The sequence below is a fragment of the Lithobates pipiens genome, unplaced genomic scaffold (genome assembly GCF_037356315.1).
Source record: "Lithobates pipiens isolate NorthernLeopardFrog02 unplaced genomic scaffold, aLitPip1_a1.2 Scaffold_23, whole genome shotgun sequence".
Classification (NCBI taxonomy): domain Eukaryota; kingdom Metazoa; phylum Chordata; class Amphibia; order Anura; family Ranidae; genus Lithobates; species Lithobates pipiens.
This window is the reverse complement of record NW_027507785.1, coordinates 265,224,609-265,477,195: the sequence shown is the minus strand read 5'-3', so window position 1 is coordinate 265,477,195 and position 252,587 is coordinate 265,224,609. Positions and strand designations below refer to the sequence as shown.

At 43.2% G+C, this 252,587-nt stretch overlaps 1 protein-coding gene across 1 annotated transcript; it reads right to left on the bottom strand.

Annotated features, from left to right (window-relative positions):
• Positions 1–21,118: 21,118 nt before the first annotated feature.
• Positions 21,119–189,642, bottom strand: LAMC1 (laminin subunit gamma 1). The gene is made up of 28 exons (XM_077453129.1): positions 188,937–189,642; positions 82,872–83,176; positions 79,927–80,057; positions 75,825–75,991; positions 73,917–74,105; positions 70,004–70,121; positions 69,780–69,878; positions 66,141–66,277; positions 64,151–64,273; positions 58,689–58,878; positions 56,931–57,043; positions 56,008–56,229; positions 52,868–53,056; positions 49,179–49,424; positions 47,111–47,264; positions 44,465–44,607; positions 44,162–44,340; positions 41,505–41,661; positions 41,202–41,407; positions 38,528–38,607; positions 38,129–38,266; positions 37,862–38,006; positions 34,752–34,901; positions 30,683–30,797; positions 30,351–30,550; positions 25,454–25,612; positions 25,271–25,370; positions 21,119–24,954 (listed from the first exon to the last, which is right to left on the bottom strand). Exons 1-28 carry the CDS (start codon positions 189,316–189,318, stop codon positions 24,698–24,700), a joined length of 4,794 nt encoding a protein of 1,597 aa, XP_077309255.1. The 5' UTR covers positions 189,319–189,642; the 3' UTR covers positions 21,119–24,697.
• Between the last annotated feature and the right edge of the window lie 62,945 nt (positions 189,643–252,587).

Genomic DNA, 252,587 nt, shown 5'->3' with positions numbered 1-252,587 from the left:
TGCTCTCGCGTGCCCCGAGGTGTGCGCACTCGAGAGCATCCGTGACCGCCGGGTCGCATCACGGATCACGGTAAACGGCCGCTCATAGCGACCGTTTACCACGTGATTGCTCCGTCAAATGACGGAGTGATCACTTGGAAACAAACATCTGCAGTGCCCACATCGCTGCTCACCGAATTTAACCCCTCAATTCCCTGCCAATACTCTGCAATACCAGTGCATACTCTGCAGTACCCTGCCATTACTCTGCAGTACCCCGCCATTACTCTGCAGTGCAGTACCCTGCTATTACTCTGTAGTACCCCGCCAATACTCTGTAATACCCTGCCATAAATTGCCATACCCAGCCATACTCAGAGATACCCAGCCATACTCGGTGATACCCTGAAATACCCAGCCATAGACGCCCCCCACCCCTCACCGCCCTCCGGTGCTTCTACCAACTCGCCAGTATGATCAAAGCCAGAATCTTTTTTTTATTTTTTATTTCAGGCTTCCCAGCTTAGAGGTGAGATGTGGGGTCATATTGACCCCCCAGATTTCACTGTAAAGAGGACCTGTCACCCCATATTCCTATTACAAGGGATGTTTACATTTCATGTAATAGGAATAAAAGTGATCAAAAATATATTTTTGGGGAAAAAAATGTCAAATTAACATAAATAAAGTAAAATGAACAATAAAAAAATAAAATAAAAATTAAAGCGCCCATGTCCCCATGTGCTCGCATGTGCCACACATGTGAGGTATCGCGAGAATGTTAGAGCGAGAGCAATAATTCTAGTCCTAGACCTCCTCTGCAACTCAAAACATATAACCAGTAAAAAAAAATTAAAGCGTCGCCTATGGGGATTTTTTAAGTAGCGACGTTTGGCGCCATTCCATGGGCAGGTGCAATTTTGAAGAGTGACATGTTTGATATCTATTTACTCAGCATAACTTCATCTTTCACTTTATGCAAACATTGGGCTAACAAGTGGTTAATAATAGAGCTTGCAGTCAGTAGTGTTAGGAGATAGTGCGTGCTGCCTGCGTGCTCTGTACCCAGTACATACCGCTATAATATAGGGCAGGCCCCTACTTTCAAACGTCCAACTTACAAACATCTCCTACTTGCAAACGCAAGGAGACAGCAGCAAGTGAGATGAAAAAAGATGGACGACAAAACAAAATTATACAGGGGTGATAACCCTTCCCTATGTTTTTCAAAAAGCTTAAAGATAGTTTTTTTGACTGGAGCTACACTTTAAAAATGTACCGGTTGAAAATGACAAACAGATTCAACTTAACACAACAAACCTACACAGTCCCTGTCTTGTTTGCACCGCCTGTATACTGCTGTTCTGAGTATATAGGGCCTGGGGGCCACACGCATTTCCTTTTTTTAATATGGGTACGGGGTTCCCCTTAATATGCGTACAAGACCCAAATAGGCTGGTAATGGGCAGGGAGGGCTACCCATGCCATGTTTCTCAATGATTTTCAACCATATTGCAGGAACCAGATATAACATTAAAACCGCAAGCAGTTTTAAATGGTGTTATTTCCGTTTAATGTCATTTTGTGCAGGGACTGTTCTAAACACGGGAAACACGTGGCACTTCACAGGCATACTACAGACACCCCCCAGGCACCATATTTAAAGGAATATTTCACTTTTTTTTTTCACTTTAATCGTCATTAAAATCAGTGCTCCCGCCAAAACGGCAGTTTTAAAAAAAAAAATTTGCAGTGACCCATGTCCCCTGAGGCAGGAGGCAGGTCCCCAAACCCTTTTTAGGACACTATCTTGCATATTAGCCGTTAAAATTAGCACTTTCCAATTCGAACGTTCGAGTCCCATAGACTTCAATGGGGTTCTAACGTTCGTACCGAACGCGGGGGTCGTTCGCAAGTTCTGGTGCGAACCGAACCGGGGGGTGTTCGGCTCATCCCTACTGAGGACAAAGGATAAAGGGTTAAGCACAGTGCTGTCCTTTGAAAGCTTTCTACATGTGCCAGTCTCTCCCCTTGTGAATCCCTGGGTGTGTGCTGATGTACTCACTCCATTCCTCCTTGCTCCCACTGTTCTTAGGCAAGAATCCTGTTGAAACAGTGATGCCGAATGGATCTTGCCAAGCCTGCCTGAACCCAGCCTGGAGGCAAGGCCCCCCTAGACCTAGAGGACCTCTTCTAGGCCACGGACAGCCTGCTCAGGACTCCATCTCCCATCCAACTCCCCTGCTGGCATGGCTCCACCATATTTAAGGGCTGACTCTGTCACCCTGTCAGAGCATTCTGCCTAGTGATTGGCCAAGTTCCTTCAAGTATGCAGGTCACAGAGATAGCCCTATACAGGAAGCATCAGCTTATACAGCTCTGCTCCACAGCTGCTTGCTTTGCCGGCTTCATTAACAACACAGATGGCGGGTCTGCAACCCATGATCTGGGCTTGCCAATCTGCCATCCCACAGAAGGAGGTCGCGGGCCACATGTGGCCCCCGGGCCACTGGTTGGGCACCCCTGCCTTAAGAGTTCCCTTCACTGGAACTAAAGGGCCAATCCTAACCCCTGAAAAACAACCCCACACCATAATCTCCCCTCCACCAAATAATTTAGTGCACAAAGCAGGTCCATAAAGACATGGATGAGCAAGTTTGGGGTGGAGGAACTTGACTGGCCTGCGCACCTCAACCTGACCTCAACCTGATAGGACACCTTTGGGAGGAATTAGAGAGGAGACTGCGAGCCAGGTCTTCTCATCCAACTTCTGTGCCTGAACTCACAAATACTCTTCTGGAAGAATGGTCAGACATTACCATATACACACTCCTAAACCTTGTGGACAGCCTTTCCCAGCAGGGGCGGCCTGTCTATTAAGGGCGCACGGTTGCCACCACCTCTCTTCAGCCACCCCCTGCATTGCATGAATCTATCCATGGCAAAAAAGGTGAACTGGGAGCACAAAGCATTGCACTCGGAGTCCACCCAGGTAGCAAATGAATCAGGAAGCATGGGTCTGTTACCCATTGCCTGATTGGCTGAAAGGACAAGCGCTGCTATTGGACACCTATCAGGAGGAGGGGAGGAGATGCATGGAGGACCCAGCTCGCCGCTGTCTGACCAGCTACAAGATCCCACAGCTCGCCGCCGTCACCCGTTGCATGACCCGCCACCATGATCGGGTAAGTGTCTGTTAGTCAGCGAGTGGGAGCGCGGGGGGGGGGGGCACAGTGGCAACTTTTGATGGGGCACAGTGGCAACATTTGATGAGCACAGTGGCAGCATTTGATGGGGCACAGTGGCAGCAATTGATGGGCACAGTGGCTACATTTGATGGGCACACTTGTTGCATTTTATGGACACAGTGGCTGCAATTGATGGGCATAGTGAGGCTGCAATTGGGTTTTATCAGTGTTTTTCAGAATTTTTCAGTTTGTTTGCCCCCCCCCCCCCCCAAAAAAAAAAAATGTTGAGCACCAGCACCACTGTTTTCCAGAAGAGTTGAAGCTGTTATAGCTACAAAGGGTGGACCAACTCAATATTGAACCCTATGGACTAAGACTGGGATGCCATTAAAGTTCATGTGCGTGTAAAGGCCGGCATTCCAATACTTGTGTGCAAACAAAAACTCAGGCTAGATGGTAAGTGTGCTTTACAGGCGAAAATAGTGTCTGCATAGCACCTGTAAAGAGCCTTTCCTGTCTCTAGTGTGAAAGGCTGAGGGCTTTCACGCTGGAGCAGTGCGCTTGCAAGATGGTAAAAAAAAAAAGTCCTGCAAGCATCATCCTTGCAGCGCGGTAGGAGCTGTGTATACACTGCTCCTAAAGCACCCCTGCCCATTGAAATCAAAGGGGTGCTTTGTGGATTGTTTTAACCCTTTTTCGGCCACTAGCGGGGGTTAAAACCAACCTGCTAGCAGCTTAATAGCACCATTAAAAATAGCGACGCTTTACCGCCAAAGCCAACCCGCCCCAGTGTGAAAGTTGCCTTATAGGTTGGGGTGGTTGCAACTTTTTTGTGCACTTTTTGGACAAAATTTGCTAGAATGTCTAAAATCTATTAAAACAAAACAAAAAAAAAGTGTGCGATTAAAAATCCATTAAAAATCAAAACAGACATTTACATATCAGGGACACAGAAATGTATGACTCTTTATTATTAGCCCATGTTACTGTCTCTGATTTTCAGCGTTCCCATTGTTCACCATTTCCTCTCCATAAAAGGTATTAAAAGAAATGTTCAAACATGAAACAATGAACCCATTTTATAGTCACTAAAAGCACACAACATAAATAGAAGAGAGCTAAAACATCCTGTTCTTGTGCCAGGAGGGCTGTGTCCAAACCTGCCCGGCTCTACTATGAAATCTCTGCACGCTTCCAGATATTCCATATATCATCCTTTGGGCTGTAGACAGGGAAGGTACCCACACCCATAAAAATTGTTTCACATTGTACCGCCTAATGCACTCCACCCCATTTTACAGGAGCCCAGTACATCACAGCTGAACCTTCGGGGCTTGAAAAGTTTCCATTAGTGCAGATTTGTCAGTCTAAAGCTTGCACCCTACGCGAAATACAGATAACGCTGCTGAATACCTCCCAGTCACAAGCATGATCAGACTAAAGCCGGGTACACACTAGTTGTTTTTTCTTTCATTTAATCCCACGGGTTGAATGACAAAAAACTGTCAACTCCAGTCGGAGCCGCTGTACTAACCATGCAAGGTTAGTTCTGCAATCTCCCCCGCTGAGCTGTTGTGTTCTGACAGGGGGACACCCCCCCCCCCCCCTGCAAGAACACTCCGATCAGCGCTTTCTGGCATTGGCTGAGAGCGCTGATCAGGAGTTGTTCAGGTGCTGGTTTTCCAGCATGCTCGTCCGACATACACACAGGTCGAATGTCGGCTGTTCTTTGTTTGAACCGACCGTTGTCTCCCGACATTTGGACCGTGTGTACCCGATGCAAGGCTGGGCATGGATGATGATTTATTTTTTTTGCTCATCCAGCGGACTCCTCTATCCAAGAAAGGTGACCAAACACTACCGGGGGGGGGGGGGGGTGGGGGGGTGGAGGGATAGTTCCCTAGCTCCCCCTATTGTTTGGTCAGTGAATACTAGATACACATCTATATGCACACACACACACATATACATATATATATATATATATATATATGTATTTATTTTTATTTTTTTATCTCTAGTGTTACAGGTGTTGCAGCTCCCATCCGCCTGCTCCATCAGGTGTACAGTCCAGTGCCCATCTAACCTGACCCTGGTTTACACCAGGGGAAAAATGGCTGCTTCAAAATCCTCTATTTCTCGCATATCGGGAGGTCCATGCAAATATCGTGTTGATGACGTGAGCACACTCATCTATGTGTCGTAATCCAAAGCATTATGTGAAACCACAAAACTGTTGAGTGTATCATAACGTCTTTTTTGAAATTTGATAATTCTCTAGTTGCACATCGAAAAATTCCCTGAAGAAGCAGAAATATTCTGTGAAACGCGTTGCAATATATGTACAATATACAGTGAAAAAATAGCTTCATGGCAAACTTCAAATTTGTAACACTGAGCCGATGTGTCAAATATACATGTATACTCTTGGATGTTTTTACTTCACTTTACTTTTACTCTTCACTTTTAAACGATTTGTACAATAAAGAGTATTTTTTTTTTTTTTTTTTTTTTTACTATAACATTGTGTATATGCTCATCTCAGTGACAGCTCCACATCCTCTAACGTCCTGGTGCCTTTTTGACTTTTGAGGGTTTTTTTTTTTTGTTTGTTTTGCTTTACTATATATTACATAGGATGTGAGTAGTTGTCCCTGAACCGATTGGATATAGATTTATAGGTATATACATTGTTTCAGATTGGGCCAATACAACTATATAACCAGGTAAAAATATTCATACCTGGAATTCTGCTTTAATTATTCTGACTGCAGTAAGCAGATATCTGATTGGTTGTTTTGGTTATAAGCTTTTAGTTCATCCGAACATCTGTTGGCTCTTTTGAAAAAGGCTGCCAGTGTAGGACCAGCTGTAAGATTCATAACAAATTTGTGTAATAGGAGAATTACATCAGCATGAATTTAGCAGACACATGTAGAGAGAGGTCTGCGTTAATCATGGGGCTTTTGACACGCTAATGTTGCAATTCACATCAAAGCATTAAATAAGATTGCCAGGAGTCTCGATTGTGCAAAAAGGTCCAGAAACAATTTGCGCTCTTTACAAAAATTCTATAAATTATCAAATGAGAACATTGTATTATGAGGCAGTTTGATTTTTTTTTTTAGATTTAGTCTGATCACACCAGGGGTTAACACGACAGGAACAGCAAGCAGAAAGCCAGAAGTGTTCTCTGAGACTCTTCAACATGTTGAGAAATCTCTGCAAATAAATTCTGAACAATTCTTTAACTGTTCTTGTGCTGATAACTGCAGCTAGCTGATCTCCAGTGTTTAGTACAGTTTAAAGCTGAATTCCAGTAAAATTAAGGCACATTATGGGGGTTATTTACTAAAACTGGAGAGTGCAAAATCTGGTGAAACTCTGCATAGAAACCAATCAGCTTCCAGGTTTTAATTGTCAAAGCTTAATTGAACAAGCTGAAGTCAGAAGCTGATTGGCTACCATGCACAGTTGCACCAGATTCTGAGTGCACCAGTTTTAGTAAATCTCCCCCTATGAGTTAAATCCAACAAGGTGCATGACACCCCCTGGGTTTAGCGCTACTATTTATATCAGACAGCTTTATAGTACTTCTGAAAGACAGCTATCTCTGTAGTTCCAGGAACTCAACGCTGATCCTTCTGAGCTCTGCATCATGAACAGAAGATTCGCTGCAACAGCTATGCCTGCCCCCGCCCATTCACAGAAGCCATGGAATTATGTGAACACATTCACAAAATATCAAGGCTTCTATGAATGGTAGCAGAGGGGAGGGTCGGCCATAGTTGGTCTGTTTGTCTCTCTGGAGTGTTTTTCCAAGAGCAGTAAACCTGTCAAATGTAAATATTAGAGATGAGCTCAGGAGAGGTCATGCAGCTCCATGGACGTAACTCATAGTGTGCCTTCACTTTTTACAAAGTGGCTGAATTCCTATAATTCAGCTTTCCAGAGTTCCTTGGGACCAAGCTGGCACAAACTATTTACTTCACTAACAGATGAAGCAGTTGTGTGCACTGTATAAGCTATATGTAGCCTCAGCTACATGCAGTATACAGCACTGTGTTCTGGCAGTGGGAAGAGAACTTCCCATTCCACTCCTGAAGCAAAAACAAGTCGGGCTAACTGCTGCTCGGCCATTCACAGGAAGCTTTGTATTCTATGAATAGGGATGAGCTTCGTGTTCGAGTCGAACATACGTTCGACTTGAACATTGGCTGTTCGTCCGTTCGGCGAAGTCCGAACATTTTGGTCCGTTCGCGCCAAATTCGTGTGGCGCTCACGGCCCACAATGCACTGCGATGGCGCAGTGCATTGCTGGCTCATGATTGGCCAAGCATGCACTGTGACCCCGCATGCTTGGCCAATTGCAGCGCCAGCAGCGAGGAGAGCCATGATTGGCCACAGGCAGGATGCCTGTGGCCAATCATAGCTCAGGCTGTGTAGTGCACGCCCCACACTATATAAGGCCGCCAGCGCGGCGGCCTTGTGTAGTGTGTTGGCGTCTGAAGCAGTGGGTGTTCTGTGTACCTTCAACACAGTACACACCGATCGTTTTCGGCCGATTTTCGATCTTGCTGTTGTGTAGTGGTTGTTGTCTGCGTGCCCTGACCGCAGTATACACCGCTATATTCACCTCACCTATATAGCTAGTGATCTATCTTTTATAATAGAGCTTGCAGTCAGTAGTGTTAGGAGCTTGTGCGTGCTGTCCGCGTGCTCTGTACCCAGTACATACCGCTATATCCACCTACATAGCTTGTCTCTATTTGAGGCCACTTGCCATCTGCAGGAGTTATTGGAAGTTGTGTGTGCCTCCAGCACAGCACAGTATACATCTGTATATACCCCTTTATCTCTGGTGTTCTATAATAAAGGCATCTGCAGGAGTTAGTGGGTGTTCTGTGTACCTTCAACACAGTACACACCGATCGTTTTCGGACGATTTTCGATCCTGCTGTTGTGTAGTGGTTGTTGTCTGCGTGCCCTGACTGCAGTATACACCGCTATATTCACCTCACCTATATAGCTAGTGATCTATCTTTTATAATAGAGCTTGCAGTCAGTAGTGTTAGGAGCTTGTGCGTGCTGTCTGCATGCTCTGTACCCAGTACATACCGCTATATCCACCTACATAGCTCTTCTCTATTTGAGACCACTTGCCACCTGCAGGAGTTATTGGAAGTTGTGTGTGCCTCCAGCACAGCACAGTATACATCTGAATATACCCCTTTATCTCTGGTGTTCTATAATAAAGGCATCTGCAGGAGTTACTGGGTGTTGTGTGCCTCTAGCACAATATACACTACCCAACTGCTTTTTTACCCAACTCCCTTCAGGCCATTACCATGTCTGGAAGGCCAGCAAGGAGAGGCAGACAGGCGCGAGCCGATAAAAGAGGGCAAGCAGGCTCTGTGTCTAGAGACAACAGTGCTGGTCGTGGACGCGGTGCATTGTCATCAGCACGTGGCCATGGGACATGCTTGTCCTTCTTTTCGGCAGCTGGACATGTTGAGCCGCAACATGCCAACGACTTGGTAGAGTGGATGACCAAGCCCTCTTCATCCTCCTCATCCTCTCTCAGGGTACTAGCAAAGCAGCTGCCAACGCATCGTCTTCCCTCCTCTCAATGTCATCATCAGTGACTCCTTCCCTAGACCCACCACGTCCTCCTGAGGAGTCTCCTGAACTCTTTGAGCACAGTGTTGGGTACATGCTCCAGGAGGATGCCCAGTGTTTTGTGGGCTCTGATGATGACACTCAGCTAGAGGAAGGCAGTAGCGTGAGCGCAGAGAGAGGGGATGCTCAAGAAGGACAACAATCTGGCAGTCATGTTCCACAAGCTGCAGCATACTGCCAGGTTTGCTACAGCGATGAAGAGGGAGGGGGATGATGAGGGCACTGACTCCACGTGGGTGCCTGGAAGGAGAGAAGAGGAGGAGGAGGAGGAGGCGGCACATGTCCAACGAGGCAAGATGCCCTCCTTGGGCCAGCTTAGGGGCAGCACACCGACTGAATCACACCGCAGAGCTCCGCCTGTGCAGGGCGCTGCCTCTGCGCGTTATTCTAAAAGTTCTTTGGCAAGCGTACCTCAAAGCGTACCTCAAAGACCCACACCAAAGAACAAAGCGGACCTCTCCTTGCTCCTCATCAGCTGGCATCTCCAACCCCACTAGACCTTCAGTCCTCTCTGAAACCTGCTCTGAGAGGAATGAAGGTGTAGAATTAGGTGTGTCACAGCCAAGTGCTTCCGGGAACTCCGATTATAGCAGGCAAATGTCCCTGCCCCAGCTGCTGGACCGGCGAAAGAAGTCCACTCCCAGCCATCCACATGCCCAGCGGTTGAATGCTAGCTTGGCTAAATTGCTAGCACTTCAACTGCTGCCTTTTCAGTTGGTAGACTCGGCCCCCTTCCGTGAGTTTGTACACCTTCATTCCTCAGTGGCAGGTCCCCAAACGCCACTTTTTCTCACGGAAGGCGATCCCGGCTCTCTACCGGCATGTGGAAGGCCCTTGCCTCGCTGGACAGGGCGGTCAGCGGTAAGGTGCATATTACCGCTGACTCATGGTCCAGCAGGCATGGACAGGGACGTTACCTGTCTTTCATGGCCCATTGGGTCACTCTTCTGGCAGCTGGGAAGGATGCAGGACAAGGTGCAGTAGTGTTGGATGTTGTTCCGCCACCACGCCTCCAAAATGCTACTATTGGTTGTGACACACCTCTCTCCTCCACCCCCTCCTCTTCTTCTTCCTCCATGGCCTCTTCCAGTGCTCTGTCCTCAGAACCAGCGGTGCTTCGTAGGCATTCCAGGGGCTACGCAAGTACGCAGGCAAAACGATGCCATGCCGTGCTTGCGCTGGTTTGTTTGGGGGACAGGAGCCACACTGGGGCGGATGTTTTGTCAGCTCTGCAGGGGCAGGCCGAGAGGTGATTGTCGCCACGCCAGCTTAAGCCAGGAATGGTGGTTTGTGACAATGGCACCAACCTCCTCTCTGCCCTCCGACAGGGACAATTGACCCATGTGCCCTGTGTAGCTCACGTCCTTAACCTGGTGGTGCAGCGGTTCTTGGGCAGGTACCCCGGCTTACAGGATGTCCTGAAGCAGGCCAGGAAAGTCTGTGTGCATTTCCGCCGATCATTTAATGCCTGTGCTCGGCTGGCTGAGCTCCAAAAGGAGTTGAACCTGCCCAAGAACCGCCTTATATGTGACATGCCCACCAGATGGAACTCAACGTTGGCCATGCTGCAGCGGCTGTACACGCAGCAGAGGGCCATCAATGAGTACCTGTGCGACTACGGCACCAGGACAGGGTCAGGGGAGCTCGGTTTTTTCTCACCACGCCAGTGGGGCATGATCAGGGATGCATGCACTGTCCTGTCACCGTTTGAGGAGGCCACAAGGATGGTGAGCAGTGACAGTGCATGCATCAGTGACACTGTACCTCTTGTCCACCTCTTGGAGCATACGCTGCGTGGAATAATGGACAGGGCACTTGAGGCAGAACAGAGGCAGGAAGAGGAGGACTTCCTTGCCTCTCAAGGCCCCCTTTATCCAGACAGTGTTCCTGCTGTGCCACCCATCACACAGGAAGAGGATGAGGAGGAGGAAGAGGAGGAGGAGGATGATTGTGTCAGCATGGAGGTGGAGGCTGGCACTCAGCATCAGCAGCAGCAGCAGTCTTGTAGGGATGATTTACAGTCCCAAGAAACACGTGGACTTGTACGTGGCTGGGAGGAGGTAGCTGCGGATCATGTTGTCCTTAGTGACCCAGAGGACTCTGGACCGAATGCCTCAGCTAACCTACGCTGCATGGCCTCCCTGATCCTGCAAAGTCTGCGGAAGGATCCTCGTATTCTTCGGATCAAGGAGAGGGACCATTACTGGCTGGCCACTCTCCTTGATCCACGGTACAAGGGTAAGGTTGCCGACCTTATCTTGCCATCGCAGAGGGAGCAGAGGATGAGACATCATCGGGAGGCCTTGCAGAAAGGTCTGTGCAACGCGTTCCCAGAGACTGGGAGGTTACAAACTCCTGGTCCTGGACAACGTGTTGCTGAGGTATCGGCCAGAAGGAGCGGTGGAGAAGGTGGCCGTCTGACTGATGCTTTCAGACAATTTGTTAGTCCGCAGCCCCAAGGTACGATCGGTTCCAGCACCCATCGCCAGCGTCCGATTTACATGGTGCAGGAATACCTAGGGGCAAGGTCAGACTTGGACACCTTTCCCACCGAAAATCCTCTGGCTTACTGGGTCTTGAGGATGGATTACTGGCCAGAGCTTGCACAGTATGCAATTGAGCTACTGGCCTGTCCTGCATCCAGCGTTCTTTCGGAACGCACCTTCAGTGCTGCTGGTGGCTTTGTTACCGATCACAGGGTGCGCCTGTCCACCGAATCAGTTGATCGACTGACCTTCATCAAGATGAATCAGTCTTGGATCACCCACAGCTACCAAGCACCTGAAGCTGATGTAACAGAATAATTTTTTTTTAAATATCACATCCCTTCAAGACTGCCTATGCTGATGCTGAGTGACTGTCCTGTTATGTTGATTGTCTATCCTCTTCCTCCTCCGCTGATATGTTGGAAGAACATTTCTGGTTCTGGGTAATGCCATCAGCCCAATTTTTCTGCCCGTTTAACAGGGGCGTTTAAGTACAATTTTTGATGCAATGCTTTGCAGCAGGGCTAATTCCTGCAATCAAACAAGAGTATATGGGAGAGGTTGCAGTGTGGTGGCACCAGCACCAGTGCCTAAGGCCCAATTTTTCTACCCCTGTTTAAAAGGGGCATTTAATTACAATTTTTGATGCAATGCTTTGCAGCAGGGCTAATTCCTGCAATAAAACTAGAGTATATGGAAGAGGTTGCAGTGTGGTGGCACCAGCAGCAGTGCCTAAGGCCAAATTTTTCTGCCCCTGTTTAACAGGGACATGTAATTACAATTCTTGATATAATATTTCACAGGAGGGCCCCTTCCTGTGCCCACCCAGAGTAACGGTGAGGACTTATAGTGTTGTGGCACCAGCACCACAACCACCAAAGGTCAATTTTTCTACCACTGTTCAACAATGGCATGTAATTACAATTCTTGATATAATCGTTCACAGCAGGGCGCTCCAGCGCCCACCAAGAGTCACTTTGAGGGCTTACAATGTTGTGGCAAAACCAACACCTTGTTCCGCCATTTCTGCAGAGCATATAGGGCAGGCCCCTACTTTCAAACATCCAATTTACAAACATCTCCTACTTGCAAACGGAAGGAGACAACAGCAAGTGCGATGAAAAAAGATGGACGACAAAACAAATTATACAGGGGTGATAACCCTTCCCTATGTTTTCCAAAAAGCTTAAAAATAGTTTTTTTGACTGGAGCTAAACTTAAAAAATGTACCAGTTGAAAATTACAAACAGATTCAACTTAACACAACAAACCTACACAGTCCCTGTCTTGTTTGCACCGCCTGTATACTGCTGTTCTGAGTATATAGGGCCTGGGGGCCACACGCATTTCCTTTTTTTAATATGGGTACAGGGTTTTCCTTAATATGCGTACAAGACCCAAATAGGCTGGTAATGGGCAGGGAGGGCTACCCATGCCATTTTTCTCAATGATTTTCAACCATATTGCAGGAACCAGATATAACATTAAAACCGCAAGCAGTTTTAAATGGTGTTATTTCAGTTTAATGTCATTTTGTGCAGGGACTGTTCTAAACACGGGAAACACGTGGCACTTCACAGGCATACTACAGACACCCCCCAGGCACGATATTTAAAGGAATATTTCACTTTTTTTTTCACTTTAATCGTCATTAAAATCAGTGCTCCCGCCAAAACGGCCATTTTTAAAAACATTTTAGGCATTGACCCATGTCCCCTGGGGCAGGAGCCAGGTCCCCAAACCCTTTTTAGGACAGTATCTTGCATATTAGCCGTTAAAATTAGCACTTTTAATTTCGAACGTTCGAATCCCATAGACTTCAATGGGGTTCTAAAGTTCGTTCGAATTTGGGGTCCGTTCGAAAGTTCTGGTGCGAACCGAACCGGGGGGTGTTCGGCTCATCCCTATCTATGAATGAATTGAAAGCTTCTTCCAATTGCTTGGGTTGGAGATCATGACACCATCCATCCACCTCTCTGCCCTAATCAATCAGGGGAAGATTTGTATTCATTCATTGAATTGAAAGCTCCCTGTAAATGGCTGAGCAGCACTAAGCCTGACTCTTTTTGGTTCTGGCCGTGGGACAGAAGTTCCTGTCTTGCAGCCAGAACACAGTGCTGAGGCTACATCTGATTGGAGGGAAATGACACACCTCCTCCACACAGTACACAGGGAACATGCACAGCTGTGGCTTTCAAACATAGGCTGTGTACAGGAGCTGTCTTTCCCCACTACCAATTATTTCTTGGGATCTGGAAAAGCTGTCATTAGTGACTCATGCAGGTAACAAAGGAGGTAGCAGAGGGAATCACACCTTGGATAGAGGCAGGTACACACTACAATGTCATGTACACACGATCAGAATTTAGGCTAGCAAAAGACAGATGAGAGCTTTTCATCGGAAAATGGGATCGTGTGTATGCTTCATTGGAATTTAGCTGGCTGAATTCCCGCCAGCAAAAATTTGAGAGCATGTTCTCAATTTTTTTGGCGCAAAAACTTTCAGAAATTCCAATCGTGTGTATGAAATTCCAACACGCAAAAACTCACGCATGCTCAGATTCAACTAGGAGATGGAAGCTATTGGCTACTGGGTATTGAACTTCTTTTTTCTAGTCCCGTCGTACGCCACCGCGTTTTTTACTTTAGGGTTTGGAATTTGGTGTGACCGCGTGTATGCAAGACAGCTTGAGCGAAAACCTGTCGGAATTTCGTTGGGAAAACCATCAGAGCTTTTTCCGACCAAAATTCCGATCCTGTGTACGCGGCATAAGAGGATATGCTTTATTCGAATTTCACGTCTGAGATTTACAATCAATAGATGCTGCAGATCAGCATTAAGTTAAAATTAAATACTGAGGGTTGAATATGAATTTAAAGTGATTGTAAAGGTACATTTATTTTTTTCTTAAAATAACAAACATGTCATACTTACCTGCTCTGTGCAGGGGTTTTGCACAGAGCGGCCCCAATCCTCCTCTTCTGAGGTCCCCCGGTAACACTCCTGGCTCCTCTTCCTCGAGTGCCCCCACGGAGAGACAATTTTCAAGGGGGCACGCATGAGAGCACGTTCCCGAATCCTGATGCTGCGTCCATTGACAAAGACAGTAAGACTCGGCCCTGCCCCCAGCTCCCGTGCTCACTGGATTTGACAGCAGCGGGAGCTCCCGCTGCCATCAATCTATCCAAAGAGGACCTGAAACAGCGGCTGGAGCTGCTGGGCTCGTTCTTGTCACTGGAACGATTGGGCTCAGGCAAGAAAAAGGGGGTCGGGGGAGGGGGGGGGGCAGCTGCACCACAAAAGGTTTGAGACTTTACAACTCCTTTAACCACTTCCCACCCGGCCAATGCACATATACGGCCGGGTGGGAGCCGTCTACTTCTGATAGGACGTTCAGGAATGTCAATCAGAAGGAGCGGGACGATGCACCCGTGTCACCCAGACAGGGCGCATCTCAGATCGGCAGGAGGGCTCTGTGATTGGCCCTCCTGATCACATGACGGCCGTGTCCAATCATGGCCTTCATGTGATGTAAACAAACAGCCGGTTGCTAGGCAATCGGCTCCTCCTCTCCTCACACAGAAGTCATCGCTGAGGAGAGGAGAGCAGATCGCTGCAGCCGGCTGATGATCAGTGAGTATGAGCTGTTTTTTACAGCTTTTTACTCACTGATCACCAGTTTAGTGTAAACACAAATCACCACACAGTGTAAACACACCACACAGTATAAACACAATGTCCCCAAAACATACATGTCCCCAAATAATAAATACACATGTCCCTAATAATAAAAACATGTCCCCCACATATGTCCCACTAAAATCACATGTCCCAATGATTATCTGCACACATATGTACGTGATCACCTGCACACATATGTACATGATCATTTGCGTACATATGTCCGTGATCACACAAACCAATTATTATACACTTAACGGAATTTTTTTTACCAAAAACATGTAGCAGAATACATTTTGGCTTAAATTTATGACAAAATTTGATTTTATTGGATTTCTTTTAAAATAGAAAAAAGAAAATATTGTTTTTTTTCCAAATTTCCGCTTTTTCGCGCTTATATCGCAAAAAATAAAAAATGGAGTCGTGAATAAATACCACCAAAATAAAGCTCTATTTGTGCGAACAAAATGATAAAAATTTCATTTGGGTACAGTGTAGCATGACCGCGCAATTGTCACTGAAAGCGATAGAGCGATGAAAGCTGAAAATTGGGCTGGGAAGGAAGGGGGCGAAAGTGCCCTGTATTGAAGTGGTTAAGTGAGCATGTGGGTTCTGAGAGAGCAGTACCTGACCAGTATAGCCTGAATTTTCACAGGCTTGGTTTCACGGCTATCCATTAAAGAAGTCTGCCAGAAACTATCATGATTTAGAAAGAGGTTCAAAAGGCTAATCTATACATTTCTAGTGTCAGTTATAATGCAGAAATTTCATTCCAGACTTGCGTGTTCATGACAATGCTTGGGAAGGGTTAAATATTTTTGGCCAGTTCAGGTTTGCAACAAAGTAATCCCAATCAGGCAATAGATTTCATCACCTGCTTTTACCATTAACCCACCCTTGTCCATGCTTATGTCATGTTAAAGAGTGCCCGTTAGCTAAGAACATCAAAACCTGGCATTTTAATACTACTGTCCAGGTTATGGGCCTGCTACTATAATTTCCTGTACATTGTTTATTGAGCAAAATTACAAGGCTATGTGGCCTTTGCATAAACATTGTGAAAGATGAACTATCAGTATTGCCTACAGAAACAAGTCAGGCCTTTATATTTCTTATCTTGCACTGGAGTAATGAAAATGAGAACCTGGCTTGTAAGACGACACAGGAAGTTCTTGTTAAATTGCTAAAGTCTTTTGTTCTCCAAGTCACCTAAACAATAGTCCATGACCCAAGTAGTATCAGATCTTGCAAAATCCATCCTTATTGATTGAGGCCCCATGCACAGCATAAGATTTACACATAACTGCAATTCAGAAGAGCAGGCCACTAATATGTACCATCCATTGAAATACATCATGTCAGTGACATCTAAAGGCTCAATTATGTATTACAATGCCAGAACCTTTGATACGTGATAAAATTCTGGTGAAAACTGCTAAATATTTGGTAAAAGTTTGCTTGAGCATTAAAACCCCAAAATATCCCCTGCAGTGGGGCTGCAGATGCATTTCAAGGGTTAATGGCCCGTTGGGTCTAGACGACTTGTTAGAGCAAATTTACTTACTGGTCCCCGCAGCATCTTCTCCCCTTTGATCCAGTTCTCTAAAGTTTTGATGTCATCAATTCTGATGGCGGACTGTCACTCAGCGTTGTGTCCAATGCATTGGAGCATATGGGAGAGTTGTCTGCCAGGGAAGGCAGGTAAAGATGAAATTATTTATTTCTCCCAGGACTAAATAAGCAATAAAGCCTTGCAGTGCGGGTGATGTATTTCTTTTTTTCAGTTATCAACACACTCAGTTAATACCACTACCTGGAGTTTTACACTTTTACCGCTCTAACAATAAAGAGCCACTTATACTAGTTAGGATTAAAGCAAAGTTCCCGGTATTCAGCTCCTTTGTAAAAAGTGATGGTAAGTCCAAGGAGGTGCATGACATCTCATGGACTTCTGTCTATTTCTGACAGGTTTATAGTACTTCCAGAAGACAGCTATTGCTGCATTTCTGGAGCCCCTATGCTGATCCTTCAAGTGTCAGCATCTTCAAAAGTAGAGTCATTGCAGATGCTATGTCCACCCCTCCTCTAGCCCAATCACAAAAGCCTTTGTATTATGTGAACTCATTCACAAATTACAAAAAGCTACAAAAAAACACAAATTACAAAAGATTCTCTGAGTGGGCAGAAGAGGGGAGGGCATAGCTGCTGTGTGCCCTCTCCTCTCTCATAGCCCCAAGTATCATTCCTGGCACAGCAATAAACCCATTGCTGTGTCATGGCCAGGCCAGCACTTTGTGAGGGGTGGCAAAAAAGTCACCCACGGCATTAAAAAAAAGCCCCCCGGTCCCATTTCCCCAAGTCCTGGTTCCCACAGCTGCCTCCCACACAAGTACAGCAGGCAGTATACGACTGGCACCCGCATAAGCAGCCGGTGATTGGCCAGACCGGCTGAACGTAATTTGACTGGCAGAGGCAGAGCCCAATGCTCTGCCCACCCTACTCGTGCGGCTTTCTTCCTCACTGAATCTTCTCCCCAACCCCGAGGCGTTAGGAGGAGACAGAGAGAGGAGCACGAGGGGAACACCCAGCCAGCAGCTGGGACAGCAGTTAAAATTGGTTATGTTACCATCACTGATATGGGCACTAATCGGCTGCACTGATTGCCCTTGATGAGGCCACACTGATGGGTACTAATAGGCTGCACTGTTAGGGCTGCCCTGATGGGTACTAAGGCTGCACTGGTTTCCCCTGATGAGCACTAATAGGCTTGCACTGGTTGCCCCTGATAAGGCTTGCATTGATGGCCACTGATAAGGCAGCACTGATATGGGCACTGATGGGGCATGAGTTTAGTCAGGCTGCCACTGGAGTCCTCTTCCACTTGACATTAGTCCTCTTCCTTCCTCCATGACATTAACGGAGCTGGCAGATATTGGAGACCTTGTGCTCCTCCACCTTCTGTGTGAGGATGCCCCACAGATGCTCAATAGGGTTTAGGTCTGGGGACAAGCTTGGCCGGTCAACCACCTTTAAATTGCCAACTTCTTTAACAAGGCAGTGGTCACCTTGGAGGTGTGTTTGGGGTGGTTATGTTGGAATACTGCCCTGCGGCCCAGTCTCCAAAAGGAGGGGGGGGATCATGCTCTGCTTCGGTACGTCACAGTACATGTTGACATTCATGGTTCCCCTCAATGAACTGTAGCTCCCCAGTGGTGACAGCACTCATGCAGCCCCAGACCATGACACTCCCACTACCATGCTTGACTGTAGGCAAGACACTCTTGTCTTTGTACTGCTTACCTGGTTGCCACCACACACGCTTGACCCCCATCTAAACCAGGTGAGTTTATCTTGGTCTCATCCGACCACTGGACATGGTTCTACTAATCCACGTCCTTGGTCTGCTTGTCTTCAGCAAACTGTTTACGGGCTTTCTTGTGCATCATCTGTAGAAGAGGCTTCCTTCTGGGACGACAGCCATGCATACCAATTTGATGCAGTGTGGTGTATGGTCTGAGCACTGACAGGCAGAACCCCCCCACCCCTTCAACCTCTGCAGAAATGCTGGCAGCACTCAAAAGTCTATTTCCCAAAGACAACCTTTGGCTATAATGCTGAGCACGTGCACTCAACTTCTTTGGTCGACCATGACGAGGCCTGTTTTGAGTGTAACCTGTCCTGTTAAACTATTGTATGGTCTTGGCCACTGTGCTGCAGCTCAGTTTCAGGGTCTTGGTAATCTTCTTATGGCCTAGGAGCAACAATTCTTTTTTTTCAGATCCTCAGAGTTCTTTGCCATGAGGTGCTATGTCGAAATTACAGTGACCGGTATGAAAGAGTGAGAGCGATAACACCAAATTTGTGTTGTCACATGAAAATATAAAAGATAAAGATATAATAAAATATTTACATAAGTCTGAGGGGTGTACTCACTTTTGTGAGATACTGCATCTCTTGAATGTATTCTGTTTATAATGCATGACAGAATTCTGACAGTTTCTAGCTTCAGATTTGTATTGCATGATATTGACTCAGGTCTGTGATCTACAAGCGCCCCCAGATCTTTTATCCATCACAGATTCTCTCTGAGGGGCCCATTCCTAATGAGTATTTTGCATGCATATTTTAAAATGCAAGTGTACAACTTTACTTTTTTTTTTTTTTTTTTTTTTTTTAATAGTTAACCTCTTCTACCACCTATCTTCTGAAAGAACTGGGACAAAACTGTGTGAGGTGGGCAACATGTTTGATGCTGTTCTTTTTGGGATACACTCAAATGGAGCTCAACTGTACTTCTGAAAAAGCATGGTTCTCTTTTAAATGTTGCCAAGGGTACACACCTTTAAAAGAGTAGTATGTTTTTTTTTTTTAAATCATACTTGCCTAGGTGGATGCAGCATCTGTCCCCTGCCATCACTAAGGGAGAGAACTGAGCGATCAAGCGCCACTGAATGCTCAGTTCTCCCCGCAGCTCTGAGCACTACCAGTTACTGGCTCTCTCCTCTGCACCCCCACCCGACTCACTATAGCGCTAGGCTGTAGAGAGGACTGGTGCAGCTGGCTCATTGGGAGGTGGAGCCTGGTGCCAAGCCAGGCTTCTGGGTGAAACCCGACCATATGTCATGATCTTTCCCCAGCCAGCACCAGCTCTTTGACTTCAGCCCACTGTCGGATGAAAACAGGTCACAGGAGTGCAGAACGAACTGCACCTCTTGTGATCCACAGACGTACAGCCAAACGAGCTGTGACTGTACTTCTTTAATTAAAAGGATGCATTTTAATTGCCAACCTCAACTGAAAATATTAGAGCCTGGCTGAACCAAAGTACTGAAGCCAGAGATAACCAATCAATCAGCCATGGCAGTTTCTGCCGTGCAGAAAAGGGAATTTTATGGTGCAGATGGTAAAGTACTTTTAGAAAACATTCCAGAGACAAATATTAAAAACCAAAAGTTGGTCTACAAAAGAATCTAGGAATCTTTTTTTTTGTAACCCATCTATGTAAGAACACAGAAGGGTCCTCTTATCACAATGCACCTCTATCATTTCCAGGTTTCACCTTTGCTGCCACCTGCTAGTAAAACCACTTTCTGTGGCACCACCACAGTGATTCTTTAAGAGCCCTTTAAATTTTTATGGTCAAAAGGGTGTTTACTTGTGTGGCCATGCTTGACACCCCTCTGAAGAGAGATCTATTGTGGATCACTTCAGATGCATTCAACTGGTGGTTCAGAGATGATGTGTTGCCTCCTCACCACCTGTGTTAACCTTTGAAAGGCCACAGTACCATGCCTCAACCGTGCGCAGTACACACGATTGAGGCGTGGCCCCATCCACTTGAATGGGTCATGTTTGGCAGCGACTGTGGCAATGTGTGCTAATATGGCTGATGGCTATGCCAACTTGTGTGCTAGGTAGTTGGGGCCAGTAAAAACACTGATTAAATGCTGTTTTTACCAACTGTTCGCCCACTGTGTAAACAAGGCCATAATTCAGTCATATAAACACCACAAAACTTTAGCAGGATAGGTGGTGCCACTTTAAATTACCAAGGGGGTTTTTGAGAAGGAAACACTCCATGGTTATGCAAGAAACTTCGGAGGGAATCAGCTACTAGATCAGCCTCTCTCAACCTTTTCAACACAGAGGAACCCTTAAAATAACTTTCCAGTCTCAGGGAACCCCTGCTACAAATTACTATATCTACAACTCAAAATACATTAGTGTGATGGGATGCTCCTTACACTTGTGGTGATTGGGAAGGATTGCCCCATTAGATAGCTAAAAAGATCAATTATTTCAGTGGAAACAGAGGCAGAAATTGCTCAATTCTCAAAGAACCCCTAGCAACCTCTGGGTGAACCCTTGGGTTCTATGGAACCCTGCACTAGATGATTTTGATTCGTTTTTCAACCGAACACACAGGTTGGATGACTGATTTGCACATCAGGATCCCTGTGAACCTCCAAAGTTTCCTCTGGCTTCTCCCTGTCCAGGTATAGATCACCATCTTTCAGGTTACACCAGGTCCCCATTCCTTAAAATCTACTTAAAAAAAACAATGTACTCAACATTTTAAAGAACAAAATACAAGATCATTAGTCTAAGGGGTTACAAATATTCACTTTATTATAAATAAGAAATACTGATTTATACATAAAAAATGTGTAGTGTTTTGTTGAACCCCTTTCTTCCCTGGACAAAAAAAATGACCACAAATGACCCCCCTTCCCTTCCCTCTTCTGAACAAGTTGTCCATAAAAGTCCAATATTAGAACACAGTTAACCAAGAGAGCAGAGGGGCACACTACTTCAAGGCCACATGGTTTTCTATGGCAGTTTCCTGGTGGAAAGGGTCTTCAATTGTGGATCAAATAAGCAGAGGTTTCAAAGGTGTCATGAGACCGAGAAGAAACACTGACACAAGTTAGGGGGCAATGAGGCTTTTCAGTGATGGGGTGAATTTAGCTTTTTTTTTTAATGTAAACCCACACAAGTGTCTTTGCTCCTAAATGGGTATGTTACATAGTGTTTCTGGGGAGAGGGTCAGCGAGAGGAAATAAAGAACTGGAGGGCTTGTGACAGCTTATAAACACAACTGTTAGCTATAAATGAACTACCCCTTTCCTCCCTCTGACCTCACTTCCCCATCCTGGCCAGAAATATATTTACAGAGATAAGAAACAAAATAGACATTCAACTTAGTGTTATAATCTGGATACAAAAAATAAAACACTCACAGGAATCAAGCAAATTCAAAATTATTTATAGCACCAGTGTCATTTAAAAAGGGATTTTACTCTCCACATTCTCCCCAAATCGGAGATGATATGCAGAGTGTCCTTCAGAAGAGAGATTGCTGTATAGAAAGACTGGGTGTAACAGAGCTGTGCTTTCTCAGAGCTGCAAGGCTAATGTCACACCAGGGGTCTCACCGCTTGCCATGTCCAGCTTACATTCCATGCAAGTAAAACGTGACTTGTACTGATTTTGAACATATAGAGAGAATAAGTGGCGGGTACTGTATCTATCGCTAGACTACAAGGATATAGAATATGCCTGTGTGACATAAGGCTAAAGGGGAAATGAATTACAAATCAGATAAATTTTGTCAGCAGTGTTTCTCCTTAACAAAAAAAGGCCCAAAATTTGGTCGGATATCACTGTGGGAAGGACAGCTTGGCAGAACTATGACGTTGTGCTACATTAGTAAAGATGTCCTTTTTGGCGGACATGGACAAATACCGAGGTCAGGTAGGCAATGATCTGTGTGTATAAACTTTGACTTGTCTTCTGACATCTATTATAAATGAAAAGGGGCCAACCAACAAAAATGTGAACTTGTCACGGCTGCTGCCCCGTTTTAGTGTAACACACTATATATGTCCAAGAAATAATAAAAAGTGCCAGCCCTTTAAATTACAAGTGATTGAAACACAAATACGTATACACAAATGCAAAAAGAAGTTTAGATCAAATGGAGAGTCCCTATTTACAATTAAAAAAATCCATAAACAATAACAAATTGTTATAGCTAGATCTATAACCTATTGGTATATAGAGATATAATATTGTGTATGTGTGTGTGTATATATATATATTTTAAAAAAACACAATATTATATCTCTATATAACAATAGATTATAGATCGATCTATAACAATTTATATTATTGTTCATAGATTTGTTTGAATTGTGAAAAGGGACTCTTCCATTTGATCCAAGTTTCTGTTTGCATTTGTGCATCTGTATGAAATACTTGTAATTTTAAGGGCTAGTGTGCACCTTTATTTTTTTCTTGCACATAAAAAAACAAAAACACACCTATGCCTGGCTCCTGAATTGCACATTGAATTGTCAAACCTGCCATTTTGAATTTTAAGTATATCCGCAAAAGTTAAAATTACAGTAAAATTCTTAAATGGTATACATTTCTTTAAAACACATTCAAAAAAATATATGAAGAATTAAAATAAAAGGGTTTCTGCACCCTGTTGCTTTCAGGCATGTTGACTCTTGAAAAATTTGAAATGCTTCTTAAGATTGTCCTGATGGTGCAATTATCAAAATTCTCTTCCTTAGTTATTTAGCCGGAGTGCTTCTAAGCACACCTACTAATAATGAAGGAATAGAAGGGGTAGTGCCATTATAAACACCACTGAGACAGCTGTGAAAGATTGATTACCCGCTTCAAGAGACAACAGTGCATAAAGCAAGTGCAAGACCCACTGTAATTTCTTCTTAAGATTATTCTATTTGGGGTCTTCGAAAAGCATTCTGCAGAAACTTTTTTTTTTTTTTTTGTAAATTTAACAATGGAGTAACAAACATTATGAATTTGACCATGCTGGCAGTCTACGCCACACAGAAAGTATTCTAAATGTACCAAATTTGGTGTGATCTTAAAATGTTTTTTACTAGCTGACTATAAAACAGAACTAGTCATTGAATTACAATGGGCAAAACCTGCAATGGGTGAGTATTTCACCTGAAAAGTTATAATACAGAATGAAAGATCAGTTCCTTTCTTTGTTGTGAATAGTGGCTATTTTAATAATTATAATAAAATAAGAATCTACTATACTACAGAGTGCAGAAATCTCAAATATATAGCTATGGACTGGATATAAACACCTCCTCTGATACTGCTGACATATAAACTATTGTAAAAGGAATATATACATTATGGCAACTAAATAAAAATATTCCAGTGGATCTTAAATTGGCAGGGACAGGAGTCACCTCTGGCTGCTGGTTACCTATAGACTTCATTTGGCTTTATGACGGGTAACTTGTTTAAATCTTGCTACAATTATATCTGGTGACCTCTTGCTACCGTGCCATGAACACTTTGCTCATTGATAAATCCTGAGAGCCCTTTAGGGTACAGTTCTGAGATGCCAAGGCATTTATATGACCTGTCTTAATGGCTTGTCCCAGCTTCCATGCAGCTTCATTTACAGCAATGCTTTCAATTAATGCATTAAACTAGCTTCACTGCAAACAAGGGTATTTTATTCTAGTCTCCGATTTTGGGGCCCTTCTATACAGCAATGAACAGAAGCCTGTACTCTTATCATTGTCAGGGATAATACTGACTGTGTGGCTAAGCTTTAGGGCAGGAGGCCAGGCAGTAGGTTAGTTGAAGGGAATGGAAGGCAAGAGGAGTGTATTACAAGGAACACGTGGCATCCCGCTAATTTTCTGGAGCAATTAGGCCCTAATTTTCCAGAAGGAGAAAAGCATAGCTTTATTAACCACTTCTGTGCCACAAGGCACTTGAATGTATTGCATTGAAGAAATAGCTACTGCTGAAGCGGTTAACCCTTCCTAGAAATTGTCCCTTGGCTAACACTGCAAACCACCTTGTGTGGTGGCCCAGTGGTTGTGTAGAGGCCTGGAAATGGCTTGCTCTCTCATGGTTATATATTTCTCTGGAGGAAGGAGAGCAGCAAGCTCAGACAGATGCCTCTGGTATATTCGGTACAGTACACAGTTCAGGTGAAGTAATATATTTCCAATTATGGCCCCCCATACAGTTCAATATTTTGGAGGGCGCAGTGTGAATGGCGTGTAGGACAGACAAGTCTGGGATTGGTGAGTAATAAGGCACTTCACAGCCAAAACATGGAGGTTGGTGAGGAAGGAAGTTTGGCTAAGCTCCTCCCTTTCTTCCCAGAGGCATTAGGGCTTCTCGATGATGGGAGTGTTGTAGCAGCCAGGAGGCAGTGTGTTTTTAATGTCCTCAAGGTTATTGATGTCTTTAATGATCTGGTCAATATCTTGCTGATAGGAAAGTAGTGCTGCGTCCTGCGACCGTGCCGACTCCTCCAGCTGTGCCACCTTCTTGTCTAGATCGCTGTCACGGAGCTGGGACTTGGCATCCTCCAATGTCCTTTCCAGCTCATTAAGCTTTGATACATCCACAGAATCCAGCTTACCTATTATTCAAATAAAGAAAAATTATACTTTTTAATCACTGAAAATGGAATGCTACCTATTTTTTTTTTTTTTCGCAAAGTTTGGGTAGATGTTGCTGCTATCCTAGCACTTAAATGGCTTAAGAGCCTTTGTTGTTAGCTGCATCCAGTTCCCTAGAAATCCCTCAACTATGGGCACAGATGACAATGTAGTACAAATAAGCCTGCCCATCCTTCTAAAGCTGTACATCTTAACTCATGCATACAAAGCTCATAAAGATGTATATCTCAACTCATACATACAAAGCACCCATGAGACTCTCAGACAATTAGTTACCAAGCTGGTTGAGCAGATCATTGATCGTTGTGAGGACACTGTTGACTGATTGTTTTGCTTTCCTGGCATTTTGTTCAGCTTCTTCTGCTGCGTCAGTGGCCTGGAGGAAGGTAAAAGCCATTATACACAGGTGGGCATGCAATGAAATTCCCCCAATTTTCCATCTATCTTCAGAAAGCTTACCATGTTAGCCATCATCATATCATTGTCTGCTTCAGACTGCTTCTTTTTCAGCTGGTTCTCAGCATCTTGCAGTTGACGCAACATGTCCTGCAGCTCTCCGTCCAAACCCGTCACATCCTGGTATGTTTTGTCGGCATCTGCTTTGGCTGCAGCAGAATCCTATATGTGGATAACAGAGATGGTAAAAAAAAAAAACACAAAAGTGAATAAAAAAAATAAATAAAAAAAAAGGACAATGTTTGACGTATGTTACACTTAAAACATTCATACGAGAAACCATAAAGGCTACCATGGGCGATTTTCTAAAAATGTCAGTTTCCAGCCTAGTATAGTGTCCTCTGTTCTCAGTATAAATTGAGTCACTTATCTCTTCCAGGTATTCGGGAAAGTCAGAACTTCTTATGTGCATACTTGTTCTGGGTGACACAAAGCACTGAAGCAATAGAATCAGTATGACAGCAATGAAACTTGCATTTTGTTTTTCAGGAAAAGTTCGCTTTAAAGGGGTTGTAAACCCTCAAGGTTTTTCACCTTAGTGCACTCTATGCATTAAGGTGAAAAACCTTCTGTGTGCTGCCGCTCCCCAAAGCCCCCCTTTTATTTACCTGACCCCAATCTTTCCAGAGATGAGAATGAGCCCAGAAGCTCCAGCCGCTGTCTCGGATCCTCATTGGATAGATAGCAGCAGCCATTGGCTCCTGCTGCTGTCAATCAAATCCAGCGACACAGAGTCAGGGGGACAGGGCCTAGTCCTGCTGTCTGTGTCAATGGATGCAGCAGCAGGACTCGGGAGAGTGCCTGCACAAGTGTCCCCTTGGAATGCGGGTCTCCAAGGGGGAACTAGATGCAGGGAGGAGCCAGGTATCTGCATGTCTCTGTCTCTACACAAAATAGGTTTGTTTCTGAATTTAGGACCGTTACATTTCAAAATGTTCATTAGGACATTTTCCTTACTGCACTTTCTACTTCAGCAAAGTGTCAACTGTATGTGGACAGGGATATTAAAGTAGAAAAAATATATATAATTTTTTTTGGATTTAGCAAGAGAGGGTTATAGCACGTCAGATTTTTTTGTGCCATCTGTGTCTCATTGTGGAGATTTCCCTTCACTTCCTGTCCCAATGCCAAACACGATGTGAGAGGAAATCCATGCAAATTAAGGAAATTCCTTGGCCTCACAGGTCAGCAGGACTAATGTCCCCATTGAAAGACTTCCTCTCTATTATTTTTCTGGGGACAACCCAAAATTTGGGAATCTCAACGGGGTTACAGACAACAATAAGTGAAAACGTTCCTATCCCTTTGCACTCTATCCAAAACGAAAAAAGATTTGCCTTTAGTTATACGGATATGGTCTGTACATGCGATCCGAAAATCGGACGGAAAATACTGCTTTCGAATCGATCATATGATAATCAGATCGTTAGTATAGAGCTTTTGTGAGCCGATTATGACAGTTTAAATGATATTATCCAATTGGACAAACACAAAATATTTTTTCATAGGATACCAGATTGTATGATTTTCTTTTAATCAGTACCATTATCGTCCGAAAATACAATAGAAATACACTACAACAGGTGACATCACTTTTGTTTTTTTATTCTGTTGTACGAGAATTTTCGCACCTTCAGTAACCTCCATCCATTTTCGATATGCAACTAGCATGCAAAAAAAAACAAAAAACGATCCGTCGTTCGATTTTCAGATTGTGTGTTCGGCTATTAGTCAGCAATGTCTGTTTACAACAATGAAACAGACTCATCAGTGTCAGAAAGGAGAACTGTCTGTGTTCCCAATAAAAGCCATATTAAGAATCTAAAATGTCAAACCTACACCAAAAGACCAGCAAGTAGTTATCGGACAGGCTGGTAGTAGCACCACAGACAGTTCTTTTTCAGATACTGCTAAAGGCCCAGTCTACATGTTACCCTTCACCCCACAACTCATCTAATACACAGCTCCGTGGCCAAAAAGTGCACGAGATCTGTAATTTATATCCAACATGCACATATCACAGCCAGAACCCTCTGCATGGAAATAGCTAGTGATATTTTTATCACTTTTTTTAATTCTGTTCAAAGTCTGTGTATAGGGAGATTTTCATGGATGTCCCAAAGCGGCCTTGGGGGCATTAGCTCTCCTAAAGGTCTCCTACCTTCTGAATAGTAGGACAGGAGTGTGGGTATCACAACAGTAGCAGATAAAAATGACAAATATTTTGGCAGGTAAAACGGTAATATTTGGATCCACGTCAGATTATTATGAGATGACATCTTAAAACAAACCTACGCTTTGCCCATTCAGGGAAATGTGCTAAGTTTGTACCGAGAACTTCTAGGTATGGCGGAGTCCATAGTCCTGTGTAATCTTTAGGTTTACTTTAAAGAGCCACTCCAAGCAGAGAGCCGGGGCATTGCGTGTATAAGGCAGCAGTGCGATTCAGGGGGAGGGCAGAAAGCCGGAGTATGGTGTGTATAAGACAGCAGTGTGATCCAGGAGGAGGAGGGCAGAGAGCCCGAGGATTGCATGTATAAGGCAGCAGTGTGATTCATGGGGAGGGCAGAGAGCCGGAGCATTGTGTGTATAAGACAGCAGTGTGATTCAGAGGGAGGGGGGGCAGAGAGCCGAAGCATGGTGTGTGTATAAGGCAAAAGTGTGATCCAGGGGGAGGGGGGCAGAGAGCCGAAGCATTGTGTGTATAAGGCAACAGTGTGATCCAGGGGGAGGGGGACAGAGAGCCCGAGCATTGGGTGTATAGGGCAGCAGTGTGATCTAGGAGAAGGGCGCAGAGAGCCTGAGCATTGGGTATTATAGGGCAGCAGTGTGACTCGGGAGGAGGGGGGCAAAGAGCCTGGGCATTGTGTGTACAAGGCAGCAGCGTGATCCAGGTTGAGGGGGCAGAGAGCCGAAGCATTGTGTATATAAGACATGTAAAAATCATATTAGTGATCCAAGGGATTCAAAATTGTGAGTTTAGTGGTCCGTGAGGTATGAAAGGTTGGCCACCACTGACCTAGCCCACTACAACCAGACTGGGAAGCCCTGTCCTACTGTACCGTAGGAGGGAATCACAATTTCCTATTAAATTACACTGTTCTTGGCGACCTCTCACTCCCTGTAAACTACATAGGGCAATGATCTGAGCCTAGAACACTTTGCATAAGATTATAATTTATGCATTTATAAAAGCATAACGCCAAGTAAACACATTTTTCAGCCTCCGAGCTTGCAGACTGCGTCTGTATGAGTGTGCTTAGATTTCCCTTTTGGTGCAGAGCAACCTCCTCCAGCTTGCACTCTTATTAATGTGCAGATAGCAAAACTGCCTTGTTTTCCTGAAAACTCAGCCCACAAGCTTACAATTAGATGTGCTGTTTTTCTGCTTTGATTGGACAGAACAGAAAATAGATCCTAAGCTGATAATAACTAGATGGGAAAGCTTGCCATTTCTGAGAAATACTCAGCAGACCAGATGTGTGCAGCGTCAGGAGAATGAAGCACTTTCATCTCAGACATTAGACAAGCAGAAAACACAGGAGGAGGCAATATGGGACACAGACACCCTAGTATATCTACCCTCTATTTATCAGGTGCTTCTTTACTATGTGATTATATAGCACTGCCTATGAAGGGAGTTTTTCAGCTGCAGAAAACTACTTTACGTTCTTGTAAATGTAACTTTACATACAAATAATGAAGAAAACCATAGACAATACACCTGCTAAAAGGTAGCCACAGGCATGAGATAATCATGGGCCAATTTACAAAGATCAGCCATAACACTGACCCACTGTCAGGTAAAGTGAATAACACTGATTATCTCGTTACAATGGTACCTGAAAGTGGGCAGGATATGTTAGGCAGCAGGCAAGTGAACATGTAGTCCCTGAAGTGGATTTGTTGAAAGTAGAAAAATGGGCAGGTGTAGAGATTTGAGTGACTTGACAGATAAATCACTTTTCTTTCACAAGATGTGGATGGCAGGGGGTGTGTGCCTCTCTTACCTGAAGAAGAGATGGCACCAGGATGCAGAATGGGAAATCTGATTCATGGAGGCCCCACCTCATAGGCCTTTGACTGGTGCCAGATACCACAGTGTGCCTACTCAATATTAGGTGGGTGGTCATAATGTTACGGCTGATCTGTATATATCTTCAGGTATTAGCATACACCACTCACTGACTGAACTGTACACTATGCCTGCAGTCTCTGACCATCTTTTGTATCATGTCTGCAGTCTCTGACCATATGTAGATTAGCAATCATCTAACCAATCATTCAGGGGCTGGACATTTTGACCACTCTCTAATGTGTACTGCAAGGACATTGACCACATTAGAGCAGCACCTATCTTTAAACAGTATCCTATTTCAATTAAGTATGATTGCACAGTACTGTTGTCTAATCAGCACCACCTGTGTAAATTGTATTCTGGAACTGCCACAATCCTCAGACCGGAGGCTAGGAGGTCTTGTGATATTTCAGACACAAAAAAAGTTTGCAACAGGCCAGGAGAGACTGCCGACGTCACATGGCCAGCATTCCAGGAAAGTCTTTTCAGTCCAGTATTCTGAGTTTGTGCTTTTGGTTTTCCACAGGATCCTGCTGAAGATTACCCGCAGAAACCTAAGTGCTCTGCAATAAGCTGTTTTTAAAGATTGTAGGTGATGAAGTTTTACTTAGCCGAGGCCTACTGAAATAAGTGCTAAAGCAGAAAACTGCATGTATTGTGCATTTTTGTGCGTTTGTAGTACCTCTGGGAATTTAGTTTCATCAGCATCGCCATCATCCATAGATATGGACAGCTATGGCCAGGAAAATCCATGGTTGCTCTGCATTTTCCTTTTGGGAGGATCTTATAATCGTAGTGAAATGCAACCAACACTTTGCTTACCTTTTGGACAGCATTTGCGATCTTCTCAGCCTCCTCTGCTTTGCTCTTTGCTCCTCTGGCATCAGCATTGGCGTTGCCTAGTGCGCTTTCAGCTTGGCGAGTCTTATTGTTGGCTTCAGCGATGATCTGGTTGATGGCAGGGATCCTCCGCAGAGCTGCTTCAGCTGCTGTTTTATTGTCATTCACTCGCTTGTCAAAGTCTGAGTTAGAGAGGAAGAACAGTTACATCATAAGAAATAAAAGAATGAAAAGCAAGAATGACATTACCTTCTTTGACTCATTCCAAAAGGGAATCTAAACAGAATTAGATATATATATAAAATCTTCCTAACCTCTCAAGTTGTTCAGTATGTCGTTGGCCTCTTGCAGTGTGGTACGACCTTTCTTTGCTGCCTCCTCAGCTTGGGCTTTTGCGGCATCCGCTCGAGCAAGTAACTGATCAGCAGTCTAAAGAGGCAAGGAAAAGACGTGAATACAGACCAGCCTGGGCACAGCGGGTCAAAATAAATAGAAAGCTCAGTGCAGATAAAAACATCTACTTAACATGGGTGAAAGCAGTTCTATTTATGAAAAAGCAAGGAAAATAAATAATTTCAAACAAGAAAAACACAAATACCTTAAAATGGAGCCAAGAGCACTAATGTAAAAATAACTGCTGGCAGTAGACTTTTAAAACGTCTGAAAAAGAAAGCTAGTAGCCAATTGGTTGCCATGCGCAGCTGCTCCAAATTCTGGCTGATCCAACCTTCAAAAATTCCCCTCACTGTATGGCTCTTCTCTGTAATAAAAGCTCTTCTTCTAAAGGTTTACCTTTCTTGGAGAAATTGCTGCTCTCGTCTCTCTCCAATACTACTCAAACAAAAGCCTAGGCCAGGGAGTACTAAATTAAAATTCACGGAGGTCCGGTTAGTAAAATTTTCTTCTAGCATAGGTCCGAACTGCAATCTTTCACATTACAGCACCCTCCCCTCTTAAGCGTTCCCATCTCTGAAACCACTTGTCATCTGCATCTCTACATGAAATCACACATGTTCTGGACCCGCAGCGGAACACGGCACACTTTAGCATGTGTCCTCAGTCGCCCTCCACCTCGTTTCACTATAGTTCTCACACCCCCTTGACATAAACCCCCTCTAACAGTACTGTTCTAACCCCCCCCCCCCCCCAATTACTATCCTCAGTCCCCCCATCCATATAACTGTTCTTAGACCCCCACCATATTACAATTGTCAGCCACCCCCAATCCCTCTCCCGTCCCCCATTTCTGCCATCAGCCCCCTTTCCATTACTGTCTTCAGCCTCCCCCTACATTACTGTCCTCACTTCCCCCGGTAAAGTACTCAACGCCCCGCCCCCCATTATACATTACACTGCCCCCCCCCCCCATTATACATTACACTACCCCCCCCCCCCCCTTAGCTCTGCCACATTATCACCCTTCACACTAATGTCCTTAGCCCATCTTATACAGATGGAAGGGCGGGAGGCACAGCAAGTCTGAATGGAGGGTGAGCGCTGAGAACTAGTGATTGGTTGCTAGGACCACCCGACATCCTAGCAACCAATCACCTCCTTGTTTACCTCAAGCAGCTCCCTCAATCCCCCCAGAACTGTCCTGTCTCCCACTGTCGGCTCTGCAAGGATGACAGTGGTAATGGTTGGAAGAACAGGTTCCTAAATGGTGCAACCAATGCTGTCCAGATGGGACAGCGATTGGGTCCGGATCTAGACCGTGGTTCACCATTTACTGATGCCTGGCCTAGGAATTTGGTCATGTAATCTCTTTTAAAGTGAAGCTTCATGGATCAGACTAGATCAGGGATATGCAATTAGCGGACCTCCAGCTGTTGCAAAACTACAAGTTCCATCATGCCTCTGAGTGTCATGCTTGTGGCTGTCAGAGTCTTGCTATGCCTCATGGGACTTGTAGTTCTGCAACAGCTGGAGGTCTGCTAATTGCATATCCCTGGACTGATGATCCTTCCCTTTAGAGCAGCATTGGAAAAGGCTTGTATCAGCATTTACTGTATATATTGAAGTCATTCTAATACAGATATAGGTACAGATGTCCCACACAATAAAAACTAACAAAACTCCCAAGTAGTTCAGGAATTGCCACAGTGGTTGGCAGTGAGAAGAGATAGGCCAGTAATCTGGGGCTTCATCAGAGTGTTACAATAGATATTGGGATGCAGTTTACTTATGTATTAATATTGTTTGGTTAGCACTGTGATCTGTACAGTTTTAAGGGAACTTGGGATACCTGTATGATTTCAGTCTTTTTGTATTTCTGCAATCTTAAAAAAAAAAACTAACAAAACTTAACCTTACTAATTAACAAGACATGATGATGCTTTCATCAATACTCAGTATGAAAGCATACACCTGATTCACACAGTCTTATCAGTAGGGGTTTCTTCCTGCTACAAACTGAGTTACTCTAGTGTATTTCTTATTACAATACAACTTCATTTACTGTATATATACTTGAGTATAACCCAAGTTTTTCAGCTGAACCCCCCCCCCCCATCGGCTTATACTTCAGTGAGGGTCTTGAGTGAGGGTGCAGCCTCACTGTGCCCATCTGCAGCCGTACCTTTGATTACTAAAACAGCAGGTGTCTCCCGCTGTGTTATGCAGTCTGTTCGGCGGCCGTCCATTGTAACAAAGCCTCGTCACCTCCTCGTCCATGATAGAGGAACACGGATACAATGCTGGGAAACTGTATCAGTGTTCCGTCTATCATGGACAAGGAGGAGGCGAGGTTTTGTTACAATGGACGGCCGCTGAACAGACTACATAATACAGCAAGAGACACCCGCTGTTTTAGTAATCAAAAGGTACGGCTGCAAACGGGCACAGTTTACCCAGTAGCTGCTGCATTTTCCCTTAATACGTTTTCACCGTTTTTTGTGGTAAAACTAAGTGCCTCCGCTTATATTCGGGTCGGCCTATACTGGAGTATATACGGTACTTTTGGGAGTAGTCCTTTAAACACTCTAAATTAATTCAAATGTTCCCACTAACATGTACGAGGAGAAAAATGACATTCTTGGCTCACACTCTGACATACCATAACATGCAATGCTGTATAGATGGAAAAGCCTCAGGGCAAACCATGTCAAATTTCAAAGCAGGTGGTGATATTACAGAGGGGATTTTCGCTCTATTTACTAGACAACAGACTTAGTACAACAGGTTGGATGGAATATATCTAGGTGGTCTCGCGTGACAATAATGAGCTTCTGAACATCTGTATACATTTAAAAGTAAAAAAAAAAACAACAACAAAAAAACTATAAAATAAAATAATTAAGACCTCATGCACCTCATGCTTTGGGCATTTTTTTCTTTTTTTTTTTATCACTTATTCCTGTTACAAGGAATGTAAACACCCCTTGTAATAGGAATAGAGCATGACAGGTCCTCTTGATGGGGAGATGTGGGGTCTATAAGACCCCCTCTCTCTCCTCTAGGCAGGAAAGGCTGAGATCAAAATAAATAAATGATCTCGGCTTCTCCAGCCGAGTCCCCAGCAATGTTTACTTCCGTCGGCCTGGACGTGATGGCATAACATCGTGCCCAGGCCTCCGAGAGTCAGGGACCATCTGCCCCTCGGAATTCTCTATGGCTAACTTCCAGGGGGGCAGGGGATTCCTTCTCTGGCTTGCCGATTTCATGGGCGAGCCGGTAGAAGAACCGGAGGGTGGCGGGGGGATTATTTGTCCACTCCCACCACCTGTAAGAACGATTAAGCAGCTGAAAAGCTGCTATGATTGTTCTTATGGTGCAGGGAATCATTTGCAGAAAAAAATGATATCTGAATGATGCCTGTAGCTGCACCCATCATTCAGATATCCCCCTGAAAGCCCAGGGTGTCATATGATGTACCGCGGAATGGAAGTGTTTAAGCAGATCTAAACACTAGCCAGGTGACATTGAGGTTGCTAAAGCATTTTAATTCAAACTACCATTAGCTTTTTTCCATAAAATACTTATTTTCCTCCTTTTTCAGTGTCTCAGTGCTGAAGATCTCCTCTAGTCATTTCCGGTCTACAAGTTCTCAATCTAGTTGTGGCTGCACATAATTGCAAGACCGGTTTCTGGATAATGGCAATGGTGGACAATGTGTGTTATAAAAGCTACTCGTAAGTCTGCATTAGGACTTTTGTGACAGAAGGACAACACAGGAGCACAACTGGGAGACCGATGTCCATGGTGACACCAGAATGCTAGTGTGGTGGTCCACTTTAGGAATGAAAAAAACAAACATGCTGTACTTTTCTCAGATAGTCACTACCAAATGATGTATAAACCTGTGTGTCAGGGGGCTTTAAGAATTAGCAGAGCATATATGTCACATGACATGAAACCCCAGAAAGAAACAGGACATGGACCCACCTGCTGTTCACTTTTGCCTTTGTCAAGCAAACGTTTGACTTCCGCCTCCCGACCCCTCATGTCATCTCGCAGATCTTCATAATCTTTCAATTTCCTGTCAATCAGCATATCCAGCTCTTCAGCCTCCTTCTGAATTTTTCCAGCCTCATTCTGAAAAGTAGCAAAACAATTAGCAGAAAATATATGTCCTTATTCAACATACAGCTTTTAAGCCCTCATACTACACTGCTAAGCAATTACTGAATTGTGAGACTAGAACTGGTATTTGGGAGTGGAATGTCAAACAGATTTCCTATTTTCAGCTTTCATGTGATAGACCACTTGAAGACCAATTATGAATGGTGGGGGACATAACGTTTTATTGTCAATTACACGTTTTCCATGAATGGTATTCGCCACCTTTTTTGCATGATACTGCTCAATTTACAGTGATTGGATGTCCATCAGCTACAATTCTTCCAACAGTCTACGGACTGTTCTTTTAATATTTCAATAGACTACAACAACAAAAACAACATTTCCATTTAACTGACACATTTTCTAACCATTTAGGACATCATATTTTTATTAAGGTGATGTTCCACAGATAAAAAAAAAAAGAAAAAAAATAATAATTAAAATCCCCCCCCCCCAAAAAAAAAAAAAAAAAAAAAAAAAAAAAAAAAAAAAAAACTCGCTTCAAAGTGCCTGTTGCTAGAGGGTCCCTCGTAGTCTGCCTCCATCAGTGCCTGGGCTGGTAAAATCACTTCCCCTCGGCACAGGAAGGGCTCAGCTCTGCCCCCTACCTTCTGTCAGACATCTGGGAACTGTGTGGCCAATCAGGGTGCGCTGCGCCGCTCACGCATGCGCAGTGGGTGCCCGGCTGTGTGCCCACAGTTGCAATGCAGGCACAGCCGAGTGGAGGGGGGGGGGGGGGGGGGGGACGAGCAGGGCTTCGATCCCCCCACATCGCTGGACCCTGGAAAAGGTAAGTGTCCGATTATTAAAAGCCAGCAGTTGCAGTATTTTTTTTGGAACCTCCTCTAAGCCAGGTTGTTGGATTAAACAACTTTGTTTGCAAGTGTTTATTCTTGATCCCTCTAAGGATAGTTTCAAGCAATTGCAGGTGGTTGCAGGAATCGCAGCAGTTGCTGCACCTGCAGTCAAAGTGCAGAGCTCTTTAAAAATGCACAAAGCTGCCATTTATCCTTAATGGCACCCTCAAGCATCTAAAAATGCAGTGCATTTGTGGGTGTGAGAACTGTAAGGAAATCACATGGTGCTTTTGCTGCTGTATTTTTTAAATGCTGCAAGGACAGCAGCCTATTCAAAGAAATGGGCTGCCGTGCCTGTGCAAACGTGGGCTGCAAGCCCGCAAAAGTGTGAATCTAAACTAGGGCCTCATTCAAAAGCGTACTCGTATACCTGTCAAATTGGGGGGCAGTGGCTATGTCCGTGCAACCGCTGCCTCACAACTGACTTGAGAATGGGACTGTTTGTACAGAACAACTGTGCATCCCATGGGGTAAAGCAACGGCAATCGCACAGGTGTACGCTTAAGTATGTCCATTTTAACTAGGCCTAATTATGCAGGCTCTATATACTATAAAACTACTACTGTGTGGAAACTTTAAACCTGTGATATGCAGAATGTGAACACTGCACACAGGCCTGCAGACTACAGTGTGTATGGCGTCTACATGAACCTATTGCTTCATTTCTTCATGAAAAGCTCAAAGGTCCATTTTCAGATTTTCCACTGACAAGTATGTGAGATGTGAAACCTGTACATCTGATCTCATTTAGTCAGTGCAATTTCCAAAGACATAATGACTGCATACACTTTCTTCTATATATTTTTCTGCACAGATCAAAGGACAATAAGATAGATTATGAAAAACCTTTGCTAGATCTGGATAACATCTTCCCATCACATTGCCTGTAGAAGATTTAATGGCTGCGATTCTCCATACTACAATTCAAAAGCTAATCATTAATTCATTAACTTCCTCTAAGTAATCAGTATTCATTCATCTTTGGAAAGGCAACATTACAAACCTATTTGTGTGCATTCCCACAGCACCTGCCCAGGATTAAATAATCATTAACCTACTACTATAAATCGTTCACTATTAACCCCCATTTATCATCAAAATATGGGCAAGCACAGATGTAGATATTTAGTATGAAAAACTGCAAAACTTTCCCAACACACAATTTATGTAAAAGACTGCAATGCTGAGCAATAAATAGGTTACTACATTATTTTCACAAGCAATGTCACAGAATCCAGAATCCCAAGAGCTTACAATAACCCTATACAGTATAACTTATTGTTTTTTGAACCACTCCTCTAAGAATAAGGCCCTGTTCACACTGGTGCGACATGCGCTGTGACTTCGAGAGCACACATTGCATGACAAGTTGCGCCCCGTTAAGTGCAATGGAACCATTCTAATAGGAGCAACTTGAGTCGCTCCAACATGGAAAAAAGTTCCTGTACTACTATTGGTGCAACTTCGGCATGACTTACATTGACCTAAGTCGCGTTGGGATGTCGGCTTCAAAGTCGTGGCTGTGTGAACCAGGCCTGAGGCTGCAGATCAGAAGTTCTTTTTTTTTTTTTTACACTTAAGTGCTTCGCCTGGGTCAGCAAGTCAAAAAATACCGAACACAGCAAAAGGAGGACAGGAAACAGTTTAGGAGGTCAGCAATAGTATTATGTATCTCCCCCAAGACAGGTCTTCATAAAAGGATTGTCCACCGACAATTACATAAAAATAATGCTGAAAACTGGTAACCCCTGCTCACAGAAATCTCTCCACACGTTGGAAGTTAGAGCTGCTGATGCAGACAGAAATACCTATCTGTGCAATGTCCCTTTTCCAGATTCTGTTATGTAACCAAAGTTGGAAAAATGGCCTTGCTGAAAATAAACTACCCATACTCTAAATGTTTTTTTGTTTTTTTTTTGCAATTTTATGCCTAAACTGAAATTGTGGCCCTTAACTATATGGTGCTGGCATTATACGCTATACAAGCTGTAAAAACAGGTCCATAGATTATATATAAATGAGGGTTAACTTGCGTATGGCCAGTACACAGGTCTATTGTCTCAGGGTGGCATTTACCTGCAATGCTGTGGTATCAATTGGAGGAATGCTAGTAAGGTTGGCATAGATCTGCAGTGCCCGATTCCCTGCTTCTTCAGCCTCTGCATGCACTTTGGTGGCCTGCTTCTCCAATTCCTTGGCCAGATCCTTAGCCTGATTGTACCTGATGAGTACAGGAAAGAAAGGTTTACATATGTAGAAGGGGATTTTTGCTAATAAAGAAATGCAGCAGGGGTAGTACAGTACTCCAATTTAATGTAACAGGTTATAGATGGCACAACTCACTTCTTATTCAGTTCTTCAATATCAGCTGCAGTCTGGTTCTCTGCAGCCAGAGTCTTTAGTAACAGACGGTAAGCTTCATTTGCTGTGTCGTTGGCTTCCTTGGCAGCCTTTTCAATGTCCCGTGCTTCCTGTGTGTGCCTGGGAAGAGCAAATTGAAGAGTTAACCAGGAGAAACCGTCTGAAGAATGTGTATGAGAAATTGCTGAGCCATGTCGCCTCTAGCTTGTCTTTAACCTACTTGCGGCTGGCCCTTCACATAAAGCTAGGCCAGTCTAGGCAAAAATTATTAGGCCTTAGGTAAGGTAAAGGAGCTTGTGTGCAAGCTTAGTGATCCACATCCTAAACAAAATAATGGCATCATTTTTTGTGCTTTAGTGTCACACTTAAGATATCGATTACCTTTCAGCAAGTTTCCTTGCTTCCTCTGCCAGCAATGTCATATTATTAGGATCGCCCGTCGTCTCTGGCGGTGTGATGGACTAAAAATAAAAAAGTTATATTTTCATCAATATAGTAGCCTTATATTCCAAACTGATCACATTTTGCAACAATCCTGTTTTTTTTATAAGCACTCTTAAGATACTTTCACACTGACCAATCGGGTCCGTCTGTCAGTCAGGCGGACCCGATTAAACCATCCTTTGCTCTCTATGGAGCAGCAGATGTCAACATACATGTGTTCCTTGACACCCACCAACATCTTATCCGGTTTGATAAAAACAGGGGATCCGTTTCTCACCCATCCGGTGGATTGGAACAGACGACAGCTGGTCGGTTTCCATCCGACAGCTCAGAGGGGAGCGTGCTATGACCGATCTGTATCAGCGAAGCAGACAGGGACCTGTCATCCGCCTGCTCAGCGGGGATCAGCACAGAGATTCCCTGCTGAGCGGGCGGACAACTACAGTGTAAAATGGCCTTAAGCCTCTGTATGTAAACTTGTAAGAGGCAAAAAAAATCAAAATGGACCATGAACAAGATTAGTGAAAAAAAAAAAACAAACAAACATATGATTTGCCTCTGCAGTCTACATAAAACCAATTAAGTCTTATAACACTAAAAAAATTAATTACCATGGACATACAAACAAACAAGACCAACATGTAACAATACAAAGAACACTTCTAAACACTGTCCAGACGCATTGTATTAGCTGCACATCAGTCAAGAGTTTTACATCATAAGGGTATAGTTTTTAGAAAATGGGGCCAGATATGATCCCCTAACTATACTAATTATGGCTGATGTAAGGCTAATCAATTAATTTTTTGTGTTATTAGAATTGGTTTTAAGTAGACTGCATCTACCTACACTACTACTTTTTGATACTTAATTTTTTTTGGTATATGGAATACATGTAATACATTTTTGATATATTTTCATTTGATCTAATTATTGTTGCTGAAAGTAACCCCTTACCCGGTACTCTTCACTATAGAGTACAATCCTTCTCTCTTCCCCCTCTCTCTATATGCTATATGGTTACAGCAACACCACCTTAAGGCCTCTTTCACATGAACGATCTGTTCAGGTCCGCCTGTCAGTTTTTCAGGCAGACCTGAATGGATGCTCCATAGAGGTCTATGGAGCGTTGAATGTCAGCGGTGACATGTCCGCTGACACCCGACCCACTCCGAAAAAATGCGAGGGAGGAAAAACCTATTTTTCCATCCGTCAGCTAGGATGACGACGAACTCTATGATCAGTCGTCAACTGATCTCCCACAGGGGAGAGCGGCGCTCTGGCAGGTCTGTCCCTGCGCAGTGTGCAGAGACGGACCTGTCTTCTTCCTGCTCAGCGGAGATTGCTCCGACGATCCCCGCTGAGCAAGCGGATATCCCCGGGGCGGATAAGCACTGATCCTCTCTGTGTGAAAGAGGTCTAACAGGTGATAGGTCTGAATTGGTAATTTACAGTATTAGACCAGTAATAGTGGAAGCTTGCCACAATTTCTTCCCTCTCCTTTCCAATTCCCCTATTGCCCTATTTTATTGCTTATATTTACCTCTGCACTTTGTTGGGCAAAAAAAATGTTTTTCTTTTTTTTTTGATTCAGGTAATGAACAAGAAAACACCAATTAATGTATAACTAAAGCCAAAAGCATTATATTTCACTTTGGAAAGCGTGGCAAAGGGCTAAACCTGCTGTCAGATTTTTACAGCTGCTGTGTGTTTCTATTGTGGAAATTCCCAGTACTTTCTAGGTCACAAAAGGCAAAAACAACTTCTATATCCAATATAGAAATGGTGACGATTACGAATTTTACATTTTATACGTTTAGGTGTGTTACCTCTCACACTAAAAGAGGTATTAAACCCAAAAGCAAACATTTACTATATTGCAGCTTACCAAATCTGAGATGGTGTCTGCATTAGTTTTTTTTTTTAGGCTCTCTTATTTTCACCTGGTCTAGCTGGTAAGTCTGCCCCTGCGCCGCCCCGCCCCCCCCCCTCCCCCAAGAACAAGCTCTCTTGCAGATGTATCAAGTTACAGGGATGGGACAAACCATTTAACACTGACAAGGGTGCTTATAATAATCAGATTTTATGTAAAACTTTTATAATAAAACGGTTTGCTGGAACTGATTATAAAGTGTGAGCTGTAGTTTGGCATTAATTTAAGTGCATTTAAGTCTGCTAGTACATCTAACACTTCCCTCCCCCCCCCCAGACTGACAATGCTGCTGTCCAAATGTGCTCCCTGTGCTAATTCATCCAGAATGGGGGCACTCTAATACAGGAGGTGTTATTGGCCAGATCATCACGTGAAAACAGAAGGAGGGGAGAGCCTAAAAAAAGGAAACTAATGCAGCCACCACATCTAATGATTGGTAAGCTGCAATAAACTTCAATTTGGTTTGGGGTTTAATACCTTCAAGATCGATGGAACAAAAAACATGGCAACAGAAGAAAAAGAAAGGTAGGACAGATACATTCCACCACACAGCTTTTATCCTATGTTACCGTCTGCGTTATAAGAACGAAATATGAAGATGACAAATACTCTAGATCATGTTAGAAGATGCAGCCGGGCTGTGGATTGAGCTTCACACAGATCCCCTGTGGTTCTTACCACATTAGCAATGGCCACTTTGGCTTTCTCCAGCTGAACTCTTGCAGAGTCGATGATGAGCTCTGTGCTCTCCACGCGATCTCGGGCTTCCTGCGCCTGTTTGTCAGTGTCCCGGATCATATCTCTGATGTTTTGCAGACGTCCCAGCTGAGAACTAAGTGTGGCATTTATCTCTGCCAGGCGGTCCAGCATTCCCTGATCCACATCTAAGAAGAAACAGCCTGATGTTAGTGAGAATTCTTGGACACAGCACCGGTTAACTTCACAGAAAAAAAAAATATGACAAATGTGATAGGACTTTACTTTTGCTGCCTTGGGCATCAATAAGGAGGTCACTGACTGCCTTTTCAGCCTCTCTAAGTCGCTCCTCAAAGCCCTGATCGGTGACGCTTTCATCTCCAGTTCCCAGGTTCTTCAGGAGCTCCTCCAGTTCTTGCAGTTTCTCTCTCTGTTCTATAACCTAAGGAACGACAAAAAGGAAGATAAACTTAGGATTCCAGGCATCTAAACCTGGCTAAAGACTGTTCGAACCTTGGCCAGTTCAGTAGGGACTGGCTGAGATTCGAACCATGTATGGACAGGCTGACTGTACCGAAGTGGATCAAATTGGGTACACCCAGCCTGTTGGATTTTACATGCGATTATAGCTAGCAGCTATTATAGCTGCTAGCAGTAATCACTGAATACAAAGGCTCTGCGGGAGGGATCTCCCATCAATAATGTCTATTAATGAGGGAATCTAGCAACTTTCCTTTCCTGCAACTACACAAAATCGCTCAGTCTATGGCTAGCTTAAAAGCTAAGCTCACCTTTATTCACCTTTTTTTCCCCCTCTAAATTCCAGCTCTCCTATTTACCAATATGGTATTAATGTACTACTTTTGCAAAAATAAAACAGCTTTCCATTCATTCTACGCACGCTTACCTCAGTCACTTCATGGATGTTTAACCACTTTGATACCAGACACTTTCCCCCCTTCCTGCCCACGAAAATTTTCAGCTTTAAGCACTGTCGCACTTTGAATGACAATTGCGCAGTCATGCTACACTGCACCCAAACTAAATTTTAATAATTTTCTTCCCACAAATAGAGCTTTCTTGTGGTGTAATTGATCACCTCTGTGGTTTTTATTTTGGGCACTAACAGGCAGCACTGATGAGGAGCTACTGACAGGCATTACTTATGGGCACTGATTGCCAATTTCTTGCGCAATTGGCAGACGTTTGTGGGGCACAGGTTGACAGTTGATGGGCGCATCTGATGTGGGCTGCACCGACAATCAACATGCTGATCAGCACAGAACTCCCCCTCCCTGACAGGGAGAGACGCCGATCGGCTCTCCATGTCTGAGTGAACCGAGGAAATCAGTTTACCAGCACTTCCTGGTTCACGCAATGATCAGCTGCAATTGGTCACAGCTGATCATGTGGTAAGAAGCCTTTGTCAGAGGCTCCATACCAAGATCGGAGTTGTGGTGTGTCAGACTGACACGCAGCACCTCCGATCACCGCTTGCCCCCTGCCGGCTTGGTGTTCTTATCACATCATATGATGTCCGATCAGGATAACTAAACCACTTTGCCACCATCATATTGCTATATGGCAGGCAGCAAGTGGTTAAAAACCCTGCTCAATTACTTCTGCCTTACTTCCTGAACAGACATGTCATAACACAGGAAGGAGTTGACCAGCTGAGGGTAGATGATGCAGGGTGGGTGCTAATGAGATCATCTGGTCAACTCCTTCCTGTGTCGTGACGTAAAGTCTGTAAGGAAGTAAGGCAGAAGTAATGAAGAAGTGTTTTTAAACATCCATGAAGAGATTGAGGTAAGCGTGTGTAGAATAAATGGAAAGCTGTTTTATTTCTATGCTGTATTGGTACATAGGGGAGGTGGAATTTAGAGAGAGAAAAAAAAAAGTGAATTTAACCTTTAACTTTGATTTCAAGCACCACTCCAGGCAAACTGCTAAATACACTGTTCAAATACATATATGTAAAATTTGTTCTACCCGTCCAAATATTTTATATCTGTTCACCCATTTCTGAAATTTACAGCCCTCCTATACAGCAAGGTCCGGTTGGTGACCAAACGTTTCTCTGCTGCAGATAAGCAGTACAGATCAGGACCCTCCTTTCCCTCCCGACTGTCAATGGGCAGCAGCAGAATGAGACCATCCTTCAGGCTCGGCAACCCTTTAGACTTCAGATACTGCTTCATTTAGCAGGAGGAATTTCATGCACCGAGTATGATGCAAATTTCTGGGTTTGATATAGTTAAATATCCAAATCACATATTAGCAAACAGTCAACAGATGGGTTCACTTACCAACATGTAATAAGGACATTTTAAAAATAAAGAGAACCTATTAGAAATACAGGGGCTATTATTGCTAACCTGCTTCTTAACATGCCAACTGCCTAGCTATTGCGCTGAACAACTGGTGACAATACTTAAAAAACTTGGGATACGCATATCACGCAAGTCATCAATCCTACCGATTACAGAACACCATGCCGAAATGTCCTTAGGCATATTGTGTAAAAAGGTAAAAGATGCAGCGCTCTAAACAGAAGCAATCCAATCCTAGTGTGCAGTCTGCAGCATAGGCGCCAAGGCCTAGTGGGTCTTCTCACACTAAATAAAATATATATGAGAGAAGAGCCGGTAACTCCAAAGTCCTTGTTGCAAAAATGTATTGGCTACATATGAGAAATAAAAAGCAAACAGGTGACGCATTTCGGTGTGAGCCTTAGTCCTAGGCTACGACTAAGGCTCACACCGAAATGCGTTGCCCGTTTGCTTTTTAATGCTCATATGTAGTCAATAAAATTTTTGCAACAAGGACTTTGGGGATGCCGGCTCGTCTCTCTTATATGTTGAATTTAGTAAAGGGCTAAGAAGGAATGGTCCTCGGTGCTGCAGTTGAATACGCCTAGTTGGTACAAATAGTTGAATCACCTTGTCTTTAACTAAGCGGTAGCAGGCAGGACACTCTTGACAGCCAGGGCCCGAGCGATTGTAGAAGTAATTCTCCTCGCATTGGTCACATCGGAATCCTACGAAACCATCCTTGCACTCGCAACGTCCATCCTCTTTACACTGTAGTGAGAGGGAGCCCTCTGGGTCACAGTCACATGCTGTGCAATACAAGTAAATGAGAGACCCTTTACTACATTAAAACTAATAAGCCTTCAATGTAATAAGATGCATGCTACAAAGACAAGTCTCATAAGTATTTTGATTGGGTTACAACACACTCACGTTTACACCCTTCTGGTCCAAAGCCAAAGTGGTTGGGTTCGCATTGCTGACAGCGTTTTCCACTGATGCCAGGCTGGCACTCACACTGCCCTGTGCGAATGTCACACTGGCCATTTGTAGATCCCAGGGGATGGCACTCACACCTAACAATAAAAAACATAACTGACTGAAGACAAAGGACTCTACAGTAATGACTGGCAGTAAATGCCCATGTGATCTAGGCTCAGCAACAGCAGTATTTTTAATAACATTAACTTCAAATAAGAATAAAATGATTTGGTAAGGCCAGCATGTACAATGCTGATTTCCAAAAATAAGTCCATATTTAAGTGCCTGCTGGTTCTTAAAAGTGATTGTGTCCCCCCCCCCCCCCCCCCCCGCAACCTTTTGGGACATGTCACAGGTCCCAGATGATGTGGGATCATTCACAAAGCACAGCACGACATCACTTGCGCACATGCAGCCGGCTGTGAATCCATAAGAAATCACAGCTGGCAGCCCACAGTAAACATACCGGCGTCGGATACCCAGAGACCGTAGAAAAAACAGCTTGGGTGAGGGCAACGTTGGACCCTTGGACAGGTGAGTCTCCTTTTATTAAAAGTCAGCAGCTGTAGTAATTGTATTTTTCTATTTTTTTTTATTTTTTATTTGCACACTTCGATTTTCTTTTTTCAGCCTGAAGAACCCCTTAAAACCCATCTCGTTTCTGCTCTGTGTTTAGGCAAGACATTACTGATAAAATTCCTAATGCCATTACAAATCGTTTGGGAGCACAGCAATATATTAACCAGTGCCCACACCACCTAGGTCAACAACATTCACTGGTAAGGTAACAGAGGCTTAAAAGGAGTTGTAAAGGCAGAAGGTTTTTTTTTAAAAATCTAAATGCATTCTATGCCTCAAGATAAAAAAATAAAAAAAACTTGTGTGTAGCAGCCTCCCCAGCACATCCCCCCCCCCCCCCCCCATTACCTACCTGAGCTCCATCTCTATCCAGCAATGTCCACAATCCCCTCAGCCATCCAGTACACTCCTGATTGGTTGAGACAGAGAAGCTGCGCTATTGGCTTTCGGGGCTGTCAAAGTCAGTCAGCCAATCAGGAGGGAGAGAGGGGGCGGGGCCAGGTCTGGGCTTTGTGCCTGAATGGATACACAGAGCTCTGACTCAGCTTGGGTGACAACCTTTAACAAGCTGCTGGCTGAGGGGCACTCAAAGGAGGGAGGGACTAGGAGCAGAAAAGAGGGACCCAAGAAGAGGAGGATCGGGGCTGCTCTGTGCAAAACCAACTGCACAGAGGTGGTAAGTATAACATGTTTGTTGTAAAAAAAGAAAAAAAAAAGCCTTTACAAATCACTTTAAACTACAGTCCTGTATTTTGGCCATGCCCCACTGACGTGTTTCCCACGATCAGGCTTAGTCAGGAGTCATGGAGGTGACCCTTACAACTCAACCCAATCAGGGTGAAATGTGTCAGTGGGGTGTGCCCAAGATGCAGGGAATGTAGCTGAAGCCTCTGTTAGCTTACCAGTGGATGTGGTTAAACTATGTGGTGTGCACCCCCTAATTTCGCTATTGGAATTGTACCATGGAGTAAGACGTGCTCCTAGAGGGGATGGAACCCATTGCGGGAGGGGCTACTTTTTACATATGATGCAAAGAAAGACATTTTAAAACATACTAAAACATCCTCTTCTATAGCTAAGAGAATCGATAGAATGAAAAAAAAATACTATAAATAAATGAATCCTGTCAGTTGACTGCCGAATTGTCTGCATGATCCTAAAGGTTTTGTTACCCTTACACTTCATATTCCCGATACGTGCCTGCTGTACCATGTACTTGTATCAGAAAGTATCCTGTTCTGTTTGTATTGCATCCTTTGTGTGAAATCTCTGGTGTTCCTGCCAGTCCCTTCGCTTTTCTATTCAAAACTGATCACACTAAGCAGGAAAGCACATCATGGTCAATTTAGCTATGCTGTGAACTCCTCCAATAATCACACTTTGTCCTGACCCGCCCCCGCCGTGTACTGCTGCTCCTCCTCCTCCTCCTCCCAGCTCTTATGCAGCTGAGAACAGAGAGAATGTGATCACTTATGGGGGGGGTGGCATTTATTATGTATTTTTATAGCTATACAAAAATGTCTTGCCTTTCATTTCCTTTTTTAAACTGAATGCGTTGTTTTACAAGTTGATCATTTACAAATCACTAAGTATTCAGTGTGATTGTTTGCTTAATGAAATAAAAGGACCTACTTACATGCCAATTACTGAAAAACAAAAAACATGTATGTGCCAAACTAATCAGTGTTTATTGGCTATCCCCCCGATTATCCTTTTCACTAGTTAACCATTTAGGATTTAAAAAAAAAAAATGTTTAGATTTTTTTATATACTGCAAATTTGTATTATTCTGATAGTATTGCAAAATCGATTGCATGCAATTTACTGCATGTGCAGCTTTTACATGTCACTCCTCCACCAACTTGAAAACACAGCAGGGATGCCAAATCTATTAAAAATAGGTTTGCCCAATCGAGTCGGGTAGGGTGGCCTGATCTCAATTGTATGCAAAAAGCTATAGATTTCACAAGAGAGGACATTGATTAATACAAAAATGAAAAATCATTGCAGAGCTCTTACTTCTCACAGCCACGGCCGCTTTGGAGGTTGTAGTATCCGGGCTCACAGGCTGAACAGTCTCTTTCCGTTACATACGGGAGGCACTCACATTGACCGGTCACCTGGTTACATGTATTCTGGCTCTTTACTGTGCCAAAGGAATTACAGCTGCAGGCTGCAAAGAAAGGATTATGGATTCACAATATGTACAGAAACAAATTCTATTTTACAATACACAGAAATAAAGACATTAAAATAAATATATCAACATTTTAAATGCTCAGTTTTAATTTCCAACAAATGACTCTGCCTCTTTTACAATGCTTCAAATGATGTCCTTCCTTTTCAATTCACTGGGTGCCAGTAACACAGACAGTTTCATTACTAATAGTTACGTATATCACAGTAATGAACCACATCTACAACACCCTATTGGATTTCCCACCACGATGATTATTTTGTCAAATGTGGGTGCAATGCACAGGCTCCTGCAGACTCTTCCTCCAGTCTTAGATCCGTTTTTGGGGCTAGAGGAAGAAGTCAATGGACTACAAGTTGGGTGACATCACCCCACTTGTGCACCACGGAGATCTACCAGCCCCTTTGCTGTGGTGGAAGAGGGTACATATAGCCTTCCATGTCACTGGATCGGTGAATAATGCAGATGTGAACTCACACAGCCATGCTGAATTCAAAAGAATATAGAATGGTGCAGGGAGAAGATCTCTACGATTCAGGTAAGTAGGGGGATGGGGGAGGGAGGGTAGGGGTGGTTTGAGGGTAATGGGTTAAGGAATGTAACCACGTTTCCTTTTATACTCTAAATATGTGTTTAACATGAAACATTCCATAAAAGGTGAAGTTAAAGTGGTTTTAAAGCCTTAAAAGGAGAATTGCTTGGCTGTACTTCTATGGATCACATGAGCGCAGTTAATTTTGCACTCCTGTGACCCATTTTCAGCTCTGCTGACGTCACGGATATCAGTCCAGGTACCACATCATCCCGACAATGGAAGTCTGGATCCCGCCAGGTGCCTGGACTGACACCCATCTCAGCCTGAGACGGCCCGCTCTCCACCCCTCCACAACCCAGCGCTCCAGTGAGCACAGAGGGAGAAGAGCAGAGAGCTGTGACCAACAGTCTGCAGCTCTCTGCTCACAAAGCTCTGAAAACCGAGCGAGCAAACACCGCAGTGCATCGGTCCCCTGGCACTTCTGCACCGATGCTGCATCCACCTAAAGAAGAAGAAACCCATGCTTCTCTTAAGGTTTTTCACCATAATGCATGCCATCTATGAATTAAGGCAAAAACCTTTTTTTGTGATACAGCAGCACCTCCTGCCACAGTCTCCTCCCTTATTGGACAGATTTATAGCAGCGGGAGTCATTAGCACCCATGGCTGTCAATCAAAAGCTGTGACTTGGGAGAAGAGGGCAGGGCAGAGTCCCACTGTCTGTGTCCATGGATGCAGAAGTGGGACTCGGGAGCGGGCATGTAAGCGACTTTCCATGGGGGCACCCACCCAAGAGGAGGGGCCTGGAGTGCTGGCGGGGGACCAAAGAAGAGGATTGGGTCATCTCTGTGCAAAACCACTGCAAAGAGCAGGTAAATATAGGCATGTTTATTAAAAAAAAAAATTATAACACTTTAACCTTTAGGAACAGATACATTGCACAAGTTCTGAAATTCAACTTGCCAACATCATGCACCTTTAACTTTTCACAAACTTTTTTCTGGCTTGTTTAGAGCAGCTTTACTAGTTCTATGCCTGCCTATGACCCATAGGAGATGGTCCGATTTCACGACTCTGCTGTACAGCAAACATTTTGGTCCTAAATTGCATTCTTCATATATTCCAGTGAATTTTCCATGAAAATAGGAGGAGGAATTCAAGGCACAAGAACCAGGAAGTTAAATTTACAGCATTCCTGCCTACAAATAACTGCAGATAGGAGGAGGTATGACACAACCTTGGCAGTGAAAATAACAACAAACTATATCAATGCAAAAAAAAGTCGTGCCTCACTCTACTGAAACGTAAAAAGTAAAACAAAGCAAAAAACAAAAAAGTTAGGTAGGAGGTTTCACCTTTGCATTTCTGGTCTGGGGTTGGTCCTAATGGGTTTCCGTAGAACCCGTCTCTGCAGCGATCACAGTAGAATCCGGCTGTGTTGTATATACATTTCAGACATTCCCCAGTCAACCGATCGCAGTTCCCCACAGCGTTTGGATCGATGTTACTGCTACATTCACAGGCACGGCAAGGCCGGGGTGCTCCATTCTCGCCCAGCGGGTCCCCAAAATACCCATCGTCACAAAGCTCACACCTTTTTCCTGTTGGTAAATTAAAATGTAGTCAAATATAAATGATGAACTTTTCTTATAACTGGTCTTACTAATAAATTACATGTATTGCGAAGGTGCTGTAATTGTCCAGCAACCCGAGTGTGCATATTATTAATGCATCAAAGAATTTACAGAGAAACCAATTTCCTGTATAACAGAGCACATTATATATTATTTGACAGCATATGTTTAGACAAGACAGAATACCAGAACTGTAAACCACAGGTAACTTATAGCAACATATGGTTCCCATTTAACTGGCTATAGGCCACAGCTGCAAATTCATAAACAATCATTAATATTGAACACTCTGCAAGCATGAGGTTTACAAGTGCTTAAAGTAGTATTAGGCAAAACTTTTTTTTTTTTCTTCGTTTTTGACAGAATAAGGAAGGGCTATAACCAGTTAGATTTTTGAGGAGATTCACCTTCACTTCCTGTCCCAAAGCCAAACAGGAAGTAAGAGGAAATCCCTGGTTGTAACCAGGGGCCACCAGAATTAGTGTACCCATAGAAAGATTTCCCCTCTATTACTTTTCTGGGGATTTACACATTCAAGGATAATGGTACACAAGACAACTAGAGGGTAAAACACACAGGCAGCAATAAAAATCTATCTATTGCTATTCTGTCCAAAAAAAAAAAAAAAGTTTTGCATTTAATTCTACTTTAAAAGAAATCTTTACTAATAGAAATCTAGAGGCAGTCATTGGTGGACCACTTTCTGAAAATGCTGGTTGTCAATTGCAAGTTCTGACACCACCTGACCAACATAACAGCCAGGAACCTAACATTTTTGAAGGCCCTCAATGATGGCAGCCTTAGCACAGATTTCTTAACCTCCCTAGCGGTATTCCTGAGTCTGGCTCTGGGTGGAATTTCAGAACCAAAAGCGGTAACCCAGAGCCAGACTCGGGATCGCATCCCAGGATCCATTAAGAGCCTACTTACCTTGTACCCCGGATCCTGTGATGTCTCCCAGCAGTGTGAGCGGCTCTTCGTCCGCTCAATTCATCATGGAGCCGGGCTCCGTTCCCTGTGATGCACGGGGACAGAGAACGGCGCCTAATTCAAAAAGTGAAACACACACACACTATACATACAGTATAATGTAATCTTACAATTACATTACTGTATGAAATTATTTCACATCCCTTTTGTCCTTCATGGTCTATACCAGTGATGGCGAACCTTGGCACCCCAGATGTTTTGGAACTACATTTCCCATGATGCTCCACTACAATGCAAGGTACCAGAGCATCATGGGAAATGTAGTTCCAAAACATCTGGAGTGCCAAGGTTTGCCATCACTGGTCTATACAGTGCCCTGCATGCAGTTTTATATTATAAATAATGTTCTGTCTGGAAACTGGAGATTGTCCATAGCAACTAAAACTGTCCCTTTACATCAAAAGTGGTTTTTAGACCAGCTAGAAAACAGCAATAATAAATTGGAATCACTCGCAGAATTGAGCGATAGTGATTTGTGGGGAGATCCATCAAACACTGAGTAATGACAGCGGCAATTCTGCAACTGAGCAAATGTCAGTATTTTTTGATTACATTATTGAATAATTTTTATCATTATTATATTTGGTATAATTATTTATAGTTATTTATTATATTATAATTTATGATTTAGTTTTTCAAACTTTATCATACCCGGGACATCTACTAGACTCTGGTATAGACAGATTTAAGTGACCTATTCCTAAGAATTACAGGTCTACAATATAAAAACACATAAAATTTCCATGCAAAATAATTGTACTGCTTTCAGCATCAAAAATCGAATATAATCATACCGCCAGGGAGGTTAAAGCAGACCTTGCAGTACAATGCAAGTCGCCCTTCCCCGGTGTATTTTACATGTCCTTTCTTGAAAATACTAATATTAGTAATCAATCACCAGGCAATTTTTAGGGGGGGGGGGGGGGGGGGTGCTTGCATTTCAAAGAATCATATTTAGCTGAATTTGAGCATGTAGTTTGACATCTGACACTAGAGGACCCCTTAACAACATCCTATTGGATGAATTGCGTCGAGGAGAAGACACTAGTGCTGAGGCCAGTCCACTGTCTGGTCGGCAATGTCACCTATTGACCTATGTTTTTATGATTTTAATTTGGCTTTTACTAATAAAATCCAATAAAATGCTACCCTATGGAGACTTAATTTGGCTCCCGGTGAGCGTTATTTACAACAGCTACATCTGGATGGTGCAAGTTGCTTAACAGCCTTCCGCACAACAGATGGCGGATATACACCGAGTGCGTGTTTGCTGCTGTAATGGCAGCCAGATTTTCCTGCAAGTGTCCATTTCACAGGGGTGTAGTGGATGATTCTGGAGCTCTATACTGGATCACCACCAATTTTTTGTGCACATCTTTGCACTGAACTATTGTGTTGTCACCAATAAGTTTATATTGCTGATCCCATCATGGGACTGTGCATTTAAGTCTATATTTTCTTTTTATTGATTTCTATTCTAGATTGAATTTAAATAGCAAATAAAATATATATTCTATATATATATATATATATATATATATATATATATATATATATATATATATATATATATATATATATATATATATATATATATATATATATATATATATATATACACACACACACATATACACAGTATTAATATATGTGTATATATAAATAACAATTAATTTAATTAATTACATAACACTTTTTTGAACTTCAATGCGCTATCCATTTAAAACACAGTATTCACATTTCATCGCTGTTCATATACTTTTGGTGCTACACACTTTTTCTTAAAGTTAAAGTGGTTGTAAAGGCTCAAGTTGTTTTACCTTCATGCATTCTATGCATGAAGGTAAAAAAAAAAAAAAACCTTGTGTATGCAGCAGCACCCTCAGTCCCCCTAAATCATACCCGAGCCCCATCTTGATCCAGCGATGTGCACGACAGCCTCTGCTCTCCCGGGTCTCTCCCTCCTCATTGGAGGGAGCCTTTGGCTCCTGCTACAGTCAATCACAGCCAGTGAGCCGAGGAGAAGAGACTGGGCGTGGGGCTGAGCCACGCTTCGTGTGTGAATGGACACATGGAGCAGCAGCCCAGGAGCGAGCCTGCTCGGACGTCCCCATAGCAAGCTGCTTGCTATGCGGGCATTAGGCAGGAGGGAGGGGCCTGAAGCACTGACTGGGGACCTGAGTAGAGGAGAATCGGGGCTGCTCTGTGCAAAACCACTGCACAGAGCAGGTAACAGGTTTGTCATTTACAAAACATAAAAACCAAACCTTTAATGTCACTTAACTACTAATTTACTATAACAACTTTTTCTTTTTGTGGTAGGCTAGTGGGGTACATTAGGTGCTGCACAAATACAGTGGGGAATGCAATGAAATGTAAACATATAAATTAATAAATAAATGAATGAATATCCTGCTCACCTGTTGTTCCCAATGGACAGTTGGTACAGACTACCTCCTTGGTGCGGGGTACAACCGCACAACTGGATCCTCCAGGACAGGGACATGGCTGGCAGTCATTGCTGGATCCATCAGTACTGTCACCATAGAAACCTTCAATGCACTTCTCGCAGTGTGTTCCTGCTGTATTATGCTGGCAGTTACACACACCTATTTTGTGGGATAAAAAGAACATGCCAAAATTAGCCACATACTAGTTTGTATAATGAGCATTCAAACCCGCTTTAAAAATCATCCAGTTTTCATGGGAGGTGGCACTGGACCTTGAAGCAGAAGGAGATTAAAATCCTACATCAGGAGCAAATAAGAATCTGAAAGACCGCTATTGAGCTCCAGATGCCCATAAAAATGTAGAGTTCCTGGGTACAATCTGGGATTAAAAACAATTTAGAGCACCAAAAGCATGAAGCAGTTTACAGAAAATCAGTTTCATTGGGAAGTTAAATGTAAGACACCAAATGTTCTTTTACTTGAAAAAGCCAACTGTTGGTTGGTCCCACATTGTATCAGTTTTTGAAGGTAGTTGCCACATCTCTTTGCAGCAGTTCTTAGCTGCATTGTCTATGCTTTAAACTCTTGAAATATGCTGAAATGTTCTTTATGATAAAAAACAGATTTGTCTCCTGTCCTCTGCACTTTGACGCATTGGCGGAGATTCACTAAAACTGGAACACTTAGGGCTCATTTACACTTGCTTTGGCTTCAACACACATTAAAGCGCCTACCGCTTCAACATGCTTTTGGGCTAGTTTACACTTGCTTCAAAACAAGGCTTCGGACAGGCTTTGGTAAAGCGCTCTGAACGCCAGTCAAAGCTCCCATCACTAAATAAAATGGTTAGCTTACAGTCCTGTTTACACCTCGAGTTTGCTTCAAAAATTATACTCCATGTAGCTTTAGTGGTGCTCTAAAAGCATCTTCAAAGCCCCCCATAGAGGTCTATAGCAAATAGACTTGCTTGAAGCACCCAAAGCTTTTGAGAGGCTTTAATTTAGCTTTAGCTTCGCTTTGTTTTCAAGAAATTGCAGGTATGAGAAATCCACACACACACACGGTGCACCTGCCAAGCTTTAAAAAAGCATCATTGAAGCCCCACCGAAGCATCACTAAAGCTTAATCGAAGCATCAAAAACACAACATAAAAGCATGTTGAAGTGGTAGGCACTTTATTGTGTTGAAGCCGAAGCAAGTGTAAATGAGCCCTTAATGATGTGTTTTTGTTGCTTTGGTGGTGCTTCGACAAAGCTTTAATGATGCTTCGATGAAGCGTCGGTGATGCTTCCATGATGCTCTTTTGAAGCCTGACAGATGCCCTGTGTGTGGATATCTCATACCTGCAATTTCTCCAAAACAAAGCAAAGCTAAAGGTCAATTAAAGCTTCTCAAAATCTTTAGGTGTTTCAAGCGAGCTTTGTCAGAGTTATGGAGGCTTTGAAGTGGCACTAAAGCAACACGAGGTATAATTTTTGAAGCAAAGCAAACTCAAGATGTAAACAGGACTGTAAAAGCTAACCATTTTATTTAGTGACAGGAGCTTTAACAAAGCATGTCCGAAACCTTGTTTTGAAGCAAGTGTAGACTAGCCCTTAGAATCTGATGAAGCTGTGCATTGTAGTCAATCCAGCTTCTAACTTCAGCTTGTTCAATTAAGCTTTGACAATAAAACCTGGAAGCCGATTGGTTTCTATGCAGAGCTGCACAAGATCTTGCACCCTCCAGTTTTAGTAAATCAACCCCATGTGTTCAGTTGCAGCCAATTCACTTGTGCTTACAGAACACATTCCCATGTATGTTCCCATAGATGTGTGGGAATACACATTTAGAGGGCAATTAAATACCCGTTTGTTTAGTAAATCCCCCCATTGATTCATCCTTTTGGCACTATATGTTCTCAAAAATATATTCAAGCTGTGTTTTAGGGTGACACAGAATGAGGAGGAGGAGGAGGTATAGACAACATCGTACAAGCAGAATACAAGGAACCAGTCAACTTTTGTCCCATGAGTACAGCTCTCTGTTCTACAGAAGCTGATCTTACGACCGGCTTCTGTTGAACAGGCATGCTGGAGAGCCAGCATCTATCTGATCAGTGTGTTCTGGCATAGAAGGATGGAAGAGGGGGGGGGGGGTCAGTTCCTCTGTCAGAATACAATAGCACAGCAGATAAGATAGCCGCACTAACATCCCTTGTATTAGTATGTTGATTTATCAGTTTTAGTTTTTTCATTCAGCCCGCTAGGTTGAGCCCAAAAAAATAAATAATAATAGTAGTGTGTACCTAGCTTAAAGCAGAGTTCCGCCCAATTTTGAGAGGTGGTCTTAAACGAAAGACCACCCCTCGTTTTTAGATGTTTAAAAAAAAATATTTACTTTCTAACTTACCTTTTTTGGAAGTACTAAGAGTACTCCCGATCCAGCCGGGCCACAGCCAAGGACGTCACATCCTCTTTTGTAGCGAGCCCCCCGTCTTCTGTGACATATGTGTGTCCCAGTAGATAAGCTGGCCATTCACAAAGTGCCGTGTGACTCGCGCATGCGCAGTCGCAAACCGGAAGTGAAGCCACAAGGCTCCACTGCCAGCTTCTTTTAGTTGGAATGGCGGCGCCACCACCCGATCCGATGAATGGATCGGCCTCGGGGGGTTGACATCCCGGGCTCCTTGAACAGGCAAGTGTCCTTATTAAAAGTCAGCAGCTACAGTGTTTGCAGCTGCTAACTTTAAAAATAAAAATTTGGCTGGAACACCGCTTTAGGTAAACAAAGGCAACATAGAGACATCAGAAGGTGGATGTGATGATGCAACCCAACTGTCTTGGCAGAACTCAATCTATAGATGCTACAGAGCGTTTCATATATCTGTAAGGTCACATCACCTGTAATGATCCCCTAAAGGGTAACCGGGGGAAACAACAAGCACCGAATGACACAGTGAAAGCTTGTTACAAAGAACACAAAGATTGTCCAACTTACTGCAACATTTTGTGTATGTAGGTCCCATCCTGTTATGCATTGCATCAGTTGACATACATGATAACATCCCAAATCCTAGCATCTCCTCAGCAGCACTAACTTTTAAAATGAGTTGCTGTTGTCAGTCTCACCTGTCTCAGGGTCACAAGTGTCACTGTGGCCATTGCACGTACAAAGCACACAGGGACTGTAAGGACCAAGGTTGGGGTTCTCTCGCCGGTAGCCAGGAGCACAGCTTTCACAGAACTGTCCGATATATCCAACAGGACAACTGCAAACCTCCACCCAAGGTGCCGGATCGCCAGAACCGCGCCGTGCAGTTACCAAGGTAACCTCCTCCAGAAAACCAGCACCTGCACAGAACAAAAAAAAAAAGGGGTCAATAACCTTGTAGCTGAGGATCAAACCCCCCCAAAAAAATGATCTGAAGATGAAGTAGAGGAAAGTTTCAAATTAAGTTGTGGAGTTACTTTTGCAGGCTTAGCAACCAGGCTCTGTCCAGCTGCTGTCATTGAATAACTTGCAGCACGCTTGGCAAGCAATATAAGCTTCACAATAGCCAAGAGCTGCAGGTTGCCTGATCCTTAAGTAGTGCATTTGAAATCCACTTTACACGGCTGTCCGTTCTCCCGCAGAAGAACAATACATGATAACTACATGAAGGAGGACTGATGCCTGGTCTTTAATGCCAGCAGCTTTTACCACAAGGATTTCACTTTTCAAAACACACAGCAATGATGTCCATTCCAATGATGTGAAAAATCGAGCTAAATATGTAGCTATGAATAATTCACATTTCACTAGCAAATAAAGACATGGTACTTAAGTGGACAGCATCGTGCAACAAGCTCTCATCAAAGTCAATAAAGCAGGCTAATGGATTCCCTGCTAGTTCCTGGCAGTTGCTGCAGGAAAAAGCAGAAAAAACATTTCCATCTACTTTCTCTTCTATAAGGATACAGATTATTTAACAACTAAGAAAGAAATGGCCACTTCAACAATAAGATACTGGAACCATTAAAGATCACAGATTGCAGCTGCTTTGTATTCTTACTTCTTTCACTGTATGTTCCTCGGATTTTGATGGCAGTCAGATTCTGCAGCATTTTCTGAAACTCAAATGGTGATACGGACGGCCTCCATGGATAATCTGTAGCCTCATGTAACCTGAAAAGTACATATCAGATTATTAAAATCTCTTGCACTAACCCAACAAGAGGGCTTCCCCATTGTCTTACAATATGCAATGCTTTAAAAAAGGAAATAGTTTGCTTGGGCCAAGCTGGCCCGAACGAACAATTTACTTTAACAGGTGAGAGAGCATGCTAGCTTTATCTGGCAGCATACATAACAAAGAGTTACATTTTCATGATTTTGTAAAATTACACAAATTTGTTAAGTACAAAAAAAATGGAAGGTTCATGAAGGCATCATTTAAAGTGTAGGTCCAGACTAACACTAAAATCCTGTCATCTACAACCTAACACTAACCTAACTAGCCCTGTAAAGGAGAAATCAGTATGCTTCCCTTTTTTTGAAGTAGATCCGATCTCCAGCGATAGAAGCACTGCAGCGGACACAGCCGACAACAGCTGTGAAATTAATGGGGTGTGACGACACCCATATACTTACTATGGGGCTTCTGTTGTCAGATGTGTCCTCTGCACCCACCCACACAGCGAAGTCACAGATAACAGCTCAGCATGGGATCAGATCGGTTTCAAAAAAGGTATGTATACGGATTTCTTTTTTGCAGGGTTAGGTTAGTGTTAGATCGTGGATATCTGTAGATGGAGGGATTTTACTGTTAGGGTGGACTCCTACTTTAAGATTTGCAAATTAATAAGTTTCTGGTTAAACTTGTTCATTCAGTACAAAATAATAAGCACTGCAAACAGTATTTTTTGGCTTTTCCCCTCTCTTGGGTCTGTGATGTATCATGAAGTCTGCTGGCAATGATCTCTGTAAAGTCTGCCCAGACACATGCCGTGCCAACAGCAGCCTCCTGGCTACATTTCCTACTGGAACACATGGTAATAGCTATATTATTACAGACTTTCCATACCCTACAAAATAAATTGGTCAGAAAAATGAAAAAAAAAAAGAAAAAAAAAAAAAACACTTTAAATGATGCCTTCATGAACCTTCCATTTTTTTTGTACTTAACAAATTTGTGTAATTTTACAAAATCATGAAAATGTAACTCTTTGTTATGTAAAAAAATTAAAAATAAGCTGTAAAATGTTTAACATTTCCAGACCCTGTAAATCGAATTTACTTGATCAAATCAAAAGGTTCAGTGCTAGGAGACTCCGTTAGTTAAATGTAGCTGGGATCAGGTGAAAGATGGATGATTGTAGCGATATGCCCGTGTTGTACAGTTATTTATGGAAATGAAAGTTCACAAGAGTTGAGGAGAGTTGAGGGGTTTCAGCACTTTTGAGTAATTTATGGTGGATTAACCCTTCCTCTGCAATGGATCTGCCTGTCTCCACATCTGCTTAGGATGTACTTGATAAATTCCTTGCATTATTTCGCTCCAATGAAAGTAACAGAAAAGTAAATCCCCATACATCGTAGAATCCAGGAGACAACTACACAGCACATGTCTCTCCGTTTTCTGTCTGGGATCTGCAATTAAAGCCCATCTTTCAAATCCAGTTCTCTAGGAAGGAATGCGTTAATACATCTCTGCTTGTAAACACTGTCACTGAAATCTAAACACTTACAGTCCATAAAGCATTTGTATGGGAGGCATATCTCTCGCCATACATCAGAGGACAATGGACTGGAGAACATACAGCCTGCTTACCTGAAAACATATTGCAGGGAGTTTTCACTGGGATAGGAATTGCCCTGGGCGATGAGGGGTACAGAAACCCTGAGACCGGCACCCTCCAGTACAAGATCCTCCGCAGAAAGCCGAGTGTCTCTCCGCTCCACGCGGAAACTGAATGTTAAATTCTGCCCATAACTTAGGCCTTGCTTGCCAAGGAACTTTGCTAAAAGAAAGTGGAAAAATCAGTTCAATATATCTTCATTACACTGTCCAGGAACACGTGAAGAGTAACTCACAACTTTCCAGGCAACTAGCAAAATTATAAGGTAGTGAACACTTTTATACCTTTATTAAAGTTGAGTTGATTTTAGCACCAGTTTATGAGACATCTTGTATACTGATAACTGTATACAATTAACGCATATAATATCATCATTGAATAAATCTATTTCATAACATTGTTCTATTTTTCTCCATATCTATATGCAGACCAAACTGTCCTGCATAAGTGACAATGACAGGGGTTGTAGTGAACTAGAACACTGCATTGAGGTACCTACATCAGTTATGTTTTATTCAAATGCTTTATATCTTGTTTAGAATTACTGCTTTAAAGTCGATGTAAACCCATTTTTTTTTAAATTTAGGCTTGTAAGTTGTACAGTATAGGATTTCATATAATCTGTGCCAAGCCTTACCAAAGAGTTAATCCACCTCTGAGCAGTCCATCTTTTTTTCAGCAAGATAAAAATGGACAGAGAAATACCAGTCAGTTCCCCCCCCCCCCCCCCTGCTGGGAGCAACAGGTGATTTACATATCTCATGCACAAGCCTTAGAGAGGCATTCTGTGTACTTCAGATCCCCTTCTTTCTTCTTCAGCTCCCTCAGGATTGGCTGCTCCACACCTCAGCATGATTGGGCATGCTGAAGTCATGTGGTGACTTTTCTGGGTTTTGACTGGATGTTCGTGATCATAGCGGAAGTTCAGTGTAAGAAATACACAGGAGAAAATGTATGTTGACAAGGGAAGTGTAGAGGTGGGTGAGGAGTCTGACATCACAATTCCACCCACCGCGCCCTGGACAACAGACCCACCCACAGAATCTGCAGTTTTTGCCTTTTATGTTAAACTTTACATATTAACTAAATTATACGCCACACTTTTTTTAAGGTTATAATCCGATTGATTGAAACAATAATTGGCCAACTAATCGATTATGAAAATCATTAGTTGCAGCCCTACTCCCAACCTATCGGAAGTGGTTGGGTCTGTTAACCTCAATGTGAAAAGTCCTTGTCGGTACATTCTGTTAAAATCAGATAAATTTGAGTACGCATGGCAACCATGGTTGCCCTGGGATAAGTCCTGAGGATTGTACTTTTGATACTGTTCATTGAGCTCCTCTAAAGCCTCGTACACACGGTGCGATTGTTGGCCAACCAAGTTTCTGATTTTGCCAAAAGGACGTGTGCGTCCGTTTTGCCGCATTTTTTTTTGTTTAATAGCCAAAAACGAAAAAGCGCCTGTAAATGAAATGCAGCTAAATGCAAGTTAGCAAGTTTAGAAGCATTTGGCGCTTGAAGTGCCTCTAAACTCAGCGTCTGAACTCTTTTTTGTCCCCCCCCCGCCCCCCAACTGCCTAAAAACGACATTAAACAAACCCGTGTACATTGTACACATATAAGATACACATAAGATAACATTGGATGAGTTCAGAGGCAGCGGAAAAAAAAGCATCCAACTGTCTCTGAATGTCCGTTTACTAGCGGCAGTGTGCATGAGGCTTTAGAGAGTGACCCAACATAGTTGCTCTGTTGAGTGTTTTCTGCATTAAATTTCTATGTCATTTCGTCAGATTTTGTTCATGTAACCGTCTTTATACTACAACATTGTATTCAAATAAAAATCCAATAAAAATTTAAAAAAAGAACCCTCCACCCCACCCCCCAAAAAAATAAAAACTGGCATTCCCAGCCCCTTTGAAGGCACTGCTTTTCTATTAGTGTGAGCTGTACATAGTTAACCCACACTGTCCACGTAGAAAGTTGAAAGGCAATAGCGGAATTTAGTATCTATTTAACATACTATATTTTTCTGCCACTATTTGGATATTTTATTAACTGCTTAAGAACCACCCCACGCCAATATACGTCGACAAAATGGCACGGCTGGGCACAATCACATACCTGTACGTGGCTGTACGCGGCGCGCTAATGACCCGGTCCTGAGCTCCGTGACCATGGGACCAGCGGACCTGATCGGTGTCCCGTGATCGGGTTACAGAGCTGAAGAACGAGGAGAGGTCTGTATAAACAAACCTCTCCCAGTGTTTCCTACTGTGGCTGTGACCACCTACACAGTTTTGGGGTCAGCAACACTTAACAGAGCCAACTGCATGACACCAATGACCTATTTTAGTTATCTTTACGGGTGGCATTCTTCCCACTGACCACCAATGTAAGTGGAATTTTTTTCCATTGATCAACAATGAATTGGTTTGAGCCAAGACTTCCCAGAGACCTGAAAAGTATGTTAAGGGCTTCTCTGGGGTAAAAAGGCCATAAAGGCTGGTGTAGAAGATGCCAAACTTGGTAGTACTCTATAAAACATTTAGTGCCTGCTGAACTTCTTCTTTCCACTAGGTGTCAGGGCAAATAATAGACGCAACAGACACACTAGCTTTCTAAAATAATAAACCACATCCTGATAACTACGCCACATTTCCCACTCCTATAGTAATTTCACTGCTAGCTACAAATAATATTTCCCCAGAGTTCAGGAGATGTTCACGATAACAGAATTCATAATGTATTCATTTCCTGAAAAGAATGTTCTTTCTTATTCAAAGAGCTGGAAGCGTACTTGTAAAGGGAGCATTCTTAAAAGGAGCAGAACAAGACTCTGTGGTATCGTAGGTTAACTTTTAATAGTCCTATAGAGCGCTGTAAAATGAGCGCTGTAAATACTGAATTTCAGCCGTCAGGCCGGTCACATGACTCGCGGCTGCTTTCCAGCTACGATAGATGTCTTCTGCAGGGAGGAGCCGTGATCTCCCTTTGACATCAGAGGGAGATCACGTGGCCGCTCGTCTCCTCCGCAGAAGCCATCCATTGGAGCTGGAAAGCATCCGCGAGTCATGTGACCGACCTGAAGACAGCTGAAATTCAGTATTTACAGCTCTTGTTTTTAAATACAACTTACAATGTGCTATGCCAGCCTCTAATAGAGGGGCTGGCATAGACTTAAGATTTTAATATTACAATTATAGCAAGGGGGGGGGGCAGGGCCAGGCCAGGGACAGAGAGGGCGCTGAGAGGGAGGAAGGAGGGGGGAGAGGGGAGAGCAGAGAACAGGCAGCCTATAACGGAGGGAGGCACTTTGACCATGATGATCATGGCGGAGCAGCCTTGGTTTTTTGGGGGGCAGATTACATAGCACAAGCTCTGTGCTGTGTAATATGCTTTAAGGGACCAGAATCTACATTTTGGGGGGGGGGGGGGTTAACAAAAGCTTTGAAAAGGTGAATTTTTTGTTTTTCTTAAAAAAAAAAAAATCATACTTACCTAGGTGGATGCAGCATCTGTCCCCCAGTGCCTCTGCACTGAGAACCAATCGATCGAGCATTGCCGTTCTCTCAGCTCCCCGCCCGCACGCCCACTGGAGCGCTGAGCTCTGAAGGGGCTGGGAATGGCTGTCTCAGGCTCCTAGCGGCTTGCCGAGAGGCTGAGACGGGCATCAGTCCAGGCATCTGGTGAATACAGGCTTTGTCGTGATGACGCTGTGCCTGAACAGATTCCTGTGACGTCAGCAGAGAGCGGACTTCACACTGATCTTTGCTGAAAATGGGTCACAGGAGGGCAAAATGAATTGCACTCCTGCGACCCATAGGAGAAGCACAGCCATACAAGCTTAGGCTGGACTTCTCCTTTAAGGCTGGCTTCACACTTAACACGGATGCAGCTCACAGCATGGGTCTGGTGCATCCCTGTTCTGTTTCAGGGACGAATCAGGCCCAAATTTTTGTTTGAATTTGGACCCGAAACGGAGCCAAAGACGCACAGGACTCCTTTGCAAACCGTCCACAGCTCCTCCGGAGATGTGTGAACTGGCTCCATTGAGAGCCAGTCACACTCTCTTGTCATGCAAATTGAATGTGGAGAAACTTGCATCCAGTGTCAACCCAGCTTAAAGGGTAACTGCATCTAACGTTTAATGCTCTGCCCCCAGCCCCTTGTTCCAGTCTTAAGGCGGCCACAGATGGTTCAAATCTCGGCCAGCTGCAAGCAGTAATCACTATGTTCTCCCATTGGGGATGGCTCCCTCCTCTGGGAGACAATGATGGCTCCACGGGACGGGAAAAAAAAAAAAAAGTTACAAAAATCGAGCGGTTTTCTTTCCTACAACCCCTGGTTCTGCAGGAAAGAAAATTACTCAGTCTATGGCCAGCTTTATGCTCACTTGACCATGATCCAGCAAAATATAGCTGATGAGGTCACACAGGTAATTTGTGTGATTATCTGTGTGACCTCATCAGAATTAAACTGACATGCGATTGTGTCCGTGCTGGCTCTGCGTGTGCATCCACTTCGATGGGCTGCCTGAATGCAGATCTGAGGTGGATGGCCTGCTAGTGGCTCTGTGTGGAGAATGGGCTTAATCCCTCATCTGAATGAGCCCTTAGATGTAAACCAAAAGATAAAACTCCTAGCGCAGTCATTTTAAGGGCACTCTCAGGGAGACCATATTCCAAGCAGAAGGCTAGCAATTTGAATCCAAGTTCAATCCAGACTGGCCTGTACCACATTTAGGTTATATCCATTTATAATATAAAGTGCTGATCTGCATTATATCTGCAGGTTTCAAACTACCAATAATAATAGGAAAAAAGTCTTAGGCTGGCAATGCAATTTCCTTTCCTTCTTTTCTTCCTTCACAGGTTGAAGACAAAATTGCTCAATTCCCCCATCAACACAGTCAAGTATTGATGGGGGGAATCCCTTCCGTGTAGCTATTGTTTACCAACAGCAAGAGGTTTCCCAGCCACCAATATACAATGATCAATGCTTGCTGCCAAGGATGAGCTCAGGTGTGTTTGCAGCCACACGTGCAGAGCCTGCTAGGAAGTGAGGACTGCGCTAACCATAGGCAGTGGGACGTTTCCTAATCTGCGCAGCCGCAGATCAGGAAAATGTCTCACTGCCTGTGGTTAGCGCAGCGCCAACTTCCTGGCGGGCTCTGCGCGTGTGGCTGCAAACACGCCTGAGCTCATCCTTACTTGCTGCTATAGCTGCCCGCAGTAATCACATGAAAAAGATCAGACAGGCTGGATGTACTGAACTCAATCGATATATCAACATCATTACAATCAGCCTGCCCATAAATGGATCGAAATTCAGCCCGTTCCTGCTGAACTGGATGTTTACAATCTACCCAACATACTAATCAAAAATAACTTACATTGAATATATAAACGGGTGATTGATCTTTACTTACAAGGAGCAATGAAGTAGATGGGGAAGTAGCTCTCCGAGGTGACAGACAGCGAACTGGATTCAGAAACCCAGGTGAGAGGAAACTCAGCACCGTCCCTTTGTTGTGCCACCCAGCCGTCTGTGTCTGAAACACACAGCAGAACATAAACACATCAGTGTACGAGATAGTGCCTTGTAAAAATCTGAGCGGAACCTGAGCAATCAAAATGTGTGCAAAACCAAATTTATTCATAGCCATTCTCACCACTTAAAACAATGGATGTGCAATGATCCCTTACCAACCAGAGACTTTACAATATGGATTCTGTAATTCATTAGTATCACTGCATGGCAGGATCAATACAAGTGGCCCTTAAAGTGGAACTTCATTCTCCTACTCAATTAACATTTTTAATTCTTATGCTGATAGCATTAGTAAATAGATATGATCTAATTTCCTATTTGTTTTGAACTTTTTTTTTTACATTTCTTCAGTTACTTCTTTGTTTCTTGCCTAGGCAAATGCTGTCACACATCCCAGGAGTTTTCAGGAGGGGAGGAGAGGACGACGGGTTTTCTCAGCTAAGCACAACCTCCTGCATGCATGTTTGAGCTTAGGGCAGATTAATTTTGGGGAGTAAATGGTACATGAATTGCCCTTACTCAAGATGGCTATGGCCAGAAATGCTAGGGGGGCGTTTTTTCCCGGATTGGGTGTTGCTTTAAATATTAAAACATGAATTAAAGTGTTACTAAACCCAGAACCATGCATTCACTATATCTGGTCTCCCACAGTACATGGAATTCCAATCATTTTCGTAAATATAAAACGCTAAATACATTTCCTCAACAGCAGTATATAGCAGTCGTGTGACTTCTATCTGTGTCTGGTTAAAGCATGCAGAGGGAATTTTCATTTTACCCATGAATGTCCTATAAGGATGCAAGAACCCTGACCCTCTGTCTGGGCAGTGCCGATTGACCCTGTACGTATCACATGCACTCTCCCAAGAAACAAAACTCTCTAGCGTTACACACCAAACTGAGCATTGTCTTATCCAGAGATGTTTTTTGGAAACTGCAACAAGGTGTTGATCTGTGCATACAAGATCAAACAGCTTTTTTTACACAATGCAGAGGATTAATCCCTTAGGTTCCATAGTGATTATAACAAGCATGCTTTACTGCATACACAGAATTTACTGTTGTGGGTTTAGTAACAATTTAAATAGTGTTTTTGGTTTGTGGTGCACAGACGATCCGTTTTAAGGACTAAAAGCAAAAAAAAGGGGTCACCAGGATTATTACCGAAAAAAAAAAAAAAAAGAAAAAAAAACACACATACTAATGCACTGGATCAAAGAGTATTTTCCTAGACTTGTAGGGTGACATTTAGCAAGAATGGAAAAGAAGCACTTCGAAAATAATGGAATGGACTTTGATGGTTCAAAGTATTCGCAGGTCACACAGACCAAGAACAGCTATAGGTTTGCGTGTGTGTGGCAGTCTCATTCCTGAGAGCAGCAGTTACCACTTCTATTCATCTGGCTTTATGAGCATTTTATTGTGTCTGCTTTGTGACTTTACAGGAAGTCAGAGTCGCAGCAGACGGGTGTCAGCTCCACAGAATCAGGGGAAAAAAAAAAAAAAACACGAGATTTTGTGTTCAGTTTGTGATTCAATAATTTGATACACTCAAACAGTAGCAAAGTGTTATCTTGTTTAGAACAGCATCCCACATCCAGACATAACAATAAGAGTGCACAAGTTTCAGGCCAAGATAGTATCTATCAGATGTAGTACATCTAAGGAGCAATTTGAGTGGGCAAAGTCTGGGAAAAGCTGCAGTGTAAGAGTACAAAGCAGAGTGTGTAAGTACAAAATCCTCTAAAGCTAGAAGCCCAGAGGATGTGGTTACTGTGAAACAGTAGCTAGTGGAATCAGGTGGTCTTTATTAACTGCTCTGCTTTTTTTAGAAGGTGACAGAATTTGCAGCTGTAGAAGATAATTACCAATCTCAAATGTTGAAGTGATAGTGGTGACTGTAAAGCCGTCTGCGCTGCTGCAGACAGAAGAGTGGCCATAGCAGAAACATGGGGTACAGCCTCGAGGATTTGCTGGATCCATGTGGAAGAATCCTGGCTTACACCTAAGATAAAATAAAATAGATATCAGCACAATGCACTTCCTTACTATGCAGCCCAACTTTGGGCACAAGTTAAAAAAAAAAAAAAAAAAAAAAAAAAAAAAAAAACACTCTTGCAACTAGGGCTTACCGTATATACTCGAGTATAAGCCGAGATTTTCAGCCTCTTTTTTGAGGCTGAAAGTGCCCCCCTCGGCTTATACTCGAGTCATCGCCGTCTGACTGCTCGATCAGCGTATCGAGCAGACAGACGGCGGACATACTACAATTCGAAAGCCACGCCTCCGCCTCCGCCTGTGATAGGCGGAACACTGAATTTCCCAGCAGCCTGTGTTCCGCCTATCACGGACATCGTCTCATCCTCGTCCTTAGTACGAGGATGAGACGATGTCCGTGATAGGCGGAACACAGGCTGCTGGGAAATTCAGTGTTCCGCCTATCACAGGCGAAGGCGGAGGCGCGGCTTTTGAATTTTAGAATGGCCGCCGAGGCGCCGACGAAGAGCGGCGATCCTGGCAAGGCACGGGACGGAGGCAAGGCACGACACGGGACGGAGGCAAGGAGGCAAGGCACGGCACGGGACGGAGGCAAGGAGGCAAGGCACTGCACGGGACGGAGGCAAGGAGGCAAGGCACGGGACGGAGGCTCGGGACACAGGCTCGGGACACAGGTAGGCTGGACACACACACACACACACACACACACACATGGACACACACACACACACAGGGATGGATGGATGGAGACACACACACACAGGGATGGATGGATGGATGGAGACACACACACACAGGGATGGATGGATGGATGGAGACACACACACACAGGGATGGATGGATGGATGGAGACACACACACACAGGGATGGATGGGTGGATGGAGACACACACACACAGGGATGGATGGATGGATGGACACACACACACACAGGGATGGATGGATGGATGGACACACACACACACAGGGATGGATGGATGGATGGACACACACACACACAGGGATGGATGGATGGATGGATGGACACACACACACACAGGGATGGACGGACACACAGGGACGGACACACACACAGGGATGGACAGGCATGTCTCACCCTCGGCTTATACACGAGTCAATAAGTTTGCCAGTTTTTTTGGGGGTAAATTGGGGGCCTCGGCTTATATTCGGGTCGGCCTATACTCGAGTATATACGGTAAATGCTCATTAAATGTAGAGGGTAGAGCTGTACGATTCTGGCCAAAATGAGAATCGCAATTTTTTTGCTTAGAATAAAAAGATCACAATTCTCTCAATGTAAAATCTTTGACACTATGCAAAAAAAAAAAAAAAAAAAAAAAAGGGGGGGCTAACTTTACTTGTTAGTTTTTTTTAATTCATTAAAGTAATTTTTTCCAAAAAAATTGCATTTGAAAGACCGCTGCGCAAATACAGTGCGACAAGCTATTGCAACAACCACCATTTTATTCTTTAGGGTGTCTATTAAAAAAAAAATATATATATATATATATATATATATATAATGTTGTTTCGGGGCTCAGTTTTTTTCCTTCCTTTCTCTTGAAGGCTGTGGCTTTAGAAGAGCAGAGAGAATTCTTTGCATAGAAAGAATTGTGATACACTTTAGTCAAGATCGTGATAACGATTCTTGACAATTAATTGTGCAGCTCTAGTAAAGGGTGAAATAAAAGGTGTAATACTTACCTTATTCCTCACTCATCTTTGCGGCTGATCCCCTGCAGCATCCACGCTCAAGTGCTTCAGCCCGCTGGCTGAACAAAAAAAAAAAGCCAGCTTAAAGCAGGGCCAGCTAAAAATTAAAAGTCAGCAGGATCACATACTGTAGCTGCTGACTTTTAATATTAGGAGACTTATGTGTTCTGGAATCCAGCAATGTCGGCACCCCAGCCGATAATTTCATCAGCTCTCGGGTGCCGCCGCCATTCATGGATAAGGGAAACTGGCAGCAAAGCCTTTTGGCTTCACAGCCGGTTCCCTATTGCGTATGTGCGAAGCACAAGGTGCTTTCTGAATGGCCCAGCGGCGGAGGGAGGAGGAGGGGGGCTGAACTTCCGAGTGATCTCGCTACGGCGAGATTTCTCGGAAGTGGGGATGGGTAACTGTCAAGAACAGGTAACTGCTGCCCCTTGAAAGTTGCCACATGCCACAGATAAGCGCTACCACTTTTGGGTGGAACTTCATTTACAACATCCGTCTATTTTTATTATCTATTGAATATAGTGCACAGAGCAGTCCCTTAACTCCTTTTTAAGGAGTCCCCTGCCCGCTCTCTTTGCACCTTCTTCCTGTGGGTGTCCCAAGGGGGCACACATGTGGGTGCGTGCCTGATCAGGGCTATGTGTACTCAGACACACACAAACACACCGTGGCTTGGACACACCCTCTGCTCCCTCCTCACAGGATTTGACTGACAGCAGCAAAAGCCTATGGCTCCCACTGCTATTTGCGTCTTCTGTGAGACCAGCAAGAGAAGGGAGAAGAGCTACCTCCAGTGTTGGGTCGCTGATAGGACTCAGATAAACTTTTAGGGATGAGGGGAATAGAAGGAACAGTTAGTGGGGGGTTATGTACCCTCATGCATTCCCTATATTAAAGAGATATTAAAAGCATTTTTTTTCTTTGAAAAAATAACAAACATGTCATACTTACCTGCTCTGTGTAACAGTTTTGCACAGAGCATTCCTGTTCCTTCTCTTCTTGGGGCTCCTGCTGGTTCTCCTGGCCCCTCCCTCCTGCCCAGTGGCCCCCGAAGCAGGCTCGTTCCCGAGCTGCTACGCTGCGTGGCCATTTACACACAGAGCTGCAGCTCAAGTTTACCCCCTATCGCTCCTTATTGGCTCACTGGCTGTGATTGACCAATGAGGAGGGAGAGACCCCAGACAGGGTTCAGATATTAGCGAGAGGCTGCTGAACAGATTTCTTACATTCATGCAAAGAATGCTTGAAGATAAAAGCCCTCGAGTCTTTAGAACCACTTTAAAAAAGGTAAAAACTTTAGAGCTACTTTTAAGCCTAGTACACACAATCAGAATATCATACAAAAAATGCTGCTTTTGAAGCGATCGTACGATAATCTGATCGTTCGTACACAGCTTTCATCCGAAATTTTCCAAAGGGACAAACACGAAAAATGTTCTCGTAGGATACCAGATCACACAACTTTCATTTAATCAGTACAGTTTTTGTCTGAAAATACAATACAAACACATTACAAAACTTCAGAATTTTTATTCTGTTGTGCGAGAATTTTACTACTTTAGTAACCTATTCGTTTTCGATAGAGCGCCTAGCATGCAAAAAAAACCCCCCAAAAAACGGACAATCATTCATCCGACAATCTCATTGTGTGTACAAGGCATAAGAGTTTTTTTCCCCAAATCAGACTGCAGTGTATCTTTGGGATACCAGTACATTTTATACATACTCCAAACTATAGACAACCAGATACACAACACAAAAACATACCACTAGTTTGGCCGCACAGTTACCTTTCACAGTTGAAGCCCTCTACATTATCTTTACAGCCGCAGCGTCCAGTCTCAACATTGCATTCATCTGTACTTCCAGCGGGGTTACAAGCACATGGCCTGTTGAACAAAAAGAAAGAGAAACCTTAGGATTCAGGAGAACAGCTTCATGAATTGATCTATATTTCAAAGCAGCAGCCAAATGGGCAAAATGTTTTCTACTTTATTTCATATGAGCTCAATACCTGCATCCAGCCTCAGTGAGTGAATGAAAACCAGGTTGGCATCGATCACACTTCTCACCCATCACCCCAGGCTTACAGCTACACCGTCCATAGTTATCACACTGGGTACTGAGAGAGCCTGCACAGAGTAAAGAGGGTTAAGAAAAAACGTTAAATGACACGACAGCAGCAGAAAATGTATTCACCTATTTATAAAACTGCCCACATACAGCAGACATAGGTCAGATGCTTCCAAGTGGGCTAAGCAGTAAAATCCTTTTCTCAGAAAGAAGCACAGAGATATATATAGTTGTATCCTACGAGTCTGTATGTCAGAGCCCGGCAGACAACACTGGCTCTTTTTCTCGAGAAACAATAGCCTATCGGTTAAAACAGCCAACGTGGTTGTCAGCCTACAAACATCTGCAGACGTCCCAATTTTGGCAAGATCAGGCAACAAATGCCGATTATTATTAGACACTGTAAAAAATCATCCAGCAACTCCAAGCACAGTTCAACGGACATGGAAGTTTATCTTGATTAAAAAAAAATGTAAATAGAACTCGAGGAAAGAAAAAATAGAAAAGCCGTTAGATCGCAATATAATGGAGAAACCATGAGTGCCGGAAAAGCAACGATGCATTTTTCAACCTTGAATGTAAGACAAAGGAAAGACCAACAAATCTGCTTACGAATTATAGACAGGACCCAAGTGATTGTAGTCTTTTTTTTTTTGTTAAAATAACATTCTGTTAACATAAACATTATATACTTACCTGGACTGAGTAATGGTTTTGCACAGAGAATCCATGATTCTTCTTGGGTCCCCCACTGGTGCTCCTGGCTCTTCCCCCCACTGAGTGCCCCCATACCAAGCCACTTGCTATGGGGGCACTCGTGCGTGCTCACTCTCAAGCTTCGCTTTGTTTATCCAGAAGATGCAGAGAATGGAGATTGGCATTGCCCCCCCCCCCCTCCCGCCTGTTACTAGTTATGGTTAACAGCAAGAAGAGTCATGGCGCCCGTAGTTGTATCTAAGCCAATGAGGAGGTAGAGAGCCTCTGCTCTCATGCACATCACTGGATCGAGATTGGGCTCAGGTACATATTTAGAGAGGACTGCATCAAGTGGGATTTTTTTACCTTAATGCATAGAATTCAAAAATGGATATAGTGATTAGCCAGCTACTTATCTACTGTATACCCAGCTGCCTCAGGGGGGAGAGGACTGGACAATTTCAGGGAGGGCAGGGAGATAACTGAAGGATATTGGTCTGGTTGAGGTGCAAAATGATGTGATCATGAAGAATAGTAGTATATAGTCCTTGTAGATAATTAAATTAATAATATAGTCAATATGACAGTCCATCTAGGGGTAAGGATAAGGGTAGCAATATTTATGGAATGTCAATGACCTAGAGCAAGCCTCCTGGGTACATGCAGAAAGAGAGAGAAGAAGAGGCGCCTCCAAGTGTAGACTTTAAAAAACATTTATTGAGAAACAAGTTATTAGGCAACTCACATTATTATTTTCATGTCAATCTACTAGCTTGACAAAGGAGCATGCCTAACAGACCATTCTCGATGTCCATACTCAGAAACATGCAGGATGACGTCATCAAGCCCAGCGCTGCACCCCACGAATGCTCCAGCCCTCTCTCCCCATCTCCGTCAAACATACCAGCCAGGAGTGGCGGACAGAGCGGCAAGCAAAGGCGGTGCTACAGACTTCACTACATGCCTGTTTTTACCATAAAAATGTGAGTTGCCTAACAACTTGTTCCTCAATAAATGGTCCTCTCGCTCTTTCTGCAGATAACTAAAAGGAGCCTGTCTGTCCATTTACACAGGGGATCCTGGGTGCATCATCTTTTGACTGGATGAAAAATGGGACATGGTGCCAATGTTATCAATATAAAAAAAAAAATAATAATAATAAAAACGGCTGGTATTTTTCAGGAAAGGTGGCAACCATTTGTCTATAGTGTCAGTTGGCCAAACAGACTTTCAAAAAATATGGAACTGATGACTGACCACTGTCCAAAATAACTGCAAATACCTGCAGGGGAGACATCAATTTTTTGGAAGAAAGTCAGATATATATTGTCCTATGCAAAAAATAAAATAGAAAAGTAAATTTTCTTGAATCTGTAGTCGTTTAGAAGTAAAATGTATTCATTAAGAGATTAAGTTATCTATGGTGCTATTTGCAGTGGCAACAAAAAAAAATAAAAGGAATTTGCTGATAACTTGGAATGATCTTGCTGCAATGGCCAAATGCAGCAGATAATCACAGTGTGCGGTCTCCTTTGTTTACAGGGCAGCAGAATGCTTATTTACGTGGCTGTGTAAAGCCTGACAGCATCCACTCAGCCCAAGTGTTTACAGAATCCTGTTATTTGTTACAGGCCCAGAGGGAGACTTTATAGTTGGGGATGTGAAAATAAACTTGAGTATTGAGGCGGAAAGCAGGGCTCACCTATACAAACAAAGGACGTGGGAGAACATGATGAAGTGGTAAAGTTCACTGATGTGTATTGTAACGTAAAGAATATAGTGCCAAGTTGCTTGCCAAGAAAGCCAAACATGGCCTGATGTTAGCAAACGATGCACCCAATAAAACTGATCTTCCAAAGGCTAAAAAAGGTGTCCCGAGCATGATCGTGGCCAGCACTTTTCATCAAGGAGGTCAATTCACTTTCATTACAGAGAGCCACGTGTTCTAGGCATGGTTCTGTGTGTAAGTAGCTTTTACCCACATCCCAAATCACTGATGAGAATTCTGTATCAAAATTGACTCTGGTGATACGTCTGCTCCATTGTTACCCCAATTTTTAACCTAGTACCAAAATACCCCTCTCCAGGGGTACCAAAGGGTCCTGTATCAACCTATGGAAAAGCAAACCAGTATGTTCATTGGTCAGGCCAAAGGTAACATTTTGAAGCACCAGAATTAAAGGATGCAAAAAGGACTAAAATCTGAAATAATTATAATTCTGCTTACTCTGTCTGCAATGTATTATATAAAAGAAGATCAAATGGAGACTAGTCATGCCTGTCTTGGGCAAACAATTTTCCAACAGGCTCATTTGACATATGTCAATTGTGCAAGTGACTTTTGTGGAGCTGGATGGTGCCGACAGGGGCATCCATGGCTTGAATTTAAGACACAGAGTGAGTGGACCGGCAGGAAGGATGGGGTGAAGGGGAGAGAGGAGAGCAGAGGGGACAGCAGCGTATGATGCAGGGGCATATTCTGACCATGGTGGTCAGGGCTCAGCAGGCCCCACTTTTGTGGTCAGCGCAAAGAGGGCATACAGGAAGTGGCAGGTCCAGGCAGGCTTTTTTTTTTTTACAGTTTAGAGGGGGGCAGATTACACAGCACAAGCACTGTGCTGTGTAATCTGCTTTAAGGGACCAGGATCTGTATTTTTTTAACAAAAACATTTTTAAGTTAGCGATCTTGTGTTGGGCCGCAAGCTGGACACCCCTGCTCTAAAGCATTGGCATTAGCTACAGAAGAAGGACATAAAAAATAAAAATAATGCCATATTTTAAATACAGGGTGCGTCAATGACAGCTGGCTAGATAAAAAAAAAAAAAAAAAGGAATTAAGCAATGGTATCCTCCATATTATGTGCAGTACAGGTTTGCTTTAAGCAATACCATCTTATAAATGAAATACCAAATTCATCAACATTTAGAAGCATTGATCGGAAAAGCAAAAATTATTACAAGCAAGATTGTATATTAGAGCTGGTCTATTATAATAAAAGGCAGATGCAACCATTTAACGTTTAAAAACAACAGCGAAGATTATCTTTTGCATCAGTAAATTAAGTACAAACACAGAAATACATTTGGTAATCAAATCCGCATAACATTCATTTTTATTATGATCAATGATGTACATGTTAAAAGGTGTTCTCACGTACCAACAGGGTTGCAGTTACAGGCCAGGCAAGGCTCGTCATCGTTCTGACGATAGTAGTTCTCTCTGCAACGCTCGCAGTTTGGACCATCTGTATTGTCTGAGCAGCTACTACAATGGCCACCATGACCGGTAGATCGGTACAATTCTGGGTCAAAGTAACATTCCTGGGAGCGACCATTACAATTGCAGGCTAAACAAAAGAAACGAGAAACAGAACAGATGTTTATAATACATAAATGATTGCACATAGTTGATCAAGGAGTACAGTAAAAATCAAAGACATCATACCACTAGGTGTTATAGAACAAAGTACATATTACATATAAAATACACAACTGATTTTTGTTAGGGTAGATAACAAAGTATCTGGAACCGCAAGGCATAGCAATCAATCAACTTCTAAATTCAGCTTGTTCAGTTAAAGCAGAACAAAACCCGTCAATTTGACAGTTTCCCAAAACAGTAAATATTCAAGGTATACCATGAACGAGATTTGTCACAGCTGCCTCTACTCTCAACCAAACTGTCAAGCCATCAAATGGCTGATAACATAATAACTGATCACACATGTAGTATATTGACAACTGCAGATCAGGGGCTAAGATGGAAGCTTCCTTGACTGCAAACAAAAAGAGGGTTTAGTTCCCCTTTAAGTTTTTAAAATGAAAATGAATCAGCTGCAATGCACATCTGCTCCAGATTTCGATACTTTTTTTTCCAGACAATTTTCGGCATTGTAACGTTTCCCCAATGTGTTTAAAGTATCCCTCAAGCCATTTTTATGCTTCATTTTGAACAGAGTAGGAAATGGTTAAAAACCTGGAACATACTCAAACACTCTTCTTACTAACCCCATCTTCCTGAGCCTTGGCATGCTCCCCCACACTGGCATCCCGCAATTCAAACTGTAAGAAAAGTTTTCCCAGGACACTAATCTATCTAGCCTAAGATCCAACTGGAATAACCGCTACTGAACTGGCAATCTGGTGTACAAGTTGGGCCAACTGCTGAACTACAGTTAAATAAGAACCAGCTTTAAGCTTTAAGTATTTCTGAAAGCAGGCAGAAGTCAGCATCAGTGAGAGTAAACATGGCCTCAGTGTTGGTGGCCAGCAGGAGGAGGAATAGTACTTCATAATTGGTATCAGTGGAAGAAATGGTGCCCCAATAGTTGGTGTCAGTGGAAGGAATAGTGCCTCATATCATTGGCAGAAATAGTGCTCCAAGGGCCGCAGTTTGGAGACTCCTGGTATAGACAAATAACCACCCACCCCATGTCACAAGCGTCATCTCACAAAATTGCAGACTAGGTCTGCTACATTGTGGTGGTGTGGGTCAGATAAAGAAAGATGCAAATTAATTAGTGAATTTATTAGTCCCTAAAATCAAAAATAGGGTGATGGAAAAGAGATCTAGTCAAGACAAATTATATCTCATTTCTACAACCCTTATTTCCCCCCCTTCTAAATCCCAGAGTGAAGAATAATAATACCTCGTCAGACTAGCCATTACTATATAGCGTTCTCTACTTTAAGAATGTTGCACTTTGCTGTCGATTTTTAAAAGCGAAGTTTACCTCTCTGAACATGTAACACCCATATTTAAAGGTGTAACATGTTAAGCATGCACCCCCCCCCCCCCCCTCTGGGACAGCAGGCAGAGGATCCTCTACCCACACCCGGTGTCACAATTTGAAATCAGAGCAGCCATGCGGCGCTTCGCCCACACGGCTGCAATATTCAGCCACAGTTTCTTGTGCATGCATAAACTACAAATACTGTCAGCTGGATGAATAAGCCTGTGTTTGGCTGAGCATTAAAGAAACTTGAGAAAAAAAAATATTGCTTCCAATAATTCAGACACACAGATGCAAAGTGGCATTGACAAGTTTAAGAAACAGCTGACTCACGAAGACACTCGTTGGCACTCTCAGAGGTTGCCCTCCTCCAGGGTCGGTCGTTAAAGAAGGGTAAACATTTTTCACAATCAACACCGAATGTGTTGTGTTTGCAGTTACAAACCAGCTTGCTAAATTCATTGTGCACACATTCGCTGGCGTGTCCGTTACACTTGCACCTGAAAATGAGGGAACATGGAAGGTCCAAGTTAATTTTACACAAAGGAGTTCAAGAGGAATGCCACCCTACAAAATGTTGGATTATTCAACAATGTTTTTACAAAGAACAAAACTGTTCCTGTCACCGAGTATCCTGAGAAACCATACACACTTTGCTGGAACTGGCTGCTGGAACAAATGCAGGAAGGCTGCTCACATGCAAGGGGTGATTTGAGGGGAAGAAGTTTTATAATAAAACACTATGGATATTTAGCTGCTGGATATATATATATTTTTTTAATTCCTCATTAACCTCTTAACGGTCAACCACACTAACCTTGTGTGAAGGACTACAATCAAGCCATGGATTTTATTTTAGGTTCTACAGTATCAGCCTATCAGCAGGCTGTCCAAAACGCCCTGGTCCTCAAATAGTTGGCTAGAACCTGTCATCAAAATGCAATCTAAGGCTCCTGATACATGGGGCCATCCAGCTGCAGGGTGCCCAGAAGGGACAAGTGCAGCGTTCAGTCCCGCTACAGGCAGCCTGTCAAGTCCGGCTGTGGCCAGATATTGTATTGAGTGATACAGGCATATGGGCCCTGTGCATTCAGGGTCAAAGACATGGAACACATAAGACTTTGACAGACTGCTTGCAGCATAACTGGATGCTGCACCTGTCCCTCCTGGGGACACTAAAATGTAGGGAGGGCTGCCGTGCAGCTGGATGGCCCCATGTGCAAGGGGCTTAAAGATGTGACAGCCAAATTGTAGGAAAAACTCAGGCTAAGAACAATGATAAAGTGTTCAGGCTGGTCTCTCTATTTGTGCTTTGACAGTAGTATTTAGACAACATTTATTATTGTTGTTTATTATAAGTATTTTATGTGGCGCCAACAATTTATGCAGAGCGTCACATATAATATTGTACATTCACATCAGTCCCTGCCCTCAAGGAGCTTACAATCTAAGGTGCCTAAGTCACAATCATACATAAACTCTTTTAGCTAATTGATATAAAATGACAGTGAACACCAACTAAGGCTGGGTTCACACTGGTGTGAACACAGACATTGCATGTGTTTGGCACCTTATTGCTGTGCAGATAACATGTGCGGTTTGCACAATGCAAATTCAGTCATAGAAACAGTATGGCTGGAATTGCATTTGCACCAATGGTGCAGGACCCTTTTTTTGGTCCACACTGAAATCAGATCACATGGGATCTGATTCCTGCACCATTTGACAGTTTGCACTGTGGACTGCAAACTGATCTGTGGGATTGACACCCGCAGCCGCTCGCAGAGGGCAGTGTGAACTGCCTGTAGGTGATATGCGATGTGGGAACCCGCACTGAAATCGCGCTGGTCCCCGCATTGCATGTGTGTGAAACTGGACTAAGAGTTAATGGGGGAGCTTTCCTACAAACCTGGAGAGTGCAAAATCTGGTGCAGCTGTGCATGGCAGCCAATCAGCTTCTAACTTAATTTTGTTCAATTAAGGCTTTGACAAAAAACCTGGAAGCGGATTGGTTTCTATGAAGAGCTGCACCAAATTTTGTACTCTCCAGTTTTATAACTCAACCCCATATGTTCAGCTTCAGCCAATTCACTTCTGTTTACAGAACACATTCCCATGACTGTTCCCATAGATGTGTGGGAATACACATGAAGAGGACAATTACAGACCAGAACATATGGATGTCCAGATTTAGGCCCACCTCAGCACAAAAAGGAGGTGCAACAGGTGAAATCTAGCTTTCTAAAATAGTCACAAGGGTTTTAATCAAAAAGTTATGCTGAAATCAAATTTTAGCCATTCATGGCTTTACTCGCTAAAGCAGTGAAAAAAAAAAAAAAGCAACATTGGTCTGTAATATGCTATGGCCCTCCAGCAGATAGTTTACTGAAAGAGGATTCCTGAATGGCTGAAATACATAAAACTACTGCGCCTGCAGTAGGTAAGGAATGTTGATTTTGGATTGCATGACATGGGTTACTGATTGCATTTGCAATGCATACCCTTAAAATGACCCCATTGTCAATCAGTGGACCAGTGATGGCAAGCAAGGGCTGCATGTCTTAACATGTGTGCTGTAATACCTTGTACAGTGAAATCAGCAGCCAAAAAGCCCAGGATGATCTGATATATAAATATAATTTACAGGAACTAGTAAACTTTGACCCGACTCCTAAACCTTACTACTATACCACATATATGATGTTCTGCCTCATTGTCCAATATGAAGATAAAAAAAAGGGGTGGAAATGATGTTCTGCCTCATTGTCAAATAGGAAGATCACAAAGGGGGTGCAACCTATCACAATTTCGGAACCCAAAATCAATCAGATCAACCCTGGCTGTAGGGTGGGCTTAAGCTTCCTACAACGTACATCAACATATCCAGCAATAGTATATAACAAATGGCCACTGCCCTCACCTATAACTGGCTTTTGCAGCAAGGAGCACATGGAAGGGTGACACATTGAAAACAAAACCAAAGAAATTCCCGGCTCAACTTAACGACCAGTCTGCAACCAAACTATCCTAACAGCGTGCATTAAAAAACAGGGGCTTATTTTGAACACATTTTCAAATACATGCATAAGCTAGAGAGCGCCCCCCCCCCCCAGTCAAGGCACCCCAGTATCTGTACTCCCAACTCTAAATTTTGTGAGCCTCCACAGTGGAAGCACATGCATTATAATGGATAGGCAGAGGGCAGACGAGCCTGGAGGGAGCCCACCCCATGTGCTCCTTGCTGCAAAGGCCAGTTATAGGTGAGGGCAGTGGCCATTTGTTTGTACTGTTGAAATATTGGTGAAGGGACACACTGGACACCTTTGCCGCAGGGTGTCTTTAAAAGGAGGGATGGGCTCCCTCCAGGCTTGTCTGCCTTCTGCCTATCCATTATAATGCATGTGCTTCCACTGTGGAGGCTCACAAAATTTAGAGTTAGGACTGCAGATACTGGGGTGCCTTGATGTGGCTTTGTATTTGCAAATGTGTGCAGACTAAACCCGTGTTTTTATTGCATATACTTAGACAGGACAATTTGGTTGGTTAGCAGGCTGGTAGTTAATTTGAGCCAGGAATTTCTTTGGTTTGGTTTAGGAATAGTATTATAAGCCCAGTATTGTCACCTTACTTGTTATTAAACCCCTATAGTCCATATCTGCTAATGGTGCGGAATCCCTCTTGTAAATGAATGTGTAGATTTGATCTTCTGCTGTCCACTACAAGCAAACTATTATTGGTTTACATAGCAGTAAAGCAGGTCAAAGATGGGTAATTTATTTTTTATTTTTTTATTTGGTCAGGGCGAGGCACATGGAGGAATCCCCCCTACCAAGCCATTGTATTCTCAAAACAGAACTCGCTGCTGTCAGAAAACACTGATCAGTGGCAGCAGCCGTCCAACAAAAGTTCATATGCCTTTGACAGAAACGATCGACTTTTGTTGAAGAGGGACAGCCACACAAGGATCAGAATTTGCCCAGGTCTCTGCTGAACCAGCCAAATTTTAATGCATCTATAGCCAGCCTGGTGTAGAGCAGACAATCAAAATTATACACTATTAATATATATATTTTTTACAAAACACTATACATGCACAAGGTGACTTTGGAGTAAATGACAAGCTCCAGATAAGTCTGGAGAAAAGAAGAATAATTTTACTTCTGATGACAATATATTGTGTACGACAGTCTAGTGGGCCAGGTCATGCTGCCTGTAAATGGCAATGGAATGAATGCAGGCGTTCCAGATGAAGGAAGTGAGGTCAGCTTCCACAAGAGAAGTTCACGCTGCTGCTAGACAACTTGCCCTGCTAAAGTATTGCGACCACCCACATCAATCCACACAGAGCAACCCGACCCTGGTCCAAAATAACAGACTGAAAGAGAAGACTACGAGAACAAGCATTGGCATCCACAGAATGCGCTTTGTTGCTTACCTGCCTCCTACAGCAAAGTCAGAGATGGCATAGTAATAGGATTTCAGCACCTTGGGATCACTGAACACCTCATCTCCAAACGTATTGAGCCTGTTCAGAGTTACACGGATGTCTGTGGCCGTTACCCAATCCTGCACACAAAAAAGGTTAAACATCAGTGAGATCGCATCAGTTATGTTTATGCTGGCGGACATGCAAAAACCAATGCAGTAGATAAAGTAAAGGTTTTTTAAGGTGGCACATTGCTGTAGATTTAAATTATTTAGGTTTATTCAATCAGTTATAACCTAAAAAGAAAAAAAAAAAAAAAAACACACACACACACACACACACACACACACAATCCTGTTCCTTTAAACCACGTTATACAGCATAGTGGGTGTGCGGAATAATTTGTCCCTCTCTATGCTGTAAAATACCTGGTTGATCCTGCCTCCCCCCCATGTGTGCTGCCCACAATAATCATGGCTGCTAATCCATGATACTGTGGTCAGGTTACATGCCTCCATCCACCCAGTCTCTCCCTCCCTGCCTGTCAGCCATTGAGCTAGGGTCCATTTGCTCCCCTCCTGCTGCTAATCTGAGTAATGTAACTGTGCCAATTACTAGAATCCCTCCTTTTATATGAAGCTATGTCTGTTTTATAAAAATTATGCAGCTCAATACCCAATAGCAGAGCGCTGCTGTGCGGTCATGTGACATCCCGCTGCTCTCCTCCTCTCTTCCCACCTGACATCAGAGGGGAATCTCAGCCCCTCCTGTTGTAGTTCTCAGATCAGGGAAGGAGAGCGACTGGACATGTGACTGCACAGCGGTGCTCTGAAAATGGTATTGGGTTGTGTAATTTTTATGAAACAAAAACACTGTGCAACATACCTCATATAGCAGGGAGGATGCTAGTAATTGGGCACAGTGACTTTACCCCTTTAAGTAAGGCAAGTACAAAGATTACTGAAAATCAGTACCCAAACAACCAGATTTCCATTTACTAATTGGTTGCTATGGGTTACTGTATATTGTTCTTGTAAAAAAAAAAACTGGGACTGAAGCAAATCAATAAACTTGACATGTACATTGTAGAGCAGGCATGTCCATAAGCCAGCCTCTAACTTGGGAGTCTTGACAATTGGGGAAATCTGATATACAACAACTTCTGTGACTGGCAACCACCACCTACATTTAGGCATTGGTTAGTAAGGTCGCCATCATAATAATGGATCCATAGCGAGGAAGAACAAGTGAGCTGAGCTGGTGATTACAGGAGCCAGTTGCTAGTTGCATTGAACCCCCCCACCCCCCACCCCCCGAGATCAGGGCTCCAGTAGGAACGACAGAGGATCAAGCCAAACAGGATGAACTGAAGGGGCCCGCTTTAATTTGTAAGCAGCATTCTAAGGAAAGTCTGGATTCAAAGTGTCACTTAACCCACATCATAGAAACTATGAATAAATGGTGTATTACACGCTGTTCATACTCGCTCACGAGTAGGTTTGATTTCTGTATTCTGCAAGAAAAAAAAAAAAAAAAAAAAAACACAGGTTGAGCTGCTGCTCTATTTCCACCTTTTGTCCATGTCCCCAATGCAGCTAGGTATTTTGCGGAGAAGTGCTGGCAGCTCTGCACATGCTCAGTTTTTAGCGAGTTTCTATGCTGAGCATTTACTCCATATCACATCTGAGCAGCCCATGTGACTATAGAGTCACACATGTGAGAGTGTATACACAGTGGTAAATGTCAGTCCACTCCCTCAGTCTTCCTCCATGCCCACTAACCAGCTAAACACATTACATGTGGATTGATGGAGGCTTCACTTCCCTCTTATTTTAAGACACAGGCTGAAGGGATATGACACAGTGTTATTGCAAAAAATAATAAAGAATTGCCTTCAAATATATATTTGTATGACAACTTGAAACAGTTTATACCAATTTATTTTTACTTTGTATTCAAAACGCTTTTTATTTTTTTAGTTTTGTTTTTTGAACATGTGATGAGCAGCAGAAGACTAGACGCTCCTCCTGCTTATGCTTTCCTGCAGACAGGCTGGGAAAGAGCTGGGTCATGTGACAACTATAAATCAATATTTTATTCAAACTGTACATGTTTAGTATCACTTTAAAGTAGAACTATAGGGCAAAACTTATTATTTTGGATAGAGGAAGGGAGGGTTTTTAACCCGTCAGATTTTTTATTTTTTTTTGCCATCTGTGTCCCATTGCAAAAAATGTAAGTAAAAAGAAATCCCTGCAATTTAAAGGGAATTACTTGGGGACCCCGGGGACAGCAGAACTAGTGTCCTCATTGGGAAACTTCTCCTCCATTACTTTTTCTGGGGACAAGGTTTTCAATAGAGAGGGTGAATCTCCTTAACGGGGGCACAGACAGTAATAAAACCCGACAGGGATTTTAATCCCTCTCCGCTCTATTCAAATCTTAAAAAAAAAATAAAAAAAATAAAAAAAATAAAAAGGTTTTGCCTTTAGTTATACGTTAAGTGTTTTTCATCCACCCTCTGATCTCCCCTGCATCAGCAAGCTATTTCTTGAAAAACTTGCATATGTCCTCTAACAGTTTCTCATCATGGTACAGCAAGAGTAAGCAATCCAAAACAAGCCAGGAAAGGAGAACTTCATACAACTGTCCAACAGAGAACACACTTAATATGGACTAAAACCAGTTTCAAGACTTCTTGTAAAAAAATTAAAAAAAAAAAAAAATTAAAAAAAAAGTCTAGGAAATCCAAAGCAGGTTGAGAAAACCACATGTTGCGAAACAAACATTTTTAAAATTTTCACAGCATAGAACATTTAAAAAACGCCAAGATTAAAACATTTCATTCTTAGGACACTTTTTTTGTTTTACATGCAAACAGTATTTGCCCCTTTAATGAATTGGCACTCTGACAATTAAATTTTTTTTAAAAGAAATACAACCAGGTCACATACCTGCAATACAGGGCTGTTGTCAAAGTTGTAAGCACTCGGACGGCCTTCTAGGGTAGAGAAAGCCACATTGCCTCCAGTCAGTGGTGAAATGTCGCTGAATTCGTCAGTGCATTGTGCCTGCTGTTCATCCTCCCCAGTACGGATGAAGCCTCGGTTGGGTTTTTGGTAGGTGTTCTCGCAGGAGCCGCTGTAATACTGGTAAGGAATCCAAGGGCCGTCTTCTCGCGTCCTCTTGTATAAAGTAAAGCTCTCCGGTCGGCTTGTGTGGAACTTCAGACGCACATAGGTGATATCAAAGGACTTCCCTAAACAAAGAACAAGAATACGATATTGAGTGCCTTCAAGAAGGATTAGAAATGCAAAAAAAGTACTTTAACAAAATTCATACAATTTGACAGGAAATCGCAATCTTTCAAATAACAGTTCATCACAGGACACCTGGCCACAAATCTTAAAGTTACCCTCTTTAACAGACCCCAATAGTTAACTCTTACCCGAGTCTTTTGACTTATAGATGAACTTCAGGACAAATAAAATAACCCTTGAAGAAGAGGTGCTCCTCTAACACTGCAAAGGTTAAAGGCTTGTGGGATTCAGGGGAAACATAAAAAAAAAAACAACCATACTTGCCTGCATGACCTGTCCCTCAAAACCACTTCTCTATGCCATTCTGCTGGTCACAGGCACCTCAACATCATCTTGTACAGTACAATGCAGGACCAGCAGTCCTGAATTGTAAGTAAGGATGCAGAGGGCCTGTCCAGAACCTATAGCATCATTGAGAGAAGAGCACCAAGCACCCTCTATTCCCCATGAGAAAGATCTACTTGTTATAGGAAAGTACTGTTTCGCAATAACCTACTAGATGGCTTAGTAGAAGCTTACATTACAAATAATGGAAAAAGTCTTAAAATGTGACCAAATTTTGTTCTTGACAACCAATTTTTTCCAGCAGTTACAAGGAACCCCCATGGGTATGAATAGAACCCAGCTATACCAACATCACTGCCAACAGTGATCACTACTGAGCAGGCAGAGGACAGGTCAGTGTCTGCTGCGCTGATGCAGAGCAAACAGACACAGCCCACTTTCCTCTATAGGTGGTCGGATGTAAACGGACCAGCTATCCGTTTGCCTCCAACTGTCATCTGATCCAATCTGCCATACGGGTAACTAATCCCCATCCGTCCGTTTTTAGCAGGTATGAACCACTGCTCCCTAGAGGGCAATGGATGGTCTAATTGGGTCCGCCAGAAAAACTGAAAGGTAGACCCGATTGGTCCTCCCGTGTGAAAGGGGCCTGCGTTTCCACTAAAGTCACCCTTGAGTAAAAGTACATAATCTGTGTATTTTATTGACACGCTAGTCACACATTACCAAGGCAAAGCTACAAAGAACTTGTATCACAAACCAATCAATTGCAATTGCCTGCATAATGACAGTTTCCATCATAGCCCCACAATGTACTCTAGTCAGTTCATCCGGACATGGAGAATTATACCCGCTAATGCGGCTTCTTGAAGCCACGTTAATGGTATGCTTAAGGTTTTTGCAAAATGGGGCTACCCCCATAATGAGTTAAAGATCTCTCAAGAGGGTTTATTCTCTGATCAGCCATCCTTTTTGAGAATCAACATACAACCCTCCAAAGGAATTCTTGTGGCTCAACAAATACAACGGATTATTAGGAAACACTGGAATGTACTGCTGAGGGACTCAAAACTTGAGGAAGTGTTTGGGAAGTCCACCATTTTGGCACTCCAAAATGTTGACATAGGATTTGACATAAACTTATTAACGCTGAATTCCTAAGAGAATCTACTTTAAAATACTGGTACTAATTGGCTGACAGGTCATCAGACTTCACAGTGCATGTTCTCTTGTAGTCATTGTGCTCAGTGCTGTTTTGTCATTAGGGGTCACTTCTTATACCACGTACACACGCCTGGACTTTCCGGCAGACAAGGTCCGATGGAATCAGTCCGGACAATCTGATTGTGTGGGCTAAGCCGATCTTTTTTTCGTTTAAAAAAAAATAAATAAAAAAATAAAAAAAACTCATACAGACCTAGAAATAGAACAGGTTTCAAATCTGTCTGATGGACTCAATTCCTATCAGGAAAACCATTTGTCTGTAAGCTGGTCCGATGGACCAAATACGATGCAAAGAAAGCTATTGGCTACTGAACTTCCTTTTTAATCCCATCTTACATTGTATGTGTTGTCAGCCCGCAACAGGACATTTTTAGCAGATACAGGTATTTCTTTTGAATTTACAGATTCTTTTAAAAAAGGAAAAACATGGGCAAATATGCATGCAATAAAGAGATGTACTGCATCTCTCTCATATAGAGATACAGATTATATATACATATTATAATTTTGCCATGACATAGGCTTTAACGTTACAAGAACTAACTACAAAATGCTCTTGCGCTGGTACCTGGTACCAACTAGGGTAGCTGAAATGTATCCTTCTACCTCACCCAATTGTTTCCGATGATGCGGACAGCTGGGGACGATGCTCCATATTTGGTGGCAGTGTCCCCTCGTAACTAGGTTCTGGATTAGGATTCTCAACTCAATAAATTCAGTAACAGGGATAAACATCAGCAGATCTCCAGAAGTTGCCCTTTTCCACAAACTATCTGACTAAACACCCAAAAAATAAATAAATATAAATCTGTAAAGTTGATCACTTATATATTGCTGGCAGCGAGAATTACGATTGCTAGGCATTGGAAACAGTCGGTGATCCCTCTTGACAAGGTTAAAAGTAAACTCAACTGGATCATGATTAATGAAAAAAACTCACCTATATACTTCGCAATAACACCAAGAAATGTAATATGGTATGGGACCCGTGGATTGATTATATATCGACTCCGTGGGGATCGCCAGGTTGACACTCTCCTCCTTTATCTCCTCTTTCCCCCCCCCCACCTTTTTTTTCCCCCTCGCTTCCCTTTTCTTTCATGTACAATACAGGTGATCACCTATGGGGCCTCACACAGCAGTGAGCCTGGGGATAATCTCAGGGTTCGCTACCAGACTTCCCTGTGATTGCGGGTCTCTGCCATTCACCATAGGTGGTGGAGTTCCGGATCATGGGGGGGGGGGGGGGGGGGTTATTTTTATTATTGAGTCCCATTGGTACTTGGATACATATTGCATATGTTGCATTCTACTGTAAGGGTAGGGGACAGATATGTATAATGACTATATTTTCTGTACTGCTATGTTGACAATCTGAGAAATCGACTTCGTCCTGTCGATACGTCTGTTCATTTTGAAACTTGATTCTTTTTCAATAAAAATATTGAAATATAAAGTTACAAGAAGCAAGTTTATCCTAATTTAATACTTCCTAAAAACTGGACTTGTAAGTTTTGGTGGAGAAACTGTATATTGTTCTGTTTCATTAAAATTCGTTTTCATTAGAATTTATATTAAATAATGGAATTCATACAACTATTATGTGAAAAAAAAAAAAAACACGTCTACTTCAGCTTTGGGTAACTAGGGTTTGGTCCTCTTCCTGGAACTCCGGTGGCAATACTTTTTACAATCCGGTTGAGAAGTATCAGTAGTAGCTAGGTCCAATGGGAAAGTAGGATCGCAGAATCCCAGCAACAGAGGGCATCTCCCGCTGAAGCCGCTGACAGATACTATATAAGAGCACAGAGGGTGATCCAGCCCATTGGCACCCACCCATAACCAAAATATCACTTTTAGGGCAGACAGTGTCTTTACAAGCCTGCTTTAAAACCATGCTATAAAATACATTTGGCAGTTTATGAATCTAAAATCTTTCAAAGCCGGTTGTGTGATGTACTCCAAGCCAGATGATATTTGGGTAATGAATAACACTCGATGGAGCGGAAGAGGGTTGTTAGAACGAGACAGAAACACCTTCCTGCACATGAAAACAGGAGTTCTAGAAAATGAGGCAAACAGGAAAAATGCATATGAAAGACATGAAATAAAAGGCAGGAGGGGGAACAAATGAAAGATGAGAGATTCAGACAGGGTGTCATTGAGAAAGGCATCTCCCACCCCCCACGCAATTATTTCTAAGAACATCTGGAGCAACTGTCCAGCACGAAGGTTCCCAGGGTGATGTGCACAGCTGCTAACCAGCTGTTTCATTGCTGGAAGAGGGAATACACAAACACAGAGCTTGTGCCAACCCTCGCTGCAAGATTTGCTCTGTCCTTTTAGGCAGGATCATTCTGCAAGGCAATCTGATAAGAGTGACAGAATGGATTAAAAGGCATTCTGCTCAGTCACAGGGTTAATTATACACAAGGGAGGATGTGTGCGTGTATACTCGTGGAGGACCGCGATTTTTAGGAATGAAGTACAGTGGCTTAAGCTGACCACAGGATGAGCCTGTTTTTTGCGTTCAACCTACAAAAAAAAAAAAAAAAAAAAAAAAAAAAAAAAAACCTGACCCGATTCTCCCATCCTTAAAGGGATACTAAAGTCTGTCCCCCCACCCCCCCATTAAAAATAACAAACATGTTATACTTACCTGTTCTGTGCAGTGGTTTTGCACTAAGAAGACCAGATCCTCCTTCAGCTCTCTTGGCCGCTCCCTCCTGTTTAGTGACCCCACAGCAAGCAGCTTGCTATGGGGGCACCCGAGCCGAGCTGCAGCTCCCTATGTTCATTCAAACATGGATCCATGGCCCCGCCCCACCCCCTCTCTCTCCACATTGGGTCACTAACTGATTGACAGCAGCGGGAGCCAATGGAGTCACGCTGCTGTCTGAGCCAATGAGGAGGGGAATCACAGACAGCCGAGTCTATAATGCAATATTGCTGGAAAGAGAAAGGGGCTCAGGTAAGTATTAGGGGGGCTGAGGAGGACTGCTGCATGAATGCACACAGAAGGGTTTTTTTTTTCATCTTAATGCATAGAATGCATTAAGATTAAAAAAAAAAAAAAGAAAAAAAAACCTTCTGTCTTTACAACCACTTTAAGGCTAGTACACACGGGCCGAATGTCGGACAACACTGGCCAGTTCAATCAAAACCAGCCAACATTTGGCCTGTGTGTATGGCAGTGGGTCAGACAGAAGACCAGCAGCTGACCGGCTCCCAATTAGTGCTTTCAGCCAATGACTGGGGGGGGGGCTGTTATCCTGTCAGAACACAACAGCTCAACGGGGGAGATCGCTGTACCAACATCGGATTGTTAGTAAAGCAGCTCCGACTAGAACCCGCTGAGTTGAAAAAAAAAAAATAATAATAGTGTGCACCAGGCTTTACATTTAAAGTGGATGGGGGGAATCCTCCCGTCTGTCATTGTAGTCTGACAGCAAGGAGGCTTCCCCACCATCAGAATATACAGTTCAGCATTGCAACTATGGTCACAACAAAATTCAAGATAAACTTCCCCAGATGGGGAATTGGATTATTGGTATCCAGTGTTGCAAGAGACCATTTTACAACATTGCGTTAATCAAGCTGATTATCAATCAAGCTTGTCCCTAAAGCCTAGCCATACAATGAGATTATCGGATGAATGATCGTCCGTTTTTTTTTTTTCTTTTTTGTATGCTAATCTTCATATCAAAAATGAATAGGTTACCTAAAGTATGAAAATTCTCATACGACAGAATAAAAACTCGGAAGCGATAGTTACATAGTAGGTGTAGTCGAAAAAAGACACAAGTCCAACCTATGTGTGTGATTATGTGTGAGTATTCCCTTGTATATCCTTGTATGTTGCGGTCGTTCAGGTGCTTATCTAATAGTTTCTTGAAACTATTGATGCCCCCCCGTTGAGACCACCGCCTGTGGAAGGGAATTCCACATCCTTGCCGCTCTTACAGTAAAGAACCCTCAATGTAGTTTAAGGTTAAACCCTTTTGAAAAGCATTTGTGTTGTATTCTCAGACCAAAACTGTACGGATTAAAAAACAAAAATCGTATGATCCGCTATCCTATGAGAAAAAGGTTTGCTTTTGTCCCTTCACATAATTTTGGACGAAAGTGGTGTACTAATGATTAGATTATCGTACGATCTATTCAAAGCGGTATTTTTTGTACGATTTTCTGATTGTGTGTACTAGGCTTTAATGTCTTAAGGGGTTTTAAAGTTTGTGCAACACTGTACAGACTGTCAGTGGCAGAAATTCATGTTATAGAATAACTACTGTTGCATTTCATTCTAGCCCAGCCACATTTGAGATTACCCTGATGGAGAAGTGTCCAAACCCCCCAAATGTATTGGCCCATTTTACTCTCATTTATCTTTCAAAGAACAGAGGAATGCAAATAGTAGCAAATTGTATTAAATTCTTTGACCCCTTTCACACTGAGGTGCTTTCATACAAAATAAACCCCCAAACAAACAACAAGTGAACTGCTTCCCATTAATATCAATGGATGCTTTCACATTAGGGCGGTGCACTTAAAAAAAAGCGCCTCAAAACGCCCGTCCATTGAAATGATTGGGAAGCACTTCAAACCTGAAAAGCACCGCATAATGGTTCTTTTGAGTCACGCAATGGTAAAAAAGCGCACTGCTGACGCTGCAAAAATGCCTGACGTTTTATGACATTTTATGGGCAGTTTGAGCGCCTCAGTGTGAGAGTAGTCTTAACTATTTTGGTAAAAAAAAAAAAAAAAAGCGATACCGTGGAAAGTTCTGCATGACTTTAAACATCAACTAATACCAAACATGGAACTCCTATATTTGTCTCCTTAGTTAATGGACTCCAATGCTCTGGACACATCCATTTTCTCCCCACAGGTATCCAGTCACATCCCCCCATGTCTTTATCAAACACAGATGGTTACAGGAAACGCATTCTCTGGGTCAGGATATGCATAATTTCTAAACAAAATTCCATGCACTCCACAGAGCCGAGGGGGAGAGATGGAGGGGGACAGGTGCAGACATCCAGGGAGAGACGATGGAGGCGGTGTGGGAAAATGTACATCATGAGGAGATCACTATACAGTACACCCATCTTTATAGACATGCCATTAAATAGTAAAGAATGCCATGACGGAGTCTTTATGGGGCTCTTCTCTCAGTGCCGGCTCACACTACAGCAAATTGGAATTAAACTTGTAAGTCCTCAAGTCGCCCCAAGTCTCTGACATAAGAAATGCCATAGAAGTGAATGAGAGCAGTCTTAATGCACACTACTGAAGTCGCTCCGACTTCAGAAAAGGTTCCTGTACTACTTCAAGGCGACTTGTACCCATAGATTTCAATGGAAGTCGCCTCCAAGTCAGATCTCTATCTATATTGAAGTGACTTTACAGGGAAGAAAAGAAAAGACTCCCACAGAGCTGATTATTCTGCGATTGGCCACAGCCAGAGTCACCTGTTCTGGAGGTCATTTTAAGTTGCGTTGCAAGTTACCTCCAAATCACCTGGCAAAGTCGCGCTGTAAGTCGGGTTGACCCTGTGTGATCCGACACTCAGTGTTATATGTATGGAGATCTCATTCAACAGATAGAATATTCAATTTCAAGTTCACAGTACATCTCACTACAAAACATTCACCACGTTTTCCTCTTTATTGCCTTTATAAGCTTTATATGTCAACATGAAGGTGTATTTTTTAAATGGCTGAGACCGTAGATTGGTGATCAGTATGCCAGCTGAATTGCATCTAAGATATCTGTTCTACAATATATTACCATCACATTAGAAAGATGGATTCTAGAAATTTCTTTTGTGTTATAAAGGAAACCTGTTAAGAAATGTAAATGAAATTTGTAAGTTCTGTATATAATTGTATTCTATTTTGTATGTATTGAACACTGCCCTCATTGTGCACACAGCACTAATAATGTTTTCATTACGTTTGCATTCTTTCAAGTCCTGATTAGAATTAGTCTGCCTATGTTATGCCCCTTGTTATCATAAACGTACAATTGTAATATTAATGTGATACCTACATAATCGTGTATAAAAACCTTCAATTGCATCGTTATAAAACAAAACAATTATTTGAAAAGATGCGGAGTGTATCTTTTGTGTCTGTTCCCTACGGCAGTAGTTAATAATTTGGAACCACTAATCAATGAGGATAGGAGTTGCCCATCTATAAAATTCCATGTCAGAAAGGAAAGCTGCCATTAGTAACCTGCTACTAAAAATGCTAGTTGCCCGTTTCTGGCTTAAAGCGGAGTTCAACCAAAAAGTGGAACATCTGCTTATCTGCCTCCTCCTCCCCATCCGGTGCCACATCTGGCACATTTCGGGAGGGAGAACAGGTACCCGTTTTTTGGCAGGTACCCTTTCCCAACTTCCGGGAGACAGCGCCCCCCCTCGATGGTTCAGCCCCCTCCTCCACCATCAGAAAGCACATCTCGCTTCATGCATGCACAGTAGTTCCTGTACAACAAATGCCGGCGGCAGCACTGACTTAAATCCCCCCACCCAAGCGGAACACTGCTTTAAATATTTTCAATGTTGATAGCTAGAAACAGTCATAGCTACTTAAAGCGGAGGTCCACCCTAAAGTGGACCTTCCGCTCATTGGAACCCTCCCCCCCTCCGGCGCCACAATTGCCACCTTTCAGGGGGGAGGGGGGTGCAGGTACCTGTACAGTACAGGTATCTGCACCCACTTCCAACGTAGATTCTGCAGAAGCTACGCCCCTTTCCGCAGAATCTACGCCCCTCTACGAAGGTCCCCCGCTGCCTGCTGGGAAACACATGGATCCCAGAGACAGCGGGATCCATCCTGTGGGTTTAGATATGTTCTACTGTCTGGAATTAGAAGTGTGAATCTGGTTAACCATGTTGGGTGAATTTTCATTGGACTACATTTTATGGCTGCAAGATGTCCCTGCCATCTGTGGTTCATCTGGTAACTCCAGAAAATTGCTTGCTTTGCTTTTAGTCAACCTTGGCGCTGCCACTACCACGTCCAACTATAGAGGGATTGACCCTCTAGGTTTTCTGTATCCTTTTTTTGTTTACTGTCACCTAACCTGGGAACTGTAAGCCTCCACATCTCCTGAAGTGGTTGATGGCAGTGAAACATGTAGCATTATTGTGATACTGGCATTGATCCACGCGTATTCGACAACTTGACGATTGAATATTGTCTACCAGTTATTTCATGTAAAACATTGTTATATGAGAACAGTATCCTAGGATGGGAGCTTTTATTAGGCTTATTGTGCATAGGTTTTTAATGACATATGTAATAAACCTAAGTTTGTTTTATCAATTTTGTTGTTTTGTAAAGTCTTTAGGAGTATCAAGAAAGTCCACTTCCTTGCATATGATCAGGATGTGGTACCCCTGATTATATATGTATTTTTTGGACGCTACTTTCATTTATTTTATATATTTCTATTAACACCTCTGCCTCAGCTATTTTATATAGGAAGCCACAAAAATCCAAAACTAAATGTGAGAGCTGGTTTTAAGCCAGGATTTACACTCTAGATGGGTTTGAAATTTCAAAACCACATTTCAGTCCAACTTCGGGAGCGATTTCAGAGACATCTGGGGGCGATTTTCAGTAGACATCCATGCAGGAACTCTCACAAAGTCACCAAAAGTAGTACAAGAACTACATTTCAAAATCAGTGTGGCATCGTAAAGTCAGCGTCGCACTGATTTGAACAGTGCCGTCTCTGGAAATAGGCCGCAATTTGACATGTCGAAACAGTTTTATGTGAACGGGGGCTAAGGCAAGCCTGACATTATTAAAAAAAATAATAATAATGAAGAAAGCGAACCTACCAACTGAACTGCGATAGGTGCCAACTAGGGCTTAAAAAGGAGACAATTCCATAAACAGAAAAGGATTAAAAAAAAAAAAAAGTTAACCGCACAGCTGAAGCCAGCTTACAATATGGGCAATTTAACATACTGTATATCACTACAATTTTCCAGTACAAGAATCTAATGCAACCATGACTAAACTGCAGATGGTTACATCTGCTGCACCCTCATAGCCAGGCATGTCTGCATTATTACCCAGAACTCTCTCTTGCATTTATGTTACTAGCAAGTCGTACCATGACAAAAAAAAAAAGAAGAGCAAGCCGTGCAGATCTGTAATCCCACAATCTTGTGATAATAAACCCTTACTTATAACCTAGTCCATCACTAAACATGTGAAATTTTAAATCCAAAAATTATAATCTACAATGTGTCTTAAATAAATGTATACAAAAACAACTTATTCTGCGAAACAAAGTGCGAATGCCAATGAAAAATGCAAAAAAAAAAAAAAATGTGCGCCAGCACTAAGCAAAAAGTGCTTAGTGCAAAAAATGTTCAATAATAATGGATTTAATATATGTCCCATATATGCTTCGTGATGGACTAGGCCAGGGATATGCAATTAGCAGACCTCCAGCTGTTGCAGAACTACAAGTCCCATAATGCATAGCAAGACACTGACAGCCACAAGCATGACACCCAGAGGCAGAGGCATGATAGGACTTGTAGTTTTGCAACAGCTGGAGGTCGGCTAAATGCATATCCCTGGACTAGGTTATAAAAGTTGTACCATGAAGCACGCAAACCTGACTACAGCCATAAATTATTATACAGGATTTGTATAGCGCCAACAGTCTGCACAGCGCTTTACAACATGAGGGTAGACAGTACAGTTACAATTCAATACAGGGGGAATCAGAGGGGCCTGCTCGTTGGAGCTTACAATCTAAAAAGGAAGGAATGCAGCAGGATCCTTCAACTGGCTGAAAAATCTATTACATATGGAGATCGGAATTAGTAAAAAATAGCATTAAGTTAAATAATGATGGTGAACAATGTGATAAAAGGCCTGCAGTGTACAGCAAGCATACCAGGAAAGAGATAGTGGCAGCAGTCATATTATGCTGGTTGTCTCGGCTGGACGCTCTGCGTAGACATAGCCGACACCTCATTAGGAGACACTTGTCTCAGAATTTGCTATTTGTGGACTCTGACAGCAGCCGGCTCCTCACATCTACGTCACGGGCTTCGTACTCCTATTCCATCTATTTTTTGAAGCTTGCATTGGATCACTTGTAAAGTGACAGGCTGAGGCCACCAGCAATAGAAGAGAATATTTTGCAGCCACTGGCTGCAGCAACAAGGAAACCAGCAAATGTCAATTTATTCCGAGCCCTGAAGAATCAAATGTTAATATACAGGTCTATACAAGCATCCTCTGCTTAATCTAGACATATACAGATGTCTGTGTTTAGAAGCCGGGCAAATGTGGTCAGTAAGGCTTCCTTCCGTACAAACCGCAATTAAAAATATTTTTAAAATAAAGTGCTTAGTAGGATATGTATATGTTTGTGTAATCCTAGACTACACTATTATTTTATAGGACTATGTCCCATGCATAACCACATGACAAACATAGCAAAGGTTCTATGTATACGGAAACGGCTTTTCTGCTGCTGATGCAACATATAATAATTCAATGTGGCTGCACCTGCATGAATTTATTGTCCTAATGTAACAATTCAGAGATAAGAAATGTATTTTATCTGGTTACTGATCTATTCTATTCCATCTTCAAACGCTCTTCTATTAGCTACATTTTTCCTTTACTTCAAGTCAAAAGCCTTTATAGGTTTAACAGAGTTCATATCATTAAAGGGCCAGTTCACCCAAAAGTGATATTTTAGTTCTAGGTAAAAAAACTAATGAGCAGTTATCTCCTGGATTCTCATACGTTCCAGATTCTCCAACCCTGACTGCTCTCCTCCATAATTCCAGACACTTGTTGCTGTCCACCTGGGAGTTTTGGGTGCTTTCAACCTCCTTTGCACACTCCAGCTCCTTTTGTTGTATTTTCTATTCTACAACAAATCCAGCAGGGAGAGGGGGTTCATGTTATAATGGTCACAGCAGGCATGCAGACCCAACAACTGAAGCCTAGATACCCCACAAATCCATTCCTCCCAATACCAACGATAGGGCACTACATTCCTCCCAACGACACCAACAATAGAGCACTACATTTCTCGCAACTACAACAGGACACTACATTCCTCCCGACGCCGATCCGGCACTACATTCCTCCACACGACACCAATAGGGCACTATATTCCTCCCAATGATGCCAATAGGGCAATACATGCCTCGCACCGACATCAGTGGGGCACCAATTCCTTGCAACACCACCGATGGGGCACTATGTTCCTCGCAACACCACCAAGGATAGTGTACTACATTCCCGCAACTACACCCATGAGAAGGCACTACATTCCTACCAACGATAGAGCACTAGATTCCTCCCAACAGGACACTACATTCTTCTCAATGACACCAACAATAGAGAACTACATTCCTCGCAACTACACCAACAGTAGGGAACTATATACCTCCCGACACCGATCGGGTACTACATTCCTCCACACGACACCGATTGGGTACTACATTCCTCCACACGACACCAATAGGGCACTATATTCCTCCCGATAGGGCACTACATTTCTCGCAACGATACCAATGATAGGGCACTACATTCCTTGCAACACCACATTCCTCGCAACACCACCAAGGATAGGGTACTACATTCCCGCAACTACACCCATGAGAAGGCACTACATTCCTACCAACGATAGAGCACTAGATTCCTCCCAACAGGACACTACATTCTGACCAACAATAGAGCACTACATTCCTCCCAACACCAATGGGGCACTACATTCCTCGCAACACCACCGATGGGGCACTACATTCCTCACAACACCACCAATGGGGCACTACATTCCTCGCAACACCACTGATGGGGCACTACATTCCTCGCAACACCACCGATGGGGCACTACATTCCTCGCAACACCACCGATGGGGCACTACATTCCTCGCAACACCACCGATGGGGCACTAAATTCCTCGCAACACCACCGATGGGGCACTACATTCCTCGCAACACCACCGATGATAGGGTACTACATTCCCGCAACTACACCCATGAGAAGGCACTACATTCCTACCAACGACATCAATGATAGGCCACTACATTCCTGCCAATGATAGGACACCACATACCTCCCAACAGGGCACTACATTCTTCCCAATGACACCATTTATAAGGCACAATATTCCTTTTTTTTTTAAAGATATTTTTATTAGGTTTAAAGACAAACCAACATGCAAAAGAAAGACTGGTTATTCATGGTTATGCATAAACATGTGATACACTCATTTAGTCAATAAACAAATATCAATTTCACATGTCTATTGTGGTTTTTAAGTGCACAAGTACAAGAATTGACCGAAACAATCCATTTTTTTAAATGGATAAGGCAGCAATGGAGACTACATTCCTAGCAAAGATAGGGCACTACATTCCTCTGACATCAATGAGAAGAAAAAAAACAAAACAAAAAAAAATTATCACCAGACCGAAACTATTAAAATATGCCTTTATAGGAATCTGATGGCCATTGCAACTTCTATTTACTACCCTAGTCAAAGCGATGTCACATATGAAAGCATCGTCAGTCCTCCTTGCCCATTACAATTCTCAACAGCTGTTGCCCCAGACACTGATGATATCCCAGCCACTGTACTGCAAATCAGAGAAGTGACCTGTGCTAGGTGATGACTTTAGCACTGCTCAGTAGGCAGGCATCGGGCAGGCAGAGATTCCTGGGGGAAAACAAAGTGAACATACCCACCAATCATGGTGGGCCCAAAATATTAAAGTTAATTGCATAAAGCGAAGTTCCAGTCATTTGTTTGTTAAAAGTCAGCAGCTACAAAAACTGTAGCTGCTGACTTAATAAACACGGATCTCCTGTCCCACGATACAGCGATGCACTCACCGCATCCGCTTTCTCCCTCGGTGGCACCGCAATCTCTACTATGGGCATCCGGCTGTGAAGGCTTGCAGCTTCGCAGCCAGGTGCCCACTGAGCATGAGCAAGAGGCGCTGCGCACGGTGACTGGTCCCAAATTCTTCTAGGGCCTGTCATGTATCTCAGAAGACTTTGGGAAGGAGAACTTCCGCTTTCCGATCGCCTAGGCCAGGGATCTCCAAACTTTCTATATAAAAGGGTCAGTTTACTGAACTTAAGACTTCAGGGGGCCTGACTGTGGCCATTGGGAGTAGAAAAAGTCCAAGCATCAATTGGAGTAAACAATGCCCCATCTTTGGTGTCAGTGAGCCGAATTATGCCCCATCGTTTGTGTCATCCTGTTTTTAGCCCTGATGAAGGGGGAGTGCTGAGCCCCTGAAACATGTTGGCTGTTACGAAATAAAAATCTTAAAAAAAAAAGAAGTCTATACAAGCTGGTGTGGTGCTCCCATCATTTCAAAACTTCAAACTCCTCTGGGGGTCCAGCAATACCCCACAGTTGCTGGTGAGCAGCCTCTAGGACCACAAAACCTCCATCCCATTAAAATGCATCAGCATAAGGTTCAGCGCTTCTACAAATTACAAAGATTGAGTGTCTATCAAAAAAAGATAGAAGAGTGCTTACAATTAGAACACCTAACTTCCATTCCTTTCAGCCGTGATTTGCAGCAGCACAGAAAATAAAGATCAGCAACTAGGAATTAAATGAGAGGTGCAGCTTGGTGCCAAAGATAAAAGCAAAATGAAATCAGTCAAGCAGTCCAATTTTCATTAAAGCAATTAATATCTTTATGCCAAAAAAATAAGGTCCCAACATGCAAAAACATGACTACTACAATGGTACTAAATCCACCAAAACTCCCCAGTAAGGATAAGCTCAGGCGAGTAAGGATAAGCTCAGGCGTGTTCACATGGTCCACATGCAGAGCCCGCCAGGAAGTCGGCGCAGCGCTGTGCTGATCACAGGCAGTGAGACATTGCCCCGATGAGCGGCTGCAGCGATCGGGCAATGTCTCACTGCCTGTGATTAGCACAGCGCTGCGCCGACTTCCTGGCGGGCTCTGCACATGGACCATGCGAACACGCCTGAGCTCATCCCTACTCCCCAGACCACTTCCAACCCCTTGGCTTTATATTGGAGTGGTCCTCATGAGTGAGAGAACATCTCTTTCTGAATCGAGATGTTCACCAATGTTACACAACAGTAAGCATCCCTTGCAATCATGATTTTCCTACTTTCCATTGCATTTATTTTTACATTGTGTTTTATTTTAAGTGATCTAATCAAACAGTCCTTTCCTCTCTAGTACAAATGTTTGAAAATGGGACAGGGACCCAAAGAGAGATGCACAATTGCAATACATAATGCCTTGCTGCATTGTTAACAAGTACTGGCAACCTTTAAACTCCGCTCTGCTGAATTATGCATGCATTGCAGTACTACAAACTGGACAAATCTGCACAAGGAGGATCCAGGCATACAAATTTTGATGAAAAAGTTTTGCCTGTGACAAGTCTGGATCATCAAGAGAAAACTTAAAGGAAATCAATTTCCCGAGATACATCTTACAGACAGCAGGTGTCATTTGACAACTTGCGATCAAGAAGTACTGTTGATCAAATTTGTATTAAATCTACCCTTGTGCCAACTTTTACTATTTTTGCAAATTTCAGGGACCACCCATAGACTGTGCACTGGTTACTTTATAAATTCTTTATTTTCATAATATAGTGATACAGTCTTTCATTTCTAGACACATACACACCTACATCTTATATTTAAACCAAGCCGTTCATCATTTCATCGTGCTAGATTTCTCCTATTACATTACCTATTTCCTTATATTCACTATTATTATTTTTTCCCCCTTAACCTGGCATAGCCCTGGTTATTTGTCTTTGAAGAAAAAGAAGCAAATAGCAAAACAACAAAAAATAGGAAAACGAAAAAGAAAAAAAAAGAAAAAAAAAAAATGTTCTCCTTTCATTTCCTCCCCCTCTCTCATCCCCCCCCTCCCCCACCCCTCCCAAAAATAATAAAAAAAAAACTAAAAACAAACAGGAATCAGCATCTAATGGTTTTGTTCCCTATATAAAATATAGGGTTTCCATACTTCATGATACCTATCTTCTTGCTCTTTCAGTATCAATAGTCAGATTTTCCATTTGTTGGATCTCCGATACCCTGCTCATCCATTGTGATTTGGTTGGAGCCAGCGTCGTTTTCCATAAAACTGGGATGCATGCTTTTGCTGCTGTAAGCAAATGCCTTAAAAGAGATTTTTAATATTTTTCTATAGATAACGGATCATCCAATAAGAAAGCTGCCGGATTTTCCCCAAGAGACACATCTGTTATTTCCTTCACTGTTTCCGATACCATCTTCCAGAAATCTTTTACCCCGGTAGATTCCCAAAATATATGTAATAGGGTACCCTCGGCTCTCTGGCAGCGCCAGCACAAATTTGATACTTGTGGGTATATCCGGTGCAATACTTCTGGGATCCTATACCATCTAGACAAAATTTTGTAGCCCCCTTCTTGGTATCTAGTTGCTATCGACGCCTTATGCGTGAACATGAAGATCTTATTTTTCTGTAAGTCTGAGAAAGTGACTCCCAGGTCCCTCTCCCATGCTCGTATAAAAGCCAGATCTTGTGAAGCTTCTTGTTCCATCCGCAATACGTACATTGATGAGAGGGAATGTTTCAGTGGTTCACCTTTTAAGCATATCTGTTCGAACCCAGATAGTGTCCTGATCACCGGTATTCTCTGCCTACTTAATCGCAGAAACGCATTTAACTGTACTCGCCTAAATGGGTCCAAGTGCTCCCTAAATTCTTGTTCGATCTCTTCCTTATACATTACATGATTATCAATTGAGAAATGTATAATCCTACTGATTCCCTTTCGTCTTAAATCCCTAAAAACCTGATCTGTCAAACCTGGCTGAAAACCAGGAGTGCCCAGAACTGGTATCATAGGGCTTGGATGTTCTGATATCCTGGTTTTCTTAAATAACTTTTGAACTACCTGTAGTGTGGCACCCACTGTCGGATGTCTCCGTACTTCCTGTGGTATTTCTACATCTGAGAGCCACACTATTCCTTCCAATGGTATCGGGATTATTGCTTGTTCCATATCGATCCAAGGTTTTTCTTTTTGGATTCTACACCAGTCTATTACCTGTGCTAGATGTGATGCCTCATAGTAGCCTACTGGATCTGGGAATCCTACCCCTCCTCTCTCTTTAGGTAATATCAGAATATCCCTACGTATTCTCGCTTTTTTACCTGCCCATATAAATTTTATGAATCTAGATCTCAAATCTCTCAGATATCTTACCGGGAGCTTTATCGGTAGAGTTTGGAACAAATATATCAGCCTCGGCATTACGTTCATTTTGATTATATTGATTCTCCCAAACCATGTAAAAACCGTTTTGTCCCAACGTTCAAGGTCTAGCTTAATCTGTCGTATTAATGGGATAAAATGTAGTTCCAGCAGTCTGTTCAACTTATTTGATATTTTAGTCCCTAAATAACATATGTGGGAATCCGTCCATCTGAACGCGAAATGCGCCGCTAGCTGAGATTTCATTTCATTATTAATTTCTACCCCCATCGCTTCCGATTTGCTATAATTTACTTTGAAGTTAGATATCTCTCCATATATGCGAAGCTCCAATAACAAAGACGGTAAAGAAATCCCTGGGGAGGTTATAAAAAACATCAGATCGTCCGCATATGCGGCCAATTTATGTTCATCATTTTTTCTTATTGAAATGCCCTGAATATCTGGGTTAGCCCGGATTGTTCTCAAAAAGGGTTCTAATGTAAGAATGAATATGATAGGGGAGAGTGGACATCCCTGACGCGTTCCATTCCTTATACAGAATGGTTCAGACATTGTCTCATTTATTTTCACCCTAGCTTTTGGGCAGGAATATAAACTATCAATCCAATTCTGCATCCCCTTTTTCAGTCCTATATGCTGTAGCGTTGCTCTCAGGAATGTCCAGTCGACCCTATCAAATGCCTTTTCCGCATCTGCCGATATAAGTACTAACGGTTTTTGATAGTGTTGTGCTATATATAGAGCATCAATAACTCTCTGCGTATTTTCTCTTCCCTCCCTACCAGGGGTAAAACCTACTTGATCTGGATGTATTAAAGCTGGAATAAATGGCAAGAGTCTATTCGCTAGTATTTTTGTTAAAATCTTGAGGTCTGCATTTAATAAGGAAATTGGGCGGTAACTGGCACATTGAGTTGGGTCTTTCCCTTCTTTTGCGATCACTGTTATATGAGCCATTAGTGTTTCTGGTCGCATCCTTTGCCCCTCTCGTATTGAGTTATAAGCCTCTATAAATTTTGGTGCCAATTTTTCAAAAAAGGTCTTATAATAAAGTAATGTATACCCATCCGGGCCAGGGGCCTTTCCGGGTTTCATTTCTTTAATGGCTTCTGACTGCACTGGTTACTTTAGTCATAGGTGGGGGCAGTGGCCAATTTTGTGTTCCCAATGTCTAATCATGGCAGCAAGGAGCGTGCATGCTAGAAAACCGGCAGCCGACCAGCTCCCAGCCAATGGCTGTCCCCATCAGAACACAATAGAACAGCAGGGGAGATCGCTGTACCAACATCGGATTGTTAGTACATAGTCTGACTGGAACTGTCCGTTTTTTTTTTTTCATTCAACACGATGGGTTGAACGCAAATAAGAAATTAGTGGTGGCTTAAGAGGGAAATCACCCTCACTTTGAGAGATGTATTCTTACTTCCCAAGACAAAGTGGAAAGAAATTTGCCTTTTACACAAATAAAACCCAAAACCGTAGGTTAGAGGTTAGCTTTATGTTACTGGCTGCTGTCCTTTATTATAATACATTAACACTTGCTGTCATGCCAGGCGGAGAGAGAAATTGCAAATATTAACATACACTTAGAGAAAGTTTTAGTTCCTAAGTACACAAAAAAAGGAGAATGTGTCCTGTTCAGCTTTCAACACCCACCAGGACACAAGCTGTGCAGAGATGCAACAGACCTTATTTGTACAAGTTTCCATCTACTGATTGCTCACTGAAATGTTGGAACAGAGTTTTGGTTGGTACATTATACTAGATTTGATACTCGTGACGTCCCTGGTTCACTCGGCTGTAGCAACATACTTGTGCAATTATACAGACATTACATATTTAAAAAGGGAAAGAAGTCATTTATTCCCTAGTTATTCCTTATGTGTACATTTGTGCTGGGTTAGAGACCCAACAATAGGGTCACAGTAAAGCCGGCCAGTTCAGCAGGAACCGGCTGAGATTCAAACCATGTATTAGAAATGAATTTTGCCATGGTTCCTTGCCCACATCCCTAAAACAGACAACGAACAAAAAAGGTTTCCTCAAAAGTTGGGATTTTAAATGGACAAGAAACAGTAAACGATAAAATATATAGATATATTTTACCAAGTTGATTTATGAAAAATCAGATAAAATAGATCAATAAAAAGATAACACACATGAAAGCATTGGAAAAAAAAAACAAAAAAAACAAAACAAAGGATAACCTATTGATCAACTGCCTATGGATGTAGGACAGAAGAAATGCGTGTTTCAACAAAAATTGTGGAGGTCTTCTTCAGGGTCAGAAGGTTATTACAGTAACAGTTCCAGATTTTTTTCAAAATTGGTCCTATGTGCTGATGATTCAAGGACTGGAAGTCATAGCTCAAGAGCAAAAGCTAAAAAAAGGAGGGTCAAATGGGACCCCAATCTCAGACCGAAAGACCCCAAAAAGGGCCAGGGCAAATGAAGGACCAGTGACTCTAGTGATCTTAATTACACAGAGTATATGGGGTCACTGAGTGTAGGTGTGGTATAATGTACCGGTATAGGCGCAAGCAGGTATAAATTTAGATTGCAGGTGTTTTTGCAAAATGGTAAGTGCTACAAGCATCAGGATTAGGGAGAGGACTGGAGATAGAGCATTGGTTACAAGGACTATGCCAATCCAGGAAGAGACATCTTACAGACTGTAGATTTTCCATCATATCTTGAAATTCAGCAGTGCAGTATGCTAATAGCATCTCCCACGTGAAGCGTTAACCACGTACGGGCAGGCTGAATGTAACAAAGTTGATCGATCAATCAACTTGGGTATAACCGGGCTGTCAGATTTTACATGTGTTTATTGCTAGCAGCTATTATAGCTGCTAGTAGTAATCACTGTTCGACCAGCGCGGATGGCCTACATGTCTAACCTGTGAATAAGGCACATGCAGAATTTCTTTAAAGCAGGGGTCTCAAACTGGTGATCATCCAGCTGTTGCAAAACTACAAGTCCCATGAGGCTTTGCAGGGCTGACAGTTAATAGCATGACTCCCCCAGGCAGAGGCATGATGCGACATGCAGTTCCGCAACAGCTGGAGGACCACCAGTTAGAGATCCCTGTCAAAGGCACAGGAGCACTTTACAAGCTAGATTCCCATCTAGCTAACTAGAGGCTTAGAATTCCATTGGTGGATTGAGTATTTGCTGTATACTGGGCGATATACCCTAAGAAAGGGCCTTCTTTGCAAAAAGAGGTCATATATTTCTGGTGAGTGCAGAGTGTTACTATCTTGGCGAAGAGGAAGAACACCATTTGTTGTTTTGTTTGATTTGGAACTAGTACTTTATTGGGACGTTTTATGTATTTAACACTTTATTTGGTTATATATAATTTTTGATTGAGCACGGTTTAGTCTCTTTCAATTTAAAGCAAAATTCATGGCTTTCTCTCAAGCTTGAAGACACGCAGCTCTATTTATTTGTATAATTACTGTATTTATCGGCGTATAACACGCACCCCAAGTTCAGGAGGTAATTTTAAGGAAAAAAACTTTTAGGAGGGAAATTTAAGAAAAAAAAGAGTTTCAATTTAAATGCCCATCAATGCAGCCTCATCAGTGTCCATCTGCAGCCTTGTCCATCATTGCACCCTTGTCAGTGTCAATTGCAGCCTTGATATGCAGCTTTGTCCATTTGCAGCCTTGTCCATTTAATTCTCAGCTTTGCCTTTTAAAAATGGCGCCGCCGAGATACAGAGCTGGATGTCCTGTGTATATCGGCAGCGCTTGGTAGTTCTCTGTGGCTTTCTGCCGCCTTCGGCCCTTCTCGGTGGCTTTCGGCCCTTCTTGGCGGCTTTCGGCCCTTCTCGAAGGGCCGAAGGCGGCTGAAAGCCGCCCAAGGCTCACAATCAGCGGGGGATCGGTGTATAACACGCATCCGCGATTTTCCCCTGATTTTATACGACGATAATTACGGTAATTGTTTGTAAATTTTTTGCTCAGGGGATATTTTTGCTGGTTTTTATGCTGGTGGTTTAATTGAGTATTTTCTAAATTGGCCGAGTATGTATATGTATGCATGTGAGGTAAGGGACTTAGATTGTAAGCTCCTTTGAGACAGGGACTGGTGATAAAGTACAATATGGAAGGATGCATAAATTGTTAGGCCTTATATAAATATCAATAATAAATGATAATGTGCATTGAAAACAGAAAATATTCTCTGCATGTTTTAGCTGGTTGCCCATGAGCAATACAAACATGTGATATGAACAAGATCATCTGTATATTGCTGCTTGGAAGAAAACCAATATGTTCATAGGAGGACAGCTGTTTCCTTATCCCCAGGAGACGGGACAATGTAATTCTCTGTATTGTTCACCGTTTCCACGTTACCATAAAAAGAATGAAATTCTCTGAGCTCACGCTGTAGGTGACATAAGCTCTACACTCTACATATACTCCCCAAGCTCTACACTCTACATATACTCCCCTCCTTGCACTGCTGTTTTTTCCTGTCTTATAATATATGTCGCCCCAGGAGGACACACTATATACTGGACACTTCCAGGTATTTGCATTTGGAAGATCTCAAAAGAAAAAATAAATGTTGTGCCAAAAGTTTCAGCAAACAGCCTTAATCTCTAAAAACAAAGAAAACTAATAAAGGAGGGAAATTAAGGTACGCCAAGTGCTTTTTATATTCGCAAAAAAAAAAAAAAATACTGCACCTTATCTTCTAAGCATACAGGACTAACCATTCGGCCACTAGCAGGGAGGTTTTAACCTGGGGGGTCAAATCTCCCCACAAAATGCCTCTGCGGTGGAGCTTTGCCAGCGCTGCGCCATTGTTTTCCCATGGGCAGGAGCAGTGGAGGAGCGTTGTATTCACCGCTCCCCCACCGCTGCAAAGAAGCCGCTTACAGGACTTTGTGACCCCCTACCAGCGCAGCGCCCCAGTGTGAATGCACTCGGTTTGATTCCTCCAGCCACAAAAAAAGGGTGGATGGGAGAATTCCTTCTGCAGGAAAATTGTATCCCGACAGAGGCACCCAATCTTCCCTTCTATATAAATTGATTAACGCTTGACCTTTGTTGAGTGGGGGGAGGCCACAGATTTATCAAAAATTGTCCAGTCCCTGCAGGACTGGCAGAATTCCAATCAGTGTATGGCCAGCTTTAGTGTAGTATAGGACAAAGACATCTACTGAGAACATTTTAGATAAAATACAGGAAAAATAAAGCAGCACTGTTTTCCGGACCTTTATTGGCTAATCTAGTTATCCAGTGTTTCATGGACAGTCTGTAAAATCAAATGGCTGTCAACCCCGACAAAAAAAAGCTTTGATGCTTAACAAACCACCACTGTGGGTGGCCCACAGAGCTGCAATATTAAACCAGCAAGAAAAGAAAAAGAAGGAAAGAAAGAAAAAGGAAAGAAAGAAAAAGAAAGAAAGGAAAGAAGGAGGAAAGAAGAAGGAAAGAAGGAGGAAAGAAGAAGGAAAGAAGGAGGAAAGAAGAAGTAAAGAAAGAAAAGAAAAGAAAGAAAAGAAAGAAAAGAAAGAAAGAAACACAAGATATACTACTAAAGAACTCCAAACATTTAATTAAGGTAGACAGTTAGAATCTCGGCCGTTTCAGCAGGAACCAGCCGAGATTAGAACCATGTACAGTAAGGCTGAATGTACCAATATGATTGATTGATCAACTTGGGTACAACCAGCATGCCAAGTTTTACCTGTGATTATTGCTAGCCACTGCTATAGCTGCTAGCAATATTTACAGTCTTCTCATGGCAGGGACGGTTTCCCCATTGGGAGAAGACAATGGCCCAGCAGGAGGAATTGTGTGCCGATGGGGAAATCAAGCAAATTTCTTTCCTGCAAACAGGTGGTTACAGGAAGGAAACTTGCTCTGTGTATGGCCAGCCTTAGTGGACAGTTTGCGTAAATTTGAACTTAAACCAGTACTGGAGGTTGGAAAGGATTGCCTATCAGTCTGAAATGAGTCACATGCACAGAGAAGCAATCAAATCATTCTCTGCAGCTATTACCATTTGCACCACCCCCTCCTTTTAGAATGTAAGCGCTACGAGCAGGGCCCTCCTATACCTTTTTTATTGAGCTGTACTGCAATTGTGGTGCCCCCCCCACTATACATTGTAAAGCGCTGCATAAACTGTTGGCGCTATATAAATGGTGTATACGAATAATAAATCAGGTGTGGTTATAACATACACAAATAGGTAGATTTAATTATTATACTATTTCATATTGAACTTTTTTGGCAGTCCCCTATAAATCTAGTCCAGTCTATGTATGTGTGTGTGTGTACACACGTGTGTTTGGGTGTACATACACGTGTGCACATAGGTCTCTGTACAGATGTGAGTGTACATATGTTTGTATTTATGTATGTATGTGTACATGTGTGTGTACGTGTGTACATGTGTGTGTGTACATATACATGTGTGTGTGTGTGTACACATGTGAGTGTGTGTGTATGTATGTTACTTCTAATCCTTACCGCCTATTCAAGAGGCAATATGTTGCCTTCTCACCACCTGTTTTAGGCCCATAAATGCAGTTTTTTTTTTATTAAACTTGAGCTGCATCAAAAGCACCCCATGTTTGCCAATGTGTGGGGTATCATTAAGAATTAATGGCACTCCAAAAGAGCAGAGCCTTTGTCTACATGTCAGGAATGAGCACAATTTTGCGCGTGTTCCGTGACATACAGTAACATGAACCAAGCCTTGGACAGGGGTGCCTCAAGACTGAAAATACTTTTGAAGGGCGCCTCAACTGGAAAAAAAAGTTGAGAAACCCTGCTCTAGTCTATATCAAAAGAATGGCTTTTATTTGAACCATGAATTTTGGTATTAGCAGAAACATATTTGAAGGAAACGGGAGGATTACTGCATATTTAGATCAGCAATTACACAATATTATCTGATCAGGCACCATTTCCAGAACTTTGCACTGGTCTTAGCCCTTGTGCACATGGTCGGGCACTCCGACAACCAAATCCCACTTAACGTGATGAAGTTATTTCGTTAGGACGGGACTATGTTCAGGCTAGTAGCCAATAGCTTTGCTCTAGGAATTTGATCTGAGCATGCGTGGCACTTTGTCCGATCGGAATTCTCTACACATGATCGGACAAAGTCTGATCGGATCATGTTGTCGGAAAATGTTATAGCCCAGCTGGAAAACTTGGTCCGTCGGATACTCCGACGTAAAAAGTCCGATGGAGCCCACACAATTTCGGATTATCCAACACGGTCCTATTGGGCATTGTCCATCGGAATATCCGCCCGTGTGTACAAGGGCTTACACATTCTCCACTATTCAAGTGTAACTCCAACAAAACAGATCGTGATGGGCAATCTCCCCAAAGGACAGCAATAAAAAAAAGATCTTCACTTGACTATTTAAACACTCCTCAGGGCCCACTAACAGGCCACGTTTTATGTATTACCTTGGGGAGAGGCAGACTAAAATATTGCAATCACTGAGCAGCAAATGATATCACCTGTGATGTATTTCAGTTATCTTGCAAACCTGGCCTTTTAGTGGGTTGATGACCACTGTTGTAGGTTACAGAAGTGCAGTTCGTTCGGCACTCCTGTGACCAGTTTTCAAACAGTGGGTTAAATTCTGCTTTTGGCTGACGTCACTGCCGATCCAGGCATGGGAAAGATCCTGACTTTACAGTCAGGATCCACCCAGAAGCCTGAATCGGCACCTGGCTCAGCCTCTCAGCCATACACTGAGAGCCTGAGCCAGCCTCAACCCCTCCACAGGCCAGCAATCCAGTGAGCACTGGGGGGGGGGGGGGGGGGGGGGGGGGCGGGGGTGGGCGCGGCAACCTAAGAGATTCCAACCCTTTCATGTTTTATTCACTCATTCCACTTAAAGATTTACTTGCATCAACCACTTACACTGCACTTCAGCCGCATAGACTTATACAGAAACTTGTGTACAGAATCAGATTCCATCCCACATCTGTCATTCTTATCCCACAATGGCCCAAAGCTGAACAACAAGATTGAATTCAAAAGTTGCTCTCATCTAAAATAGCCATTTGAGACTAAAGAAACAGATCCAATGGGCCTACGATTAAAATCATTGTGTTCTGTAGTCATTATTGGACTGCATAAGATAAGCAGACTGCGCAATGCATATTCATTGTCTGGGATCATAAAGAGCCGATGGTGCTACACAGATGTTTCATCCCCGTTTGTCATCACCAGCAGAGGAAGTTGTAGCTCATGTATGAAGGTCATGAAGTTCCCGGAGAGCTGCTTAATGAGCTGGGGTGCTATGGAAGGAATTTTTAAAACATAATTTTTGTACAAAAAAAAAAAAAAAAAAAAGTGGACATGATTAATAGGTCTGTAAACTCTAAGAAAACAGGCCCAAGCACAGCCAGATGAGAACCATTAAAGTTAAAAAAAAAAAGTCTAAACAATAAAAAAAAAAAAAAAAAAAAAAAAAAAAGCATTCTTTTTTTCTCCATTTTTGTGATTTTTTTTTCCATTGCTCTCTGTCTCGTGTGAAACCAGGAAGCGGTGCTGCAGCGGTTCGGGGAGCCAGGTAAGTGTTTAGGTTTGGGGGTGGGAAGGATACGTAAAGGGGAGTTTTTTTTATACCTTGATACAGTGAACGCATTAGGGGAAATAAACCATTTTGACTTCTGTAATGCCACACAGCTCCCTTCCTCTTCACTCCGAGAATTAAAGGAGAACTGAGCGATCATATGACTGCTGCTCACTTAATTCTTGGTCTTCACAGAGCAGCGACCCTTCGACTTGTCACTGCCCTCTGCTCCGCCCCCCCCCCCCCCGTCCCCACTACCACCACACGCTCACTGGAGTGTAGGGCTTTAGAGTGGGCGTGAGGGGTTGGCCAGTGGCATCTGGTTGGATCCCAACCCTAAAGTCAGGATCCTTCCAGGGCCTGGACAGGCTCTGTGACATCAGCTGGCAGTGGGTTTTGCAGCTGTTGGCTGAATCTGGGTCAAAAGAGTGCATAAAAAAGTGCACTCCTGTGGCCTACAAGAGAAGTATGGCCAGAAAAGCTTTGGCCATACTGCTTTTATGATCTTGCTTTTAAAGGTGTCAGGGAATAGACAAATTAGTAGCTCTCCAATTGCAACATACTGAGGTAGCAGTGTTAAATGGTTCTATTTAGGGGGTTTCAAAAAACTGCTTCAAACACAATATCATGCTTTTCAATTGAGAGTTCTTCTCATTGTCAAACCCCAATCTGGATCAACAGCAGGCAAGACGGCCAAAACATAAAACAGATCTATAATTGAGGGGCCCATAATGAATGTGTGTTTACTGTAAAAAAGGCCAGTAAAACTTTTCATTGCTAGTTACTGGAACTTAACTTTTCCAACAATTCCCACAACAAAAGCTTCACAGAAAGATGAATCATTTAAGAATAGTCTCCCCAAGGGGCACCTTAAGCGCCGGTGGATTCTCAATTTTTTATTTTTGCCACTTTTTTTTTTGGAATCAACAGATATGCAATAAAACACATGCTGCATGCAAATGTGTCTCATGCCGCACAACATATCGCAATTCACATGAACGTATTATTGCACTTTGATATTCAAAGTGCATTGCAATGCATGTAAAAAAAAAAAAAAAAAGTGCAACAATGCATGATCATGCTAGTTGCTTTTTAAATTCAATGAAAAATGCATTGGAAATGGGGGGGGGGGGGGGGGGGGGCACATACAGCTACACAGTTAACTGCAATCACAAAGAAAGAGGATAATAGTGCCAAGTCAATTTACTTTTTAAAGGGACAGTTCGCCTTTACCACAAAATTGCCTATGCAGAGAAGGGGCATCTGTAGATGAAAAACCGTGCAGCTCCGACTAAAGTTGAATAAAGTACCTAGGCCATTTACCTTATGAAGCCTGACTGAAACACTTCCAGGATGTTGCTAAGTGAGGCCTAGTCATCACCGCTCACCTCCTCCATCACAGGAGTGAGCTCTCAAATGCTGAGTTCAGAGCCACTGTACCTGGTGAGGGAAGAGTATGTGAGGGGGTCTGAATTAGAGAAATAGCGCAGTCCTGTGATGGAGGGGACAAGTTATGAATAGGCCTCACTTAGCAACGTCCTAAGACTACTGGGAGTATTCCAGTCAGGCTTCATAAGGTATGTAAACAGCCTAAACCTATAGCAAAGGTATTATTTATCTTTAGTCAGAACTGCACATTTCGTTTTTATCTACAAACATCCCTTATCTGCATAGGCAGGATTTTTGCAAAGGTGAATTATCCTAAGATTGTAGGCCTTTTTATTCTTATTTTTTTTTTACGGTAACCGTATACTATAAACCTTTAAAAAGATAAGTTCACCCTTTAAAATAAAATAATAAATGCAGATCATTTTGGGGGTAGGAGTCTGGAAAGCATTGCACCTGCAACGAGCAGATCGTGGGTGAAAAGCAGGGCTCTTGCAGGCTGTCAAGCCACACCCCCATGGAAAAGACAGGGATTATCGCTAGCAGCTATAGCAGCCACTTGCGATAATGGGAAGTGAATGCGGAAGGCTGGTTGTACCAAAGTTGATCGATAAACTTGCTACCTTCAGCCTGCCCATTAAAGGTTCAAAGCAGGAAGCGGCAGAGATTCAAACCGTGCATAGCCAGCCGAAGGCCAGCTTCAGAGCGCCAAATATGAAATACCAGACAGGGGCTCTAATCCTTGCCACTCCATCCAAACCTTTTGCCAATAGGCTTTGGACTGACAACGTTTAACTATTGTTTAGAACTTGTGCATGAAGTAATTGTTTTATTACAGCAAACAGAAGACAGGACAGCACATGCCGGAGGTAGTCGTCTGAGACCGCACTAATTATGCACACTGTTGACAAATCAAACAATGTGCTAATTAAAGCCCGGGCTTCCTTAACGAATAGGTAGTAAATAGTGATCTATCACTGCGAACTGCTAACCCTGAGAAAGCCAAATTGAAAATGAAAGGGGAGATCTGTGGACACAGCTGTTTTTGTAGGCAGACTGATGAAGAGAAATCCATGACCCCTCACTTCAATGGCTCCAGCTTTTTTCATGATGTGAATACAAATGGAAAAAAAAAAAAAAAAAAAAAAAAAAAGAAGAGGTCTGTACATTCATGCTAATAGCTTTCCAGTTCAGGGGTGTGATACCCCTTACCGTGTCCCCAAACAAAAGCATGCTGACTCCTGTGTTGAAGAATAATAGGTCACGTATACTTGGGCTCCCAACAAAACACAGGAGGGCTTTGATACGTCACATTCCCATTTAGGAAAATGTATTATATTGTCGCTCACATCAAGATCAAAGTGTAGAAAAAGCTTCCTCAAAGAGGCCAAACCTGAACATACATGAAAGAACGTTCATTCAGGAATATACGATCATCCATGTGATTCCCTATTCACATTCCTGTTCGATTTATTGCATGTCAGCCTACACCGGTTTACTGTTATTCACCTCCGTATCATTAACTGCAAAACTAAAAATCTTGTAACCTGTTCAATTTGATAAAGCCTGTGTACAGGTGCATCTCTAAAAATTTGAATATCGTGAAAAAGTTAATTTATTTCAGTAATTCAATTCAAAAAGTGAAACTCATTACAGTGCATCCGGAAAGTATTCACAGCACTTCACTTTTTCCACATTTTGTTACGTTAACGCCTCTGTCAATGTCCTTGAGTGACCGAGCCTGAATCCCGACTTGAACATCTCTGGAGAGCTCTGAAAATGGCTGTGCACCAATGCTCCTCATCTTCCTCTTGACAATACCCCACAGATTCTCTATGGGGTTTAGGTCAGGCGAGTTTGCTGGCCAATCAAGCACAGTGATAAGTTAAACCAGGTATTGGTACTGACGGTGTTGGCAGGTGCCAAGTCCTGCTGGAAAATGAAATCAGCATATCCATAAAGCTGGTCAGCCGAGGGGAGCATGAAGTGCGCTACAATTTCCTGGGGGGCTGCACTGACTTCGGACTTGATAAAACACAGTGAATCAACACCAGCAGATGACATGGTTCCCCAAATCATCACGGACTGTTGAAACGTCACACTGGACCTCATGCAATTTGGATTCTGTGCCTCTGCACTCTTCCTCCAGACTCTGGAACCTTGATTTCCAAATGAAATGCAAATTTTACTTTCATCTGAAAGAGGACATTGGACCACTGAGTAACAGTCCAGACCTTTCTCCTGGTAGGACGCTTCTGATGTCTCCTTTTCAGCGGTGGCTTGACACAAGGAATGCAACAGTTGTAGTGTGTGGAAACTCTTGGAGCACTGACACCAGCCGTAGTTCACTCCTTGTGAATCTCCCCCAAATTCTTGAATGGCCTTTGCTCCACAATCCTCTCAAAGCTGCAGTTATCCTTGTTGCTTGTGCAGCTTTTTCTACAACACTTTACTTCCACTCAACTTTCCAATAATATGCTTGGATACAGCACTCTGAACAGTCAGCTTCTTTAGCAATGACCTCCTGCGACTTACCCTCCTAGTGGAGGGTGTCAAGGACGGTCTTCTGACAACTGGGTGGTCTTCAGGGTGTCAAGTCAGCAGTCTTCCCCATGATTGCATAACCCATGGAACCAGACAGAGACCATTTAGAGGCTCAGAAAACCTTTACAGGTGTTTTGAGTTAATTAGCTGATTAGAGTGCGACACCATGAGTCTACAATATTGAACGTTCACATTATTCTAAGTTTCTGAACTTTGGATTTTTACTAGCTGTAACCAATAATCACAAAAAAAAAAAAAAAAAAAAGTTTGAAATAGCACTCTGTGTGCAATACATCTATATAAAGTATAGGAGTTTCACTTTATGAATTAACTACATTAAATTACATTTTTACTGATATTACATTTTTTGAGATGCACCTGTACAGTCAAAGTGTACAAAAAGTTTGGATCCTTCTAACTTTTTTGGACAAACCAAGCAACCATTTTGGCACTTGACCAAGGACACCTCACTGTCAACCTGCCATCATTCCGGTGTTGTGCCTCCGCCACTCTACTGTGCTGTCCTTTATGGGAGGCAGCAAAGGAGCAACACCACGCAACTGTTGTCTATCAAAGCGGTATCAGCTGTATTTTTTTGCACCAGCTCACTGAGGCTTGGTAACTGCTATATAAAAGTAAAAAATCAAACTGTAAAATTTAAAGTGGTTGTAAAGGCTACCAGGCATAGAATGCATGAAGGTAAAATAAAAAAATAAATAAAAAAAAACCTTCAGTGTGCTGCTCCCCCCACCGCCCTAATAGTCACCTGAGCCCCCTCTCGATCCAGTGATGTGCACAAGAGCCTCATCTCTCGCAGGACTCCCCCCTCATTGGCTGAGACATTGGCTCCCGCTGCTGTCATCCACAGCCAGTGAGTCAATGAGGAGAGAATGGGGGAGGGGCCAAGCCACATCTCTATGTCTTATGGATGCATATGCCAGGGCTCAGGAGCAAGAGGCTTGATATTGGGGGCACTGGACATGGTGGAGGAGCTAGGATCGCCAGCCTCAAGAGGAGATGGATGGGGGCTGCTCTGTGCAATAGCATGCATCCCTTTAATACCATTAACAAGTACTATAAAAAAAAACAAAAAAAAAAAGTGGACCTGCAGTTGGGCTTTAATGCTTTGAGTCAATGACCAAGACAGTTATATGGATCATGAAAGTCACTTATGTGTATACTTGTTTTGGGTTAACAAACCAAAAATGCCAGCCAAAATGCTACTAGTGGGTATTACTTTGGCTTGCATATAGAAGCACTCAACAGGAGGGAGGGGCCAGAAGCACTGAAAAGGGACTGGAGAAGAGGGATCTGGACTGCTCTGAATGAATGAATGAATGAGTGACTTGTATAGCGCTACCTATGCGAACTGAATCGCCTCAGAGCGCTTTCTTGCCACCGGTGTACACCTGCAGCTTTTTTATGTGGTTCTTTAACCTGTAGGGTCCCGACACACTTACAACATTGACATACACATTATGGACAATTTTTTATTTATATTTTTGGACAGGGTCTAATTAACCTACCAGAATGTCTTTGGAGTGTGGGAGGAGACTTTAGTATCACTTTAATCATGGCTGAGCTCTGAGTAAGGACTTATGGCCAAAACGCATTGCATTTTTGACTGTTGTTCACCTTCAATAAAACAATGTTTTAGCTGACTTCCATGGCACCAGCCTTTCTCCTTTTTTGCATGGATTGCACATGGAGGTTTGCAGAGACTTACCAGGCTGTGTGCCGAGTTATTGAGGTTGGCCAGGCATTACACAGGAGGCAGTAGCTCGAATGCACCTGTCCCACTACGTATACAATATGCTCAGTGCCAAGTCTTTCCTGCTGTGCTGTAGCCCCTCCACCTTGACTTATTTGTCATACTGAACATACTCTAATGTCTTTGAAGAACCTTGCTCCAGACGGGCCCCACCTATAGATACCACAAGGTGTGAATGCAAAGCAAACAGGAGGTCTTCTGTTCATTCACACTAAAACTGCAGAGAGCACGAATGATGAAGCCTAAACTTTTTCATAACAGCTAGACAAGCGACAATGCTGACACTCCACATCCTTATTTCAAGTTCATCTATAAGCATCAAACAATGGCAACCCAAAACACCTTTAGGAGCATACTGAAAACCTTTCCTAACCATACCCAAATATTTATTAAGCCTAGCAGCACTAGGGTCGTCCATTTGAATCCCAACCACGGCGCTACCTGCACGGAGCTTGCATGTTCTCCCCGTGTCGGCATGGGTTTCCTCCCACACTTTTATTGGTCAGAAACCCTCACATAGACAAGAGCACCACATTTGCTAATTTGCTATACATGAATGGTAATCATATACGATTATATACAGCTGAATTCTATGACACACTGTTGATTTCACAGTAAGAGTCCATAACCACAAGGGAATCTATAAAGCGCCCAGTAAAATGGATACCGTTATACAAGTGCCTGTAATAAAAAAAAATATCAATCTAAGGACTTGTATAGAACTGCAGGACTTTCCATGCATCCTGAAAATGCTCCACTGCTCTCATACAGTTCATCTCCGTACAATGCGCCAAAACAATGGCATTAGACATTAAACCTACTAAAATATTTCAAAGGTTTTATTTCTGAAACACTGAAGGTAAAGAGCACTTCAGTCAATGGCAAGGTATAAAAGACAACTTTTTTTTTTTTTTAACCAATCGTAAGCGTGGTATAATCAACAAGTTCTTCAGGAGTGCCTTTGTTTGGCAGGAAGCCGCAAAGCAATCCCATTAAGACTCAATCCATCCGACCGCAGACTAAGCTAACATCTTGTGTGCAGCTGCAGGTCCCGAGAGGTGGGGAACAATTACACATTACGCAACACACACACACACACAGCCCAATCATGTCACTGTCAGTGGATATAGCGTGCCCCACATTTATCTCACATTCCTTCAACAAATTAGCTCTATGTTGGGAGAAGAAAGCCAAGTTAACAGAACGAAACCAAGTCATCAAAATACACAAGGTCTACAATATGGACAAAGAACGGTCTGTATTGCCACGGTCCATTTTCCTGTGTCATGGCATACACCGACAGTTCTTTCATATGAGGTCCATTGGTATTAGTAGAATAGAAGCATTCATAGGTGAAATACACAACTTTGACAAACCATGCTTTACAGACCAAAGAAGACGTAGTGAGAGATCTGTTGAGTCTTTCTTAAATCTCTCACACCACGATCTTCCTTTTGTCAATAAATGGAGGATTTTTTTGTGGTAAAAATTGAAGAACTAGAGATATTTCCCAACATGGTGCAAAAAAAGTCTTCATGTGTCAAAGAAGAATGGAAGAAAAAAACATAAATACCAGCTAATGTACTACATAGGACATCGGCAATCTGGAACACTTTTTTTTTTTTCCTATAATCATAAAAAGTGTTGATAGTAAGCAAAATCAACTGAATTCCATCAGTCATTTTTGTCACAATGTTTGGCAAAAGTCAACATCTAGTAGGCCACCCTATGCAAGACAGGCCCTTAGTTCTCCTAGAAATTTTTCGAAATACATGTTCATCAGTGATGCAATAACTTGGCCTGGCTTCATGCTTATTACCAGGTCATGAAATTAGAGGGAAGAAACAAAAACTATAGACCTGGAATGATACCATCAGCAAGGTTGTCATGACAACTATGAACCTGAGCAGGCTGGTCCTTGTACTTGAATCAGTTCAGACAGACACTAGAAGCACAAGAGCATTCAGAACTCATGTTATTTGCACAGGTTTCCGTCAGAGCCCCCTTTCCTCAGAAAGCCCTACTCAAATGCTGCAGTCAATGTTTGGGTAGACACGACATGTAAACCTGGCCCAGTAATCACAAACCCTTTATACTTGGCCATCTATCATCCCTTGCTGGAAAATAAAACACCATACTGCTGGCTATAAAATATAGCACCTAGCAACCAGTTTATTCCTCTGAAACATGACGCAAAGTGGTTCAAACTATATCTAATCCTTAAGCAGGCCATCCATTATGCAATTTTCTTTTTTTCCCCCCCAAGCATAGGGTGAACTGAAAGTAAATGACTTGATTCCTCCATCAATGCAGTCAGCATTGATGGGGGAATCTCTCTCACTGAGCTATTCTGACAGCCAACATGAAAAAAACCTAACAGGCAGATTGCACTGCAGCCGATCGAGTGATTGACTGTAGTACAAGCAGCCTGCCCATAGATGGAACAAAAATTTGGCAGGTTTCTGTTATAACCATCTGATTGAAGTGTGATTTTAATGATACGTGGGACATAGTTGACAAGATAAGTACCAGGTTACCTATGTTATAAAAAAAAAAAAAAAAAAAAAAAAAATAGAAATAAGAGGGAATAATTGTAAAGCGATTCTCGGAGTGTGAGGATCTAATCCAGTGATTCTCAACTAGGGTTCAGTGGAACCCTAAGGTTCCTCCAGAGGTTGCTAGGGGTTCCTTCAGTATTGGGCAATTTCTGCCTCTCAGATAAGTTCCCACCGACACCATTGATCATTTTAGCTATCTGTAAGGGGGGAATTCTTCCCAATGACCACAAGTGTAAGGACCACTCTTCCCACTGACCATCACACTAATGTGTCATGAGTTGTAGAGTCCTAATTTTTAGCAGGGGTTCCCCCGAGACCGGAGAACTATTTCAAGGGTTCCTCTGTGTTGAAAAGGTTGAGAAAGGCTGATCTAATCAAACAAAGTAAGGTCAGACTGTATGTTTGCCAAGGTTCCCGAACTTCTGGTTCTTGTCTGTCCAAGAGCACGCTAGTAACTTCTCCCTGCCCATCCAGTATAATTTGTGTTTTACTAGTTGGCATCTGTGGCGCCGTGCCAAGAGCCATCTATTATTATCTTGGCTGCATATGCGTCTGCTTCCCATGGTCGATGGTTTTTTTTTTTTCAGTCTTATTTGGGTAACCAAAACTATCATAATATAACCTGTCCCAGAAGGGCCATACTTTTAGGGCAAGGCTGGAACGTCTCTTGCTTTGGAAATTCCATGTTCTCGTCTCTCCAGGAGACTTGAGTAGCTTTGTAGCTCTTGTAATGTCCGATATACGGCAGGGACAAGCCTGCAGAGGGCATTACACTGCACATTCATGAGATAAAAAAAAAAAAAAAAAAGTACATTGCACATGCACAGCAAATATTACTTTTGGAAGTACAAAAAAGGACCGTACACTGTATTATCTGATGAGTATGTGGCCCCAGCACCATTTTTGGCCTGCCTTTAGAACAGAACCCCAGTAACATCTTTTTGAAGTCCAGTTTCAGCATTTTATCTTCACTTTTTTTTTTTTTTGCAAGCACGTCATAAATAAAATGCTTTACCCCTATTTAAATATATCCTTAACCTATTCCGATTACTAGGCATAAGATTTACTATGTAGTAGTAGTAACATTCAACTGGACTGTTTTTGTGTTGAAGAAGTGACTATGCCCAGTGGGAGTAAACAATGGCCGATCTTTGGTATTTAGGATTTAGGAGAGAAAGGATTGGAAGGAATAGTGTGCCACTGTTGGGGTCAGTGGAAGGAATTATGCCCCATTCATATGTCAGTGGCCGGAATAATGCCTCAAGGGCTGGATGAAGGCAAGTAAAGGGCCGCATCCAGCCCTGGGTCCACAGTTTGGAGACCACTGATCTAATCCAATCACCCTGTGTCATGAAATATATAAGGCAATTATTGATTGCCCAAGAATATGACTGGAGGCCATCCACGGAGAACATGACATTATGGCACAGTGGTGGTTGGATTATTTGAAAAAAAAAAAAATAATAATAAATCTCCAGCATATGCTTATTTGGGGATAAAAATGTGGGCAATTTTTCCAACAGGGATGAATAAAACATTTTCAATGTTACAAAATAAATCTACATACATGTGACTACTACTATGGGTTTTGTGCATTAGGGACATTTCTCAACCTTTATTCAGTCAAGGCACCCTTTAAAAATTATGGACAATCTTAAGGCACCCTCCATAATTATGGGCAGCCTTGAGGCACCCCATTCCAGAATGTAAAAAAACGATTCTAATAGTTTTATATAACGTAGCAACATCCCCAGATGTAGGAAACCCCACATTAGAGGCAATTTATTCTTCCAAAGAAAATACACTTTTGCAAATTGGTTTTGAATAGTATTCCAATGTTTCTCTTCTCCCTCACTCAGCTAATGTGCCACCAACACTGATGGAAAGGGGCAGGGAAAGGTCAAACAAGGATGCTATGCAGGCCGACTGACAACCTCCTGATCAACTGATGAAGTCATTTGTCGTTAAGACACTGGCAGCAAGAAAGTTCTAATGGTACACAAAGGAAACCTGTGGCTTTGTCTAACTAAAAGACAGGCTTCATCCACATGCCAGCTTGTATACAGGTTTTGGGCAATTTTTAGGCATTTTGCCAAGGCACCCCTGAAGAAATCTCAAGGCAGCCTGGTTGAAAAAGACTGGTCTAACTATGGCTACCTGTCATTGTCTTCTCACAAGGCATGCTCAGAAGTTGAAGACTGTGTGGGACATCATCCAGATAATGGACTAGTAATTGTTAAGACTTCAAGTGACCTCTGACCTCCTAATTTCCTCAGTAATGGCAGCTCCCATATTTATATCCCAACACATTCCATCTTGAAGTCAACACCAACAGTCTAAATCTTGCTTTCATTCTCACAGTACAGCAGGGGGTATGCAAGCAAAAAGTAGACAATTTGCTGTGGGCAACAAGATTTTAGTTTTTAATACGCTTCGTCAAATTCTGTATGGTAAAGTCCAGGGTTCCGGTTTCCGGAGAGGACTTCTGGCGATTTTGAAAGATCATGAGCGGAGTCTTTCTATTAGGCCACTGCAGCTGCGTGATGAAGAAATGTGCGACGGTAGTTAGCTTCAAATAAACCCATTAAGATAGTCATATGGTTCACCTGATCTGCCCTTTTCAATCAGATCCAATCTCTGAATGTTCTTGATCTTTTACTTTACACAGACTTCAAAAAAGTACTTCTCAGTTGTGTCCCCGTCTTAACCTCCATTACCTAAGTGAAGAATTTATTTTACCGCCTTACTTCACTTTAGTACTTCTTGACCTCATTCCATCAAAGGCTCGTTAAATAAATTTTATCCATGACTATTCTGAAGTTATCAAAAGAATATATGTAAATAGAATGTCTTCATAAATTAAAACAGAAGTGCTGTTTTGAAATAGCATAAAAATGATTAACCTTTCATAAGTATTACTACAAGGTGGTGTATGTAACAGACGTTTGCCCAACAAATTATTTGGAGGTTTGTTTGGTTTATTATGAGATTCCCATATCTCTGCCAAACCAATCCACCAGTAGCCAATATGTAGAAGAAATGCTTTAAATTAAAAAAAAAAAAAAAAAAAAAAAAAAAGTCCGATACTTCATTTTTGTTTTCAATTCCTAGGTCACGACTCCTTTTTAACTCCGAATGGTGCGGGTAGGGGACAGGGCTAAGCATGTCCACCATCCTGGTGACTTTGCTTCAGCCCTCCCTTGCCATACCCGCCTCAATAGGATGAAGCAGACCAAGACTGCTTTCACACTGAGGCGCTTTACAGGCGCTACAGTGCTAAAGAAAGCGCCTGCATATAGTCTCTCCTGTCTCCCCAGTGTGAAATCCAGAGTGCTTTCACACTGGAGCAGTGCGCTTGCAGGATGGTAAATAAAAATAAAAAAAAAGCCCTGCAAGCAGCTTCTGATTTAAATCAAAGGGGCAGCACCAGCAAAGTGTCGCTGCAGCAGTGTTTTGCAGCCAGTTGTAACCCTTTTTCGCCTGCTAGCGGGGATAAAAGCGCCCCGCTAGCAGCCGAATAGCGCAGGTAAAACTACAGTAAAGCGCCACTAAAAATAGCGGTGTTTTTACCACCGATGCTCGCCCACACGCCCCAGTCAAAGTAGCCTTAAGCCTAGTACACACAATCAGCAAATTAGACAAATAAAATATCGCTTTAGAAGCGATTGTACGATAATCTGATCAGATTGAGAGTGGATCATGGCAGTTCATGCAAATTTATCCAAAAGGGACAAACAAAAATTTCTCATACAATACCAGAACGAACTACTTGTTTTTTGTTTAATCAGAACAGTATTCATCCGAAAATAATCAGAAGACCAGAACCACGCATTCTCAAAAACAAAAGAAAATATTACAATACAACACATTGCATCACTTCCGAAGTTGTATTCAACTACTATACATAGGAGAATTTTCGGAACTGTAGTAACTGCTTCATTTTCATTATGAGACTTTGATACAAGACTAGTAATGCACAAAAAAAAAAAAAAAAAAAAAAAAAAAAAAAGAAGAAGAAGGAAGAACGATCAGTCTGCCATTCTCTTCATGTGTACAGGGCAAAGCTGTCCCTGAAGGAATCCTTTCTACCTGTGTGAATGGCTGTTCCAGACTAAAACTAATAAACTAAAAGTGCTGGAATTAACAGCTGGCTTGTGTGTGCTGGGGCTCCTAGACACTGGCTTCTGCCCACATTGATGCTCCACTCCGTGTTTCATCGCTTTGGTGACTATGAAGAGGAGCTTGCTTGCAATCGTGACGAAACGCACAGGAACGGAGACAGTGTGGGCAGAAGCAGGTGTCTAGGAGTCCCAGTACAGCTGGTAATTCCTGTGTACACAGCACTTTTAATTTACTAGGGGCCAGACCAGATTTTTGTCTTGATGCCTGCATTTATTCACTTCAGGCATTTTGGAGTGGAGATGTGAACCATCTTCATAAAGAATAAATAGTTTTTTCTTCTCCTCCAGCATTTTGGATCTTCAGGCTTCAGCTACAAAACACTAAAAGGTGTGAATGGGGCTTTAGCGTCTATAACAGCCATCCACACAGGCAGAGGCTTTCTTGAGACATTACCTGGCGATCTTGCCAGTCAGTAGCACGTTGTTGTTCTCTTTGGCAACACTCTGTGGGTTCTGTGCAGCATAGCCACTACCATAAGCATGCACCCTTCTAGTAAGCAAGCTGGCCACACACAGACTGAAATTTGGCCTGCCCCTGCTGAACTCGCAAAATTTCAATCAGTGTAGATCAGCTTACTTTTAGAGATGGGTTCAGGCATGTTCAGGATTCTAGTCCCAACCCAATCCTGCCAGGGAGCTGAAACTGCACACCGCTAATCACAGGCATTGAGACATTTTCCAGGTTGTGCAGCTGCGGACCGGGAAATGCCTAGCTGTCTGTGATTAGCAGTGTAGGATTCCTGGAGAGATCGACCGATGGGTTGGGATTAGGATCCTGAACACGACTGAGCTCATCTCTACTTACTACTAGTAGGGGAGCATGCTTATGGTGGTGGTTATGCTGCATAGATCCCACAGGGTGTTGCCTTCAAAATGACAGATAAACCATGCTCCTTTAGAGCCCTTTCACATCGAGGGTGCTTTGCAGGCGCTATAGCGTTAGAAATAGCGCCTGCAATCCGCACTCAAATTGCTGCACCATTCATTCCAGTGTGAAAGCCCTGAGGGCTTTCAAACCGGAGCGGTATGCTGGCATGACGTCAGGAAAAGTCCTGCCAGCAGCTTATTTGGATCGGTTAAGGAGCGGTGTGTTAACCGCTCCTCCACCGCTACTCCCCATTGAAATCAATGGGGCAGCGTATTGCGGGCAGTTTTAACCTAGTCTCAGCCGCTAGTGGGGGTAAAAGCGCCCTGCTAGCGGCCAAAATGCACAGCTAATCCGACGGTAAAACGCCGCCAAAAATAGTGGCGTTTTACCGCCGACTCTATAGGCTTGGCGGTGTGAAAGGGGTCTTAAAGTTAATAGGGCTACTAGAGAAAAAAATAAAAACGCAACATTCGGGAGAAGCAAGAGTCAGCAGCCGCGCTTTCATCGTATATCTGAAAACATCACTTAGAAATGGATAAAAAACTCACAGCTGTTCCAAATCATAAGAGCCCATGTCAACCAGTGACTCCTCCATAACTTGTACCATGCAAAAGCTTCGTTCAGATTCAACATTCAGTGCATGCAGTGAACACAATTAAGATGTTATACGAGAAGAATCTCTAAAAGCAATATGTAAAGTTCCTTTTATTGTCTTATGGCCTAACATTTAGGCATTAAACACAGGGCCCCCTTACACGCCTCTCCAATGGCTGCCAAGCACTCTCCAAAACTTTGGCAGAAAATAATTTATTGCGCAAAACATACCCAATTCACATAAGTGATCAGTGAAACACGAGTCCCATATCAGCCTGTATGGATTTAAAATAATCTTAGCATTATCTAGAATGGAGTTCGCAGTCTCATTCTGTGCATTTGCTGGTATTGGGCTTGTAAATATGCACCGCTTAAAGTGGTATTATTAAATCCCAAGATAAAAACGTATTATATTGCAGCTTACCAATTCTTAGATGTGGGGCTGCATTCGTTTTCTTATTTTCTTGTTTTTTTCCCAGGTGATCTGGCCAATAAGTGTTATTTTTCAACTTCCTATAAAGTGGCAAGCTATTCACTGACGGATATTCAGCCAGCCCAGCAGGGACAATGCTGCCATCTAAAGTTGGCTATGCTGCTGGAGAAAGGGTGGATGAATGAAAGGTCCGCCTCCTCCATTCATAGAGCGCTTTTCATTGTTGGAAGCTACAGCAGTTTTAAAGTGGATACAAACCCAATGTCATTCTTTCTAAACTACTGCCATAGGGGTTATCTATAAGGATATACAAGCGTCCTACATGTATTTTTACCTGTCAAATGTCTCCCCCTGTCTGTTATGAGACCCGAAAAACTGAAGATTCTGTGGCTGGGTCTATTGTCTGGAGCTCGATGGGTGGAGTTGTGAAGTCAGTAGACTTCCCACCCACCTGTAAACTCCCCTTGTCAATATGCATTTACTCCTGTGTATTTCTTACACTGAACTTCTACTATGATCTCTAACATCCAGTGAAAAGACGGGAAAGTAACCACATGACTTCAGCATGCCCAATTATGCTGAGGTGTGGAACATCCAATCCTGGCACAGCAGCAGAAGAAAGGAGTGGGGAGGGAATTTAAAAAAATAATGCACGAGATATGTAAATCTCCTGTCACTCACAGCAAGGGGGAGGATTTGACGTTTTTCTCTGTTTGTCAAGATTTATCTTACTGAACAATAAGAGGATTGCTCAGAGCTGGATTAGCTCTTTGTGGCAAGACTGGGCTCAAATGATAGGAAATCTTATACTCTACATTAGGACATAAAAAATAAATACATTTCGGGTTTACATCCACTTTAATAAATAAAAGAGGGGGGCGGAAAGGGCAGGCGAAGTGATGGGTGCCTATGACTGGTCCAGCAGTTTGTCACAAAACTAAATCCCACAGCAATGGAAGACTAACACTGCAGGGGTATGGGGCGCAGAGGATGGAAGATTTCAACTAAGAACTGTCACCAACACAAACACCACTTCTTACCAACCTTCGTTCTGAATTACTGCACCATTCTCTCCATTAAAACAGCAGTGCACACGTATGCCATAACCAGACAGATTACAACTGTATTTACCAGCATGCAAGAGAATGATGTGATTCAGTTTGATGTGATAATTAGAGGGCAGCCTCTTGGTTGATCCGAGACCATTAATCAGCAGCATGTGGCAAACTCTTAATTGTCCAACTAAAACAAACTGTTAGCTTTTCCTAGTATGTCTGTTAGTTCTACCAATTTACATTAAAGTGTTACTAAACCCAGGACCCTGCATTCATTATATCTGGTCTCCCACAGTACACAGAACATGGAGATGCAATTATTTTAGTAACTATAAACTGCTAAATACCTTTTCTCATCAGCAGTATATAGTCTTGTGCCTTCTATTAGTGCCCGGTTAAAGCTTGTTGGAGGAGTTTTCATTCTACTCTGACTGTCCTATGAGCCTGCATGACTCCTGACCCTCTGGACAGTGCCAATTGACCCTGAGCTGATCACATTTCCCAAGAAAAAAAAATTCTAGCAATGCACACTAAACTGAGCATGTGCAGAGCGACTCCAAAAGCTCTGTCTTATCAGGAGATGGTCTGGGGACAGGGTAAGAGCAGAGAAGACAGGATCAAAAAGCCTTTTTACACAATGCAGATGATTAACCCCTTAGGTTTGACAGCAAGTATACCAAGGATGCTTTAATGCATATACAGACTGATTTTACTGCTGTGGGTTTAGTAACACTTTAAAGGAAATCTATACCCTGACCCTTTGAGGATTGAGCCACCTACACACCTTCAGCTTATTCAATATAAGTCTATTTAGGTGTTGGAAGGTTAATGTATCCCATTATAGCACCCACCCCTTTGAGGTTTTATTTTGTTGTGTATTTTTACTACTTTCTGGAATTTTTAAATTAATAAACTAATTTGTATACCTTATGGTCCTTGTCTGGTGTCATGCCATTAAAGCGGTTGTATACCCGCTGACACTTCCCTTTGTTATTCCCCTACAGGGCAAATGGCATAATGAGCTAGTATGCACCGCATACTAGCTCATTATGAAATACTTACCTTAGAACAAGGCGCCGGCATCTCACCCGATCCATGCCGAGGGAGCTGACATGTTCCCTCTGCCTGTTTCTATCCTGGTTCCGGCGCTGTGAGTGGCTGGACCCACGATGTCGTCACTCCCACGCATGCGCACGGGAGACTTCTTTCTGGCAAGGTCCGGCGTCTGCCAGGCTTTCAGCCGAGAATCCCCTGTGTGCATGCGCCGCAGCAGTCAGCGGCTCATTGCGAGGGGAATATATCCTAAACCACACAGGTTTAGGAGATTTTTTTTTTACCTACAGATAATCCTTATTATAGGCTTACCTGTAGGTAAAAGTTACACATTTGACTATACAACCACTTTAAAGTCCAGCATTGGCAGAGTATATCCCTGCTAATTTCCTTCTTTCCCATGCAATTGTCAATTTGAATGTGGCATTGGTAGAGGTCTTCTTTTGCAAAAGGAAATCTATAGTCACAGCATACACCTTTGTTTTAAACCATCAGCATTGTAATAATATAGACATTAGTTATTTTTGACACTCCAAAATGAGCTTAAAGCAGAGGTCCACCCTAAAGTGGACCTTCCGCTCACTGGAATCCTCCCCCCCTCGGGCGCCACAATTGGCACCTTTCAGGGGGGAGGGGGGGTGCAGGTACCTGTACAGTACAGGTATCTGCACCCCCTTCCGGGATAGCTCTCTGCGGAAAGGGGCGTAGATTACGCCCCTTTCCGAAAGTCCCCCGCTGCCTGCTGGGAAACACACAGATCCCAGAGGCAGCGGGTCCATCCTTATTGCGCAGCGCGACTCGCGCATGCGCAGTAGGGAAACGGGAAATTAAGCCGGAAGGCTCCACTTCCTGATTCCCATACCCAAGATGGCAGCGGCAGCACCCGAGAGACGATTGAGAGATCGGCTTCGGGTGCCGACATCGCGGGCGCGCTGGACAGGTAAGTGTCACTATTTTAAAAGTCAGCAGCTGCAGTATTTGTAGCTGCTGGCTTTAAAAAAATTAAAAAAAAAAAAAAAACGCGGACTCCCGGCAGACTCCCGCTTTAAAAATAAATATCTCCTTCCATGTTGCCAGTGCTGCCTATCTACTGGCTGTCTTTCCACACCTTCTTGGATTCCCTGCATGCTTTTTGGCTTCTTCTCTGCTGTTTATCTTAAATTTCTGAGGACTACATATCCCATGGTACGTTGCTCCCTAGTAGTGATTCCTGTACTGACTCCGCCTCTTGAATCTCTCTCTCAGCACCTCTGAACGCAGGCTGTGCCTACTCATAAGGTATAGTGAACGCATGCCAAAGAATTCAGGGAAGTAAAATTTTACAATTTTTCAAGACTGTTGAGATTAATAGGAGTAGGCTAGAATAGCTGAAATACAATGTGGGAATGAATATATGGATTTTACATTTTGACCATAGATGCACTTTAAATTGTTTCTGCTAAACTAAAACAAACAGATTGCCATCTTCAGCCTCCTAAAAGGATAGAATAAACCCAACCACGATTTTAGATTATTGCTGTGTATACACAATTTATTACCATCACCCCCCACAAAAAAAATGAGTTTACTCAGTAAAACCTATTAAGCTCTGTGCAATCTGCAGGCGGGGATCAGATCTGCTCAGTGTTTCCTGCCTGCTTGGGATTCCACTTTCTTCCTCCCTCTTAACGTGCAAATACACACCTAGTGCCAGTCTCCGTGAGAAAATCACACTCACAAGAAAAGATGAAAGAGGTTGTAAGGTCAGTTACCTTCCAGGCTACACCCTGCTATTACTCCTCTCACCCAACGACAGAAGATTTACAGAAAGACAATACAGAAAGGGTCTGTGTATATCCTGACATATCACATAAGCGGCCAGGAATGTAGTGGGTACTAATTATGTACAATTACACGGTACTAACAGCTACTTATGGACCTGCATTCCATTGTGCTGGGCCTAAGAGAGGATGCAGATTTATATTATACAGTTCAGTAAATAGACACTAAAATGCCCCGACAGCTGCGAATACATGGACCGCAAGTCTGGAAACTCTCAAATCATGGCAGCAATTTAGTTTTGTTCACTTATATAAATATAAAAAAAATGCATGACAGGTGAAGCCAAGTCAATCAATGAGCCTTATATTCTAATACTGGCCATGCTGCATCATCTGCCTGCAATAATCTCCCAATAGGAATACATAAAGAATTGATGCAAGCCAAACATGACAATCAATTTTTCAATCGAATTTGGTCAAAGAAGCCAAATAAATGCAGTTACTGCTCAGGTATTCTAACAGCCGTGGCTGCCAGCTATCAGAAAGCAAGAGCAATAGCTGTTCAGAATGGATGGAAGTGGAGAGTGGATTTCTCTTGATCAGCCTGTGAGCTGAGCTAGAGACATCTATACATGTATGGCTAGGCTTAAAGTGACATTAAAGCTTTGTTTTGTTTTTAAATAACAAACATATACTTACTTCCACTGCGCAGCTCATTTTTCAGAGTGGCCCCTAACACCCTCTTCTGGGTTCCCTTGTCGGCTCTCATGGCTCCTCTCTGCATTAGATAACTCCATGGGAGAAGGGGGGGGGGGGGGGGGTTACCTTGCGGGCACACTCGAGTCATTCTTTCGGCGTCCATAGAAGCCAAATGTATGACCCATTGTTGCAGGAAAGAAAATGTGCACCTTGTATGGCCTGCCATAGTTACGAACAGATTTCTCCATCTAAACAAGTGAATTGAATGAAGGAATCCCGCCCCTCACCCCCCCACTGGATAACTGTATTCGGACAGCCTCACCAGCAGCTGTCAGAATACACCGATCAGTGTCTGCCGCTGCTGAGTGAGAACTCTTTTCCAACCTGTACCTTTGATGCTTGTTGATCAAATGCTCGACGCTTCTGTTGCCCACTGCATCTACCATGTAGCAATGGCCAAGCCGCTAAATCAATCTGGGACCAAGCACTTATTTCAGGTACTTATGTAGCACCGTCAAATTACGAAGCTCTTTACATATATATTGTACATTCACATCAGTCCCTGCCCTCAAGGAGCTTACGATATAAAAAGGTCCCCAACTCACATTCATGCTTATAAAAGGGCTAATTTAGAGACTTTGAGTTATGCAGGTATCTACATTACCATCAATTCTGTGTGCGTGTGTGCGTGCGCTTTAAGGGCTTCACGAGGACTGGCGTAAAGAACATAAGTACATTGTGTCACCATAGGACAGCGATACTCCATATTCCCGTTGCACACATTTCTACATAAAGCTCTAAAAGTTTTGGGTGTTGCAGTAACTGGACTGGATCAGAAAGCCACAATGAGGATATTTGCCAGCACACCATGGATCATGAAGAAGCGCCCAAAAGATTTTTTATTGAAGCACAATCACATCACAATTTGTGACGTTAACATGTTTCAATAAAAAAATTGTTTGGACGCTACTTGACGATCCTCCTTGTGCTGGCAAATATCCTCACCTTATGGCAGTGGTCTCCATACTGCGGCCCTTTGCTTGCTTTTATTCAGCCCTTGGGGCAATATTTCATCCTCTGACACCAACAACAGGGCAGAATTCCCCCCACTGACACCAACGAAGGGGCACAATGCCTCCCAATGACACCAACAATGGTGCAAAGTTCCTCCCAGTGACACCAGTGAGTCTGAGGGACAGTAAAATGGCCCTTTGTTTATAAAGTTTCAAGACCCCTGCCTTAAGGCATCTGCAGTCTTGCATTCATGTTTTATGTAATGATGGGTTTGCTTTAAAATATAAAGCAAAAATCACAAAAAAACTCATAATAATCAAGCAGAATGATATTAGTCTGAATGTAAAACTATGGAAGACTAAAACCTGCTCTAGGGAAGGAGGGTACCTCCACGCCGTGCACAAAGTTAGCAAACAAAGTAAAAGAAGCCTGTAAATCTAGGATAACGCATTATATAAAAAGGTGGGTTTCCGCAGCTCACGTTAAACTAGGCAGATATATCAGAAATTGCTGATCAAGCAATGGGGCCCAGTGCTGGGTTATTCAGGCCCTTGGTCACAGGTCAGAGCACTTGTCTCTTAGTAAACCAATAGTTTCATTGTGTTTCACGGCTGTGCTAACAGGGCATTCACTTGGTTTGTAAATCTGTGGCTGTTCAACTCTTTAGTATGATGGATTATTTATGCCTTTATGGTAAATGGAGTTTTCAATGATGAGAAGAACAAAGGGTTCCTTGGTACTGTATATGTCAAATCCTGAAAAATATTTAGAGCTCAAATACCAGCTTCCAACGTCAAGAGTCACATAATTACATGAAACCACCACCCTAAAACATCTCCCAGGTCAGGGCAATATTCTGGAACTGCTAAAAAACCAAATCACAAGAAACAGAAACAATTTTAACAGTGCATGGCCTGCTTAACTATGGTTCTAAAAGTTCTCCAATTGTGGCTCTCTCTACAAGCTGTACAATTAGGTGTCTTGAGAATTTGCAGAGATAAAACATCTCCAGATCAGCCACTCTCAAATGAAAGTCTTGAATATAAGTCACTATGCAGTGCAGTCTAATTTAACTGGCTATAGTCTAAAGTGGCCTTAGTATGAATATGTACACTATGTGTGGTGGGGACCATGAGCCAAAATAATCTGGTAGCATCAGCCAGTTCAATAAAGCCAGCAGACATTCAGCTTGTGTGCACGGTAGCCAGGCATGGCTTCTTTCGAAGGGACATGACCGAAAAAGTGCTGCCGATCGGCATGCGATCAGCACTCTCAGCCAATCGCTGACCGGTGTGTTCAGGTTTGGGGGGGGGGGGGGTGTGCCTGTCAGAACACAATAGCTCAGCGGAGAAGATTGCTAAATGGGGAAAAAAAACAAACACACACACTTCTAGTGTGTACTAGGCTTGAGATTGTAAGCTCCTTGTGTGAATGTACAAATATGTAAAAAGAAAAATGAAAAAAATTTTGGTTCTGTATTATGTGACACAGTGAAGCTGCAGCTAAACGTTCACTTTTATAAGTATTACACGGGAGTATACACAATTCACATTTTTTTTTGCACCTTAGCGCAGTTTTTTTTTTCCTTTTTTTATCAAATATGTAAAAAGCTCTGTGTAATTTTTTGGTACTACATAAATGCCTGTAAAATAAATCATTTTAAATTGCTTTCAATTCTACTTACTGGCAACCATGGAATGTATGAATGTCCGACTTAAAACAGTGCAGCCATCGGCACACTCCCATCCCTCATTACATTTACGAACCATATAATGGGTGTTAATGAGAGGGCTGAGCATGGCCAGTGAGCTAACCCCAAATCATTCTCCTCCACCAATGCCTTTATCACCAGTCTGCAGCCAAAAATACAGTAAAATGTAATGGATTATAATGTTTAAAGAATTAAAGCGTTGACTTTTCTTATTTTTTTTTCAGAAAAACAAAACTGCATTATGGCATTCTTTTATTTTAATTTACTGAATGTTCCCATAGCTATTACACCTACTTTTTTTTTGCCAGATGTGGCAAGAACAGAACAGAAAATTTCCACTGGACAGCATTATTAAGGCTCCATTCACATCCAAGCAAAATCAACTTTCAGGCATTTTTTAGTTTTTTAGAAATGTATTATAAAAGTTTTACAGCTTCCGCCAAGAGATAGAGGGGAAACGCAAAATGTGCGTTGAATGCTCAAGTCACGCATTTAAGGCGATTCTACTAAAGTCTAAAAACACTTGTAAATCAGCCAAAAAGAAGATCATGTACTTTTTTGAACGAAAGCTGTTTTGCTTCAGGCAACAGAATGCTCCTATGTGAACGGAGGCCATTGAAATGAATAGGATTTGGCTCATTGAGCGTTTTAGAGCTACAAGCAGAAAATCAGGTGTGAATGGGCCTAAGGAAAATGACAAGTTTATTTTATTATAGGGGTGTGGGTGTAATATAGATCTATATCTAGATATATATATTTTTATTTTCATTTTCCTTTATATATTGTACATTCACATTAGTCACAGCCCCTAAGAAGCTTACTATCTAAAGTCCTTAGATTACATATATACACCCACATATATCCCACAAACTAGGTCAAATTTAGACAGGAGCCAAAACTTACCAGCATGTGTTTAATTTATATAGTAAAGCACTTGCCGTGCAAACTGTTGGCACTATATAAATCCTGTATAATATTAATAAATGCAAAGATCAGAAATGTTTGCACAACCCCAACCCATTTTGCTGCAGTTGGTGATTGTCCATCTACAGATTCCACCCACAATATATCATGGGCATAAATGCTCAGAAAACCAGGCACTTGCGTTTATTCTTCATTAACAGCCATCACCCATGTGCCCTCACATCGGACTGATCTCCAACTTGTGTAGAAACTTTGGAACACGGTGTTAAAATGGTCAATTCACATGCCTCCCCTTTAGCAGCCCTCTCCCCATGATGGTGACTGTAACTGTTTAGCGATATCCTGTATTTCCCTACCATGATTACTAATCAGGAAAGCCATTTAAACTCAGGAAAGAATGATTCGACTCTGCTCCCAGTGCAAAACAATCCTATGCAGGGAGTGTAATTAAGGCGTGTTCTGAAAATACAGGCTAACGTTTTATCCATTTTACAGGACATAAATAACCAAATATAAAAGATTAAGCAGACACAAACAACGTACATCCTGTTTAAACAGCACAGATCGCTTTTACGTATAAATAAATACAAATACATTTTATAAACAAAAAAAGCATTTTAAAATAAATACATCAAAACAGATTAAAAACAAAACCATATTGATAACCAAATTAGAAAGCTTTGTTTTGGGAACTACATTAAAAAAATAAATAGTCAACAGGCTGGCTGCGGGGAGAAGGAGGATCATCGAACTTTGGGCTCAGATCGCTGCAGCAAAGTGAGCCAGAAGTAGGAGCGGGTACCTGTCAAAACCAGGTACCCGATCTGCCTCCTCCCCAAAAGGCAGGGGGAGGGGGCAGACAAGCAGAGCGTCCTCTTTTTTGGTGAAGCTCCATTTCAAGGTTCTGTGCGCATTTCTGGTACATCAACAGGTATTTCTGTACTTGTATAGACATGGTGAACTGAGCAGGTATTGCAGAAATGTAATTTATATATTTTTTTTTTTGCTTTGACATAGAAGAATGTATAAAAAAATAAATAATAATAATAATAATAATAATAATAATAATAATAATAAATCAGGTCCCAGATGACACCAGGCCTCATGTGAAACACTATTACATGTTGCATGACATCACCTGAAGGGGTTAACAACTGCCATTGTTTTCCAAACTCCGGGATCCCCTCTTTCTACTTTCCTCCCTTTATCGTTCATGAAAAGCCGAACAATAGAAAAAGAGGGGAAGGGCCTTAAATACACTTAGCTAGAGGCAACATTTTTTCAAATGGAAGAAGAGGTGACGGCAGCATGCCCGAGGTCACAGTATCAGCAGAACGAGTGTATAGGAGAGAGATGCCGGAAGTAAATAGCGCAGGCAGAACCAGTACAGTCAGGACTCCTCTGTGCCCTCGCCAACGATTCCCCTTAACATTCGTTTAATAAAAGCTCTTATTAAAATTCAGCCAATCACCTCCGTCAGTGCAAGCGCACAAAAAAGTCACATGCCCACAAATGTTAAAGGTTAAGTACTTTCTGGTCTATGTGAACGTAGATTGGTCAGGGTTCAGTGAGCAGGAATAGCTATAGTCTGCCTGTGTATATCAATCTGGTCACTCAGGCAAAATGAGCTGAATTAGAATTTAAAAAGCACAATTTTCTACAGAATAAATGGGGGGTCAATCTCCAGATGTAAACAAGGTAATGTTAAAAGTGTTTGTTTTTTCTCTCCTCCTTTTATTATGTTAAAATTTCAAGTTCACGCATACATTGCAAAGTAAAAGACAAGAAAAAAATAAATAAATCAGAAAGGATAGTATTCAATGGAGCATTTCAGAACAACAGTAGCAAAGATGAATGGATTGGTACATGCTCTTGTACAGAGTGCCTGAGCCATGACGGCCTGAGAGGGGGATTAGTCCATCCAAAGTGGAGGGTCTTTAAAGCGGATCTTCACCGCATCAGAGCACAAAACACTATTTTATTTATTTCAGGTACTTTTATAATGCGGTCAACTTACGCAATGCTTCGTATATACAGCGAATAAAAAAAAAATATATATTGAACACGTCATAATTTTTCTAGGTAAATAGATTTCCAAAAAGGTGCTATTAACAAGAATTTTTCACCACGTGTGGGTTTTAACCCATAAGATCCATACATACAAAGAAACCAAAACAAATATGTTCAGAAATGACAAAAGAAAAAAAAAAAAAAGTACTGAATACGCTAGCTGAAATGTAATACTTCGTACAAAATCCTTTGTTGGTAATGGTAGCTTCAAGACGCCTCCTGTATGGAGAAGCTAGTCGCATGCATTGCTCAGGTGCGATTTTGGCCAATTCTTCTACACAGTCTTCAAATCTTGAAGGTTCCGCGGGCCTCTTCTATGAACTCTGATCTTTGGTTCTTTCCATAGATTCTCTATTGGATTCAAGTCAGGTGATTAGCTGGGCCATTCTAGCTGCTTTATTTTTTTTTCTTTGAAAGCAATTGAGAGTTTCCTTGGCTTTGTGTTTGGGATAATTGTCTTGCTGGAAATGTCCGCCCTCGTTTCATCTTCATCATGCTGGTAGATGGCAGCAGGTTTTTATCAAGAATGTCTTGGTATGTTTTCCCATTCATCCTTCCTTCAGAGATATGAAGTTTGCCAGTACCGTATGCTGAAAAATAGCCCCACACCATGATATTCCCACCTCCAAACGTCAGTGTTGGTATTGGGGTGTTTTTGGGGTGATGTGCACCTCCAAACATGGTGTGTATTATGGCATCCAAAGAGTTCAATTTTGGTCTAATCTGAATGATGTGCATCAAACTTTAAATGATCTTCAACATGCTTTTTCTTCAGCAATGATGAGAGTGCATACAGGCCATGGTGGTTAAGTGCATTACTTCTTGTTTTCTTTTAAACAATTGTACCTGCTAATTCCAGGTCTTTCTGAAGCTCTCCACAAGTGGTCCTTGGCTCTTGGACAACCCTCATCCATGCTAATAATTCTTTTCACTCCTCCGTCAGAAATCTTGCGAGGAGCACCTGGTGGTGGCCAGTTTATGGTGAAATTATGTTCTTTCCACTTCTGGATTATGGCCTCCAACAATGCTCACTGGATCAGAAGGTTAGAAATCCTTCTGTAACCAATGCCATCAGTATGTTTTGCAACAATAAGTTTGCAAAAGTCTTGAGAGGTCTTTGCTTTTACCCATCATGAGATGTTTCTTGTGTGGCACCTTGGTAAAGTTCAGGTTAGGCAAGTTTCAGTTGAGACTGAACCAGCTGATAAAATTTTGCACCGAAAAGGAGCAGGCTTGTTTTCTAATCACTGATAGATTTCAGCTGGTGTCTTGGCTTTCCGTGCCTTTTTGCACCTCCCTTACTTCATGTGCTTAATACTTTTACCCTGTGTCATTATGTTTTATTACACAGAACTTAATTTCTAAAAGTATTTGTTATGGTTTCTTTGTATGTATGGATTGCATACATACACATGTGCTGAAAATTTCAGGCCAATAGCATCTTTAGAAATATATTTACCTAGAAAAATGGTGAAGTGTTCACTACTTATTTTGGTGGTATAGTGTACTTTTACATCAGTACCGGTCTTTGAGAAGCGTACAATCTAAAGGTTCCTATCTCACAATCATACATACAGCTATAATGTCAATTTAGACAGGAGTCAACCTACCAGTATTTCTTTGGCGTGCGAGAGGAAACCGGAGTACCCGGGGGAAACTCCTGCAGGCACAGGGAGAACATGCAAAATCCCAGGCAGGTAGTGTCATGGTTTGGATTCGAAACTGACTCTAATGCTGCAAGGCGGAAGTGCTAACCGCTTAGCCACTGGGCCATTTGATTCATTTTTTTACTTATCTATCCATGTTCCCATGCTTTAATTTTTTTGGGAACTCGCTTTGAAAAACACCACCCTAGCATTTCTGGCTGTGGCCAGCTTGAGTAAGGGCAAATGATTCATGTAGCATTTACTTCCTGGAATCCATCCGCCCTTCGCTCAAGCATGCATCCAGGAGAGTGTGCTTAGCTGAGAAAACCCCTCCTCTCCTGAAGACTCCTGGTATGTATGACATTTGCCTAGGCAAGAAACCAGGAAGCAACTGAAGAAATGAAGAAATGTAAAAAAAAAAAAAAAAAAAAAAAAAAAGTTAGAAGTTTAAAAAAAAAGCAAGTATACACTTTTCTATTTACTAATGTTAGCAGCATGAGGATTAAAAATAATCAATGCTGACTGGGAGAGTGAAGTTCCATCTCAAAACCCTAAAAGCAGCTAAAACCGGCCATAAACTAGCCTGTGAGATGAATGAAAAAAATTGAAGACGTCTACAACCACGCTATACAGCACAGATAGACCAATCTACCTACCTGCTGGGCTACTGAAAGTGGTTCTAAAGGCCGAAGGTTTTTTGGCCATGTATCATCATGTATTCTACAGAGCATGGACACAGTTGTTTGTGAGCCACTCAACAGGATGGGGAGCCCAGAGCACTGGCAGGGGATCCGAAAAGATCCATTGCACAGAGCAGCCAAGTATGACATCTTGTTTTATTTAAAAAAGAAAATGTCCTTTAGTATCACTTGAATTTTGACAGCTGCATCTGAACAGATGCAGCTAGTATTTGGGCAATAATTTGCCATCTGGCTCCTTTAATTTTTTTACTCGAAGGACATTAACCAGCAAATTGCTTGGTGAACCAGATAAAATTGCTTGCTTATAGACTGAAGCAATGAGAATAGAAGATGTGAGATAAAACTCCATGGTTATACAGTTAAAGCCAGCCATACATGGGTTAAACTCCAGCCAATTCAGTAGGAATCAGCCAAAATTCAAGCCATTGGGTGGCCGGCCAGCACATCCGCTCTCAAAAGTCGATTTTTCAATTGGCGGTATGATTATGTCATATTTATGATGCTGAAAGCGGTACATTTTGCATGGAAATTTGTCCTTTTATATTGTAGGCCTGTAATTCTTAGGAATAACTCACTTAAATCTGTCCAAACAAGAGTCTAGTAGACATCTCGGGGTATGATAAAGTATGAAACACAAAATCATAAAATATAACTACAAATAATAATAAAAATGATTCCATAATGTAAATCGAAAACACTGAAATATGCTGAGTTGCAGAATTGTGGCTGTCATTAATTTCAGTGTTCGATAGCGATTTGTGGGGAAATCCGTCATCACTCAATTCTGCGAGTGATTCTAAATTTATTATCGCTGTTTTCTAGCTGGTCTAAAACCACTTTTGATGTAAAGGGGCAGTTTTGGTTGCTATGGACAATCTCCAGTTTCCAGGCAGAAAGAACAGTATTTATAATATAAAACTGCATGCAGAGCACTGGACAAAACCACTAGGGACAAGAGGGATGTGAAATAAATTGATACAGTAATGTAATCTGTAAGATTACAGTGTACTGTATATGTATTGTGTTTTTTAGGGATGCACCGAAATTTCGGCCGCCGAAACATATCGGCCGAAAATGCCCTTTTCGGCAATTTGCCGAAAGGAAAAAACGGCCAAAAATTGAGCCGAAAATGGGGCGGGGCCTGGGGCGGAACTCCGCCCCCGCCCCTGGTGTTGCCCATGATGGGGGTGAATAGTGCAGGACTGATTCAGCCAGCGATGCCCCTCTGCAGTGAAGAGAGCCGTCTGGTTGAATAGAGCGCCGGGAACATCACAGCTTTAATTTCAATAGCTGTGTGTTCCCCGTCGCGCGCCGTCACACACAGCCCCTCCCCCTTGTCCAGGCACTTCGATAGACAGATCACCCGTCCAATCTGGACAGGTGATCTGTCTATCAAAGTTCCCCCGGACAAGGGGGAGGGGCTGTGTGTGACGGCACGCGACGGGGAACACACAGCTATTGAAATTAAAGCTGTGATGTTTCCGGCGCTCTATTCAACCAGACGGCTCTCTTCACTGCAGAGGGGCATCGCTGGCTGAATCACTGTGGGGGCATCGCTGGCTGAATCACTGTGGGGGCATCGCTGGCTGAATCACTGTGGGGGCATCGCTGGCTGAATCACTGTGGGGGCATCGCTGGCTGCACTTATCTCTTGTACCATGTCGCCAGTCTCTGACCACCTCCTGTACCATGTCGCCAGTCTCTGACCACCTCCTGTACCATGTCGCCAGTCTCTGACCACCTCCTGTACCATGTCGCCAGTCTCTGACCACCTCCTGTACCATGTCGCCAGTCTCTGACCACCTCCTGTACCATGTCGCCAGTCTCTGACCACCTCCTGTACCATGTCGCCAGTCTCTGACCACCTCCTGTACCATGTCCCCAGTCTCTGACCACCTCCTGTATAAAAATATTTTTAAAAACAGTCATTTTCGGTATCGGTGCTGTTTCGGTATCGGTTTCGGTTTTCGGCCTAGTGCATTTTTCATTTTCGGTATCGGTTTCGGCACCAAAAAACCCATTCGGTGCATCCCTAGTGTTTTTTACTTTAATTTGGCACCGTTCTCCATCCCTGTGCGTCGCAATGCTTGCAGGCAACCGAGCGTGGCTCTGATGAATCCAGTGGAGGACGCCTCGCAGACAGGGCAGGGAGGACATTGCAGGATCCTGGGGACAAGGTAAGTGAGCTGTACCTAGATCCTGCAATGTGATCCCAAGTGTGGCTCAGGGGTTACCGCTTTAGGTGCTGAAAATCCACCCCGAGCCATACTCGGGAATACTGTCGAGGAGGTTAAGAAAGCCAGGAGGAAAATGGTCAGCCAAACAGTGATGGCATCCTACACTGTCCAGGTATTCTGACAGCCACGGGTGTCCCTATGTGTATGGCTAGCCAAAGGCGCAGCCTGGAAACCTATGAAGGTTACGGATCAGTCTAGAACTTTATGTCTGCCCTTGGTCAACAGCTATACACAAACGTCCATAAGAATAAGACTGCAAGGGCATCCTGTACAAGGTTGGAATCTCGGCCTGTTGAGAGGAAACCGGCCGGGATTCTAACCATTAAATGAGCAGGCTGAATGTACCAGGTTGCTCGATCGAACAACTTGGGTGCAACCAGCCTGCTGGATTCGTTTGATTAAATCGCAAGCAGCTTCTATAGCCACTAGCAATAATCACCGTCTTCTCCCGGCAGGGGGTGGCTTCCCCCACCCCTGAAGAAGACAATTGCTCAGTGGGAGGGATTCCCCTGTCAACACTGTCTATGTTGATGGGAGAATTGTGCCAATTTCTTTCCTGCAACCTGTGATTACAGGAAAGAAACCTGCACCACCTTTGGGCTGCTTAGAATCAAGAGACTGCAAGTGCATGAAGTATCCATGAGTGTGTGAAAATATGAACCCAATCCAACCAACTTTTAAACAAATTGCTGCTCAGTGGTCCCACATTTACAACGTTCTATGCCTAGATTTTACACAGAGAGCTCATGGGAATTTCTCTCTGTAGGTATTCCAGGCATTTGTAACTGAGAAAAAGAATCCGGAGCAGATCAAGAACATGCTGAAGATTTCACCTTCAACTGGGCCAGGAAAAGCCCTAATGCCTCTCCAGGAATTGGTGACTGGTGGTGGCCTGCTTGGCTTTCTTTTATCATGGTTTCCAACTTAAATATGTAAACAAAAATGAGGGTGCTGGAAGAGAATTATTTCTTAGCACTGTAATAAACCAGATATCTTCATTTATATTTTAATCTACACCAGAGAAGTGCATAAAAATGTTTGTTATTTTTACAAAGTCTTCACTAGTATCCACAAATCAACCCCGAGCTTTTCCATTCCAATTAAATCCGATGACCCCATATTTCAGAAATAGCATCTGACAAGCTGCCTGTTTAAAATGACCGCAGTGCCTTCCAAAAAGCAGTTCCCAGAATGATGAACCACCGATCAAGTCATAAAGATGGCGTGTGATAAACAGATGCTTTCACTGTAGTTTATACAAGAATATTCAGAAGGCCTCCCAATGGCCATAAATCATCGAAATCCTATAGATGGAGACATATTTATCCAGGTGTATTACAGGCTGAATAGCAGTTCCACGTTTCCCCTCCCCTTTACCCTCCAGGCTTATTTTCTTAGCCGGCAAAGGGTGGTAAGCAGTGAATTGGCAAGCGATGACAGGACCTGCTATCTGTGGGTGATGTCATTACAGGTGAACACATAGGGAGATCCCACACAAAGCTCATATTCCCCGTCCTCTGAAGTCAAATCAATGGCCTCCATCAAAGAACAAAAGTCCCGGTGAGTGCAACACAAATCACACAGACTGCGGCAGGAGACCAAAACAGAATAAAAGTGGTCCTTGTAATGTTCCCCTGTGTAGATTCCGAGCGATACGCTGGATGCTACAATGAACAACCCCTCCTTCTCCAGTCACCACATTGTCAGAATTATACACTGGAGATCACACGGCATATTTATGTTGATGTCCTTGGCGTTTATCGATATTCAACTTTATCACATTTTATCTGTATACACAATATGAGGAGTATACACCTCATCACTCAGAAACCTTACACACGGAGGCTCTTGAAAACTGCCCATAGAACAGTGGGCACTTTTGAGGCATTAGCGGTGCGTTTTTTTGTTTTTTATTTAGTGTTTATTTAACCACTTCAATACTGGGCACTTTCGCCCCCTTCCTTCCCAGACCAAATTTTCAACTTTCAGGAGTCTTGCACTTTCAATAAGATTTGCGCAGTCATGCAATGCTGTACCCAAATTAAAATTTTTATCATTTTGTTCACACAAATGGAGCTTTTTGGTGGTATTTATTCACGACTCCGTTTTTTATTTTTTTGCGATATAAGCGAAAAAAAGAGCGTAAATTTGGAAAAAAATTATTCTCTTTATTCTATTTTAAAAGAAATCCAATAAAATCTAATTTTGTCATAAAATGTAGCCAAAATGTATTCTGCTACATGTTTTTGGTAAAAAAAAAAAAAAAAAAAAAAAAATCCCGTTAAGTGTATAATAATTAGTTCGTATGATCACGGACGTGTGCAAATAATCATTGGGACATGTGATTTTACTGTTAGATATGTGGGGGACATGCGTTTTGGGGAACATTACTATGTGGGGGACATGTGACAAATTGGTTTACAATGTTAACAGTTGTGATTGGACACAGCTGATCACATGGTAAAGGGCCGCTTTGATTGGCCCTTTACCTTAATCTGTGATCAGCTGTGTCCAAAGGACACAGTGATTACAGAGCCCACATGATGCGTGCCCTGGACTAGCCAACTGCGCAGTCAGCAACCAGTTGCCCTGTGCCTGGAATTGCATGTCCGGGGCATGAGGCATACAGAAATTGATCGTCTGGGAATGGGCTGACAAAAGCCCAGGCGCCAGGATGCAATTTCTAGTCGCCATAGTGACCTGGCACCTGGAATGCGTCAAGCCCTGCATTAGGGTGCTAGCAGCGGCTCTTGTGGGTTTAATACTGTGGGTCAGGCAGTGCAAGAGTTTTTTTTAAATCTCCTTTGTACGTTGATGAATACCATGCCATTTTAACAAACACTGCAGTAAACCAACATACTCTCCTACCCCCATGAAAAACTGCCAAGTGGCGTCTTCTAAAGCAAAAAGGTAGTTGTAAATGGGAGAGCTGGTTTATGTCTATTCTGTCCGTAAGCTGGCAATTTTCAGTAAAATTTCAACCATTTATCCACTAAAAATCCCACAAAGGTAAATACCAAAAAACTAGGCAGTCTACTACACACATGGTCAAATGACCACCAGAAGATGGTTGAGAAGTCAAAACTGGGCAACAAATGTACAGCTTCAATGCAGCTCGTCAAATGATAAAATTGAAAATGCAAATAGCTAAAGCAAAGCCTTCTAAAGAGATCGTGGTGCCAGATTCAATCAGGGCAGTTCTGATCCTATCTACTTGTGGTCAGGTGTCACTAAACCCACATCATAAAAAACACTCAATAAATGATGTATTACATGCTGGTCATACTCACTGTCACTATAAGATTTGTTTTCGGCAAAAATCCTGCTGCCCTCTATCTTCACCTTCTTTCATGTCCCCAATTCAGCTAAGGATTGTGCAACTGTGGTGGCAACTCTGCACATGCTCAGTTTTCAGTGAGTTTCTATGCTGAGCATTTCTTCCCAATCACATCTGAGCAGCACACGTGACTATAAAGCCACACATGTGGGCGTATACACAGTGGTAAATGACAGCCCACAACGGAGGTGTGATAGTACACGTAAAATTAATGGTGGCTTCACCTCCCTCTTATTCTAAGACACAGGCTGGAGGGCGTGACACCGCCTGTGATTATCAGAAATCCGGCTACACCATGTTATTTCCACAAAATATTACAATTTTATTTCAAATTTATATTTGTATGACAATTTAAAACAGTTTATAATTATTTTTACTCTGTATTCCAAAAGCTGTTTTATTTTTATTTATTTTTTAACATGTGACCAGCAGCAGAGGACTAGAAGCTCCTCCTGCTTATATTTCCCTGCAGCCAGGCTGGGTGAGAGCTGGGTCACGTGACAGCTGTATAAGAAAAAGATACTTTAAAATAATTACAGTGCCATCATCCATGTACAGAAAGAGTAGGCACGATGTATATTAAACAGTGTGTTTAGTATTACTTTAGAGATGCAGAAAATAAATGTGATTTACTGTTTGAGATAACAGCTCCAAGTTGCCTCCATTTACTGTACATAATGATTTTTTTTTTTTTTTTACCGACTTCCCTAGAGCATGTGAGGTTAGCTGCAGATATCATTCTTAGGACTCTTTCACACGGAGTGGTGTACGCTCCGATCTGCAAGGGATTAGTGAGCAGATCCCCCGCTGAATTGGAGCCAAATGGGACAGATTTTCACATCCGTGCCCGTCCAGTTTGTGTCTGGAGGACCCATGACAGCTCTATGGGCAGCTGGATGTAAACGGACTCTGCTGTGCATTTACATCTCTAATCTGTCATGTTTAGGTCCATAAAACAGAAAAGAACAGTCCTTTCCCCATTTTTTTTTTCCCGGGACCTTTCCAGACTCAGAGGTAGGTGGGTGTAAACAGACATGTCCATAGGGCTGCATAAAACTTCAAGTCCATCTGAAAAACTAACAGACCTATTTGGAAAGCTTTCGTGAAAGGGCCCTTAGTGAAAATTACTTGCATGAGAAATGCAGGTAAAAAAAAAAAAAAAAAACACTAAGACATATGGCATAAAAACGTTCCCGTCTTGCTTTTGACATGGGGAAGCAAAGCCCTGCCTCTACCAAAATGGCCACCCCCACAAAGACACTGTGCAGAACAAGGCATGGCAAATCAGAAATGGAGAAAGATCAGATGGAGAGAGGTCCTTCGTGGTGTGACTGCCATTTGACAGAACAAATTTTAGGCAAAATGTGAAAAACTTTCCGTGTCCATTAACAAAAAATAAATAAAAAATTATGTTCTAGATTAAGTCATTTTACATTTCTTGTGGGAAACCGGCTGCGATAATCAAGCTGCAAATGAATACAACGGCCGTTTTCCCCGGAGGAAGATGGAAAATGCTGAGAAAACACAAATCCGACAATCTAAATGGGAAAATCAGTCACCAAAAATTGTGTTTATAAAACTTCAAGCCACTTAAATGAAATAAACAATACAATGTTATAACAAACTCATTACCAAGCGAGATGTCAGCCCTTTGCGACTTTGGTAATGATACTCAGAGAAGCAGCCAATTCCAAGTGGGGTAAACTCTATCCACAAGCTTCTATTCTGGAACCAATATACAGTATGTTGCTTTTCCCACATATTCCATTAAAGTGGATGTAAACCTCAGACATGAAATATGAACAAAGAATATCCTTTTATAGTGTGTACTTGTCTCAATCTAGAGCACCAAGTGTCATTTCTGTCTGCTGCCCAATTCCTCTGCTATGTGCAGGAATCACTTAGTTTTCCTGACACCAAGAGAAAGATGGTGACAGGGGGAAGATTTCCAGTTTGACAGCCTCAGCCCTCTGTTACCATGTGCAAGGTTGGAGGGTGGGGTGGGATGTCCATCCCCTCCAATTAGGTCTCAAATCTCTCCTCATTGAGCTCTGAAGAGTGTAACTTTGGCTCATCGCTTCCTTTTTTCTAACAGCTTAGACTTTAAATAGATGTAGAGAACTGATGACTGCAAATAAACAAGTGCTCCTTATGTAGGAGGTTCTCTTTAATCTTTTAAATCTCTGTGTATCATCTGAGGCCAGTCACTATAGCCACTAGCAGTAATCATTGCGTTCTGCCAGCTTGGAAGCCTGCCCGTGCCACCCCACCAGCAGAACACAATCACTACAGGAGGCCTTAACCATCAAACGCTGACTGTATTGATGGGGAAATTGAGTATTTTCCTTTCTGAAAGAAAATCATTTATAGGCTGCCTTATCCTGGCCATACACTATACAATTTTATTTTTCAAATGTCCTTTAGATTTACCTTTGACTATGCAGTGCAAGGACCTGCCTGACTGCATAAAAATTGTTGAGTTTAGGTTTGACCTCATATTATATGGTTTTAGTAAATCTAAAAAGGAAAATTGTATAATGTATGGGCAGTTAGAGTTTCAGACTGTGTGTTTGAAAGCTGTAGGGGGTCATGTGGAGGGTGGGGGATTAGGACGGAGGAAGGAAGGAAGGAAGATGGTAAGGTGAGTGTGTTTACTTCCCATTCTTTATTTAGCGCAGTATGTAATCTTCAGCTCTTCGTCCATTCTTCACCCCTCTTCCTTCTAGAGCCGCAAACTCTGGCTCTGTTACTGGCTGGCGTCGCATGACGTCGCTCCTGCGCATGCGTGTGGGAGCCGCCTTTAAACGGCATGACCCGAGCTAGAAACTGCACTTTCTAACACCGGAGCAGAAGAATTCGCCTTACGGCGATTTGCAAATATCTCCTAGACTGTGCAGGTCTGGGAGATATTTCAAGCACCTACCGGTAAGCCTTAATCTGGGCTTACCTGTAGGTTAAAGTGGTTGTAAAGGGTTTACAACCACTTTAAGAACAACCTGGTAAACATGAGAAAAGTAGTCTAAAGCTTAACCTACTTGCAACAAATTGTAAGCCTAGAAATCAATATAGCCATTAGATTGCAAGTTCTTCTGAGCAGGGCCCTCTTAATCCTCTGGTATTTTATTGTATTGTCTCCCTTTTACATTGTAAAGCACTGCGTAAACTATTGGGCACTATATAAATCCTGTATACTAAAAGATTTCATAATTTTGTGATTCAAAAAAAAGGGGGGAATTCCGAATAAGAACAATGGCAGGTGTAGTTTAAAACTGATTTTTTTATAAATATATAAATTAAATGAATTTGGAAAAATAAAGCACAATGGTTAAAAAATAACCCAGAATAGAAACGTAATGGCTGGAGTCTGATTAGTTGTCACTGTGAACACTTTCTAAAAAAAAATAAAAAAAATAAAATGAATATTTTTGGCCATACATCCCGGGACTCGTATCTATATAGGCGAAAGGTTTTATTGCTCGGATAAATAGAAAACAGCCATGTTTGTATGATGTTCATTCACGTATCTGCCCCTCTTTACTCGTCACGTAGTATGTACTGTAGGGTGTGCAGGTGTATGTATTGCAGGGTGTGGGGGAAGGCAAACAGTGATTACTTTCAATCACAACACTACATGGACATTTCCAACTAAGCACATTTAAAAAAATTAGAATAAATAACGTTAAAAATTAAAAACACTCATCTAACAAGGCCCAAAGTTACTCCAGGCCGCAGCAATGTAGCTATATGCCCATCAACCTGGCAATAAATAGTGCTGCGGTAACTCTACGGGATTATACATAATGGATCACACACGTCTTTGTACGATCCTCCCGGGGATACAGCGCTGCCAATACTAAAACCAAAACCCTGCCGTCATTACTGTGGTTCTATTAGCTGACCACTGCTGGTTTAGGAGCATTACTCAAATTTAAATATTCGGTCCCACGGAATTTCTATTGCACCAACTACTTCAAGTCTTCCACCTCATTCACATGGCATATGCGCATTTTGTGCACAAAAAGCAGGTACTTGTTGGCAGAGCCAGCAGCAGATTAGAAGCATTCAGATGTGTACAATCCTGTCATTCAGATTACTGCCCTACACATTTAGACCCCTTTCACACTGCCACGCACCCATAGCGTCGGCGGTAAAAATAGCGGCGTTTTACCGTCGGCTGCTAGCGGGGCGCTTTTACCCCTCGCTAGCACCCGAGCAAGGGTTAAAACTGCCCACAATAGCCGCGTTTTGCCGGCGGTATTGCAGCGCTGCCCCATTGATTTCAATGGGGAGCAGCGGTGGAGGAGCGGTAAACACACCGCTCCTTCAGCGCTCCAAAGAAGCTGCTGGCAGAACTTTTCCCCGACGTCCTCCCAGTGTGAAAGCCAAGGGCCTTCACACTGGAATGAATGGAGCAGCAGTTTTAGGGCGGATTGCACTGCGGTCCGTCGTCATCCGATCTCCCATAGGGGAGAGCGGCGCTGTGACAGGCCCGTCCCTGCGCAGTGTGCAGAGACGGAGCTGTCATCTCCCTGCTCAGCGGGGATCGGCGGAGTGATCCCCGCTGAGCAAACGGATATCCACGGGGCGGATCAGAACTGATCCGCCCCGTGTGAAAGGACCCTTAATGTGTAGCCATTCATTGGAATGAAGGACGAATTGTACACATATAAAAACATCAGTACTTTAGATATACATTTTACACAGGATCTGCTGCTAGCTCTGCCAGGAAAAAACTGTATTCCCTGCAGAAAGTATGCAGAGGATCGTGTGAATGAGACCTTATATGTGTGCAAGTTTAGGCACGTATGCACATAAATCTGTAGATCTGAGCAGGCCTGGATGCAGAGGTGAACTACTTTTTGTACAGGCCGCTGTGTGTATGGGCTCACCGATTACTATAGTGCTAAGTTTAGATGCATACATACATTATTAAAAAAAAAAAAAAAAAGAAAAAAAAAAAAAACCACACACACACACCTCTTGTACGCAGCATTTTTTTCTGCCCATGTGTATGAGCTCTAAATGGTACATTAGGCTTACCTCCTGCAGTCCCCTCCCCCCCAACAAGAAACATTGCTGAATAACAAAGAATATGTAAGCCCAACATTTCATATTTCTGATATGTGTCTGCTGTACCATGTATTTGTATGAGAAAGTATCCTGTTCACTTTGTATTGCTTCCTTTATGTGAAATCCCTGGTGTTCCTGCCAGTCCCTCTGCTTTCCTATTGGAAACTGACCACACTATGCATGAGAGCTCAACGTTGTCAGTTCTCTAGCTATGCTGGGAACTCCTCTATCAGCATGCTCTCCTCCAATGGCACACCCATCTCCGCCCCCCCCCCCCCCCGAGTTACTTATGCAGCCGAGTATATTATTACGCATACAGCCATTCACAAGGAACACCAGTGGGCTGCAGATTTGCGCAGAGCACGTGAGAAGCCGTTCTCTACTAACCCACATATTCCAGCTGGGCAAAGATCAATGATCTCAAGTTGTTGCATTTCACGACTGGCCGCACTTCTGCTTTCTAAGCAGGCCTACAACATACAGTCATATACATATACAGACACTTACATTCCACTGCAAGCTAATGTTTAACACCCAATGATGCGCCGCTTCTACAACTGTATAAAATAAAGCCATAAAATGTACTGTTCTGAGATCATTCCAAAGAAAACTGTACTGAGAGATGTGAGCTGCCACTGCTGAAATCCTGACAAGGTTGTAGTTGTCTGACTGTCTTTGGTTTAAATAATGATCTGAAATAATCACCCGGAATCTCCAGGTCCCTTCTGCTGGGTATAGATGGCAACCAATGCTGATCAGATGCTAGCAACATAGGGAAAATATGAAAACATGGAAAGAATATGGCATTCTCACATTACAAAATTAAAGTGGTTGTAAACCCTTAGGCCCCTTTCAAAAAAATAAAAGAAATTGAAATAAAATGTATATCAATTGGTTTGCGCAAAAGTTAGTGTTTGAAAAATAGGGGAAAGATTTAAGGACTTTTATTTTTTTGTTTTATGGTTTTACTAGTAATTGCAGCGATCTGCGATTTTTAGCAGGACTGTGACTCTGCAGCAAACAAATATGACCCTAAGTGACACTTTGTGGTGACCAGTGCTATAAAAATGCACTGAGCACTGTATATAAATGGCACTGGCAGGGAAGGGATTAACACTAGTGGGTGATCAAGAGGTTAAGTGTTCCCTAGGGGAGGTGTTTCTAACTGTATGGGGGAAGGACTGACGGGACAGGGAGGGACAGGGTGAGGGAGAGAGGTTCCCGATCACTAGGAACAGAAGATCTGTCCTCCCCTGTCAGAACGGGGGATCTGCCTTGTTTACACAAGACAGATCCCTGTTCTGCCTCTTTCTGCGATTGTGGGTGGCCGGCAGATGTAGAGTCCATGTCCACCCGCGGCACGCATGACCCCCGCAAAAGCTAGTGCAAGCACCACCGTACCGGTATGGTGATTTATGCAGCCAAGCCACCTTGCAGCAGTATAACTCCGACTGCTGGTTGGCAAGTAGTTAAATCACGATTTAAATCGCTAGTAAAAAGGCTTGATTTAAATCATAATTTTTAAAGAGCAACTGTCATCTGTCCCGCAGCGGCGCCTCCTCTGACCCGCTTTTGACTCACCGACAGTCCCATTCCCTTTAATGGGACGGCTGGTGATGTGGCAGTGACACAATAAGGTGAGGGACATGGTGGCAGCAGGCGAGTGGATGCCCGCTAACAGGCGCTGCCATGATGAAGCCAAAATGACAGATGCTCTTCAAATGTAAAGACTTATTCTTGCTGATAGTTAGAATCCTTACTAACAAAAAGAAGCTTTCCTATTTAGAATAAATAAGCTGTCAGGTTAGCAAAACAGCGATATCAGAACCAATCCAATCATACAGTTTGTAGTGTACATAGATTTGCAAAATAACGGGATAAAGGAATATTCCTGAACTTTGTTTTATCTCATGGTTACTGTGAAACTGTGTGAATGCATCAATGCAGTGCATGTTATCTCAGCTTGCATTCATGGAATGAGTTTACCAAAAATGGAAATATTGCAGAATATACAGCCCCGTGCTACATAACCAAGCTCCATTTCATTCTGAATAAACTATTTTAACTATTGGAATTAGTAATGCATCTTAAATAGAAAACTATCTTTACATAGATTTTTACACCAAAAGATTTTATAAAAAAAAAAAAAAAAAAAAAAAGTGGATAAAAAAATAAATAAAATAATAAAAAAAAAAAAAACACCCTGCTGCACGCTAAAAATGTTTTACCTTCATGCATGGATTGCAGGAAGGCAAAAACCCTTCACCCTTTATAACCACTTTAAAATGTAATTCCTATTTTCTAATTGATATTTCATTATATTGCACATTACGGTTTTCTTTTGATATAGTGCCACACTGTTGGATTTTATGGTTTATATTTGGTAGAAAGTTGCCAGCTTTTTATACATTTTTATTTTTTTTACTCCTACGCAGATGGCAAAAAAAAAAACTGGAAGGGTTTTATAACCCTCTTTTACATTATCCAAGCTTTGCCATTTGTTCCAATGCAACTTAAATGCATATTCCATGAACATACAATGTCGTTTCCCTTCAAAGATGGGAGCCATTTATTATCTCCGTATCTTTTTATACCGTCTTGCGTGACGGCACCTAAAATAAACAAACATAAATGCCACCATGTCACAGTGCCCATACAAAAGAAAGCTTCTACACGAGGCAATGCATGGAGTGATCTGTCACAACTTATCTAAAGTTCTGAAGCATCTTCAGCATTCTACAAAAATGTGGGCTAAAAAAGGGCCTGACCTACAAACAATGACACATTTAATGGGTGCGAGCTAGTCAGAAAGACACAGGGAACTCATTTACACCATCGACAGATGAGACAAAAGATGTTTTGTGGCCAAAAAAATCTTTGAAGAGAACATCAGAACGGACTGATGGGCTTAAATATCTCCCCCGCCCACAGCTGATTTTACTGGTTAACCACAGTATTTCCTCCCCCACTGCCAGATCCCTAATCTGTTGAAGTCATCTGCAGTAAAGAACACACATGTTCAGGCAAAGGACGGGCTTCCGACACTGATGCCATGCCATCTAGTTATACCTGCTTGAAGTACAAAGAAAGCACTGAGCCATGCAAGGTTTCCGGTAGTTTTCCGTTACTTCGGATTATGTGAGGAACAAGGTCAAGTGTTGTCAGGTATAGGTGAAAAAACATAACACGTATCCACAGGTGAGATCTCCATTGTTCTCTGCTTGGTATTGAAGGATGAGCTTTCCAAAAGAATTAAAAACCAAATTCCAGCTATATAGAAAACACAAACCCCTTAATCTAGTCATGTATTAAAGGAGAAGCAAATCCCCAACAATGGACTTCTATTATATGGTCCTTTTAGGTCTGTATAAATAGTATACCATTGAAAGCATTTTGACCCACTCCAAAAACTTGGAACGGCGCTCAAAGCACTGAAAAACTTCCCCTGCAGTCCAAAGCACAGATCGGGTGCCAACGGCCAAACTCATACAGGTTAGCAGAATCAGATTGGAAGACAGACGTTAGAAACACCAAACATTGGCCACTATGAGGTGAAGATTCGGCTTCAGCCTGAACTACTCCTGGCTATGCTCCTCTGACATGTTTCGTCCCACCTACTGGGATTAATCAGAGGCTATAATTACTGCTGGCCATACATGAATCAAATCTTGGCTGGTTCAGCAGGGACTGGACAAGATTTGAATTATGGGCAGGCTGGTTGTAATCAACTTCTGTACAACCAGCCTGTCTTTTTCATGCAATCACTGCCTGGGGGCTATAGCCACCAGCAGTGACCATTTCATTCTGCTGGCAGGGAAGGCTCCCTGGCAGAAGAACAAAATAGCGCTGTCGGAGGGATTCCCCCCCATCAACACCGACCGGCTTGCTGGGGGGAAAAAAAAAAAATCAAGCAATTTTTTTTTCCACCATAGGTGGAAGGAAAGAAAATTGCATAATCTTTGGGCTGCTTAAGCCGACGATTAAGTCCCATAGGTGGGGAGAAACATGTCAGAGGAGAATTGCCAGGACGACTTCAGGCTGAAGTTGTATCTTCACCTCTCTATATAGTGGCTGGGTTTCAGCATGCAACGTTTCTACCTTCTGTCTTCCAATATGTTTCCGCTAGATTGAACATATTTTTGTTATATATTTCGCTGTGGACTACAGAACCACATCCCTCTATTTTATGGAGGAAAAGCATTTTGTTGTACTGATACAGTTGGGTGAGTTGTCACCCTAGGACATGAGATGTGTTATCACCAAATGAATGATACTTAAAAGGGAGCTTATGGGGAAAAAAAAATAAAAAATGCAGCTACCACTAGCAAAGAACTGGAAAGCTGATAGAGATGGATAGAGAGATGGATATGGATAGAGAGAGATGGATATGGATAGAGAGAGATGGATATGGATAGAGAGAGATGGATATGGATAGAGAGAGATGGATATGGATATCCATCCAATAGGTTTTTTTTTTTTTTTTTTTTTTTTAGGAGCCAGCTAGACAAAAAACGTAGAAAATATATTCAGGTGCCAACTATAGATTGTAAGAATTGGCTATCTGGTTTCTTGGATTTGTCTAGCCCTGGTCAGGGCATTGCCAAGAAGACTCCTTGCACACCCTTTATTATAGCGGAGGAAGGAAAAAAATAAAAAATAAAAAAGGAGACTGGGCCTCATTAAAGGTTTTAGATCGGTCTTAAGATTGGCTAAAACGTTTTTAGAGTTGGGCTAACCAGTCTCTACTTTTTCAATGTTAAACACAAACATGCAAGTCTAATTAATTACAGCACAATGGAAATCAATTTGATCAGCTTAGCGAGGCTGCAGGGCACAGATTCAAAGCTCATGAAGCGCTCTCCAGGAAATCTTACTCAGCACGATTTCCCTCTGGCCATGCAATCAGTGGGCAGGGATTTAGCATCAAAGGACTTTTCAATGAGTGACCCCCATCAGCAAGAGATAAGCTGACTAGAGAAGGACAATGACTTCACTTCCTGACTAGAAGTGGAGGCAGAGAAGGTGCCATTAGGGTGAAGAGACGGTCCTTACGCTCAAACACCTGGAAATCAATTAGGGAGAGGAACGAAAAAACTCCAACAAAAGAAATAAAGGAGCTCTGTAACATTAACAAGACTACTCTGGACTTTAAACTTTGCTCAACTTCAAAGAGGAATTCTAGTCAAAGAATGGCAGCAGGTACAAATGTGGGTAGGCGACACGCATTCCAGGTGGGGCGTCCAGATGCAAGGACAAAATGATTACAAGGCCTGACCACCAGCCATAGTGATTGAGAAAGATTAGAAGCATCAAAAGGTTTATGGAAGGATTCATGCACTGCCTTCAGGAAAAACAGAAGCTAATCACATGTCCTTCTTTCACATATCCCTAAAATATTAGCATTATTCCTAATTTCAGGACATGGGGCATAGCCGTGTACATCGTTATTTTATGTCCCATTGACCAGAATCGTATTGTGTAAACAATGGTGTATAGAGCAACATTACTAGAGCTGTTTATTCCAAATTGTATACAGCTGCTTTAGGCTATTTTGCCATCATCGGTGCAGTGTATGGAAACCATGGATTCTATGAAGAATAGCTTGGGTCCCAAAAAGAGAATATAACCATATTGTTTTATGCGCAAGGATTCCAGTAAGGGATAAACAGTGAACTAATGAACCAAAGAACAAAGCTCAGGTAGTGGCACTCTAAATATATGAAGGTGTAAAGATTTAGACCCTCATCATTCAAAATGTTGCCCTGTGTTTGGGGTATAAGCATACCTTAACCACTCGACCTCCAAAACAGTCATGAACGGGGTACATTCACAACAGCTGTGAACACTACTGTGTGCTGTGATTGGCCCACAGCTATCACCTGGTACAGAGTGCCGTGATTGGCCCAGGTACCATGTGATAGCTGTGAGCCAATCACAGCATCACTATAGAAAATATATAAAAAGGACCCTATAAACTGGTATTTAAGGACTTTAACAGTACCATGTAAGTATCAAAAATGTTATTGTAAGAAGTTTAAAAACATTGGAACATAGATTCAAGACAAAACATAACACATGATTCCACATATGAATAGTTTTTGTGCTACATAGTAAGAGATTGAATCATCAGCCCTGTGGGAATCAGGTGATTAATGGCTTGTTGCGACTTCAATGCAGTTGCGTTTCACAGGTCGTTGCCCGTTTCTTCAGGAAAGCAAATTACAGTCAAGCTCTCAATGTATATGGACATTAGCGTAAACCGTATCAAACATATTATTCTACAACCAGCTGTTACCAACTCCCCTAATAAGTGGAGTAGTCCAAACCGTGGGTCATCCACATTTAAGCCCCATACACACTATCAGATTTTCTGCTGATTTTTTCCTTTACGTTTCTTAAAACCATATAATAGGAGGTCAAACCTTAGGAGTTTCAATTTGTATGCAATCAGGCCGGCCCTTGCACTACATGGTTTTGGTAAATCTGCAGAATCTGATAGTGTGTATGGGGCTTTAGAATCTCCAACTTGTGTGTGGGATAGATTTGGTACATCAAATCAAGGCAAAAAAAGTCAAAAGCATGCCAAGTGGTCCTGGAGTGGTGGGTTGGCTGGTAAAGAAAGGAGGAATCAGCCGCTCAGTGTTCCCCCTTCCTACATGTCAGCAAGATTGTGCAGCCCCTATCAAAGACTCTATTAGAGAGGATTTCTCCCATAACCTGTCACTCTGCCAAATGTTTTACCAGTCAGGAAGTGGAGAAATAAAAACAGGGACATATACAACAGTAAAAAAACTGGACTGGGGACCTGATCTGGACCAACTCTACCCCAAACCTAAAAAATCCACTAAGAGCTTCAGCAGAGATTAAATATATTCTAACTGAACAGGGGGACAGTGGGAGCTAGCTCAATAGCTCAGAAATAAGGGAATAATTGGCACAGATCAGTTATTATGCCATCCTGTATGGAAATATTATATTTCTTATAACAGAGCATGTTCTGAAAAACAATACTAATAATCTATGATAGATTGTGCATGGCCCTGATGGATGGCTAAATGTTTACTGAGCAGTAAGAATGAGCCAACTTTGGACTGCCAATGGGGTTGATTTACTAAAACTGGAGAGTGCAAAGTCTGGTGCAGTTGTGCATGGTAGCCAATCAGTTTCCAGGTTTTATGGTAAAAGCTTAACTGAACAAACTAAAGTCAGAAGTCAACCCCAACATGTCCCATTAGGCTACAGTCCTCATTCTTCTGAATGCCAAGCATTTCTGTTATGTAGAGTCTTGTGTGTGTATGTAGCCTTTGGATAGCAGGCTAGTAGAATAAAGAAAAAAAAAAAAAAAGAGAAGAGGATGATCAGTTTGTATTAGCCAGGCAACACATAAAAAAAAAAAAAAAAAAAAAAAAAAAGGTATACCGAAGGATTGACTGGCATCCCCATTGACATCCCCTCTAAAAATTCTAGTTGCTTGACTGTCAGGCTGACCATTTTATTTCAAATCTATGGAGTCACCAAGCCAGAACAATTGCAGTGTTTGGGATTTCTAAGAAACTCCTGATTGGTAAATTCTGGTATATTCTGGGTTGGTGATTTAAAGCTGAACTTCAGCTTTTTCTACACTTTACATTGTTCCTTTGGGCCAAGCTGGTTCAAATAAGCCATGTCCCTCACTAACGTGAGAGGCCGCTGGATGTGCTGTATAAACTGTATGTAGCTGAGGATAAATACAACATACTGCACTGTGTATTGGGTTGTACCCAAGACCTGTCTCATACCTGGAACACACCAGGGTCTATCTGATCGGCACTCAGCCATTCATAGAAAGCAATGTATTCTAGCAATGAATACAAAGCTTCCTCTGATTGGCCGAGTTAGAGGTTGTGACATAATCAGCCCACCTCTCCGACTCAGCCAATCAGAGCAAGCTTCTTGGCGATTGCCAATTGGCCCCCCAGCGGATGGTTCCTGCATAGTTCCAGGGCCACTTGGCAGAGCCAGGAGCATGGCACCAATTATCTTTCTGGCTGGAAATCTGACCACCTCTCTAGGAGGACTTTCTTCCCACTGACCGCCAATGCAAGGGACCTTTTCCCAAGTGCAGCATGGGTTGCAGAAGACCTGAAAAATATTTTAAAGGGTTCCTCTGGGGTGAAAGGGAAAGAGAAAAGCTGTTCCAAACCATTAAAATATACTACATTTTCAAAAAACAAGCCATGTAGTCAAGATAAAAAATAAAAAATACGGCATAGATTTTACAGAACTTTATGGTTATGTCCGTTTTATGTGGCCCTTACCTGCCCTATGGCATTCATAGGACTTTTAGGAGGAGAACACTTGAGCAGAATATTTAAACAGCTCCACAGGAGTAGAACAAAAAACAAAAACCCTTCCTGAAAACCCCAGAACATTTCAAGTCTTCCAGCAGAATCAACTCCTGAATGTCAGCATTAGAAAAGAAAGACTTGTAAATAAAAATGCTTGGAGGCCTATGGAAACTTGGCAGCAGAGCAATCCATTCACTAAATGCCTTTTTCTACTTCTTCAGATTTGGTGTTACAAAGTATTCTGATCAGGGCTGCCAATTTCAGTGACAGCGATCTGACCCTATTCATTATAAAAAAAAAAAAGACTTTTGTTAATTATAGAACTTTCAGTGTCTCGATAAATACTCAGACCCCAAACAAAATCACAAAAAAAGTAAAAAACACATGAAACTACAGTACAAGAAAAAAATAAATGAATAAAACTAGATTGAGGAAGAATGCCACCCAACCTGGTGCATTTAGGTGGAGGACTACTAGGTTAAGGTCATGCAAATATTGCTTCTTCTGTTCCGCCGTTGCTTTAAACTGCCTGCATAGTACAGCTCTGCCAAGAGCCTGTTTCAGCTTGAAAGAACCATAACATGTTAACGGAAGGCAGGTGACTGGAGAGAGAAGTTCTTCTGTAGACGGGACACACTGGAAGCTGGAATATTAGTGCTGATGGAGTTACCATTCATGGGTGAAATGACCTTTAAGCTAATCAGTCCAATGTGAACTCACCCCCCAGCTACTTAGGTGTAACTATAGCTTTGAAGGAACTAAAAAGGTTGAAAGTTTAGTTTTCAGCATTTGCAGGTATTAGGCTAGACAGACATGCACCAAGATTCCTCTTGTTCGGGGCTGAACAACAAAATTATAGGTTCCTCCATCTACATTAAGCAGCATGGATGAAGGGACCTACCCTGCACCTTTGGATAGAAGAACACTGACTGCATCCGCCTGGGACCAGTCATTGTTCAAGTGACAATTTTCCACTAGAATCTTCCAACTAAAGTTTGTTCAGCTGGGTGGCCTAAAAGGCCCATCCACAGCACGAATTTGGCCGATTCAGCAGGAATTAGCCAGATTTGCCCCTAAAACCTAGTACACACAGGACAAATTGAGCGTGTGCCGGTTCAATAAAAAAAATGTCTGACCTTGGCCCGTGTGTATGGCAGCCGGGCTCAGAGAAATGACAGAATTTTTGGTTTGTGGTGCTCAGGTGCCGTGTGGTTCCACAAGGCATTGTAAAAGTATCCAACTCCATCATATGAAGGTCCAACTGTGTCTACTTTCCATATGCATATCCTTTAACAAACTTACATTTAGAATGCATTAAGATAAAAAAAAAAAAAACTTTTGGACTTTACAAATCCTTTAAATCATAATAATACCTGTGTAGTAAAATGCAGTGGGGTCTCCAAACTTTTTAAACAAAGGGTCAGTTTACTGTCCTTCAGACTTAAAGGTGTAATTCCACCCCAACACTAAAATTGCTGCATCTACAGATAGGTTAGATTGTGGATGCATGTGTATGCAGGTATTTAGTGTTAGGGTGGACTATAAGGGGGGCTGGATTGTGGGCACTGGGAGAAGAAAAGGTCCCGAGGCGAGTGGAAATAATCAATATCACCGCATAGTGTGTGCACATACCCTTAATAAAGTGGTTCTAAGGGCTCAAGGTTTTTTTGTTTTTTGTTTTTTTTACCTTCGTGCATTTTAGGTAGGAAGGTAAAAAAAAAAAAAAAAAAAAAAAAAAACAATCACACACCTTCTCTGTGCAGCAGACCCCCTGGCAAGCCCAATGCCTGAACCCAGTCTTCCTCCAGCAATCTGCACGAGTCTTGACTCTGAGAAATCCCCCCTGCTGAGCCAGCAGTGGGAGTCATTGGCACCCACTGCTGTCAATCACAGCCAGTGAGCCAATGAGGGGGGGGGGGCACAGGACTGAGCTGTGGCTCCATGTGTGAATAGACACACAGAGCAGCAGCTCAGGAGTGAGCCTGCTTGGGTCCCCCCCCCCCCACAGCAAGCTTCTTGCTCTGGTGGCATGAGCCAGGAGTGACAGCGGAGCAGAGAGCAGGCGAGTAGAACAAGTTTTTTTTTTTTTTTATTGCCTTTATTATTACTTTAAAGAGGTAGGAGGACCAGGTGTCCTGTGTTACTATATAATACTGCATTGTGCTGCAAAGAGGGCCAAGTCTACTTCACATGAAGGCAAACGTGCAGGTAAACACCACAAGACGCCACTTGAGAGGAAAAAAAAAAAAAAAAGAAAAGTGTGTGCCACTGGCGTCAGGCTGGTCACAGGCAGTACAACCCCCCCCCCCCCCTCGTACTCCCAAACACTTTACTTCAGCCTTTCTGCAAATAGATGCAGCGTGCCATAAAATGTCTAACTCTGGCAGTGCCTTAAAATAATCCCAGGACTCAATGCATAGGCTTCCAAAGCAGCCTCCGGAATGGGGGGAGGCTGCATTGAGCAGGCACAAAGGGTGGGGGCTGTCGGAGATTAAAGAAGAAAAAAAAAAAAAAAAAAAAGTAAGAAGGCAGAGAGGAAGACCAAAAAAAAAAAAAAAACTTAATTAAAGAAAGACAAAAGAGTAAAGAATGAAGGGGATCTTTAACAGCTGAGTGCGAAGAGGATGCCCCTTTAATACATTAAATGTGAGCTGTAACCTGTTCTAGCCCAGACATGCCTGGATGTAAAAGCAGTTCTTTGTCAGAGTGCCTGATAGAGACCCCCTCAGGGGGCAGACGAATTCCAAGTCAGGAGCTCCAAGGGACGCCTATACCTCCAAGACTTTTAGCACTTCCAAGCTTAGATGCTAAATGCAAGAAGGAAGCAGATACACCGCTCTGAATTCCCCCAGCCCCGCCGTACACAGGAGGTGGTTTGGTTAACTTAATACAACAAGAAGTGTTGGACCCGAGCCCTAGCTAGCTTACTTCCTTCCCTACTAAAAACGGGCCAAAGTAAATATTGAGGCTGCAGTCCAGCTGGACACAAGAAATGAACATTACAAACAATGTGGTTTTCATGAGCTGTCCATAGGACATGCTCTGTACGGCATTCTACCTGCGGTGCTCTTAAAAAGGGGATCACTGGGGAGTCAAAGCTTGTAAACTGCACACAGTGGGGGGGTCCCCGAACCCTGTGACCACATAAGCAAAAAGCTCATTTGCATCTTTCTGCAGACCAAAGCACATTGCAGAGTTCATCAGCCCTTCCAAGTCTCTGCTGGGGAACTCCACATTCGCGGTAGAAACACAGGCCCATTTTATTAGCTGGTAGTCATCCATTGCAACCGATCTGAAATCACTTTTTTAACAAGTCTAATGCTGAGTACACACACACACAATCAGACTTTCCCACAACAAAACCGTGGATTTTTGTTCTAAGGTTGTTGGCTCCAATTTGTCTTGCATACACACGGTCACACAAATGTTGCCCAACAATTATGAACGTGGTAATGTGGTGACGTACGACGAGCAGAGAAAAAGGAAGTTCAATAGCCAGCGCAGCTCCTTCTGCTTGATTCCGAGCATGCGTGAACTTTTATACAACAAACTTGTGCACACACACACACACAATCGGAAATTCCGACAACAAAGTTATGTTGGTGGAAAATTTGAGAACCTGCTAGCCAACATTTATTGGCGGAAAGTCCGACAACAGATGTCCAATGGAGAATACACATGACTTTCAGGACTTTCAGCCAACAAGCTCACATCCAACATTTCCCGTTGGAAAATCCAACCGTGTGTGCGCGGCATAAGGCTTCATGTACACTACAGATCCTAAACTCAACTCCATAAAAGCCTATGTGTCCATGTGCACACGGGATTTTACCAAAGTTAAGGTGCTTCTGCAGTTAAGGGACCTTCAACCTCCCTCTCCTGAATGCAGAAGAATCATAGACTATGTTTATAGGAAGCCTAAAGCTGGCCATACACCAGTGGAATTTTGTTCGGAAAAAACTTTCATTTTCACGTTTAACTTTCTAACGGTTAGCTGGGTCAACGGAGACTGCTTGCTTTAAACTAGAGTTGCAGCAATACCGGCATTGCAGCCCATACTAAGCAATTGCATGAGGACTTGTACTCATGCAAATGCTCCAATACTAAAACCAATACCTATGTGATTTGGATAGAGACAAATACACACTATAAAGGGCTATGCTTTGCTCATATTTCATGTCTGAGGTTTACAACCACTTTAATGATGGGTAGATCGAATGCTTTAAAGAAGATTTTTTTCACAATTCGAAGAGAAAGATGGAATGAAATTCTACTGGTGTATGGCAAGCTTGAAGCAAAATTCACCTTTCATAACGTGTTACACCCATATTCAGTGTGTGACATCTAACATGTTACTGTAGCACTGACCCCCGCATTCACAGGAGCACGGCTCAGGAGCAAGCCTGTTTAAGTGCCCCCATAACAAGAGGCTTGCTATTGAGGGAGGAGCCAGGAGCACCAGCAGGGGACCCGTTAAAAAAAAAAGGGGGGGGGGGGAGGAGAATTGGGGCTGCTTTGTGCAAAACCATTACACAGAGAAAGTATGACATGTTAAAATAAAACAAAAAAATAAATAAATAAAAACCCTCACTTCTCTGCTTTACATTAAAGCAGCCCACAATTGCTTCAAATGTCAATTAAGAATTGAAGGAAAACAGTGCATGTTGTACATAGCAGCCCAACTTCAAATATGACCGAAATAAAATATAACAGCATTTACCGTATACATCAGCTCTGCAGTACAAAAATAATGGGCCTCATTTATCAATTTGTTTGCCTGAAGGATTGTCTCGGTTCAAATACACCAGATGTCATTCCATGTGGTTAACTGTATTTTGAACTGCAGGGAAACTGTACAGCATTTAACAATCCTTTCATGTGAATGGGGTCTGTGCTCACCAGAGCAAAGTGATGGAATGGCGTCTGAAAATACCTTGCATGCAGCAGTTTGAGGTCCATCAACCTACCAACTACCCATCCAAGTCAACCGAATAAAAGATGAGCAAGAGGTCGATTTACTAAAACTGGAGAGTTCAAAATCTGGTGTAGCTCAGCAATGAAGCCAATCAGCTTCCAGCTTTTTTTGTTGGCAAAGCTTAATTGAACAAGCTGAAGTTAGAACCCGATTGGCTGCCATGCACAGCTGCACCAGCTTGGCAAAAGGGTTTGGAGGAAGGTTAATATATGTGTGAAGATGGGATTTAAAGTGATTGTAAAGCCTCATTTTTTTTTCCCCCTATAAAAATAACAAACATGTTATACTTACTTGCTCTGTCGCAGTAGATTTGCACAGATCCTCCTCTTCGGTGCTCCTGGCCCCTCCCTCCTGTTCAGTGACCCCACATCAAGTAGCTTGCTATGGGGGCACCCGAGCCGAGTCACAGCTCTGTGTCCATTCAGACACGGCGCAACGACCCGACCCCTCTCTGCTGATTGGCTAGCTCACTGACAGCAGCAGGAGCCAACTGCACCACTGCTGTGTCTCAGCCAAACAGGAAGGAGAATCTTGGACAGCCGAGGGACTTGTGGACATTGTTGCCTAGATAGGGAGCTCAGGTAAGTATTGGAGGGTGCTGGGGAGGCTGCTGCACACAGAAGGCTTTTTTTTTTCATCTTAATGCATACAATGCATCAAGATAAAAAAAACTTCTGCCTTTACAACCCCTTTAAGCCTGGTTCACACCTATGCGTTTTTTCAGCGCGTTTTCAGAAATTCACTACACAGTCCATTTAACATGGTTTTCTATGAGTCATGTGTTTTTCGGAAAGGGTCAGGGACTTTTTCCCAGCAGCAGGTCGCATTTTTAGTGCCATAGATTTCAATGGAAAGGCAGAAGAAACACACCAAAAACTGGCGATGTACCGAAGTTTCAGCTGCCAAAAATCATCAGTCCAAAATAGGGTTTTCAGCATTCTGTCAAAAGACAATGTCGATAATGGCTGCCGGAAACGCCCACAATTTTACCTTGCTTTTGGTGTGTTTTTCATTAGGTATGCTACTCAAAAAAATGCATCAAAAGCACAACACTGGTGCATTTTTTATGCGTTCTTGCTGCCTTCTCAATGCATTTCAATGGGGAGGAGCATTTTTTTTTTTACTAACCAAATATGCACCAAGCAGAATTTTTAACAGCTTCAAAAAAGGTGCCGAAAATGGCCAACAAATTCATATTCATTTAAAAATTCATAAGGACTTTATCAATTTTGGTTTCGGCCAAGTGCATCCTGAATATTCGGTTTCAAAATTAAATTTTCTTTTCGATGCACCACTACCAAAGACGCTTGCATTTATGCGTCTCTGCTGGTTTCCTCCCGTGTGAAAAAAAACAAAAAAAAAAAAACAACACACAAACCATCAGAAATGGTTATAAAACATGTCAAAACACATGTGAAAAAAGCGTAAAATGCACTTGAAAAATGAATCCTCCACAACTTGCATAGGTGTGAACCAGGCCTTAATTGTATTTTACTTTGAATGAGCCCTCAGAGAATCTGGTTTTCCTACAGCAACCAAACGCACTCTTTCACCCTCACACATTGCAACGGGATAAAGGAAGGATGGGCCCTGAATGTGCCACCTACCTCAGGCACCCCTTCGGCTCCATGCACACTGAAGCTCAAAAAAGCTTTTTCTGGGTGCCAGATTGCTGGCAGAAAAACTTACTTTTAACAGCGTTTTGTACTAGCGTTTATTAGCGTTAATTAGCGTTAGCGTTTATGGGCGTTTTCAATAAAAATACAGAGGACACTCCAAAAATCCCACAGTGCATTCCAAACTCCCACAATGCATTGAAAAAAAAAAGTAGAATGCCGAACACTAACACGTGTTTATGAGCGTTTGACGTTTTTTGGCGGTGAAAACGGCACTTTGAACGCGAATTTCTGGCGTTCAGAAAAGCCCATAAACTCCACTGCTCATTAAAAGCTAAAAAACTTCCATGTGTGCATGGACACAGACTAACAGAGTGGAGTTTATGGGCTTTTAAAAAAAAAAAAATGCCCAAACTCCAACAAACTGCAGTTTTTGAGCTCCAGTGTGCATGGAGCCTTAGGATGTCTATATATATATCTTACCGTATATACAATAATCTCCAACTACCAATCACACCTCTTATTTCAGGTGACCATTTTTGTTTGGAAGGTGAACATGCCAACCAAATGCCTTTTGTTTCCTGAAAGCAATAACCAAGCTTTGGCAGTCAAGCGTTACTATATCAAGCCCAAAAAACAAACCTGTACGGCCGTCTACGGCCAAGTTACAGCTTCTCCCCACCACAGTATACGCCAACTTGCTCTAATCACTGTGGCATCATCTTCCACCTTGTGTGGTCACAGGCATATTTGTCTCCTGGCAGAAAGTTGGATTTCCCTTTTAATCTCTAGATGCCTCCAGTCCTTACAAACCTGAAGGCTGCCAAGCCAGGAGAACCGCAATACTATAGCTAACCGCATCTCTCCCTTTCGGAAATGCATGAGCTGATTTCTATACTTAAAAGGCCTGCTCTCTGGGATAGAAAATCCTCAAAGGAACCAAGTTAAAAAACGACGTAACGCTGTAACGATTTTTAATGTTTTTACATACAAACACGGCCAGACTGACTGCTTTGAAGACGGAGCTTCTTCATTCATGACTGCCTCTTTTATGGCCTCCTGCATGGTAATGTAACTCTTATGTTCCTGTTTAACCCAATGTGATAAAATATCAATTCTCTGGCAATCAGAGCTGCAAAAACAGGAGAAACTATTCTTATACAGGAGAAAAAAAAAAAAAAAAAAAAAAAAAAAAAAAGGTACAAGCGTAATCTCATCAGGTGCGATTTACTAAATACCTGTGATCAAACTGTAGAATGGTGATATCTCCAACAGCTGTGATGGCCTTAAAGAGGAAGTAAACCCTGATGAGTTTACTTCCTCTTTTTTTCCCTGCAAAGGTAAAGCATAATGGACTATAGACCATAGTAGCCCATTATGTGTCACTTACCTGACACAGGAGCCAGCGAAGTCACCGCTGTCCCCTGTAGTCCGCCGCATCCATCTTGCTTGTGGCGTCTCGCAGCTCCGCCGAATGACAGCGGCGAAGCCGCGATGACGTCACTCCCGCGCATGCGCACGGGAGTCGACAAATGCGGCAGCTCCATTCTTGGAACTGCCGCGTTTAGTGCGCCTGTGCGCCGCTGTCTACGGCGCATGCACCGTAGACAGCGGTGCCCGTTTTCGGGCAAATATCTCCTAAACCATATAGGTTTAGGAGATATTACTTGGACCTACAGGTAAGCCTTAATCTAGGCTTACCTGTAGGTCAAAGTGGTTTGTAAGGGTTTACTTCCTCTTTAAAGTGTCAATAAACCCAAAATGTAACATATTGCAGTTTACCGATCATCAGACGTGGTGGCTGCATTTGTTTATTTCAATTAGGCTCCCCCCCTCTATTTTCACCTGTGATCCACTATCTGATTTACATTCACTAACTGAAGCCAAACTCCAGGTAACACTTAAAGTGGTTGTAAACCCTTACAAACCACTTTGACCTACAGGTAAGCCTAGATTAATGTTTAGGAAATATTTACAAAAAGACAGTCACTGCTGTCTACGGCGCATACGTCGCAGAGTGTGCCGCTGCCAATGGTGATATACCGTTAGTGGCGGTGCACATGCGCGGGAGTGACGTAATCGCTGCAGCCAGAGATATCGCTGCTCCGATGACGAGAGTGATGTCATCGGAGCAGCGATACCCAGAAGAAGATGGATGCTCCGAGCTACAGGGGACAACAGCGATCTCACTGGCTCCTGTGTCAGGCAAGTGACACATAATGGGCTACTATGCAATGCATAGTAGTCCATTATGCTTTACCTTTACAGGGAGACAAAGAGGAAGTAAACCCATCAGGGTTTACTTCCTCTTTAAGCAGTTACAGCATCAATTGTGTTCCCTCTGTGTTAAAGGAGAAGTACAGACAAACTGACAGTCACCAGCTCTCTACTCACAGAGCACCAAGAACTGAACGATCAATGGTCTTTGATCGCTCAGTTCTAAGTCCTTAGAAGCTGCAGTGTACCGATGCTGCATCCACCAAGAAAAAACCCACAACACACAAACCCTTACTTATTTTAACCTCTTCACGCCGAGTGCACGTAAATATGCAGCCTCTTGGCAGACACATATATTCATGTGCAACATCACTGATGGAGCTGTGCCAAGAGCATGAGCCCTGCACGCTACTGTCAGTTACCAGCAGCCAACTGAAAGCTCCCGTTCGCTGCTTGCAATCATGTGACCACCAATCACAGCATTCACATGACCAAAAGCCCCGCCTCCCAGCATTCTAAAGCACTTAAAGAGCTGGCAAGCACAGGATCTAAGGGTTTAAAGAAACAAAAATAGAGAAATATGCAAGTATGGCAGCGATGTACTGAATATGTTCCTTCTAATTTTGCTCATACACATTCAAACTTCAAGACCCATGCAGGATTTTACTGTACAATTCTAACAGCTCAATGCACATCATGACACTGCAAATTATTTCTGGAACAGTTCTCTTTTAAAACGTACCAAACAGAATGCCTCAGAAGACTATGGAGATTTAAAATAAACATTTCCAGCGACTGTGGTCATGGAAAGAAGAGATCGCGCCAACAGGACACATACAGTCATAAAAAAAAATTATATTAATAGAGTGGGAAGGGCGAGAACCTTTGTAAGGTTTTTATTGTCTGGATTTGTTGAAAAAGAAGTACCCCACTATCTGTCCCATTGACAAAAGTACTAGAAAAGAGTAGAAATGATCCCAATGGCGACTCAGACCGCAATAAAAGCCTGCGAGATGTACTTAAAAGTGAAACAGCGCTGCATCTGAGCACCACAAACCAAAAACGTGAATAGTTTTTAATATTCAAAGCAAAGTCACCCATCCATTCATGTCTCCATGCTTTATTATGCTTAGAAATCATTTTGATAAACACCCCCTAGCATTTCTGGCAGTGGCCATCTTGAGTAAGGGCAGATGATTCATGTATCATTTACTTCCTGAATTCCATTTGCCCTTAGCTCTGGGATAGGCCGAGCTTGAAACACTCCCTTCCTGAAATGTATGGCATTGCCTAGGCATAGAAACCAGGAATTAACTAAAGAAATGTAAAAGAAATATACGATATGGCTTCCTATCTATTTACTAATGCTGGCAACATAAGAATTAAACATAGTCACTGTTGATTGAGAGAGACAAGTTCCGGTTTAAGGCGGCTATATTTGGATTGAATTATAGCCAATTCATGCTGAAGTGGCCAAAATTCAGGCCATGGGTGGTCCTGTTGGCACTACCTGTCAAAAGAAGTCAGGATTAAAAAAAAAAAAAAAAAAAAAAAAAAAACATTTGTCAGTTGAACAGTGACAGCATTTAATCAAAATGCATGTGCTGTTCACTCCACTGGAACAGACTATTAGAATACAATAGCCAGCAGGAAAGATTTGGCCATATGTTCTGTTTAGTATGGATGGAGAAATCTTATTTTAGATTTTGTTCAGTTTGCAGGGTGGCCAAAAACATTTACGCGTGTGTCCGGCTTTACTCTTACTCGTTCTGGCCCAGGGGTCTCCAAATTTTCTAAACAAAGGGCCAGTTTACTGTCCTTTAAACTTTACTGTCAAGGAACTGTGACCGTGGCCAATAGGCATCAGTAGAATTAAACAATGCCCGATCGTTGGTATTAGGGGGTGTAGTAGTACCCCATCATTGGCATCAATGGGAGGAACAGTCCATTGCTTGTGTCAGTGGGAGGGATAGTGCCCCATTATTGATGTTGATGCCCCATCATTGGTGTCAGTGCGAGGAATAGTGCCCCATCCTTGGTAATAATGGGAGGAAGTGTGCTCAATTACTTGTGTAAGTGGAAGGAATAGTGCCACATTGCTGCCATAAATTGAAGGAATAGTGCTCCATCATTGGTGTCAGTCGGAGGAATAGTGCTCCATCATTGGTGTCAGTCGGAGGAATAGTGCTCCATCATTGGTGTCAGTCGGAGGAATAGTGTCACATTGCTGCCATCAATGGGAGGAAGTGCCCACTCAGTGTCAATGGCAGGAACAGTGCCCCATTATTAGTGTCAGTGGGAGGAATAGTGCCCCATCATCAGGGTCAGTGCCCTATGATTGATGTCCGTTGGAGGAACAGTGACCTATTTGTTATCAATGAGAGGAATATTACCCCATCACTGGTGTCAGTGGGAGGGATAGTGCCACATCGTTGCTATCAATGGGAAGAATAGTGCCCATTTATTGGGGTCAGTGATAGTAATAGTATACCATTCTTGGTATTAACGGGAGGAAGTGTGTCATAGTTGGCATCAGTGAAAGGACTAGTGCATTGTCAGTGGCAGGGACCATGCCCAACTGTTGCTGATGGGGGGGAATGCCCCAAGGGCCAGATAGAAGCAATAAGCAAAGTGCCCCTGGCCACAGTTTGGAGACCACTGTTGTAGTCCATCCAATAAAAAAAAAAAAAGTCTGAAGTTCCACTTTACTCAGTTTGTTACTTTCACAGAAAAGTAAATGGGGCAGTGTATACCAGTTCTGCCACCATTACATCTACTACAAGCCCAAGGCATATGACCCGTTACATCCGCATAATAATTTGTCCCTTGCCAAGGGAGAACATAATGTTTTTCCAACAGCAGCACATGTGAAATAGTGAAGTGCTCACAGTACATTGCTGAAATGCATCCACAGGCGATCCCTCAGTACTGGAATCATGAAGCCTCTTTTACATCTGTCAAATGACCCAAAGCAGTTGCTATGTACAGCTATTTTGGACAGGAGACTCTGAACTTTATAAAACAGATTTGTCTCTTTTTTTTTTAAGGAACATTTTATACTCATTTCAGATCACACGAAGACTGTGGGAAGAGACTAGGAACGGAAAACGTGTCTCCAACTTTATTTTGAAGTGTGGGTGGAAATTTGATAGCAGGAAGAGCGCCTGCTGTAAGATTATCTATGGCCAGGAATGAAGAGCGATAATAGAAAAATCTGCACCCCTGGGGAGGAACTGAAGTGACGGAAGGTCCCAAACGCCTGAATTGCTGACCAGGGCATCACTTCCTGAGAACAACTAAACCAATTAAGCTGGCCAACAGTCGGCTTTATGGATTAGCCTCAATGTTTACCCAAAGGCCCAGGCTCCTCTTAAGGTATTCTTGAGTCAAACACTTCCTGCAGTACTTCTGACAATCCTCAGGACTGGAATGCAAGTGTTAGTGCTCACCTCTAGATAAAAAAAAAAAAAAAAAAAAAAAAAACACAACTCAGGTCCTGTGACGTGACCATCAGGATTTTTGGAATTCCTTTACAATGATTGCCTGTGAGCAGAGGTGGGTCTGCATGGAAGAATCTACTGTAGATAAAAGCGCAAAGCTCTCAGAATTCTGCTTTTTGCAGGACTAAACAAAAACCATGAGCCTTTTGTACAACCAGCTCAAGGAATAAAATCGGCTTCATTTAGAGGAAAGTTTACCTACCCAGGTTTAAGCTGCATCTATTTTGAGGACACCCCAATACTCACAGCAGATCTGCTAGAACACTACTAAACATAAAAATGCAGATAAACTTCCATTATATCTGCATGTACACAGTATATTTACGGGCTGCAGCTGTAAACAAGATAGACTGCAACACCCCAAACTATTACCGGTTCATAACACTTATTGTCAACCCAACATTTACCCATCTCCGCTTCAAAGTCTAAAGTGGACCTTCACTTTCTTTTCCTTATGTAAAGAATCCTGCACCTTCCCCATCTGATTTAATGAAAGGGTCAGTTCACCTTTGCAGAAAAAAAAAAAAATAATTAACCAACTCACAACACCCTCCATACCCCTCCAGTGCACGATGAATGTACTGCTCATGATCCCCATCTTCTGATGCCGATATAAAGCTCCGTACACACAATCAGAATATTGTATGAATTATTGCCTGGTGATAAAAGGTGTTACTAAAGTTATGAAAATTCTCATATGACAGAATACTTCGGAAGTGATGTAATGTATTGTAATGTGCCATCCCTCCACTGTTTTCCGATTGCCCAGAGAATTTAAATTCAAAATACTAACATACAAAGCCATTCACAACCCTGCCCCAAGCTACATCACCAATCTTGTCTCCAAATATCACCCAAACCGTCCTCTTTGCTCCTCCCAAGACCTCCTGTTCTCTAGCTCACTTGTCTATTCCTTCCATGCTCATCTCCCGAGCCTCTCATCTTTTAGAACGCTCTACCTCAATCTGTCTGGCCATCTCCTCCTCTGGCTGTCTTTAAGCGATCCCCGAAATCTCATCTCTTGAGGGAAACCTATTACACCTCCAACTAACTGAACATTTATATTTTCATCAGCTCATTCCCCAATCAGGGCCGTAGATAAGGGTTGCCACCAGTTCTCCTGTATGAGGTCCAGGTCATCAGAGGGGCCCAGGCAGCTGGGTAAATTGGATGTGGGCAGAGAATGTGATTGGCACAGTGGGGAGGGGCAATTACTGGAACCGCTCCCCTGTATGGTTCGCTCTGCAGCAGCTGAAGGTTGGCTTCCTCTCCTCTCCCTCTCGCTGGCTTTCAGTTGGTGCAAATAGAGTCATACAGGGGATCGGTTCCAGTAATTGCACCCAATGTTTCCCTTTGCTGCTTAGGCCCCCCCAGTGCTTCCGGCTTGCCTCCTCACCTTCCTACAAGCACACAATAGGATCCTTCACGCTGGAGAGTGGGGGAAAGGTCCGGTATAAATATTATATATCAGGTTGGCTGCATTGAGCCCTGTGGTTTCTAACAGCAGACCTGCCAACAGTTGTAATCCTTTGCAGCACTTGCCCCACCCTATTAGATTGTATTGTAACTGTACTGTCTCCCTTTATATTGTAAAGTGCTGCAGAAACTGTTGGCACTACATAAATCTTGTATAATAATAACGTATTATTTTGTTTACAAGCATGCGTGGTCTTGGTCACTTAATTACTTTATCCCCCCCGAACAAATACTGTACTGATTAAGCTAAAATAGTTTGTTTAGGTATCGTATGAGAAATTTTCACGCTTGGATATTTTCACATGAACAGTCATGATCGGCTGTGTACCAACGATCAGATTATTGTACAACTGTTTTGAAATCAATGTTTTACCATCCGATTTTCTCATTGTGTGCACTATGCATGACAGTCCTGTGCTTTAAAACTATTAACGGTGCTGGGGGCTGTATAACTGCATATTACAACGTGACCACGATGACCAATGAGAATTGTTTCTTTGTTCCAAGACACTGTACCGGAAGGGGCCTCAAAAACATTCACAACATATCAACATGCATAGAAGTGTTTTTCTTTATTACTGTACTAGTAACGTGCATTTAGTTACAGCATGTCAGAACACATTGCATAAAAATTTTACTTTTTTTGGCTCATACCCGCCCATCTTACTCTCGCATTGGTACTGAACTGCGCCAACGTTGCTGGTGTGAACAAGCCCTTATATTCAGTGCTGCGTGCAGCAGTGGATTGTACATTTATTCTTTTAAAAAAAGAGAAGTACAGTCAAAGCTTGTTTGGCTGTACTTCTCTTGTGGAACAAATTAGTGCAGTACATGCTGCACTGCTGTGACCTGTTTTCAGCAGACAGCGGGCTGAAGCCTGCTGTTGGCTGAGATCTCAGAGTCGGTCTAGGCTCAGGAAAGATTGCGACCATATGGTTGGGATCTGCCCACATGCCTGGACCGGAACCTGGCTCAGCCTCTTAGCAAGTTGCTTAGAACCCAAGCCGGCTGCTCCCGCCCCCTCCACAGCCCTCCAGTGTGCAAGGGGGGCAGATCAGACATCGGTGACTGACAGTCACCAGCTTTCTGCTCAAGGAGCTCTGAGAACCGAGCGATCAATGGTGTTTGATCGCTCCGTTCTCAGCCCTAGAGTCAGCGTGGGACCAACGCTACATCCACCTAGGTAAAGAAATTCCTCATACTTCTCTCAATATTTTTTTATATGAAAGGTCACATTATTTTAAGTGTCTCATGCTTCTGTGCATTCCAGCTGCTGCAGGTAACCACAATATATGACTCAAAGCTGATCATTATGAAGAAACTCATACAATCGCAAAAGGTTAAAGGACTGGTGTTGACATTTTTCTAGTCCAGATTATACTTGTAATCCGACGGCTGATTGGCTGTCAAAAGTAACCCATCCCCCACCACCTTTTCATTCTTTAGTTATTTATAAGCTGGCCTTGCTGATTCTCCATCCCCCTTCTCTACAGATGCTCTTTAATTCTTTTGTTTAAAATAGTTACTTGTTTCTAATTCCTGAACCTCCAGAAGAAGGAAAAAAAAAAAACATTTGCACACAAATTAATTCTCCATCAAAACTAAGCGTTACACAATCGAGATACAAGTATCCTGCTCCTTGGCATTCAGACTGCAATGTCTTTGTACCACCACAAACATACGGTACCCCACAGGGTGAACCTTGCTTCTATTGTGGAAGAACTGTATGCTGTGAACAAAGGCTAGCTTATGTGTGCCCTGAATTGCCAAGCATTATAAAAAGATGCTTGCTCCCTATATATAAAAGTGTCGGGATGCTCAGGCGCCAGCAGGGTCTATGTTAAGACTATCACAGCACCAGGTCGTGGGAGCAGTGCACTGGAGCCCACAGGCTACAGGGAAAAAAACAAACCGAAGCAGAAAAAAAAAAAAAACTTGGAAAAATACAGATGTTATGATGTTTAATTCTCTCGAGAGCCCCATTCGCTGCCCCCTCCACGCACTCGGAAATTGGAAAATTCATCTGCAAAAAGCGGACCGGGACACACGTGACAACTGTATCTTAGAACTTTCTGGCCAACTGTGTCCAACAGCATACTCTTTGTTTGTTCGCTCTGTTGCCCTGGTCCCTGGAATGGGCCTGCATTTTAAATTGACAGGGAAAAAAAAAACCTTTTGCTGGAGCTGGAAAGCTACAAGAAAAAAAAAAAGAAAAAAAAGGCAATTTAGGCAACGGTATAGAAAATTCCTAACCCAACCACCAATGAGGAGAGAACATGGAAAGAATGGAAAGAATATCCAAGTGTATTCCCAAAGCTTCGGCCCCAACTGACAAAAAAGGGAAAAAATCCATTTCCTCAAGTCTCTGCCTCTCAAGCAACGTCCCAGAACCAACAACAGGAAACAAGGATGGATTCTCAAGACTGATCCACAACAGATACACACAAAGCTCCACTAAACACTCTCTCTCTCTCTCTCGGCCATTCTGCTGGACGGACGTGTCTTCTGGCTGCACAGAGCGAGCAGGTGGCTCTTGTTAGCAGCAAACCTTAAATTAAATTAGCCAATAAGTATGTGTACACTTTTTGATTAAAACCACTAGAACAACTCAAACTAAAATAAACATAAACCTTTATGTTCTTCGCCATCTTTGCGTAACAAATATGCATGAAATAGCAGTTTAGGCTGTTCTCACACAATGCAAGGCAACAAAGCATGGAACTTATTTATCTTGGTGTCTGGAGTGCTCTTGCCTATTTCACCCACGGTCTCCATTTCATACCCTGCGGTGCACTATTAAAACCTATTTCAAAAAGTCAACAATCATGTCGGTTTTCATTTTAGTCAATGCACCAAGATAGCCAGAATGTTAATGATTGGCATCTGCCGGGGGCTTTGGTTTTAGCAGTCAACTGGCTTGCATGCTGCTCTACCTTGTTCATTCAGAAAGTGGTCCGCTTAAAACCCTCCCCAATTACCTTTTATTCTTTACCTTCACAGCACCAGGGTCATGCTAGGGGTAGATGCCACCTAAGGCAGCCATTTTTTTGCCACATCCACCATCTCCAGTATTTGGGTGGTAGGATGCTGCAGATCCAGGTTACAGTGGCTGCCATATTGCAAACGGATGGGCCGCACACAAACTGGGCTCCACATTATTATACAGGATTTATATAGCACCAACAGTTTGCCCAGCACTTTACAAGGGAGAGAATACATCAACAATACGATCCAATACAAGAGGGTTAGAAGGACCCAGCTCCTGCCAGCTTACAATCTAATAGGGAGGGGCTGGTGAAAAAAAGGTAGTAACAGAGGGAAGTAGCAGATTTGATTGTTAGCTGAAGGCAGGATAGGCTTCCCTGAAGAGAGGAGTTTTCAGGGATAGCCTAAAAATGGACAGAGTAGGAGATAACTGGACAGATTGGGGTAGCGCGTTCCAGAGGATGGGAGAGGCCCTGGAGAAGTCCTGGAGACTAGCATAGGAGGAAAACACAAGGGAGCAAGAGAGCAGGAGGTCTTGAAAGGAGCAGAAAGGATGGTTTGGGTGAAATTTGGTGATGTAGCTTGGGGCAGAGTTGTAAATGGCTTTGTAGGTTATTGTTAGTGTGTTGAATTTTTTTTATTTGGCAATGGGATGCCAGTGGAGCGATTCGCAGAGAGGGGTGGTAGAAACTGAAAGGTTGGTAAGGTGGACGAGTATGGCAGCGGCATTCATGATAGACTGAAGAGGGGATAGTTTGCAGAGAGGTAGGCCAATGAGGAGGGTGTTACAATAGTCAAGGTGAGAGATAACGAGGTAGTGAATAAGTTGCTGCATGGTTTCAAAGATTAAGAAGGGGCGTATTTTGGAGATGTTCCGGGAGGTGAAGTCTGCAAGATTTGGACAGTGATTGGATTTGGGGCTGAAAGGGCAACTCAGAGTCCAGGATTACACCTAGCAACCTGGCATGAGCGGGAGAGACTGATGGTTGTATTATTAATCTTGACATCTCAACAGGCAACATGGTGCAGGAAGCATGCATGGAACAGGCACAGGTTTTCTGTACCGCATTCTGGGGTGAATGAGCACCAAAAGGAGTATAGAGTGGTCAGCGATTGGGCCTAAATGGACAACCTGAAAAATTCTCTTTAAAGTGGGGTTCCACACTAAAGTGGAACTTCCGCTGATCGGAACCCTCCCCACCTCCGGTGTCACAATTGGCACCTTTCAGGGGGGAGGGGGGTGGAGATACCTGTCAAAGACAGGTATTTACACCCACTTCCAGGCATAGACTCCTGTGGGAGTCTATGCCTCTTCCTGTCCTGCCGCACTGTCTGCTGGGACACACACGGGTCTCAGAGACAGCGCGGACAATTCCTATTGCGCTGCGCGACTCACACATGCGCAGTAGGGAACCGGGAAGTGAAGCCGATTCGCTTCACTTCCTGATTCCCTCACCTAGAATGGTGGCGGCATGGAATGGATCGCTCGGCCTTGGCTGCCGGCATCGCTGGAACCCGGGACAGGTGAGTGTCCATTTATTAAAAGTCAGCAGCTGTAGTATTTATAGCTGCTGGCTTTTAATATTTTTTTCCCCAGTACAGTCTAAGTTTAGTTTATCATTTTAAAGCTCTCCGTTTTACAAACAGGCTATATCCTGAGTTTTTAATAGACAGCTCAATAGCTTCTCCCTAAGTGCCGGTTCACAGAGGGGGGACTTGTCAGGCGACTTAGCCCAACAAGTCGCCGCTCTGCACTATGGAACCATTCTAATAGGATCGTCTCAAGTCGCATAAAAAAGGTTCCTGTACTACTTTGGGATGACTTCTGGCTGACTTGCATGGAATTATATACACAAGTCATTTTGCAAGCTGCTGAAGTCGTGTGCAGATTGCCTTGCAAAGTCACACTGCAAGTTGGGGTGCCCCTGTGTGAACCAGAACCAACTGTAAAGCCTTATGGATACCAAGCTCAAAAACCACTGCCGTTACAGGCGTTTGGCATTTTGAAGCCTATAAAAGCACCTCTATGTTATATGTGCATGGACACACAGGCTAAGAGTTTACAGACATATTAGAAGAGAACATCAAAAAGCACATTCAGGAGAGGAGCTGAAGAGCAGGAAAAAAAAAAAAAAAAAGACGCTGAACACCCTAAATTCATGTAAAGTCGTCTAAATGATAGATGCATTTCAGCCAATGGCAACAACAAATAAATATTTTGGCCAAAGGAATCCATTACTGCTCAAACCCTTGACCCTTCTAAACGTGTTTACAGGTTGTAGGCACGTTTGTTGAAGCATCTCCTGCCGGGAATTCTGGCATTCGGAGGAGAAAAACAACTGTGTGCATGAGGCGTATGGTTCCCATATGAACAGAGCACAGAAGGAGAAAGAGGAGTTCATCTATAGCTTTGTAACTTGGTAAACACTAGCTGTTTGTTTTTGGAGCTCCAGACTCCCTCCTAAAAAAAAAAAAAAAAAAAAAAAAAAGTCAGCAGCTACAAATGCTGTAGCTGCTGACTTTTAATATAAGGACAGTTACCCGTCCAGGGATCCAGTGATGTCCTCACCAGAGCCGATTCTTCAATTAGCTTCGGGTATAGGCATCGCAAGTGAAACAGGAAGTAAAGTCTTGTGGCTTTACAGCGGTTTCCTACTGTGCATGCGAGAGCCATGCTGTGACTTGTGAATGGTTCTGTAGTCTTCTGGGAGCTGTGATGTGTCCCAGAAGACTCTGGGAAGAAGGAGGGTGGCCGAACTGCTTCCCCCCAAAAATTGGCACATTTAAACAGTGGAGGGTGTAAACAAGAGTAACTCCCCCTTTTGGGTAGAGCTCCGCTTTAAGGTTAGCCTAGTAGTTATGAAAAAAGAAGCTTGGAGCTGCAACTTCTGGCATAAAATTCTAAAAAAAATATCAAAATAAACACACCCACAAAAGTTCATAGCTACACGAGTGAATTTTTTAATGTTATTTTAATGCCAAATGCACCCTTTGAAAAAGCCATTCTAAATATAAGAAATTATCCTTGTGGTCATCAAAATTCAGCAAAACTGTTCATTTCCATCAAACTCAACGTTTCCATTTTATGGGATGAGTCACGGGATAGCCTCCTAAATCTCCAAAGAACAAGAGTGAAGAATAACCACCTAAATCAGTGGTCTCCAAACTGCGGCCCTTTGCTAGTCTTTATCCGGCCCTCGCTGTTCACATTCCTCTCACTGACACCAATCAGGAGGCACCATTCCACCCAGTGACACCAATATTGGGGAACCCATGGGGGGTATGGCTTATGTGATGCCTGCCCTTAACTGTGCTATGTATGGCTATGCATAATATGTAAACCACATTCCCCTTGCGTTCAGGCAAAATGTAAAAGTAAGCTATATTGATGGTAGAAGTCAGGAAGCAGAGAGTAGGAGCGAGAAGGAAAATGCAATCTGTAAACTTTGAGTATGTTAGCGACATTCAATTTGTTAATCTCATATTTTGGGAACCATAGGCGAGTGGCGAAACAGGTCATAAAATAAGTGCTGGTTTGGAAAAAGGGGTCCCAAGTCAGCTATGTAACTTAGCATAACAACTTCTTGCTTGTCAGATCATATAATTAAGCGATTAAAAAATATATCTTGTATGATCTCTAGGAAGAAGACAATCTTTTGGCACAAGAAACTTTATAAAAAGTCAGCAATATTTCCACTTCTATTTTTGAATCTGAAGGAAATTACCTCATTTCAGACATACGCACATCAAGGGAGGTCAGACCCATCTGTTTACACATATCCTAGAAAGGACATTGTCCCTTTAAAAAGGTCACTAATAGCTTCCTCATTACCATGAACCGACTGGCCAGGATGCTCAAATGTAAATCAAATCAATGTGTTTTTTCCCCCCAGACTACAAAGATTAATCGTGTCATCTGGATTATTACCAATGAGAACAACCTTCTCTTTACTGAAGAGGAGATTGAACATTGCCACTCTAAACTCATGCCAACTTCACCCAATTGCAAAGCAGCAAGCGAAGGCAGTTACACAATACATACATTTGGCACCAACATGCTACCCATTATTACATAGAGCAGGGATATGCAATTAGCGGACCTCCAGTTGTTGCAAAACTACAAGTCCCATCATGCCTCTGGGTGACATGCTTGTGGCTGTCAGTCTTGCTATGCCTCATGGGACTTGTAGTTCTGCAACAGTTGGAGGTCCGCTAATTGCATATGCCTGATATAGAGCCAACAGTTTATGCAGCGCTTTACAATACAAAGGGAGACAGTACAATTACAATATAGAAGGATTAGGAGGGCACTGCTCATGTAGCTTACAATCTAAAAAAAAAAAAAAAAAAGTCAATAGAAAAATCCTGATAAATCTTGCAATATTGGCTTTTGATAAAAATGGTTTCATAAAGGGACCATTAACTATAGCACACCTGCAAACCTTTACCATTAGCAGTTCACCAATTTTTTTCTAAATTTCTCGTGTACACAGGTGACTAAGTACACTTAGCAGTTAGTCCCATCCTTCTAGGTGATGCTATCCCAAGATAGTGCCCCCCCTCACCAATATATGAACACACAAGTAGCAAGGAGACCAATATTTAATGAGCAGTGAGAGACGGCACTCGACCCAGGCACCGAGTGCTTCCCCGAGACAAGGGCCATCACTAGGTATGCATAGAGATAGGGTGTGGTGGCTAGACAGCTCGCACTCTAGTTCCACCTAAGCAGCGATAGCCTGAGCTGGATCCACCACCTGGCCATTCAGCTTCATTGGCTGCTTTTTTTGCAACTTTATAAAAATGACACAAAATTACATTTTATTCATCTTTATGCGCCACAGCATTTTGCACGCTGCACAAAAAATGCAGCACGTCTTTTTTTTTGTTCAGCGCACACAACCTCAGTGGTAGGAACTGAACTCCTAGGACTCAAGGTGAACCACCTGGTCTATGTGTTGGACTACACTGGGCAAGGCTGTCCGATCCAACCCAATGCAATGGAATAAAACGGGTCCTTCGCATATTTTTCAACATTCCCTGTACAACATTCAAAACGTCTATGGAACTTCATGCTTATGGGATTGCAACATCCTTCTAAATCCATTCATAACCAGACGGACTTCATAATGCTGCCTTGTTTTCTGTAACACAATTCTCTTTATTTTCCCCAAATTCCAGAAGGTGTGGGCGGAGGATTGTGCAATTTCATCATCATTATAGCTATACAACGCTGGGAAAACTGGATTCTGTGTCTTAAATCCTCATGTCATACAACCGAGCAGCTCAGAATGTGTGCAAAGTGGCATTCATATGGTAAACAAGCCAAAAACAAGCATGTGTCACTCAACCAAACTATTTGGGATGATGTATTGGCGGCACACATCAAGACTTGGCCAACAAAAAGGATTAATGGTCCAGCCTATGCAATAAACAAGTCCCTATGTGAGAAAAAAATTTCCCAAGCGTATTTTACCAATTTTAGGCAACAAGACACACCCGGATATTTAACGTTCCCCTCCCCCTAAAAACTAGAAGTCAACTGCATTGGCCCCTGTGAACCTTCAAGTGGCCTCCATCTTGTGGAAAGCTGCCAAAGCCAACCCGTCACACTCAATTAAATTGTTCATCTCTGAAAATCTGTATCCAGCTGCTCACCTCCATTCCTGAAGATCCAGGAAGAATCAGGGTAACCTAGCAGGAAGTAATCCAGAGGAGCCCCAAAACCTTTGCCACTCATTTATGAAGAGAACCCCGAAAGGTTGGGCACCAGACGCAAACATTTAGCTTTAATGGATACCTTCATTCTGGGGTTTGTCCTTCAACTTTCCCACAATTTCTGCCAAAGTATTTTCTTTTACCCTGCCTGCAAATATAGGTCGTTTTACTAAAACTGGAGTGCAAAATCTGGTGTAGCTCTGCATAGAAACCAATCAGCTTCCAGCTTTTATTGTCAAAACTTAAACCAAGACTCCAGTTTTTTTTTCTCCAACAAAACACCATTCCCCTCCAGGTGCTCTATGTACACTACAAGGATTAGAAACACTTTGTTGCAGATTCCTACCTTTTGTTATGCTGAAGAAATCCCTGTTTGTTCCTCTGTGCCGAGTGGGTCTAATGGGAGTGGTTTCATAATTATCAGTCAGCTGTACCCCTGCAGAGCACTGAGGAAAGCTGCTGGGCCTGCATCCCTTAAGACCCCTTGCACATTGAGGCAGTTTTCACAATTTTAGCACTAGAAATCATGCCTGTAAAGCACCCGAAAACCCCCTCCCATTCATTTCAGTGTGTCTTTTCACACTAGAGGGGTGCGCTTGCAGGAAGTTAGGAAAAAGTCTTGCAAGCAGTATCTGGGGTGGTTTGGAAGTGGTGTATTTAGTGCCCCCAAAATGCCCTGCCCCGCTGAAATGAATGGGCAACGCTTCCAAAGTGCCTGAAAAGCTATTCGGAAGTGTTTGGGGTTAGCCTTCTTTGGGATTTAAAAGCGCCACTAAAACGAGCAGTGCTTTACTGCCAACGGCTGGTGCTTTCAGTGTGAAAGCAGCCCTAGACGTATTCCTGTTGGAAGCATCTCACCAAAAATGAATTTTTGTTGCAGGGGATGCCTGAAATCTGACTTGTATCTTAAGCAGACTTCTGGGAAAATTAGTAAGCCAATCACACAAGCAGGAAATTAGGTTTCTGGGGAGTGATCAGTATCCATTCTGTGTACAGAACACCTCCAGGTTGCCATATTGCATTACATTTTCATAAAATTACAGAGCTGTAGATTGAAAAGGAAAGGCAATTGTTAAGAAGATTCAATTACAGTGACGTGTTTCATTGTATACGCTATACTAGTTTGTCTTTATGTGCCCCCCCCCCCCCCCACACACACACACACACACACACACACACACACACACTAAAAATTGGAGTTATCCTTTAAAGTATAACTAAAGGCACATTTTTTTTTTTTAGCTTTGGATATAGTGCAGAGGGATTTGAACGCTTGTCAGTTTTTATTGCAGTCTGTGCCCCTATTAGGGAGTCTGTGCCCCTATTAGGGAGAAGCAGCTCCTATAGACTTCAGCTCATTTGTTTCTGCCTGTAAACTCCCCTCCATGTTAGCCAATGCAATGTCCATGCACACTAGGGCTTTTTCAGGCATATGCTCTTACAAGCAGAAACCCACCCCACCAAAAGAAAATTCCAAATTTTGGGTTGTCAATAGAGGGGAAATCTTCAAATGGGGACCCCAAGGAAGTCCTCTAATTTGCAGGGATTTCCTTTCACTTTGTCTGGCTATAGGACAGGAAGTAAAGGGGAATCTCCCCCAATAGAACACAAAAATAATAATTTGACAGGGGTTATATCCCTCCCCTGCTCTAGAGTTCTACTTAAACAAGCTGAAGTTAGAATTCGATTGACTACCATGTAGAGCTGCACGCTCCAGTTTTATTAAATCAACCCCCATAGTGTCCTTCCTTCTCCTCATCTCTAAGGCCCCTTTCACACCAGCGGACCAATTAGGTCCGTCTATCAGTTTTTCAGGCGGACCACCCATTGTTGTGTATGGGGCAGTGGATGTCAGCAGACATGTGTTTGTTGTCACTCGTCAGCATCTGATTCGGTCCACCAATAACAGATGAATGGGCATAATTGTAAGCTCTAACGAGTAGGGCCCTCTGATCCTTCCTGTATTGAAATTGTATTGCAAGTGTACCGTTTGCCCTCATGTTGTAAAGTGCTGTGCAAACTGTTGGCACTATATAAATCCTGTATAATAATAATTCCGCCTGGAGGATTGGATGGAAGTGGACAGGTGGTCCCTTTCCGTCCAACTGTTCCATAGGAGAACAGTGGGCTGCATGGTGAAGTGGACATGGACCTGGACCTGTCATCTGCCTGCTTATGGGCGATCAGTAGAGCGACCCCTCACTGAGCAGGGCAATTCGCTTTGATGGATTCCGCTCCGCCTGAAAGGGGGCCTTACACTTTAAAATCGGTCCTTCACCCTCCATACCCACCTTCCATTATTTACAGCGGAGTTCTGCTGAAAAAAAATAAAATAAAAATCAGCAGCTACAAATACTGCAGCTACTGACTTTTAATAAATGCGTGTCCAAGGGTCCAACAAAGCAGGCACACAAATCCTCGCTCCTCTCCCCCTCCTCTTTGCGGCACCAGCATTGTAACTGTGGGCACCTCATGCACGCATTGACTGGCTGGGCAATCATCTGGGACCTGTGACATGTCCCAGATGATTGTCGAGAGGGAGGGGGAGAGGTTATCTCCCTTCCGATGCCACAGTGCGCCAGGAGGAAGCGGGAGCTGGGTCCCTCTGAAAAGAGGGTAAAAAAATAAATAAAAAATAATGACATGCCAAATGTGGCATGTCAGGGGGTCACCTCTCAAAGTGGAAGTTCCATTTTTGGGTGGAACTCCACTTTAACTTTCTACCTACGTCTACATTTCAAACCTTTTTGGGGAGGAACTCCTGGGATCATCACATCATACATCCCAGGATGCCCTGGGGTACTCTACAGCGCACGTTCTGTGGCATAGCATGTCATTAGGATGTCTCTTCCTGCCTCTTTCAGACAGTCCCCCGATGTGTCATTAGGGGGCTAGCTGCAAGAACCCAGAAGAGCCCATCCTTTCCTGACGACATCAGATGAGAAGAAGGTAGTGCAGCAGCAGAGTAGTGGATCACTATAAAATACTGCTGGATTTGTTGGCTGTGTTCACACCCATGCAATCCAATTCAGCCAATCACACTTCATTTTGCACACGGTTTCCAGGGTGTTAGCTTAACAATTACACACGCAGCGGAAGAGCGATTGTGATGCGGGAAACTCACAGAAAATCGCTGCAAATCGATCGCTGCATCAGTGTAAACCTAAGCTCAAAGTCTACAGGAAAAAAAACACAACAGGAGGCACTGCCAATGGACAATGTCAAACTAAGAGCAACACAAGCATTTTTAAAATATAATTTTAGCCTTTTAGAAGATCACATGGTACAGATGTTCTATGGAACGTAAAAATCTGATCTCCTAACGAGTGATAGACGTCACTACAGAACGGGCCAAGTCTGAGACATGTTAAATCCTTTCAGAAGGAAATCTGTTTTTAATCCCTAGAATCTGTTATTAACTAAATGTCCTTTTTGTAGTTCAGCTTCTAGAAAAATATATTTCCACCATATGAGGAGTAAGTAATCCCCCCAGCAGTTCTTCCCACAGCGGATGGGCTGCTTGGAGAGCGGGCATGACACATGAACGTGGACATTACCTGAAGCATTTAGTGCAGAATTTGAACCTAATTAATGCCAATTTTTAAAGAAAAAAAAAAAGTCTGGTTTTTGAATGGTTTGCTCATACCGTATTTTGCTGAAAATTTTAAATAAAGGAAAAAATAAGTTAATTATTATTATTATGTTTAAAGTAACATCACCACTGAGTCTCTGTGCTTCTCTATGAAATGCAGACAGATCATGGCTAGTGGGAGAGGCATGTAGGGTGCTGTACCTTGGAGGAAGCTTCACAGCATCAGCCTTTGTCTTCAGGCATTCATAATCAGCTGAGGTCAATCTGCGTGAGTGCCTGCACCATATGAATGACCAGCAGAGCTGACATGTAACCATAAAAAGTGTATGATAGAAATGGCGGGCCCTCTGGCTACACATTTCTGCCCAGAGCTGCAGCACCGGCCAACAGGGTCCATTTACAATGTATATATGCAAGTTACAAAAACATCACATTCACTCGTAATCTGTAGTATATATGCAGTGTACAATGTTTAGGCTTAATGTACACGGACGTTTTAAAACTTGCCCTGAACGATTAAACAACTACACATATTAACCAATGTTTAAAAATGTCAGTTTTGCCACGTTAACATGCCGTGTTTGCATTTAGAAGCATTTTTTGCAATGCAAATAGTCAAAAATGGCTAAACGCGAGTTACCGCATTTACACGCCGTTACAAGTGTTTCAAATGCCTCTGAACATCCGTCCTGAGCGCATTTTTTTTGCTTTCCAAAAAAAAAAAAAAAGCCTATAAAAAGACCCTGTGTACTACATGTACGCATAAAATAACAGAGTTAGCTGAAAACTCCCAACTGCGCCTAAACATCCGTTTACCAGCAGCAGTGTACATGAAGCCTAATTGGCTGAGACACAACAGCGGGCGCCATTGGTTTCCACTGCTGTCAGTGAGCCGAGAGAGAGAGAAGCGGCTCCATGTCTGAATGGACAGCTCGGCTTGGGTGCCCCCATAGTAAGCTGTTTGCTGCGGGGGCACTCAACGGGGAGGGGCCAGGAGTGCCAGCCAGGGACCCGAGAAGAGGAGGATCTGGGCTGCTCTGTGCAAAACCAACTGCACAGAGGAGGTAAGTATGACATTTTTTTTTTTTTCAATAACAGACTTTAGTATCACTTTAAGCGGAGTGGACATGGACCAGCCAGACTCCAAAGGAGCCTGCCCCGTGTGAGGGGCCATAGTTTTACTATGGGGCATCCGATGTTGGCCGTCCATCTACTGCACTGAAGCAAGCACTGGGAGCCAATCAGGTGGCTGGACCGCATCGACTTCTGGAAGTATAGCCAAACTTTAAACTTCCCAGATCAAGTTCTATTGCATTAAAGCCTACACATGTTCAGACACGTTCACAAGATCTAACCTGCCCTTGCACGCACAGAATTCTATTTTCCACATTCACACTTATGCGATTTGTCATAGACAAGTCATACCCCATGTTTTCCAATAATATCCATGCAACTTAAAGTCATAGTAAATTCAAAGTGGTTCATGCACTACTTTGGACTTTCATGCAACTTGAGTGCCATAGACTTCAATGTTAACCCTCAAAAGCTGCATGAAAGTTGTCCCTGAATATTTTACGTGAAACATTGGGTCCGAGTTTGTAGAGGGACAAGTCACATCCAAGTTAAATCCACCCAAAGTTGCGCAATTTTGGAGTCGTACAAGTGTGAATGGAGCCTTAAAGGGATTGTAAAGGCAGAAGGTATTTTTTATCTTAATGCATTCTAGGCATTAAAGCGATTGTATACCGCACTGAAAACTTTTTAAAACAAAAAAACCTGCAAGGCAAAGGCATAATGAGCTAGTATGCAGTGCATACTAGCTCATTATGAAATAATCACCTTAGAACGAGGTGTCGGCATCTGATCCAAATCCACGCAGAGGGAGCCAACATTTCTTCCGGGTTCTTCCAAGACTCTGCACGCATGCGCAGGAGGGACGTAATCGTGGCTCCGGCCACCCACAGCACCAGAGCCACAATTACGTCACTCCCGCGCATGCGCGCGGAGTCTTCTTCCTGGCAAGGTCCGGCAGCGTCTGCAGGGCTTTCATAGAGCATGCGCCGCTGATGTCAGCGGCTGCATGCAAAGTGAATACCTATTAAATTGTACAGGTTTAGCAGATATTCATTTTAACTACAGGTAAGCCTTATTATAGGCTTACCTGTAGGTAAAAATAACAAAAAAGCGTATACAACGGCCTTATACACTATATATGTATATACACTATAAATGCATGTATGTCAGTGTCCCTGTGAATGAAACTTGGCAAACACTTCCAGGGAAATAAATCAATCATATTCAGTCCCTTGTACGCGGTGTCAATCCTTCGTCAGAAGGTCACTTAAAGTTTACTCATCCCGTGAAAGTCTAACAGGAAAGGTAGAGTGCGCAATACACGGACGGAGACAAAATACGTGCTTATTTTAGGGCAAAGCGTCTAAACAAGCGCGGTCTAAATCAGACTAAACACGGCTGGGACTTTATACCAATATAATGACATGGACTAATTCCCAGCTAAAGGTTAGACTTTTTTTTTTTTTTTTTTTTTTTAACTACAAATGTAATGGATAATATTAGAAGGAATTTCAGTAATCTAAATAAGTACAGTATATGTCAATTTTATTTACGGAGAGGGGAAAAACACAACCTAAAAATCCCAGCGCCCAAAAATAGCAGATCCAGAATTAGAGCAGACTGGCCGGCTATAAATATCTCGGGAGGAGTGCGGGGAATGAAGCTGAATAGTCGCACACCTCCCTCATACCTCCCTTTATTCACCTTCCATGGCAGGTCGGGTTAGTACAGGACACGTGGTATGTCTTGCATAGCCCGAGGCGCCGTTTTCTGCACCCGCCATTCAACGCAGAGAAAATAAAAAGGCCCTTCATAGTGTAATATGCAAAAGGTACAATTAAATCTAATTAGAGAGTGATGTCCCTGCAGGGACGCCTGATGGGAGGACTAATCAAAGCTGCATTGAGCTGAGGCACTGCCCAGGTCACACAGGGACTAGACGAGCGATTTCAAAGATTACAAATCAAGGCAAAACTTTTCTTTTAGGACTCATGGAGTGCCGCGAACCTGAAAAAAGATCTACGATCCGCCAACTTCTCACAGTTGTATGACAGGCAGTGAATAGGCCTACACACGACCCATTTTACACCCCCAAATGCTGCACAACTGTACCACAACTGTGTGCGTTGCACTGCGAGCACGTGCAGCCACTTTCACTTAAACAGGTCATGCTCGGTGGCTGGTGGTGCCCGCCAAATTTGACAGGAGGTTCAATTCTAGCCACAGCATGCGTACCCCCAAGCCACCGAGTTTGAACCTTAAGGAGGCATCCGTTGGGGTTGATGGTAAAAATGGGACTCAACCATGTGTTTTTATCCCCCCCCCCAACTGCCAGGGTAAACAAGTCATTAGATTTGGGTCTAGGGTTGTCATCTCAACCCTTTAAAACCAAACATATTATTCACAAAGGTTCTGATTAGGGTGGTATTTAAACTCCTTTAACGCATTTTCTGTATTAAATTAGCCCCAGAACCTGTATAAATAATGAATGTGTTAAGTTTTAAAGGTATGAGGCGGCAGCCCTATCCGGGCCCTGTTCACATGGGGGATGCAATCAGGTCCCCCTTCCAGTTTTTCCAGCAGACCTGATCAGATGATCAATGCATTCTTTTGGATAAACAGACTTGTGTTCATTTACACCCATCTACATCCAAATCCGATCCTGTCCGCAAAATAAAAAAGGGGAGGGGGGGGCGTGGTCCTTCTTATGGCAGGTAGTCGGGCATAAATGTAAACAAAAAAAAAACCCACATAGGGTTGTCAGCGTGCTGATAACATCCACCAAAACTGAGCATGATTTTACCGCACTTATGGTGTGTTTTTCATAGGTCAAGTAAACACATGTGCACTTTTGATGTGTTATTGTGGCGCTTTCAAAGCATTTCAATGGGAAGTTGCTTTTTTTTTTTTAAATCGAAGCTCCACCCAAGCACCCGGAAGCTCTGCTCGTCTACCTTCTCCCCCCGATGCCACAGTCAGCACCTTGTGGTGGGGAGCGGGTACCTGCTTTTGACAGGTAAACACTCCCACTTCCTGCTGAAGTTCGGTCCTCACCACAGCCGGCCCTTTGAGAAAGCGCAGCGTGATTCACGTATGGGCAGCGGGAAACCGGCTGTTAAGCGGCAAGGCTGTGTGCAGTCCGTATGCGTTTCGCACAGAGCATTCAAACTGCACTGCCCTTGCGATCTGCAGCAGATGTCAGTGCAATCTTAACACCACCTGAAAAGTAGGTTGCAAATGCAGCATGTTTGTCTGCATCGGATCACATGGTACAAAAACAACCATGCGATCCGGCTGCAGTGTGGTTCCAAAATGTATGCGACTTTGGTGCAATTTGAGCCCATTCAAAATAAAATAGGCAAAAATCACAACACACTGAATCACATGTGATTTGAACAGGAATGCGGTGCGATTCACATGTGGTTCATCGTATGAACCGAGGCCCAAGGTGAGAGGACCTGGCAAAAAACACCGGATGGCACTCACAAGGAAGACACACAGAATGCAGCAGCAGTTGCGAGTAGCGGACAGTGGGCCCGTGTCCTGCGTCAGCTACTTGAAGTACCAAAAGCAAAGAGGCAGGAAGGTCCTGGAGGAAGACTGCACAATGCCGTTTTGTGTCCCAGCCACACAACAGCCATTCTGTGTCCCCGGGCCCTGGGCTATGAAAGAACAGCTCATAAACTTCCCCGAGTGCAATTAACAGGCTTACAGAGCAAAGGATTCTCACTGGGAAGTAAAGCCGGCAGAATGTGACACCTGAGGCACAATAAACAAGGTTCCAATGACATTACACGGAACAGCATTTTACAAGAGAAGGTCAAACAACTGATTCATAAAATACACAAGGGAGCAGCGCCAGGGCCGATGCTGGGGGGGGGGAATAGTATCAAGTGGGGTGTCCAACATTACTATTTCAAAATAAAAAATAAGCCCGGGGAGGGGGGGGGGGTGGGGTCAGTAACTCACAACCTAAAATTAAAAAATGTCATTATAATGCCACTTTCAGAGGCAACTGGCTTTTTTTTTTTTAAACACCTCTAAATGCCACTTTCAAGGGTGACTGGCATTTTCTTTTTTGCACCTCTGAAAGCAGCTGCGTGTCAGCCGACATGCCCCTGCAGGCTTTCAAGCATGCATTTGCAAATAGTGTTCAGGAGCATGAAAAATAATGCCCAGAGAAGCGCATTTACACTTTTTGCACATAAAGCTGCATTCACATCTGATCGCATGCGAAATCACTGCGATTCCACCCATGATTTCATACTACTGTATAACGTGGAACACGTTAGTGATGCCATTACTTCATAACGGCACCCCAATTGCACTGCGACTGCAGCGCGATAAGCGTTGTGAGTGCAACACAATTGAGGTGCCATTAAGAAGTTACTGCATCACAAAAACATCCTGTGTTTCAAAAATCGCAGCGATTCCATCTAACTCAGCCTCAGGGCCGGTCACACCACTGCATTTAGCACCCGATCACACTAGAATGCAGTGTGGGAAGCCTGCGATCCATATGCGTTTCGCAGAAAGCATTCAAATTGCACTGCCCTTGCGATCTGCAGCAGGTGTCAGTGCAATCTTAACGGCACCCAAAAAGCAGGTTGCAAATGCGTACGTTTGTCTGCACCGGATTACACAGTACAAAACTACCATGCGATCCGGTTGCAGTGTGGTTCCAAAATTGATGCATGTGCAACTTTGGTGCAATTAGCGCCTATTCAAAATAAATAGGCAAAAATCACAACGCACTAAATCGCATGTGAATTTAACAGGAATGCAGTGCGATTCACGCGTAGTTCATAGTGTGAACCGAGGCCCAATGTGCACTACAATACTGAAACACAGTTTGCATGAAAACTACCATTGTAGCATGTATGTAGCTCTTCACATCATCCTGGTACAGCATTCAGCCCCATCCAGCCATAGAGTTTGACAGGCTGTCTGCGGTGGGGCAGGACGCTGCGCCTGTCCCTCCCGGATGCACGGCTCCTAGATTGCCCCATGTGTCCAACGCTATTCTCCCCGTTCTGTTACACTGACTTCCTATGGAATTGCCAACTTCAATTCCTGATGTCATTTTTCGCTCTGTGATCCATGTTTCAGGAGCACTTTGTGATGGCAGCAAAAACGCTAGCGACAGTCGCTCCTAATGCATCTATGGAATGTTCAAGGGAAAGCGATTTGTAGCAGAACACAACCCAATGCTGTAGTAGCGGAAGATATCGGAAATCCTCCTCAGACAATGAGACACACGGGTGACTTTGCGGCTGGCGATCCTGCCGCTGACAACTTGGCTCAGAGTCTGCCTGTCTGTCCCGATGGAATTGCTCCATGTGTAGGTGACACAGCGAGATGTCGCTCCCAACACCAGAGACCGATATTCAGTGACATCTTCCATAGGGACACACAAGCAGCCCCTTTTTCGTAATCCTGACGCTGCCAATCTGTCTCTAGCAGCAGAACGCCCCCCCCCCCCCCCCCCGTGTGTCATCCTCCCAATAAGCTGACCGTACAATCTCCCTTAGATCTACCATCAGTTATGTAACACAAAGATCTGCACAATTACATACAAATTGGATTGTTTGTTTAGGTGTGTCCTCATATTACAACGTTTTAGTAGCTCTAAGGACTCGTTCACATTCCCCACATTCTGTGAGCAGTTCTGCATGGGCGCTACAAGTACCTTCCAGTGCATACGGGGCATTGGTGTGGGTCTGGTGATGGTTCTTGTGCCTATGGAGGAGACAGGGTGTTGTATAGGAGTGATCAGGCATGGAGGAGATAGGGTGGGGTACACAAGGTATGTAACTTACCAAGGTGCAGTGTGAGGTTGATGGAGTGTGGGTACCGGATCCCAATATGGAGATGGGGTCCCTATCCCTATGAGGGTGTATGTGGGGAGATGGGGCAGTGTATAGGGGTGGACAGATAGGTGGGGTAACTCAGAGGTGCAGGGTGAGGTGGAGTACAGGATCCTGATCTAGTGATGGGGTGCCTGTCCCTATGGGGGTGATCAGGTATGGGATATGGAGGAGGTGGTGTATGGGGTATATAGTGTCACTCACAGGGGTTCAGGGTGAGGTTGATGGAGTGTGGGTACTGGATCCCGGTCTGGTGATTTGGGGGGGGGTATGGAAGTTGTAGGTGGTGCGATTTCCTGTGGTGCAGGGTGAGGTTTATAGAGTGAGAGTACTGGATCCCGGTCTGGTGATGGGGTCCCTGTCCCTATGAGGGTGTACAGGGGGAGATGGGGTGGCAAGCAGGGTCACTTACCGAGGGGCGGGTGAGGTTGATGGAGTGCGGGTACTGGAACCCGGTCTGGAGATGGGGTGGTGTGTAGGGGTGATGAGGTATGGGGGAGAGGGTGGGGGCATGGAAGGTGTAGGGTAGGGTGTGGGGGGTCACTTACCGAGGTGCAAGGTGAGGGTGATGGAGTGCAGGTACTGGATCCTGGTGTATGGAAGGTGTAGGGGGCGGGTAGGTGGGAATCACTTACCTAGGTGCAGGTTGAGGTTGATGGAGTGCGGGTACTGGATCCCGGTGTAGGAGGGGGTAGGTGAGGTAGGAGCACTTACCTAAGTGCAGGGTGAGGTTGATGGAGTGCGGGTACTGGACCCCAGTGTATGGAAGGTGCAGAGGGGTAGGTGAGGTTGGGGGTTAGGTGAGGTAGGTAAGGGCACTTACCTAGGTGCAGGGTGAGGTTGATGGAGTGCAGCAACTGGACCCCGGTGTATGGGAGGTGAGCTAATGTGGTAGGGGCACTTGCCTGAAATCACTTACCTAGGTGCAGGGTGAGGTTGATGGAGTGCAGGTACTGGACCCCGGTGTATGGGAGGTGAGTGAGGTAGGTAGGGGCACTTAGCTAGGTGCAGGGTGAGGTTGATGGAGTGCGGGTACTGGACCCCGGTGTAGGTGAGGTAGGGGCACTTACCTAAGTGCAGGGTGAGGTTGATGGAGTGCGGGCACTGGATATAGGAGGTAGGTGAGTGAGATAGGGGCACTTAACTAGGTGCAGGGTGAGGTTGATGGAGTGCGGGCACTGGACCCCAGTGTATAGGATGTAGGCGAGTGAGGTAGGGGCACTTACCTAAGTGCAGGGGGAGGTTGATGGAGTGCGGGCACTGGACCCCGGTGTATAGGAGGCAAGTAAAAGGCACTTGCCTATGTGCAGGGGGAGGTTGATGGAGTGCGGGCACTGGATCCCGGTGTATAGGAGGTAGGTAGGGGCACTTACCGAGGTGCAGGGTGAGGTTGATGGAGTGCGGGTACTGGATCCCGGCCAGCATGGTCTGGCTCTGCCACCACGTCATATCGGCCTGGTTGTTGTAGTCGGTGAGGAAGTCGGCGCCGTGTTGGAGGTGGGGCTGTCGGCTGTCACACAGGTGGCAGGACTTGGTGACCCCGGTGACTCCGGTCTGCACACAGTACTCCTCCGGGGGGGATCCGCACGTATTGGTGGACACCACGGTCGCATTGAACGCCGCATTGACGAACTCGGGCATACATCGCTGCGGCCGGCCGTTCTCCGAGCACTCGTCCATGGCCGCCCGGACACCCTCCACAAGGAGGAGGAGGGACAGGGCGATCAGTGCGGGAGGCCGCATCCTCCGCTCCATGGGCTCTCCGGGGGGGATCGCTGGGTGATGTGTGGGCTGCTGTCCTCCGGGGAGCCGGCTCTCATAGGGCTGCAGAGGAGAGTGCGGACGGAGAGTTGGTGGCGGTCCGGGAGAGAGATGAGTATCGAAGGGCTCCGCCTGGGCTCTGTACACTGGGAGGGATGGAGGAGACTTCGGGGGTCCCGGGACACTGAGCTCCGCTCTATGGGGCAGGAGAGAGGGGCCGGCCGAGGACACGGGGTGGGGAATGGATGAGCGCAGTGCAGTGTGGGAGGACGGGGAGCCCCGGAACCGACACACTTCGGAACTTTCCGGCAAACTTCGCTGGGACAGGAGAGACGCCTGCACACGGGTGTCACCTCCCCAAATGTCCCCTCTATGGGGGGAGGGGGAGGGGCCGTCCTCTGTGTCTGATCTCTACAACTCCACACAGTCACCAATAAAAAATGTGCGAGCAATTCATTTACCTCACACACCAATGGGAGCGTGACAGTTATAAAATATTGATTAAAGCCCATAGCAACAGGCAGTCTTCAAATGTTACAATGTAATTGGGTCAAGAGGTCACATGGTCATAACTGCCAGGGCACGGGCTCATAGAACTTAATTAAAGTTAAAAAAAATCTGCGCAACACTTTTCAGTCGGCGCTCAGCAGGAGAAGAAGCTTCCCGCCCGTCTTGTCCTATAGTTATAACCTGAGCTGTAATGGCTGAGTTATCATATATGGATCTAAGACATGTGTAAATTATATAATCATTTTTGGTTTGGTGTGAAAATATTTGGTGATACGACAAGAATGTGTTGTGTCTTATGAAACTCGATTAAATCATTTCTTGCCAATAATAAAGGGCCGCGGCCAATTTCAATCCATTAAAAGTATGTCTAGTGTTTGTTATTGTCATTAGTTATATTATTGAAGGGTATTATTTGGATTAATTAAGTACTATCTATGATCCCAATCTTCCACACAGAGCACAATCACCCTCCACATAGGGAACAACCACCCTCCACACAGAGCACAACCACCCTCCACACAGAGCACAACCACCCTCCACATAGGGTACAACCACCCTCCACATAGAGTACAACCACCCTCCACATAGAGCACAACCACCCTCCACACAGAGTACAACCACCCTCCACACAGAGCACAACCACCCTCCACATAGAGCACAACCACCCTCCACACAGAGCACAACCACCCTCCACATAGGGTACAACCACCCTCCACACAGAGCACAACCACCCTCCACACAGAGCACAACCACCCTCCACACAGAGCACAACCACCCTCCACATAGAGTACAACCACCCTCCACACAGAGCACAACCACCCTCCACACAGAGAACAATCACCCTCCACACAGAGCACAACCACCCTCCACATAGAGCACAACCACCCTCCACATAGAGCACAATCACCCTCCACATAGAATACAACCACCCTCCACACAGAGCACAACCACCCTCCACACAGAGCACAACCACCCTCCACATAGGGTACAACCACCCTCCACATAGAGTACAACCACCCTCCACACAGAGCGCAACCACCCTCCAAATATAGTACAACAACCCTCCACACAGAGCACAACCACCCTCCACATAGAGTACAACCACCCTCCACACAGAGCACAACCACCCTCCACATAGGGTACAACCACCCTCCACATAGGGCACAACCACCCTCCACACAAAGCACAACCACCCTCCACATAGGGCACAACCACCCTCCACACAAAGCACAACCACCCTCCCCACAGAGCACAACCATCCTCCACATAGAGTACAACCACCCTCCCCACAGAGCGCAACCACCCTCCACACAGAGTGTAACCACCCTCCACACAGAGCACAACCAACCTCCACATAGAGCACAACCACCCTCCACCTAGAGCACAATCACCCTCCACCTAGAGCACAATCACCCTCCACACAAAGCGCAACCACCCTCCACATAGCGCACACCCTCCACACAGAGCGCAACCACCCTCCACATAGCGCACACCCTCCACACAGAGCGCAACCACCCTCCACACAGAGGAGAAAAGATTTTTATAGGAGCTGAAATACTGAAACAAAATTATAGCGCCACATCCCTTTAAATATATAGAATAAATTCGGAAAGTTTCAATGGGACTTTTTAAGCGCAAAAACAAATGAAAATATGGAAAAATATAAATTTTTATAGATTTTAAAACATATAAATACATAGATTAAATATTTCAAAGAATACATCACAAAGTCCATAAAGATATTTGCAATGCTGATTAGTCTCTACATGTTTCGCCATACAAAATGGGGCTTCTTCAGGAGAACTGTTTATATCTGCCGTTATGCATATAATCTAGGGCTGTTACTGATTAAAATTTTCGTGTTCGATTAATTGATAATTTTTTTAATCGATTAATCGACTAATTTCGATTAATTATAACGCACATACAGCTCCAACTACTATTAGCTGATCTCCTTGCATTGCAACTCTGCATTAGTTAGTGGTAAATGTGGTATACACTATATACAATCACCCGACACTAGTTTGTTTCCACAATCCATGACTTAAAGTCACAGTTCACACAAATACGTTTTAAATTCAAACTTTAGCACTGACGTAAGTAATTTTTTTTCCACAGTATCATGACAATCCCTCCACCTCCAGTCTAACTAATCACTCTCACCTTATGGCATGGACCCCTGTGCAAACAGGTGGTCATGTAAGCAGGTATCAAAAGGGTTAACAAGGACCATAAACTTCTCTCACATCCCCTTAGATCTCAGCAAGGACGCCAGGTCATGGGTAGAAAGAAAAAGTGCTCACCGCTTAAAGCGGTTTTGTACAGAAAATTGCAAGTTCATCTTATTCAAATGGCTTTGGAACATAGATGCAGTTATGACCATTGAAATAAAATAATATGCAGTATTTACCTTTTTATTTTTAATGTTTATGCCAACTTCCGGGCTCTCCTCCCGTGGGAGTAGGCGTGTTTATCGGCTTCGCAATGGTCCCTGGGAACTTTTTTAGCTATTTCCCAGGAATCCGTGGGGGACACAGTCATGCCGAAATTCAACTCAATGAGCATGTGCGAGATGGAGCGGTGGATGCTGGGAGCTCAGCATCATCGCATCCAGGAAGTAAATGCCTGTGGGCTTCAAACGCCCACAGTGAAAATGGAAACCGCCAGACTGCTTTTTTAAAAGTTTTCCTTAGCAATGAAATCGTCATGCCGGGGGTTAAAAAGACACCGATCGTGGCTGCAAAGACACCGTAGGAATCGGCGAATCGCCCACCAGTGACACAGGTAAAAAAAAAAAAAAAACGGCAGTGGAATCCCGCTTTAAGTATAAGATTTAATTTTGTGTTCAAACACAAACTACTCACATAAAGATGATAAAAACACAGCATGTAAAGCCGACAATCGTGTTAGTTCCTTAGGGCAGCAGCAGGTGAGGTCATGCGTAGCTCCTCCCCCGTACGCGGTACATTCAATCAGAACTTCAACGTTACTGGACTCCTCCCCCTTCCCTTCATTAGCAGATGGAGGCACTTGGGGAAGGGGGAGGAGTCCAGTGACATCGATGTCCATGAGGTCACTGGATCTCCGACGGAATTCCCTGAAGACCCAGAAGAGGTGAGTACCAATCAAAAGAATTTTGATCGATCAAAAAAATGAATCGATTAATCCAGGAATTCATCTTTAATTTCCACAGCCCTAATATAATCCCTAGAATGAAAAAAGGACAAAAATCAAAAATACAAACACAATATATGAGAGCTAGCTGCATGCAAAATCGTGTTCCCAGCCAGGGTTTTTCTATAAAGAGAGGAACCAATTGTTCCATCCTGATTTACATAGATGCTGATATCTAAAAAATGTATACTCTTTTGATCACAAGTCATTGTGAATTTCAAATTATATGAGTTCATCTCCAATTGACTCAAAAATACAGCCAGCTCATCCCCTGTCCCTGTCCAGACGATAAATATACCGTCAATAAATCATCTCCAAATCAAGACTTTTTCAAAAGTCTTGATAAAGTCAGAAGAGGAAAATATCTTTCGCTCCCAGGCACACAACGTAGGTAATCCTTGGATTCTCGACAGTCAAAAATTCACAAGTTTTTTTATCTATCACATTAGCAAAAAAGGCTTGAGTAATTAAGATTTGATATTTTGTTTGTGCATACTTGACCTGAGCCAATGGAATGGGCCGATACCAGTGACAATTTGACAGGAGATCCATAACCATAGTTTTATTGTTTGCATTGTCCATTACCGCTATGTTACCCCTTTTGTCGGAGGGTTTTATAATCAGGCGGTCATTATTTTTTAAAGAGGCAATTGCTCTACGTTGGGTCAGGTTAATATTGGATCTCCTGTTGAATCGTCTCCACTTGGTATTTTGAATTTCCCTCGACACTTGCTGGGTGAATGCCAAAATATTGGGATTTCCCTGGAGTACCAGAACACATTGTGATTTAGGTTTATACAGAGAGGGCGGGGGAAAACAAAGTCCCGACTCAGAATCTAAGAATGTTAATGGATAGGGAGATGGATCCTCAAGAGGATCATTCATTGGATTGCTCTCTTCCCATAGTTCCATAAGCTCATTTAATGCTCTAATTTTATTTATAGTTTTATTCTCCCAAAGGTCATTAGAAGATTAATTTCTCCCAGAATTTCCATGTTCTTTATCAAAGATAACTTTAAACATCAGTTATCAGGCAAATAGATTAACATCCTTTATAATTTCGAAAGAATCAACCTCCTGATCAGGACAGAAGGTCAGGCCCAGGCTCAAAACCTGGGCCTGATCCGCCGTCAATGAGCAGGAAGACAGATTTATTATTTGGAAGTTACTTTGTTTGCTAGTTTTCGGTGTGGCCCCCAATATGCTTGAAAGATTCTTGGGATCCACCACCGCCTGAGCAGAGAAAATTGGTGCATTTCGAAGTTCCACCGGGGGGGGGGGGGGCTAGAGAAAAGTCCCCCGACTGGGTGGTTAAATTTGACTGGCTTACCTTAGAAGAGGCCAGAGCACTTAACGTAGAGAAAGATGAAACACTATTAGTTTCACCATGAGAAGCAGAGTCAATAGATGAAGACACTGGTTTGCTCTGTGATCAAAGATCTGAACGTATGTTGTTTTGTGGAGTACTTTTTGCAGCAGATAAATTCTGAGTTGGACGGTCATATTTACATTTCTGAAACCCAGCTGTAGAATTCTGAGAAGAAGCTGCTTGTTGAGAAGAGGAAATAGAGCAAAAAGTTGAATCATCAGAATCAGAGGGTACTTGATTGGAATTTGAATGTCTCTGAGGGGAGGGGTTCTTTTTACGCCCACCTCCCTCAGAAGACCATTTGTATGCTGTATTTGTTTCATAGGCGAGTCTGTCTCTGTAATATTTTTTATCTTTTGTTTTTTAGAATATCTACTAAAAAGACTTCTAAATGTTTTTCCTGAGCTATTTCCGAATCGCTATTGTTGTCAGTATATAATTTCTCAATTTCAATATCAATAATTTCAATTTCCCTTGAATAATGCTGACACGAAGATTCCATCATTCTAAAACAGGGGTGGCCAACCAGTGGCCCGCGGAGCCCTCTGATGTGGCCCATGACCTCCTGCTCTGGAATGGTGGGTTAGCAAGCCCAGATCGCAGGTTGCAGACCCGTCATACCACAGCATCAGTATTGTGAATGAAGCTGGTGGTAGAGAAAGAAAGTGGCTATAGAGCAGAGCCCCATAAGCCAATGCTTCCTGTACATTGACGGCTTTTGCCATAGGCAGAGTCTATGGCAAAGTTCATTTAACCCGCAGGATAGACACAGGTGCACTATGCTGCACCCGGGGTGTGGGTAAACCACAGCATATCAGCGTCAAAGCAGTTTAGGCTCTTTTCACATGATCGGCCCTACCCAATTGGACCCTCAATTCACCTCTACCGAGCGGCAGATATAAACAGACTTTTGCCCGTTTACTCCTGCCTGCCTCCAATCCGATCATCTAAAAAAAAAAAAAAAAAAAAAAAAAAAGAAGGTCATTTATCCCCTTCCATCTGGCTGGATCGGATCGCCCATAGAAACGCCGTGACCTGTCATCTGCCCACTCCGCTCATTGTGGCCCGCGACTGGTTACCAAGTTGCTTAAGTGGCCCTCTCTCTTTAAAAGGTTGGGCACCCCTGTTCTAAAAGAACAACATTGAAGATTGGTTTCCCAATCAACTTTGAAATCAGACTCGATCTTAGATAGATTCGGGAAAATTTGTACAATTTTGTCCTCCATATATTTAACAAAATATTTTTTATTCCAACAGGTACAAGCCTTTTTCTCTAGAAGCCTTCTCAAACTCGTAAAAAAACATTCCAGGGTGACGCCTCCAAAGGAGGCTCCCTGTGCCAGATGAATTTTGTCCATCAAACCCTCGAATCCCAAGCCTCTATAGGTCACCATTATTAAACAAGAAAATCTGTATAATGCAAAACACAAAAAGTCAAAATACAAACACCACAATAGAAAAAATAGATTTCATATATTAGCCCACTAATTTAAGGTTTTTACCACCTTAAATATATCACAGAGGAGAAAAGATTTTTATAGGAGCTGAAACAAAATTATAGAGCCACATCCCTTTAAATATATAGAATAAATTTGGAAAGTTACAATGGGACTTTTTAAGCGCAAAAACAAATGAAAATATGGAAAAATATAAATTTTAATAGATTTTAAAACATATAAATACATAGATTAAATATTTCAAAGAATACATCACAAAGTGTATAAAGATATTTGCAATGCTGATTAGTCTCTACATGTTTCGCCATAAGAAATGGGGCTTCTTTAGGAGAACTGTTTATGTCAGCCATTATGCATATAATCATTAGAATGAAAAAAGGACAAAATCAAAAACACTCAAAAATACAAACAGAATGTAGCGGCGGCTTCTGAAGAGCATGCGCTATGCGTTTTTTTTTTTCAAAGTTAAAATTGCCTAAACTGCAGTTTGGTTTGGGTACAATTATCTAAATTAGACTTCAGCATCAGTCTGACTGGACTGTGAGATGTTCAGTCTGGCCACAAGGGGCACTGCCTCTTCTGGCAGGCATGGAACTATGGTCTGGTTGGGTGCTTAAGTTACTGTTTTTCAGAGCCCGCCCAGTGGGAGTGGCGTTCTCGCTGTGCTTTCTGGGAGAGGGTATTTAAGATGCGGATGTCACGTGGTTTGGGGTTCCGGTCCAGAATGATGTACTGACTTCATGGTCCTGGTCCTCCTGACCAGCCCCCAGGAACGCTATGGCCTGGTATGCGGATCCACCCGATTTTGATGTCTCTGGGCTGGCTAGCCCGAGGCAAGGAAACTAAAGAAGGATTCTGAGGTGGTTGGGTGCTGTCTCCGGTTTGGGAGAGACCCAGTGACTTCAAGCATTCCAGGGGAGGACACTTCAGAAGAAGGCCACGTAGGGGTTGGTTTCTTAGTAAGAGCCTGGAAGGGCTGAAGTACCTGAAAGAATCAGGTTTTGTGGATATCGCCAAGCTGGCTGAAAGATCCAGGTATCCTACAAGTGTTTTCAAGCTTAAGTTTCCCTACGTGTTCTACAACAACGTTTGTGGCAGAGACATTATCTTGTACGTTCTACAACATCTGTGGCAGAGACTTGTTCCTGAGTAAGCACCTTGCTGGCTGCTAGGCCTTGTGAGAGAGGGACTGTCCAACTTGAGTGATCATCCAGTTGCGAATGGCTATTCTCTGGATGCAGTCAAAGTAAGCAAGTTCTTCAACATTTTGACTTTGATACTAAAAGTGCCTAAATTTTCTTTCCAACCCTCTGATCCCAATTTAAGAGACTGTTCATTGTTTATGTTTTGCAAATAAAATCCTTTCAAGTGGATCTGTTGTCGGTCTCTCAAGTTACATGGGCCATTACCACAGGACACCCGTAGATGTGCAACAAGGAAGACAGAAGGTAACGGTAAGCCCAAATCTAACCAGCAGCTCCTTCGGGGGTTAGTGCTAAACAATATAATTTACAGTCATGCAGAATACCGTATAGACAAAAATTGGCTTTAAGAGCTGACCTATGTATTCTCCTATAGCGCTGCAAAGATGCGGCTTGCACAACTTTTTTGACAGTCCAGTTTACTATTATCACCCAAAGTGAAAGAAAATCCCACATTTTGGGATGTCACCAGAACAGAAATGGAGGGGAAATCTTCCAATGGGGACATTAGTTCTGGTGACATCCCGGGATTCCCTCATTTTATTGGGATTTGCTCCCACTTCCTGTTTGGCTACAGGACAGGAAATGAAGAGAAATTTCCCCAATGGGACACAGTTGGCCAAGAAAAAAAAAGGTTATAACCTTTCCTTACTTTAAAACGAAACAAACAAGTTTTGCCTTTAGTCCTGCTTTAAACCTTTTATTGCCATCAAAATACATAGTACATAGTTAGCAGCAGGAGGTTGAACACATACTGAGAGTGTTTAAATTTGAAAAGTCGATTCTTCCACAGACCCCAGCAACTGGCAAACCCAACACACCCATCCATGCACTCGGGACCAGCATGCCAGGTGCCACTAGGTAGCGGGGAGGGAGACCAGTGAAAGTCCATTTATTGATTTCCCCTTCCTGTTACTGACCTGGAAGAGATATGTGAGACATCACCTCCAGGGCCTAGTGTTAATTTCTCTAGCCAGAATGGTCAAGGAAGAAACGAACACAGTGCGATCCACACTGCCTTTTGCCGCGTACATACAACCGGACTTTCTGGCAGAAAAGGTCCGATGGTCTTCCCGACGGAGTTCCGACGGACTTCCAACTGAACAGACTTGCCCACACACGATCACACCAAAGTCCATTCGTTTAGAACGCAATGAATGTTCTATTTCTAGGTCCATCAGAATTTTTGAAGAAAAAAGTCAAATGAAGTCCACACACGATCGTAATATCCGCCAGAAAGTCCGGTCGTGTGTACGCGGCTTTAGGATCACTGCAGAACAAGTGAGACATCAGAGGTATTTTAGACCACTGATGTCTCATTAAAGTGAACCTGTCACCAAATATGCATCACATTTTCATCTCCTATGTGATGAAAAAAAAAGTTAAAGTGGATGTTCAGCCAAAAACAAACAAATTCTAAATCTACTGGCAGCCACATTCTAATGCCGTGTACACAAGATTGGAAATTCGGCCAGCAGATGAGAGCTTTTGGTCCGAGTGTGTATGCTCCATCAGATTTTTACTGGTCGAATTCCCGCCAGCAAAAGACTGAGAGCAGGTTCTCTATTTTTCCGACGAAAAACTTTCCGATCCGATTTTGTGGTCGGAATGTCCACCTGTGTGTACAGGGCATTACAGTTCCAGGGGATGGGCAGGCAGGTTACGCTCTCGGAGTTCAGCTCCTTCTACAGGCCTAGGGTGGTAGTGTCCTTAGGGGTGCTATTTATATGGGTGGCTTCACTGGTACACTAGATGCAAAAGGCCACATAAAACAACACGACAGTGACAATGGACCATAGAAGCTCAAATACACATGTAAAAATGTATTCGGTTAGAAGACCAACATCCTATTATTTCTGTCAATATGAGTGGAGAGACCTAACGGTGGAGGAGTTTAAGATTTTTTTTGGACCTCACATTCAGTATGGGACTCACCCAAAAAAATGATTTCCGTTCCTATTGGTCAACCCACCCCATCCACCACATGCCGATATCCTCTGCTGTAATGCCCAGAACCAGATATCCTATGATAATGAGGTTCCTACATTATAATAACAATACCCGGTGCCCTGCCCGAAAATACCCAAATTATGACAAGCTTTATAAAATTTGGCCACTTCTAAATTATTTTTTAGAAAAATTCCCCCAGTTGTTTACTCCGGACCAACATATATGTATGGATCAGTCACTTGTCAAATTTAACGGTAGGCTGTAAGTTAAGCAAAATATCCCCAGCAAAAGGGCCCACTATGGGGTGAAAGTGTATAAATTATGCGACCAAGCCACAGGGTACACATATGCCTTCATAGTGTACGAAGGGATGTACACCCAGCTGCATCCCACTAATTACCCAGACTACTTAGGATCAAGCGGGAAAGTTGTTTGGGATCTCATATACCCACTACTGAAGAAAGGCTTCAGTAGTTATCTAAATACAGGCTCTGACCTGTATTTAGATAACTTCTACACAAGTCTGCCTCTGTTCCGCATCCTTCACAGGAGATAGACGACAGCATGTGGCACCATGAGAAAGAACAGGAAGGGCTTTCCTCAAAGGCTTGTCAATATGAGGTTAAGAAGAGGGTGAGTCTGCGAAATGAGGAAATTCTGGCAGTGAAGTGGAGGGACAAAAGGGAGGTCTACATGCTGTCTTCGATCCACAATAACAGCTAAGTGGAAATCCCCAGAAGGAATGGCCCTATCCAAAAGCCAACATGTGTGCAGGAATACAATTTTTTCATTGGGGGAGTCGACTTCAATGACCAAATGTATGAACCCTGCCTTGCCACAAGACAAACATACCATTGGTATAAAAAAGTATACACTTTTTTTTATTTGCCCATATACAACTCATATATAATCTACCGCAACTCCTCTGAAAGCCCCCAACTTTCCTTGGCTACCAGGAGGAAATCATCACTGCCCTTATATTCCTGAACCGCCATCCATAAAACATCAGATCTGATGTGATTAGTAGACTCTCCGAATGCCATTTTCCTGATAAAATCCCTCCCAGACCAACAGGCCAAAGACATCAGAAAAAATGTTGGGTGTGTACCAGTGGAGGAGTTAGAAGAGAAACCTCTTATTATTGTCCCCAGTGTCCCTTCCAACCCGGCCTCTGCATAGGTGACTGTTTCTGGTGTTAACATACTTCACCAGATTATTAGTGAAGTATGGTAAACGTAATCCTCAGTTCCTGCCATTTACCCTAATACCCCTTATGCCATTGCATGCTCTGACTCTGGCCTTTTATTCGACCACGCCTTTTGCCTGCCACTTTTGTACATACCTTTGCCTGCTCCAGAACTGACCCTGGACTGTTTGACCATATTTTTTGCCTGCCTCTTAGACTGATCTTGTACCTTGCAACTGGAGTAGTGGGAATCTTGACACAGGGGTCTCACATGTGTGAGGGGCTCCAGAATTGTTTTCCTGGATGAAGAAAACTATTTTTGTTTTCTCATTCCTAAATTACGGTCTGGAGACTGGAGGCTTCAAAGAGATTTGGGTGGGAGAAGCCTCTACCCCTGTCCCCATTCTGTCCTGAACGAGGACCTACTTCTGCCTGTAGGACTTACTACCATCATGCCTTTGCCTGCCGCATGAACTGGCCACACCTCTGCCTGCTGCCTGTACTATGGACCATGTTCCTGCCTACTACCAGGACCAATATTTTGGAACTGCTGACAATATCTCTGCCTGCACTAACCCTGGACTGTATATGGATAGTATCCCTGCCTGCTGCCTGTACTGACTATGGACAGTATTCCTGCCTGTTTCCTTGACAATTGCTTTTTCTGTCGCTGACCAAGTCCCTGCCTGCTGCCTGGACCAGTGCTATCCTCTTGTGGACAACTGCACTACTAAACCCACAGGTAATCTTTTGTTTATCCTTTGCTCAGCAGAATGTATTTTTGGATGTAATTCTTGGCATGTGCTTGCTATATGTCCCTAGAACACCTGACAGTGTTCCTTGCATGTTGAGCCTCTCTATGTGGACAGGCTGTGTGAAAGTCTCAGACATGTGCTATTGCCATACTCAGGAGGAGTAGCAGAATGTAATTTTTCCTATGTACATACTATGTGTTGGAAATATCTTATAAATGGACAACTTTGTGTAAAAAGAATGCGTTTTTCATTTTTTTCCACCTTTTTTCAAAACTTCTTGAAAAAAATTAACCGTTCAAAAGACTTATTATGCCTCACAGATTATACGTTGGGGTGTTTGCTTTCCAAAATTGGCTTATTTTGTGGGCATTTCCATTGTCCTGCTGCTCCCGGGCCTTCAAAAGTGTGGTTGAGAAATTAGATGTGTAATTTATGCTTCTAGAATGCCTGAAGGTGCCACTTCAATGTAGGGCCTCTGTATGTGGCCAGGCTGTGTAAAAGTCACATACAAGTGGTATCGCCATACTCAGGAGGAGTAGCAGAATGTGTTTTGGGGTGTAGCTGCAATTATGCATATGCCATGTAAGAGAAATAACCTGTTGTTAATGTTGTTAAAGTTCTGGGAAAAAATTACAACTTCAAAAAACTCACAATGCCTCTTACTAAATACCTTGGAATGTCTACTTTCTAAAAAAGGGGACATTTGGGGGACATTTGTACTTTCAAGAAATGAGATAGGCTTTCAGTACATCAGGTGTGATCCATTTTCAATGATTAGCACCATAGCTAGTGGACTCTCTAACTTTCAGACCAAATAATATCCACTAATTTGGGTTATTTTTACCAAAGATGTGTAGAAGTATGAATTGTGGCCAAAATTTATGAAGAAAAATGACTAATTTGCTAAATTTTATAACAGAAACTAAGAAAAATTTATTTATTTTTTCAAAATTTTCGGTCTTTTTTCATTCATAGTACAAAAAATAAAAAACACAGTAGTTATTAAATACCACCAAAGGACAAAAAATACATATGGGTACAGTGTTGCATCACTGAGTAATTGTCATTCAAACTGTGAGAGCACCGAACGCTGAAAATTGGTTGGGGCAGGAGGGGGGTTTAAGTGCCCAGTAGGCAAGTGCTAAAAACAGAAGTATGGGAAATTTATTTTATGTTGGAATCATACTTGCCTAGCTGGATGCAGCATCTCTCCGATGTTGCATCTGTCCCCTGCCAGCTCTAAGACTGAGAACCAAGCCATCAAACACCACTGATCGTTTGGTTCTCACAGCTCTATGAGCAGAGAACTGGTGACTTTTAGTTATAGCTAAGCAGTTATACCTAAGTAGTTAAAATAATGAAAGTTTTACCTAAGCAGTTAAAATACATGGAATCCATGCGTCTGGAGCCCCGCATGTAGATTAGGGGGCCGGACGCATGGATAAGGGGACGCCCTGCATTACGGGCCGCCACTGAAGTATACGGAGGCTGCATCCTTAAAGGGGTTGTAAAGCTTTGTTTTTTATTTTCTAAATAGGTTCCTTTAAGATAGTGCATTGTTGGTTCACTTACCTTTTCCTTCAATTTCCCTTCTAAATGTTTTCTTTCTTTGTCTGAATTTCTCACTTCCTGTTTCTCCTCAGTAAACTTCACACTATCATCCGAGCGGTGTTTAGTCAGCCAGAACAGCTTACTGAGGAGGAACAGGAAGTGAGAAATTCAGACAAAGAAAAAAAAAATTTTGAAGGGAAATTGAAGGAAAAGGTAAGTGAACCAGAAAATAAAAAACAAACCTTTACAACCCCTTTAAAGGGGTTGTAAACTCTCATTTTTTTCACCTTAATGCATCCTATGCATTAAGGTGAAAAAACTTCTGTCACTGACCGTCCCCCCAGCCCCCCCCATTTTACTCACCTGAGTCCTGTATTCCCCAAGAGACACGCTTTTCCCCTCTGCCTATTTTCTCGGCTCTTGATTGGATAGATTGATAGCAGTGCAGCCATTGGCTCCCCCTACTGTCAATCAAATCCAATGCCGAGTCCAGCATTCTGCATCTATAGACGCAAATACTCGACTTGGGAGCGCACCCGCAAGGTAGCCTCCCCCCGGTAGAGAGCTTCTCCTAGGGGGTTATACGATGCAGGGAGGAATTACCAGCTACCCCAAAAGTCAAGGATTGGGGCCAGTCTGTGCAAAACGAACTGCACAGTGGAGGTAAGTATATGTTTGTTATTTAAAAAAAAAATCAAAGCCTTACAATCACTTTGGAACATACAGGTTTTTTAAATATTTACACAAATTATATACGTTAAAAGGGGTCCCAGATGGCGATGGATTAACTTTCCTGTAACCAGAGAGTGGATAAGAAAGCACAGGAGGAATAGCAGTATCCCATGCTAAAAAGGGAAAAAGCGCCAGTGAGCCGAGGCACATCAGGTTCATATTATAAGGTGACAGCAGTGATATACTGGTGGTGGGCACACGCAGTGGAAATACCCAGTAACAGTCCTTGTGCACTAAAAGGGGGCGATAGAAGCATATAGATATAGATTTTATAATAATGATATTTTATATATATATATAAATAAGGAGGAGTATTTATCTTGGACTTCTTTGAATGGCACATATTGTATATATCACCTTATCGATTTTTTATATATAAATTGTTCTTGTGACATTTATATGTATTGAAATATCACTATTGTTAGATGGTTTAATGGTAAAATAAAGATGATACCAAATGGATATCAACAGGTCGAACTTTTAAGGCATGGAAGCAAATAGGGAAGTAGAAAAAAATATTTATTTTATTGAAAAATACAATATCATAACAGTGTTCAAAACAATATAAAAATCATACGAAATGATATAATTTGTACATTGAGCCCTTGTGTGTCATGTCTATGCGTTTTGCCTAGGCTTCCTCAGGACACAGAAAAAGGTTCAAAGATGTAGCAAGAGAGAACAACAATAAAGCTTCAAATGAGCTGCGCCTCAAGTACAAATGTTATAGCAACCAGGACAGATCCTAATATATGAAGCGGCCAACCACACTGTGATAGAGTGGACAGCAATTTGCACATTCTGATGAGTACAAACAGAAATTGATAGTTGCTTATAGCAGGGGCAGGAAAGAAGTCAGTAAATTAACATCAATGGGGACGGCCAACAGAGGACATAAACCCATCCATTTAAAGCTTAGTAGATGCTGGTGACACGTAGTGTGGCCAAACAGCATATAAAGACTAAAGGTAAAAGTATTTTTATGGAGACAATGAAGGCATACCCCTGGGAGACAGCCCAATGCTGTGCACTACATTACGGGTGTGGCATTGTGGGTGCTCCCTTCTTCCTATTTCTCATGGTTTAATGGTACACAAATAGTACTGGAAATGTATATATATGATTTTTTTTTCTTTCAGTATTTGAGTAACCATGCACTAAAGCACTACTAATTTGTTTTTAAATAATTCACACACTGAGGTACAGACCATTGTGGCCATTGTGGCTTATTAATTGTATTCCGCTGCACTATCACCTATATATAAATTCTCATGTATAAGTGAAGACATGAACACTTATTCGGTGTCAGCAGCAATACACACATACTATTTACTTATTTGAATAATATATATATTTGTTGTGTTTGTACACATTTATTTGCACACATATTTGCGCTGAAGTAACCTCAAGGTTAAACACTTTGATCACTCTATTATTGCATTCATTGACACCAATGCTGGGGGCTATTATTGCGTTGACTGACACCAATGCTGGGGGCTATTATTGCATTCACTAACACCAATGCTGAGGGCTATTATTGCATTCACTGACACCAATGCTGGGGCTATTATTGCATTCATTGACACCAATGCTGGGGGCTATTATTGTATTCACTGACACCAATGATGGGGCTTATTATTGAATTCACTGACACCAATGCTGGGGCTTATTATTGCATCCATTGACATCCTGGATGGGGGTTATTAGCGAATCCAATGACATCAACACGGATGGTTATTATTTCACTAACTTGCACATATATTGTTGGTCAATATGGCTTGCACAGACACTAATGCTGGGGGTATTTTATTCCAACTTCTGTAGTGTACATTGTGATACTTCAAAAAATGCAGGCAAACTAAAATTTAGGAGCATTGAGGTACAAAAATGCTCTCTTTTTGTGCAGATCTCTGGAAGTGTTGAGGGCCGCATTTGAGGTGACAACCACTGCTCTTAACCCTACGGTCAAAATCCAGGTAAATGGAATTTTGTCAGAGACCTTTCAGCTTTATAATGGTACACATCAAGGTTGTCCACTTTCCCCCTTACTCTTTGTGTTTTCTTTGGAACCTTTTTTAGCTTCTATAAGAGCTAACTATAAAATGAAAGGCATAGAGTTCACGGGACAAGAACATAAGATATCCGCGTTTACGGATGATGTTATGTTATATATAACGAACCCCACACAAACACTCCCCGAGATTTTGGTAGAATTGAGTAACTACGGGGCTGTATCGAACCTTAAGATTAACACGGAGAAAACGAAGATGATAGATATCTCGGTTTCCTCAGATGAAGGTAGGGATCTCAGAACTCTGTATCCCTTTAAGTGGAGGAACAGGGGATTGAGATATTTGGGAGTGTTTCTATCAATATCAACAATAAATCTATATCAGGACAATTATCTGCCCCTACTGAATAAAATTAAACAAGATTTCAAAGATTACTCTGCACATAGACTGTCAGGGTTTGGCAGGATAAGTGTGATCAAAATGATGAGTCTCCCGAAAGCCCTGTAGATCTTTCAGCCTCTCCCGATAAACATCCCGCGGCTTATTTTAAAACTCTTATGCCCCGTACACACGAGCGGACTTTTCAACATCCAAAGTCCGAAGGACCGAGTCCGTCAGACTATCCGATCGTGTGTGGGCTGCAACGGACTTTTGATTCGCCAAAGTCTGACGGACTTTAGAAATGAAGCATGCTTCAAATTTTCCCGACGGAACTCCGCCGGACCCGGTCCCCTTCGAAAACTCCGCTCGTGTGTATGCTACTCCGACGGACTAAAACCGACGCTAGGGCAGCTATTGGCTACTGGCTATGAACTTCCTTATTCGAGTCCAGTCGTACGTCATCACGTTCGAATCCGTCGGAGTTTAGTGTGATTGTGTGTGGCCAAGTCCGTTCGGCCGAAAAGTCTGTCAGAACTCCGTCGGAATTCCAGCAGAACTCCGACGGAACTCCTTTGGAAGTCTGTCGGACTTAAGTCCGCTCGTGTGTACGGGGCATTAGATTGATACTGCAAAAATGTATATGGTATAATAGAGGCAATCGTATTGCCTATAAAATACTTAGTAGACCAAAGGAGAAGGGTGGTCTATTCCTTCCAGATTTCCACAATCCGCCCGTGTGTAGGCTCCGGCGGACTTTTTTTACCCGGACTCGCATTTCGGCGGACAGTACGGCCGTGTGTGTGCCAGTCCGCTGTACTTTTGAAATGAACAGACTTTTCCCGCCCGGAGAAAAGTCCGCTCATTCTGAGCGCGGCTCCAGGTAGCCGGGACCAGCGAAGGAGGCGTCGCTGGCCCCGTCACCTGGTATGGACTTAAAGGGGAATCCTTACACTGAAAAAACGGCGTGGGGGTACCCCCTAGGTCCATATTGCTACGCTACCCGGCCGGCCAGGAAAGGGGGTGGGGACGAGCGAGCACCCCCCCCTCCTTAGTCGTACCAGGCCGCGTGCCCTCAACATGAGGGGGTGCCTTGGGGAAGGGGGGCCGCGCGCCCCCCCCCCACCCCAAAGACCCCCGAAGTCGGAAGAAGAGGGCGGCGAAGAAGAAGAAAGCCGGGCTCCTCCGCTAGTGAAAGAGCTAGCAAAAGAGCAGAAGATAGCGGAGTCCGACGAGAAGACCCCTGAAGACGGAAGAAGACCTCCAGAGCTGTGCAATAAACAATTTTAACCCTGGTGTGTTGTGTTTTTTTTTTACTTTTTTTCACAGGTGAATGGGTAGGGGTACATTGTACCCCATACTCATTGACATAGGGTGGGGGGCTGGGATCCGGGGCCCCCCTTATTAAAGGGGGCTGACGGATTCTGATAAGCCCCCCGCCCGCAGACCCCGACAACCAACGGCCAAGGTTGTCGGGAAGAGGCCCTTGTCCTCATCAACTCGGGGACAAGGTGCTTTGGGGTGGGGGGGCCGCGCGGCCCCCCTTCCCCAATGCACCCCCCATGTTGAGGGCACGCGGCCTGGTACGGCTCAGGAGGGGGGGGTGCTCGCTCGTCCCCACCCCCATTCCTGACCGGCCGGTTAGTGTGCTTGGATAAGGGTCTGATATGGACCTAGAGGGGACCCCCACGCTGATTTTTCGGCATAGGGATTCCCCTTTAAGTCCATACCAGATGACGGGGCCAGCGACGCCTCCTTCGCTGGCCCCGGCTACCTGGAGACGCGCTCAAAATGAGCAGACTTTCCTCCGTGTGTCTGGGCGAGTCCATTCATTTCAAAAGTACATCGGACTTAGTAGGCGGACATAGTACACCGTACTTAGTCCGCCGCAAAAGTACCGTGTGTGGGCAGGTAGCTCGTTCGGAAAGTCCGGTGGACAGTCTGGCAGAAAGTCCGCCAGACTAAGTCCGCCGGATAGTCTGCTACGTGTGTACACGGCATTAGACAACACAGAGGTCTTCTCTAGAGAAATGTCTTCAATTACTATAGAAATACTAAGAGCATGGGATAAGCTTCTTAAAAGTATATCTTGGCAGTAGAATAGTACCCTGATTCCGCTGACAGGTAATAATTATTTTCCTCCAGGTAAGGAGAACAAACTGTATTTAAAATGGCCTTCTTCGGACCATCTGAGGTTAAAAGACAACCACTGCTCTAAACTGATGATCTGTAGAAGTTTCTAAAGCATTGCCTATGGAAAATATACTGTAGGGTACTAAAGGGTGTTGCTGTTTCATGGCCGCGTGCAATTTTAAAGGTTGACATGTTGTCTATTTATTTATTTGTCGCAATCTCATCTTTCCTGACAGACTCCATGGCAGCCTACGTGTGGGTTTAGTCCTGCCTCCACTACCCTATAGGACGATACTCCCATAAATCTTTGCTCCCTGCCAGAGGCCGTGTTCTTTTTTTGTCCTCCTCCATAGGACCTAGCATGTGTCTTTTACCCTGAAGACTTGCATTTTTTTCTGCGATACGGACAGGCCGAGCGACTTGGAGTCGCATATTTCCAATAAGCTCTAGCTACTAGCGGAGTATGGAAAAGGGGCATATGGAAGAGGCGCTGAAAAGGTGTATGCCTGGTCACTGACAGGTGAAGCCGCGTGATTAGTCGTGAGCCTAGCTACTAGCAGGTGACTTTCGCCCCCCCCTCATCCCAGAAGTCCGGCTTATGTTTGGGGACCTACCTCGGCTGGTGTCCGTCTACAGGAGTGGTGAGCTGTTTGTTGTCCGTGGCAGCCTTTCTGTTACATTTTCTGTGTGTTTCTTTTTTTTTTGCAGTGTGTCTTTTTTCCCCCATACAGCTCTGTGCGGTGTATCTGGCTTGCTGGGCGGCTGGTTTCCTTGCGTTCCAGCCGCCCAGTTACTTCCTCGTTCGCCGCTCGGTCGTTCTGCGCATGCGCGAGACCGGCGCGAGGACGAGGCATGCGCACTAGCGTTTTCATGACGAAATTCGTGACGTCATTAAGGCGGCAGTTTTAAAAACAGAGAACAGCTTACAGAGAATCTGGGATGCTTATAAAAGCCTGCAGTGCCATTTCTGAGCCCTGGTTTCTTCAGCATTAGGTATGTGTCTTTGATAAAGGTCAGTTTATCTCTGCTTCCTTAGCTGTTCTCTGTGTTTAATTGAGGCTGTTTTATCTCCAGCCCTGATGGATCCTTTGGATGCCTCGCCGCCTGCTAGTGGCCAGACCTCTCGGAAAAGGTACTTTTTTTTGGGTTACCTGCCGGGGGGGGGGGGGGGGCAGTGTAACATTAGGGGATGTTCCACTAACACTGCTGGGTTTTCCCTTTTTCAGCCCTTCCAGGTCTACTCAGCGCCGGAGTTCTCACCGAGGAAGTGATTCGTCTAAGTCCCACCGCCGGCATTCCTCTTCCAGATCCAGACGACATGATTCTCCTGCGAGAACCAGTCTCCGTAGCCGGGAATCTTCCCGCCCTTCAATAGCTTGCCCAAGTCACGCAGCTGAAGGTTTATGCTGGGGGTGCAAGACGCAGGTTTCTGCTGACAAGTCCCTTTGTGATGCCTGTTATGTTAAAGCGACGGGTGAAAGGAGTGACTCTGACCAACAGCTGAAGTCTATGGTGGAAAGATTGGTCAAGGACAGTCTAAAGAAATTTGAAGCCCCCCAGTTGTCTCCCATAGAGTCTCCAAGGTCTCCGGGGAGGGATTTTCAGGCCCAGGACACATGGGATTCCTCTTTGCCTAGCCATCCGTCTGCTGTCCTCTCAGATAGTGAATCTGAGGAAGAAGAGCCTGGTTCAGGTTTTGACTTTGCCCTGCTTCCTCCTTTGGTCAAAGCCATCAAGGAAACGCTGAACTGGGAAGAGCTGGTAGTGGCCCCGGCGAAGCAAAGAACGTTTTTTAAGCAATTGAAGAAGGAGCATATTAGCTTCCCTTTCCTCTCAGAGTTGGGAGAAGTGATCTCGGATGAGTGGAGCAAGGTAGAGAAAAAGAATTCTCTTCTATCTAAGATCCAGAGACTTTACCCTTTTAAGGAGGAAGAAGTTAAAAATTTGGAGTCTTCCCCTCTGGTGGATGCGGCTGTAATGAGATTGGTCAGACATGTGACCCTTCCTCTTGAGGACACAGTCTCTTTTAAGGACGCTCTGGATAGGGGAATTGATTCTGACCTGAAGAGGATCTATGTTACGGCTGGCATGGCCTGTAAACCGGCTCTGGCCTTAGCGGCTCTGTCTAGAGCGATGGAAGTTTGGTCTGATAGTGTTGATGAAACACTCAGGAACGTTTCAGAAGATACGCATATAAAAAGGGAAGTTTGGGACTTTAAATGAAGCACTTGGATAGTAAACGACAAAATTATTTCATTGGACCATATTAATTTATTTAATTGAATGTTCAAAGGAACTACTCATTATAAATAAGTCCAATTGAAGATATATATAAATAATGATACAGAAGAAACATAGTATATGACATAATGTATAGTATCCACAAATAATCATACATAACAGTAATAGATAGGTTGGTTAGGTAATATGGCAAAATGATGCCCATGACAGCATATCCGACATCAACACATGTATGCACATGATAGAAAAGCATCCCATAATTGTAAACAAAATTTGTAATAAATGGTCAAGGACTTCTAAATAAATAATTCGAAACTTATAAATGTGGTTTCGTATACAAGTATAACCCGAGCATCAAAATACAAAGCTCGACGCGTTTCGTGGGTATCTCCCCACTCATCAGGAGCAGATGCTACCACAGAGTTTCTATAAAAAAATATATAAAATAAAATAAAAATTATACAAATAATATACTGACCAATAAATTAAGATAGTAAGTACATAAAACTATGTTATGGATAGATATTTTGGTTAGGGCAGACTCACCAGTCCAGGCGTCAAATGCAACGCACAGCGATGGGCGCCAGGCGGGCCAGGGACAAAACCCACTATGCGGGCACTGAGGCGGCAAATAAATGGATACGATATCTGGCACAGAAGAAGTGTATCAGCATGAGAGAGTGTGCTGAAATGGTGTTAATACTAAGAAAAGTAGAAGTGAAAAATAAATAAATCAGTCCACAGCAAGCTTCGCAAGATGATGCACACAAAGCAGAGTGAAGATGAGTAGGGGTTATACAAAAAATAGCTGACATATTGGAAACAGAAAAAGTATGGAAGGGTTGAAAAGAGTGAGTATGTAGGAGTGTGTGGGAGTGTGAGTGCAGGGGATATGATAAATGTGATAATGAAAAGTAAGGTAAGTGTAGGTAATATTAACCAAAGAGGGATAATTAATAAACAATAAACACAGGATGTGTCAGTAAGGATAAAAAGAAAGAAGGAAAACAAATGAAAAGAGTGAACAAGTATGTACCATGATAACGATCCTGGAACAACAGCCGGCTGACCAGCCAACTGGTGTGTTCGGGCCCCATACAGAGAATGGCCAGACAAGCAGCCATCCCCGAGGGGGGTTTAAATATGCCGCCAACGCCATGTGCGTGAGACCGGGTGGGAGGGGCCGCGCCCGGCCCCGGTCATCAACCAGCGACAGGCACGTTAACCCCCTCCCTTCCCGGAAACACGGAGAATGGAAAGACCGAAAACGCCGGCGTGATGTCGTTCAAACGAACGTTACACGCCCGGCGTAGGTAACATGGCGTTGATGCGCAGAGTGGAGTCCGCCCGAACCTCCCAATCAAAACGAAAGGGGAGGAGGGGAGGACCCGCTGGCGCATCACAGTGCCCACAAGAAAGAAAAGACCAAGTACCGCCCAACCTCCCAATCGCCTCATACGGAGCACAATAGGCCGGCCAGTGGGTATACGTCAAACCTTAATAACTGAATATCCATCTACGGCATATTAGACGGTGTCGGTAAATGCTGTCATTATACAGTATGTGCATGAATAGAAGAATATAATAAATATATGTAGATACAAACAATTCAGTATTAAGAAAAACACTATATTGACAGTTTTGACACAGGGAAGGTAGGGGAACACTACCAAACCCTTTTATCCAAGTGCTTCCATCCCGGTATATATGAAATATAGACAACGGAGGGGGAGATTTGGGACTTTAAATGAAGTACAGTTAAGTACCTCCATCCCGGTAATTAATACGCATATAAAAAGGGAAGTTTGGGACTTTAAATGAAGCACTTGGATAGTAAACGACAAAATTATTTCATTGGACCATATTAATTTATTTAATTGAATGTTCAAAGGAACTACTCATTATAAATAAGTCCAATTGAAGATATATATAAATAATGATACAGAAGAAACATAGTATATGACATAATGTATAGTATCCACAAATAATCATACATAACAGTAATAGATAGGTTGGTTAGGTAATATGGCAAAATGATGCCCATGACAGCATATCCGACATCAACACATGTATGCACATGATAGAAAAGCATCCCATAATTGTAAACAAAATTTGTAATAAATGGTCAAGGACTTCTAAATAAATAATTCGAAACTTATAAATGTGGTTTCGTATACAAGTATAACCCGAGCATCAAAATACAAAGCTCGACGCGTTTCGTGGGTATCTCCCCACTCATCAGGAGCAGATGCTACCACAGAGTTTCTATAAAAAAATATATAAAATAAAATAAAAATTATACAAATAATATACTGACCAATAAATTAAGATAGTAAGTACATAAAACTATGTTATGGATAGATATTTTGGTTAGGGCAGACTCACCAGTCCAGGCGTCAAATGCAACGCACAGCGATGGGCGCCAGGCGGGCCAGGGACAAAACCCACTATGCGGGCACTGAGGCGGCAAATAAATGGATACGATATCTGGCACAGAAGAAGTGTATCAGCATGAGAGAGTGTGCTGAAATGGTGTTAATACTAAGAAAAGTAGAAGTGAAAAATAAATAAATCAGTCCACAGCAAGCTTCGCAAGATGATGCACACAAAGCAGAGTGAAGATGAGTAGGGGTTATACAAAAAATAGCTGACATATTGGAAACAGAAAAAGTATGGAAGGGTTGAAAAGAGTGAGTATGTAGGAGTGTGTGGGAGTGTGAGTGCAGGGGATATGATAAATGTGATAATGAAAAGTAAGGTAAGTGTAGGTAATATTAACCAAAGAGGGATAATTAATAAACAATAAACATCTGGCCAAGATCTGGCCAAGAGTTCTCCCATTCAAGAACTAAGACTGGCTTCAGCTTTCTTAGGAGAGGCCTCGATCGATATTGTCCGACTGGTGGCTCGAGTCATGCTCTCGTCTGTAACTGCCAAGCGTGCCCTTGGCTAGCCGATCCCGCTTCTAAGCAGGTTTGGTGCCGTATTCCTTTTGATGGTTCTTCCCTTTTCGGCAATAAGCTGGATAGTGCTATAACTCGAGCCACCGGGGGTAAGTCGGGGTTTCTCCCCCAGGATAGGCACCTGCAGAATCAAAGGAGATCGTTCCCAAGAAAGCAGGGTCAAGATCGTGCCAGGGAGGCACGCACTTACAGGCCTGGATGGAAATTTTCCAGTTCTTGGAGGTCCAGACAGACATCTCTCAAGAAATCTGCAAAGGGCAGTTCGATGGGGAAAAGGAGCCTACTAAGTCCTTTTGAGATCGGGCCCGTTCAGGCGGTCCGGGTAGGAGCTTGATTGTTCCACTTTCGGCACGTCTGGGCGGCCTTGATCCAGGATTTTTGGACCGTCAAGACGGTCTCCTCCGGGCACACTTGGTCGTTCAGCAGTGTCCCCAAACTCAAGTGTGTTCCCACATCCATTCCAAAGTCGGAAGAAAAAAGACAAATTCTTTTAACCTACATAAAATCTTTGTTGGATCAAGGCGCCGCTATTCCTGTTCCAGACAACCAACGCGGCATGGGAATGTATTCCCCTCTTTTCCTGGTCCAGAAAAAGAACGGTACGTGGAGACCCGTAATAGACTTGACGCGTCTAATTCGCTTCATAAGAAAGGAGAAATTCAAAATGGAAAAACTGTCCACGATTCAACAATAAGTGCAGCCAGGGGACTGGCTTGTCTCAATAGACCTCAAAGACGCCTATTTTCACGTCCCAGTGGCCACAGAGTTCCAACAGTTTCTTCGTTTCCCCATTGGCCAGCTTCATTTACAGTTTACCTGCCTTCCTTTCGGTCTGTCAACCTCCCCTCGCACATTCTCGAAGGTCCTTCTAGCAGTCGTAGCATTGTTGAGAGTCAGGAAAATCCGGATTCATCATTATCTGGACGATTTGCTTCTTCTTGCTCAGGACAAGGATTGTCTCTTGAAACACAGGGATCAAGTCATCGCAACCCTCAAGGAATTCGGGTGGCTCCTGAATTTAGAGAAAAGCCAGTTAGTTCCTACACAGTCTCTCGTGTTCCTCGGCGCTCTGTTCAATACGGCAAAAGGTACCATCTTTCTGCCCGAGGAGAAGATTGCAGTAGTACGGGACAGGATCCACATAGCTCTCTCTTCGTCTCGTCTCAGTGCTCTTCATTGCCTAAAGATCATAGGCACCATGGTGTCTACCATACCGATGGTGAAGTGGGCACAGTGGAGGATGCGCCCCTTTCAAATGGGTTTTCTTCGCCAATTGTTTGGGAGAAAAGGTCCAGTCCATCGAGATTACTCAGACCATGAGAGGTTCCCTCCTCTGGTGGCTTCGTTGGGAGAACCTATTGAATTGCCACTCTCTTCTTCCAATCAAATGGATCTCAGTGACGTCAGATGCCAGCAACAAGGGCTGGGGGGCACATTGTCTATCAGAAGTGGCTCAGGGCATTTGGGACTTTCCCTCTCGGGGAATAGTGTCAAATGTGTTAGAACTACAAGCAGCCTTCCTAGCGCTGTTGGCATTTCCGCATCTGATGGTGGGAGCATCCGTAGTCCTCAGGCTGGACAATACGACTGCGGTCGCATACGTAAGGAAGCAAGGCGGCACCAGAAGTCGGTCTCTGCTGAGGGAAGTGGATCCAATAATGCGTTGGGCCCAGAGGAATCTGGCCAACCTAACAGCAGCCTATGTGCCTGGAGTTCTCAATGTCCAAGCGGACTTTCTCTCACGAGTCCACTTGGACAACAACGAGTGGACCCTTCACGAAGATGTGTTTCAGTGGGTTCTATCCCTGGGGATGTCTCCAGAAGTGGATCTGTTCGCCTCCCGTTTCAACAGGAAGCTAACGAGGTTCTATTCGAGGTTCAAGGATCCGCAGGCCTACGGGATAGATGCCCTAACAGAGCAGTGGTGGTTCCACAAGGCATACGCCTTCCCTCCAATTCCAATTATCTTTCAGTTCCTGAAGAGACTCAGATGGGAAGAAGTGGAGGTGTTGGCAATAATTCCGCATTGGCCCAACAGGCCTTGGTTTCCTCTCCTATCCCTCCTCAGCTTTCGGGACCCAGTTCCTCTTCCATCCAGACGGGACCTGCTCTCCCAGGGTTCGATTCTCCATCCATGTCCGGCTCACCTTCAGTTGAGGGCCTGGTTCTTGAGAGGGGAAGGCTGGAAGCACTAGGGTGTCCTAAGGAAGCCATTTCCACCCTCTTAAGTGCAAGGAGAAGAAGTACTAATAAGCTGTATGAACGGATCTGGGCCAAATTTGTATCTTATGTGTCCTCCAGAACCATTTCCTACGTTTCACCCACAGTTCAAGACGTTTTGGGTTTCCTGCAATCAGGCTTGGACTTACCCTTGTCAGTTAGCTCCCTTTGGGTTCAAGTCTCGGCTATCTCCGCATTTACAGGGGTTCAGTGGGCTACGCAAGCCCTTATCCAGCAGTTCTTCAAAGGCGCAGTAAGATTGAGACCCCAGAAAAACCCAGATTCCCTAAATGGGATCTGCCTCTAGTTCTGGACTTCTTTTCTCATTTCAGTAAGGCTCTTTCCATCAGAGAACTCACCTTGAAAACTGCATTCCTGGTGGCGGTCACCTCGGCGAAACGAGTATCAGAGATTCAAGCTCTAGGAGTCAAGGAGCCTTTTCTAACTTTTTTTCCGGACAGAGTGGTCCTAGTTCCAATGTTGGGGTCAAACCCTAAGGTCACTTCGGTTTTTCATGAAAATCAAGAAATCTCTCTACCCATATTCAGATCCTCGGATTCCTCGGAAATTCATCCACTTGATGTTGGGCGCTCATTAAAGCTCTATTTGGAAGCTACAGCTCCATTCCGGCAGTCGGACTTCCTGTTCGTTCTGTTCTGTGGGAAGAACAAGGGCACTAGAGCATCAGCCAGGTCAATTGCGGCATGGATAGTTCAAGCAATCCAGTGGGCATACAGAGAAAAGGGCTTGGCTCCTCCTCAGGCGGTGACGGCGCATTCGACCAGAAGTCTTTCTACCTCGTGGGCGGCCTCTCGCCACGTGGCTCCTGACGTGATATGCAGGGCGGCCTCGTGGTCTTCAATACACACCTTTATGTCTCATTATTGTGTTGAGCCGGCGGCTCTATCCTCAGTTGACTTTGGAGTTAAAGTTTTGTCGGTTGACGGTGTCAAATAAATCTTTGTTAAGCAGCATTTTTGCCCACCCGGGTGTGTCTTGGCGAGTTATTTCCCACACGTAGGCTGCCATGGAGTCTGTCAGGAAAACGGAAAATTTATGTCAAATACTTACCGTAATTTTCCTTTCCTGATGGACTCCATGGCAGCAGGAGTTCTCTCCCAAATGGTTGGAGTAGGATAGTTACCGAACACGGCCTCTGGCAGGGAGCAAAGATTTATGGGAGTATCGTCCTATAGGGTAGTGGAGACGGACTAAACCCACACGTAGGCTGCCATGGAGTCTGTCAGGAAAGGAAAATTACGGTAAGTATTTGACATAAATTTTCAGTTTTTATATTTTTCCAAAAAAAAGAATCTGCGGCTATCTATGCCGGAAGTGGGTGCAAATACCTGTACTATACAGGTATCTGCACCCCCCTCCCCCCTGAAAGGTGCCAATTCTGGCACCGGAGGGGGAGAGGGTTCCAATGAGCGGAAGTTCCACTTTAGGGTGGAGCTCTGCTTTAAATAGTTTTTTAGTTAAAGAGGGAGTCCACCCGAAAAAAAATGATTAAAAGCCAGCAGCTACAAATATTACAGCTGTTGACTTTTAATAAATGGACACTTACCTTTCCTGGGGTCCAGCAATGTCGACAGCCAAGGCCGATCGATTGCTCAGCTCTCGGCTGCTGCCGCCGCCATTCTCGGTGAGGAAATCAGGAAGTGAAGCATTAGGGCTTCACTTCCCAGTTCCCTACTGTGCATGCCGGAGTCGAGCAGCGCAATGGGAATGGTCCATGCTGTCTGCTAGGACATACACGGGTCCCAAAGACAGAGCGGACCAAAGACAGCAGGACAGGAAGAGGCATAGACTCCCGTGGGAGTCTATGCCCAGAAGTGGGTGCACTTAGACAGGTATCTGCACCCCCCCCCCCCCCCCGAAAGGTGCCAACTGTGGCACCGGAGGGGGGGAGGGTTCCGATGAGTGGAAGTTCCACTTTAGGGTGGAACTCCGCTTTAAGGTTCACACTTGCAACAACTGGCTATGGTGGATCACTTTTCAGCATGCGGCTAAGTAGCCACTGTCATTCATTCAGGAGGCGATTCTGTCGCTTCCTGAATGCCTGTTTTTTATTTTGTTTGTTTGCTTTTTCTTCTAATGAACAGCAGTTTATAATGGGACTAATGCACCGCAACCACGGCCCAAACGTTTGGCTCGCTGTTGCCGCACAGCCCCAGGGCTGCTGTTAGAAATCATGGGGCCCCCGTAGAGCCTACCTGACAGGGCCACCCTTCCCAGGCATGTGGGTGTAGCCCTATGGTCCCAAACACACACAGTGTGCATTTGAGGCCACTCACCCACATCTGCACACCTGTCAATTTAGGACCAGCGGCTGTGTCACCATACAGCAACAGGTGGCTTCAACCACATAAACAAATCACCCATTCACGCAACCAAAGTATCTGTGTGAATGAGCCTTTGATTGTTGTAAATAAAATGTTTTTTTTAACCTCTTTGCGCCTGCCCTATAGCCGAATGACGGCCGTAGAGCAGGCGCTTTTATCCGGGTGGCCGTCCCTGGACGTCCTGTTGTTTACTTCCGCAATGCGTGCCGCCGCGGGCGTGCATCGGGGAAGTTCTGTGTTTGCCGTGTCCCCCGGGGACAGGCAAACACAGATCGCTGTAAACGGCCAATCACAGCGGCCGTTTACAGTGCGATCGGCGTGTCCAATGGGAGATGATCTCATATGTAAACATATGAGATCATCTCTCAGCACCGCTCTCCCTCCTCACACAGACAGAGTGTGAGAGGGGAGAGATGAACGGCTGCAGCGGCCGTCAGTGTAAAAAAAAAAAGTCAAAAAAAGTGCCATCCTCCCCCAGTGCCATCCTGCCCCAGTGCCATCCACCCCAGTGCCATCCTGCCCCAGTGCCATCCGCCCCAGTGCCATCCACCCCAGTGCCATCCACCCCAGTATTACCTGCCCCCAGTGCCACCTGTTAGTGCTATCTGTCCCCAGTGCCACTTGTTGTCAGTGCCATTTGTCCCCAGTGCCATCTGTCATCAGTGCCACGTATAAGTGCCATCTGTCATCAGTGCCACGTGTCATCAGTGCCACATAGTGCCATCTGTCATCAGTGCCACGTATTAGTGCCATCTGTCATCAGTGCCACGTATCAGTGCCATTTGTCATCAGTGCCACCTGTCAGTGTCACGTGCCATCTGTTGTCAGTTTCACGTGTCATCAATGCCACTTATCAGTGCCATCTGTCATCAGTGTCACGCGTCATCGGTGCCACGTATTAGTGCCATCTGTCATCGGTGGCGCGTATTAGTGCCACATATTAGTGCCATCTGTCATCAGTGCCACGTATTAGTGCCACGTGTCTTCAGTGCCACGTATTAGTGTCACGTGTCATCAGTGCCACGTATAAGTGCCACGTGTCATCAGTGCCACATATTAGTGCCATCTGTCATCAGTGCCACATATTAGTGCCATCTATCATCAGTGCCACGTGTCATCAGTGCCACGTATAAGTGTCATCATTGCCACGTATCAGTGCCATCTGTCATCAGTGTCACGTGTCATTGTCCTGGAGCTCCAGGGCCTTCAAAAGTGTAATAGGTAGTCAACAAGTTAGTTAGATGTGTAATTTATGCTCCTAGAACACGTGATGGCGCTCCCTGCATGTTGGGCCTCTCTATGTGGCCAGGCTGTGAAAAAGTCCCACACATGTGGTATTGTAATACTCAGAAGGAGTAGCAGAATTTTTTTGGGGGTGTAATTTGTGGTATACACATGCCATGTGAGAGAAATAACCTATTACAATGACAATTTTGTGGAGAAAAAAAAATGAAAAATCTTAATTTTGCAAAGAATTGTGGGAAAAAAATGACAACATCAAAAAGCTCACCATGCCTCTTACTAAATACCTTGGAATGTCTACTTTCCAAAAAGGGGTCATTTGGGGGGTATTTGTACTTTCCTGACTTGTTCGGGTCACAAGAAGCGAGATAGGCCACCAGTACATCAGATGTGATCAATTTTGTGTGATTCGCACCACAGCTTGTAGACTCTCTAACTTTCACAAAGACCAAATAATATCCACTAATTTGGGTTATTTTTACCAAAGATATGTAGCAGTATAAATTGTCGCCGAAATTTATGAAGAAAAATTAATAATTTGCATAATTCTGTCACAGAAACAAAGAAATATGTGTTTTTTTTCAAAAAAAATTTTCATTTATAGCGCAAAAAATAAAAACCCCAGAGGTGATCAAATACCACCAAAAGAAAGCTCTATTTATGGGAAAAAAAGGACAAAAAATTCATTTGGGTACAGTGTTGCATGACTGAGTAATTGTCATTCAAAGTGTGAGAGCACCGAAAGCTGAAAATTGGTCTGGGCAGGAAGGGTGTTTAAGTGCCCAGTAAGCAAGTGGTTAAATAACAATTGTAAAAAAAAAAAAATTAAAATATTTTTAACATTTTTTATTTATTATTTTGTTTTTTACATTTTTTTAACAGCTCACATTTTGTGAAAAATCAAGGGTCTAAACAGACTCCTGATATGTCATTAGAGGGTTCAAAAGAACAATTTCACTGTTCATAAATGACTCTGATTTCCTCCACTGTAGAGGATGGGGAGGGATCAACAATGTAAACAGTAGTTTGTTTAAATAAGCGATTGCTATCATTGGCTCGTATTGGCTTAGTGGTGCTGCTCCAAGCAGAGTTGCTTTGTCCCATTGGTGCTCAGGAAAAGGGGTGCCAGCGCAGGATAACACTCATCCAGTAGTGTGAGAAGATCAAAGCAGAGGAACCACCCCACACCTGGCCTGATCCTGGTAGTACTTTACATGTACTGTATATGTGGCAGCGTCAGTCAGCGCCGCTTACTAATGCATTTCGCCCCTCCCATTAGGGCTTAGTCATAGAGGAGCTTTTCTATGATTAAGTCTGATGGGCAGGGTGAAACGCATTAGAGGGCATAGTTTGTGGAGCAGTGCTGACTGAGGCTGCCACATATACAGTACATGTACAGTACAACCAGGATTGGGCCAGGTGTGCTGCGGTTTTTCTGTGCTATCATTGTCTATTACAGTGATCACAAGGTACAGAGATTGGCTCTGTATACTGCATTTGTGTACCTAATCGCACAGTTATTAGCAGGTGCGCTGACCTTTTAACAGCTAATTCTGCAGTGGTGTTTCTAAATGGAGCTGCAGAAATAACAATCCACCACTTCACCGTTTGAAAACGTACAGCGGTACAAAGGTGGTTAAAGTGAAAGGAAGGACTACACAACATCTACACCTGTTAATTGTTGCTCCTTTATTGCTTGTATACTCCATGCAGTATTGAAATCTCCATCTAAAGGAGATTATGGTAGCTGTCTGTGGGAAAAGAAGAGAAATCTCTCCAACAGAAACACAGACATCAATAATGACCTTATAGACTCGTTCTTGTTCTATCCAAAACTAGAAAACAAGTTTGAATTCCATTTTAACTAACTTTAAAATATCTATCCTCTGAATTCTTGCATTGTGTACTATTTGAATTACTGTATGTATGTACAATAGGATAGCAGGCTCTAGTTCCTGCTTTGTGGTGTTTTATATAACCCATTAAAAACAATGCACTCCCAACGTAGCTGGAATCTTATTACAATGGTTGTAAATAGTAGCGCAGAGTGAAACACTCTCTCTAGTGGTAAATTTGCAGATTTGAAACCAAAAGATATAAAATTTTTGGTACTTCTAAACACTTAAAGCAGACCTCCACCCTAAAGCGGAAGTTCCACTCATCAGAACCCTCCCTCCTTCCAGTGCCACAATTGGCACCTTTTAAGGGGGAGGGGGGTGCAGATACCTGTATAATCCAGGTATCTACAGCAAATAGTGTTGCTATGTGAAGAACCATGGAGCCAGGTGGACACAGAAAATGCAGGTAAAAATCACACCTTGAGTCTAGGTTCACACATGTGCAGTTGCAGACATAGCATGTGATTCGCACCTGCACCGCAGTTGCCGATCAAATGTGATGTCTGTGCGATGCAGTTGTATGGCTGAACTCGCATTATATTCACAGATAAAAAAGTGCAGGGACTTTTTTCCCCTAGAACTGAAATCGCATCACATGGGTTTTTTCACTTATGTCATCCGATTCAAGTGCGAGTTCACAGTTTTTTAATAAAATAGCAAAAAATAACACAGTTCAGGAACATAGTCAAAAACTGAAGCAAGAATTTGGATGCCAGAGGGAGTCATCTCACGAGCCAAGGTCAGGAAGCCAGAAGTCAGCATAGTAATGAGCAAAAACAAGAACAGGTATCAGAAGAGAAGTCAGCCAGGCCAAGCCATACACAGGAATATACCGGAGATCATAGACCATGCAAGGGTATAGAGGAAATTAGCAAAGATGTTTAAGTACCCCAAAGGGGCTGGCTGTAGACAGGACTAAAGAGGCAGGAAATGGTAACCAGGTGAGTCACTGTAGAAATAATGAATGGCTGGTAATTAACCGACAGCTGAGCAGCCTCTGTGCACTGAAAGAAAAGAGCTGCTCGTAAATAGCAGGAGCCCAGCCCTGACAGCTAAATAAGATAAACACACTCAATAAAACTCCTCACATAATATATGTCCAACTAAAGCACCATGTTTACAGCATATGTAAAAAAGATGTATAACAAATAAATGCAGCTCTTTCACCAGCATTTCCTTTAATACTCCACCGGTGTTCATTCGCCCATGAGTGCAGCATCGGGTATCTCTGCTTAATTTACACTTGCAGTTGTGGTGTTGAAAATTAGTCAGTTGAGCTGCATTCTTACCAGCCCCCAACTGCATCCCTTAAGCTGCAAAGGCAGCTGGATGGGGTTGCACCCATGCCACGGCTAAAATGCTTTGCTATTCAGCACAGCAAAAATGATCCCCCCTTGTCAGGCAGTACCACTGCTGAATGCAACTTATTCAAGTGAGACCAAGGCTAGGTTCAAAGTTGCAATACAGTGTTTCCATTCCTGTTCAGCTGTAAAAAAAACAGGCATTCCGGAGGCAGCAGTATCACATCCTGAATGCCTGTCAGTTGCATCTGCACTGTTCTCTGAAAAATGATCCACGATGGACTGCTGTTCAGACAGCAGCACAGGTGTAAACAAGCCCATAGAATTCCTTCTACTCAGTGACGTTCCCACTCAATGATGTTTTCACGCGTTTCATTGTTTAGCATGAGAATGCCTAGGAATGTAACTGAATAGGTAGAACTCCAACACAGAGATACAACGTGAAGAGGAAGCTGAGAGGGTAATTCTTCATGAGGTCTACCTTCCCGGTGATGCATGCAAACATGCCCTGCTCTATACTACACAGCTGCCACACTCTGCGCAAGCTAACCTGTCTCTGTATGCCAACTTAGAGTTGGTATGAATTACCTCCAGTTTCCTTATCTGGCGGTAATATTTTAAAAAAAAATCACAGCCATAGGTACAAGTTGTGGTATTGGTGCAAATTGGAACTACCTGAATCTCTCAGGCTGCATTCACACCTGAGCGTAGCGTCTTTGAGCACTTTTCTGGCATTTTTTTGCGCCTTTTTTTCATGTGTTTTTGCAGGACTTCCATGTTTGTATGCATAGTTTTTGGGCTTTGGTGTTTTTTTTTATTAGAACATAGAGAACACTATTATCTGTTGCATCATTTGTTGCTAGGTATTTTACCTTTTTTTAGCTTTTCCATTAGCTTTTATTTCTTCTTTTATTATTATTATTCATTTATTATAATGTTTTTTCTTTAGCCTAACACATTTAGGTTAGGGTTAGGATTAGGAGTTTAGGTTAAGGTTATTTATTATTATTTTATTTTATTTATTATTATATACTGTGGTGAATCTCCAATCCTGGGACCGGGTTTTGGGAACAGCCAGCAGTCTGGCTGGATGATTGCACAGGTGGGTCTTGGGCTTAAAACAAAGCCAACACCATGGTTCTGGGCTCCACCCTCCCGAGGAGTCCAGGCGTGTAAGGGAGAAGAAGTGTGCGTGTCTGCACAGGTCGGTCTGTCAGAGCAGACAGAGGGTCCAAGCTTGTGGGCTGAAAAAAAGAAGCTAGTAAAGAGTGCTGAGGTACTGGGTGTACAGGAACTCTGTTAAAGAGCCAAGAGGGCTGCAGCAGAAGTCTGAGCAGCAGTGCTGCTAAAGAGAGCCAGGTGACTTGGTATTTTTGGTTCTACGTACATTATTGCTGTGGAATGCTGAAACCCCTGTGTGGGCAACTATTTTGTTATTGGACTTTTCTTTCTTTAATAAAAGTGGGCCTACAAGCCCTTAAAACGGCATATCTGGCGTGGACTCAGCTCACTGGTAAGCTCTACCTTTAAGCTAAAATAACCCCCAAATATTACAAGTGGTGTTCGAATGCGGGCATTAGATGGTGGAATCCGGGTCCTTGCTCCACAGTAAGTTCAAGTCAGGAACTATTGGCTGTGTGTGAAAGTGCAGCCAGGCAAAAGGCATTCCGTGTTGCAGGTGGTGTACCTGTGAATGAAAAGTCAAATTTTTTTTTTCTTTTCCTTGCTATGAACTGTGTTTGTGTGTATGAGACAGCACAATCAGTGTGTGCAATGTGCAGGTGAGGAAAGCTTGCATGAAGAGAAAAGCAACTTGCTTTAAAAGAGACACTTTCATTTTCCTGGACTGTTTAAAGTTGCTCTGGAGTCTCTAAGTATGGGGCGGTCAAAGCTCTTAAAAGAAGCCAGGTTTGCTGAAATGAGAGACAGAGCTCTGTGGTTGGAGGGGATGTTACCGCCTGAACGAGCCCCATACATACCTGATCAGAGTTTATCAAGGAGAAAAAGGGCTGGGGTTGTCCCTAGCAACCCTGGTGCAATGAGTGCACAGGTGACTGCTGTTATGGAGAGTCCACCAGCATTTGAATCTGCAGTGGATTGGTGCAAGCGGCATTTAGCAGCCCTGGACCAAGCTACAGAGGAAAGGAAGCCAACCCTCAGTGCAAGGGGAAAGCCGCTGGATGTCCATAACTGGAAGAGGGCTGTTGTTGCCCCTGGCAAAGCTGATGCAGTTAAAACAGCTAATGTGAAAAATGTGAATGTGTCACAGCATGAGACGGGATCCAGCAGAGAGAAGCCCATGCTATATGCAAGGAGAGAGGCTGACCAAAGGCTGAGGATGAGAGTGGTTGCCCATAGCAACGCAGAGGAAGCCAGTCGGGCTGTCGCTGTACCATGGGCTATGTCTAATAAGGATCGTGGAAAGCAGCTTAAGGAGGAGCCAATTTTTCATGTTGGAGAGAGCCAGCAAAGTTCTGCTGGGAGAGTGCGGTCTCCCATGGCAACCGGAGTGAAATTTATGCCTGAAAGGAGCTGCAGTAGAGGTTTGGTTCAGCGTCCCCACAAAGCGGCCTGTGCATTCCGGCCAGCTGGGAATCACCAAGAGAGAATCACTTTGGGGAAAAATCGTCCAGTACCATGCCTGGAATGTGGCCAGCTGGGGCATGGCATGTTTTCTTGCCCTAGGTTGTGGAATACGGCTGGAGATAATGTTGCTGAGAAAAAAGTTTTGTCTGTAGGCCCAGATTCCGGTGAAAATATGTTTGCAGTCACCTCTAGCAACAAAAAGTTTCCTGTGGTGCCTGCAGGGGGTGCTAAACGGTGGGAGATGCCTGCTGTAGTTTCATCCCATGGCCACCAGGAGGAATTGGCCAGTAAATGTGCAGCAGAGGACTGGTGCATAAGACGACGTACTCAAATGAAGATGGTGACCCCAACTACTGCGGTGGGTAAGACTGTCTTTAATGAAATGATGGCTGGAACTGCTGATTCCATGTTTAAAAGGACTGGTTACGAGACTGTCCATGACGATGTGAGAGTGACCCCAGTTAGTGGGGCCACTGAATGTGCACTTGAGAATGACTTTTCCCTATATAGTGGGAATGCAAGGGTTAAAATCCACATAGAACCTGTGTTGATGTCTAAAAGTGTTGTGTCTAATGACTATCAGGCTCAAGTTGACCATGGGCTAGGACAGCCTACAAATGTGAAAAATGCTATAAGTGTTACTGTTAATGAAAAGTTTAATGCTGTTGGGAAAACTTTTGCTCTGAAAGAACCTGGGGTTATGAAAAATGGGCGGTTGCCTGTAGCAACTGGTGGTAAGACAGCACAGTTGTCCACAGGAATCTCCAGGGAACTTCATGTGTTGGAGTCAGAGGTTGCCCTGGACAACTGCGATGTCACTCTGGTGGGACAGAATGGAACTGTACCGTGTAATAGTAATGTGTTGGTGCAAACTGCTAGTACTAAAAATGTGCAGGTAAATGGTGGATTAACACAACCTGTGAAAAATGCAAACGTGTGTGAGGCTTATGAAATGCAAGCAGAGAAAGGTGGTGAATATGGTGTATTGCAACCTGTGCTACCACAGTCTGACATGATTTACAATGACTGGTGTAATGAGTCTGCAACTAAGCCAGTCTGTTCTTATGTGTCTCCTTGGGCAGATGGATCGGTGCTGAGGAGTACCGCAGAAGGGAGCGCACATACAACAGATTGGGATAGTTGGAGCAAAAATCTTATCTCCCTGATAGATGAGGCTTTTATGCACAAAGATAAGGTGGACACGGTTTCTGCTGGGCCAGCAGGAGGGGCTGCAGAACAGCCTGTACCTGAGGGCACGGTGGCTGCTGCAGGGGTTAACCCTGGTGAGCAGGATGAACCAAATAAGGGCGCAGCAGAGACATTGTCCGTGACCCACAAAACTGAGGTTGACATGGAGTGTCAACGTGACGTCGCTGGTAATGTGCTGGAGCAGTTCACTGATGCTGAGCCTGAGAAGTTGGGTATGAGTCCAGCAATTGGCAGCGCTCTGGTGGAGCATCAGGCTGTGTTTACCTCCAGCCGGGAGGAGGTTCCGTTAACCATTGCAACTTTTCAAGTCTCAGCAAGTGAGTCTCTCTGCATCCCCAGGAAGGACTTAGGTCTGGAGTCAAGGGCCTGGTTTATAACTGAAGCATTAAAAGAGATGCTTGAACTTTGGGATGTACAGCCAATCTATACTAGTGTGTCTCCTCCACAGTCTGATGGGCTGGTACTGCGCAGTACCACTAGGTGGAGCACTGTATGGCAGGCTGTACAGAGCAAAGCAAAACAGGACAGGAATGGTTTATTCCTAAATTTGCTACTTTTGTTAAAAGTTGCCGCTACGTATGCTGCTAGATTAGATCCAGAAGAAATATTTGAGACAGATGTTGGAGAAGTTGAAAATAAGCCTAAATTGCCTGTGGTTACACCTCCTAACAGCCAGATGGGAAGCATTTCTGCTGCTATGGTCCAGTGTGGTGCTGGTCAGTTGGTGAAGGACACGTATACTGCACCAGTAGAAAAACCACATGAGGTGGAAGGGCCATGTGTGGACCTGAAAGCAGCAGAGATCCTGACCAGGGCTCAAACAAAGGTGGTTAAAGAGACTGGGGTCCCCAGTCCAGTGCTTGGTTTAGGTGACAAACCTAATAAGGTCCCCGGGACAGGGGAATGGACAAGGAGTGTGATAAAAATTGTATGTGGATCAGACCAGAACTTGCCTGTTCCGGTGGATAAAAATACAGATGGCATCAGAACAGGTCAAGTGATAGGACAGCTGCCTGCAGAGTGGGTGAACCCAGGGGAGGTGGCGTCCTGTGAGGTTCCAGTGGGTGATGGCGGCCCTCTGGTATGTGTGCCCTCTGCAGACTCTGCCCTAGCAAATTTTGAAAAAAAAGGCATTGGTGAGAGGTCTAATGTTGGTTTGAATATGTCTGTCAATGATGAACCAAATAATGTGTTAATGGTACATGATGATGTGGTGTCCAAAGGTACAAGTAAACCTGGTAATCAATTAGTGACTGCTGAGGCAGGTACCAGAAATAAGAGGTGGGTTTCCGTTCTAAACACTATAGAAATAGGCCCCCTACAGTCTCAGAACAGTACTGCTGAGAAAGTTTTGGGGAAACCTGGGAACCTGAAGCGTGGAGGCAGAAGGGTTGGTAGGAAGACCAACGGGAACCCATTAAGATTTCAGGAGAGGAAGTGCTTATGGAAATTCACTCGGAAGAAAAGTTGGGAAGGTCGCATCAAAGCTCATAGCAGAGTGACAGTAAGCCTTAGAGGGAGACACCAAAGGAGGCATTGGGTGGAGTTCCCCGTTAGGAGAAGCGAGGTTGGACAGGAGGGTACTTCTGTAAATGGTATCTGGCACAGAGGTGCCAAAAGTAACTTGGGTGTTCCGCCCTCTGGGTCGAAACAAAGGGGGGGGATATGTGGTGAATCTCCAATCCTGGGACCGGGTTTTGGGAACAGCCAGCAGTCTGGCTGGATGATTGCACAGGTGGGTCTTGGGCTTAAAACAAAGCCAACACCATGGTTCTGGGCTCCACCCTCCCGAGGAGTCCAGGCGTGTAAGGGAGAAGTGTGCGTGTCTGCACAGGTCGGTCTGTCAGAGCAGACAGAGGGTCCAAGCTTGTGGGCTGAAAAAAAGAAGCTAGTAAAGAGTGCTGAGGTACTGGGTGTACAGGAACTCTGTTAAAGAGCCAAGAGGGCTGCAGCAGAAGTCTGAGCAGCAGTGCTGCTAAAGAGAGCCAGGTGACTTGGTATTTTTGGTTCTACGTACATTATTGCTGTGGAATGCTGAAACCCCTGTGTGGGCAACTATTTTGTTATTGGACTTTTCTTTCTTTAATAAAAGTGGGCCTACAAGCCCTTAAAACGGCATATCTGGCGTGGACTCAGCTCACTGGTAAGCTCTACCTTTAAGCTAAAATAACCCCCAAATATTACAATACGAATAATAATTAACCCTTACCTTTAACCCTTACCCCTGAAAAAATAAAATAATAATAAATAAACACCCTAACTCTAATATTATTATTATTATTATTATTATTATTATTAATAATGTATTTTATTTTTTGTTTGAGTTTGGGTGTTTATTGTTAATTTATTATTAGTAATATTATAATAATAATAATGTATTTAATATTTTTAAGATTAGAGGTTAATTATTATTTATTAATGTATTATTACATATTATTAATTTATTTTACTTATTTATGATTATTTTTAGTTATTTGTGTATTTATCTTACGTTTTTTTTTTATATATTATTACTATTTTATTTAAAAAAAAATAATTTGAGGAGAAATCGCACAAAAACGCGCAATAGAACGCGTGAATAAGCACAAAAACGTGCAAATTCTCATAGAAATGAATGGAAACACATCATTCACGCATTTCTGTGTGTGCTTGCACGTTTTGCCACGATTTTCTGACAAAAACACCCACATCTGTCCGATTTGAGAGACAAAAAAACTCCAGAACTTGTTTGAGCTTCAGGCATTTGACTTCAGACAACATGGAGTGGAGATGTGAACCATCTCCATAGAGAATTATTGATTTTTTTCTCCTCCAGCGTTTTTGAGCCATAAGCTTCAAGCTACAAAATGATCAGGTGCGAATGGAGCCCCAGACATGTCAGAGTTGTTAACAGAGCTGTTGCAATGCTTTCATTATTTAGGCATGGGACTTTCTGATGTTACCATACTGATAGAAAAGTGTTTCAAGTGCATTATGGAAATGCAAGTCCATAAACCTTTCTTAATGGAGAAGCGTTCACATAGGCAAGTCAGTTTGGTGTTTTATGGCCCACATGCAGCCTTCTCACTCCTGCTTTTCTGCCCTCAGCTGGTTTTATAGATTTTGTATAAGGCCCTTAGCAGTTTTCTGGGTGATAAAGGTTACACTCCATGCCAGTGAATTACTCAGGAAATGTTTTACAGGATAAAATGTTGTAATTTTCAATTATTACCATAGTGTTATTTACTAAAATTGTAATTTTTTTTTCTGGAGTTGTGTTGGTTTAACCCTTAATAGTTATAACATGACACTTTGACTGTTTCACTCATTTTGGCTCACTGAGATTAAAATACTTGGTATTATACAATATTTTAATGCTGGTACAGTATGTCCCCAATGATCTTGTCTGTGCCAAGATAATTGGAGATCTTCTAATCACCACCTTTCCACTAACCTGGTTATTTGCTTACTTGGCCGACACTCTGTATGCATCCCGCCATGTCCTTGGATGGGTATGCCACCTATTGGGCACCTGCATACTTTGCAGAGTGACAGCTCTCTATATTTTATCACTCATCTGTGAAGTAGACAGTAGGGATGAGCTCTGTGTTTGACTCGAACCCATGTTCGACTCAAACATCGGCCGTTTGTCTGTTTGGCGAATTCAGAACTTTGTGGACCGTTCGCACCAAATTCGTGTGGCGAGAACGGCCCACAATGCACTACGCCATCGCAGTGCATTGCTGGCTCATGATTGGCCAAGCATGCACTGTGACCCCGCATGCTTGGCCAATCACAGCGCCGGCAGCAAGGAGAGCCATAATTGGCCACAGGCAGGATGCCTGAGGACAATTATAGCTCAGGGGGTTTAGTACACGCCCCACACTATATAAGGCCGCCAGCGCAGTGGCCTTGTGTAGTGTGTTCCGGCGTGCAAGGAAAAAGCAAGATAGGCAGGGACAGTGTGTTCTTTTCTCAGGCATCTGCAGGAGTTAATGTGGGTGTTGTGTGCCTTCAGCACAGTATACACCTGTATCTATGCTTTTTTTGATGGTGTTCTCTAATACAGGCATCTGCAGGAGTTAGTGGGTGTTGTGTGCCTCCAGCACAGTATACACCTGTATCTACCCTTTATGCTGGTGTTCTCTAATACAGGCATCTGCAGGAGTTAGTGGGTGTTGTGTGCCTCCAGCACAGTATACACCTGTATCTACCCTTTATGCTGGTGTTCTCTAATACAGGCATCTGCAAGAGTTAAAGTGGGTGTTGTGTGCCTCCAGCACAGTATACACCTGAAGACACCCCTTATTGCTGGTGTTTTCTGTTGCATATCTTGCATATTAGCCTTTAAAATTAGCACCTTTGATTTCGAACATTTGAGTCCCATAGACTTTAATAGGGTTCTAAAGTTCGTACAAATTTTCAGTCCGTTCGAAGGTTCTGGTGTGAACCGAACCGGGGGGGGGGGGGTTGGCTCATCCCTAGTAGACAGTACTATCAAGTGGCTTGATCTCTGCTCAACAGTACAATGGTAACCAGGGTATAGGTTTAAATTCCACTGTCATTGCACTGACCACCAATGCTGGTGTGGGGGGGGGGGGGGTTGTTACTTTTGATGGCCACGGCACTGACAACCAATGAGGAATGAAGAGGGGGGAGGGGGTTGGAGTGTTAAAATTCACTGCTATTGCACTGCCTACCAATGCAGGAATTTTGAATCTCACTGCCCCTGCACTGACCGCCAATGGGGTGTTAAAAAAAGCAACTGAGCCCCGACTGGGAGGGGGACTTAAATAGCACTGCTACTGCTATTGTGCCCTCTGGAAGTGTCGACAGCTGTGCTTTTCAATTTGACCACTAGTGGCTTAGTAGATATGGCAAGCCAAGCCTTCACTGTAGAGCAACAGGTACTACCACTTTTCTTTTACATAACCCCACATAAGAGGCATGCTCAGTAGAATAGACAACTGTCTTATGTATGTACAATGACACCATCAATTTTACTTCATTTGATATGCCCTTTCCTGCTCATGCACACTGGACATTTTTTTCTGCTGTTCCTCAGGGCCTTTGATATTTTTTATCCTGCCTCTAAACATTCCTGCATGTTAGCCCATATACGGTTGTGCTCATAAGTTTACATACCCTGGCAGAATTTATGATTTCTTGGCTACTTTTCAGAGAATATGACTATATATATAACTGTGTTTACTCTTTTTAAATCATAATAACAACAGAAACTACCCAAATGACCCTGATTAAAAGTTTACATACCCCAGTTCCTAATACCGTGTATTGCCCCCTTTAACATCAATGACAGCTTGAAGTCTTTTGTGGTATTTGTGGATGAGGCTCTTTATCTTCTCAGATGTTGTCATTATGATTTAAAAAGAGCAAACACAGTTGATTACCGTATTTATAACACACACCTTTTCCCCCTTAAAAACAGGGCAAAATCGTGGGTGCGTGTTATACGCCGATCCTCACGTATAACACGCTGATTGTGATGAGAGGAGCGAGCAGAGCCGAGATACACAAAGCCGAGTGTACTTCGGCTAGACTCGGCTCCTCTCGCAGTCCCGCCCCTGACTGTGAGCAGAGCCGAGTCTAACCGAAGTACACTCGGCTTTGTGTATGTCGGCGGCAATTGCTCCTCTCCTCTCGCAATCAGTGGCGATGGGTGGGACTGCGAGAGGAGCCGAGTCTATTCGAAGTACATTCGGCTTTGTGTATGTCGGTGGCGCTCGCTCCTCTCCTCCGATCGGCGCCAATTTTAAATGACACAAGGCTCCAAGGACACTGGGGATGACACAAGGTTGCATAAGGACATTGGGAAGGCTGCATATGGACACTGAGAAGGCTGCACATGGACACTGGAAAGGCTGAAATGATGGACAAGGTTGCAGATGGACACTGATAAGGCTGCATTGATGGGCATTTAAATGTAAGTTTTTTTCCTTAAACTTCCCTCCTAAAGGCTTTTTTCCTCAAAATTCCCCCCTAAACTTGGGGTGCGTGTTATACACCGATGTTATTCGCCGATAAATCCGATACTAATAAATGGCTTCAGCCAAACACTAACCATGAGTGAAAGAATTTTTTTGTGTTATCATTTATATTCTCTGAAAAATGGCCAAGAAATCATAAATTCTGCCAGGGTATGTAAACTTATGAGCACAACTGTAGGTGTTTAGAGGCGGGGGGGGGGGGGGGTTTAGTAGGGTTGCACCAATACCAGTGGTGATACTAAGCCTTTTCACAGGTATTGGTACTCCTGAAAATGCAGCGATGCCCAAAACCGATACCTTCTGACTCGGTTATTTCAGCTGTCAGCGTGGTTTCTCCGCTAACAGCTGAAATGTAAAGAAAATAATTCTGCCAATTATTGGTTGTTAAGGAGCGGGGCCGCAGTGTCCTTTAAAACCAATGACATTTCAGCTGTGCAGGTTTCCGCTCCTCGCCTACTCTCACTCTCTTCCGGCCATTGTCACCGGCCCCGGACTGGCCTGGCCAGGCCGCATGTACTTATAAAAGCTGGCTAATGTGACAGCAGAGCCAGTGCCAGCATAAGGCTGTGTAGACAAGACAATAATCCTTGCAGCAGCAAACCTTATGCACACTCCCCTGCTTGCTCCACTGTGTTTCTTTCCGCATCCCTTGGCTGGGGGAGTGGGCGGGCATTGGCCGTCATGTGACCTGTGGCAGAGCGTGGGTCAGTCAGACCGAGGAGAAAGAACCACGTCTGGCATCACTGACAGTGGGATCAGAGTTTAGTTGGTTGTGATGAAGAATGGGAGGAGATTTTGCAAACTGGCCCGCCCACCGCCCTGAATGTAAGTGCCACATTGCTGCTTTACAGACTCTTCCACATTATCTTACGTTCCTGCAGAGCTGTGACCTGGGATTGTACAGGGGCTCCCCTGAAGCTTGCTGGGACTACGATTCCAAGCAAGCACTGTCACTTCCTATGACACAGTGGATGCTGTATATAGACTGTGTGTATATAATGGGGCCTCCATTCTGTCAGCTAGCTCTGATTGCAACCAGGAGATGCAGTCAACCACAACATCAGATCACATCACACGTCACTTCTGGTTGGCCACAGCCAACACCACCTCAGCCCTCAACCCCTATCCCACCCCACTCTCAACTACTCTGCCCTCACTTACCCCCATACTCTACCCCCCACCCTGCCTTCACTAACCCCCTACTCCCCCCTTCACCCTACTCTCACTCCTCACTTACTCCCCTACTCTCCCCTCCACCTTGCCCTTATCCTCCTACTCACCCCACCCTGCCCTCACTTACCCCCTACTCCCCCCATGCTGCTCTCACTCTCCTACTCCCCCCACCCTGGTCTCATCCGCCTACTTCCCCCACTCTCTGCCCTCACTTACTCCCCCACTTCTCCTCCCACCCTGCCCTCAATTACCCCCCCCCCCTACTCTCCCCCACGCTGCCCTCACCCCAGCCTCACCCAACATCTTAACCTCCCCCACCTCCCAAACCACCCCCTACCAACTCTTCTTAGGCAACAGGTATCGGTAATTGGTATCAGTGAGTACTTAATAAAAGTATCGGTACCCCGACAAACCAATACATAAAAGAGACAAATGCATAAAGGGAGCCTATATTGTAGCTATATGCATACAGTACAGAGGTAAAACATCTCCAGTGGGTTCCTTGGCGGTGCTGTGTTTTCTGCAGGCTTCCAATATGAAGAGACCATGGGAAGTATGGTGGTTTGTACTTTGGTACACAGTCATGACACCACTGTTCGATGTGTTAAATCAGCGATTCTGCAAAGGGACCCTTCTCTCTTGACTCTATCCACTCTACATTTATAATGATATTTTCCTATTTTATTATAGCCAAAATGGTACTGATATGCATTGTAACAAAGTTCTCTCTTGGGTTTCCAAAGTTTTTCTCAAGGCAACTTTCCTAATCCCCAACTGTTAGGTTTTATCAGCAAGCATCTCTTTTTACTGTCAGAGTTTGACATTTATCATCTGTGGCCCTATAATGATATATGACAGAATACAGGAAGCACATCGTTCTCGTCATTTTGTGCTATCTTATTGGCTTGGTGAAAAATATGTAAAGTTAGGTGATAGTAAGTCAGGCTTCCTGGTAGGTCCATAGTTGTGCTCCCTGGTGGCCATCAACAGCTTACAGACATATGATAGAACTCTGCATTTACGTCAGCTAGATAATAAGAAGACTTTCCAAGACTAGACTCTTTTGAAAAAATAAATATCTGAAAACTGCAGATGTTATTAGAATTGTGATGGTTCAAAGAATATTACTGCCTGCCTTGATCATTTTGACTAAGCCTCTGTACACACGGTCAGACATTCTGCCAACCATATCCGTCGGATTTTGTCCGTCGGATTTTGCCTGTCGGATCTTGTCCGAAACTGTTGCATACACACGGTCGGACTAAGTTGTCGAAAAATCCGATCATTCAGAACGTGATGACGTAATTTCGTTACGATAGGACTAGTAGCCAAAAGCTTTGATGTAGGAATTTGATCTGAGCATGCGTGGCACTTGGTCCAATCAAAATTCTCTACACATGATCGGAGTATGTCCGATCGAACCAGTTGGTCAGAAAATATTTCCAACATGTTGGAAAATTTGGTCCGACGGATATTCCAACGGAATCAGTCCAATACATACAACACACAGTCGGATTATCTGACAACACGGTCCGATAGGACACATTCCGACGGATTCTCCGACCGTGTGTACAAGGGCTTAGAGATAAATGAAAAGCTCCAGACTGATTTTTCATTTGTCCTTTGTAATTAAAATGGCCATTGTCATGAATCATGATCACCAGATTCAGGTTGTTTGTAATACCATTTCTGGTCAGTATGAACTAAAGAAGCATGTAGCAATAGGGATCCTGGCCTCCTAAAGATCATTTAGGGTTTCCTTGGACTGGCATTAAAAACTGCAGAAGCATAAGTAGCAATAGGGATCAAGATGCAGGATTCAGGCCCACTATTTTTAACTTATTAATTACGTCAGCTAGATAACAAGAAGACTTTCCATAACTGGACTCTTGAAAAAATAAATATCTGAAAACTGCAAATGGTATTATAATTGTGTTGGTTCAAAGAATATTACTGCCTACCTTGATTATTTTGAATACGAGATAAATGAAAAGCACCAGACTGATTTTGTTAATTTGTTCTTTAAAAAAATGACCATTATCTCATGATCACCTGATTCAGGTTGTTTGTAATACCATTTCTTGTAAGTGGGGACTAAAGAAGCATGTAGCAATGGGGATCCTGGCCTCCTAAAGATCACTTAGGCTTTCCCTCAACTGGCATAAGTAGCTATAGGGTTATAGATTAGGATCCAGGATTTGGGTCCACTATTTTTAACTTAGGATTTATTTAGACAGGCATGCAGAACCAGGATGTTCAGGTCAGCAGCCACAAAATTGCATTCTTTACTGCTGATCTGTGAACCTTATCAGACATGGTGTGCCCCATGGTACATCCTCATAATGAACAAAGCACCCTCCTGATCTTTAATTCTGAAGACCCCTTTCACACTGAGGCGCTTTTCAAGCATTTTAGCGATTACAATAGCACCTGTAAAGCGCAGGACAGGGAAAAAAAGTCCTGTAAGCATCTTTGGGGCGGTGGGGGAGCGGTGTTTACGGCGCTCCTTCACTGCCCCTGCACATTGAAATAAATAGGTAGTGCTGCCGAAGCGCCTGCAAAGAGCTTCAGGAGCGCCACAAAATGGGGGCTACTAACCCTTTCCTCAGCCACTACCGGGAGTTAAAAGAGCCCCGCTAATGGCCGAAAAGTGCCGCTATAACAGCAGTAAAGCGTTGCTAGAACTAGCGGCGCTTTAACACTAACACCCGCACTGCCCCGGTGTGAAACTGGTCTAAATCAATTTCCTAGTGTAAAATTTGCTTTTCAGGGCTATTGAGCAATTGTTAAGAAATACAGTATCTCACAAAAGTGAATACACCCCTCTCATTTTTGTAATAATGTATTATATCTTTTCATGTGACAACACTGAAGAAATGTCAGTTTGCTACAATGTAGAGTAGTGAGTGTACAGCTTGTATAACAGTGTAAATTTGGTGCCCCCTTAAAATAACTCAACACACAGCCATTAATGTCTAAACTGCTGGCAACAAAAGTGAGTACACCCCTAAGTAAAAATGTCAAAACTGGGCCCAAAGTGGCAATATTTTGTGTGGCCACCTTTATTTTCCAGCACTGCCTTAACCCTCTTGGGCATGGAGTTCACCAGAGCTTCACAGGTTGCCACTGGAGTCCTCTTCTACTCCTCCATGATGATATCACAGAGCTGGTGGATGTTAGAGACCTTGCGCTCCTCCACCTTCTGTTTGAGGATGCCCCACAGATGCTCAATAGGGTCTGGAGACATGCTTGGCCAGTCTATCAACTTATTCAGTATGCCACAGTACATTCATGGCTCCCTCATGTCCTTAGTCTGCTTGTCTTAAGCAATCTGTTTGCAGGCTTTCTTGCGCATCATCTTTAGAAGAGGCTTCCTTCTGGGTGGACAGCCATGCAGACCAATTTGATGCAGTGTGCAGTGCATAGTCTGAGCACTGACAGGCTGACCCCCCCCCCCCCCCCCTTTCAATCTGTGCAGCAATGCAGGCAGCACTCATATGTCTATTTCCCAAAGACAACCTCTGGATATGACACTGAGCATGTGCACTTAACTTCTATAGTCGACCATGACAAGGCCTGTTCTGAGTGGAACCTGTCCTGTTAAACCGCTGTATGGTCTTGGCCACCGTACTGCAGCTCAGTTTCAGGGTCTTGGCAATTTTTTTATAGCCTAGGCCATCTTTATGTAGAGCAACAATAATTTTTTTTCAGATCCTCAGAGAGTTCTTTGCCATGAGGTGCCATGTTAAACTTCCAGTGACCAGTATGAGAGAGTGATAACACCAAATTTAACACACCTGCTCCCAATTCACACCTGAGACCTTGTAAAACTAACGAGCCACATAACACCGGGGAGGGAAAATGGCTAATTGGGCCCAATTTGGACATTTTGGCTTAGGTGTGTACTCACTTTTATTGCCAGTGGTTTAGACATTAATGGCTGTGTGTTGAGTTATTTTGAGGGGACAGTAAATGTACACTGTTATACAAGCTGTACACTCACTACTTTACATTGTAGCAAAGTGTCATTTCCTCAGTGTTGTCACATGAAAAGATATAATAAAATATTTACAAAAATATGAGGGGTGTACTCACTTTTGTGAAATATTGTATGTGTCACAACTTTAAAATGGATTTACGAATGGGAAGAAGGGCCCAAGAATCCTCAATTAAGGCATTGCTGAGTGACTAATCTTCTATTCTAACTGAAGTTGGATAAGAATAAGAATAGAGGAGATCAGTTGCTAGTGTCTACTGCTTGATTAAATTGTAACATTGTGCACTAATGAGAGATTAATTACTCGGTTGCAGAAGTGCAAATCTCTTGCTTAAAATCTGTAATTAAAAGTAATTATTTGTTATAGTTGCAGAAGTAGTGTGCCTCGTAGTAACCTCTGTTTATCACAGAGATAAATGAAGGTTAATAGGCAACTCCGCCGATGTTTGCCAAAGTCAGAGTGTAGGCAGATTGCCTACTACAAATGCCAGTTTTAAAGTTTTAAAGTGGTTGTAAACCCTCACAAATATCCAGTGAAGTGACTAGCATCAGGTGATACACAGGGATGAAACAAATCCTCTTACATAAGTTGTACTTGTTTATCTATCCTTCCACAGCCATTTAAAGTGCAGAATTTATACAGCTTGTCTGATTCCAGAAAGCAAGGGGTGGGGAGCTGAAGTTAAACTCACTGAGCAGAGCTCAATGACAGCTGATTGGAGAGAAGGAAAACACCCCCTTCGCACAGCACACAGGAACAGAACTGAGGCTCTCAATCACAGGCTGTGTGTTGGAGCTTCCTCTACTGTCACTTTTTTTCTCTTGGTGTCAGGAAAACTTCTCAGGCATGCCCATGCAGATAGCAGAGGAACAAGGCAGCAGACAGAAATAATACATAGTGCTCTGGACTGAGAGGGATGTGCTTTGTTCATTATTTTTTCAGAGGCTTACAATCACTTTAAATATTATAATACATACAAGAATAAAAAATGTATATCTAGCATATCTGACACTCAGAGTAGAGATTTCTCTTTCGTTCATTGACAGACACAGCGCTCCATTATTCAGAACCATAGGGTTATATCGCCCCCTACAGGAGTAGGACACTAGGCAGAAAAAAGGCGTGGCTACGCCTATGGGCAATCCTAGGTGATATACACCCCCCTCTCTGCTATAAGCCTTCAGTTACCATTTCAAGGCAATTGTCTGTTTGGGACTACCCTGGAGGGAAGTGTAAATGTCTTCCACAGTCTGAAATGGGGAAAAGGGGCTCGTAGCAGATGCGGTCCTTCTTCTCAACGCGCAATGGACCTGGTCTGGCGAGTTGAGAGCAGGGCTCCCTAGACCCACGGACAAGGCCCCTTAAGCATGAAGGCATGCCCTCACAATGTCCTATTGTTCTGGCCTTTACTATTGAGCATCTGTGGGGCATCCTCAAACGGAAGGTGGAGGAGCGCAAGATCTCTAACATCCACCAGCTATGTTATGTCGTCATGGAGGAGTGGCAACCTGTGAAGCTCTGGTGAACTCCTTTCCCAAGGGGGTTAAGGCACTGCTGGAAAACAATGGTGGCCACATAAAATATTGACGCTTTGGGCCCAATTTCACTTAGGGGTGTACTCACTTTTGGTGCCAGCAGTTTAGACATTAATGGCTGTGTCTTGAATTATTTTGGGAGGACAGCACATTTACACTGTTATACAAGCTGTACACTCACTACTTTACATTGTAGCAAATTGTAATCTCTTCAGTGTTGTCACATAAAAAGATATAATAAAATATGTACAAAAATGTGAGGGGTGTACTCACTTTTGTGAGATACTGTGTATATATATATATATATATATATATATATATATATATATATATATATATATATATATATATATATATATGTGTGTGTGTGTGTACGTTATATTATATAGGGTGCAACATCAAAATCTAATTCTAGATAGAGCCAAGAGTTCTACTGGAATGCGAGAATTGACGATATCAAGGGAAAAACATTATCACTTATAAAACACTTAGTTTGAAATTAACTCTGGGAAGTGCAGTCTCTTTGTATTTCTGAAGAGGTTATGTAGAACAAAACTATGCAGATTCAACTACACTACCTGCTAAGTAAAAACTGTTAGGCAGGAATCTCTACTCTCTACTTTGACTACCTATAAAACAGAAAAATAATTTACAAAATAGCCAACTAACGTAAAATACTTTGCTGTTATTGGCCCAGGTTGTTTGAAGATGGTTATTTACGGTTCAAGAATAGCAAGCAAAGCAAGCAAAGCACCCAAATTTCAGCACTAGTTGGGTAAATTGGACTACATTTGACTTACTAGGGGTATAAAACAAGAGCTTTAATGCTGCACAGGGAGATCTAACTTGGAGAATTTCTCTGCATGTGGGTCTGATCCTTCTCTCTCTAAAGAGGTAAATGAAGATGCATACGCGCCACACTCACCATTGGGTGCAGCTAAGGCATTTCTCCCTGGTACTCCAACAACACATTTCAAGGGCGAGCAGATATCTCCTTGCTGGTCAATCTTGGGAGCCTGTCGATGTGCACCTAAAGGACCAAGCTACATAGATAGTTTTATTCTAATGCTACTGATTTCCACTCATTGACAACTTCCTAAATTGAACCTGTGCTTTGCCTATGTGTATATCCATGTTCCTTCACAGATCTTCAAATCGCTGTGCAAACTGGTGGCACTATATAAATCCTGTATAATAATCTGTATGTCCACTAGAGCACAAAATTCAGAATACCCATTATCTATGTAATTTAGTCCCTGGCCTTTTGTAAGCTCCAAACAAATTGTCTTTCCTTACTCTAGGCTTTTTCTCTTTGGGGAGTGTGACACTGGAGAAGTGAAGGTAAGTGAAAATTAAGAATGGCCTCATAGAGTAATAAATTAGAAATTAAACTTACATCATGCACCATCATCCCAATTATATATGGAATAAATGTTTGGAAATTCTGGTCTCCGGCCAGAAACATCAAGAGAGAATGCGAGCAGGGGGACTATTGCGGTGCACATTAAACATTTATATAAATTGAAAAAACAAAAGAGAAGAAATATATAAAAAGATTTTATCGTTTATTAAAAATAAAAACATTTTGCAATGCAACATATCAATAACTCATGGGGAAGGTGTAGTATTTCGACTAGTTTCCCTTTTCAGCTTCTTCAGGAAATACATGCATCCAGACGCCTTAGCCCCAGGGTAGCTCAGATATAACAGGGGGAGTCTCCCCCGGCGACTGGGAGGGGTATTGACCCCGACACAAGCCGATATCCATAAAAGGCTGCAAATGTTTTTCTATAGGGTCCGGAAAAAGGAATGGGGCTGACCACCACTGAATGGGTGGAAAATGTAGCCTCCTTGGTGTGATCGGCGTGTGGAATGAGGAAACTCCAGTGTAACAAGACACTGGAGAATGAATAGTTTTCGATCATTATATCACCATCTAAATTCTCCGGATCCCTTCGATGTGTGTCAATGAAAAGCTGAAAAGCTGAAAAGCGAAACTAGTCGAATTACTACACCTTCCCCATGAGTTATTGATATGTTGCATTGCAAAATGTTTTTATTTTTAATAAACGATAAAATCTCTTTTTATATATTTCTTCTCTTTTGTTTTTTCAATTTATATAAATGTTTAATGTGCACCGCAATAGTCCCCCTGCTCGCATTCTCTCTTGATGTTTCTGGCCGGAGACCAGAATTTCCAAACATTTATTCCAAGTGAAGGTAAGTATTAGTGATGGTAAGGGCAGCAGTCAAGTGAATCTGTTACTTTATCTTGCATAATTGATATTTGCCTCCAACATTGTGGAATAGATATACTGCACTTGAGGTGATGGCAACCAAGGGGTTAAATCACTGGGTAGTACAAGATCCCAATAATATACTGTATGTAGTTCTGCTCTTAGTCAAGGTCTAAATGATCAATAAAATCTCATAAGCAGCAGATTGATTTGGTTTGCTATAAAAGAGGTGGCTGCCAACAAGCCAACAAGTCATGTTCGGCTGAAGCATTGGTGTTTTATGCCTATTGATTTTTATTGTCTGTAAGTATCCATTTATCTTGCAAATTGGGAAAAAAATTATATTGTAATGCGCAAGGTGGTTGCGCCCTCTTGTGTGTTTTTTCCAAGATTAACACCCCCCCCTTTGCAGGAGACAGGCAAACGTGAATGTAGCAATCACCCCTCCCCCCCTCATGAGGGGGATGGACGAATGGGAAATCAGCAATTAGAGGCCTCCTTACCTTAGGAGGCAAGTGGTGAGTGCTGGTTAGGATGCAGTTCTGATCTTCCCTCCTCCTCCATCCACTGTCTGAGACGGGGAGTGCTGGATGTGGCTGCTGGTGAGCCGTCCTTGTTGCACACATTGTTCCATAGGCTTTTACCTCGCTCTGGGGCCTTCTCCTCCCGAATAAACAGGAAGTGGTTCCTAAGACTTCCTGGCCAATCGGGTCTCAGGAACAGCTTCCTGATTGGCCAGGAGGAGAATCAGGAAGACAATAGCGAATATGAATACGCTATTTTCACACAACTGAGTGGGCTTAGGGCTCAGTGCTCTGCACCCTAAGCCCACTCTTTTTTTAAGCCAGTTAGAGCCCCAGGCTCTAATCATGTCCCGGGCATATGGATTATGGGTGCAGCACCACCCCCATGCCCCGTATGGATGGGCTGTTACTAACTGATATATAATAGGAGGGGCTCAGGATTCATCCCCGCTGTCTGTCCTTCACGTGTCTTCCCCCTTCCACCAGAAGTGATGCTGGTTTCCTTACTCTTCTCTCTCTGTTTACGATGCTTTCGTTTGTGAATGAACAGGAAGCCACCCTGCACAGAGCACCTTCCTTTCATTCACTGCCCAGTGCAGCTGGGGCTGCAGAGACAAGGGCTGGGGAATTTCTGTCCTCAGTCCCTTTCTGTCTCAAAAGTGAGATATTAGGGTCTGTTTAGACCCCTGATCTTTAACCAAAGCCCCCCGATGGGGCTACTATAAATATTGTAAAAAAATAATATTGTTTTAAAAAAAAAACTACTGACACCAACCTCTGCCCTGCTGACAAGTCCATTGCTCTGCTGACACCATCCACTGCCCTACTGACACTGTCCACTATCCTGCTGACACCAACCTCTGCCCTATTGACAAGTCCATTGCTCTACTGACACCGTCCACTGCCCTACTGACACTGTCTGTTTTAATACAATTTTTCTAATGCCCCGTACACACAATCCAACAAAAAAAAAACTTGGATTTTTGTTCAAATGTTGTTGGCTTCAACTTGTGCAATACCTCTGAAATTATGTGAGATCTAATGTTAGAACCATTTGATCTTACCAGATCTAAAGAATATCTATTAGCCTGAATTATTTTTGGTCAGAAAATTGCATGTGGGGGGCTAACCCATCCTTATGTACCACCTAATATCTCTATTTTGATGTGGAATATCTCTGAAATTATGTGAGATCTAACGTTAAAACCACTTGATCTTATGGGAGCTAACAAATATCTATTAGCCTGAATGAGTTTTGGTCAGAAAATTGCATGTGAGGGGGCTAACCCAAATGAGTTTTGGTCAGAAAATTGCATATGAGGGGGCTAACCCATCCTTATGTACCACCTAATATCTCTATTTTGATGTTAAATATCTCTGAAATGATGTGAAATCTAAGGTTAAAACCACTTGATCTTACCGGATCTAACAATTATCTATTAGCCTGAATGATTTTTGGTCATAAAATTGCATGTGGGGGGGGCTAACCCATCCTTATGTACCACCTAATATCTCTATTTTGATGTGAAATATCTCTGAAATTATGTGAGATCTAACGTTAAAACCACTTGATCTTACCGGATCTAACGAATATCTATTAGCCTGAATGAGTTTTGGCCAGAAAATCTGATAAGGGGGGCCAGCCCCCCTCATTAATCACTTAATAAGTCTCTAATTATGTGAGATCTAACATTAAAACCACTTGATCTTACCGGACCTAACAAGTAGCTTCCAAAATAGCTAACTGTTTGGTCAATTTTTTGATAAGGGATGGCAGATGATGTGTTAGCCCCCCCCCCCCCCCCAGCAAATAACTGTTAATATTGCTTCTTCTGTGTGATATCTAACATAAACAATGGTTGATCTAACCTGATCTAACAAAGATCTAACAAACTGCATAAGATTTTTTCAAAAATTTTGATATGGGGGGGGGGGGGGGGGGGTAACCTGGCAGAGGACTTGGTCTTCTTGTTGACCCAATGGCTTCAATGTTCTAGGTTAAAGGTGCAGTACAAGTATGTAGATCAAGAATTCTAACTTGAAGCACACGTTAGGATGCCTACCAATACAATTGGGTCCTTTTTTATCTTTGCTTAAAGCATGAAGTGCCTGTACATTCTATAGCAACCAAAGAGATGTTACATTTGGTTCTCCCAAATCATTATAGAAGAATGAATGGAAGAATCTGGATGGTTGCTATGTACAGCAGAAACATTTGATTCATACACTTTGATAGCTAAGGTCATTTATGCAGTTAGTAGTAAAGAGTTAAAGTTTAACTTGACTGTGTCAGAGGCAGATGCATTTTCTAACATTTTAACAAAATAGGAAAATGTTGAAGACTAAGATCATAGACTAGATCATGGGAAATTTTGGTGATGTTATACTATGGTCACCCTTTGAATTGCAGGACAGTAATTGCCTGTCTAGATACAACCGGGGGATCAAGCCACTCTTCCCCTCCTCTCAGACATGCCCTGGCCTGACCCCCATGATGTGTAGGCTTCCCACAGGCTCGTCTGCATTTCTCAATGAGCACAATCATAATAATGATAATGACTCCAGACACCCGCAGACCATCCAATAAATAAAAAGAAACATTACAGACAAAAAAGAAACCCTCATTGTTAAGGGAACTTTGAGAGAACAGATGAAAGTTAAAAAAGGAGGGGGCGGGATGCATGGAGTCTGTGGATGTTAGAATGATCAAATATCTTTTTATGTGGGTGTTTAATGACTAGGCAGAAAGATAAGAATATGAGAAAGCAGGACAAGTCACTAACAATGGTTTGTGGAAGAATTAGCATTTTGGCATTACTGGATTTATAAGAACAGCATTCACATGCTGAATTTTCAAAATTTGATGCAGGTTGAGTTCCTCAACGGCTTCTGGTCAACTCCAGGTAGTCCAAAAGTGAGATCTCTTTTCCACACTCTCCCAGCAGCTATCATGAAGGAGATTGTGTTTGTCCCTTGGATTCTTTAATGGTTTATTTTACAATAAAAAAAAAAGATGCAATATTAGACACCTGTATAACTTAGGAAAAGTGGTTCTAGAGTAGACCTTTGCTTATGGATACAAATCAAAAGCATGAGTTAGCAATGGTATTCATAAAAATCTGATGTGCTTGGGCGATCTTAACTTTTTCCGGAAAGGCTACATTTGCAAAATAGACTTCCAAACTTGTTCCATCCCAACCTAATTTCCTACATAGATGTCATCATGAGGTTCACAAATACCTGAATCTACCATTGCAGAAATTATGACTTCTAAAACCACCAAAAGTCCTGAACACCACAAAGGGTCGCACATGCCAGCTAGCTAGTTTACACAGTACAACTCCACTTTCAAGTAGACCCCACCTAGGCTGTAAGTTTTTTTATTTTTTATTTTTAGTAAACTTGCCATTATTTAAAACTGGTAATCTAGCGGCATTCATAGTCATGAATAATAGTTTCTGATACCTTGCAGTGTCCTCTGAGAGCCCTCTGGATCCAGATTGCTATCATCTAAAAAAAATTAAATTTCTGAGGAAAAATCTCTGGCCCACCCCATCCCACTCCTCTCTATTACTGTGGTGGACAACTCCAATGACCAATAGTAAGACTAGGACGTGGTGGTTCATAGTTGGTATATGCTTAGCAGTGTAGGGAGATGCATCCTTCTAATGTCTTTATTTGAAAATAGTTGTTGCAATGGTTGTTGCTTGTTAATTATGATAGAGTTAGGTTATAGACAGGTACTTCCTGTCCCTACTAGCTGGATTAGAAACCTTAGATTGGGGGACTGTGATAAATTTAAAAGCGGCGTTTCCAAAATATGGAAATATTCACATACCTGGACCATGTGACCTTCCATGTAGGAGCTGTTGCTGCTTTATTTCATCCAGACCAGAAGCAGACACTGTTAAGCAAGTATTGTGTCCCAGTTGGTTAACTGTTGCAGCTTATGTGTGTATATGAAGTCTGGTGACAGAAGTGTGTCTGTCCTATTGTTATTATCTCACATGCACAGAGCCACATAGCTAGGTCAGTGCTAATGTATGTAGTGGTCACCTTGAAGCATAATATTAGGCGAACCTCTTTTGTAAATATTACGTTTAAAAACAGCTCTTGTTACCTTAGTTAACTGCTGTTCATTCTGATCTGGGAACCCTAGCTTTTGTCAGGGATCAGTTTTCAGCATAGGCGACAACCAGGATAAACATCCAATGCCTTATAGATAGCTAAAGGTCTGGTTGCATGGCAAATTGGAAACTGTTATGGACTGGAAAGCAGAGTAGATAGGCTAACACTGAATTCCAGTGTCATACCACTGATGTTGTGGGTAAGGAGATGCTTCACAGGCTGATCGAGTACTGGTTGGTGAATCTCTGCATCGCCACTGGTCTATTATTTAGCTAATTGAAACCAGAATGGACGCCATACCTACGATCTTCCCCAGGTGCCCTGTAAGTGGACATTTAGCTTTCATCCACAGGTATCTTTGCTAAAAAAATTGTATATATGTGGGTATATGTACACAATTCTACAGTGAATCCCGTTGGCCTCATTTGCTGATGTTATGTTTGTGTAGCTAGGTGCTGAGCTACAGTAATATGGAGAAGGAGACATTGGGGGTTATTTACTAAAGCTGGAGAGTGCAAAATCAAGTGTAACTTTCTATAGAAACCGAGCTGAAGTTAGAAGCTGATTGCCAGTTTTGCCAGCCTACGAATTTGAAATTTACTGACATGACAACCAAAATGTACTGGCACTGCCACATTTTTACTGGCGCTTCCAAAAGTTACGAAATTACAGTTTTAAGTGCAAATTTCAGTATTTCGGCTACAAACAAGTACAATATGCAATTAGTAATTGAATTTTAAGGTAGATATTAAGGCAAATAACAGATTTCTTATTTTATTTGCGATATACAGTAGTAAGTAAGTAGCTCAGGGACAGGACTCAGGAGGGCAAGAAATTAGAATGGTCAGGCACACACATGAAATGGACTCTCACAGTGATACTGACAGCACTGTGCAGCAGCACATATAGGGTTGCCACTTTTTATTCAAGCCAAACACTTCAGCGGCACACAGCAAATTTTAAATTTCTTTTAATATACACTATAGGAATGTAACAGACCTCGAAAACCTTTGAGCACTCCAAAGAGAATAGTAATGCGGCCCACATAGTGCCCCCCTTACCCTCCTGTCAGGCCCTGTTCTGAGCCACATTACTCCCTGAATAATGTGACCGGGTTTCAGGTGGATTGAAACCTGGACACATGTTTCAAAACCCGGACTGTCTGGGTGAATCCCGGACAGGTGGCAACCCTAAGCACACATCCCCTCCTGAGTCACAGCAACAGTCTCTCTCAACGCCAGGTGATCCCTTCACTCTATTTCAGTCCAAATAGACAGTCCTGCTCCCAGCTTGCCTTGCTCCTGTCCCACAGACCCACACAAGATTTCTGGCTGCCCCGCCCCTTGTACCATGACATCACACGACATGCTCAGGCGCCGCCCCCTGACGTCACTGCCCGAATACATTATAGTAGGCACTCAGATAGTCTCAGCATGTGCAGTTGTGAGCTGAGTGTCACAGCCATATTTTTACTGACAACCTTTGCCTTTTACTGGCATTTACTGGCAGGAGAAAAGTACAAACTTTTTACTGGCTGCCAGTAAAAATACTGATGGTTGGCAACACTGCTGATTGGCTACCATTCACAGTTGCACCAGATTCTGGGTCCCCCAGAACCTTTTATTCTTCTTTCCCTCCACTGAGATACTGATGTCATGCTGTACCATTCTCCTCCAGCCAGCAGGGGGAAAGCTAAAGCAAGCAAGCCCATAGGCTTCTATGCAAAACCCTGAGAACCTGGGGAGTTATAGTTTGAGACAGCAGCCATATAATGGGATAAATAGACTTCTTACACTACAGATTCCAATAGGCATTGTGCAGTAGGAGGAGTGGAGAGATGATTTTTTTTTAAACTGTAGGGGAAGGTTCTTCCTCTTGGCACAGAGGGAGTTGGAAAGAGAGCACATCTTTGCTTCAGGAGATGCGGGCAGGAGGGTGACATATTTAATGTCTGGTGGTCCTCTCTGAAGGCCTGACATTTCTGGACCAGAGTGTTCAGTTTCTGGATCAGAGTGTTCAATCTCGTTCACATATACCCAGAGGTGCCAAAACTGCGTTGTTCACCGACCTGTCAGAAGAGATCCCCAGACATCTTCGTACTCTAATTTAGTTAATTTTTTTAGCAGCTAAAATAACTATAGCTAGGGCATGGAAAACGCCCATGATCAATGTCACATTGGTGAAATACAAAATATCTTAGATGATGGTTAATGAAAAAAAATATATAAAAGCTAGGTTTCAGGTGTGGAAGGCCTGGATCGTGTACCTCCAAGCTCCCTAGACGTTGGGATGTCTTGTAGTGGGAGGTTCGGACTGAGGGGACCAACTCGGGCCTTTCTTTCCTTTTCCTCCTCCTTTCTTTCCGTTTTTATTTTTGTCATGCTTTTTAAAGAATTCTTAAGTGGATGCTGATGGGAGACTATGAAGCCTCTTTAATTCCCAATGCTCTTTGGGTTTGAGGTATTATATTACGAGGCACTGAAACAATTCTTGCCAACTAACGTTTCCCGCCTTGTCCATGTAATTGAGATATGTGGACATACAGTTTATCTAAACACTACTTCATAACATTTCCCATTCAACAACTGTATGCCCAGTTGTTCTAGGACTAGCATCACCACTATAAATGTGCTCTAGCAGTATAGTTACAGCACATGGCAGAATAAACTTTACTAATGCTCACTGCTGCACTTGAGGTGGCCTTGCTACTGTTTATGGGTATCTGGCCACCAAATGTCATCTTATGCCTAGCTCTTTCTGTTACTCACTTTGTATGCTAAACTGGTATTACAATTGTTAATTCATTTTATGCTTGAAAGAGAAAAACAGAGAAAATTCCCAGCTCAACTCACCAACCAGTCTGTTTACCAACCAAAGTAACCTGTCCAACAGTATGCGTTAAAAACAAGGGTTTAGTTAGCACACATTTGCAAACGCATGCGTAAGCTGCAAGGCCTCTTCATTACACCCTGTGAATTGCTTGCAGTCCTAACCCTTCTACATCTTTGAGAGTCTCCACAATGGAAACACATGCATACTAATGGGTAGATAGGGGGCAGGTGGGTCTGGAGGTAGCCCAATGCTCCTTAAAAAAAAGGGAAAAAAAGCCGGTTGCTGCCTCCCCTAATAGGGCTCCCATAGAGGGCACTAGATATATGACAGATAGATGAATAAAGGGGTCAGTCGTGCTACCAATTAAGGGTACAGAGGAAAAAAGAGAGAGATAGGGGCTTTGAACACAAATGTGAGGTATACACTAAAGCTAACCACCTATAAAGGTGTAAAACAAACCCCCTGTAGGTATCCCTTCAGGTGTATGTGGGTGTACAAGAACAATTCCCCTCACTATACATGCAAGTAGGCAGATACACAATATGGCTTCCAAGGAGCAATGGGCCAAAGCACTGCCTCAATAATCCTATTGCATATGAATATACACAAATCTCATACAGTCGTGGCTGAAATTGTTGGCACCACAGAATTTTTTCCAGAAAATCAAGTATTTCTCACAGAAAACTATTGCAGTAACACATGTTTTGCTATACACATGTTTATTCCCTTTGTGTGAATTGGAACAAAACAAAAAAAGGGAGGAAAAAAGGCAAATTGGACATAATGTCACACAAAATTCCAAAAATGGGCTGGTCAAAATTCTTGGCACCCTTTCAAAATTGTGGATAAATAAGATTGTTTCAAGCATGTGGTGCTCCTTTAAACTCACCTGGGGCAAGTAACAGGTGTGGGCAATATAAAAATCACACCTGAAAGCAGATAAAAAGGAGAGAAGTTCACTTAGTCTTTGCATTGTGTGTCTGTGTGTGCCACACTAAGCATGGGCAACAGAAAGAGGAGAAAAGAACTGTCTGAGGACTTGAGAACCAAAATTGTGGAAAAATATCAACAATCACAAGGTTACAAGTCCATCTCCAGAGATCTAGATTTGCCTTTGTCCACAGTGCGCAACATTATCAAAAAGTTTGCAACCCACAGCACTGTAGCTAATCTATCTGGGCGTGGACGGAAGAGAAAAATTGATGAAAGATTGCAACACAGGATAGTCTGGAAGGTGGATAAGCAGCCCCAAACAAGTTCCAAAGAAATTCAAGCTGTCCTGCAGGCTCAGGGAGCATCAGTGTCAGTGCCAACTATCCGTCGACATTTAAATTAAATTAAATCTATGGCAGGAGACCCAGGAGGACCCCAATACTGACACAGAGACCTAAAAAAAGCAAGACTACAGTTTGCCAAAATGTACTTAAGTAAGCCAAAATCCTTCTGGGAAAATGTCTTGTGGACAGATGAGACCAAGATAGAGCTTTTTGGTAAAGCACATCATTCTACTGTTTACCGAAAACAAAATGAGGCCTACAAAGAAAAGAACACAGTACCTACAGTGAAATATGGTGGAGGTTCAATGATGTTTTGGGGTTGTTTTGCTGCCTCTGGCACTGAGTGCCTTGAATGTGTGCAAGGCATCATGAAATCTGAGGATTACCAAAGGATTTTGGGTCACACTGTGGAGCCCAGTGTCAGAAAGCTGGGTTTGCGTCTGAGATCTTGGGTCTTCCAGCAGGACAATGACCCTAAACATACGTCAAAAAGCACCCAGAAATGGATGGCAATGAAGCACTGGAGAGTTCTAAAGTGCCCAGCAAAGAGTCTAGATCTAAATCCCATTGAACGCCTGTGGAGAGATCTTAAAATTTCTGTTGGGAAAAGGCGCCCTTCCAATAAGAGAGACCTGGAGCAGTTTATAAAGGAAGAGTGGTGAGAGGTGTAAGAAGCTTATTGATGGTTATAGAAAGCGACTGATTTCAGTTATTTTTTCCAAAGGGAGTGCAACCAAATATTAAGTTAAGGGTGCCAAGAATTTTTGACCAGCTGATTTTTGGAATTTTGTGTGACATTATGCCCAATTTGCTTTTTTTCCTCCCTTTTTTTGTTTTGTTCCAATACACACAAAGGGAATACACATGTGTATAGCAAAACATGTGTTACTGCAATAATTTTCTGTGAGAAATACTTGATTTTCTGTAAAAATTTCTGGGGTGCCAACAATTTTGGCCATGACTGTATATCAAAATAAAGTGACATAGCATTATGTGTCATAAGTGAATCAATTATAGCAATACCCTAAGAATGCACTATACAGAAGTCCATATTATGCATAAGTGTAATAAAACATATATAAAAATATATAAATTATATAGTAATCTGTGCAACAGTGTATCCAAATCACTAAAGTAAAAAAAGAAAATATAAAAAAGCAAAAGAAAAAACACAAAGACTAGCACTAAAAAATAAAAACAAGGTGCAGGAAAAACAGCAAATCAAAAGATCCAAAAATCAAAAACCACCATGGACCAATAAAAGTCTATATATATATGTGACGGTGAGTAGCAGTTTCCACGTATATGGTCATCTTATAGTACATATAATTGCATGAAGAAACATAAATCACAAGTGACTTTTGTGCTTGCAGTATCTCCAGGTGACTTGTGTGCTGTCTCTCAAGGGTACCCCTACAGGGGTAATATGCGTATAGTTCCACTCTTTGACCAGTATCGCCAGGTGTCCTCTGTATAGGCTTCGGGGATGTGCCATAGGCTCCAGGTTAGGTGGGCGTAAGCATTAGTGTAATCCACATAGAGGGAAAAAATCAGCTCCCATAGTGTAGTATAAAGGTCAAAAAATTCAGTTTATTTAAAAATAAGTATTTAAAAAATTCAACTAATAAAAACAAGCAGTGTACATGTCTCTACAAAAACGCTTCTATATAGCTAACAGCTAGACAGAGCACAGACAGACTGCTTATAGGAACCCGAGCAGGGAGACAGCAGCGGCAGCGTGCGTTACAGCTGCGTTCCACCCTCTTGAGTACCCGGAAGTGACGTAGTGTGCGTGGCTCTGTCGTACGTGTTTCGTCATAGGCGTCTTCATAATACTATGTCACTTTATTTTGATATATGAGATTTGTGTATATACATATGCACTAGGATTATTGAGGCAGTGTTTTGGTCCATTGCTCCTTGGGAGCCATATTGTGTATCTGCCTAGTTGCATGTATAGTGAGGGGGATTGTTCTTGTACACCCACATACACCTGAAGGGATACCTACAGGGGGTTCATTTTACACCTTTATAGATGGTTAATTTTAGTGTATACCTCACATTTGTGTTCACAGCTCCTATCTCTCTCTTTTTTCCTCTTTACCCTTAATTGGTAGCACCACCAATCCTCCTTAATGGCACAGGGGCATATTGGACAAACAGCACCTAGCACAATGGCAGCAAAAATTTAGAAGGGTTAGGACTGAAAGCGATACACAGGGTGCCCTGAAGAGGCCTTGAAGCTTACGCATTCATTTGCAAATGTGTGCTAACTAAACTCTTGTTTTTAATGCATACTGTTGGACAGGTTAATTTGGTTGGTAAGCAGACTGGTTGGTGAATTGAGCTGGGAAATTTGTTTGGTTTTGTCTTTCATGTGTTAGCCCTTCCATGTGCTCCTTGCTATGAAGGCCAGTATTAGGTGGGGGGCAGGGGCCATCTCTTTTTATTAATTTAATTAATTTATTAATTTAAAGCATGCCTAGTTACCAACCATATTGAGTAACAATATATCAAAGTGTATGTAAACCGATTCATGAAATTTGACCAAGGCACATATATCTGTAGTGTTTACCCATCTCTCTCCAAAGCCCTAAGTCTCTTGTCTTTCTGCTGTTTCATTGTTCTATTATCAGCATGATAACTTCTGACAAGTTCTCCGAGACGGGAGATAAAAGCAGCTATAAAATTTGTGTCATGGGAGGTTGCTATAAATATATTAGCAGAGAGCTTATCTTCTCACAGTACAGCTCTGTTTGTATCTTCCTTTCTCTACCTATGTGGAGGGGTGGCTTTCCTCCAATTACCCGTCTCACAATTTCTGCCAGGGTATGCAAAATTTTAAGCATGACTGTAATTTGGGGGAAACCCCACATTTTGCCAAAGTAGCCAGGACATACATTATGTGTCAATGACCCCATTGTAGGTAGTCCGACTCCTAGACACCAATAGACAACTAAAGAGGGCTGAAGAACCCATCAAATCATTTAACTTACTTTCATTACGTTAAATGGCCTGCAGCAATTTGTCTAGCTTTTCTGTCATTGTGCCTATTTATCCATAGCAGTGATTCTCTCTGGTGTCACTACCTTTGTTCTTCATACCTTTGCAAGGGAGGGGGGAGACAGGATAAAAGAAGGAGTGCATAGACATCAGTA

Coding starts and splice junctions, on each gene's coding strand:
- LAMC1 (XM_077453129.1), bottom strand. CDS start 189,318: ATGGAGCGGAGGATGCGGCCTCCCGCACTGATCGCCCTGTCCCTCCTC. Junction 64,274..66,140: donor CACTTCAACATTTGAGATTG/GTAATTATCTTC, acceptor TGTGTGTTTCAG/ACACAGACGGCTGGGTGGCA. Junction 24,955..25,270: donor TGATCTGCTCAACCAGCTTG/GTAACTAATTGT, acceptor TTTGAATAATAG/GTAAGCTGGATTCTGTGGAT.